The 227,948-nt window shown below is 36.5% G+C and overlaps 6 protein-coding genes and 1 non-coding gene across 16 annotated transcripts; 5 read left to right on the top strand and 2 right to left on the bottom strand.

The window, feature by feature from the left end:
• Positions 1-1,956: 1,956 nt before the first annotated feature.
• LOC140152664 (major facilitator superfamily domain-containing protein 6-like) lies at positions 1,957-10,241 on the top strand. The gene is made up of 6 exons (XM_072175114.1): positions 1,957-2,254; positions 2,564-3,344; positions 4,943-5,111; positions 5,338-5,488; positions 5,939-6,142; positions 7,033-10,241. The coding sequence occupies exons 1-6, from the start codon at positions 2,206-2,208 to the stop codon at positions 7,287-7,289; spliced, it is 1,611 nt and encodes a 536-aa protein (XP_072031215.1). The 5' UTR covers positions 1,957-2,205; the 3' UTR covers positions 7,290-10,241.
• A 7,556-nt stretch (positions 10,242-17,797) lies between these two features.
• LOC140152663 (uncharacterized) lies at positions 17,798-29,806 on the top strand. The gene is given in 12 exon segments (XM_072175113.1): positions 17,798-18,184; positions 20,659-20,730; positions 22,396-22,571; positions 22,905-22,999; positions 24,027-24,214; positions 24,508-24,640; positions 25,248-25,411; positions 25,414-25,605; positions 26,433-26,821; positions 27,971-28,111; positions 28,666-28,766; positions 29,223-29,806. Coding segments are annotated over 12 exon segments (1,968 nt in total). The 5' UTR covers positions 17,798-18,079; the 3' UTR covers positions 29,435-29,806.
• On the top strand, positions 18,311-18,382 carry Trnae-cuc (transfer RNA glutamic acid (anticodon CUC)). Its single transcript has one exon. It is a non-coding gene; the product is annotated as a tRNA-Glu (tRNA).
• A 6,423-nt stretch (positions 29,807-36,229) lies between the features above and the next one.
• On the top strand, positions 36,230-50,804 carry LOC140152662 (uncharacterized). 2 transcript variants are annotated; one of them, XM_072175112.1, is made up of 6 exons: positions 36,230-36,362; positions 39,641-41,427; positions 44,013-44,503; positions 46,177-46,321; positions 46,795-47,023; positions 48,532-50,804. In XM_072175112.1, the coding sequence occupies exons 2-6, from the start codon at positions 39,850-39,852 to the stop codon at positions 48,747-48,749; spliced, it is 2,661 nt and encodes an 886-aa protein (XP_072031213.1). In that variant the 5' UTR covers positions 36,230-36,362; positions 39,641-39,849; the 3' UTR covers positions 48,750-50,804. The 2 variants fall into 2 exon arrangements, with proteins under 2 accessions (XP_072031213.1, XP_072031212.1); XM_072175111.1 differs by having other exon boundaries at positions 46,177-46,326; positions 46,800-47,023.
• Positions 50,805-55,404: 4,600 nt separating this feature from the next.
• On the bottom strand, positions 55,405-61,915 carry LOC140152661 (DNA-directed RNA polymerase II subunit RPB9-like). Its single transcript, XM_072175110.1, has 5 exons — positions 61,720-61,915; positions 60,196-60,250; positions 59,101-59,174; positions 57,677-57,803; positions 55,405-57,003 (listed from the first exon to the last, which is right to left on the bottom strand). Exons 1-5 carry the CDS (start codon positions 61,800-61,802, stop codon positions 56,941-56,943), a joined length of 402 nt encoding a protein of 133 aa, XP_072031211.1. The 5' UTR covers positions 61,803-61,915; the 3' UTR covers positions 55,405-56,940.
• A 7,696-nt stretch (positions 61,916-69,611) lies between these two features.
• LOC140152657 (protein transport protein Sec23A-like) lies at positions 69,612-216,088 on the top strand. 9 transcript variants are annotated; one of them, XM_072175100.1, is made up of 21 exons: positions 69,612-69,752; positions 76,618-76,847; positions 117,797-117,854; positions 118,499-118,585; positions 119,413-119,649; positions 120,104-120,192; positions 122,752-122,766; positions 124,680-124,824; positions 126,904-127,062; positions 129,653-129,768; positions 135,175-135,298; positions 135,599-135,769; positions 186,014-186,120; positions 189,755-189,986; positions 197,837-197,995; positions 201,803-201,889; positions 203,365-203,520; positions 206,167-206,232; positions 207,602-207,625; positions 209,456-209,479; positions 213,874-216,088. In XM_072175100.1, exons 2-21 carry the CDS (start codon positions 76,627-76,629, stop codon positions 213,961-213,963), a joined length of 2,367 nt encoding a protein of 788 aa, XP_072031201.1. In that variant the 5' UTR covers positions 69,612-69,752; positions 76,618-76,626; the 3' UTR covers positions 213,964-216,088. The 9 variants fall into 9 exon arrangements, with proteins under 9 accessions (XP_072031201.1, XP_072031199.1, XP_072031200.1 ...); XM_072175098.1 differs by having other exon boundaries at positions 209,456-209,482; XM_072175099.1 differs by having other exon boundaries at positions 207,602-207,628.
• Positions 160,042-175,174, bottom strand: LOC140152656 (adenosine receptor A2b-like). The gene is given in 5 exon segments (XM_072175096.1): positions 160,042-160,730; positions 163,868-164,431; positions 164,434-164,475; positions 164,478-165,133; positions 174,998-175,174. Coding segments are annotated over 4 exon segments (1,248 nt in total). The 5' UTR covers positions 164,668-165,133; positions 174,998-175,174; the 3' UTR covers positions 160,042-160,278.
• Positions 216,089-227,948: the final 11,860 nt, after the last annotated feature.

The following is a 227,948-nucleotide window of genomic DNA, read 5'->3' as shown; positions in this document are numbered from 1 at the left end:
GGTCGCAAACCACCGGGATTCGATACAAGTTTGCGTTGTAAATGAATGCGTGAATAAGAGTGTCATCCCCTTGGCGCGATATTTGATTTCTGAAAATACTCAAGTTGCCGTTCAAAATGCCTAAAAATCATCAAGATATTGCAATACTGTCTAAAGTGATGTAAAATTGTGGCAAATTTGTATGATTTATCGCACATAATTTCTGCGTAGCGTGGAGAATCATTTACATAGGATTTTGGAGAAAAAATGTGATAATTTTAGGGAAATATAGAATGGCGGAAGAAACAAATAAAACATTTTCCTGGAATGTGTAGACCATACTCTTTCTGTTCCTATTGATTTGGATACTGAAATAATTCTTAAAATGAAGCTGTTGGGTGATTTATGTTGGCGTTTCTAGAGTGTGTCATTATTGGCAAACATCTAGGGATATTGTTGAGAGGGCACTCGATTCACGAGATTTCTTTTGCAAGAACGCCAAAATAGCACGAATTTTGTTGGTTTGCGACTGAAGAGTGTCCGCACTATAGATTTCTGCCATGCACATTAGCTAGTCTCAGTGGGTAAGAAAGTGGCATCTTTTGAATCGTTACGACAAGCCACATAATCTTATGTAAAACTCTGTTGGGTGTTTCGATCATGTATTATGCGTGTTTGGTCAAGTGAGGGTAATTTGTAAAGCATCAACTTGTGAACAAGTCATAGAGTGTTTGATCATGCTGATGATGTTGCCATTTTGGACAACTTCTGAGTGTTTAAAGCCCAAAATGAATGAATAAAATCGTGTATGAGATATTTGCGGGGATATTTGGGTGCATTGGGCACTTATGGGTTGGGTATAATAGATTTCTATGTATACAATTAAGTCTGATATATTTTCGATGGAATATATATTTTCACTTGAAAAGTTAGTAGTTTTCCGAATTGCAATTTCTGAATATTATATAAAAGGTGAGAATAAGACTATAAATGTAAGAGTATGGGATAATTTTGATTGTTAATAAATGCGAAACGCCGGCGGTAGACATCAGCAATATCAGGGATTGCCGCGATTCTTGCAGTAGCTTTTATGAATAGAATACAATAGTGGATACAATAGCGGATACAATAGCGGAACAATAGAGCTCTCTTACGGGCAAATAAACCTCGTCGCGTTTTGCTAAATTTCACTTCTTCTTTTTCATGAACTAACCGTTATTTTTTTAAACTTGTGGCAAAACTTCGACCGAAGTTTTTAATCGGTAGATTTCAGTTCCAGAAGATATCAAGTAAATATTTTCCTTTTTGCAAAGTGGGTAAGTTTTCAGATTTTGGTTTTGTCTCAGTATTGAGGAGGCCGCCTACAATAATTAAATGCCAGGCAAAATCAGTAGCGCCAATCCGGCTTGAAATGTGGAGTGGGGGTGGACAATCGGCCTGAATTGTCAAAAAGTGGCTGACTAAATGGGTCATTTTGTCGAAAGGTGGGGACACGTCCCCCCTGTCCCCCGGGATTGACGCCCATGGGGATAGTGATTTTCAGACCCCGGCCTTTAGCTGCTGTGGTAAGGCGACTCTCAAGTACTCGGATTTCAGTGTTTTGTGTATAGCGGCGGCGCAAGCGCGTAAGAAAATGTTCAAAATGTTATAGGATAGTTTCGTATTTAGCAATTAAATTCCCAATATTTTATGTTGTAGGATATATTCCCCTAAACTATGCCATAGAAAACGTCCTAGCAACAAAGCATTATTCATAAGCCTCATTTAAATGCATGATAAGAAATCTCTGATCCGATAAGTCCAGGTCACGGAAATCGGTTAAGTGCATAGGCCTAATAGACAATCATTTACCGGTAGTCAAAATTCAACACAGGTACGGCAACCATACATTACAACAACAAAAACCAAACCAAAAAAAACCAGCACTGAGTGATTTAGCGCTTAGCGGAATACGCGTTTACGTGGCCGAATGAACAATAATAATGGCTCTTGCTCCAGTGGGCTCGGGTTCCTGTGATCAGGGATATGAGACAACCCTTTGTCTCATATCCCTCCTGTGATTCGGAGCATTCCCATACTAAGCCAGTATTTTAGAAGACAGCGCTGCAACATTCGCCAATCAAAATACTAATTTCAGTCCAGGAAAGTGCCAAATATGGAACATAAATATATGGCATAATAATAACCTCCTAGGACAGTGCTGCAGGCTGGGTTTACTATTTCCCCATGTGGACAACAGATGTACCAGCAGATGTATCCAACAAGGTCAACCAAGGTATGCCCATGTATCCAGTATATACATGTATGCACCCTATCCTTTACCGTGTGAGATTTTCTGGTTTAAAATCGGATGGATTATGCGGTTAAAATTCTAAAACGTTATCCAAAAAAAGAACAAATTCTACTTTGGTTCTCAGTTATATAGGTCGTCAGTTGTAGTTCTGGTAGAAATGTGATTTCTTAACATATACAGTTTCCCAATAGATCACCACATGCAGCCATTCGCTAAGGTTATATATCTTATTTTTCCATACATGGCGTATTTTTCAGGGACTGCTAATCATGTACTGTTCTTTCTCTGCAGTTAATCATGACATCATGGCTAGCAACAGAGATCAATTGGACCGTATATTGTTATCACACAGCTATTTACAGAGTGAGAGTGAAACTACAGGCTCGGATCTACCTGAAATACTACAAGAGTCCCCGCAAGAGTCAGAGAATAGCTACCATGAAGAAACCAAATCCTCTTCGCAATTTGCATTGGTCAATATCTCCAAACAATCAAAGTTATTCGCGCTATTCTTTGTCATAACGCATTTTGCCAGAGAAGTACTCCATCCTTACATTTCAGTGTATTTGAGGCAACTTGGCTTCAATGCCAAAGATATTGGTTACATAGGATGCGTTCAACCATTTGTAGCAGTATTTTATACACCGTTTATAGGCTATATTTCGGACAAATTTTCAATAAACAAATATATTCTTACCGGATCACTCGTGGCTACTGCATTCACGCATATGGCCATGTACTATGTGCCGACAATCAGAGTAAAAGACTGCATAGACATATGCTCTGTCAATATCTCTTCTAGTACAGTTCCCGAGTTCCAGACTGATAATTGTTCGTCTTTTGTGACAATAACATCTCCATCTAATATTACAAATACGCAACGTAACATATACAACACCCATGACCTTCATGTCGTTTTTATTTACCTCATCTTTGTGAATATTGCATCCCAGTTACTAAGTGCTCCCTGGTTTCCTCTTGCTAATGGACTCGTTTTAGCTGTTCTTGGGTCAAAGAAGAGAAACCAGTATGCATATTTTAAAGGTTTCGGCGGATTCGGTCATTGCATTGGGTATGTTTGTAGCAGTTATTCCCTTAGTGATAATATATGTGACCTGTTAGTTACAGCGAAAGGTACTTTATGTCGGCTGCTACATGTGTCTCCTTTTCCAATTTTTGGCAGCAAATATCAACCAATCATGACAATCTGAAGTGGCGGTCGTTTCAAATCACCCCAAAGTCAACGAGGTTCAGGAATGCCATCTCATTGTTAGTCATGATAGTGGGAGTGGGTGGCTAATACATATATACCAACACAAATACAAGACAATGCATTTGTAACCCACCACTTGAACAGGGACTAACCATAGCAAACAACGACTGGAGCTGTACAACAAACAATTCTATAAACATTTATTATTCTCTTCAACAATAGGAGTGATGATTGGTTTAGAATGTGTTTGGCATTAGCAAAGCACCCGACTTAAGATATCTTTTGCTGTAATGGGTCACATAGGTTACGGGTCGAAAGTAAGGTTAGGATTAGGGGTAACTATGACCCTAATTCGTAAACTTCTCCTTTAACCTAAGCCCTATCCTAACCCTAAACATGACTCTAATCCTAACAATAGCTTAACCCTATGCGTAACGCTAACCTTAACCTTAATGATAACCCTAACCCTAATATTGCTACCCTTCCTCCTCTAGATCTTTTCCTGTCGCTACAAAACGCTCAAAAACCGGCAAACGGCTCCATATAATAGTTCGACCAATTCATGCTCTAAATTTAAAGACATTTTTTATCCTATAGTCTGTATACCTTTCTCGAGCCAGTAATTTAGATGTTGTTTTTTATACCTCTAAATGTAATGATGAGAAGCATTTCTTCTTTTTATATTATTTGTATAAAAGAATACATTTTCAGAAAGGAAATGATGCAAGGAATCCAACTAGCATAACAAATTACTGCAACAATTAACAGTTTGTGAGAAAATCTCAATATTTGATTTTACTTTACCATGTTTACTGACTCGAGGAAGGTATAAGGACTATAGTACCTTACCCGGGGCTAGCGTAGGCCTTCGTGGGAATGGCACTAACTTTATATGTTATAATAGTGGTTTGCTGTCATTTTCAGCTAGAAGGTATCCGAAGCTTCTTTGATTTTTGGGTGAAATCCATTTTTGTGTCAATTTTGAATGACACAATAACTGATATTTGAGGTCATTGTGACGACAATCTTGTAATATGTGTACTTACTTGTATAAACGGAAGGAGGAGACCTCAGACCCATACCAATCCATGGTGCCAAAATCATACGCATTAGACGTTTTAGCGCGAAAACAAGAGATCGTGTTGAAACTACCCCCGTTTAAACTTGTTACAAAAACGCCTCGATTAGAACATGTTGAAGAGGGTTCATTTTTATAATGTAGCCTTGCATTACTGCGATTGCTTTTGTTTTATATTGTAACTTTCCTGAATGAGTTTAGGTATTCTGGACAACCTACTCCATTTCCGAAGTCAATTGAGTTTTGTATTTGTACTATGTACTATGTAGTAGGTTTTCATGTTGTTGGGGTTTTTTTAAAATTCTATGCAAAGTGCTTTTTCACTTTGTACTTTCATGAGATCCATTATGTATAATACAAAATGTGGTTTCATTTTCAGGGTTATGGTAGCTGGAGTGACGCTTCATATGACCGTCTATACGTATACCCACTGCTTTATTGATGTAAAGCAAGCAAGCTTTTTGGCATGTTTCTTGATGTATTCTGTGGCGATATTGATAGCTGCTCCTATAGCATGGTGGATGTTTAGTGAGTCAGATGATAAAGAGGTAATCATATCTTATTAGTTAGGTGACATCTTCAGAAAGGAAAAATGTACTTCATTATTCGACATGTTTAGAACCAATGTTAGATTCAATGTTGGTGTATTGAGTTGACACCCGGCATCGAACAGACATAGAGTTAATTAATTGCTACAAATTCTATATTTAAGGCACTACATGTAAATGTGAGATATTCTCTTCATTTTGTTTTTATTTTTATTTTGTAATACAGGAGAAGAAAACAAATAAAACGTACACATTAGCAACCTTCGCTGGTGCTGTCTTGAAATTACGATACATCAGTGTGGTGATTGTTATCACGTGGTTAGCTATTGCTTGCGGTAAAATGAGAACATTTGACTATTGGTACATCAATGTCCTTGGTAAGTCCCGACTGAGTCCCGATGGCACTGAGTATGCGACAAGAATGACAAGAAAGACATTGTCTCGGGAGTTTTTATTTTCACGTCCGGCATTCAAGTTATATAAGCAATGATAAGAAATTTAGATTTGTATTTAACAAAAGGATAAATTATATTATTTTCACCATCGGATTATTTTCCCTTGTTGTTTTTGGCAACAAAAAAAAACCCTCCGTAGAGGGCGCCTCAAAAATCTCTGATTGTATCACAAATATAATGATTTTAGTCAGTCATCAAAGTACAAAGTGCAACACAACAATGTAAAAATCGGCATTTTGAAACAACTTTATTGAGGACCTGGTCTTGACCAAATCTTAGCATCACTTAGTCGTTTAGTTGCTATGTTTAGGTTTTAGTTTTAGTACTAACATTCGATTAAATTGTATTTTACCATGTTTACATCATTTATAGGTGGATCTTACTTAATGATGGGATGGGGTGGCTTCATAAGCAAAGTATGTGGGACGATAACATTTTTTTGCTTGCCCTATCTCAACACCAAAATTGGTCACATTCCGCTATTAGTCGCTGCTTGTATTGGAATTGGTGCCGGTTGTATAATTGCATCTATGATAGAAAATGTAACGTGGATGGTTGTTCCACTGCTTTTTAGAGGTAAGCAGTTTGAATTTTGGTATATCGATGGGTACAAATTTCTTGAAAAATCGGTATATTGATGCATCTACTCAAATTCTCAACAGCACACCCCTACCAAAACCAAACTTAAGTATCCCCCCTCCCACAGCAACGAAAGAGATTTTGAGTATATGAAGGTACTTCTCCTCCCAAAGGATTAAACTTCTCCTGTCGACTGTTGCTGGAGTGTGGTTTATAAAACAACACATCTGTCAATAAAAAGGATCAGTGCAGAAAGTCGCCTGTTCCTGGAGAAAGAGAGTGATTGGCGAAAGAAGCATCTTAGCTGGTGAAATTGTCAACTGTGCAAGGATTTGAGCATTTGGAGAAAGCAATATCATTTCTGTGCGAGGATTTTACGCAAAGGATATATAAATGCAAGTGTACAATGGACTTCTCTGAACAGTGATTTTTTGCCGAATAAGTTAACAAGGATGTACATCAGCTAGCCAGAACATTGTACCAGAACACTATAATCATCAAGAAGAAGACTGCTGGTTAAGTACTAAGTAATATGAAAATTGTGATTGTGTGATTATATTGTATGTGCATTTTGGTGCATTTATTGTTCATGTAAGCTCATGTACCAATCATATTTTACTTTTAATTGAAGACCAGATATTGTTAACTTAATCAAACAGTGTATTATTGTTGTGCATTAGTGGGAACTTGGGAAAGGGGTGATTTTGGCCTAGAGTCATTACGGCTCGTAAAAATAGAAAGTTTAAAAACATGAAAAAAAAAAAAAATGGCTTTTCTGTGTGAATAACTAGGGAGTGAATAACCAAAAGCAAACCTGACATGAATGACTTTCTCCGGATCAATATTTGTTTTATTTTGTTTTAATTTTGTTTTGTTCATGTTTTCAGAGATCTCCATCGCTATTTACGCCCAGTCGCAAGGGGCGTTTCTCGGTAATGCTGTAGAAAACCAATACCAAGCCACCTTACAATCTTTAATGTCAACATTAACATTCGGCGTTGGAAGAGGAATAGGCAGTTTACTTGGTGGGAATCTAATTGAAGATATATCCCCTGAGATGTCTTACTATATATTTGCAATTATTTCATTTATAATGGCAGTGTTTTTAATACTAGCTCAATTATTTGTTAAATCCACGTTGTAACATTTGCATACAAAATAGATTTGTATTTCTTTTCAGCGAAATGTTAGTTTTCACTATTATGTCCACTTTTAATTTTGACCCGAACAGGTTAAAATCGCTATTTAGGGACGCAGCATTAGACTCGATCCTCCAGTCCTCGAATACTCACGCACGGCCGCTCCACTGTGTGGCAAGTTTTTATTTTATTTTCATGCATTTTTACATTGTGAGTTAGGTGGCGAAATGTTTTTAAATGTTGGTGGGGAAAGTTTTTTTTTGCTCATGTAGTGGGTAACGTTTTTTTTTCTTCAAAAACCTCCTACCCCACCCTGAGAATCTTAAGGCGCGTCCTTTGATACCAGCGCATATGACGCCATAGTGTCACTTTGTCAATCGTAGTTTGTTTTGTCCTTAAGTTGATGTGTTATGACCTTCCCGCACGCAGTTGCTGGTCCAAAGACTTTGTATTATAAAGAAAGACTTGAGAACTGTAGTCGTAAGAGAACTTCTTAACAAAGACAGTAAGCCCATACCAGATGCTGATTGTCCCAAACAGCTTTGCTACTCAGTTTGGTGAATTCTTTGTTAATAAGGTTGAAACCATTCGTAATGAGGTTGAAAATATTGGCAATACTTGTTACAATGATAATGTATGTGATGTATATATTAGACAATACTTTCAATGTGAGTCCTAACATACCCATGCTGAATCATTTCAATGAGGTTTCTGTAAGCGGCGACTGTTGAACGTTGTCTCCCAACAAGTCGTGTGCCTTAGATGTGTTATACCTACTTGGTTGGTTAAACAACATTCCACTGAGCTACTTCCTGTTCTTGGAAGAATTGTTAACATGTTCCTGTCATCTCTCTGCAATGCCATGATAGCACCTGAGTTGAAGAAACTTTCCCTCAATAAGATTAAGTTGAAACATTATAGGCCAGTTGCCAACCTGCCTTTTATTTCAAAAATAATTGAAAAGTGCGTTGCTACCCAAGTTCTGGATCATGTGAATCATCAGCTAGCTGAGCCTATACAGTCTGCCTATAAGGCCCAATATAGCACTGAAACTGCGCTTGCATGTGTTCATAAAAACTTCTCATTGTGTGCTCTAGATAACCAGAAAGCTGTCTTTCTTAACATGTTGGATCTCAGTGTGGCATTTGATACCGTGGACTCTGAAATATTACTGCACATATTAGATCAAGACGACTTGAAGGAATGTTCGGTGGTCAGGAAGATATGTATTTGGCTCAGCTTCGAGGTCGCCAGCAACAACCGCAAAAGACATTACAGGATTTTGCTCAAGCTATAAGAAAGTTGACTGATGGCGCCTACGTCGGCATGCCGGAGCAGTCAAGAAATAGGATTGCCAGGGATCATTCATCATGGACAACCTACGAGATCGAGTGCTTCGCCTTGCAATTCATTTGTCTCGTCCCACCACTATGGAGGAGGCATTCCGCGTTGCATTAGAATCAGAAGCATTTTTGGGGATTTTTGTTAGCTGAGAGACAAAAGCACCCTATTTATGCACCGTGGAAACAACTGAAAGGATCAAATGACGGAAAGGACCGTACGACTGAGATTCCGTATCGTCCTTGGCGCGGAAATGGAAATAAAGAGCAGGGGTATCGAGGTCGTGGAGGAGCGAACAGAGGAATGGATGACGATGTAAAGGGGAAAGACGTGAACGTATTGGATGTTTTGAGTGCGGTGCACTTGACCATTACATCGCCTTTTGTCCCCGGTTGCAAGGAAAGCCAGTATAGTCACCCCGGCAGGGTCGCAGGACATGTGGGCTCCGACGCAACAATAAAGCACCCCAACTGCACATATTTAAAGCGCCAAAGATCAGAGTGCAGCAGCTACTAAAGCAAAGACTGGACGAACATTTATTGTCACAGGACAGGTAGCTGAGATTCCTCTTAATCTTCTTGTTGACACGGGTACGTACAACGGACACAATAATTTCCGAAAGGTTTTACAATAGTATTCCTGTCTGATCACGACCAAACATACTTCCAGTAGAAGACCCTGGTGGACAAGCGAATGGGGCCCATTAGCAATACTAGGATGGGCAATGATGAAAGTTACCGTAGGCAACGTCAGTGTGCTCATGCCGGTAACTGTAGCTCAAGTGAAAGACGATGTATTATTGGGAATGGACTTCATGGAATTAGCCGGAAGTGTGATAGATGTAGTGAAGAAGCAATTACAGTTTGGAGAAGAGGTTGTGCAATGTTATACAAAAGAAAGTCGCACATTTTGTTGCAAAGTTACCATTCCTCAAGCAATGACCATTCCACCCGGACACGAGATGATATTTCTTGGGAAAGTAGATAAACTTCCTGAGATGCATGAGGATTAGGTGTAGTTGAGCAAGGTGATAGTAAACTAAGATATTCTGGCGCTATTACATGTATGGCTAGAGTTGTTGTTAATCTGGATGTTAAAAACTGATTCGAACAAAATTCCAATCAGAGTGTATAATCCGACTCTGTCACCACTGCTGGTGAAAAAGAAAACCACTGTGGGAACATTGAGTCCAGTAGTAGAATGGGAAATAGTCAACACAAAATGATGTCGTAAAAGAAGACGAAGAGAAAGTATTATATACTTCATTAATATATTCTTGTTCATTGATTGGTTAAAAGTGGATCACATATCCGTAAATAGGACCTCTAAGCCGTAAATAGTATTTGCAATGTCCCGGATGAGCCGTAAATAGTACCTCCAAGCCGTAAATAGTACTTTTGAGCATGCCTTCCGCGTGCGCGCATTTGATGGGACGGAACAGTTCACGCACGCGAAACTGCCATAGCGTGATTTCGCGCTGCTGTAATAAGCCCGATTTTAGCCTATTCGATTTTTTTTGAAGGGAAAATATAGGTTGTGCTTAAATTGGTCGTGCTGTTCACTCATGATAGAAGCTGGAGAGTCAAAACGTCAAATAATTTTCTTTTAACCAGTCAATGAACAAAGAACATATTATACAAATATTTACTGCTCTAAATTCGGGATCTGGTGGAATCTATTGGTCCCCGAGGTGAACTGGAGACCGTGAGCCTACTATTTTCCCGAGACCGCCAGGTCGAGGGAAAATAGTAGGCTCACGGTCTCCAGTTCACCGAGGGGACCAATAGATTCCACCAGATCCCGAATTTAGAGCAGTAAATATTTGTTTTATATCCTTCATTAATATATTCTTTGTTCATTAAACACAAGGCATAGGCCTAGGCATAAATGTAGGCTAGGCCTAGTCAAGGCTACGCCGGCCTTGCTTTGTTTTGATTGAATGCACAAAGCACGCACACAGTTGAGTGGCTAAAGCTTACCGTGAAAATGCGTGACAACCTCTACAATACCGCCGTGAAACGAGTAATGTTAACATGTTCCCTGTTATTTCACCATCAATATTAAGATACTGATCCTGATGTAACTCAGATTATGCCATTAAACCGCCGTATTTTAGCTGCACTTCTGTCATGTCTGTGCTGCTTAATTGTGTGCTTCGCAAGACAAAACGAATTGCTACACATTAATACCCCGGAGCCGGTACTGATATCCCGCGTATGTGGCGAGTTGCATTGACCACTAGTTATGAGGTCATACGCGCTCCGGGACGCGCTCAGAGGGAGATAGTAAAACTATTTCCCCGGGAGATAGTACTTTGAATAGTATCCCGTTCCCTCATCAATCGGCTTGTTAACAAGTTTGCAAAATAGTAAAACTATTTTTGGTCACATGATACTCGTTTAACCAATTAATGAACGAGAATATATTAATGAGGGATATAATAATGAAGTATATAAAACAGATATATACTGCCTTTATTCGAAGTTCTGGTTAAAACTATATGGTCCCTCGATCGTTGAGATCAATTAATACTATTTATAAAATAGTACTATTGCTCTCAGCTCGGGCCCATAGTTTTAACCAGAACCTCTCATGGCAGTATATATTTGTATAATAATACCGGCGTATCTCCAGGATTTATTTGACTCTTGTATCAAAGCTTTACCAGAAGACCAGCACGTTAAAGTGGCAAAGTTGTTGGTAGAATATCAGGATGTATTCTCCTCCGGGGATAAAGATACCTGAAAGACAGGTTTTGTGAAACATCGGATTGAAATCAATAATTCTCCATCAATCTGACAAAGACCAAGATGAATGGCTCCAGTAATACAAGCAGAAGCAGATAGACAGATCAAAGACATGTTGGATAGGAGCATAATCGAGACATCAGCAAGTCCGTGGGCTTCTCTAATAGTCCTGGTTACAAAGAAGGATGGATCTCGGAGATTTGGCACGGATTATACTAGATTGCTGAATGAGATCACGATCAAAGATTCACATCCGATCCCCCGGATTGAGGAATTGCTAGAGTCATTAGCCGGAGCACAATGGTTTTCTACGTTAGGTCAGGCATCCGGATACTGGCAGGTGGAGTTAGATGAGTCAGCTAAGGGAGCGATCGTTTATGACAGGAGGGAATGGGCATTTTGAGGGGGGAACTCGAAATTTTGTTTGGGTCTTTTGGGGGAAATGCGAAATATTTCTTTGAACCAGGAGGGGGATTGTCAAGTTTTAAATGAAGAAATTCGTGAAAACAAAGAGGGAATCCGAAAAATGCAGGGGAGAACGCGAATTTTTTTGTAGATATTTTTTCCAAAAGGCCCATTCCTCCCTGCCGTAAATAACGATCGGTCCCTAAAGAGAAGTCCGCATTTGTGGTACGTGGAGGATTATATCAACGGACTGTAGTGCCATTCGGACTAAGCAATGCCCCCTCCACTTTTGAGAGGCTAATGGAAAACATAATGGCTGGACTGCAGTGGGAGAGCCTGTCGGTATACCTGGACGACATAATAGTCTTCGGAAAATCCATAGATGAGGAGATGAAGATATTGACGGTAGTATTTGAAAGACTCAACAAGCCAATCTGAAGTTGAAACCAAAGAAATGTGTATTTTTTCATTGGAGCGTGCTGTATCTCGGACTTGATGGCATAGTTTCAGCTCTGTAGCCCAACATTTCTCAATTGCTTCTCTGATAGTATTTCTCCCTGCAGGTGTTTTTTGTTGGTTAAGAGGCAAGCAGCAAATGAGCATCGGGAAGATTGTATTTGGATAAGATGTTTGAGGTCTTGACAAACCAGCTGTGTGATTTGATATCCTTATTTGCAAGTTGGTATATACAGCAATTTCTCTTTCAATTCCATCTCCTCTACAAATTGAACCAAATAGACAGAGTCTGCGCTGATCCAGAATTGCCTCAAGTGGGAGTTGACCTATCAAGTAGTAAACGGCTTCATTTGGTGTACGATCAGGAAGATTCTGAATCTGAGGACTTTCCTGTGCTGATTATTGAAGAGATTCATCTCGGTTGTATTCAAATTGATGATTTCAATATCATGCAGATATCTTGGTATAACGAAGACATTCAGGAGACTGTTGCTAACTTAAGGGTTGACAGTGACACAATTTCTTCCCTGTAGCCCTGCGCCCATGGAGCACGTACATGTTGTTCGTCTTGCAAGTTTCAGCCTGTCGTTGGTATTAAAGCTCTCTGTTGGAGCGACCTGTTGTTCTGAGGAGACCTAGCTAGGTGAGATGCAGTTTCAATTTTGACTGGTGCTCTGCCTAGCTTCAGAGCCTAGCTTGAATGGTTGGACTCCCTTCTATACTTCAATGGGAGTTTTGGAATTCATTATGAGGACATTGCTTTTGTCAGGATGGAGGATGTATCTGTGCTGATCAGCATATGGCTGCTTGCTGAAGCATGACTTGTAGATCAGTCAGAGGCACTGTTTGCGGTAAGCAGGATGTCATCTGCACACGTGGATGAGCCAGCATAAAATTGGTCCATCCAAATTTGGAGCCAACTCCACTTCCCTTCAACATGTTCAAGATGTTAAATAACGGGTTGATGAAGATCTTGTACCCCGGGTCTTGTACATATCAGCCGATGTGCATCCTCCCTGTCTAAGTCCTTGAAGAAGATTAAATTCACTTAATTTTTTTAAAAGATTCAACCGGACTATGCTTAACATGGATTAGTTTTGCTGGACCCGCAACATCACCAACAAGATAGTATTGCCGTATGCAATGATGGCATATAGAAGTTCGATTCAAGAATCTACAGGCGAAACACCGTTCGTGATGATGTATGGGGATTGGGAAAGAAATGATTCAAATGATGCTGCCGGTAGATTTGTTTGATATGCCCTCCGATCCAAGTCATGATGCCGAGCTGTCAACGGACTACGCTCAGAAGATACGACAGAGATTAAGGGCAAGAGAAGTCTTGAAGCATGCAGCCAATTAAGGCTAGAAACGCAAATATGATAACAAGAATTTGTCTTTAAAAAAGACAAGTTCACGGATCAGGTGTATAGTACATGTACTTTCAGCTACTTTGGCCTAACATTTAATATTCATATCTAACCTACTCTGCACTTATTCGACAATAAATAAGTGATATGAGGCTTAATAATGATACATGCGTCTTGACTCTGAAAACAATATTTTTAAAAACCTCATTTTGCATTTAGTTTTTAAGCCCCTCGGGAGCCACCTACAGGATCTCATTTTGCATTTAGGTTTTTATTGTGTTGCAAAGTAGCAAAACTTTCTTTATACAGGGTGTCCCAAAAAAAAGAGGCCCGGCCTCATTGCGCCCTCTTTTTCTCCTATTTCTGAAAAGTTGATTAAATATATTTTGGTATGTAAAGAAACCTTTAATCGTTAGCTTTAATAAACCAAAACAATTATTTCAATCGGCTCACAACTTTTGAAGATATGCCCTTTTGAATCAAAATACCCGTTTTTCACTCTGTCCACGGATAGCAAACAGAGTGGTTGGGATGGCTTATGCTGTGGTGTGGCCTGCACGATCACCAGACCTCACACCACTTGATTTTTTCCTCTGTGGCAAAATCCAAGATCTTCGCAAACGTATTACTGAATGCATTTGCAAGTATCCGGCGCACAAGGATGGTACGCAACGCAATTGATGCAATGAGGACCAGGGCTGAAACCTGTATTTGCCAAGGAGGCAACCAGGTAGAGGGAAGAGCAGCACAGTAAACTCACTTCAGAAGAACCAAAGACAAACCAAACAGCCGTTTAGGGCTACCTTTTATCCTAAAAGAGAAATGACTTATGTTGTAAATAAAAAGAAAGCAAGAAACAACAAAGTAAGAAAGTAAGAAACATAATAAAACAAAAAGGCATAAATTACCAAGAAAAAATAAGTAATTGCAAGTAAAGCAAAAGAAGTCCCATTCGGCATCCATTTTACCCACAAATTAATGACACTGTTAACAAAATCCATTGCCCATAAACCCACCGGTAAAGCCCATTCCATAAATAAAGTTATTTTATAAAGTTATCATTGAGGAATGTTTGATAATCATGCATGATATGTGTACTCCTTTTCAATCTTTGAAGTAGCCAAACCTTCTCCGTGGACAGAGTGAAAAACGGGTACATTTCTTTAAAAGAGCATATCTTCAAAAGTTGTGAGCCGAGTGATATAATTGTTTTGGTTAATTAAAGCTAACGACTTAAGGTTTCTTTAAATACCAAAAGATATTTGATCAACTTTTCAGAAATAGGAGAAAAACAGGGCGCAATGAGGGGCCTCTTTTTTTTTGGGACACCCTGTATATGGCGCAATATGTGCCTGGAAAAGGCTATCCCCTCTTACAACCTATCGACAGGTCTGATTTCTATAATGAGGTGTCACCGGGTTTGCAAAAAGATAATAATACCAAATCTAAACACCATGAAATTCACCACATCACGACCAAGCTCACATTGGGCGCCCCATTCCTTTTTTAAAGAAACTTTTATTAAGCTACCTATATAGGAAACAAATTTGGCTTAACTACGAAGAAAATTGATTTTTGCCTTTATCACTAAAGTAAACAAATTAAACAGCCATTTGCTCTTGCTAGCTTTTGTCAGGGTCATGGTCCTGTTTTTATGACTGACTGAACACCAATATTATACAGGTTTATACACATGGGTTATTACAAGAGTCAATAAACATTCAATTAACTATAGATAATGGACTTAGTTTTGTGCAATGTAGTAATTTTCTGAAGTAAATCGCCTGCTGCATAGTTTTCTATACAGATGATATGTTTATTTTGTGATCAGGCCTGGCCATGACGTGCTAACCAATCAGTTATGTGTATTGTCAGCATGTGATGGCTATAAGCCAATTACAAACATGTTTATAAAAAAAAGGCTAACAAATTCCTACATTTAACAGACTCTTCCCCGGCCAAGGGCTAATGAGTAAGTTGTCAGTGGGGCAAGATTAGATAAAGGCATACAAACTAGGGTATGAGATATTAGGAATTATTTCCTAGTCTCTTTAACCACAGGCTTGGCGGGCTATATAGCTATTCAAGACACAGGATATGTAAGGGATAAACTGTGCATATGAGATGTGGGTGCAAGTGGCATCATTTCACTGCCGTGAAAAAAGGCACTGGATAAATCTGTCCTTGTTGGATCCATTGTATGGCTCCACAATGAAGTACGTAAAAGAGGAAGATGTCCAAAGTTAGAGTTCAAATGGGAAGGACCGCATCTAGTCATAACCAAATTATCTAAGCATCGCCTATATTATTATGTAAATTATTTCTGCCTGGTGCAAGGTGTACAGAATTCAAAGGTCGCCATAGTCAAAGCCAAAAGTTTACACTTCGAGAGTTTTGTTAATTAAAAGGTGGTACATCGTTATCAGGCCTCGGCTTTGTGATGTACCTACCTTCATCAAATCTTGTTAATACACAATAATTGTATATTATAATAATGCTATAATGTTTGTAATGAGATTGATGAAAATAAAGATTGATTGATTGATTGATTGAGAGACAAATCCGACGGGAAAGGTAAAGTTTGCCGGATGAAAAATGAATTACTTCGAGAGATAAATCCGACGGGCGAGAAAAATAAACTTTGTCGGATGCATCATTAATACTCCGAGAGATGAATCCGATGAGAGAGAGATATATAGCTTTACCAGATGAAAAATGAATTACTCCGAGAAATAAATCCGAGAGAAAGATAAACTTTGTCGAATGCAAAATTCACCTTCATTTTGGGTTAAATTGTCTGAAATTGGGAATTTTTAATTGCGCTTCGCGCACTTTAATCTTAAAATTAGTAAGAATTATGGCCAAAATACATTTCTATTTAAGACCAAAAAAGAAACACATTTTTCTCGCGGAGCGGGCAATTTATTTGAGAAAGTAATGGGGTGGGGTGCGTGGCGTGAGCTGGGGAGGGTGGGGGACTTGCTCACCCTGGATATTTTGGGGGAATATCAGGGACAATAGAAACAACTAAGAGAAGAGGAATGTGGGAAAAGAAATATAGAAAAAAAAAGGAAAGAAGGGGAAAGAACAGGAAAACAAAGAGAGAAATGCTACAGAAAGAGCCAAAAGTGAAAGAAAGCTAAAAGAAAGGAAAGGAGGGTGAATAAAAATGAGGGAAGCAAACAGGAAGCAAATGGAGATGGAAAGGAAAAAAGAGGGGGGAAGGCAACTTAGTACAAAAAACACACAGTTAGTTTTTAGGGCGAAGTTAAATGTAGACCATACAGAGGGTTAATTTCATTTTAAATTTCATACTATTTTAGCCAAAAATCATGGTATAACTACTTTAGTAGTCTTTTAGTAGTACCGAATTTTGCCTGAATTTTTAAGCCTACTTAGAAAAGGGATGTATTTGCCGAAACGTGGAGGGGACATTGATATTGCCCCCCCCCCCCATCCTAAGCTATCCTAAACCGTGGTGCCCGTCGGCCTCCGGCTTCATTATTTTATCATTATCAAGGCGTCCCATTTTACCCCCATGCGAAATTGTGCAGTGTAAAGCAGCTCTGGTAAAATGGGTCAGCTGGGGTAAAATGGGACGCCATTGATTTATTATTAGTTGGGGCAAGATGGGACAGTGCGAGTTAGCACACCCATTTTATCTTGTGTCCCATTTTACCGCAGTCTACCCTACAAAAATGGGAGTTTATCTATTTATTTTTTTAAAAACTTTATTTACCAATGGGCCTATATCTATTTACTACTTTACTTTTCTTTACAAAAACCATGAGAATGTCAACTATTCATTGATTCCTCGGATGATTCGTTGCATTTCGTACCTGGCTGCAAAGTTTTAGCTCAGTCTAGCTGTTTTTCAGATTTCAAACTCTGCAACAAAGCATTAAAATAATGTGTACAGGTGTTCAATAGCAATTTAAATGGACGTTAGCGACACATATCACGTTTGTAGCAGAGGGCACAAGCAAACAAAGCTTAGCTCGGGGGCTGCACTAATTAATTTGATTAAATTTATTAATTTTCGTGAAAGTGAACGAATACAAATGGATAAATTTCTATATCATAACTGCTTAGGAAGGACATTGTTTTTAAATAAAGCTAGGTAGCCAACTTTGAAATTGGAAAATAAATGCGAAATACTCCCCTACTAGTCGTTCCCAAATATACACGAGTGAAGCACCCCCTGATTCAATTTATAATGTGTACGCGAAGATAGGGCTCCGTGACTGACGGATTCTTTGCTGCATTTTCACGTTTTTCTGCACTTTTGAGCTGTGATTTGTATCTGTATGAATAGCACATTTAGTAACGGAGGTCTCTGTGCAGCGGGAATGGAATTTGATGTATTAAAAGAAGTGTAGATCGTGTTTCGTCCGTTCAGTGCTCAACTCACATAGTAAAACAACGCTAAACACACAGCGTCGTTCTGATCAAGAAAAACAACACACACAATCCAGCATGTCGGGCGTCGAATTAAAACCGTGTGGAGGGACCGATGCTTCTCAAACCAGTATTTTAATGCCTTTAGGGAAAAGCACAGTTGGTCGTGGAACATTGCTAGGGGTAACTATTCATATGAATGTATTTTTAAAGGAATTTTACAGTTTATAAAAATAAATATTTTGAGCTAGTTTACGGAGCACGGTGTTATCGATATAATCCATCATTGACCCTGATCATTCAGCTACCTCCCATATGGTCTAGTGGTTAGGATCCGGCGCTCTCACCGCCGTGGCCCGGGTTCGATTCCCGGTGTGGGAAGGCAAATTTTTACTTCTGCTTCAGATTTTATGAAAAAACGAGTGTAATCAAAATATTATGATTTGTCCAGCAAGCCAGTCAAATTGAGGTGTTTTTTTCACAATCCTAATCATAAAGCATTATTGATAAAAGCCACCCAAACTTGTCTGACTTTTGAAATGGAGAACTGATGATCAATCTGATTCGGCATGATATATCATGCGGGATATCATGCATACAACTTTACAAGAAGTTGTGTGCACCACTCTGGGGTAGCTGGGAGGGGGTGATGATTCGGCATATATAGTGTACAATTTAGAAGTTATACTTACTGTACACTGTACTTAGCTGGGGGAGAAAGGGGATGACAAGAGTCAAGTGTGTCATTTTTAGGGGCTATGAGCCCTGGGGAGGGTAAAATTGGGGGGGAAGAAATTTTTTGGTTTCGAAACTGGAAAAGGGGGGAAAGCAATTTTGGCCAGCCGAGAGGGGGGAAAGCAATTTTGGCACACATTATGGGGCTGCGTTTTAAATAAAACGCTCTATATAGTATAAAGGCTTCGGAAAACAGTACGGAAACGCTTTAATATGCAAATTTTCCTAGGTTTGCAAATTGGGATCCAAAAAATTTGGCATGTGCAAGGGGGGCAAAGATTTTTTGGCAGGCCGAGAGGGGGGCAAATGATTTTTGGCGGGCCGAGAGGGGGGGCAAGTGATTTTTTGGCGGGCCGTTCAAAATTTTACCTCCGGGGGCTCATAATTAGATGGGACAATACATTACATTATAATTATAGGGATGAAAATTTGGCATTTTGCTCCCCCAGTAAAATCTTAGCTGGGCCACTGGTGTGATGGATGGGGTTTGTATTTCCAATCTTGCTTCAAGATTTAAAATTAACATCAATCCCCCCTTAGCTCATGATATCGGCATCCCAATTTGGAGATTAGGGCTGTGCAATAGGCCTAATTATGTGTACCCCGTGGTGGTGAATTTTCAAAATGGTCTGCAAAAATTGCTTGGCCCCCCCATTTGGCTCTGCCAAAAATCTGCCCCCTTTTAACATGCCAAAAACCTTTGCCCCCCTTAACGTGCCAAATATTCTTTGCCCCCCCTTTATATGCAAGATTTGGGAACCCAAATTTAAAACCTTAAATTATCTTATACAATCTGAGCGCAGCAAGCAGGAAATTTTGCACATTTGAATGGGTTCCTAATGTTTTCCTACATTGTTTTAGGGCGTAATATAGAAATGGTGCCCAAAATATCTGTGCCAAAGATCGCTTGCCCGTCCTTTTGACCTGCCACAGATCGCTTGCCCCCCCTTTTGGCCTGTCAAAAATCTTTGCCCCCCTCCTATAATTCACCAGACCGGGGGTATACATAATTATTGCACCACCCCTTATCAGTCTGAGCGACCTCTGCCCATCCTCGCCTTGGCAGGGGTTTAAGCCATATTGTATTAAACATTTGCTGAGGCACCTTCAATATTTTTCAAAACACACAACTGTATTAAACGTTCTTTATAAAACATACCCTGTAAAAATCAAGACTTAAGGTGCTGTAGCTGTGACAAAATCACGAGATTTTGAATAAAACAACATAGTATAGGCCAAGTAAAACATAATCGTCCAGACTCTCTCAAAATTTGGTGAGGGAGGCCCTTATTATTTGTTAAAATTTGTTGCAAATTTTAATTCATAAATTTCTGTTGTCTACACATAATACATGAGGCCTGTAATATTTTAAGCCCTCACCCAGCTGGAGGAAAGTGTTTGCAATGTGTTAATAATAACCAAGATATTCTAAACATGTCTTTTCATTAATATACTTGCAAATTTTAGAAACAAAGAAGAAAAATAATTTGAAAATTTATGGGGCACCTTTTAAATAACACACTCTAAAAAAGGCTATATAAAAACAGTAAATTGTTCAAATGAAAAAAGTTTCCTGCTCTCTGCACTTGCTTTTTAGACCATTTATTTTTAAACTAAGCTTGCAAATTGTGAAGCCAATTTTCATGTGCTAGGGGGGGGGGGCAGAAAGTCATATTTGTTTAGGAGTGCATTTTCAGACCTTGCAGGTCAAGGAGGGGATTTGTTGACAGCAAGCAGAACATTTTTAATGCTCTTTTGCCTTTTTATAATTTGTTGTTAAAAAATGCTTACTCCCTTCTGTCTGAATACCACAAAGTGCTTACCGTACTATTATAATTATCATTTTAATATTATATTATTATTGCTGTTATTCAATGAATTATTACTAATTACTGAAAATGCTGCTTTTGATTTTTTGTCAGATTGCAGACAAAAGAGTTTCCAGGAATCACGGACTTATAGAAGTTGAAGATGGCACAATTAAAATTATGTCGGTAAGAATTAATTAGACTTAGTTCTACTTGCAGTAACCTTTTTTATCATAAAAAAACAAACAAAGAAACTTTATCTATATAAGAAACAAACTTGATATGTAACCTGTAACATTGTAATTCTACAATTTGCAGAAAAGAAACATTTCATGGAGAGCATGAAAAGTCTGTGTGTATTACACAAAAAGGCAAAATTTGTCATTATGGCTATACGGTAAAAAGGTTTGCCTAATGCGCTTATTATGTGCTCCTTTGCTTTGGGGTAAATTTCATGTACAGATAGAGAGCTCCTATGTAAATCCCAACAAAAGGTCCTTCCCCTTATTTGCTGATGGGATTTTTACAGGTAGGTGCTTTTTGGTTGTGCCCAGAATTCCAGTTTTGTCAAAAGAGCCTATAGCGCCATTAGGCAAATTTTTACGGTTACATGCATACTGTATAGAAAAATTATGAACATTTTCTGTGTAGGACATGCAATGCATAAAAAGCTGTATTATGTTTCAGGAGAGAAAGAAAACAGTGTCTACAAAAATTGTTTATTGGCAAGTGCTGGCACATTAACATATTGAGTCCTACTGGCGATTTAACTTATAACTTCCTGACATTATCTCCATTGTAAAAAGTATAAAGCGGAGCAAAAAATAAAATGTTTCTTGTCCCCTCCCGCTTCCTTTTTTGAGCCCGCTTCATATTTATTTTTATTTTTTGTAATTTAGTTACAACTTTAAAAAAAAGATGTCTAGGAAGTTGAGATATTTTTATATTCTTGCTAATATACAAGAAACACTTCTGGAAGGTTATATGATCATTAGATGGTATATACCTACCAGGCATTATTTTATGCTAAATACAGAACCAAACATGGGTATTCACACCTATTTTTGGATTATAAAATAAAAATCAGTGATCATCAAATGAAGAGCTTAGTTTCAAAACCCTTACATCCACTTAAGCAATTTTGAGAACACATCAAAAATCATCAAAAAAAAAATCACTGATATATAAAGGGGTTTTCAACAAAAAGCAGTTTTGGCGGGATGCTTGGGTAGGTTGAGCATCCCGCTAAAAACTGCTTTTGTTGAAAACCCCCTTATATCAGTGATTTGAAGCACTTTGAACAAGTTAAAAAGGCGCTAGGTAAAAATGCTGACATTTTATATATTTACTCATAATGATATGTCAATGTACTTTACTTAAATAATAATCATGAAATTCCAGTAGCCAACTGGGTAAGATGCGGGCCGGTCTCATTTACCAGAGTTTCTGTGTTCAATTCCCTAATAAGGTCACTTTTACTGTTTCCTCCTTTAAATAAGGTCACTTTTACTGTTTCCTCCTTTAAATATGTATAATACACTGGTCAGCAAAACTGTTGATCAAGCTGAATAGGTTGGTCAATTCCCATCAGCAGTGTCCGAAATAAGGAAAACATGGAGGACAACTAAAGCATGAATTCTGCTTGTCCTCAAAACATTTTGGTTGTCCCCAAAACAAGTAAGTCATGTATTTGAGTGCAAAGAATCCAAATAGTGGTTGTCCAGGGGATAAGTACATAGCTCAATATGGTTGTCCCCAGTGATTTTTGGACAAGAGGATAAGTGCTTATTTCGATCACTGCCCATCAGCCAATCCTCTTTCATATTGAAATCTGTTGATTGTCTCTTTCAGACGCACACAAATCCCACCTTTTACCAAGCCAAAGGAGCACCTAAGTTAAGCGCATTAGAGAAGGATGTATGGCAAGTACTTGAGCATGGAGATAAAGTAGGATTGACGCCAGACCAACATATATTTGAAGTTATCATACAAGACAGGCCTATTAACAGTTCAACACAAAGTCTTCAGTAAGTTTTAATATATAATTTGGTTCACCTCACGTTCGGTAGTGACGTCATTGCTTTTTTGCAGTTGCGCTGCAAGTGTGCCGACAAACCGCCCATGAACTCTCTGACAAAGTGCTGCCCCCGAACTCCATTGGGGCCTAAGATCTCTAACATAATGTCTAGAATTTTTCAGGGGACTACCTGCATCTCTGGTTTCTAAAGGATCTATGATGTATCTATTATGTATTGAATACCCCTTCAGACACTTTTCCCCTGCTGCCCACTCATTTAGAAAGTCTAGTTATAATGTTGTGGTCTTTTAGTGAAACAAATGATTTTGATTGTTTTTTCCAGAACATCAACTTTGGAATCTCCTGAAAAGACACCTCAGAAAACCTCAGAAAAAAAGGCTGATGGGGACAAAAAGACAGATGGACAGCAAAATGGAGGTAAGAAGTATATAAAGTTCAGAAATTGAAACGGGCAAATTTGTGACATGATCAAGGGAATGAGTCACATGTCGGCAATTTTCACTTAGTAGTTTTTTACATCATTTTCTGGCAGTTTACAAATGTTACATTGATAATGCAAACCCCATTAAAATCAGACATCTGGTTACCGAGTTATGTGCAATTTATCAATGGCTGACAACAATATAAAACAAAAGAATTTGAACACTGTTTTAGCCAATGTCTCAAAAACAATATTAGCAACATCCGACTCATTCCCCTTGATCATGTCACATTTTGTCACATACAGTTTAAATCTAAACATGCATTTCTGTGTTTGCATTATGTTGCATCAGGGCTGTAGTAAGGTTGAAAATATGGGGTGTCTGTCAAAAAGTGAGCAGACAAAACATGAGTTTGTGTCCAAATTGGTATGATGCTTAAAAAGCATTACATGACAGGCGTGATCACCCCACTTGCTACAACTCTGTATTGCATTATACCAGGTGTCAAATTATGTCACTTCCGCTCTGCATTTACCAAAATTGACCACAGCTCAAGGCATGCAGTAAATGTGCATCTTTTTTTTTGACACACACGAATAATGATAACAAACTTAGCAGTCAAGTGAGCTCAGTCAGTAAGGCGTTAGACTAAATTGGTGTTTGGTGATGACCATGATGTGAGTTTGACCCCCGGTGGATCCCTGTTTGTTTCTTGTGGAATAATTGAGCTAACTTACAATTCCTACTAGGCAAGGAATTAACTGCTTGTTGTCTCACTTACCAATACAAGAACTCAGGGAGATGATGCTGGCTGCAATGGTTTATTGTGGTATGAATAGGGTGTACGCTTCTTAGCTGGAATTCTCTGATTGTTGCTAAATGGATTATAGGGTGTGTCTTGGGCCCCAGTGATCAGCAGATTTCTGTAAAGTACAGAGTTTGCATATTATTATGTGAACTCAACAGCAACCTTTAATATATTTATTTATTGAAAATAAAACCTGCTAATCTCTTGAATTTAGATGACAAAATTGCAGATGATGAAGACAAAACCACAGATGGTGAAGATCATAAAGAAGAGAAAAGTGATAAGAAAACAGATGTTAAAGAAAGCACAGAAACACAAGAGACTAAAGAAGATGGAGACGAAGCCACGAAAGACGACAGTAAGGACGAAGAAGACACAAATGGTGAAACAGAACAAGACAAGGTATGATTGTGATTTAAATGTTATAAAAAATTTAAATTACCTGAAAAATAGCATTTTGCACATAAAATATGCCAGAATATAAATGAAAATAAAAAAGTCATTGGAAAAATAGAGGGGGGGGGGGTACAACAGCAACAACAAAAACTGTCTTTTCCGTACCAAAAAGCCACATGTTGTACTGGTATTGCTTGTTTGTTTTGATAGTTTGAATAATATAGAAATTATCCATAAAGTGGGAATAATTTCACTGAAGATTTTTAAAAACATTGTGTATTTATTTTGGGCATTTTCAGGAAAAAACTGAAACAGTAAAACTTGATGATGGGAAAGAGGTAGCACTTCCTACACAGAAAGAAAGGACTCTTCCCAACTGGATGGACAAAGGAAAGAAAGAAGGAGAGGAAGAAGAAGATGATGAAACAAAAGGTAGGTAAAGGAATGAGACCACGCAACTGGAAGGGTGCTTTCTGAAATTCCCGACACAAGATACTTGTACACAGTAATTTTGATTCTGTGCATTCTAATTTTTGGCAAATGTACTTTGCAAAGTGAAATTGAGATGTTTTAGCCAATATACAAATATTAAATGTTATTTCCTATTCAAAAATTGATTGAAAGTATGGGATTGCAACTTTTATTTCCAGTTTGGTCAAACTATTCAGGGACTGTCTTTTGTAATTTGCTGGAGAGCATTAAATAGCTCTTCTGGAGCCTTCAAGGAGAACTGTTTAGAGCATTTACAATCAAATTTAAGGAGAGATTGGTCAACTAAGGAGAGCTAAAAATGACTCTCCATTATTAGATTTAAGGAGAGTATTAGAGAGCGATTGCTCTCCTCAAAAGGCAGTCCTTGAGGATTGAGCTACATGTTGAATCCATCTTGCAAAATAAGATCATATTTTTAATTCCGAAATATTAGTTTTGTATTATTCTGGAATCAGAAATAAGAAAGGTTAACACCATTACACCATCTGTTATAAAGTTAACCCCAAAAGAGTGAAAATCTAAAACTTTATTTGGTATACCTTTCCAGATGAAGCTAAGCAAGAAGATGCAGCTGCAAAATCAGATGAATCTCCAGCCAAAAAAAAGGAGGAAGGGGTAGACCGAAGGGCTCGGCAAACAAACCAAAAGAGAAGAAAAAAGGCAGGGGAAGACCTCCCAAAAGAGCTGCAGATGATGAGGAAGCATTATCCCCGGCTAGGGAAGGATTAAGCAGAGAGAAGAAGAAGAAGGTTTCAGAGAATTATGTGGAGGAGGAGGAAGAAGTGGAGGAGGAGGAGGAGGAGCCTAAAGTCACCTTTAAAGATGATGATGACTGGTTGCTGAGTGAGGAAGATGAGGTGGAATCAGATATCAGTGACTGGGAGAACTCACAGGGTTCGAAAAAAGTAAGTGTTTGAAATGAAAATGTACAGTAGAATTAATGTTAAAGGTGTGTGATTTTGCTCGTAACCCCAGTGAAATTTTAGACCTATATTTGTTTGTTTTAGGTGGTTAAACCATGGAAGTTGTACAGTTCACTCTTTTGCAAGCAATAAAATGGATTTCATCAGCATTATTTTGTATACAATGTCCCTCAGGAAGCACAAACATGATCAGATCCCTATTACCGCTGCCTGCAGAGGTACTACTTCACCAAGGTACTTGGCTGGTACTGTGCAGTAGCAGCATTGGTACTGTATAGGTACTCTGTGTGTACGAGTCATGTACCTTGGCGACGGTGTACCAGTGCAAGCGGAGCAAATAGGAATATTGCAGTATAAGCAGGGGGGTTTTAGGCATTGGAGGTGTGCCTAAACACTTACTTGTATGAGGTGAATTTTGATCTGAACATACTTAGAGGAAGATGCATTGCAACACAATTTGTTTGGCTAATTTTGTCCTAGTATGTTAAACCAGAGTGGGCAGAGCCGCTGCACTTCCTGGTTAGTAGACTCTTGGAGTCTTGGTCAAATTTACCCCAGCCTTTTTAAAACAATGGGCAATTCCAGTTGAAATCCATGTACCTCCTAAGGCTCCTATGGAAGACATGACCTTAATTTTCATATGTGGGTTACCTGATGGATGACTATTTGAAATCTACACCCCCTGTGTGGAAGATTCAGGTCATGTCTTCCATAGAGTGTGTATTGATTTCAACTGGAATATCCCAATGCCAACAAAGAAAGCCAGGACCATTCGCAAACAATTTCTCATTTCTCCACTTTATTATTAGGGTAAATCAAAAAAAGGTAAAAGAGGGACACCTGGAAAACGTGGACGAGGAGGAAAACGTGGCCGAACACCATCAAAGACCCCAACAAGAAGAGGATCAGCAAGAGGGGCAAAGAAGAAAACCAAATCTTACTTTACTGATTCTGAAGATGACTATTTTACCGATGATGATGAGATTTATGTACCTAAACCCACAAAGAGAACGGCTGGAAGGGTGGCTTCCAGTCAGTCGTCATCACAGAGAAGTAAAGGGGATGACGAAGATGATAGTGTTAGTTACTCGCCAAAAAAGGCAGCCACACCAAGAGCAAAAAAGAGAGCTGCACCTGCTAAGAGCAAGAAAGGTAGCAAGAAGAAGAAGCCCTGTGAATATGGTAGTGAATGTTATAGGTGAGTAGCATTTGGAATTGGTTGAGGGGAGTCATCCATAATGTAGGTATAATCATAAAATTTTGAAGTTTGACAATTTTGAACTTAAATTTTAATCCAACATTGTAAGGACTAGAAAGATAATTCATTTCCCTATAAAAATGAGAGGTCAATTGTGTCTGTTGAGCAAATATTAGTGAAGTTATGAATTAAAGTTTCTTGCCAGACTAGAGGCTTAAATTTTGCAGACAGCTGTATACAAGCTTAGGTCTCCCAATGTTTTACTAGATATTCTTTACACAGAGGGCAGGTTTCCTGGCCATTTTGAAAAAAATCCATTTGATTTCATGTCAAGGAGAACATGGTTTTGGGTAATATGTGCATCAAGGAATACAAAGCAACATTAACTTTCCTGAGCCAAAATGTTTTAACCACAGAGGACTACAGAGCGCGTACCACCAGTCAAAGTCTCCGCCTCATCCAATAATGAGGGCCGATTGTTCCATGAAATGCGACAGGCGAGACTGCTACGCAATTACTGCATATTTTCATGGTCTATTGCGTAATATGCGAAGGCATGCAGCGCTGGCGTGATTGTTTGACACGGCACGATCAAAAAATCGGCCCTCATGAATATGCGAGAACTGGTAGCATACAATACACGGAGACTTTGACTGGTGGTACTTTCTCTGTTTTATCTTACTCGTCTGTGGTTTTAACACCACTGTCCATTTTGTGGGCACACCTATCAGAGATGGCACTTTTTTTTTTATCAATACCCAATAGGTTGATTGGTTACTCAGATTATTATGTCATGTAATTAACCAATCAGGGGCATTGTAAGAAAGGCAGTAGTGCCCATGGGTTATGGCTTAAATTTAGAACTTTACAACTCTTGATTCACCACTTTGGTGAATCCCATAAGTCTTTGGCATTTGAACCCCTGACGTTATCACTTCATGACATACTCTTACATTGTACACATCGGTGTGATGTCAGGTGACGACATCAGAAGTCTAAATGCAAAGGCTTGGGATTTACTGATAAGGAGAATTGCCAATGGGCTAGTTAAAATTCAAGACCTGTTGTATACAACAACAAGGATCTCCACCTGTTAATGATTGTGCTTTTAATTAAACGTATCTGTATTACTTTTTTGCGATTTGACAGAAAGAACCCATCCCACTTTAAGGAGTTTTGTCACCCAGATGATGCAGACTATAAATCTCCTGCATCTAGTGCTGATGAGGCTGGTGCTGGAGCTGAGGATGATGACAAAGAAGATTGTCCATATGGTGCTGAATGCTTCAGGTACAATCATTTTCAAATTAAAGTCCAATTTTTGTATGAAAAAAATTCTCTCGTAATAGTTTCCCATGGTACAGATGTCATAGTGTGCAAAAAATGTTAACCACACACCCTCAATTACTATGTCAGGATTATGTAACCGATGACAGAAAGTAGTATTTTTGTGACCAAACTGTACCATGTCCCTCCTAAGATATATCAACGGTCAATTTTTAGGCTTACATGGATTAAAAACTAATTGAACCAATTAGTGGTCATGGCTAGTACATACCTGGTATTGTGTAAGTTACACAGAGAAGATATTTTTAGTAGTTCATAAAAATAAAATGCAAGGTCTTTCAGACAGATTTTGGAAGAGTCAGTTGCAAGAACCATGGAGTTGTAAACTGGGAAGAAATAAAATGTAAATAATTCCATATCATAGAAAGGAAAAATTAGATTTTCAGATGAAACAGATGCGACGTGGCTTGCTTTTGTGTCTCAGCAATCCAGCATAAATGTTTAATCAAAGGAAAAGCATGAGTACTAAATTATGTCTTTTTCGTTTTCTGTATTAGAACGAATAAAAGTCACTTGAAAGAGTACAAACATCCACCACCACCAGCAACTAACAGACCTAAAAGAGAGGCTGCCCAGAAGAAAGCTGTGGTTATACAAGGTAAGTACCTCATTCAGTGTGGGCGTGCTTTCTAAACAATTCACATCATTTTATTGGTTTTCGGTGTATCGATAGAGGATAGTGATATAAGATAATGTGCTCGCGTAATATATGTGCACAAACTAAGAATGCGGTTCAGTGGCTTAGATGTGTGTGACAAGTTTCTTTCATTTTAACAGGGATGTCCTCAAAAGTAACTTTATTTTTCTGGAAAAAACCCAAACAGTTATATCTATAAAACTGATACTTAAACTGAATAAGAATCCTAAATACATATTTGCTCTCAGTTGCTAACTAGTACCAAAATGTTAAATTGTGAATTTTGAATATGTACTGTTTAATGTCATTCACTATGATTCAAAAACACCACATGCTAAAAGATTATGTACTTTGTCTCTTTGAAAAGGAATGTGGCACAAGACTAAATGTAAATTGTTTCTTTTTTTTGTACACCAGGAGACAGGTCAAGTCTCCTCCATTCAGGAGTGAGCGATGACGACGGCGCCCCCAACACATACGATGACAACGACAGTTTCCTTGATGAGGCCATCATGGGCTCCGATGAAGAGGGAGGAAAAGGAAAAGGCGAAAAAGGTTCGGATGATTCGGACTGGAGTCCTGGTGCTGATGATGAAGCCAAAGGTGCAAAAAAGGCAAAAGTGCATTGAGTTTTGATCTGTGTGAGATGTCTTAGCTGGAAGGGAACTTTTTGATCAGCAGCAAAAACTTTTATGATCTGAAGTATTGGGATATTCTAGTTGAAATCCATACACCCCCTATGGAAGACATGACCTTAATCTTCCACACAGGGAGTGTGAATTTCAAACAGGGTTACCTGAATGGGTGTCTCAATTTGAAATCTACACCCCTGTGTGGGAGATTAAGGTCATGTCTTCCATTGAGGGTATTTGGATTTCAACTTGAATAACTCTTTTTGTGTGACCATTATTCTAGGCGTTGTATTATAGTGCCATTATTTGTCAGAAGCACAGTTCGCAATCTCCCTTTGCCCGTGTAAAGACAGGTCTTTACTAATCTATAGGTTAAAGACAGGTCTTTACTAATCTATAGGTTGTGCAGTTGCAAGAATACAACACTGGAAAGATCTACGCTTCTTGAATATTTGCATTTTTTTGTACTTCATGCCAGCATGAAATGGAGAAGAAAGCAAGCGATTCAGACTAAACAAGATGAATAATTGAAAGACAGTACTTTGTCATTTTTCAACTTGAAGGTATTCTGTAAAGCCTGGTGTGTTTACTCCTTGTTGCCAAACTATCAAGACGGCAGCATGTCCAAGTTTGTCAGTATTCGTAAAGTGTTCTATTTGGACATTTAACATATGATTGTGATTTAGCTTGAATGATCATACCAAAAAAGATATTTCTCCAGTAGAATGTATTTTGTCCCCGAATCTATGTAGTTCAGAATGATTAAATTTGAAAGAACACAGAAAGAGGACCAAAGTTAACATACAAAGTTTCAACCGGTTGGTTTGTATCGAATACTGTGTAAGTGGTCATTTTAGCAAGGGTTTTATGTTTATGGCTTTTACCAATAGGAGTTATTAAGTCATGAATTTTACAATACACATGAATATGAACATTGTCAAATAATAACATTGTAACTCGTTAATTTGTGCAAAAATACCAACACACTCACAGGTCCACTTTGTCGGAAATCACAAAAAATTTGGCATGCGAAAATAACAACTTATACAATAAGTTGCAAAACTTTTGTGAACTTTTTAAGATATGAAATGGGATGGTGATTGGTGAATTAATTGTGAAATTTGAATGTTTTGTACCGGAGGAGCTGGGGTTGTCGGATGCAATGTGATTGTAATTATATGTGAATCATGTTTATCAGAGCAGAGATTGTCAAATTTGCCCATTATGAAATCAAATTCAGTGTTGAAATTGTGTATGTAGATGTCAAATCATGTTTTTACTGAAATTGAAAATTTACACTTTTTTTCTTAAATATGTGTGCATGATAATTATCAAAAGTGATTTTGTAAATAAATTTCTTCTTTGCATGTTTTTTTTTGGTATAAATAGATGTTGTGAATATGGAATAGAAATTTGCCTTGAAGGCAGAAACTTTTTAGATTGGTATGGTAGAACAGTGGGGAGAGGGTGGTTTGAAACTGGGTGGTAGACATCAACAAAAATTATGGCTTTAGAATTTAGCACAAGAGAATTTCCATTCTCAACCAAAATTGTGTCATTTTTGAGAAGAAAAAATGCTTCATTTGGCACACCATAATAATTGTACAGAGTGTGAACACTGCAGGCAGGGTCTATACACCAGTTGTTCAATTCTGTTTTCTTGTTCGCTAATGAGTACTAAATACATCTCAAATAGTTTGTGCTTAGAGCTAAATACATCTCAGTTTGATTATGTTTAAATGAATGTTGTACCTCTATTGAGGTGGATTTAGCATTGCTCAAGGGTAAACTGTTCTGGTCTTCAGGTGGAATTAATCTTTGGACTGGCTGTTGGGTACCTGTGGGATTGTATGAATATTGTACTGTTATTTTCGCTTTTTTAAATTTTTGAGCCAATGCCATCAAACTTGTGCCAGGAATTTGATTCAAGAATTGGACAGAGATCTATTATATCATTGGTAAGAAAGCATCACTATTCACTATCATAGTAGAATAGGTACAGGTGTGTCATTCAGGAGACTTTATATGCCACTCACCTTGCCTCAAACACAGTTTTGTGTAATGTTTTTGGCCCTGAAGGCAGTAATCCATTGTTTGTCATTTCAGTTGTTTTTTACTCCATGTTAATGATGTCCTAATTTGTGATGTCCACTAATTGATGCATGCAATTGGTATGCTTCAAGTAAATTGTTATCTTCTCTTTGTAGCAAATAGCACATTGAAATTTGCAAATGTTAAAATGTTGTGCTGTATCTTCATATAAAAAAAGAACTTGAAACAGGTGTACCTAATGGTTACGCTGCAAAAATAGACCTTGCTCCAATTGCAGGGATGTATATCTTCCAGAAATTACCAGAATTCCAGAAATTTTATCCAAAAAAATCTGGAAATGTAAAAAAAAGAATTGGATGATGATAATTTGTAATAAAAAGAGCCGATAATTTTTTTTTTTTTTAGGAAGAGGGATACCCTGCAGCATATTCCCTGGCGAAACTTCTCTATTGGTAAATACCGTTCGTAAGCCCTCGGCCACCTGTCTAAGGACCAGATGGGTTTCAAGAAGTATATATATTGTCCATTTACATCCCTGCAATTGTAATGTCCACAGAGCTCGGCAAAATCTATTTGTGAGCTCAGACAGGGCTATACTAGCTATATTGCTAACTGACAGGTGGGGCTCTGACTAGAGCAATGTAAAAACTATGTTCAGGTTGTCCATATTTGTAAAAAGAATTTGTATGTAAACCTTTCCAAATTGTATTATGTGTAACATAAATGCATTCATGTTTACTGTGCAACAATTGATCTTTAGGTTAGATGTCCCGTTAAGATACAAGTGTGTTTTCTCATGGAAAACAAACACTGAAAGCACTAGTAGCATTTTCAGCAGTGGTGTAGCTAGGGGTTATGGCGCCCAAGCCTAAGGATACATAATGGCGCCTGATACTGGCGCTCCTTCCCCAATTCTTGAAACAATTGCACAAATAGGGCCTACCATTAATTAATTTTGGTTATAATGAAGTTGAATATCAGTCTTAAATTGATCATTCAAATAATTTTGTGCTGAAGCCCCCCGGTGCTGTGCCACAGGTTTTCAGGTAATAACCATGGTAACAAGTAAATCAATTTGCCCTCAAGTTGCATCATTTGTTTTCAGTTTTTTGTTGGTTACCATAGTTACCTGTACACTGGTACAACCTTCAAGCAGTATTTTTTTGGTGTGCAAAGAAATCATTGTTTGGTAACTTATTTAATCCATATTTGGCTTATTTTGCTTTGTTACAAGATTATAAAAATAGTATTTTTAAACAAACCTGAATTAATTTATCACAAAGTTGACCAGTTGTAATTAATGTTTGGAGTTCTTTGTATAAGTATTGTCAATTTGTAATAAATGTCAACTTAATTAAATAAATTTTGTAGCATTCTATAACTGTTAAATGGTATTAATCATGTTTTAAAGTACGGTAATAGAAAGGTCCTATTTTTCCTGATGAAAAGCAACTTTTACCTAACTGTAATTAAGGAAAAAATTTCAGAAAATATTGTTGTCTTGCCCTCCATGACCGACCCAAATTTTGATTGACTGTATAAATGAATTACGACCCTAATTTAGCATTTTCAGGTAAAAAGGTAGGTTTTAATATTCACATGTCATCTTTTGTAATTTAGTCTAATATAAAAATGCAAATTCATGCTGAAATTGACAATTCTAAACACTTTTGGAGTATGAGTTCCTGTAATAAGAACAGATATATACACCCTACCTCACTTTGTGCAGGTCTTTAGAATGAATGGATGGAGCTGATTGTTTAATGTTTTGTTTTATCTGACTGTCCAACCTCACCCATTTTATCCTTGGGATGGCAAAACACAATTTTGTTGACCTTCTGTGGGCATGTGAAACTATAACCATCTAATCTGTTGGGGGGGGGGGGAGCTAATTATTTGGATTTTAAAAGACTTTTATGAAGATAATACATTTATACTGGGGAACAATTTGCTCAAATGGCCAACAGATATTTATCTTTTTTTAAAATACAACTTTACATGTTATCATTTAAAAGACTGTGATACTCACATAAATTTGGCAGGTATTCACACAAAAAACGTATTTTCTCAAATAGTTTTCAAAATGAAACTTTTGTTTCTGTCGTTTCTATTCACTACAATTCTGTTACCCCTATGAAAAAAATATTACAATAATCGAGGGCAAATCCAAGATTGTCAATGGGGGTGGAGGCAAGGGCTAGAATTGACTAAAATTGGGTTGATTTGGCATGAGTTTTAGAGAATATTCACGTGGGGGGGGGTTGTTTGCTGGATTTTTTTCCTATGTGGATCCCCTGCAACATTTATGAGAACATGCATCCAGTGACTCCTCTGGCAATCAGTCATTTTGGAAGGAAACTTTGCTCCAGTCTTGGGCTTTTAGTAAAAAGTAATGCCTCTGACAGATGATGACTGAATTTAGTGAATTTTATTTATAGCTGTTGTAGCAGTTTATTCAAGTAGTTCAAATTCTTAGCCATACTGTAACATTTCTATAAGTATTTGATTTAGTTCTTTTTCACAAAATGGTAGTTTTACTCTCAGAAATGTCCCTTTAAGCCAAACAAATGAGTCAAAACTAAGAAAATCACTATTTATTGCCAGCACCTATGTTGCCAATGCGTGCCACTCTGTTGATCATGACTAAGGTCAGTGATGTTGGTGTGTTAAGACCATTCCAAACACCCATGTACATATACAGATTTTGACATCACATGTGCATTCAACTAATATTTTGATTGTATGAATGAAATTACAAGATACATCGTTATATTAAATATTTCCGATTGTGTCACAAATACAGCACCTAAACCCTTGAAAAGGGTATGTTAATATTCAAGAAAATTTCAATAATTGTTTAAAAATCTGAATGTTGAAAAACATGAGGGCATCCTCATTAGCAAATGTTACAATATGGTTTAAATGGAGGCTATAATAATAGCCACACATTTGAACTTGGTGAACTCCTAGTTGGCTGCTGAATCCTGATTAATGTTTGTAAAGTCAAATTTGGATGAGCAAACCTCAATTTCTATATCTAACTAAGACACTGCATTCAAGCCATATTTCTCATAGTGATAGATCTTATTTTCTTCAGAGAAATAGTTTTTCGAAATGCCAACACTATTTTGTCTTTTCTATGTTTACAGTAGTTGTACAACGCAACTCATTTTATACATGTATCTAGTTAGTTGTTGTCAGACCGGCATTGTATGTGTTTTCAGCCATGATGAGAACATGATAAGAAATGATAATAAAAGCATGTTGTTTTGAAAAGCTGTCTTGTGTCTTTATCAGTGGGCATTTTTTATCCCAATTCATTATGTGCAAATGGAGAGGGGGTACCCAGGGGGATTATTAGGCTTTTGTTACAATGCTTGGAAATTATACCCTTTTTTACACAATAATTATCCTATTTCTGTATGATTGTTTGTATACAACAAGTAAGAAGCAATAGGCCAGTGGTAACGTGATGGGACATCTCTGGTACTAACCAATTTCACCCCAGAAATCAGTGGTATAGGAGTCCAGCATGTTCCAAATGTATTGGGGGTGTTCCAGGTGGGGTTGGGTGGGGTCCAATTTGGAGGTGGGGTGGATGGGGGTATTCTGGGTAGGGTAAAGTGGCCAGGGATTTCTGGGTTTTTTTGGGGGGGGGGCATATGGGGACATCCTGCAAGCGGGTAGCGTTTTGTTTTCGGCCATCTTGTAGCTTATGGTATATCAATGACCACCTTTTCTAGGCCACTAAGTATATGGATGGGTCCTTTCAAAAGAAATTTTTTTTTGGCAAATTTACATTTACAGGCATTTGCTGAGGTATTTATGGCACCATTCACCAAGATACCATGGCACTTTAATACAAAAATATACACAAAAAATAAAATAACAAGGGAACAGTTCAAGAAAACAAATGAGTCTTTAGCATAGACTTGAACACGGATGTGGTCGCAGCAGATAGCCCAATTTTGCCTCAATCTAGCGCAGTCGATTTGACGGATGATCCTTATATCATTTTTCACTGCCATTTTATATCATTAATTAAAAGAGCACATTATATTCTGTCTATGAATAAACGTCAAAATAATGGGCCTAAATGATGTGACCACTTTTAATTTAGGGATTTAAAATAGCAAATAATTTGCCAAAAATGGCAGTATTTTAGCTTGTGCACAGCACATGAACCATGGTTTGTTCAGTTATGTGGGCAGGAAACTGACAATTTTTAGCACAAGGGAGGCAGTTGAGTAATGTTTGGGGCAGGTTTTTAAAATTTGTTTTAGACCGTGAGTTCTCGTACATAGGCCTACACAGGCAAAAGCCAGACAGCTTTTGAATATCATCACGCCTGAGAAACAACTTTGTCCACCTAATATGCTGGACCACAGACTACTAATAGACTATGTATCAACAGTAAAAAGTCCCTGTGCATTGTATGCTGTGAATTCTCGCATATTAATGAGGGCCGAGTTTGACTGCCGTGTATATAACAATCACGCCAGCACTGCGTTCCTTTGCGATAGCGCTTTGCCCGTCTTCGCGTTTACGAGAAAGACCGTAAATATATGCGGTATGTGCGTAGCAGTTTCGCCTGCCGCATTTCATGGAACAATCAGCCTTCATTTATCGAGTGATCCTGTCTGTTAATCTCTTTCGTCCATGTGCTGGACATTGTCCTTTTTTGAGGATTTCTTGTTCTGGCTTCTCCTCTCCTTCAACCAACAACAGATGGCGCTAGACTGATTGAGGAAACGTGACCTGACGTGACCTGACGCGACGCTGTGACCTTTTAAAAAACCAAGGACAAAAACAAATGCACTTGAACAAGAAGGCCGAAGGATAAGCTGCACACTTATCCCGGGCGTTTACAATGGTATGTATTTGTGTTAATTATGAAATTTGTATGACTATGTCATGATGATACGCTATACGTCTTTTGCAGTTGCAAGTTTGGCCTTTGCAGATTTTCCGAGCCGAGCTCACCAGATTTTTGTTAAGCTTACCATTGCCAATAATAATAAATTAGCGAAGCGATTTGCAATTGCATTAAAGATTCCTTCTGCTTCTGCTTTGTAATTGGCACCGCCTCCGTAGAGCATCACGCCAATGGAGGGTCAGGGTCAGTTAGATGTGCAGATGCGCTTTCAACCTTTCTTTAAATTGTGTTGTTGAAGTAGCTCAGAGCTTCGATGACATTTGGGCAGGGCGTTCCAATTCCAGTCAGCGTTTCTTTACTTAGTTTAGGGTTTTTTATTCTTACTTGTTATAGCTGCCTTTTGGACCCTACCCCTAAACCATTCCCTAACCATGCTAACCCTAACCGCAACCATTCCCTAATCCTAACCCCTAACCATTCCATGATTCCCTAACCCTAAATCTAACCCTAACCCTAAATTCTCCAGAAGGCAGCAATTACATGTAAAAATAAAACCCCCTATATAGTCCGAGAGGTCGCTCAGACATATATCTGATATTCAATCAGGTCTGAGTGAGAGCATAGTACACCTTGGATATACACATGAAAATGCAGGGGTTTTGGAGCCCACACTAAATGCGCTTGTTAATTGTTGTCTCGCTGTACGGCCTAGGCTACGGGGACGCTACTTGGTGCTCTGTGACCGCGTGGTGGGAGGGTTGGGTAGGGGTAGAGTGGGAAGGTGGTTATGAGTAGGGTCAAAGGTCAAATTTTAAAATTGGTCCAATCAAGATTAAATTCAACAGGAGTGATCCTTACGACATTCAAAACATGTTTAAAATATTTATGACCCCAAAAGTCCAAGTTTAGGGTCACAGGTCAAATTCAAAATTGGTCCAATAGAGCTCAAATTCAACAGGAATGATCCGTACGACATTCTTAATATGTTAACAATATTTATGACCCCAAAGGTCAAAGTTTAGGGATCAAAGGTCAAATTTTAAAACCCTGGTCCAATCAAATTCAAATTCAACAGGAATGATCCTTACGACATTCTAAACATGTTTAAAATATTTATGACCCTGAAGGTCAAAGTTTGGGGTCAAAGGTCAAATTGGTCGAATCGAGCTCAAATTCAACTGGAATGATCTTTATGACATTCTAAACATGTTTAGAATATTTATGGCCCTAAAGGTCAAAGTTTGGGGGTCAAAGGTCAAATTTCAAAATTGGTCCAATCAAGCTCAAATTCAACTAGAATGTTCCTTACAACATTCTAAACATCTTACAAATGTTAATGACCCCAAAGGTCAAAGTTAAGGGGTCAAAGGTCAAATTTCTAAATTGGTCCAATCAAGCTCAAATTCTACAGGAATCATGATCCTTATGACATATTCTAAACATACATTAGCTAATGACCCCAAAAGTCAATAAAATATGTAGGACCCCAAAGGTTAAAGTTTGGGTGTCAAAGATGAAATTTGGTCCAATTGAGCTCAAGTTCAACAGGAATTGCCCTTATGACATAAACATGTTGAAAACATTTGACCCCTAAGGTCAAAGTTTAGGGGCCAATATGGGTCAAAGGCCAATTTTTCAATTGGTCCAATCAAGCTCAAATTCAACAGGAGTGATCCTTGCGTTTACATTGCAAACATTAATGACTCCAGAAGGTCAAAGTTAAGGGTCAAATTTCAAAATTGGTCCAATCAAGCTCAAATTCAACTAGAATTATCCTTACGACATTCTAAAAATGTTACAAATGTTAATGACCCCTAAGGTCAAAGTTAAGGGGTCAAAGGTCAAATTTCAAAATTGGTCCAATCAAGCTCAAATTCAACTAGAATGATCCTTACAACATTCTAAACATCTTACAAATGTTAATGACCCCAAAGGTCAAAGTTAAGGGGTCAAAAGTCAAATTTCTAAATTGGTCCAATCGAGCTCAAATTCTACAGGAATCATGATCCTTATGACATTCTAAACATACATTAGCTAATGACCCCAAAAGTCAATAAAATATGTAGGACCCCAAAGGTTAAAGTTTGGGTGTCAAAGATGAAATTTGGTCCAATTGAGCTCAAGTTCAACAGGAATTGCCCTTATGACATAAACATGTTGAAAACATTTGACCCCTAAGGTCAAAGTTTAGGGGTCAATATGGGTCAAAGGCCAATTTTTCAAGCTCAAATTCAACATGAGTGATCCATGCGTTTACGTTGCAAACATTAATGACTCCAGAAGGTCAAAGTTAAGGGGTCAAATTTCAAAATTGGTCCAATCAAGATCAAATTCAACTAGAATTATCCTTACGACATTCTAAAAATGTTACAAATGTTAATGGCCCCAAAGGTCAAAGTTAAGGGGTCAAAGGTCAAATTTCAAAATTGGTCCAATCAAGCTCAAATTCAACAGGAATGATCCTTACGACATTCTAAACATGTTTGAAATATTTCTGCCCCTAAAGATAAAGGCAATGAACTCTACGATCAAAGGCTTTTGGCGACAGAGTATCTCTGTGAGAGTGCGTTCAGAGTGTGATCGGAAATTGTGTTACATTTGGTGAAAATATAGGATTTCTTCAAAATTCCATAAAAAATGGTCTTAATTTAGTGGAAAGGATTATATTTTAAGAAAAAAGTTACGTGCATTATTTGTAGCGTGAGGGACGGACACTATGTTGCATTATTATGAAAATACTTTTATTAGAAAGGGATTATATGCTACTCTAATTTTTTGTTTACAGATTAATAGAACATTTACAACCCTTGCCACAGGAAATATCAATGAGATTTTTAATTGGATGTCTTCTCACGTGAGAGATTCCGATCACACTCTTCACTGCTACTTCATTGCTGACAAATGGGTACACTATGGATGCTGTTACTTTGCGGGTACTTCCACTGAAGGACCATCAAAGTACCTGAGACTATAGTGTGCCTATAAGTCACCAGCTCTGTACATGGCAGTTGACTTGTGACGCATGGTGGAGTACCGATGTAGGTACTTGGCTACGGGGTATCTACAGTGTGGTGGCCGACGCTGGTCCTTTAGTGTAGTACCAACATCGGCCACCACGGGCTAGTAGGGTACTCAGTAGTAACAGTGGTAGTAGCTGCAAAGTACCAGTGCTGCAGAGGTACACCGTCGCCTGGAATCCTGTAGTAAAAGTTTAGAATTGTAGTACAAGTATATTTGCCATACAATTGTATTGTCAATTTTTCATTCCTTTTCAGACCAAGCCAAGCACAGCACAGAACGGGCTGCATACTCAAAAAAAGGCGCTTACACCGTCAAAAAGGACAGAGAAGGATGAATCTTCAGCAAGACGAAAAACCAAAAAAGATGTAGAGATGGAAGAGGAATCCAGGGAAGAAGATGATTTCAGTGAAGAAGAACTGGAAGTAAGGAGGGGAAACGTAGCCGAGGAGGAAAGTCAAAGAAGATGCAATACCAAGAAGAAGATGAGGATATGGATGAAGAAGCAAATGAAGATGATTATTCCAGTGAAGAAGAAACAGTGACAAAAGGAAAACGTAGCCGAGGAGCTAAGACAAAGAAAAAGCCAAGATACAAAGACCAAGATGAAGATGAGGATGAAGAAGCAAATGAAGATGATGATTCCAGTGAAGAAGAAACAGTGACAAGAGGAAAACGTAGCCGAGGAGCTAAGACAAAGAAGAAGCCAAGATACAAAGACCAAGATGAAGATGAGGATGAAGAAGCAAACAAAGATGATGATTCCGGTGCAGAAGAACCAGATGTAACGAGAGGAAAAAAAGGCAGAGGAGCAAAGATAAAGAAGAAGTCAAGAAACAAAGACCAAGAAGAAGATGAGGATGAAGAAGCAAACGAAGATGAGGATTCCGGTGAAGAAGAACCAGATGTGATGAGAGGGAAAAAAGGCAGAGGAGCAAAGACAAAGCAGAAGTCAAGAAGCAAAGACAAAGACGAAAATGGAGAGATGGATGAAGAAGCAAATGAAGATGATGATTCCGGTGCAGAAGAACCAGATTCGACAAGAGGAAAACGTAGCCGAGGAGCTAAGACAAAGAAGAAGCCAAGAAGCAAAGATGAAGAAAATGAAGATGATGATTCTGGTGAAGAATCGGAGCCTGTGAAAAGAGGAAGACCTAAACGAGGATCAGCAAAGACAAAGAAGAAGTCAAGAAGCAAAGACAAAGAAGAAGATGAGGAAATGGATGAAGAAAATGAAGATGATGATTCTGGTGAAGAATCGGAGCCTGTGAAAAGAGGAAGACCTAAACGAGGATCAGCAAAGACAAAGAAGAAGTCGAGAAGCAAAGACAAAGAAGAAGATGAGGAAATGGATGAAGAAAATGAAGATGATGATTCTGGTGAAGAATCGGAGCCTGTGAAAAGAGGAAGACCTAAACGAGGATCAGCAAAGACAAAGAAGAAGTCGAGAAGCAAAGACAAAGAAGAAGATGAGGAAATGGATGAAGAAAATGAAGATGATGATTCTGGTGAAGAATCAGAGCCTGTGAAAAGAGGAAGACCTAAACGAGGATCAGCAAAGACGAAGAAGTCGAGAAGCAAAGACAAAGAAGAAGATGAGGAAATGGATGAAGAAAATAAAGAAGATGATTCTGGTGAAGAATCGGAGCCTGTGAAAAGAGGAAGACCTAAACGAGGATCAGTAAAGACGAAGAAGTCGAGAAGCAAAGACAAAGAAGAAGATGAGGAAATGGATGAAGCAGAGGATGATTCCGGTGAAGAACCAGAGACGACAAGAGGAAAACGTAGCCGAGGAGCAAAGTTAAAGAAGAAGTCTAGAAACAAAGACGATGAAGATTCCAGTGAAGAACAAATAATACCAAGAGCAAAACATGGTCGAGAAGCAAAGACAAAGAAGAAAAAGCTTCCAGAGCCTGTAAAACTGGAACATTCAGAAGAGAGCTCAGAGGAAGAGGATGAGGAGGATGAAGAGTCTATTGAATCAGACTGGGATACTGAAAGTGAGGAAGAAGGAGGTGATGAGCTAGACCAGATGTACCGTGAGGTAAGTGTTTTGTTTTGACATATGTTACATGAGTGCAAGAACATCTAATATATATATGCAAAATACAGTTGAATAGCTGCCACAGGACAACCAACAAATTGTAAAGCTGAATTTATATTCCATCGGTGAGCGACAAGCGATTGGTATTCGACCAGTATTCGACCAATGCAACAAAAAGTGCTCTATCTCATTGGCTATACCATTAAACCCCCCTCCTATTTTCTTTCCAAAATTTATGACCCCCTCCATATATTTGGGATCCCTCCCCCTCCCCTTCTAAAGAAAATGATAGCCCCCTAATAATTTGGGCCAGGCACCATTGCCCCCACCCATATTTAACATCTTGCAGAGCCTCTGCTACACATGACAAGGATATGCAATGGGGCCCTCCCTAAATTCTTGAAACAATTACCACAAAATAATTTTGGTTATAATTATGCCAAAAAATCTGGTTTGAAAAAATTAACCACTTTCCTATAATTGTACATTAAGGTCGTGTGTCTTGAGCTCGCCACCAAAAAAAGGTGGCGACGTTACATTTTGCCAAAGTCGACTCAAAACAAATGATGATATCTCTGTCAAGCAAGAAGGTATTGATATGCTTGTGGCCTCATTTTATTGCTAAATAAAATGCACTTTCAACCCTGTATAAAAAAAAATACTTGAACTTTTTTAATACTGACACTGTGCTTCATAGAATTCAGAATGGGCAGGGTGGCGGTGGTGGGGGATGTGGTGGTGGGGGATGTGGTACACACAAACTCTATGGGATTGGTAATTTTAGTGCGTAATCTGCTTCTGTAAAGGCTGTAAATTGGATTTGGACTCTATTTAGCATCTAAAACACTCATGGCCTTACAGCTAAACAATTCTACTAATTGTTTTTAATAATTTATGATTGGTTTAGTCTAGAAAATACAAACTTTTCCATACAAAACTACCCGTTGTCATATTAAGGGCTGGGGTATGAGCGTTTGGACAGTATTTATTTTGGGACATTAGAGCACATCAGACATATCGAATTGCATTCTGAATATGAAGAATGTCATTCTGATATCAAATAATTTTGATTTTTGAAATTTGCAATTTAATACACATTTTATGGCAAATCATTAAAAATTGATATTTTTGATATTTACCAGTACTTGAAGTAAACTTTATAAATCTGATGATTTATACTTAAAGTGTATGTAGGTGGGATGAAAAGCTGACGATCAATTGAAAAATTTTGACCTTTCGTATTGAAGATATGGATTTTTTTCCCCAAAACACCAAAAAAAATTACGTCTTTTTGGGAAAAAATCCATATCTTCAATATGAAAGGTCAAAATTTTCAATTGACCGTCGGCTTTTTCTCCCTGCTACATACACTTTAAAGTATATCATTAGATTTATATAATTTACTTCGAGGACTGTTATATATCAAAATTTGAAAAATATCAAATTTTTATAATTTGTCATAAAATTTGTATTATATTGTGATTTTCAAAAATGAAAATTATTTGGTATCAGAAAGACATGCTTCGTATTCAGAATGCAATTCGATAGATCTGAGGTGCTCTCATGTCCCACAAAAAATACTGTCGAAACCCAATAAACGCTCATTTTAGATCCCTTAAACACTGTAGTAAGTAATGCAGATGTCTTCAAAATCTAAAGGTTACTGTAAAATTTTAATTACTTATCCTATCAAAGTCAAAGTATAGATTTTCTGAAGGGAAATTTGACGAGGAATCTAAATATGGACATATTTTTCTGTATGGGTTAGGGGAAAATGTTTAGGTTCAAAATATGTTGAATTGTAAAAAAATCTAACATACTTTGGGACACCCTATATTCCTAGATTACCAAACAGCTGTGATTTTGGTTTCTTCCAAAGTCAGTTGGCTCTCCATATCCTCTGACCAAATGAATGTTGTTTACTTCCAGTTTATTACTGTAAGTTGGTAATAAGCAATGCATTGAGTGACCCATTTTTATCAAAATCTTTTTTATTCCACCCTGTATAACTTGCAGATCACCCTGTATAATGAGTTGAAATGTATATATTTGAATTGCTTATGCCTTCAGCTTTCCAAAATGTATACTTTTGCTAGTTTAGGGTTGATGATTGTCGAGATAATCTAATTAGAAACCCGGTTGGTGTAAAAATTCATAATATTTGTCATGTAACGCTAAGGGTGGCGAGTTCAGGACACACGGCCTTAATGGCTTTTAATGAACTGGCCTGTAAGTGTCTTCACACATCCGTGAACCCACTAAAAACCTACTAATTGTTATGAATTCCCGTCGTAAAAGCCTAGCCCACAATTTGTAAAAGCCTATCCCACAATTCCTGTTTTGGTTTAATTGTTGTTCTAGTATTATAATATGAATCACAACATGTCTCATGTGTGAGTAACTTTGCAAGAGTGGATTTCATACTGCCTGTATAACTCTTTGCTTCAAGTATTACTACGGTATGTAAACCCAACCATCTCAAAAAAGAAAATAACATCCATCAAAATGTTTTGTCAAATACTTCCTATTGTAATAGTGTAATGTAAACATATTTTGTGACTATTATTTGTTCATTTATTTTATAGAAAAAACAACTGAAAGAAAAGCGAAGAAAATATTACTACTCTGCAAAAGGAAGGCGTGCACGTGAAAGGAAAAGGAAAAAACCGAAAAAATCAAAATCAAAATCCACACCATCAAGACAATTACCAGGGAGAGGAGCTGGGAAGAAAAAGAGGTTACACATCTCATCTGATTCAGAGGACTATTCATCATCATCTGAAGAAGAAGATGAAGAGGCGTATGTACCCAAAGCAACTAAGAGTGGAAGATTGGCACAAAGGAGCAGATACGGTGATGATAGTGATGATAATTACGTGCCAAGAAGGAGCTCCAAGAAAGGTAGCAAAAATAAGCGTGGTAGGCCTGTACGAAAAAGGAAGAGGGGCTCAGATGATGATGAGACAACTTATCGTCCTTGGAAGAAGGAAAGTACATATCCATATAAAAAGAAACAGAAACCAGCAGTCCCCAAAGGGCCCAGACCAATGTGTGAATTTGGTGATGAATGTTATAGGTGAGTGCAGCTCTGGCTTCGTATGATAAACTTTCATACACTCTTAGATAGCGAGAACCAGCAAAGCGTTTGAAAAATCTAAACCATGCATTGTATATATATGCACAGGCGCACACTCTGCGTACTGCGCGCAGTGCTTTCGGACGTGCCCATTTTTCTTGCGGGTTGATACATTTATATTTGCTAATTTTCCAACACTTTTAGTGACAATTTGTTATAAAAATAGCGAAAACCATGGATTTTTTTCCTTGTGTATGAAATAGGTTAATAAATGCGTATCAATTGTTGCTCGAGAAATTGTACAAAATAATGCACTTATACTGAGATGTTGATGTGTCTAATGCAGTCCCCTTTTTGGGCTTGTGCATTTATAGACACATTTACATCTCAATATGTTTGCATTATTTTGTAAATTTCACTCCCAGCAAGTGGTACGAATTTATTAACCTATTTATATATTATTTTGCTGTAAACGTTTGACAGGCGTGTACTACTGTGATGTTGCAAAGTTGGATCAGATTGCTTCAGCAACCAATCAGAGACAAGTGCGTTACCCTCTCCTCAAAAGTTTACAGGAAAAGATTGGTTTGTGGCAGGTGACCATAAATTAACCCATATGCTGCATGTCACCTTGTGAGTGACATAACATCAAAATGTATCTCTGTATGTGAGAGCGGTAACTTCCCGCTAGCTTTAAGGACCTATACCTATAAGCAGGGACAGGCGATTTGCGCGGAACTTTTTTTCCGCGCAATTCCGCGCAATTGGCTATTTTTTTTCCTATGGGCAGGGATACATGATTTGCATTGAAAAAAGAGTTCCGCGCAATTTGCTATTTTTTTCCGCGCAAATCGCCTGTCCCTGCCTATAAGGTTCGCTATCACTTAAGGTGGTACTACACCCCTGGCCAATTTTTTGCCTATTTTTGCATTTTTCTCAAAAATTATAGCGTGTTGGTGACAAGTAAGATATGTATATTACAGGGGCAAGGACTACAACTACTGCACTGGAAATTCAGCAACTTAAGGCACATAGTTATTGATTTATTGATCAAACATTGGTTTTCCCTCATTTTTAACTGTAACTCCACAACTGTTGTCTGTGCTGAAATAAAATTTTAAAAACAACCTGATAAGTTTGGATTATTCTGAAATGCACATTTTATTAATTGGACTTTGCTTTCTTATTTGACACCCTGTTCGTGAAAATCGAGCAAGAAAAATATTACTGACCAAGAATGTGCCTCCAAACCCTCAAACCCCAAAATCAAAAGTTGCAATTTCAACAATTTTAATGGGAACGCATCGTTGTTATACACGCAAGAACCACAGGCCAATCAATAAAGCACACAATGTAACAGGCACAATTGAATCGTTAAAATTGCAACTTTTGATTTGGGGGTTTGAGGGTTTGGAGGCGCATATCTTGGTCAGTTCTTGCTCAAATTTCATGAACAGGGTGTCAAATGAGAAGCGAAGACCAATTAACAAAATGTATATTTTAGAATAATCCAAAATATCAGGTTGTTGAACAGCAAGGATGACTATAACTGACGAGTTTCTTTTTGTGCCTGGTGTAGGTATTAAAGGTCTACCAACTGCATCCCACCTGTGTCCCCAGTGCTTCCGATTTACTTAAGGTTTGATGAATATTCTCTAATAATGTTGTTACAGAACCAAGTATTCAAATCACTTCAAGAACTTTAGCCATCCTGGTGAGGCTGATTTTGAGTCTTCAGAGGAAACCTCAGAAGAGTCCAACGAAGAAGAGGAAAAAGAGGAAGAAGAGATGGAAGAATGTGAAGATGGTGCAGATTGTGCTAGGTAGGGTTCTTCAACAAACACAAATGGATCAGATAAAAATCAAAGTCCAGATTATGTAAAGTAAAAGTCGACAGTTTATAATAATATTGCCTCTGGACACTCCCATGAATAATGTCAAATAGGTGAGAAAGTCGAAGAAACAAATGTTCACACATTTTCATTTTTATAAGAAAGGTAAACTCTTTCATTTGATTGGTAGATTTTGGTGCAGCTGATTTAGTGAAATCAATGTGAATTTTGAGATCGTCAAACAGAACAGAGGCAGGACACAGCCAGGAATCCTCTACTTGGGACTAAGGAAAGGAAGACTATTCCTAGCATTCCTGTGTTTTGGCATTTCAGAAGGAGCCCTTAATGACCATGCCTTTCCAAAAACTTCAAATGACCCAGTGACCTTAATTTAAAGAAAATGCAGTGAAGAACCAATCAGACCATCCCAATATTATATTACTTTATTATTATTTCTTATTTAGAACTAGCATACACCATCGGAAACACTTCAAACATCCACCACCGCCTAAATTGTCTAATAGACCCAAAAGAGAAGCTGTCCTGAAGAAGAAGGATGCAGATGCCCAGAAAGAGGATGCGGCTGCCAAAGAGAAGGATGCAGCTACCAAGAAAAAGGATGCAGCTGCCAAGAAGAAAGATGCAGCTGCCAAGAAAAAAGATGTTGCCAAGAAAAAGGCTGTTGAAGGTAACGATTTATACATGTTATAAAATATACATAGAATATTCATGTGTTTTATGAGTTTAAATTGTAATTTTAAAGTAACTTGTGTTGCACATATAAATCCTCCGGGATCAGTACCTACCAGGAGTGTTCCCTCCATATGTGCTCAATTGGCCCAACAAGTTAAGAAATTGGCCCAGAAGAAAATGATAAATGTAGTGAAAATAATAAGAATAATTTGAATTTGTGGGACTCATTGGGCCAAATTTGGGGATTGCCCCAAGCTGAAAACTCACTCATACTTGTACTTGCTCATTAGCTAAAGAGTTTTTCCATATATACCTATTACTTGCAGGTATATAGGACTATATAGGTGTTCAAGATTTATCCTTATAAGCCTTAATATATGATTTCGGTCAAATTTTAATTTGGTTATGAAATATTATTAGTAAAACAACTGTCAGGAAGGGTTTCTGGTCATTTTAAGCCAAACTAACGAGGTATAATGAAAGAAAACTCACTGTCTTACTAGCCCCTTAAGGGGTACTACACCTATGGTAAATTAAAGTGACTATTTTTGTATTTTCTCAACAAATAATAACACACTGGTAACAAAAGTTATGTATATTATTGGGGCAAGGAATCCAATTACTACACTGAAATTTCAGTGACTCAAGACAAGCAGTTCAGTATATATGATAGGAAATGAGGTACATTCTAGCGGTACCTCTTTTCTTATCATAAATAACGAACCACTTGTCTTGGGTCGCTGAAATTCCAGTGTAGTAATTGATTCCTTGCCCCTTTAACTTTTGTTACCACTGTGTTATTAGTTTTGAAAAAAATGCAAAAATACACACATTTATCGAGGGGTGTAGTACCCCCTTAAAGCAATAATGTGTGATTTGCATAAGGCGATGAAAAAAGAAAATAATTATGACTTTGCTCTGTAATATCCTAAAAACACAATGAATTATTTGGCTGAATCCAATTAAAGCCATAAAATGAAGTTGGTTAATTTTTTTCAAACCTGATTTTTGACATATTTGTAATGTTTACACATATACCAACTTACACCTAAATATAATCAGCCAATTTGGTTGTGTTTGTAGATAACAAAGCAATTTTGACTTAAAGTCATAATTATGACTTTATGATCCCCATGTTAAATGACCAAAATAGTCAGTGGAGTTTCTTTCACTTTACCTTGTTATTTTAGCTTAAAATGGACAGCAGTTATTACTAAAGAATAATAAAATCAAAATTTGACAGAAAGCATACATTGTGGCTTTATAGTGTTTGTTAGGACATGTGTAAACATTACAAGTATGCCAACAAAAAAATGACCAAAATTCATTTTTTAATAAGACACTTCAATAGTGAGCAAAATATTCAAAAGGACAATGAGACTTGGCTTCCTGCATACATTTCTGCTCAGATTTGTCAATATCTCCAAAAGTATTATGTTCATCAATTTTAATTGTAAATATGCATTACATTGTATCATTTATTCTCATCTTTAAATATCCCAGGTGAGAAATCAACTGATCATGATTCAGGAGTGAGTGATGGTGACAGCAGTTCTAAGACAAAGGGTGATAAGGCTGGTGGCAAGGATGAAGATGTTCCCACCAGCTCCAAGGCAAAGGATGATGCCAAGGATGATGAAGTTGATGAGACTGATTCAGAGGAAGAGTCGGAGTCGGAGGAAGAAGAAAGTGATCCTAATGATTCAGATTGGGATTTGTAATTTTATTTCTGCTCATTGGTAGGACCAAGGGATGTAGTGCATTGTTGCATCACTGGCATTCCTTGTAGACTCATGCAAACTTACTGTTTATATTTGGCTATTTAGGTAAGCTACCTGAAGTGTGGCCCAATCTGATCTGCCACTGTCCATATTTGGACAGTATTTTCCACAAGATATGTGACAAAAATTAATAAAAGGTCACAATTAACATGTGATTTGTTTCCATAATCACATTCACCAAAGAAACAAATGGAGGAGGACACAGACTCCCTGTACCACCCAGTTGTAATGATGAGGTCGGCCATTGAGAAAAATTTGGATGTACTTGTGTTGATGCAGGCAGCAAGCAAACAAAAACAATTCTTGTGTATGTATCTTTGAAAACATCTCGCTAGTTATCGTGTATGTGATTATGCGCTTGTGTCAATCCTGTAAAGCAATCATTGTGACACACTTTCACCTACAAGCTGCATTTAGTTCCCAAAGCATTCCAAACAAAACAGGAATACTCCAGATTTCCCCATGTCTGAAAAAAGATAGTGGTAAATCTGCATTCTCTATTTATTTATTTCTGTGAATCAGCCAGACTGATTGATATTAAAGCTGTATCTGAACATGATTGCATCTCTATTTTATGCATAACATGACGTGCAGTGTTTTTAATATTTTTATTTTAATGTTTTAAATATATAGCATATTTCCAGGTGGTGGATGACGTGCATTCCCTAAATTCAGTAAATTTTCATCGTCAACCGTGTAATTGAATGGGATTATTTTGAAATTTTAAAACGCTTGAAATATCACAAACAAATAGGCCTATGTTGATAAATAATATAAATACAAGCTAAAACCGTTGGGGTTCGATAATGAACCCCACAAAACTAACCAGTATATGGAAAATGCCATACGGCCGGGCGGTTTCACGAGTTGCCGGCTCGATCATGTCATCCGCCGCCTGCATATTTCAGTGCTTCAAAGTTGTCTGAAACCCAATTGGATATTTTAAGTAACAGTAAAATCATGGCAAATTGTGGCTAAAATGTCAACATTCTGAAATAATACAAGAAAATAATTATTGGTTTCATGGTTTCACTTGTGTGTATATTACAAAGAATACTCCTTTGTATTTTATGAGGAAATCTGTGTATGTAGAAGAAATATTTTTAGAAAACTACAAACTTAAAATTAGAAGATGACCAAATGCAAGAGACTTCTTTGTTTACTGTAAGACTTATTTTTGTGTCCATATCAAGCACTGAGCAAGCTTGCTCGTGGACTTCAGCAAAGAATTGGGTAGAAAATTGTAACAGGCAGCTGAAATAAACCATGTAAATATTTAACCAGTATAATTTTATTAAGCAGTATAATTTATTTTTTTTGCTTCTCATCCTTGCCCGCATCGTTTTCTGGAGTTGGTCCATATTTTTTTTTATTTTTCAATATTTTTTCAAGTTGATTGAGCAATATTGATTATTAAAAGAAGTTTAAAATTTGTAGTATTCTACACCTCAGAATCTTCAAATAAAAAGTCCTTCATGATTCATCCTTTACTAAGAATTCATTGAAAAGGATTGCAACTGCTTAGTTGCATTGCAATCCTTCGGACGAGAACAAAAAAAAATAAATTATGCGGCCTTTTATACTGGTGTATATCATGGGAAGTATTATTTTCTGAAGCAGGTGTGTGAGCTCCTGGACAATGTATTGACTTCATATAGTAGGGGTTCCCAACCAGCGAGTCATGGTCCTAAATGGCAGGCCTGGAAAAAATGTTGAATCCAAGAAGCAGATTACAGAGACATTTTTGGATTAGGAGGGCAAATATAGAATTTGGAGGATTAATTATGCTTCCCCATGTAAGAAATATATAAAATATTTAATATGGGAAATGTTGCTATAATGGAGTGAAATATTCTCGAAATATTTAACTTATCTTTGTATATAAATAAAAAAAAAAATCTAGCACTTCATGCTTAATTTATGGGGTTATGAGCTCAAAACATGGGAGTACATAAGTGTTCCCAGAAATAAGTGGTCTGACTTGGACCATGTTCTGGTTGGGAACCCCTGCCTGGTATGAATATTGAGGAGCTTATCCTGGCTGCAATAGTTTGATTGGGGTTTGTGCTGCAAAGCAGCTGATCCATGAATAATGGTAAACTAGTTTATGGAGAAACTTTGTGGCCACTCTTGATCAGGAACAATGCTCTGGTCTCTTGCTGGTACCGTCTAGTGAGCTAACTATAAAACTGTATTTTGTATTTTGTTTTTATTTGACTGGAATCGTTTTGAATACATGTACTTGTAATTAGATTCTCCCCAAAATAATGGCTCAGTACATGAGTAATGGGAGCCAGTGGACCATGGTTTCCTGATCTTTTCTGATGTGAAGTTGTAAAGTGTTGGTCTTTTTTTAAACTTTGTACATAAAGGCAAGTGGATTTTTTTATGTCAAGTGGAATTTGTACGACTTGTTATGGTGAATGTTGAGTTCATAGTTGATATGAATTTGATTATATCATGTTTATCGAAAGCTAAAATGTGTATAATTAATTACACCAATTAATGCTAAACAACGATCTTTTATATGTCAAGAAAGAAATATAAAATCATGTTTCAACAAACTACTTTTTTGTTGGTATCCCTGTATCATGAAGTGTTTTGTAAATTGATGACCAAGTCACATTTTTTTAAAAATAGAAAAAGGTCTTTGTAATATTCTGAAAAGGCACAAGAGAGGGGAGGTCTTGAATTTTGCCTACTTGTAAGTGTTATGCTGGTTTTATACTTTCTGCCGCTTGCCGCTGAGTGGTGTGATGCTTCATTATGCCGCTTGTACTTGGTTTGCGCAGTAACAAAAAACAACTATTTTTTACCAATTAAAAGCGAAACAAACTTTAAATTGTCTTGTCCCAATATACATGTCGATATGGTAGTCTATGGTTATAGATTGCATGTTTTTGTACTGCACTTCATTAACTTGGGTTGATGGATGGTATTGCACTAGGTTTTCTAAAACCTCAATATAAAGGTGCGCACTGAAATCATGAACTCATGGAAGGGAGGAAATACAGTAATGTGCATCAAGAATTGGTGCATCATCATAGGTTGTCTGAAGGGAAAGAAAGACCTTATTGCATTACAAGTTGTGTGTCTGTGTATCAGTCAGTCCGTCCATGTATATCAGTCAGTCAGTCTGTCTATGTGTCAGTCAGTCCGTGAATCAGTCAGTCAATCTTTTGGATAAAATTTGGTCTTGTATGAACAGTTCAAATCCTATTGCAACCGTTATTTGTTTTGATGAATCCAACTGAGTGAAAATATTGTCATCCAAAACATATTATTGAAATATTGGACTTAACAGTGTCTTTTCCAAAATGATATAGATTGACCAATAAATATGGACTCAATTGATCAAAGTTTATATCAAAATTGGGTCATAGCTGCACTATGGGAACCTTTATGTATTGGTGGTGTTCAAGTTCAAAGATCATTTGAGATCAACTTGTAAAATTCTCTTCCTATACAAGAGGCAGGATTGTTGGTGGGGTGCAGAGGTACATGTAGAAATTGGGCTAATGATTTTTCTTAATTTCAGCATAATTTCCTATGTTTTGGGGAATTTTAGGGGGCATACTTGTGGTCCAGAGTCCAGACCAACATTCAAGAAACATTGGGCCCTTCAAATTCTTCATGTATGTTATATCAACTTTATGACAGTTTCATACCTGTAACATACATCTTCAGATGCTAAAGGATATCAAGTGGTATAAAGCTATATAGGCCATGAAACTCAGAGTAACGACTACCTATTCTGGAAGGTCTGTTCTCCCTTTTGGGATTGAGCACTTTATTCAAAAGATAGTCTAACTTGAGTAAAACGTTGTTAGGCCAGTATTCACATATTTTGCACTCATTTTTCAATGTTTCAAAATGACAATATGATCATAGTAGATTACTAGAATCTTCAGTAGGATATATATCGCTACCGAGTCTGTATTTATCAACTGAGGTTTACCATACGATGAAAACAAGTTATTTTTCTAGTATTATACTTACAGGTGACTGTATAACTGATGTCTGTTTGTTTCATCAATGATAATTATCTTGTTAGACAATTAAGTGTTTTTATTCTTTTAATCACCCACTTCCAATTTTTTAATCAAAATGTTTAAAAAATGCTGACAATTCCTTGCTATCTTGTGACGGCTAAGCTCACCATGCTCCACACAGGATTGGTAATTGCCGAAAATTACTTTACAAACAAGTATTGTTGTACAAAAGACCCAATGAACGCCCCATTTTTCAAAAATATCATGCCCCAGGGGCGTTTAATAGAGTAAATTCTGTATTTGACAACCTTTCCTACAAGTCTGGGAATATTCAAATCTGATAAGGTTGTAAATAGTATTTGAAACTAGTGGCCCATCATGCAATGTTTCTCTTTCCTGTGTTTACTGTTGTTGCTGCTACACAACTCAACTGTTTATGTCAATTTAGTTGATAGAGACATATGGTACATGTCTATGTGAAATGTAAAGTCATTTAATATCATGAATAACTATGATAAAAATAAGTGCATGTTGTTTTGAATGCATGTTTATCTTTGTATTATCTATATAGGAGGAAAATAAACATTAAAATGTCAATTTCCTTTTTGAAGGAGCACAGATAACCAAAACTAATTTGTTGCATGATTCTTTTGATCTGTAGTGCCAGCAGCAGTTTTGCAACTGAAGACCTCACCTGGGGCATATTTCATCACTAACCACCTATTTTGTGAGGGGGGAAATTGAGAATTTTCACTCAAGCCCTTTTAGCCAAAATTGTCCACCAAAGTAGTTTTGGATTTTCTGCTGATAGACAGAAGTTAGCAGTCCCCGGAATGACCCCCAAACAATTTTTTTAGGTTTCTTTAGATAATCCCAAAACACATTCATTCAAGATGTTCCCAAATTTAAAGTGGCACTAGGTGCATAGTGGTCAATCAAAGATCAACACAGAATAGGGGTCAAATTTTAAACTTGCTCAAAGTTTGATAAAAACCATACCTATAAGTATTCCTATCATCTCAAGGATTCACATAAAGTATTTGCTTACAATTGAAGAATGGTATGTTGCAGATAGGTGAAACTACTTATTATGAATCCATGAGACGAGAAGACTACTTAAGTATGGATTTAACAAAATTTGATGCGCGCACATACTGTCAGACAATGTCACAAGTCAACTCATTTATATTCTATAACATTACACAAATACTTACAATCCATGTGATTTATCACACAAAGCCATTGTAAATTCAAACCTTAATTAGGGAGATAGTGCAAGAATGACCCACAAAAGACGTATGTATTTCTCCTATTTCCATTTCTGTTCTGATTAATTGCTATCTTGTGCAACATGGGTCAATAATAATAAAATGTACCTCAATGAATAGAGCACATGCAGACCTTGCAAAACATGTTTGTTTCTTGACTATTGACCCATGTTTTAGCCAGTCTATTCTCAAAATGAAAAAGGGAATCTGTATAAAGTAATGGGAGTGTCATTTAATGAAATGAGTTGGCTTATCATGTTGCAAAGGATTCTGGGAAGGATAAGATACCTCTGAGAAGGCCTGGGGAGAAGGTCCTATCTGCATTTTATATTGTACACATCTAAAAATCTGACCCCGGCAGCTATTTCTGATGGTTACTTCTTGCACAGATCCTTTCCATGATCTGCTTCTTGGTAACCACTTGGTTAGAAAAGTCTGTGAAATGGGCCCCAGGGGTGTATTGAATTTGAATACTGCAGAAACCACAGTTCTTAAAGGCCCTTTCAGTGATCCCAGCAAAAGTGCAAAAAAATTAAAATTGTTTATAAATTGCCTATAAGGGAAGGGTAAGTCATTAAAATTGTATTTTAAAAAAGGTATTTTTGAAATGAAAAATTTGGCAAAAAATGAGGAAAACAGCAGTATTGTCAAAGTTGAGGCCCCATTCAAATACAAGTAGCTAATTTATATACTGTCAGTATATAAATTACAGATTTCATGTAAATGCCTTATTTTGTCCTAAATACACAGCTTTCAGCTGAACCACTAGGAGGCTATGTTAGCCCATCTTTAACAATGACAAAGTTACACAAATCTGAATTTTGATGATTTTTACGATTGTCCTGATGAGCAAATCACTTCATGGGCCTTTAAGGTTCATACTTTTTTTCAACTTCAAATATTTGATGCAACAAGTATTCATTCAATGTTTTAAGTCATTTTTAAATTCTTCTAAACAAATGTTGTTGAAGAAACAAGAGTTCAACATTAAATTTTTGTTTGCGATACTAGTATTCAATGCCAAATTATTTGATGGTGAATGTTTTATTGTCAACAAATATTTGTTGGAAGATAACAGTGCCATGCAAAAGATTAATGAAAATTTGGTCAAAGTATTTGACATCAAATTAAAAAAAAGTCTGTTCCAGAACTTGTATGTCATTATTTACATTGACCCGAGAGGTGCAATGAATTTGAATACATCAAAGAATTACAAAGCAAGATTTACATTTATTACATCACAATAACATGTGAATAAGAAACAATATTTTCAATGCAACAAAAACTTCATGTTGCTTGTCAGATTGACAGCCCAAAAATGTCCCGAGTAGTGTGTAGGATAATGATATGTTCATTATTTTTGTTTGGTTTTTCCATTTTTATTCACCTGTACTTGGGCCTGGTGGAAAGGAAAAAAGAACATAGTTACAGGCATGCTCCACCAGACCCCATCTTAATTACGGTAACCAAGATAGATACACATGTACAAAGATACAATCAGAGTACGACAATGAGATTAAAAAAATACTGCCCCACCATGACAACAGGACCCAACGGATACCTCTGTTAAAAAGAGTATAATGCTGCACACTACGAAGAGTGATGAAAAAGGCAAGCAAAAACAAGTAGTCCAGCAAAAGCAAGAAAAAAAAATTCTCATTTAAAAACCAGACACAATACAAAGGCCACCGTTGGGATGATATGTTCATTATTCACTGGAGTGGCATGTGTTGATAATAGACCTTATCAAATAAACCAACCAGAACAGTATGGTAATTGAAATGGTAGCCATGTTGGCGGACAGTTTAAGTGCCAGAGGGACAGGTTTCTAGTTCAATTCTACACCCATACATACATATCACCTGCTATTGTATTATCATGCAAATTGCCCCGTGGAGGCCTCTTGGTGGACAGAATTTTATTTAAATGAGGATGAGTCGCATAGTATTCGATAGGGTCTATACCAGGCACTACAGCAGTGTCATTGATTTTTGAAAATAAAAAGCTAGTACCTAGTACAATACATCCAAAGGTCCAAGAAAATTAATGTTTCACTAGAGCTGGAACTGATAATGATGACATTTACAACCTCTCAAACATGTAACAAGAAAGTAATCTAAAATGTTCATAATACTAGTATTACACAATTTTTGTTGAAAGTCATTGATGGTCAAAGACTCAAGGGCTCAGTTGCAACACTGCCTGGTCCCCATTAGCTCCCCTAGGTAATGTTATTTACAAGCATGATTGCATTTATACAGAACATTACACAGGGGAGCTGTTAGGGATATGGCAGTGTTGTCCTGAGCCACTGAAATCATTTATAATCCAACAGCTCTTTAATGCAGTACAGTGCAATGTCTCCCCAGCCAGGTTGGATTCCACATCAACTGAACTCGGGTCAGATTCCTCTAGTTGTCCACATCCAACTAGTTTCATCAGCACAGACATTGACTGTTATTATACTGACATTTTAACGGAACGCTACTCTCCACTAAGTTCTTAGGTACATGTATACTAATAAACGTATGGAATCCATTAATTTATCTGGCATTCATTTTTCCCTCGTGGTGCCATATAATTTGTGGTGCGGCACTTGCTAATTGGGAAATTTGAACAATAAATTCCCTCTGTTGCGCGATAAAGGACCCAATTCCTCCAAATGTTGAAAAGTGTCTTTGAGCAATTACTCATTCAACACTCCAACCATTACGATATTGTCCATGGAAATGATGGGATTTGCCACATTAATTCCAAGTATGGTCACATCATCACTGCAGACAGTAGCACATAAGTCCAACTTCGCGACCCCATACAGTATCCTTGTATGCAGTTGTGAAGTCCATAATAATATGTTTGTTTGAGATGTCGCTATTCAGTCCATCTATGTGCACAATAGGGGGCAGTACACACATAGTAGAGTCTCATTCCCTCCTGTAAAAAGAGAAACAAAGAAGAAAAAGGTCAAGTTTGTAAATATTACACATCATAATGGTAAATATATTTGAATATGAGCTCCTCCTTTGAAACTTAACACAACTAATTTGATATTCAAAGAAAACATTTATTTGACTGATCTAATCTGTTATAAATCACAAAATGTTTGGACTTTAAATTTTGATTATTTTGGCTCTCAGGGATATCTCCAATAAATTGAAAGGGAACAATACATCTTGCAGAGTCTTCATCAAAGATGACTTCATTTTTACTCTTAATGCTGTTCATTTTCATAACAACATAAAAAGTACAATTTGTGGGTGAAGATACAAAGAAATACAAGGGAAAAAACAAGGTTTGTTTGTTTCAGAAGAAAACGGAAAAACACTCAAGTGGTATGTATGTTTTTTAGTTAGTCGAAATGCGCCCTTTTTTTAGTTGCATTTTTTTGCTGCTTTGTAACCCAATTTTTGTTTTTCCTGATGACTAAATTAAGTAAGCCCTTTAAAAACATTTTAAAAAAAGAAATGCACTAAAATGCAAATTTTAAAAGCTATGTGCTTGGCCCTTGAAGCCCCCTCTTTTTTAAACCCAAGGAAACTAATGTTTTGAGAAGGAGCTTCATCCTGGTTGAGAGATATGTTTTAACTCCTGCTAGTTAAATTCTTACCTCTGCTCTGTTTGTTTGTGACTGGAAAAATACTGCTTCTTTATGCTGGCATTTTGGACATGGGTGCTCTTCTGTCCTGGGTAATGTGGGGTCAGCTATCACCTCTGCTACAATCTGGGTTAACTCACTGCAAAGGAAGTTTTTAATGGCATAATTATTATGACTTGTGGCATGTTTTACAGTTAACAGGGTACAGTAAGATGAAGTTAATTTTGCTTCAGCATCAGGGGCGTAGCCAGCTATTTTGGTCGGGGGGCAAAATTTTCGGGGGCACAGACGAAAAAAATTACAGTTGTATCATACAATACATAGAGACTGTATGTCTTCGAGCTTCCAAAAAAAGGCTTTATTGGAACGATGTGCGTGCGGAGCGGCACTATTTTTGCCCATTATTAGGATGTAAGGGCTTTATCTTTGTACTTTACACTATTTTGGCCCATGAGCGGGCTGAATTTGGGTAGAAAAGGGGCTCATTGCCATTTCTCTTTTCCTTTGCCCTCCTGATTTTCTCTTTCTTTTTTTGTCAGCGGGGCACTTTTTTTTTTCTTTTTTTTTTGTCGGGGGGGGGCACTCTTCCCCTGCCCCTCACTGGCTACGCTACTGTTCAGCATATTGTATAGCTGGGGAATAGTAAACTATACTTTGATCAGCTCATAATCGGTGGGAATTGTTAAGCTTTTTAAAACTACACCGAAAAGTAGATCCACGTTGAGAGTGATATAGTTGACCTTTCCGGTCTATATTGTGCGTGTTAAATAAAGTAGACAAAGTACTACAATTAATAATTTGTGACGTTTCTGGCGAGATGCCACATGGCAATTCTTAAAAATGTATTGATATTAATCCGCGATGTTATAAGGCCCACCGATTATGAGCTGATCAACCTATATACATGTCCCAGAGTTGTCTTGAAACTTTTAAGGGGGTACTACACCCCTGCAAAATTTTGTGCCTATTTTTGCATTTTTCTCACAAGCTATAGCGCATTGGTGACAGGTAAGATATGTATATTATAGGGGCAAGGACTACAACTACTGCACTGGAAATTTTATTTCAGCACAGACAACAGTTGCGGAGTTACAGTCAAAAATGAGGGAAAACCAACATTTGATCAATAAATCAATAACTACTTGCCTTGAGTTGCTGAATTTTCAGTGCAGTAGTTGTAGTCCTTGCCCCTATAATAAACATATCTTACTTGTCACCAATGCGCTATAATTTTTGAGAAAAATTCAAAATTAGGCACAACATTGGCCAGGGGTGTAGTACCCCCTTAACATTTTTCCCTCTTAAAAAGAATACTGCTAAATAGCTTTATGTTTTTTGTGACAAAGATATAAAGCCATTTTTTGCGACTTTAATGATCTAAAATTGTTGCAACAACTACCAGCACTATAATGTGAAAACTTTGTCAGAATACTTACTCCACTTCATGAGTGATTTTGTTGACATAAACACAGTTGTTGTCGGCTTCTTGTTGATAATCACAATTTCTACACTGAAAAAAAAACCAGACAATACAAGTATTTATACCAATTATGTTTTAGAGGTGCAATCCTGTAAAAATTGTTAAATGGAAGTATCCTGCTACTTGCTATGGGCTTGTGGGTAATGTGCTTAGTGCACTAGTCATGTGCTTAGCGCACTACCGTGTGTAAATCACTGCACTTTTTAAGGGCATTCACTGACACAATTCATCTAAGGCCATTTGTTGAAGGTAATTTAACATAAATTATTATGAACAAAACTTTTACGGTACACCATGGTATCCATGACAGACAGGGGTTTAGCTTTTATTTTCTACAAATTGGGTGGGGTGGGTTATCATTTCAAGGACAGATGGAACTTGGACAGGTTCAGAAAGGTGGTATTTAAATTAGCTTTGTGACTACAAATCAATAGGGCATCCCCTGGAGCAATCTGTGACTTCTGAATTTGCATCTTCCTTGGTATTGTAGATTACTGTGTCTTCTTATTTCTTGACTGATTTCAGTGAATGAGGTCCTATATATCTGAGCCAAAAGATGTAGATATTGGCTGGTGGTTCAAATTATGACGTATCTGTCATATACAGGGATGAAAATAAGTAGCTTAATTCTTTTGCTGTCTGTATGCTAACACAATCAACCACCTGGAGGTTTTGGGAACAAATCTGAAGAGGCAGATGCCTCACAGGATTTTTCATATTAACATATTTGTCAGGATTGAGCTTCTTAAGGGGGTACTACACCTATTACATTTTTTGAAGAAATGAGAAAAGATAAATGGACAAAGTAGCATCGGTATCATTATCAATGTAGCTTACATACTTTTAAAGATAGAAGCCAAAAAGTGGTACACCAACAGAACGAGAAGATTTGCCCCTTCATTTTGCATACCACTTTATACATGTATTGCTTTTATCATTTCTTCACAAAATGCAAAAAAAAAAACGAGAAAAAAAAATGCAATGGGTATAGTACCCCCTTAAATATAATACCGGTGACACATTTCTCATTCCAGAAGTCAATGGTACTTACAGCATAGAGTAAAACCCTGTTCTCTTTATCTTCTTTAGGATACAGCATGTTGTTGCTAAAATGGATAAGAAAGAAAGACAAACATGTTAACATCTAGAGGCCTAAATGCAACACTCAGACTGGCCATTAATAAAAGTAAGAGTTTCACATGCTGAAATGGTGATAAGCAATCAACCGATTTTGTGTGACGTATAGACCCAAACACATGTCACATATGTGTACATCCATATCAAAACAATGCACTTGTCAGCTGCTACATTGATTGATTGATATTATTTTATTGCAAATTTGTCACGGCCCGTGGGCCAAATTACATACAATAAATTACAATATAAAAATAGACATATAAAAACAATCAGAATTAATTTTTTTAAGCAAACAATTGCACATGATAAGAAACACACAAAAATATACGATTTGAATTACATTATTTAAAAAAATTGCATATAAAAGTCACAGTAAAAACATTTTGCACTTTTTAACATTATAATATGACATGAAAAGATTAGCATAGAAAAGTGTGTCTCATTTCACGCAGTAGCTAGGAATAAATACGAGACTCATTTGAAGTGAAGGTCACCTCCAATTATCCCCAAGTTTATGTTTAAGGAATGTTCTCTGTATTCCTAAACCATGTGATTTGGGATGATTTGAAGTGATCACCGCTTGAAGTTGAGATGAGTCTGGTATTTCTTCCTAGCTATTACGAGGGTCGGTCAGTACGTAATAAGAGTTGACTTGTGACGCTATATGTGGATTGTTTTCATGGCATTTCTCAATGATTTATACATAAATACTGTACCTTTGTCTTTCAAACAACATATGTAAAAATTATATCACACACGTGATTACGTAACAGCATTCAATGGTCTACTCTAGAGTCACCTGCTGAAAATGAGTCGTTTTTGTTAAGGGAAATAAGAGGCTGAAATGAGGTATTGTTGTATATTTTATATTTTCTCGGGAATTAAAGTATGGACAATGCTGCCTTTTGGAACAGTCATTGAACACAATAAACAACCGTTTAGTCATGAAAATATATGAATGAACCCCGTTCATACATACAAATGTACCAGAACATTTTGTGATTCTTATTTCATCAAAATAATGACAAAAGATAACAAGGAACATCATAAAAAGCGATGAATTTCCTTCGCTTTTCTTTACCCCGAGATCGCACATCCGGGACACCGGGCATAAACGCTGTTTATGCCCGGCTCTCGACCAATCACGCGCGCCGTTATATAGCGCGTATGTATGAACATCCAGTTCATTAAACCATGGCATATGCCAATGGCAATGCATGATGACCATGTTTTTGTTGGATTTTATTTTTCATGCATGGTTGTGTCAGTAGTGCGATTTCCATCATTTGTAGGGCAAAATTTCTCCGTGCCCACCATGCAGCTACGCATACAATTTATGAATATAGTCAGAGCTCAGGAGTTTCAATTAATGGAACTGTCTTTTGTCATGTTTTTAGTGCCAAATTCGGCATACTTGCTAATTTTTAAAGAAGCTTACCACTCTTGGCAAAATTTTATACCAACAAAGCCAGGCCCATGAGCCTCCGTCTGAGTATCTTGACGCTGTAAATCAAAATTCATGATGACAGGATGATATGTCGATAAATATTTAAGAAATTGCCTCACAAACTAAAAGCAATATTCAGCTGTTTTGATTCGGATTCGGGATTTCATATGCATTGAACAGATACTAGGTTGCCAGTCTTGATGACGTTGTGACTAATGATAATGCACTAAAATAATGGCGTCATAAATCGCTACAATGATGGCGGGTCACTACCGTAAAATGGGGGTAACTATTGGGCACTTTTCAGAATTTTTAAACCACTGCTTCCAAACAAAACCAATTCTATTTCTAATTATCTCTTTTTTATGACATTAGGGTTCCCTTCTACACCTTGAAGTTGAAAAAGATTTTTTAATATTAAATTTTGTAAGGGTGCCCTTAAGGGGTTTAAAAATAAAGATTTTCCCTGTAGGGCCTACCGTAAAATGGGGTAACTTAATTTGATTCGGTCAGCGGGGTAACTTTGGTCGGTCAAATATATATTTTTAAATGGTCATATTTTCGTACAGCAATGTTGTTTTTAGTCATATTTGGTGTTAATTTGTTAAGAAATATATTTGGAAGAAATAATAGTCGCTCATGTCCAATTTCCTCGAAATTTACGAAAAAATTGGCATTTTTGACATGAAAAAATTATGGGTCAACCCCATAGAAAACCATAAAACTCAATTTTCCCGGGAAAATTTGTGGTCAATTTTTTCAGGCCCCCCCCCTCCTTAGGAGGGTCAAAACCATTTTTGCATCAGCCCCCCCCCCCCAAGTGTTTGTGAACGGTCCCTTATTGCATATTGTCAACTCAACACAAAAGTTGACAACCATGAGTCCATGAGAGTTACACCAAATCTTTCAAAGACCCCCTTTTAAAATTGATTTTCATCAAATTTACCACTCTTTTTCATGCGAAATCGAGGACAAAACTTGGCAAAAAACACCCCTTTTTGTGGTTTTCAATGACTAGAATTTCAAACACCCATTATCAATGACTAGAATTTGAAACACCCCTTTTTCAATGACATTAAATATTGCCATAAAATTACCGGATTTTCTCAAGTATCCCTTTTATCCAAATTTCGCAGACAGGAGTCCCCCTATTTTGCTGATTTCACGGCCAAATTTCGCGGACAGTCCAACTTAAATACCCCCTATTTTGCCAATTTCGCGGTCCTTGCTACTGGTAAAAAAAATGACCCCTTTTCCGCGTCAACTCAACCCAAAATTGGCAAGAGAGTTACCAAATAGCGCGGATTTTGGGTTGAGTTGGGGGCCGGGATCATGAGCTATCATGGATGAACAACTTATGCATTCATTTGTTCCTTTGTTAGTTCATTTGGGTTGTTTTTGAGTTATGCATTCATTCCTTCATTTGTTCGGTAAGTAATTAATTCAATTCCATCCATTTATTCAATTCCACCTATTAGTTAATTAATTCAATTCCATTCATTTGAACTTCAATCATCACACTGTGAACATGTTAAAAATCAAATATAAGTACTTCAATGTGGCAACGGTGGTATTCACGGCCAATTCAACAGATGGCGCTAGACCAGTTTGCGGTGTGGTGTGACCTTTGGACTGAAAGTAAACATTGATCTTTGCGATAAGCTGATGGTGAGGTAATTTCCTGCAGAAGTTGCACAACCCGGTTGTAAAAGGCTTTTGCATCAAAAAAATATATTTTTCTTATGAAATGTCTGAATACTTACATGTTTAATACAAAATGTGTGTTAAAGTGTATTATGTCACAAAGTCATTTTGACACCACGGATTATATATTCATTATTTTATGGTCAATCAAAATTATCACTGTACTGGTTGATGATGATGTCATTATTAAGACGATGATGACTTAATTTAAATCTATTGTAAATCGATCTCGATGGTCGATGATGATGATTTAAAATTTTTGTTGGCTCTATTGTAGAGCCCCACAATTTTAAAGGTATAGTTAGAACAGGTCCCCAGAAGTTTAGAGGATGGGGATGGTAGGATTTGTACTGTTTGTAGGCAAAATTCACGGTTAACTTCATACTTTCTTATGTTTTGAAGAAGCCCAAGTTTGAAAATGTTGGATCCAAAACATAATAATGATAAAATTGGATGTTTTACGCTCAATATCTATTGGTCGCTATGAATTTTAAAAAATTTGGACTCATGCGACTACAGTGTAGGCCTACATCTCGTCCAATATTTCAAAATTCATAGTGAGACAAGTGGGCTCAACCGATCCAATTTTGAACGAATTTTTATTGATCCAACATTTGCGCACCCCCCCTGCCACTTTTTTGACCCCAAAAATAGAGGTTTTTTATGCCCTTTTTTGTCCAAAAATGTCCAAATCCGCCGCTCCCAGTCCAAAAAGGTCCAAATTTTGAAGAAGAAAAAAGTCCACTTTTTCAAAATCAGCACCCCCAAAATAAATCCTGGCTACGGGCCTGGATCCAAGTGTGTGAAAATATTGGATCCAACACATAATAATGATAAAATTGGATGCTTTACGCCCAATATTTATTGGTCTCGCTATGAGTTTTAAAAGATTGGACTCGACTACGCCTCGTCCAATATTTTAAACTCATAGCTCGACCAATAAATATGGGCTCAATCGATCCAATTTTATGTCATAGGCTGAGACTAGTCTGCACGGGCCGCGGTACCTAGTCTTCGAGTGCAGAATATGCAAAATATTGATAATTATAGTAGGCCCCTACAAGGTATCACTGGAAAGCATGGGGTTTTTTCCGCCATAGCGGTATAATATGAAAGGAATTTGCACTTAAAAGGGCATTTCGTGATCCACAGCCTCATGGGCGAATTTTCCTTGGAAAAGATTAGACTCAAGTACAGTGTACCCAATTTAAAGGAGGATTTCGTGATCATAGCATCTTTTGACATTTTTCAGTAGATATCCACGAAAAAACCTTATTTCCAAAATGTCAGTTCATTCCGATATTGCGTTTGTAAGTTATATATGATTTATGTCAATAGTATTGCACTGTTCCATAGGCCACTGTTGTCGTTCTGTATATACCAGAACGAAATTCAAATTTGACGATATTTTTGCTAAACAAATTAATCTGCAAGAAAGTTTTGGTACATAAACATTATGTAGCCAGAGGTTTCCAGTGGTATCTCAACTTTAGTGGGGGATAATTCGCCCATATCGGGATAGCTTTATTATACTAATATAAAGTTGATTTTCTCTTAAAGAAATATTTTAATTGCAATTATTTCAAGCAGTGGCGTCGATTTCTTTTTGACATTGGGGTTGGAAAAAAATTCTTCTCCTTTTGGCGACAGAATAAGTGCACAAAAAATTTTACTATGTTGAAGCTAAACTGATCAAATATGGTGTAAAAGTAGAATAAATGCGAGCGAATAACGCACGAAAATTTGCACTTTGGGGGCTAAAATGGACAAATATGAGGTTAATTTGGCCAGGAACCCATTATCAGGCGTCAACATTGGGGGGGTGAATGTATGGACCATCCCCTGGCAAAATATATCCCCATCCCCACCCCGATCTACGCCTATGATTTCAAGACAACGAACCCAAACTGCCGGGTGTTTGGGCTATATAGGTGTACTCATCATCATTAGTCGGCTGCGGAGCAGGCTTCCAAACAAAACCAATTATATTTCTAACTAACTCTTTTTATGACATTACGGTTCCCCACTACACTTTGAAGTTGAAAAAGATTTTTTAATAATTTTGTAAGGGTGCCCTAGGGGTTAAAAATAGCATGACCAAAGTTACCCCGCATTTGGGGCAACCTTGGTCAGAGTATTACATTCCATGAAAGAAAAAAAATCAGAAAAATTGATCTTCGCTGTATATGGGCAAGTTGTTGTTTTTTGTGACATTTGACCCCTTGTAAAATTAATCAAGCACACATCCTGGCTCACAAATATCGATTTTTATTTTTTCTGAAATAAATGTAAAAAAATGCTCATTTTGGTCAAAAATTGGACATGATCGCCTATTATTTATTATGACTAAAAGCAATATTGCTGTACGAAAATATGACCATTTCAAAAAATATATTTGACCGACCAAAGTTACCCCGCTGACCGAAGTTACCCCATTTTACGGTACTGTATTATGTTACCAAGTTGGCATGGTATTTCCCTCATTTGCATTAAATTGCCTATTCATTACTTCTTGTGATGTCGATGGGCCTTCGACATGTGGCTACAGAAAAAGAGATGAGGTTGTTATTCTACTTGAACAATTTGGGCAGATACCGGTATGAAAAATTATGTGTGCATACTGCATATGTGGGTTTTTTTTCATGGATGAAATCGCTGTCACCCCCCCCATTTGTTTTTCGAGCACATAACCCCGAAAGACCCAGTAGCGTAGCGTGGGTTCATCATCTTGGGGGAACGTACCCACTCCCCCCGTGCCCTGATGACGCTACACGGCACTGGAAAAGACTTTTCCATTCCACTTTAGTCACCCAAAAGACCCATATTTTTCAATTTGAACAGCAACTTTCATTTGTGACTGATTTGATTACCGGGTACTTATTTTGAAGAAACAAAGCCATTTAAAACCATTTAGAACTAGAAATTCAATGTTCGAAGCTTTTTAGCCGTATCCCATTAACATTAAAAACATAATTCTCACCCATGCCTTCCTAAATATACTCATAGTATTAGCAATTATAATAGCCCTACACCATAATCCATTTTATATTTTCTCAAATTGTTCGCCTTGATAAGCTTTAAAAACTGAACAGTTCAGATTGAGAATAGTTTGCACCATCATAGGATGTCTCGTTCTCCGATACTCCGTTGCCCACCAACGTGCATATACTTTGCTTTGGTACATGGTTTACGTGCTTACTTTCGTTAAACGTGTTGAAGCGGAGTGCTTTTGTTAAACTTGTTGAAGCGATGTGAAATTAAATATATACTATTACTTTGCCTTGGTTCCGTTGCCCACCAACGTGCTTAGTTTCGTAATAAACGTGTTAAACGTGTACATTGTGTTGAAGACGCTGCTTTCAATTTTATTTTATTTGATACCGTAATATCGCAAAAAATCAGGAAAATATTGATCTCAACGCGGACGGGGGACAGTGGCACTCAACTTTAGAAGTGACGGCCTGTTAAAAGTCGAATAAACCCGATGACCCGGCCCCCTTTTTTAAAACGTCATACCCAATTATCCCTTCTTTTTTTTTAATATAGAATTGTATCTCCAAAATGCTGCAAAATAATGTTGAAACTTTCAAATTCTCTTATTTCAGCAAATTTGTATCTTAAATTTGGAACAATTAAGGAGATAGAATTATGCTCCTTTTTTCTAAATTTCTGACCCCTTTAAAGTTTTTTTTTTAAATACCCAATGACCCCCTTCTAAGTTCAAATTTTATACCGAATTTTATATCCTTTTTGTTTTTCCTTTTCCATTCCCCCAAAAAAAACCTTCCCACACACACTTTTAAGGAAAAAAAAACTCCCAGAATTCAACAGAATTCCACTTTTGTGGCAATTTCGTGCACTTGAATTAGTTGATTTCCCCCCCCCATGCCCCCTGGCGCCGCCACTGACCATTAACCTTTTCGGCAAAACCGGCGGTATCGGGTAGGTGAAAGCTAGAGATTCCAACCCGGGGCTGCATTCAGCATATATTATTTAGAAGATGGTTCGGGTTTTATGTGAAGAAATATTACTAACTGAGAAAATAATGTTTTGGACCCCTTCATAAAAAAAACAACAACAAAAAACCAAAAAACTAATACAACTTTTATTATATAAAGGTTAATACAAAATACGCATCACTGACTTGTTGGGAGGGGTAAAATTGCACAAAATAAACTTCGGCACGCGTGCTGAAAACATGAGTAAAAGTACTGACTTCACTTGCGCAGCAGCAAACAGCAATAGGAGCAAAATTGCCGTACTGACAAGATTTATATAAAATCAGGGAAAATTCGAGCAAAATTTAAAATCAGCAGGGCAGAAATTTAAGATTAAAAAAACAAAAACAAAAACAAAAAACCAGCAACACGTGAGGAAAAACGGTCAAGGAATAGAAATAAAGAAAAAAGGCCTAGGCCTATTAAATTCCCGATGCAAGATGAAGGAAAAATTAAACTGGTCCGAATTCCATCTCCAGGACCCAATTTGGTGGAACAAAGATGTTCGGTTAAAAACAAAAAAGTTTTTCTTTTACCCTACTTGGGATGAAAAAGGGATCCATTGCATTTCAGATCTTTATATGGGTCACAATTTAGTTAAAACCTTTGAAGATTTGGTTTTAGAATTTGATATTTCCATTAAAGACAGGAGAAAATACAATTATTTAATGAATGGGATTTATTTGGATTGGTTCCAGAACCCTAAGAACATTCAAGAAAACATTTTTGATACTATTTCTGCTTCGCTTTTAGATGCAGAGAAGGTTTCAAAACATGCCTACTCAACTCTTAGGAACCAAGCCACTGTTGAAGCTGAAAACAAATGGGTTGATTGTCTCGATGTGTTTGATGAAATTGAATGGAACTGTGTGCATAGTAGCAATTTTAAATGTACTATTGAAACCCAGTTACGCTCTTTTTATTTTAAAGTTTTTCATAGGGCAATTTGTACAAATAATTTTCTTCACAGAATTGGTAGGGTGGATTCACCCAATTGTTACTTTTGTAATGAATTGCCCGAAACAATTTTGCATTTATTTTGTGAATGCAAGAATGTGTCTCCCATGTGGGATGAACTATGTTTTTATATTAACAGTGTCACTGGGGATTCTTTTACATTTTCCAAATTTGATAAAATGTTTGGTATCAGGGATACCTCAGAACATGACCTTTGTATTAATTTCCTTTTTCTGTGCCTTAAATTTTACATTCATAAGTGCAGATTTAAACAGACTAACCTTAGTTTCAATGCCTTTCTGAATATGGTCAAATTGAAGCAGAAAATTGAGTATAAAATTGCTGAAAGTAAAGGTAAACTGCGGCTCCATTTCAAAAAATGGACCATTGATCTTGAAGCATCTTAAATTGTTGTCCTTTTCTTCAATTATTTTCAAACTGATTATGGCAGGATCAAGATGGGTGTAACCAAGTAATGTGTGCACTTGTTTGACACAAGACTGGTGCTTGTGTTTTGTTTGTAAGAGTGAACGTTCTCTTTGTCCATCGTCTTTGTCTCTTTTGTGATTGTCCTTTGTACCTGTTCTTAAAAATTTTGACTATAATATTATATTTTAATTCATGATCGTTGGGAACTGGTGGCCCATTTTGTATGTTTTTTCTCCCTCCACCAGTTCCAAGAACAGGGAATAAAAAACTTCAAAAAAAAAAAAAAAAAAATTCCCGATTAAATTATAAAGTTCCATTTATGAAATTTAAATGAAAAAAAAAGAAGCTATATTGGCACTCCGTTTAGTTGCAAAGATTTCCATTAACTGAGACCATAATGGCCTCAGCCAATAGTAGGGCCTACAAGTCTTCTCTGGGGGAATTGTGGGTGCTTGCAGCAATATGGTCCTGGATCACAAGTTGTGGACGAAATTAGATATTTGTGTTTCATCATTGGCGAAAGGGATTGTGGGTATATACGTGGCACACGTTTACTGCTATGAAATGTGTTTTTATTTCTGTGTAAGAGTGGTTTTTGAAGAAAAAAATGAGTTAAAGACGGTGATTAAAATCGAAATGTATTTATTTACTGACAAATAATCGTTAATTTGTCAATTAAAATGCACAACTAACCACAAAATAAATATTTATATAAACATAGGTAATTATTGTTTCAACATACTGAAATTATCAAGAAACGCTTTAAAGCCGACGTATCACTTCCGGTTCATTGTACAGCAAAAACTACGTGTGTTTACTATTTTCCATACGCAGTGCCCGTACGGAAGGGTAGAATCGTCGAAAATTCTTGGATTTTTTGGAATTTACAATTTGTAGATTTGTATCGTAATCTGTGAAGATCCGTTTTATTGTCAGGTAATTTCTCGTAACAATGTTTTGTTGATTTCTACTTGTTATTAACTTAAGCTTACCTCATTTCTTATTTCATGATTTGCCAGTTGTCATTGATAGGCATGTTCACAAAATTTTCAAGTAGGATATTTCACATGGAAATTATTTTGTTTAAAAAGGTGATTATTTAACTTAAAAAATGAGGGGTCAACCATGTCTGTAGGTCAAAAACTAGCGAAGTTATGGGCAAATGTCTGTTTTTAAAAAACTGCACTTTTCTGCGACCATCATTGACAATGCCTTACAATGTCAATGACTTACTGTACAAAAAAAGCATGTAATGCATCATTTTTTACCACGATGATCCATTTTAAACAAAGGCGATTTTATTTTATGAAATCTAACTTTCACTGCATGCTGACTTCTGTATCAAGGATAAAGTACCAGCACTTTTTAGACTGCGTCGTCAAGTTTCTGGTTAGGTATGTTCATAAAATTTTGAAGTTCAATATTTTTAGCTGAAAGTTCTTTTATTTGAAAGAGAATCAAATTACCTAAACAATAAGGGGTCAATCATGTTTCTAGTGCATATACTTTTGAAGTTACAGACAAAAATAGTGTCACCAAATTGTCCAAAATTTTGTGTGTGAAATTGTGACAGCAGGCACATGTACAATGTACACTACTGTATGTGACCCCAGATGACCTCCTATTCTTTACTGTAAGAAAGCTGTTTTGGATGGTCTTGATTTACACACAAATTGCTTTTGCGCTTTAACAAGCGTCCAATTGGTGGAACATAGATTGCACTATGTGATAGCTTATGAATCCATTATTATGCCAGTACCAACATAAGTCAACATCACTTAGGTTTTGGTTGTCAAAATTAATTTTAGTAATTTTTTCCATTGAGCCCCACAGTAAAGCCATTTTTTGACTTTACAGGCACATTCCACTTCCCTATGGACGAATAGCGCCACCTATAGTGTTTGATGTGAGCCTGACTATTCTGGTGTCCAAATTTCAAATTTTTGTATTTCCGGCCATTGACTGTGAGCTACTGTGGTCCAAACTTTTTGGATTGAATGTCGCCCTCTTTAATAAGCAATGTGGACATGTCTATCATTGACATTGTCAATCAGGGGTTCATTGTTTGCAATCTCTTTTCATGATCTTGTTGTAATATTATTATACTGGGTTTCACAGAAGAACGGCAGTCCCTTGCTCAGATTGACACAACTTCACAAGCGCCCTGTCAGTGTTAATGAGCGATATACGCGGAGCTTTGTGTTTCCTTCAGCAGAGGTAGGGATGTTCATAAAATTTTGAAGTTCAATGTTTTTAGCTGAAAGTTCTTTCATTTGAAAGAGAATTAAATTAGCTAAACAATAAGGGGTCAATCATGTTTCTAGTGCATATACTTTTGAAGTTACAGACAAAAATAGTGTCATCAAATTGCCCAAAATTTTGTGTGTGAAATTGTGACAGCCGGCACATGTACAATGCACACTACTGTATGTGACCCCAGATGACCTCCTATTCTTTACTGTAAGAAAGCTGTTTTGGATGGTCTCGATTTACACACAAATTGCTTTTGAGCTAAATCGAGTGTCGACTTGGTGGAACATGGATTGCACTATGTGATAGTTTATGAATCCAGTATCATGCCAGTACCAACATAAGTCAACATCACTTAGGTTTTGGTTGTCAAAATTAATTTTTAGTGATTTTCTCCATTGAGCATGTATGTACATGATCCACCAGTGGAGCTTCTGCGACCCCTACGCAGAACTTCCGATAGTGGATTATCTGCGCACGGTGGACGCAAGGAATCCACAGTCGGATTTTCTGCGCACATGCACTGAAAATCCCCTCCGTATATAGTTCGGTGGAGTAATTCTGCGCTTGACGGTCGCAGGGAATCCACGGACGGATTTTCGGCGCGCGTTTTAATCATCTCATGAATTGTTATGATTTAATATTATTAAATGGTAGAAAGTATGAAATATTATTTATATATATAACTCCGGTGGAGTATTTCTGCAAGCGATCGCAGGGAATCCATGAGACGGATTTTCGGTATACGTTTTTAATCATCTCATGAATTGTTATGATTTAATATTATTAAATGGTATAAAGTAAGAAATATTATTTTAGGGCCTATATGTTTAGAGTCAGTTCTGCGCATCAAGTTTCATGTTTAAAAAACATGTTAAAAAAAATAACTTAGAAAGTAGGAAATATTATATATATTTTTAGAGTCAGAACGGTGGAGTTTTTCTCGCGCAGTGCAGGGAATCCTGAGTCGGACTTTTCGGCGACGTCTTAGAAACTCCCCTCCGTATATAGCTCGGTGGATTAATTCTGCGCCGCAGTGTGCAGAGAATCCACTAACGGATTTTCGGTACGATTTAATCATTTCAGAAATTGTTATGATTTATTACTATTATGGTAGAAAGTAAGTAATATTATTTAGGCCTATATGTTTAGAGTCAGTTCTAGCATCAAGTATCATGTTTAAAAAACATGTTTAAAAAATAACTTTGAAAGTAACAAATATTATAGGCCCCTATATATATTTAGAGTCAGAACGGTGGAGTAATTCTGCGCACGGTCGCAGGGAATCCACAGACGGATTTTCGGTATACGTTTTAATCATCTCATGAATTGTTATGTTTAATATTATTAAATGGTAGAAAGTATGAAATTTTATTTAGGGCATAGAGTCAGTTCGGCGCATCAAGTTTCATGTTTACAAAACATGCCTAAATAATATTACTTACTTTCTACCATAATAGTAATAAATCATAACAATGACTGAAATGATTAAATAAATGCGAAAATCCATCAGTGGATTCCCTCGACTGCAAGCGTCAGAATTAATCCACCGGAGCTATATACGGAGGGGAGTTTCTGCGCGACGTGCGCCGAAAAGTCCGACCGTGAATTCCCTGCGACCGTCATGCAGAAAAACTCCACCGTTCTGACTCTAAAAATATATATAATATTTCTTACTTTCTAAGTTATTTTTTAAACATGTTTTTTAAACATGAAACTTGATGCATAGAACTGACTCTAAACATATAGGCCCTAAATAATCTCTCATAATTTCTTCCATTTATTAATATTAATTAATAACAATTCATGAGATGATTAAGAACGTCTTGAAAATCCGTCCGTGGATTCCCTGCGACATCGCGGCGCAGAATTACTCCACGGAGTTATATATATAAATAATATTTCATACTTTCTACCATTTAATAATATTAAATCATAACAATTCATGAGATGATTAAAAGCGTGCGCGAAAATCCGTCTCGTGGATTCCCTGCGATCCGGCGCAGAATTACTCCACGGAGCTATATACGGAGGGGAGTTTCTGCGCACGTCGCCGAAAGTCTGTCCGTGGATTCCCTGCGCAGAATTACTCCACCGGAGCTATATACGGAGGGGCGTTTCAGCGCACGTGCGCCGAAAATCCGTCCGTGGATTCCCTGCGACCGTGCGCAGAATTACTCCACCGAACTATATACGGAGGGATTTTCAGTGCGCGCGCAGAAAATCCGACTGTGGATTCCTTGCGTCCACCGTGCGCAGATAATCCACTATCGGAAGTTCTGCGTAGGGGTCGCAGAAGCTCCACTGGTGGATAGCTTACATAACTCCATTGAGCCTAGCTCGAGATACTCTAGCTAAAATACAGGTTTACATTTACTATCTTACATTATCTTGCTGTATTTCAGCTAGAGCTCCAAACGACAAGCTTCGGGTTTTTTGGAGAACAATACTGTTATATAAGCGAAGAAGAAACCCGCCCGAGCCCGCCCTACTCATTATTTCATTGTACTTATTGCAATTTGCCTCCACACATTACGTAATCAACACAAAGCTTTTGTGAGGATTAGTGAGTGGATAAGAAATTGACAGTGGAGGATCTGAAGGACACGCCGATTGTTAGTTGTCAATCATGAATTGCCATAGCGTATTAATATTTTACTGCATGGCATTCCTCAAACACCAAGACAAATTATGCCGTATTTTCCAAAGATCATCTCATATGAAGTAAGCTGAATGCGATCTGTACTTTTGTAACATTCCGATCGCTTTTGATCACCTATTATCGGCGAATTTGCTTGAAAACATGTGAGTTCGTGTTGTGTAAACATAATTAGCATAGACACAAATGAAATTACGATGCGATACAATGCAATTTGAATGCGCAGCAGATCTATAGAAATAACGTTGCCCGGTTTTATGCAGAATTAGACCCTGTCTGATTGAGCCCCACAGTAAAGCCATTTTTGGACCGTACATGCACATTCCACTTCCCTATGGATGAATAGCGCCACCTATAGTGTGTGATGTGAGCTAGCCTAGCAGAGGCGCCAATCTGGGAGTGATTGCCGAATAGGGTGCAATCATGCAACTCTACTAGTCTTCTTACAAGATTGCCCTACCCCAACCCTAAACCATAACCCTAAACTCCGTAAACGAGGACTGGACTCAAGTCTGGCAAGTTGCACCCTATTCGGTAATTGTACCCCAATCTGTGCCAACCAGCGTTTTTCCGCACAAAAATGTAGGTATGTGATCATTCCTTACCGGGCGAATGAATTTGGAATCTTGTGACTCCTACATTTTGGTCATCAAAAATTTTATGACACCCCACAATCAAACTTGCCAACCGAATTTCATCTATGCAAATGAGCAAAAGCACTACTACTAAATAACTAATATGACTATCACATGCTCAAAACCAGCCAATCACGTGCGTGAGATTGGTCACTTTTTGGTAGAATTTCATGAGAAAAACCATCATGAATATTGCTTGCGAACAAGGAAATGCACGACCGAGCAATGTAAACAAGAGCATGACTGCATGAAACAAACTTCCATTTACGCTAAACTAATTCCTTCTTTACCATTTACAAATTTTTAAATCAAGTTACGAAAGGATGAAATTTAAGCTTCTATGACACTCACAAATTTTGTGTGTTTTCATGCTGGTAAAAAGTTTTTCAAACAGCTATAACTTCCGTTCGGTAGCATGTATTCCCATTCTGAAAACTGTAGTGACAGCCCGCCATCTTTAATTTTCGAAAATCATCAATCGGCACTTTCCGGATCTTCATAAAAGCTTGTTTTCATTCATAAATCCACCTCGGCTTTTTCCGATGGCTGCGAATCTGGTCATGTGCTGGGCTCATGAATAATTAATTAGGTGGACTGGCTGGTTTCAATTGGGGTCGTGCAGTGGCGCCATTGCCGGTCCATGTAATTTGGTTCCCGGTAGCTTCTATTGCAAAATCCTGCAGTGGCAATGGGGCAAGTTCGATTGTGCACCCCCCCTTTTCTTTCCAAAAAATTATGACCCCCTTCCGTATATTTGGGACCCCCCTTCCAAAGAAAATGATAGCCCCTTATGTTCACATCAATACAAATTCAATCAATCTAGGATTGTGTTTGGACAAGTGGAACGGTCTTTTGTCTACCTCTCTTGTAAACAGACGAGGAGGTCAAACTTGTCATCCTCGCCGAATAGGAAGGACAGCGTAATAGTACGGCACTAGGCATGCACATGCATTGCATGCTACTGACTCAGGCACTCAGCACTTTATCAAACTGATTCATTTCATGGTTTACATGTGATTTACTCAAGATGTCTAGCCACGAATAGCTTCTCATTCGAGGCTAGGGTTGTTTGATTGCTATTGAAATCTAGTAGAAATTGATGAAGTATGTGTAAAGCAATGGAAGTTGTCAAGTTCAAAAGTAAACATCCGAAAATCAAAAATGTTATTAAAATTGTACTGCAACATAATTTCAGAAATAAGAATGTTTAATATAGGCAACTGTAGGTTACCGATGGTTACCCTAACTCGTGACGGTAATTATGGACACGGAAGACTTCAGATTGCTTCTACATAGTTCATTTATTTAGCTAACATACCGAACCAAGTTCTGTCATGGAGGCCGCCATTTTAGATACGACCTTATTATACTCTAGATGGCGCTAATCATTAAGGCCATACGACACAGCAACATTTGCTCTAAAAGATACAGTTGACTCATGAAATTTCAAAATAACTATCATCTAGTTTGAACATCAACAGAATATTTGACCAGCAAATATTGTAAAAAAGTACAATGGAGGTCTATTGAAAATCTACCTAATTGGGTTCTATAAATCTGCCTTTTTGTGTTTAAAACTGTTATGAATAAAGCTACGTATTGTCTGATTGAAAGTGAAACTACTAAGTGCTACTTGGCAAAAATTATGTAAGATCAAACTCAATGCTTCTAATGATAGTCATCAAAAGATCAGACAGATAATAATATCAGTGAAGATCGAGTTCCTCAGTCGAGTGATAGACTGTTGGTGTACATTCCAATTTGTATCATTTCCTTTCCCGATTGCTTCAATTAGGTGGGTTTTTCAATGTATCAAAAATAAGGAGCAGGTGAATAAACACTGTGATAGGAATAAGCACAAATAAGCTACAACACCAGTTGCCACAGGCTGTGAACATAGAAATATAACAAACATAATAATCAGACCCAGAACAAAATATTAATTTCTGACATGATCCTGTTCTGGGTCTGAACTGTTTCTATTCGAAATCTTGATGGCAAAGTGGACAAAAGAAGCACATGGTCCTACTTCACAGTTTTTAATCCCCTATTCATGTTGCGTGAATCACTCTATTGTGGACCATCCTTTTGATACTTGAGTATTTGGACAAGCGGAACAGTTTTGACAGACCCTTTGTCTACCTCTCTGTTTGTAAACAAACGAGGAGGTCGAAATCGTCCTCCTCGCCGAATAGGAAAGTCAGCGTAATAGTACGGCACTGTAAATAACCCTGGCATTTGTTTGTTATTCCTTTAGGTTTGAATCATGGCAACATACCAGGAATTCATTGCACAGAATGAGGAGAGAGATGGTGTTCGATTTAGTTGGAATGTATGGCCATCAAGTCGACTGGAGGCTACTCGCATGGTGGTTCCCCTAGCTGCTCTCTATACACCAATCAAAGAAAGACCAGACTTGCCACCAATTCAGTATGATCCAGTCATGTGTACAAGGTCTACATGCAGAGCCATTCTCAATCCATTTTGGTAAGGCATTTTCTTAAATTATCTAGAGTTATCAAATATGTGACCATCCACCACAACTGATCCCGGATGTCTCCAGTGCCACTATTGAGATATGCTACATTGAACTTAACAATAAAAAATAGTAAACAAAAGAATTATTGACTGTTTTAATGATTATTCACTACTTAAATGTCAAGTACTATAGACATGATATACATCATTTTAAAGCTAATTGGTCATGTGTCATATGGTGGGGCACATTTGCGTTACAAGCACCAATTTTGATCAGTTGCCCTCCTTTTCACTTCAAATTGATGTATATCTAAAACTATACATCTCACAAAAACAAAACTATACATTTTTGGAAAGCTTATGTTCCAAGGAATCCAACTATGTAAAATCAAGGTTGGTATACAGGGTGCGTAAGAAAATATATAGGGTGATATTATGAAAAAACCTTTATTTTACTAGTAGATTGATAATTTATTGCATTTGCTACTGATATTAAATGCCTCAAAAGAAATCTAATTTTGTTACAGGCCACACCATGAGCTTCAATAAAATGTATAGTTTTGCCATGTTATAATTGACCGAAGTGGTGATACAGGGTGCGAAAAAGTAATAAGTCCATGCACCAAATGTTTGTTATATTTTTGAAAATTATTTCTTTAGAGGGTATCCTACATTTATTTTAACTGCATATTTGGATTCCTGTGGTAAAATGCTTTCCAAAAATGTATACTTTTCCTATCTCAGGGTGTATAATTCTCAAGATACAACAAGTTAAAGCTAAAACGCATGTTGTGACTAAAAATCTTAGCATTTGTGTGTAGTGAATAGGGAAAAATTGTGGTTCTTGTGACTTGCGGTTCTCAGTGAGTACTTGTAATGATGAAATATATCAAATCATTAGTTGAATCTTACTATAATTTGCCTAATGTTGCGTGCGTGTATGTATGTGGGGTGTGTGGGGGTGTGTGTGTGCCAAAGGCTCCGTCAGTTTTGATCCGAGCCTCGCCAAATTCGCACAGGGGATGCAGAAAAATACGGGGAGTGTCGTAAGCTACCTTCGGTCGAAATCGGAGGTCGAAGGTCAAAGGTCAAATTTTAAACTTGGTCCGATTGGGCTGTAATTCATACGGGAGATCAAGGAAAATACGGGCATTGTCCTAAGCTACCTTCGGTCGAAATCGGAGGTCGAAGGTCAAAGGTCAAATTTTAAACTTGGTCCGATTGTGCTGTAATTCATACGGGAGATCAAGGAAAATATGGGGAGTGTCCTATTTTTGAAAAGAAAAGACGGGATAGAACCGAACCTGTTAAGAAACAACCCAAGACAGGTGTCTGGTGGTATTTTTATACCTTATAGCCTTCCCTCCCTCTTCGGGGTGGGATAAAAAGATATATTCTTGTGGCTTCTTCGTGAGAGATTATAGCATTTTCTTCATTAAACTGAGATTCAGATGTGAGCGATTCTTGGCGCAGAATCTTGTCCTAAGTGGGAAAATTTGGTCTTTCAAAACCTATTTTCAAACAGGATTTATAGTGAATTTGTTCGATATTTCACCATGTAGAAGGTGTATGGAAAAAGGTAGTATAGGCGGGAAAATTCCTTTTTAGAGAGGTTTAGCATGGTGTCAGCTTGTCCTCAAAGGAGCGTTATAATTTTCTTTATGCTTTTCTTTATATGGGAGGCGCTTGCTTTTACGTCCGGAAAGAAAGCACCGTGTAGTAAAAATATATGAAGCTTCAGATCTTATATTTCGCGCCAACAATCTTGACCGTGTATGATGACATCGTAGGCGGAAGAGGCGTCGACCCGCTATGAAGCGGTGCTGTACTAAGGTATATGCAAGCCCGCCATGTGTAGAGTACGATTTCTAGTCTGCTTTATAGTTTCTTGGGCTATCTGTTAAAGATAACGTGATTAAAAAAGGAAAGAATAGAAATCGGATTTCTTCAATTTCATGAATTAAGACCGATAAAATGGTCTTTATGTGTGAGTGGTACTGATTTTTGAAAAGAAAAGACTGGGATAGAACCGAACCTGTTGAAACAACCCAAGACGGGTGTCTGGTGGTATTTTTATACCTTTTAGGTAAAAAGATCCATTCTTGTGGCTTCTTTGTGGGAGATTATAGCATTTTCTTCATTAAACTGAGATTCGGATGTGAGCGATTCTTTAGGTAGAACCTTGTCCAGAGTGGAAAGATTGGTCTTTCTAAAACCTATTTTCAAACTGGATTTATAGTGAATTTGTCCCGATATTCCCCATGTAGTAGCTTTATGGAAAAAGGTAGCAAAGGCGGGAAAATTTCTTTTTAGAGAGGTTTAGCATGGTGTCAGCCTTTCCTCAAAGGTGCGTTATAAAATTTCTTTATGCTTTTCTTTATATGAGGCGGTTCCTTTTACGTCGAAAAGAAAGCACCGTATAGTGCAAATACATAGCTTCAGATCTCACATTTAGCGCCATCAATCTTGACCGCACGATGACATCGAAGGCGGAAAGGCCGACGACCCCGCTATGAGGCGGCGCTGTACTGTGGTTTGTGAAATCCCAGCCTTGTGTAGACACGATTTCTAGTCAGCTTTATAGATCTTGTGCTATCTGTTAAAGATAACGTGATTGAAAAAAGAAATCGGATTTCTTCAATTTCAAGAAATAAGACCGATAAAGTGGTCTTTGGGTGTAAGTGGTACTTCTGAAGTAGAAGTAGAACTCGAGTGGGGGGGGGGGGTTTTGTATAATTATGTGTGTGTGAGTGTGTGGTAAGTGAATGTGTGTCACGTCTGGGCCCGTTTCGGGCCTAAGTGGATAAGAGACATCCCTCGCGTGGCGATGGGAGAGAATAGTTTAAAAACTTTTCCATCAGTAGTGAGTGACTTTGCGTGAAACTTTCAATATTAGTTTTGGGAGGATGCGATTGCATCCCTTTGGTAAACAAATATAAAATAATATTTGGCCCGTTCTGTAAAGGCGATTTTACAGAGGAATAAAAGCGATGAAAAATAATTTCTGTGTGGAAAATATTACCTCAAAGGGTAAATTCCCGCACCAGGAGTCGTGAGGAAGAACTGATAACCTCGTGAAGTGGTTCACTTCGTGATATAATTCAATATTCTTCCTTTGCGTTTTTAGATAACGTATCTTAAACATCTCCTTGGAGGCTCGCTATCTGAGGAAGATAGTTAGAATGGAGATATCGACAAAAATAAAAAATGGCTTTGGATATAAGCCTAAAAAATGATACAGGTAATCGGTCTGTTGCTATTTGTTTTGGTTATGGAATAGCTTTAGGCCTGTACAATGTATCGTGCGTTTCTTAAACATGTTAGGCGTTGAGCTTAACAGGTACCATCTTGCTTCATATATATTTGAAACGAGATTAACTTGTCATGATAAAGATGACTTTCTTTATTTTTTATGCTTTATGTGTAATTTTCCTTATTTGGAAAAGTAGCATATATTTGTAGACTCCTGGCTATCGCTAGGAAATATACTAACATAAACATTTCTTGAAATTATCGAGAAATGTCGATGCGAGAAAGTGCAAGCAGTTAGTAAGACGCGTATCCGGAGATTTAAATCCTTTATTCTATTTTCATCGTTTTAATTTTTGTTAGATATTCTCTTATAAAAGGTTATTAGAAAGAGAATTGAAAATATCAGACGCGTTTCTGGAATGAAATCCTTCATCAGTTACCCTGCTACTTGGTCATGTTGGTCGTGGTAAACCCGGACCTATGTTATTATATGCTCTTAAAAGTCGCGTTTCACGGGTATGATGGTGTGGCTTTGTGAGAGCAAGAGAACCAGAAATGTAGGAGACTGGTTTGTGATTTGCAGGACCAAGAACGAGTCCTGATTAAAAGTTAAACTGCTTGGAGTTTAACTTTTGTGTAAATCTTTGCCTTTATGGAAAGATTTGTTAGCTCTGAAAAGAGCTGTTGTGGTTTTTGTTTATATAAAATGTGAAAGGTGTGAGGTGTGTGTCGTTTTTACAACGTGTTTTAACTCTGTCGAATACATCACATATCTTGTCTCTTTTCAAAACTCGATATCTGAGTCGCCCCCGGGATACCTTCCGGTGTTGTCTTCAGGTGTGAAGAAGTAATCGTTGAAACCTCTGCTTTCTAAAGCTAGATCATATAGCATGTTGAGAGTTGGGGAGCCTGGGCGTGTCTCTTGAAAAGAATGCTTTCGTCTGTGACTAGATTCTTTGGAGAGTTCAATCTGGCTCTGACAAGTGTGTCGCTCAAGTTTTGAGCTCTGCTGAATGCTATAATTGGGACCTTCGGAAAGATCCTTTTCAAAGTTGGATTATCTTTAACGATGTCCCAATGCTTCAGTATGGCATGTTTGATGTGGTTCCCACTTATCTGTGGGAAGAATTGTGACTTGAAGACCAAAGGGATCTTGTTCGATCTTTTCGGTTTCTCTGTCAAATATGCCTGTCTATTTTCAAAGAACACTTCTTTCGAAGCTGTATTGATTTCTTTGAGGTTATAACCTCTGCTTAGAAGTTTTTCTGTGAAGATTGTTTTCCTGTTATCATAAGACTTTTTGTCACTGGAGTTCCTGACTAGTCTTATTAGTTCTCCTTTGATGAACCCTTTGAAAACTGCGGGATTGTGACATGATCTTCCGTCCAGGTAACCCAACGTCTCTGTGGGTTTAGTGAAGCATTTTATGTCGAGGATATTTGGCGATTGAAAAGCGATCTCCTTTGTAGATGGTGAGATCTAGGAATTGGATTTCGTTTTCTGATGCTACGTGTGTGAACTTGAGCGATGGGTGAGATCGTTTATTTTGGACACAAAGATCTCAAGTTGTTCCACTGATCCTGACCACATCATTAGAGAGTCATACATGTAGACATGGAAAGATATGATGTGTTAGTCCATAGGAAATATTTTCTGGACCAACCTATTTGCGACAAGGCAGCTGAGAGATACGCTGGATCTTAGGCCCATAGGGGTTCCTGAGATTTGAAGAAAATGGTGACCATTAAATTCGAAGGCGCTCCTGAAAAGAACGAGAGTCAAAAGCTTTCTCATATATTGCAAATTAGGCATGGGAGGGTCGAAGGATAACGGATTGACCCCTTCCAATGCTTCCATGGCTACCTCTAATGCCTCCTCTTGAGGAACTGAGGTGAACATGCTAACTATATCTATGCTCGCAAGAATTATATTGCTCGGAAGGACCAGTTGTTCGATTTTACGAATGGTGTCCGCTGTATCTTTAAGATACGTGGGTGCTTTCTGGACTTCGGTAAGAGGTAATGGTCAAGAAATTCTGAGATTCTGTTGAGTGGTGATCCGCAGTGTGGCGTCACTGGGCGGCCTATAAAAGTGCCGCTTTTTGGTGTTTTATGTACTTTTGGTAACATGAAAAACACTGGTGTTTTTGTTTGTGCACTGTCTACTGGATCTAAGTAATCTGCTAATTTTTGAAAAGAAAAGACGGGGATAGAACCGAACCTGTTAAGAAACAACCCAAGACAGGTGTCTGGTGGTATTTTTATACCTTATAGGCTTCCCTCCCTCTTCGGGGTGGGATAAAAAGATATATTCTTGTGGCTTCTTCGTGAGAGATTATAGCATTTTCTTCATTAAACTGAGATTCAGATGTGAGCGATTCTTGACGCAGAATCTTGTCCTAAGTGGGAAAATTTGGTCTTTCAAAAACCTATTTTCAAACAGGATTTATAGTGAATTTGTTCAATATTTCACCATGTAGTAGGTGTATGGAAAAAGGTAGTATAGGCGGGAAAATTCCTTTTTAGAGAGGTTTAGCATGGTGTCAGCTTGTCCTCAAAGGAGCGTTATAATTTTCTTTATGCTTTTCTTTATATGGGAGGCGCTTGCTTTTACGTCCGGAAAGAAAGCACCGTGTAGTAAAAATATATGAAGCTTCAGATCTTATATTTCGCGCCAACAATCTTGACCGTGCGATGACATCGTAGGCGGAAAGGGCGTCGACCCCGCTATGAAGCGGTGCTGTACTAAGGTATATGCAAGCCCGCCATGTGTAGGTACGATTTCTAGTCTGCTTTATAGTTTCTTGTGCTATCTGTTAAAGATAACGTGATTAAAAAAGGAAAGAATAGAAATCGGATTTCTTCAATTTCATGAATTTTTTTGAAAAGAAAAGACGGGGATAGAACCGAACCTGTTAAGAAACAACCCAAGACAGGTGTCTGGTGGTATTTTTATACCTTATAGGCTTCCCTCCCTCTTCGAAAAAAAAATAAAAAGATATATTCTTGTGGCTTCTTCGTGAGAGATTATAGCATTTTCTACATTAAACTATGATTCAGATGTGAGCGATTCTTGGCGCAGAATCTTGTCCTAAGTGGGAAAATTTGGTCTTTCAAAACCTATTTTCAAACAGGATTTATAGTGAATTTGTTCGATATTTCACCATGTAGTAGGTGTATGGAAAAAGGTAGTATAGGCGGGATAAGTCCTTTTTATTGAGGTTTAGCATGGTGTCAGCTTGTCCTCAAAGGAGCGTTATAATTTTCTTTATGCTTTTCTTTATATGGGAGACGCTTGCTTTTACGTCCGGAAAGAAAGCACCGTGTAGTAAAAATAAATATATGGAGCTTCAGATCTTATATTTCGGCCAACAAACTTGACCGTTCGATGACATCGTAGGCGGAAGGGCGTCGACCCGCTATGAAGCGGTGCTGTACTAAGGTATATGCAAGCCCGGCCATGTGTAGGTACGATTTCTAGTCTGCTTTATAGTTTCTTGTGCTATCTGTTGAAGATAACGTGATTAAAAAAGGAAAGAATAGAAATCGGATTTCTTCAATTTCATGAATTAAGACCGATAAAATGGTCTTTATGTGTGAGTGGTACTGATTTTTGAAAAGAAAAGACTTGGATAGAACCGAACCTGTTTGAAACAACCCAAGGACGGGTGTCTGGTGGTATTTTTATACCTTTTAGGTAAAAAGATCCATTCTTGTGGCTTCTTCGTGGGAGATTATAGCATTTTCTTCATTAAACTGAGATTCGGATGTGAGCGATTCTTTAGGTAGAACCTTGTCCAGAGTGGAAAGATTGGTCTTTCTAAAACCTATTTTCAAACTGGATTTATAGTGAATTTGTCCCGATATTCCCCATGTAGTAGCTTTATGGAAAAAGGTAGAAAATGCGGGAAAATTTCCTTTTAGAGAGGTTTAGCATGGTGTCAGCCTTTCCTCAAAGGTGCGTTATAAAATTTCTTTATGCTTTTCTTTATATAAGAGGAGCTTCCTTTTACGTCCGAAAAGAAAGCACCGTATAGTGAAAATACATAGCTTCAGATCTCACATTTCGCGCCATCAATCTTGACCGCACGATGACATCGAAGGCGGAAAGGCCGACGACCCCCGCTATGAGGCGGCGCTGTACTGTGGTTTGTGAAAGCCCAGCCTTGTGTAGACACGATTTCTAGACAGCTTTATAGATCTTGTGCTATCTGTTAAAGATAACGTGATTAAAAAAGAAATCGGATTTCTTCAAGTTCATGAAATAAGACCGATAAAGTGGTCTTTGGGTGTAAGTGGTACTTCTGAAGTAGAAGTAGAACTCGAGTGGGGGGGGGGGTTTGTTTGTATAATTATGTGTGTGTGAGTGTGTGGTAAGTGAATGTGTCTCGTCTGGGCCCGTTTCGGGCCTAAGTGGATAAGAGACATCCCTCACGATGGCGATGGGAGGAATAGTTTAAAACTTTTCCATCAGTAGTGAGTGACTTTGCGAGAAACTTTCAATATTAGATTTGGGAGGGATGCGATTGCATCCCTTTGGTAGGCAAATATAAAATAATATTTGGCCCGTTCTGTAAAGGGCGATTTTACAGAGGGAATAAAGCGATGAAAAATAATTTCTGTGTGGAAAATATTACCTCAAAGGATAAATTCCCGCACCAGGAGTCGTGAGGAAGAACTGATAACCTCGTGAAGTAGTTCACTTAGTGATATAATTCAATATTCTTCCTTTGCGTTTTTTAGATAACGTATCTTAAACATCTCCTTGGAGGCTCGCTATCTGAGGAAGATAGTTAGAATGGAGATATCGACAAAAATAAAAAATGGCTTTGGATATAAGCCTAAAAAATGATACAGGTAATCGGTCTGTTGCTATTTGTTTTGGTTATGGAATAGCTTTAGGCCTGTACAATGTATACGTGCGTTTCTTAAACATGTTAGGCGTTGAGCTTAACAGGTACCATCTCGCTTCATATATATTTGAATCGAGATTAACTTGTCATGATAAAGATGACTTTCTTTATTTTTTATGCTTTATGTGTAATTTTCCTTATTTGGAAAAGTAGCATTAATTTGTAGACTCCTGGCTATACGCTAGGAAATATACTAACATAAACATTTCTTGAAATTATCGAGAAATGTCGATGCGAGAAAGTGCAAGCAGTTAGTAATTTTTGAAAAGAAAAGACGGGGATAGAACCGAACCTGTTAAGAAACAACCCAAGACAGGTGTCTGGTGGTATTTTTATACCTTATAGGCTTCCCTCCCTCTTCGGGGTGGGATAAAAGATATATTCTTGTGGCTTCTTCGTGAGAGATTATAGCATTTTCTTCATTAAACTGAGATTCAGATGTGAGCGATTCTTGACGCAGAATCTTGTCCTAAGTGGGAAAATTTGGTCTTTCAAAAACCTATTTTCAAACAGGATTTATAGTGAATTTGTTCGATATTTCACCATGTAGTAGGTGTATGGAAAAAGGTAGTATAGGCGGGAAATTCCTTTTTAGAGAGGTTTAGCATGGTGTCAGCTTGTCCTCAAAGGAGCGTTATAATTTTCTTTATGCTTTTCTTTATATGGGAGACGCTTGCTTTTACGTCCGGAAAGAAAGCACCGTGTAGTAAAAATATATGAAGCTTCAGATCTTATATTTCAAGCGCCAACAATCTTGACCGTGCGATGACATCGTAGGCGGAAAGGGCGTCGAGTAGGGTATGAAGCGGTGCTGTACTAAGGTATATGCAAGCCCGGCCATGTGTAGGTACGATTTCTAGTCTGCTTTATAGTTTCTTGTGCTATCTGTTAAAGATAACGTGATTAAAAAAGGAAAGAATAGAAATCGGATTTCTTCAATTTCATGAATTAAGACCGATAAAATGGTCTTTATGTGTGAGTGGTACTGATTTTTGAAAAGAAAAGACTGGGATAGAACCGAACCTGTTATGAAACAACCCAAGACGGGTGTCTGGTGGTATTTTATACCTTTTAGGTAAAAAGATCCATTCTTGTGGCTTCTTTGTGGGAGATTATAGCATTTTCTTCATTAAACTGAGATTCGGATGTGAGCGATTCTTTAGGTAGAACCTTGTCCGGAGTGGAAAGATTGGTCTTTCTAAAACCTATTTTCAAACTGGATTTATAGTGAATTTGTCCCGATATTCCCCATGTAGTAGCTTTATGGAAAAAGGTAGAAAATGCGGAAAATTTCTTTTAGAGAGGTTTAGCATGGTGTCAGCCTTTCCTCAAAGGTGCGTTATAAAATTTCTTTATGCTTTTCTTTATATGAGAGGCGGTTCCTTTTACGTCCGAAAAGAAAGCACCGTATAGTGAAAATACATAGCTTCAGATCTCACATTTCGCGCCATCAATCTTGACCGCACGATGACATCGAAGGCGGAAAGGCCGACGACCCCGCTATGAGGCGGCGCTGTACTGTGGTTAGTGAAATCCCAACCTTGTGTAGACACGATTTCTAGTCAGCTTTATAGATCTTGTGCTATCTGTTAAAGATAACGTGATTGAAAAAGAAATCGGATTTCTTCAATTTCAAGAAATAAGACCGATAAAGTGGTCTTTGGGTGTAAGTGGTACTTCTGAAGTAGAAGTAGAACTTCGAGTGGGGGGTTGTATAATTATGTGTGTGTGAGTGTGTGGTAAGTGAATGTGTGTCACGCCTGGGCCCGTTCGGGCCTAAGTGGATAGAGACATCCTCGGCGTGGCGATGGGAGAGAATAGTTTAAAACTTTTCCATCAGTAGTGAGTGACTTTGCAGAAACTTTCAATATTAGTTTTGGGAGGGATGCGATTGCATCCCTTTGGTAGGCAAATATAAAATAATATTTGGCCCGTTCTGTAAAGGGCGATTTTACAGAGGGAATAAAACGAAGAAAAATAATTTCTGTGTGGAAAATATTACCTCAAAGGGTAAATTCCGCACCAGGAGTCGTGAGGAAGAACTGATAACCTCGTGAAGTGGTTCACTTAGTGATATAATTCAATATTCTTCCTTTGCGTTTTTAGATAACGTATCTTAAACATCTCCTTGGAGGCTCGCTATCTGAGGAAGATAGTTAGAATGGAGATATCGACAAAAATAAAAAATGGCTTTGGATATAAGCCTAAAAAATGATACAGGTAATCGGTCTGTTGCTATTTGTTTTGGTTATGGAATAGCTTTAGGCCTGTACAATGTATAATGCTATGCGTTTCTTAAACATGTTAGGCGTTGAGCTTAACAGGTACCATCTTGCTTCATATATATTTGAAACGAGATTAACTTGTCATGATAAAGATGACTTTCTTTATTTTTTATGCTTTATGTGTAATTTTCCTTATTTGGAAAAGTAGCATTAATTTGTAGACTCCTGGCTATACGCTAGGAAATATACTAACATAAACATTTCTTGAAATTATCGAGAAATGTCGATCTGAGAAAGTGCAAGCAGTTAGTAACTTTTGAAAAGAAAAGACGGGATAGAACCGAACCTGTTAAGAAACAACCCAAGACAGGTGTCTGGTGGTATTTTTATACCTTATAGGCTTCCCTCCCTCTTCGGGGTGGGATAAAAGATATATTCTTGTGGCTTCTTCGTGAGAGATTATAGCATTTTCTTCATTAAACTGAGATTCAGATGTGAGCGATTCTTGGACGCAGAATCTTGTCCTAAGTGGGAAAATTTGGTCTTTCAAAAATCTATTTTCAAACAGGATTTATAGTGAATTTGTTCAATATTTTACCATGTAGTAGGTGTATGGAAAAAGGTAGTATAGGCGGAAAATTCCTTTTAGAGAGGTTTAGCATGGTGTCAGCTTGTCCTCAAAGGAGCGTTATAATTTTCTTTATGCTTTTCTTTATATGGGAGACGCTTGCTTTACGTCCGGAAAGAAAGCACCGTGTAGTAAAAATATATGAAGCTTCAGATCTTATATTTCGCGCCAACGATCTTGCCCGTGCGATGACATCGTAGGCGGAAAGGGCGTCGACCCGCTATGAAGCGGTGCTGTACTAAGGTATATGCAAGCCCGCCATGTGTAGGTACGATTTCTAGTCTGCTTTATAGTTTCTTGTGCTATCTGTTAAAGATAACGTGATTAAAAAAGGAAAGAATAGAAATCGGATTTCTTCAATTTCATGAATTTTTGAAAAGAAAAGACGGGGATAGAACCGAACCTGTTAAGAAACAACCCAAGACAGGTGTCTGGTGGTATTTTTATACCTTATAGGCTTCCCTCCCTCTTCGGGGGTGGGATAAAAAGATATATTCTTGTGGCTTCTTCGTGAGAGATTATAGCATTTTCTACATTAAACTATGATTCAGATGTGAGCGATTCTTGGCGCAGAATCTTGTCCTAAGTGGGAAAATTTGGTCTTTCAAAAACCTATTTTCAAACAGGATTTATAGTGAATTTGTTCGATATTTCACCATGTAGTAGGTGTATGGAAAAAGGTAGTATAGGCGGGAAAAGTCCTTTTTATTGAGGTTTAGCATGGTGTCAGCTTGTCCTCAAAGGAGCGTTATAATTTTCTTTATGCTTTTCTTTATATGGGAGACGCTTGCTTTTACGTCCGGAAAGAAAGCACCGTGTAGTAAAAATAAATATATGGAGCTTCAGATCTTATATTTCGCGCCAACAAACTTGACCGTTCGATGACATCGTAGGCGGAAGGGGCGTCGACCCCGCTATGAAGCGGTGCTGTACTAAGGTATATGCAAGCCCGGCCATGTGTAGGTAAGATTTCTAGTCTGCTTTATAGTTTCTTGTGCTATCTGTTGAAGATAACGTGATTAAAAAAGGAAAGAATAGAAATCGGATTTCTTCAATTTCATGAATTAAGACCGATAAAATGGTCTTTATGTGTGAGTGGTACTGATTTTTGAAAAGAAAAGACTTGGATAGAACCGAACCTGTTGCGAAACAACCCAAGACGGGTGTCTGGTGGTATTTTTATACCTTTTAGGTAAAAAGATCCATTCTTGTGGCTTCTTTCGTGGGAGATTATAGCATTTTCTTCATTAAACTGAGATTCGGTGTGAGCGATTCTTTAGGTAGAACCTTGTCCAGAGTGGAAAGATTGGTTTTTCTAAAACCTATTTTCAAACTGGATTTATAGTGAATTTGTCCCGATATTCCCCATGTAGTAGCTTTATGGAAAAAGGTAGAAAATGCGGGAAAATTTCCTTTTAGAGAGGTTTAGCATGGTGTCAGCCTTTCCTCAAAGGTGCGTTATAAAATTTCTTTATGCTTTTCTTTATATAAGAGGAGCTTCCTTTTACGTCCAAAAGAAAGCACCGATAGTGAAAATACATAGCTTCAGATCTCACATTTCGCGCCATCAATCTTGACCGCACGATGACATCGAAGGCGGAAAGGCCGACGACCCCCGCTATGAGGCGGCGCTGTACTGTGGTTTGTGAAAGCCCAGCCTTGTGTAGACACGATTTCTAGACAGCTTTATAGATCTTGTGCTATCTGTTAAAGATAACGTGATTAAAAAAGAAATCGGATTTCTTCAAGTTCATGAAATAAGACCGATAAAGTGGTCTTTGGGTGTAAGTGGTACTTCTGAAGTAGAAGTAGAACTCGAGTGGGGGGGGTTTGTTTGTATAATTATGTGTGTGTGAGTGTGTGGTAAGTGAATGTGTCTCGTCTGGGCCCGTTTCGGGCCTAAGTGGATAAGAGACATCCCTCACGTGGCGATGGGAGGGAATAGTTTAAAAACTTTTCCATCAGTAGTGAGTGACTTTGCGAGAAACTTTCAATATTAGATTTGGGAGGGATGCGATTGCATCCCTTTGGTAGGCAAATATAAAATAATATTTGGCCCGTTCTGTAAAGGCGATTTTACAGAGGGAATAAAACGATGAAAAATAATTTCTGTGTGGAAAATATTACCTCAAAGGATAAATTCCCGCACCAGGAGTCGTGAGGAAGAACTGATAACCTCGTGAAGTAGTTCACTTAGTGATATAATTCAATATTCTTCCTTTGCGTTTTTAGATAACGTATCTTAAACATCTCCTTGGAGGCTCGCTATCTGAGGAAGATAGTTAGAATGGAGATATCGACAAAAATAAAAAATGGCTTTGGATATAAGCCTAAAAAATGATACAGGTAATCGGTCTGTTGCTATTTGTTTTGGTTATGGAATAGCTTTAGGCCTGTACAATGTATACGTGCGTTTCTTAAACATGTTAGGCGTTGAGCTTAACAGGTACCATCTCGCTTCATATATATTTGAATCGAGATTAACTTGTCATGATAAAGATGACTTTCTTTATTTTTTATGCTTTATGTGTAATTTTCCTTATTTGGAAAAGTAGCATTAATTTGTAGACTCCTGGCTATACGCTAGGAAATATACTAACATAAACATTTCTTGAAATTATCGAGAAATGTCGATGCGAGAAAGTGCAAGCAGTTAGTAATTTTTGAAAAGAAAAGACGGGGATAGAACCGAACCTGTTAAGAAACAACCCAAGACAGGTGTCTGGTGGTATTTTTATACCTTATAGGCTTCCCTCCCTCTTCGGGGTGGGATAAAAAGATATATTCTTGTGGCTTCTTCGTGAGAGATTATAGCATTTTCTTCATTAAACTGAGATTCAGATGTGAGCGATTCTTGACGCAGAATCTTGTCCTAAGTGGGAAAATTTGGTCTTTCAAAACCTATTTTCAAACAGGATTTATAGTGAATTTGTTCGATATTTCACCATGTAGTAGGTGTATGGAAAAAGGTAGTATCGCCGGGAAAATTCCCTTTTAGAGAGGTTTAGCATGGTGTCAGCTTGTCCTCAAAGGAGCGTTATAATTTTCTTTATGCTTTTCTTTATATGGGAGACGCTTGCTTTTACGTCCGGAAAGAAAGCACCGTGTAGTAAAAATATATGAAGCTTCAGATCTTATATTTCGCGCCAACAATCTTGACCGTATGCGATGACATCGTAGGCGGAAAGGCGTCGACCCGCTATGAAGCGGTGCTGTACTAAGGTATATGCAAGCCCGGCCATGTGTAGGTACGATTTCTAGTCTGCTTTATAGTTTCTTGTGCTATCTGTTAAAGATAACGTGATTAAAAAAGGAAAGAATAGAAATCGGATTTCTTCAATTTCATGAATTAAGACCGATAAAATGGTCTTTATGTGTGAGTGGTACTGATTTTTGAAAAGAAAAGACTGGGATAGAACCGAACCTGTTGCGAAACAACCCAAGACGGGTGTCTGGTGGTATTTTTATACCTTTTAGGTAAAAAGATCCATTCTTGTGGCTTCTTTGTGGGAGATTATAGCATTTTCTTCATTAAACTGAGATTCGGATGTGAGCGATTCTTTAGGTAGAACCTTGTCCGGAGTGGAAAGATTGGTCTTTCTAAAACCTATTTTCAAACTGGATTTAGTGAATTTGTCCCGATATTCCCCATGTAGTAGCTTTATGGAAAAAGGTAGAAAATGCGGAAAAATGTCTGTTTAGAGAGGTTTAGCATGGTGTCAGCCTTTCCTCAAAGGTGCGTTATAAAATTTCTTTATGCTTTTCTTTATATGAGAGGCGGTTCCTTTTACGTCCGAAAAGATAGCACCGTATAGTGAAAATACATAGCTTCAGATCTCACATTTCGCGCCATCAATCTTGACCGCACGATGACATCGAAGGCGGAAAGGCCGACGACCCCGCTATGAGGCGGCGCTGTACTGTGGTTTGTGAAATCCCAGCCTTGTGTAGACACGATTTCTAGTCAGCTTTATAGATCTTGTGCTATCTGTTAAAGATAACGTGATTGAAAAAGAAATCGGATTTCTTCAATTTCAAGAAATAAGACCGATAAAGTGGTCTTTGGGTGTAAGTGGTACTTCTGAAGTAGAAGTAGAACTCGAGTGGGGGGGGGGGGGTTGTATAATTATGTGTGTGTGAGTGTGTGGTAAGTGAATGTGTGTCACGTCTGGGCCCGCTTCGGGCCTAAGTGGACAAGAGACGTCCCTCGCGTGGCGACGGGAGAGAATAGTTTAAAAACTTTTCCATCAGTAGTGAGTGACTTTATGAGAAACTTTCAATATTAGTTTTGGGAGGGATGCGATTGCATCCCTTTGGTAGACAATTAAAATACTATTTGGCCCGTTCTGTAAAGGGCGATGTTACAGAGGCGAACAAAACGATGCCAAATAATTTCTGTGTGGAAAATATTACCTCAAAGGGTAAATTCCCGCACCAGGAGTCGTGAGGAAGAACTGATAACCTCGTGAAGTGGTTCACTTCGTGATATAATTCAATATTCTTCCTTTATGCGTTTTTAGATAACGTATCTTAAACATCTCCTTGGAGGCTCGCTATCTGAGGAAGATAGTTAGAATGGAGATATCGACAAAAATAAAAAATGGCTTTGGATATAAGCCTAAAAAATGATACAGGTAATCGGTCTGTTGCTATTTGTTTTGGTTATGGAATAGCTTTAGGCCTGTACAATGTATACGTGCGTTTCTTAAACATGTTAGGCGTTGAGCTTAACAGGTACCATCTTGCTTCATATATATTTGAAACGAGATTAACTTGTCATGATAAAGATGACTTTCTTTATTTTTTATGCTTTATGTGTAATTTTCCTTATTTGGAAAAGTAGCATTAATTTGTAGACTCCTGGCTATACGCTAGGAAATATACTAACATAAACATTTCTTGAAATTATCGAGAAATGTCGATGCGAGAAAGTGCAAGCAGTTAGTAATTTCTGAAAAGAAAAGACGGGGATAGAACCGAACCTGTTAAGAAACAACCCAAGACAGGTGTCTGGTGGTATTTTTATACCTTATAGGCTTCCCTCCCTCTTCGGGGTGGGATAAAAGATATATTCTTGTGGCTTCTTCGTGAGAGATTATAGCATTTTCTTCATTAAACTGAGATTCAGATGTGAGCGATTCTTGACGCAGAATCTTGTCCTAAGTGGGAAAATTTGGTCTTTCAAAAACCTATTTTCAAACAGGATTTATAGTGAATTTGTTCGATATTTCACCATGTAGTAGGTGTATGGAAAAAGGTGGTATAGGCGGAAAATTCCTTTTAGAGAGGTTTAGCATGGTGTCAGCTTGTCCTCAAAGGAGCGTTATAATTTTCTTTATGCTTTTCTTTATATGGGAGACGCTTGCTTTTACGTCCGGAAAGAAAGCACCGTGTAGTAAAAATATATGAAGCTTCAGATCTTATATTTCGCGCCAACAATCTTGACCGTGCGATGACATCGTAGGCGGAAAGGGCGTCGACCCGCTATGAAGCGGTGCTGTACTAAGGTATATGCAAGCCCGGCCATGTGTAGGTACGATTTCTAGTCTGCTTTATAGTTTCTTGTGCTATCTGTTAGAGATAACGTGATTAAAAAAGGAAAGAATAGAAATCGGATTTCTTCAATTTCATGAATTAAGACCGATAAAATGGTCTTTATGTGTGAGTGGTACTGATTTTTGAAAAGAAAAGACTGGGATAGAACCGAACCTGTTGTGAAACAACCCAAGACGGGTGTCTGGTGGTATTTTTATACCTTTTAGGTAAAAAGATCCATTCTTGTGGCTTCTTTGTGGGAGATTATAGCATTTTCTTCATTAAACTGAGATTCGGATGTGAGCGATTCTTTAGGTAGAACCTTGTCCAGAGTGGAAAGATTGGTCTTTCTAAAACCTATTTTCAAACTGGATTTATAGTGAATTTGTCCCGATATTCCCCATGTAGTAGCTTTATGGAAAAAGGTAGAAAATGCGGGAAAATTTCTTTTTATAGAGGTTTAGCATGGTGTCAGCCTTTCCTCAAAGGTGCGTTATAAAATTTCTTTATGCTTTTCTTTATATGAGAGGCGGTTCCTTTTACGTCCGAAAAGAAAGCACCGTATAGTGAAAATACATAGCTTCAGATCTCACATTTCGCGCCATCAATCTTGACCGCACGATGACATCGAAGGCGGAAAGGCCGACGACCCCGCTATGAGGCGGCGCTGTACTGTGGTTTGTGAAATCCCAGCCTTGTGTAGACACGATTTCTAGTCAGCTTTATAGATCTTGTGCTATCTGTTAAAGATAACGTGATTGAAAAAGAAATCGGATTTCTTCAATTTCAAGAAATAAGACCGATAAAGTGGTCTTTGGGTGTAAGTGGTACTTCTGAAGTAGAAGTAGAACTCGAGAGGGGGGGTTTTGTATAATTATGTGTGTGTGAGTGTGTGGTAAGTGAATGTGTGTCACGTCTGGGCCCGTTTCGGGCCTAAGTGGATAAGAGACATCCTCGCGTGGCGATGGGAGAGAATAGTTTAAAAACTTTTCCATCAGTAGTGAGTGACTTTGCGAGAAACTTTCAATATTAGTTTTGGGAGGGATGCGATTGCATCCCTTTGGTAGGCAAATATAAAATAATATTTGGCCCGTTCTGTAAAGGGCGATTTTACAGAGGAATAAAACGATGAAAAATAATTTCTGTGTGGAAAATATTACCTCAAAGGGTAAATTCCGCACCAGGAGTCGTGAGGAAGAACTGATAACCTCGTGAAGTGGTTCACTTAGTGATATAATTCAATATTCTTCCTTTGCGTTTTTTTAGATAACGTATCTTAAACATCTCCTTGGAGGCTCGCTATCTGAGGAAGATAGTTAGAATGGAGATATCGACAAAAATAAAAAATGGCTTTGGATATAAGCCTAAAAAATGATACAGGTAATCGGTCTGTTGCTATTTGTTTTGGTTATGGAATAGCTTTAGGCCTGTACAATGTATACGTGCGTTTCTTAAACATGTTAGGCGTTGAGCTTAACAGGTACCATCTTGCTTCATATATATTTGAAACGAGATTAACTTGTCATGATAAAGATGACTTTCTTTATTTTTATGCTTTATGTGTAATTTTCCTTATTTGGAAAAGTAGCATTAATTTGTAGACTCCTGGCTATACGCTAGGAAATATACTAACATAAACATTTCTTGAAATTATCGAGAAATGTCGATGCGAGAAAGTGCAAGCAGTTAGTAAGACGCGTATCCGGAGATTTAAATCCCTTTATTCTATTTTCATCGTTTTAATTTTTTGTTAGATATTCTCTTATAAAAGGTTATTAGAAAGAGAATTGAAAATATCAGCTGCGTTTCTGGAATGAAATCCTTCATCAGTTACCCTGCTACTTGGTCATGTTGGTCGTGGTAAACCCGGACCTATGTTATTATATGCTCTTAAAAGTCGCGTTTCACCGGGTATGATGGTGTGGCTTTGTGAGAGCAAGAGAACCAGGAATGTAGGAGACTGGTTTGTGATTTGCAGGACCAAGAACGAGTCCTGATTAAAAGTTAAACTGCTTGGAGTTTAACTTTTGTGTAAATCTTTGCCTTTATGGAAAGATTTGTTAGCTCTGAAAAAAGAGCTGTTGTGGTTTTTGTTTATATAAAATGTGAAAGGTGTGAGGTGTGTGTCGTTTTTACAACGTGCTTTAACTCTGTCGAATACATCACATATCTTGTCTCTTTTCAAAACTCGATATCTGAGTCGTCCCCGGGATACCTTCCGGTGTTGTCTTCAGGTGTGAAGAAGTAATCGTTGAAACCTCTGCTTTCTAAAGCTAGATCATATAGCATGTTGAGAGTTGGGGAGCCTGGACGTGTCTCTTCGAAAAGAATGCTTTCGTCTGTGACTAGATTCTTTGGAGAGTTCAATCTGGCTCTGACAAGTGTGTCGCTCAAGTTTTGAGCTCTGCTGAATGCTATAATTGGGACCTTCGGAAAGATCCTTTTCAAAGTTGGATTATCTTTAACGATGTCCCAATGCTTCAGTATGGCATGTTTGATGTGGTTCCCACTTATCTGTGGGAAGAATTGTGACTTGAAGACCAAAGGGATCTTGTTCGATCTTTTCGGTTTCTCTGTCAAATATGCCTGTCTATTTTCAAAGAACACTTCTTTCGAAGCTGTATTGATTTCTTTGAGGTTATAACCTCTGCTTAGAAGTTTATCTGTGAAGATTGTTTTCCTGTTATCATAAGACTTTTTGTCACTGGAGTTCCTGACTAGTCTTATTAGTTCTCCTTTGATGAACCCTTTGAAAACTGAGGATTGTGACATGAGCTTCTGTCCAGGTAACCCCACGCCTCTGTGGGTTTAGTGAAGCATTTTATGTCGAGGATATTTTGATTGAAAACGATCTCCTTTGTAGATGGTGAGATCTAGGAATTGGATTTCGTTTTCTGATGCTACGTGTGTGAACTTGAGAGATGGGTGGAGATCGTTTATTTTGGACACAAAAATCTCAAGTTGTTCCACTGATCCTGACCACATCATTAGAGAGTCATCCATGTAGACATGGAAAGATATGATGTGTTCGTCCATATGTAATATTTTCTGGACCAACCTATTTTGCGACTAGGCAGCTGAGAGATACGCTGGTTCTTAGGCCCATAGGGGTTCCTGAGATTTGAAGAAAATGGTGACCATTAAATTGAAGGCGTTCCTGAAAAGAACGAGAGTCAAAAGCTTTCTCATATATTGCAAATTAGGCATGGAGGGTCGAAGGATAACGGATTGACCCCTTCCAATGCTTCCATGGCTACCTCTAATGCCTCCTCTTGAGGAACTGAGGTGAACATGCTAACTATATCTATGCTCGCAAGAATTATATTGCTCGGAAGGACCAGTTGTTCGATTTTACGAATGGTGTCCGCTGTATCTTTAAGATACGTGGGTGCTTTCTGGACTTCCGGTAAGAGGTAATGGTCAAGAAATTCTGAGATTCTGTTGAGTGGTGATCCGCAGTGTGGCGCCACTGGGCGGCCTATAAAAGTGCCGCTTTTTGGTGTTTTATGTACTTTTGGTAACATGAAAAACACTGGTGTTTTTGTTTGTGCACTGTCTACTGGATCTAAGTAATCTGCTAATGCCTTGTCGATCTCTTTTGATTGACACATCTCGTTAATTAGGTCACTAACCAAATCAGTGGTAGAAGTTGTCATGTCATAGTCTAGTTTGAGATATGATTTTTTGTCCAAAAGTTGTCTATGTCCCTCGGATACGTAATCCTTTTTGGACAAAATGCAAATTCCTCTCCCTTTATCGAACTTTTTCAGAACGATATCAGGGTTATTTTTCAATTTCTTTACAGCCTGGATTTCAACCTTACTCATGTTGGGTTGTGCATTTTTGATCGGAATATCTGCTAATTCCGTCCTCATTCCTTCCAGATAGTCTTCTAAGCCTATACTGGGGCCAGACCAGGAATCCATGTTGATGGGTTTCTGAATCTGTGTCTGGATTTCCAGCCTCTCATTGCTGCATGGAATCGAATCCTCATGTTTCTCGCTAAACCGCCTGCAGCCTCCATCAGGAAGCGTTTTGTGGGTTTGCTTGGTGTGGGTATAAAGGATAAACCTTTAGAAAGCGCAATTGTTTCCGACTCTGAAAGTTCGTAGTCAGAAAGGTTCTTAACGAATTGTTTTGCTTTATTTACCATAACGTTCCTTTTAGAACTTCTGGTTTGTGTTCTACTTAATAAGTTAGACTTCCTTTTCTTACGTCTAATATGAGTAGATTCCTGTGTTGGTGCTTATGGAAATGGCGTCCCATGTTTGAATATATAAAAGGGGTTAGGTTGTACACAATTTATTGTGTTCGCTACCCTATTCTTATATATAAGTATAAATATATTATATGAATATATTTAGTATATAAGTGAAAAGGAATACTTGAAAGCTGGTGTCTCGAGAGTGACGAGCGATAAAACAAAACGTATGATAAGTGACTGACTATCAGCGTATTTCTTTCCGAAGACCGGCTGGCACCGTGTTCACCCATTGAGCTGCATTGGCTCAAATGGTGAGGAATCGGGTGAATTTTGCTTTTGTTAGGAAGCAGGGATCCTAGAACGGATCCTAGCAGGTCCTGCGTTCTGATTGGCTCCCTGAGCGTATGCACTGGCCAATCCTGTCGTGAAACTGACAGTAAAATTTTCTGATTGGTTGTTCAGAATGGCGCTAAAAAGGCGGGGCCTAGGGGGTTTGCTTCCTGAGCGGATCTGTCCCTGGATGGTTGTCTGGTTGCCGCCAAGTGAATGTTCCCATTTTCATGGTGTGACGACATTGATAATTCTGAGTCCAAAGGTTGAAGTCAAATGGATTTTATATGAAAAATGTTTTACTAAAGCATTGGGCGCTTTATTTTTCATCTACAGTATATTCAGACCCTATGGTGGAGCCTACGAGTATGTTGGCCCTTGTTTAATATTATTATAGGATGTCACACAATTTATTGTGTTGATCAATCTGTTTATATAATATATTTATAGCATAGGGAGAGATTGTGTTGCTAATCTTTATTAAGATTAGGGGTGGATGGGTAATACACAAAAGCATTTGACTTTTGTCACTCTCTTTTTGGGAAAAGTGGTGGCTCTGAAAAGAGCCGTTGGTTTTTGTGGTGGCTCTGAAAAGAGCCGTTTGGATCTCGGTCTTTCACGGCTACCGTGACCCACCTTGGTGTTGCTTGCCTCTTTTCGGGCCATTCCAATGGGTCCTCTGTGGTCCCCATTGCCACATTTGAGGAGGATAGTAGTGTGCCGGTGGTTGGTAATCGGCTCGTTGCCTCTTGCCTCCCTGATGCCTATGGTGTGGCTGCTGGCGTTTCACCGGTAGTTGCGTTTTCTTTTTCGAGATATTCTTATGCCTGTAGTTATCTCCTCTCTTGTCTCTCTTCTTAGAGATCTCTGCTTTGAGCTTGGAAAACGCCTCACCTAGCTCAAGAGGAAGGCAATCCTCTTTGAGTTTTGCCTCTGCTCTCTGGACCGTGTCTTGGCAGTCTCGTTCACACTCTGGGATTATTTTAGTGACCAGGTCGTCCCTCAGGCGCCTTACGTATTCTTTGTCGTGTGCGTTTTTCATGGCGTCCAACTCTGTCCTGGCTCTCACTGTAAAGTTATATCCCTGTGCTAGTAGTGGCAATTCTCTCTTACCTGAGAGCCCCGTTGGAAGATCAGATTTGTCTTCGAGCACGTTGGTATATAGCTCACGTTTGGCTTCTAAGCTTGCCAGTGCGTGATACGACCTGTCTACCGTTTTCACTAGCTCGAATACGAAAGAATTGGTGACTTTTGAAAGCGCCTTTTCTTCCGGTAAGGGTTTTTCAACCCTGTTTTCCTTGTTTTCTGCCTCTTTCGGAGTTGCTGAGTCTAAACTTGGTTCTTTTTGAAAAGAAAAGACGGGGATAGAACCGAACCTGTTAAGAAACAACCCAAGACAGGTGTCTGGTGGTATTTTTATACCTTATAGGCTTCCCTCCCTCTTCGGGGTGGGATAAAAAGATATATTCTTGTGGCTTCTTCGTGAGAGATTATAGCATTTTCTTCATTAAACTGAGATTCAGATGTGAGCGATTCTTGACGCAGAATCTTGTCCTAAGTGGGAAAATTTGGTCTTTCAAAACCTATTTTCAAACAGGATTTATAGTGAATTTGTTCAATATTTCACCATGTAGTAGGCGTATGGAAACAGGTAGTATCGGCGGGAAACTTCCTTTTTAGAGAGGTTTAGCATGGTGTCAGCTTGTCCTCAAAGGAGCGTTATAATTTTCTTTATGCTTTTCTTTATATGGGAGACGCTTGCTTTTACGTCCGGAAAGAAAGCACCGTGTAGTAAAAATATATGAAGCTTCAGATCTTATATTTCGCGCCAACAATCTTGACCGTATGATGACATCGTAGGCGGAAAGGGCGTCGACCCCGCTATGAAGCGGTGCTGTACTAAGGTATATGCAAGCCCGGCCATGTGTAGGTACGATTTCTAGTCTGCTTTATAGTTTCTTGTGCTATCTGTTAAAGATAACGTGATTAAAAAAGGAAAGAATAGAAATCGGATTTCTTCAATTTCATGAATTTTTGAAAAGAAAAGACGGATAGAACCGAACCTGTTAAGAAACAACCCAAGACAGGTGTCTGGTGGTATTTTTATACCTTATAGGCTTCCCTCCCTCTTCGGGGTGGGATAAAAGATATATTCTTGTGGCTTCTTCGTGAGAGATTATAGCATTTTCTACATTAAACTATGATTCAGATGTGAGCGATTCTTGGCGCAGAATCTTGTCCTAAGTGGGAAAATTTGGTCTTTCAAAAACCTATTTTCAAACAGGATTTATAGTGAATTTGTTCGATATTTCACCATGTAGTAGGTGTATGGAAAAAAGGTAGTATAGGCGGAAAAGTCCTTTTTATTGAGGTTTAGCATGGTGTCAGCTTGTCCTCAAAGGAGCGTTATAATTTTCTTTATGCTTTTCTTTATATGGGAGACGCTTGCTTTTACGTCCGGAAAGAAAGCACCGTGTAGTAAAAATAAATATATGGAGCTTCAGATCTTATATTTCGCGCCAACAAACTTGACCGTTCGATGACATCGTAGGCGGAAAGGGCGTCGACCCCGCTATGAAGCGGTGCTGTACTAAGGTATATGCAAGCCCGGCCATGTGTAGGTACGATTTCTAGTCTGCTTTATAGTTTCTTGTGCTATCTGTTGAAGATAACGTGATTAAAAAAGGAAAGAATAGAAATCGGATTTCTTCAATTTCATGAATTAAGACCGATAAAATGGTCTTTATGTGTGAGTGGTACTGATTTTTGAAAAGAAAAGACTTGGATAGAACCGAACCTGTTGCGAAACAACCCAAGACGGGTGTCTGGTGGTATTTTTTATACCTTTTAGGTAAAAAGATCCATTCTTGTGGCTTCTTCGTGGGAGATTATAGCATTTTCTTCATTAAACTGAGATTCGGATGTGAGCGATTCTTTAGGTAGAACCTTGTCCAGAGTGGAAAGATTGGTCTTTCTAAAACCTATTTTCAAACTGGATTTATAGTGAATTTGTCCCGATATTCCCCATGTAGTAGCTTTATGGAAAAAGGTAGAAAATGCGGGAAAATTTCCTTTTAGAGAGGTTTAGCATGGTGTCAGCCTTTCCTCAAAGGTGCGTTATAAAATTTCTTTATGCTTTTCTTTATATAAGAGGAGCTTCCTTTTACGTCCGAAAAGAAAGCACCGTATAGTGAAAATACATAGCTTCAGATCTCACATTTCGCGCCATCAATCTTGACCGCACGATGACATCGAAGGCGGAAAGGCCGACGACCCCCGCTATGAGGCGGCGCTGTACTGTGGTTTGTGAAAGCCCAGCCTTGTGTAGACACGATTTCTAGACAGCTTTATAGATCTTGTGCTATCTGTTAAAGATAACGTGATTAAAAAAGAAATCGGATTTCTTCAAGTTCATGAAATAAGACCGATAAAGTGGTCTTTGGGTGTAAGTGGTACTTCTGAAGTAGAAGTAGAACTTCGAGTGGGGGGGGTTTGTTTGTATAATTATGTGTGTGTGAGTGTGTGGAAAGTGAATGTGTCTCGTCTGGGCCCGTTTCGGGCCTAAGTGGATAAGAGACATCCCTCACGTGGCGATGGGAGGGAATAGTTTAAAAACTTTTCCATCAGTAGTGAGTGACTTTGCGAGAAACTTTCAATATTAGATTTGGGAGGGATGCGATTGCATCCCTTTGGTAGGCAAATATAAAATAATATTTGGCCCGTTCTGTAAAGGGCGATTTTACAGAGGGAATAAAACGATGAAAAATAATTTCTGTGTGGAAAATATTACCTCAAAGGATAAATTCTCGCACCAGGAGTCGTGAGGAAGAACTGATAACCTCGTGAAGTAGTTCACTTAGTGATATAATTCAATATTCTTCCTTTGCGTTTTTAGATAACGTATCTTAAACATCTCCTTGGAGGCTCGCTATCTGAGGAAGATAGTTAGAATGGAGATATCGACAAAAATAAAAAATGGCTTTGGATATAAGCCTAAAAAATGATACAGGTAATCGGTCTGTTGCTATTTGTTTTGGTTATGGAATAGCTTTAGGCCTGTACAATGTATACGTGCGTTTCTTAAACATGTTAGGCGTTGAGCTTAACAGGTACCATCTCGCTTCATATATATTTGAATCGAGATTAACTTGTCATGATAAAGATGACTTTCTTTATTTTTTATGCTTTATGTGTAATTTTCCTTATTTGGAAAAGTAGCATTAATTTGTAGACTCCTGGCTATACGCTAGGAAATATACTAACATAAACATTTCTTGAAATTATCGAGAAATGTCGATGCGAGAAAGTGCAAGCAGTTAGTAATTTTTGAAAAGAAAAGACGGGATAGAACCGAACCTGTTAAGAAACAACCCAAGACAGGTGTCTGGTGGTATTTTTATACCTTATAGGCTTCCCTCCCTCTTCGGGGTGGGATAAAAGATATATTCTTGTGGCTTCTTCGTGAGAGATTATAGCATTGTCTTCATTAAACTGAGATTCAGATGTGAGCGATTCTTGACGCAGAATCTTGTCCTAAGTGGGAAAATTTGGTCTTTCAAAACCTATTTTCAAACAGGATTTATAGTGAATTTGTTCGATATTTCACCATGTAGTAGGTGTATGGAAAAAGGTAGTATAGGCGGAAAATTCCTTTTAGAGAGGTTTAGCATGGTGTCAGCTTGTCCTCAAAGGAGCGTTATAATTTTCTTTATGCTTTTCTTTATATGGGAGACGCTTGCTTTTACGTCCGGAAAGAAAGCACCGTGTAGTAAAAATATATGAAGCTTCAGATCTTATATTTCGCGCCAACAATCTTGACCGTGCGATGACATCGTAGGCGGAAAGGCGTCGACCCGCTATGAAGCGGTGCTGTACTAAGGTATATGCAAGCCCGCCATGTGTAGGTACGATTTCTAGTCTGCTTTATAGTTTCTTGTGCTATCTGTTAAAGATAACGTGATTAAAAAAGGAAAGAATAGAAATCGGATTTCTTCAATTTCATGAATTAAGACCGATAAAATGGTCTTTATGTGTGAGTGGTACTGATTTTTGAAAAGAAAAGACTGGGATAGAACCGAACCTGTTATGAAACAACCCAAGACGGGTGTCTGGTGGTATTTTTATACCTTTTAGGTAAAAAGATCCATTCTTGTGGCTTCTTTGTGGGAGATTATAGCATTTTCTTCATTAAACTGAGATTCGGATGTGAGCGATTCTTTAGGTAGAACCTTGTCCGGAGTGGAAAGATTGGTCTTTCTAAAACCTATTTTCAAACTGGATTTATAGTGAATTTGTCCCGATATTCCCCATGTAGTAGCTTTATGGAAAAAGGTAGAAAATGCGGAAAATTTCTTTTAGAGAGGTTTAGCATGGTGTCAGCCTTTCCTCAAAGGTGCGTTATAAAATTTCTTTATGCTTTTCTTTATATGAGAGGCGGTTCCTTTTACGTCCAAAAGAAAGCACCGTATAGTGAAAATACATAGCTTCAGATCTCACATTTCGCGCCATCAATCTTGACCGCACGATGACATCGAAGGCGGAAAGGCCGACGACCCCCGCTATGAGGCGGCGCTGTACTGTGGTTTGTGAAATCCCAGCCTTGTGTAGACACGATTTCTAGTCAGCTTTATAGATCTTGTGCTATCTGTTAAAGATAACGTGATTGAAAAAGAAATCGGATTTCTTCAATTTCAAGAAATAAGACCGATAAAGTGGTCTTTGGGTGTAAGTGGTACTTCTGAAGTAGAAGTAGAACTCGAGTGGGGGGGTTGTATAATTATGTGTGTGTGAGTGTGTGGTAAGTGAATGTGTGTCACGTCTGGGCCCGTTTCGGGCCTAAGTGGATAAGAGACATCCCTCGCGTGGCGATGGGAGAGAATAGTTTAAAAACTTTTCCATCAGTAGTGAGTGCCTTTGCGAGAACCTTTCAATATTAGTGTTGGGACGGATGCGATTGCATCCCTTTGGTAGGCAAATATAAAATAATATTTGGCCCGTTCTGTAAAGGGCGATTTTACAGAGGAATAAAACGATGAAAAATAATTTCTGTGGGAAAATATTACCTCAAAGGGTAAATTCCGCACCAGGAGTCGTGAGGAAGAACTGATAACCTCGTGAAGTGGTTCACTTAGTGATATAATTCAATATTCTTCCTTTGCGTTTTTAGATAACGTATCTTAAACATCTCCTTGGAGGCTCGCTATCTGAGGAAGATAGTTAGAATGGAGATATCGACAAAAATAAAAAATGGCTTTGGATATAAGCCTAAAAAATGATACAGGTAATCGGTCTGTTGCTATTTGTTTTGGTTATGGAATAGCTTTAGGCCTGTACAATGTATACGTATGCGTTTCTTAAACATGTTAGGCGTTGAGCTTAACAGGTACCATCTTGCTTCATATATATTTGAAACGAGATTAACTTGTCATGATAAAGATGACTTTCTTTATTTTTTATGCTTTATGTGTAATTTTCCTTATTTGGAAAAGTAGCATTAATTTGTAGACTCCTGGCTATACGCTAGGAAATATACTAACATAAACATTTCTTGAAATTATCGAGAAATGTCGATGCGAGAAAGTGCAAGCAGTTAGTAACTTATTTTTGAAAAGTAAAGACGGGGATAGAACCGAACCTGTTAAGAAACAACCCAAGACAGGTGTCTGGTGGTATTTTTATACCTTATAGGCTTCCCTCCCTCTTCGGGGGGTGGGATAAAAAAGATATATTCTTGTGGCTTCTTCGTGAGAGATTATAGCATTTTCTTCATTAAACTGAGATTCAGATGTGAGCGATTCTTGACGCAGAATCTTGTCCTAAGTGGGAAAATTTGGTCTTTCAAAACCTATTTTCAAACAGGATTTATAGTGAATTTGTTCGATATTTCACCATGTAGTAGGTGTATGGAAAAAGGTAGTATAGGCGGGCAAATTCCTTCTTAGAGAGGTTTAGCATGGTGTCAGCTTGTCCTCAAAGGAGCGTTATAATTTTCTTTATGCTTTTCTTTATATGGGAGACGCTTGCTTTTACGTCCGGAAAGAAAGCACCGTGTAGTAAAAAATATATGAAGCTTCAGATCTTATATTTCGCGCCAACAATCTTGACCGTGCGATGACATCGTAGGCGGAAAGGGCGCGTCGACCCGCTATGAAGCGGTGCTGTACTAAGGTATATGCAAGCCCGCCATGTGTAGGTACGATTTCTAGTCTGCTTTATAGTTTCTTGTGCTATCTGTTAAAGATAACGTGATTAAAAAAGGAAAGAATAGAAATCGGATTTCTTCAATTTCATGAATTAAGACCGATAAAATGGTCTTTATGTGTGAGTGGTACTGATTTTTGAAAAGAAAAGACTGGGATAGAACCGAACCTGTTGCGAAACAACCCAAGACGGGTGACTGGTGGTATTTTTATACCTTTTAGGTAAAAAGATCCATTCTTGTGGCTTCTTTGTGGGAGATTATAGCATTTTCTTCATTAAACTGAGATTCGGATGTGAGCGATTCTTTAGGTAGAACCTTGTCCAGAGTGGAAAGATTGGTCTTTCTAAAACCTATTTTCAAACTGGATTTATAGTGAATTTGTCCCGATATTCCCCATGTAGTAGCTTTATGGAAAAAGGTAGAAAATGCGGGAAAATTTCTTTTAGAGAGGTTTAGCATGGTGTCAGCCTTTCCTCAAAGGTGCGTTATAAAATTTCTTTATGCTTTTCTTTATATGAGAGGCGGTTCCTTTTACGTCCAAAAGAAAGCACCGTATAGTGAAAATACATAGCTTCAGATCTCACATTTCGCGCCATCAATCTTGACCGCACGATGACATCGAAGGCGGAAAGGCCGACGACCACCGCTATGAGGCGGCGCTGTACTGTGGTTTGTGAAATCCCAGCCTTGTGTAGACACGATTTCTAGTCAGCTTTATAGATCTTGTGCTATCTGTTAAAGATAACGTGATTGAAAAAGAAATCGGATTTCTTCAATTTCAAGAAATAAGACCGATAAAGTGGTCTTTGGGTGTAAGTGGTACTTCTGAAGTAGAAGTAGAACCTCGAGTGGGGGGTTTGTATAATTATGTGTGTGTGAGTGTGTGGTAAGTGAATGTGTGTCACGTCTGGGCCCGTTTGGGCCTAAGTGGATAAGAGACATCCCTCGCGTGGCGATGGGAGAGAATAGTTTAAAAACTTTTCCATCAGTAGTGAGTGACTTTGCGAGAAACTTTCAATATTAGTTTTGGGAGGGATGCGATTGCATCCCTTTGGTAGGCAAATATAAAATAATATTTGGCCCGTTCTGTAAAGGGCGATTTTACAGAGGAATAAAACGATGAAAATAATTTCTGTGTGGAAAATATTACCTCAAAGGGTAAATTCCCGCACCAGGAGTCGTGAGGAAGAACTGATAACCTCGTGAAGTGGTTCACTTAGTGATATAATTCAATATTCTTCCTTTGAGTTTTTAGATAACGTATCTTAAACATCTCCTTGGAGGCTCGCTATCTGAGGAAGATAGTTAGAATGGAGATATCGACAAAAATAAAAAATGGCTTTGGATATAAGCCTAAAAAATGATACAGGTAATCGGTCTGTTGCTATTTGTTTTGGTTATGGAATAGCTTTAGGCCTGTACAATGTATACGTGCGTTTCTTAAACACGTTAGGCGTTGAGCTTAACAGGTACCATCTTGCTTCATATATATTTGAAACGAGATTAACTTGTCATGATAAAGATGACTTTCTTTATTTTTTATGCTTTATGTGTAATTTTCCTTATTTGGAAAAGTAGCATTAATTTGTAGACTCCTGGCTATACGCTAGGAAATATACTAACATAAACATTTCTTGAAATTATCGAGAAATGTCGATGCGAGAAAGTGCAAGCAGTTAGTAAGACGCGTATCCGGAGATTTAAATCCCTTTATTCTATTTTCATCGTTTTAATTTTTTGTTAGATATTCTCTTATAAAAGGTTATTAGAAAAAATTAAAACGCGTTTCTGGAATGAAATCCTTCATCAGTTACCCTGCTACTTGGTCATGTTGGTCGTGGTAAACCCGGACCTATGTTATTATATGCTCTTAAAAGTCGCGTTTCACCGGGTATGATGGTGTGGCTTTGTGAGAGCAAGAGAACCAGAAATGTAGGAGACTGGTTTGTGATTTGCAGGACCAAGAACGAGTCCTGATTAAAAGTTAAACTGCTTGGAGTTTAACTTTTGTGTAAATCTTTGCCTTTATGGAAAGATTTGTTAGCTCTGAAAAGAGCTGTTGTGGTTTTTGTTTATATAAAATGTGAAAGGTGTGAGGTGTGTGTCGTTTTTACAACGTGCTTTAACTCTGTCGAATACATCACATATCTTGTCTCTTTTCAAAACTCGATATCTGAGTCGCCCCGGGATACCTTCCGTGTTGTCTTCAGGTGTGAAGAAGTAATCGTTGAAACCTCTGCTTTCTAAAGCTAGATCATATAGCATGTTGAGAGTTGGGGAGCCTGGACGTGTCTCTTGAAAAGAATGCTTTCGTCTGTGACTAGATTCTTTGGAGAGTTCAATCTGGCTCTGACAAGTGTGTCGCTCAAGTTTTGAGCTCTGCTGAATGCTATAATTGGGACCTTCGGAAAGATCCTTTTCAAAGTTGGATTATCTTTAACGATGTCCCAATGCTTCAGTATGGCATGTTTGATGTGGTTCCCACTTATCTGTGGGAAGAATTGTGACTTGAAGACCAAAGGGATCTTGTTCGATCTTTTCGGTTTCTCTGTCAAATATGCCTGTCTATTTTCAAAGAACACTTCTTTCGAAGCTGTATTGATTTCTTTGAGGTTATAACCTCTGCTTAGAAGTTTTTCTGTGAAGATTGTTTTCCTGTTATCATAAGACTTTTTGTCACTGGAGTTCCTGACTAGTCTTATTAGTTCTCCTTTGATGAACCCTTTGAAAACTGAGGGATTGTGACATGAGCTTCTGTCCAGGTAACCCCACGCCTCTGTGGGTTTAGTGAAGCATTTTATGTCGAGGATATTTGACGATTGAAAGCGATCTCCTTTGTAGATGGTGAGATCTAGGAATTGGATTTCGTTTTCTGATGCTACGTGTGTGAACTTGAGAGATGGGTGGAGATCGTTTATTTTGGACACAAAAATCTCAAGTTGTTCCACTGATCCTGACCACATCATTAGAGAGTCATCCATGTAGACATGGAAAGATATGATGTGTTCGTCCATATGTAATATTTTCTGGACCAACCTATTTGCGACTAGGCAGCTGAGAGATACGCTGGATCTTAGGCCCATAGGGGTTCCTGAGATTTGAAGAAAATGGTGACCATTAAATTCGAAGGCGTTCCTGAAAAGAACGAGAGTCAAAAGCTTTCTCATATATTGCAAATTAGGCATGGGAGGGTCGAAGGATAACGGATTGACCCCTTCCAATGCTTCCATGGCTACCTCTAATGCCTCCTCTTGAGGAACTGAGGTGAACATGCTAACTATATCTATGCTCGCAAGAATTATATTGCTCGGAAGGACCAGTTGTTCGATTTTACGAATGGTGTCCGCTGTATCTTTAAGATACGTGGGTGCTTTCTGGACTTCCGGTAAGAGGTAATGGTCAAGAAATTCTGAGATTCTGTTGAGTGGTGATCCGCAGTGTGACGTCACTGGGCGGCCTATAAAAGTGCCGCTTTTTGGTGTTTTATGTACTTTTGGTAACATGAAAAACACTGGTGTTTTTGTTTGTGCACTGTCTACTGGATCTAAGTAATCTGCTAATGCCTTGTCGATCTCTTTTGATTGACACATCTCGTTAATTAGGTCACTAACCAAATCAGTGGTAGAAGTTGTCATGTCATAGTCTAGTTTGAGATATGATTTTTTGTCCAAAAGTTGTCTATGTCCCTCGGATACGTAATCCTTTTTGGACAAAATGCAAATTCCTCTCCCTTTATCGAACTTTTTCAGAACGATATCAGGGTTATTTTTCAATTTCTTTACAGCCTGGATTTCAACCTTACTCATGTTGGGTTGTGCATTTTGATCGGAATATCATCTGCTAATTCCGTCCTCATTCCTTCCAGATAGTCTTCTAAGCCTATACTGGGGCCAGACCAGGAATCCATGTTGATGGGTTTCTGAATCTGTGTCTGGATTTCCAGCCTCTCATTGCTGCATGGAATCGAATCCTCATGTTTCTCGCTAAACCGCCTGCAGCCTCCATCAGGAAGCGTTTTGTGGGTTTGCTTGGTGTGGGTCTAAAGGATAAACCTTTAGAAAGCGCAATTGTTTCCGACTCTGAAAGTTCGTAGTCAGAAAGGTTCTTAACGAATTGTTTTGCTTTATTTACCATACGTTCCTTTTAGAACTTCTGGTTTGTGTTCTACTTAATAAGTTAGACTTCCTTTTCTTACGTCTAATATGAGTAGATTCCATGTGTTGGTGCTTGCGGAAATGGCGTCCCATGTTTGAATATATAAAAGGGTTAGGTTGTACACAATTTATTGTGTTCGCTACCCTATTCTTATATATAAGTATAAATATATTATATGAATATATTTAGTATATAAGTGAAAAGGAATACTTGAAAGCTGGTGTCTCGAGAGTGACGAGCGATAAAACAAAACGTATGATAAGAGACTGACTATCAGCGTACTCTTTCCGAAGACCGGCTGGCACCGTGTTCACCCATTGAGCTGCATTGGCTCAAATGGTGAGGAATCGGGGTGAATTTTGCTTTTGTTAGGAAGCAGAGATCCTAGAACGGATCCCAGCAGGTCCTGCGTTCTGATTGGCTCCCTGAGCGTATGCACTGGCCAATCCTGTCGTGAAACTGACAGTAAAATTTTCTGATTGGTTGTTCAGAATGGCGCTAAAAAGGCGGGGCCTAGGGGGTTTGCTTCCTGAGCGGATCTGTCCCTGGATGGTTGTCTGGTTGCCGCCAAGTGAATGTTCCCATTTTCATGGTGTGACGACATTGATAATTCTGAGTCCAAAGGTTGAAGTCAAATGGACGTTATATGAAAAGATGTTTTCCTAAAGCATTGGGCGCTTTATTTTTCATCTACAGTATATTCAGACCCTATGGTGGAGCCTACGAGTATGTTGGCCCTTGTTTAATATTATTATAGGATGTCACACAATTTATTGTGTTGATCAATCTGTTTATATAATATATTTATAGCATAGGGAGAGATTGTGTTGCTAATCTTTATTAAGATTAGGGGTGGATTACTAACTGCTTGCACTTTCTCGCATCGACATTTCTCGATAATTTCAAGAAATGTTTATGTTAGTATATTTCCTAGCGTATAGCCAGGAGTCTACAAATATATGCTACTTTTCCAAATAAGGAAAATTACACATAAAGCATAAAAAATAAAGAAAGTCATCTTTATCATGACAAGTTAATCTCGTTTCAAATATATATGAAGCAAGATGGTACCTGTTAAGCTCAACGCCTAACATGTTTAAGAAACGCACGTATACATTGTACAGGCCTAAAGCTATTCCATAACCAAAACAAATAGCAACAGACCGACCACCCCCATCATTCCTTAGCCCTCTATCCAAAGCCATCTTTTCTTCTTGTCCCTCTCTCCATTCTAACTATCTTCCTCAGATAGCGAGCCTCCAAGGAGATGTTTAAGATCGTTATCTAAAAACGCAAAGGAAGAATATTGAATTATATCACGAAGTGAACCACTTCACGAGGTTATCAGTTCTTCCTCACGACTCCTGGTGCGGGAATTTACCCTTTGAGGTAATATTTTCCACACAGAAATTATTTTTCATCGTTTTATTCCTCTGTAAAATCGCCCTTTACAGAACGGGCCAAATATTATTTTATATTTGCCTACCAAAGGGATGCAATCGCATCCCTCCCAATACTAGTATTGAAAGTTTCACGCAAAGTCACTCACTACTGATGGAAAAGTTTTAAACTATTCTCTCCCATCGCCACGCCGAGGGATGTCTCTTATCCACTTAGGCCTAAACGGGCCCAGACGTGACACACATTCACTTACCACACACTCACACACACATAATTATACAAAACCCCCCCACTCGAAGTTCTACTTCTACTTCAGAAGTACCACTTACACCCAAAGACCACTTTATCGGTCTTATTTCTTGAAATTGAAGAAATCCGATTTCTTTTTCAATCACGTTATCTTTAACAGATAGCACAAGATCTATAAAGCTGACTAGAAATCGTGTCTACACAAGGCTGGGATTTCACAAACCACAGTACAGCGCCGCCTCATAGCGGGGTCGTCGGCCTTTCCGCCCGATGTCATCGTATGCGGTCAAGATTGATGGCGCGAAATGTGAGATCTGAAGCTATGTATTTTCACTATACGGTGCTTTCTTTTCGGACGTAAAAGGAACCGCCTCTCATATAAAGAAAAGCATAAAGAAATTTTATAACGCACCTTTGAGGAAAGGCTGACACCATGCTAAACCTCTCTAAAAGAAATTTTCCGCATTTTCTACCTTTTTCCATAAAGCTACTACATGGGGAATATCGGGACAAATTCACTATAAATCCAGTTTGAAAATAGGTTTTAGAAAGACCAATCTTTCCACTCTGGACAAGGTTCTACCTAAAGAATCGCTCACATCCGAATCTCAGTTTAATGAAGAAAATGCTATAATCTCCCACAAAGAAGCCACAAGAATGGATCTTTTTACCTAAAAGGTATAAAAATACCACCAGACACCCGTCTTGGGTTGTTTCGCAACAGGTTCGGTTCTATCCCAGTCTTTTCTTTTCAAAAATCAGTACCACTCACACATAAAGACCATTTTATCGGTCTTAATTCATGAAATTGAAGAAATCCGATTTCTATTCTTTCCTTTTTAATCACGTTATCTTTAACAGATAGCACAAGAAACTATAAAGCAGACTAGAAATCGTATCTACACATGGCCGGGCTTGCATATACCTTAGTACAGCACCGCTTCATAGCGGGTCGACGCCTTTCCGCCTACGATGTCATCGCACGGTCAAGATTGTTGGCGCGAAATATAAGATCTGAAGCTTCATATATTTTTACTACACGGTGCTTTCTTTCCGGACGTAAAAGCAAGCGCCTCCCATATAAAGAAAAGCATAAAGAAAATTATAACGCTCCTTTGAGGACAAGCTGACACCATGCTAAACCTCTCTAAAAAGGAATTTTCCCGCCTATACTACCTTTTTCCATACACCTTCTACATGGTGAAATATCGAACAAATTCACTATAAATCCTGTTTGAAAATAGGTTTTTGAAAGACCAAATTTTCCCACTTAGGACAAGATTCTGCGTCAAGAATCGCTCACATCTGAATCTCAGTTTAATGAAGAAAATGCTATAATCTCTCACGAAGAAGCCACAAGAATATATCTTTTATCCCACCCCAAGAGGGAGGGAAGGCTATAAGGTATAAAAATACCACCAGACACCTGTCTTGGGTTGTTTCTTAACAGGTTCGGTTCTATCCCCGTCTTTTCTTTTCAAAAAATTCACTATAAATCCTGTTTGAAAATAGGTTTTTGAAAGACCAAATTTTCCCACTTAGGACAAGATTCTGCGTCAAGAATCGCTCACATCTGAATCTCAGTTTAATGAAGAAAATGCTATAATCTCTCACGAAGAAGCCACAAGAATATATCTTTTATCCCACCCCTCAAGAGGGAGGGAAGCCTATAAGGTATAAAAATACCACCAGACACCTGTCTTGGGTTGTTTCTTAACAGGTTCGGTTCTATCCCCGTCTTTTCTTTTCAAAAATTTACTAACTGCTTGCACTTTCTCGCATCGACATTTCTCGATAATTTCAAGAAATGTTTATGTTAGTATATTTCCTAGCGTATAGCCAGGAGTCTACAAATATATGCTACTTTTCCAAATAAGGAAAATTACACATAAAGCATAAAAAATAAAGAAAGTCATCTTTATCATGACAAGTTAATCTCGTTTCAAATATATATGAAGCAAGATGGTACCTGTTAAGCTCAACGCCTAACATGTTTAAGAAACGACGTATACATTGTACAGGCCTAAAGCTATTCCATAACCAAAACAAATAGCAACAGACCGATTACCTGTATCATTTTTTAGGCTTATATCCAAAGCCATTTTTTATTTTTGTCGATATCTCCATTCTAACTATCTTCCTCAGATAGCGAGCCTCCAAGGAGATGTTTAAGATACGTTATCTAAAAACGCAAAGGAAGAATATTGAATTATATCACTAAGTGAACCACTTCACGAGGTTATCAGTTCTTCCTCACGACTCCTGGTGCGGGAATTTACCCTTTGAGGTAATATTTTCCACACAGAAATTATTTTTCATCGCTTTTATTCCTCTGTAAAATCGCCTTTACAGAACGGGCCAAATATTATTTTATATTTGCCTACCAAAGGGATGCAATCGCATCCCTCCCAAAACTAATATTGAAAGTTTCACGCAAAGTCACTCACTACTGATGGAAAAGTTTTTAAACTATTCTCTCCCATCGCCACGCGAGGGATGTCTCTTATCCACTTAGGCCCGAACGGGCCCAGACGTGACACACATTCACTTACCACACACTCACACACACATAATTATACAAAACCCCCCCACTCGAAGTTCTACTTCTACTTCAGAAGTACCACTTACACCCAAAGACCACTTTATCGGTCTTATTTCTTGAAATTGAAGAAATCCGATTTCTTTTTCAATCACGTTATCTTTAACAGATAGCACAAGATCTATAAAGCTGACTAGAAATCGTGTCTACACAAGGCTGGGATTTCACAAACCACAGTACAGCGCCGCCTCATAGCGGGGTCGTCGGCCTTTCCGCCTTCGATGTCATCGTATGCGGTCAAGATTGATGGCGCGAAATGTGAGATCTGAAGCTATGTATTTTCACTATACGGTGCTTTCTTTTCGGACGTAAAAGGAACCGCCTCTCATATAAAGAAAAGCATAAAGAAATTTTATAACGCACCTTTGAGGAAAGGCTGACACCATGCTAAACCTCTCTAAAAGAAATTTTCCGCATTTTCTACCTTTTTCCATAAAGCTACTACATGGGGAATATCGGGACAAATTCACTATAAATCCAGTTTGAAAATAGGTTTTAGAAAGACCAATCTTTCCACTCTGGACAAGGTTCTACCTAAAGAATCGCTCACATCCGAATCTCAGTTTAATGAAGAAAATGCTATAATCTCCCACAAAGAAGCCACAAGAATGGATCTTTTTACCTAAAAGGTATAAAAATACCACCAGACACCCGCCTTGGGTTGTTTCGCAACAGGTTCGGTTCTATCCCAGTCTTTTCTTTTCAAAAATCAGTACCACTCACACATAAAGACCATTTTATCGGTCTTAATTCATGAAATTGAAGAAATCCGATTTTATTCTTTCCTTTTTTAATCACGTTATCTTTAACAAATAGCACAAGAAACTATAAAGCAGACTAGACATCGTACCTACACATGGCCGGGCTTGCATATACCTTAGTACAGCACCGCTTCATAGCGGGTCGACGCTCTTTCCGCCTACGATGTCATCATGACGGTCAAGATTGTTTGCGCGAAATATAAGATCTGAAGCTTCATATATTTTTACTACACGGAGCTTTCTTTCCGGACGTAAAAGCAAGCGTCTCCCATATAAAGAAAAGCATAAAGAAAATTATAACGCTCCTTTGAGGACAAGCTGACACCATGCTAAACCTCTCTAAAAAGGACCTTGCCCGCCTATACTGCCTTTTTCCATACACCTTCTACATGGTGAAATATCGAACAAATTCACTATAAATCCTGTTTGAAAATAGGTTTTGAAAGACCAAATTTTCCCACTTAGGACAAGATTCTGCGCCAAGAATCGCTCACATCTGAATCTCAGTTTAATGAAGAAAATGCTATAATCTCTCACGAAGAAGCCACAAGAATATATCTTTTTATCCCACCCCAAGAGGGAGGGAAGGCTATAAGGTATAAAAATACCACCAGACACCTGTCTTGGGTTGTTTCTTAACAGGTTCGGTTCTATCCCCGTCTTTTCTTTTCAAAGCATTGTCCTAAGCTACCTTCGGTCGAAATCGGAGGTCGAAGGTCAAAGGTCAAATTTTAAACTTGGTCCGATTGTGCTGTAATTCATACGGGAGATCAAGGAAAATATGGGGAGTGTCCTACGCTACCTTCGGTCGAAATCGGAGGTCGAAGGTCAAAGGTCAAATTTTAAACTTGGTCCGATTGGGCTGTAACTCGGTGGGTGGAATCCTTTATGTAAGGGGAATGCAGAGATCACATTTGGTTGAGATCCATAAAGAATTGGGCTCAAAATCGGCGAAAATGTGATTTCTTTTTTGTTTTATCCAAAATCCACAGTAACCATGCCATGGCACCCTGAATGCCCTCTCTGTTAATCTATAAATAGCTCTGATGATATATGCTCTGATCATGCTGATACATGTATAGGCCTTGCACAATATACCAACTCTTGCTATAAAACCAACTAGTGCACCTGCAGCTGTGAGAGCCCTGATGCTGTGAGAGCACTGGCTGACCTCAACTTTGTTTGCGCATATATATTCCTCTCGTATCGAGGATGCCACCAACCAAGTTTGAGCCCGATAGGACAAAGTTTGAAATCCATGACCTTTGACCTCGGATGACCTCCATATAATGTTTTTCATGCTCCCCTCATACAAAGGATTCCACCTACCAAGTTTGAGCCCGATCGGACAAAGTTTGAAATTTGACCCCTCCGTAATGACCTTTGACCTCGGTTGACCTCGATTTTATTTCGCCCCTATATTCCCCTCATATCAAGGGTCCCACCCAACAAATTTGGGCCCGATCGGACAAAGTTTGAAAATTTGACCTCTGACCTTGACCTCCGATGACCTTCAAAACCACACGGTCAACATGCTTTTCCGGCACCTACCCATGTCCCAAATATCGGATCGATGCGTCGCAGCACGGCGGAACGCATAGCCGGACAGACAGAGACCGCTTATTATTTTATTAGTACTAGTGCACCTGTAGCTTTGCAGCAATGCATTCTGGGTAGACATTACAGTGCATTTCAATTTGGGCAAACAGCCAAAAGCTGAATGAAACATGTCCAGAGTTGCCCATTACACATCTTTGTATCCACTTGCTGCTGCTTTTGCTATCCAGTTGGGGTATTTTCCCCCCTAGATGACCTTTGACCTCGAGGGGCCCTTAGAAAACCACCCGTGAACATGCTTTTTCCGTCACCTATCCATATCCGAAATTTCGCCTCGATCGTCAAGCGCGCTAAACGCATAGCTGGACAGACAGATAGACAGATAGATAGATAGACAGACAGATAGAGACCGCTTATTATTTTATTAGTACTAGTGCACCTGCAGCTGTGAGAGCCCTGATGCTGTGAGAGCACTGGTTGACCTCAATTTTGTTTGCACATATATATTCCCTCAGACGAGGATTCCACCCACCAAGTTTGAGCCCGATAGGACAAAGTTTGAAATCCATGACCTTTGACCTCGGATGACCTCCATATAATGTTTTTCATGCTCCCCTCATACAAAGGTTTCGACCCACCAAGTTTGACCCGATCGGACAAAGTTTGAAATTTGACCCCTGTAATGACCTTTGACCTCGGTTGACCTCGATTTTATTACGCGCATTATATTCCCCTCCTATCAAGGATTCCACCCACCAAGTTTGGGCCCGATCGGACAAAGTTTGAAATTTTGACCTTTGACCTTGACCTCCAATGACCTTGAACACTACCTGGTAAATAGCGCACGCCCGGTACCCATATATGTCTGAAATATCGGAACCATGCGTCGAAGCGCGGCGAAACGCATAGCCGGACAGACACACAGACAGACACACACACATCTAACGGCTATTATTTTAGTAGTATAGATAGATGTCTTCCACTGTGGGTTTTATATTAACCCATTAAATGAAGACACAAGTAACTATATAAATTACTTGATTTAATTAATTATCGGTAAATAAGTCATGTCATCTGCGGTCAAAGGTCATCCAAATAAATAAATAAATAAATAAACAAATGGTCATCAAAATTAATTAATTTATGTCATCCGAGGTCAAAGGTCATCAAATAGGTCAAAGGTCATGTGGGCTCCGGCTATGTTGCTGTTATGCATACGGGCATATCAAGCTTAATAATCATTTACGCATACGGGTATTAACTCGAGTATGAATAATGAATGAACAAGCTTTGATTTGAGATATGATTTGCACGTATAGCACAGAATTTGGCAATGATAAAACTTAAAATTCAAAAAGATATAATGTTGCCACAACATTTCTCATAGAGATTGCACATACTCCTCCACCGCTTATCCTCCACCGCTTATCCTCCAGGTTTATCCTTGTTAACATTTTAACATTTTTCACTAATTAAACAAATGATAATTTCAAATTGTGAAACATATTTGAAAAGTAGAATAATCAAGCTGTATAATGAGCCCAAACTTTATGCAATTGGACCAAGAATAGCTATATAGCAACAAGTTTTATCTGGAAGAGGAGAGAAAAATGTAACGCCTCCCACTATTTTGGGGTCCCACCATAAGACACATGACCAATTTCAAGCAGAATATTTTGGTTGAATATCTCTAAAATGATGATTGGCGACTTCAGGGCTCAGTTGTGCTGGATGGTTTATAAATTATAGTCACATATTTTGCAATTGCATATTTACAGTCCAAATTAATGTGGATATTGGATTTTTGCCTTTTACAGAGATTTTTTTTCCCATTTTATTTCATTTATTCAAGAAACTGTATTACAAATGAATTGATAATAAATGTGAAGTGATTAGTTTGTATTTTCATTTGTTTTAATATTTTTAATTACATATATTTTTTCAAACAGCCAAGTTGACTACAGAGCCAAATTGTGGACATGTAACTTCTGTTTCCAAAGAAACCAGGTAAGTGTACTGTGACAAAGCAAACAAGTTGTAAGAAATATTAGGTGGTACTACACCCCTTGATAAATTTGTGACTATTTTTGCATTAAAAAAAAAAAAATAACTCACTGGTAACAAAAGTTATGTATATTATAGGGGAAAGGAATCCAAAATTACACTGGAATTTCAGTGACTCAAGACAAGCGGTACCGTTATTTATGATAAGAAAAGCGGTACCGCTAGAATGTACCTCATTTTTTAACATATATAATGAACCACTTGTCTTGAATCACTGAAATTTCAGTGAAGTAATTGGATTCCTTACCCCTATAATATACATAACTTTTGTTACCAGTGTGTAGTTATTTTTTGATTTATCAGGGGGTGTGGTACCACCTTAATCAATTACTTTATTTATGATTATTAGTAAATGTAACAAATTTGTTTTGCACATTTTGATACATCACTTAATTCCATACCAATTGATTTGAGTAAGATTTTAGTGTTCTGCATTGGCATACATAAAAGGGTGGCAAATGTAAATCTTGAAAGTGAGAAAATACTAGTTTTGTGTGGATAATACCAATTTTCAGTCTTGGAAATACTGATTTAAAGTTGGCAGCTCTGATTACAATTATCTTCCTTGTATATCTCTTTACCATTAGTTTCCACGTCAGTACCAAGGTATATCAGAACAACACCAGCCAGCTGAACTTATTCCACAGTTCTCAACGATAGAATACACACTCACTGTAAGTAATCAATATTCTTGGTAGATTTCCTTTGTGCATTATTAATAAATGCTAATGAAACAATTGTGGTCGAGTGAATTGTTAAAAGGGACAAACACTTGTGGCAGTACAATCATCTTATATCTCTTAAGGTGGTATTGGGGCATTTTCTAGAAATTAGGAAATGCTTTGAGCTTGTTTTAAACAGATTATTTGAGTAGGGTAAAGTACACTGATCAATATGACTTTTGTTTGAAGCAAATTGGCCATACAGTTTCCGTAATACATCAAATTATATTTTCTTTGTATCATATTATTTTTATCAATAATCAATATAGTTAATGAGCTAAAAGGACTGTAAAGGCTCATTAATATGTAATTTTTTGCCAATATTTTGCTAAAAATCAATGCATAAATGTTCATGGTACTTTTATTTTGCATACTTTTGCCCTGAAACTTCGTCAAAGTGTTTCTAATATGTATTATATAGGGAAGCCATCCCCATTTGCATATTTGCATAAATAATGAGCTAATTTGCATAAATGCTTCTAGTAGGGCTCCCAGAATCTTCATGCAAAAATGTATACCAGTTGACATGTGACATCTAAGTTTCATCTATATTTGGCAAAAGGCGATATGACATACATTAATCACTGGAATTATGAGTCCAGTCAGTGGAAGCACCTGGATTTTTCACCTCTAAGAAGATCATCACTCGGTCACTATATGTCAAGGTCTTCATCGCTTGTGAAATGAAAGTACAATCATAGGCATTTTAAAATTTAAAAAAACTTCTGGACCCATTGTTCATTCATAACGATGTCATTATACAAACTACACTGTTTTAGAGAGGCCATACAGCCCCACCCATCTACCTGCTAGTCATTGACACCTGTATGGATGAAGAGGACCTGCAAGCCTTGAAGGAATCCCTCCAGATGTCCCTGAGTCTGTTGCCACCTAATGCTCTGGTAGGACTCATCACTTATGGTCGGATGGTACAGGTGCATGAGTTGGGATGCGAGGGATGCTCCAAGAGCTATGTGTTTAGAGGAACCAAAGATCTCACTGCCAAACAAATACAGGTAAGTAGAGTTGAGTTTCCTATGTTAAGTATCAGTGGTAAACATTCAGTTCTATTGTGAACTCCTCAGGATTGCCAAGTGCTGGCTTTGGTATAATTAGTTCAATCATTAATATTTTGTACAGTAATACTAATTTGAAGGGGGCAGTTTAACAGCTAAACGGTTGCGTGGAAAAGATGTAAAACTTGCGATTGCCATTTTGATTTGGTGACTGATAGAGTGCAGTATCACAGTAGTATTTTTTAATCATTATTTTGGGCAGCAGGAGGTAGCTACATAATCGAGGCAATCATAAATTTGCGCAAATCTAGGGTTCTCACAAAATTCAAATGGATTTGCCTGCACTGTGAAGATTTTTAGACTTAACCTTATGGTGATAACCTTAATTGAGAGTGATGATAGCACTGATAAGAATGAATTGATTAGTTTGGTTTTTGTTTGTTTATTTGATTAGGAAATGTTGGGGATAGGACGCTTGGCAGGACAGGCACAGGCACGTGGAAATGCACCACAGCAACCTCAACAACAACAGCCAATGAATAGGTAGGAATATTGGGCTATTCCAGCTCCATACACCCCCTATGGGAGATCTGCACTGCTTGTGTGGGAGATTAAGGTCATGCCTTCCATAGGTGTATGGATTTCAACTGGAATAGCCTATTGACTGAAGAGGGTAGACTAGGAGAGTGCAGACTGTGTATAGCCCCTGTGTATTATGCTATGAGATTTCTGCCATCTTGGATTGTAACACTTGTTCTTGGAGGAACAAAACAATGTACCTCAAATAATATGATGAGAAGCATTGCCTACAGATTACACACGTAACATGCAAATACTAGGAATTAAAGTTTACTGGCAATATGCGAAAATCCAGAGGCACATTATCTACTCATGAGTGACACACAAAACAATGGCAGTCTGACTGGACTCTCTCAGTCCAACCTCTTTGAAATGAACAGCTTAGATGATGAACACAGTTTGCAGAATTGTCATACAGTGTCGCAAAAATGGTGTAATCATCAGCTATGAATTACTGTAACAGAATCACTGTTGTGAGCTTTTAAAAATGCTTTGAGATGTTGCTGTTGTTTAGCATGGAAGCTTTTAAAGATAAACAAGATTTTAAGATCAAATTTGCTTTTTCTGGATATCAGCTAGTGGGGGTATAAGGTAATAGTTTATGATATGTCTTTTTATTGCATGTGTCACTTTACCCTATTATAGAATGCCTTTACGCAGCTTGAGGGCAGTATATATTGTTTGTTTTAAATGATCTTTCCATAGTCTATGTCAACCTGGCACAACTTTGGCCAATTTCGACAAACTTCTCCGTCTTTCAGGACATGCCAATTTGTAAGACTTGAATCTTGACGATCCTTTTTGGATGGTACAATATTTGTTCTAACCTTTTGGGTGACGAGAAAGGACTAACGGATTCCAGTCTCTACTCCCTATACCAGAAAAATACAGAACTAATTTTTATGCCTCCACCAGAGGTATTATGTTTCCTGGTTGTCCGTCTGTCCATCTGTCCGTCTGTCCGCCCGAGCTTGCGAGTGCAATTTCTCGGAACTGGTAAGGCGTATAGTGATGCAATTTGGTGGAGGGGTGGCAATTGGTGGTCCCCAAATTTTAGCAGGTTTTTGTCGCAAAATATGGTAATTAAGTACCTAATTTGCATAATTTATGCATATCAAGCAAAATAACCTTGTGCACAGATTATCTGGAGATCTGCACAGCCAGTAGCACAGCCAGAGGTTCTTGACCTGATTTGCTTTTCAGTGCAAAATTTACGTAATCGCAAGGTCATTGTGAGGTCATTTGGGGTCATCAGGGGTCAAATCGCCATCTGACCCATTCCATGTCAACTCCAGGGATGTGCACCGCAGCACCTCTTCAATTTTTTTCTTTTTCTGTGTGGTGGTAGATATTGATAAGAAAGTAAAATCCTGAAAATTTGCGCTTCGTACTCCATTTCGTTTTCCCGTGGCATCAATTTGAAATTTAGGGGGTCAGCGTAAAAAATGTGTCGCAACGCGAAAGACGATGTTTGGAGGTCCATAAATGTATAAAGGGAACCCTTTACAACTTTGAAAAGTATGTATCCTGGGGTACTTTTTTGTGTAGAATTCAAATCTGGCATCAGAAAACTTGTAACTTTTTTATTTTAAAAGATATAGGGCCCTCAAAATGCAACTTCGTCCAACCAGGACCAACTTTGGGGGCGTCAGAACTCTAAAAGTAAAAATAATTTTACTGTCCATTTTTTTGCCAGTCAGAGCCCTTTGGTAGGACATTACTCTTATCCAATATTGAGCAAATTAGAATACATTTAGCTGAGATATTACCCATGCAAAACCACTTTTTTTTACATTTTGACCCCCTGAAAACCAATGTCAGACAATTTGCCCCACCATCAATTTCAGGTATGTTGAAGATATGTTCTTGGACAACATTTCTGAGAGATATTGGCTTGGGGTCTTGATGGCTTCAACACATCAGTTAGGTTTGCCTACTCCATAGAGTTGTACACATTTTTGATTTCGCATGTATAATGATTTAATGTACAACTCTATGGAGAAGGCAAACCTAACTAATTATTCTGCAAATTATTTGGATATTATGTTGAATTTTGATATGTCAGGCTCATCCATTATCAATGAAAACTGATGGGTACCAATCATTTTGATACAGCTTGTATATACAATACTGCTTGCTACTTCGTCATGCTTATTTCTTATTATTTGTGTATGCTACACCTTCATCCAATTTAATTTTTTGATGTTTTTTTAACATGGAAAATTTGTCACATATCATAGTGGTTGCAGTTTCATGAACTCCTATATGTGCAGACTTGCTTCAAAATAAAATGTTTATGAATATGATGAGGGTTGCTGCATAGTATATCATTAGTGGTGGTATATAAGATAAACTTGATTGGTTTGCACAGCTTTTTTGCTTTGATCACTATTTATGCATGATGCAATTGTTTTATCTATAACATAATTTAAGTAAATTTGAATGCTGTAAAGTATAATTATAGATGACCGTTATTTTCATTCAGTTAGTTTTATTTTTTGTTACTTTCACCATTTCTTGCAGTGACCATCTAATGTCGTAAGTAGTGACGTCCGTACCTACCTGTCAAATGCATGGTCCTTTCCATACTTAGAATGTTAGACACCATGATTTCTTCAAGTTGTGTTACCATGGTTACATACATGTAAAATTCAAATCTTACAATTTTGGAATTTAAGCTTTAACAAGTTCTTTTGTCATGTAGAGCTAATCAGCTGATGAGATCATTTTAAGTGGAACATGGATTTTCTTGAAGTGTCACTCTTAGTAGCTTGTTTCCAGACTTTGTCTATCTGTGTGAGAACTGCATTTCAACCATAAATCGATTGAATCATTTGAAACCAGTGATCTGGTCTTATTTCACACTATTCATCAATGGCATATTTCATCGGGTATTGTGTGGAGCATCTTAAGCCTAATCAGAAAACTCACTTTCAGTTAATACTTGCATCACATTCTTCAGTTTTCTTCATGCATCATTGAATGACTTCAATGTAGTCAACCAAATGGAAGTAATGTGCATGTATGTGCCAGCACACTATAATTGAGCTCTTTTGCATGTATTCAATGAAATATATTAAATATCACTTGTGATTTCAAATATGTTACTTGTTAAAAAGGATTTGAAATTAAATTGATACCAGTTGGTCAGTACTACCATTGGAGTAAATGGTGTTACTCTGATTGTCACATGTTCCATTGGTGATTTGAACTGATTCATTGATATCTAACATATGCTTATAAATTGAATCAGCATAAGATGGACAGATATATGTCCATATTTTGTGTTTACAGACCAGACCCATGTGAACTCTATCAAGTGGCTTACATGTACACACCCTGAGAATAGATTTACAGGTGTTTTACAACAGAAACAGAATTGGTAATCATGTTCAAATCACTGTAAAATTGGTATTGAATTGATGGTTTTAATGGCATTACACTGATTATTCACATAGGGCCATTCCACTTGAAATCCATTACCTCCTATGGCATGTATGATCTTAATCTCCCATACAGTGGTGTATATTTCAAATGGAGTCATCCATTAAGGTAAACCCATTTGAAATTCACACTCCCAATGTGGAAGATTAAGGTCATGTCTTCCATAACGGTGCATGGTTTTCAACTGGAATGGCCCATTTGTGGGTTGATCTGATTCAGTGACGTCAAACTCACACTCAAATTTAAGTGGGAAGATACAGAGCCATATATGTAGTGTTTCCTAAAAGAAATAGTAGATAAAAATTCTCATCGATCATGGATATAGACCCAGATGTACACACCCTAAGGTTTATTGGTGTTTTCATAATAAACCCTTTGTGTTTTTAAAACAGAATTGGTAACAGACCTTGAATGAAGCCGTATCACATCGCAAACTCCAAACATTACCTGTAGCAATACAACTTTCTAAGTGAATGCAAAATTGAGATTTTCAAAATGATAAGCAAATGTTCTATTTCACAAAATACAACCATTCCCAAGGAACATTGCATCTCAACTTAAAAAGTAGAGTGTAATTTGGTGACAAAAGTTTGAACATTTATTTTGAGGCCTGATTGGTAATTGAAACAAGTAACTAACTGACAGTTACATTATGTATTTCACGATAGTTTTTTATTTTGAAGGCTATTGTATTATGCATAAGAAATTGTTCTTATTTTGAACCTGTAAATCTGGTATTACTCATCATGATCTGCAGCATGTTGGGATTTAAATTGTTGGGTTGGTGATGGTTGGTTGGTTGGTTCATTCCTGTTGAAGTTTCCATTTCAGATTCATTTTTCTTGTGCATGCTCAGCTGTGTTCTGGGTTACTCATCATTACTCCGACATCATCTTAGGTGATTTGTACCATCACCATACTCCTATCCAGAATGCCACCAAATCTGTGCACCATTTTATAGCACTTATTATGCAAATTGACCCATATTATTGACCTTTTCTTTGTAGATTCTTGCAACCTGTACACAAGTGTGACATGAACTTGACAGATTTGCTAGGGGAGCTACAGAGGGACCCATGGCCAGTTGGTACCGCCAAGAGACCACTGCGTTCCACAGGTGTAGCCCTTTCCATTGCTGTAGGACTTCTTGAGGTGAGTGGGGGTAGTCTATTGGATTCATAATGTGGATGTCAGTCATGTGATGGTGACATGGGTATCATTGTCACATGGTCAAATCATGGACAATACATGTTAGCTACATGCTTAGATTATTAATACTAGAGTCCGAAGTTTACCGTTTTCTAAAATCCATTTTCCGTGTTGTAAAATTTGTAAATCTGTGTTATGAATAAAGCTTAAAATGTATAAATAATGATATTAATGTCACAATAAAGTGTTCAATATTGCGATCAATGTGTTCTAATTGGAATATTCTCACGATAATAGGCCGACTATTACGATGTTTTAGGGATATAGGGGGTTCATGCCGTGGTTACTTGGTAATATACCTTTATTTCATTATTATTAAACAGTATTTTTATCATAAAAATGGACGTACACAACTCATGATTGTTTTTACAATTAATTCCTCTTATCTTTGAACAATTTTTGTCACATCATACAAAAATGTAATTTTCCGTGTTGTACCTGACCTCCGATTCCGTGATTTTCTTCCGTTTTCCGTAAAACGGAAAACTTCGGACTCTAATTAATACACAGATTGGAATTTTCCATGCCTGTGCCCTCTAAGCGTACTCGAATTCAGCTGACGCCGGTACAGCGTACAGGCCTGGCAATATTAGTTATTAGGTTCAGCGTCGGTATGGTACGGGAAATTATCGTGCGCGAAGTGTCATACTGGGTGAAGCCAGCACGATAATTTCCGCACCATACCGACGCTTGAACCTAATAACTAATTTATCATACCACTAAGTCATTCTAAATATTGGAATAATTACGTTTTAAACATTTAATTTCTACTAAATAGGAAAAACATTACAAAAAATAGATGATTGTTTCGCAGATTACAGATTGCGTGCATTTTACGCTACCAATTTACGTGAATCGCCTTTAGACGCAGCGTACCTCGCCGTACTACGCATATCGGGCTTGCGTAAATACGCTCTCACTGACTAGATATAAAGCGTAAAATACGCACTCACTGACTAGATACGAAAATATATCAGGTTAGCGGTGTTCTTTGATGTTTCCCTTAGTGGTATGATAACATCGCTTATCTTACGCACAAAGTTTCTTTTGTGTAGGCGTGCTAATTTTTAGTTTGCTCATGCGGTACCTGACTTAGCGTCGATCCCCTGAGGCAACATGCCGTGTTTCCACGGTATGGCTACATGTGATTCATGATTGATCAAGCTGAATTTCTTATAAAAATCTGTAACCAGTGACTTGTTGAATGTATCATACTTTCAAATGATTGCTCTACATGTGCTTGATTTTGCAGACAGTTTGTAGTTTGTGAAATCAAGATATGTTATCCTCCTTGTCTAGCTGGTGTTCACATTGCATACCAATCTACATTGGCTCATCTTGTCAGCTTATCAACCCACTCAATCTTAATACAACTTTTTCTTCTAGTTTTGTTTTCAAATAAGTGACAAAGTAGTGCTATGATCTTCAGTGAGGGTTCCTCCACCCTGTCTCTGAAGGGTTCACAAGCTCTAATTTCCCCCAAAAGACCTTTTTAAATAGCTAGAAAAGTTGTTATGAAAATTATAAAAATAATTGGTAGTCTATTGTGTTTTACACACCCCGTCTTATTTACAATGTCATAGATTGTTGCATTCTCTCAGAATGATTCATTATGTAAGATAAGTCTTGAAAGTTGCACTTTTGTCCACAAAGCATGCATAATGTAATCTACAGTAGGTGAGGCATAATTGAAAGATGAATGGACTAAGGTGTAACTTTCAAAACTGCATCTTCTCTTACATAATCAGCCATTGTGCCCAAACATACCATGTGTGACATTGTAAATTGAACCAGTTGTGTCAAACAAAATATACTACCAAATGATTTTATAATTTTTTAATTTTGTAAAAAACTTTCAGAGTCATGCTAAAAAGACACAAATGGCAACTTAGAACTTGTAAACCTTGTATTAGAAGATGTTGTGAATTATAAAGTATGTGATTTTATGTATCTGCACATAAATTATTTTAAAACAAAATAAGTATGTTCTAAATCATTTTATCATCTATAATCTATCTCTAGTGCACATTCCCAAATTCTGGAGCCAGGATCATGTTGTTTATTGGTGGGCCAGGAACACAAGGACCAGGAATGGTGGTTGCTGATGAATTGAAGACACCTATCAGATCTCATCATGATATTGAAAAGGACAATGCTAGATACATGAGGAAAGCTATCAAGGTATGAGAAGTTGTTGCACACACCCACCCCCACACCCACACATTCGGCCCCCTCATACTGCCACACTATCGAGGTTAAATTTTCTGTGTACAGTAGAAGTGGATGCAGGAAGTAAACATCTCACTGGTTTTCATCACTAATGTCTAAACTAATGAGCAGTGAATGATAAGATTAAGACTACATATTCTGCTTGGCATAATACTTACCACAAGTAAGTGTATACATATAACGGAGAAGGACAAACTCTACAGGTTGTCATATCAAAATGATTGGTACCAATCAGTTTTTGTTGTTTACTGATGGGCCTGCTTCTTCATTATGCAACATTGGATTCTCTTGAAATGCCCAGGATTGATAGATTTATAACATTTATTTATAAATAAAAAGTAGTACCTTTGTTTATTTTGATGTGGCAGTCTTGTCCATAATCACTGGAAACTGATGGGTACCAACCATTTTGATACAGTCCATATTCCAAGATCCCCATCCACTTCTACTGGGCATGAAAAACATTACCTCGATACTGTCACACACATATGTATGCACACCCCTGTGCACATTCAAATCAATGCACACATATGCGCACATTGATTTGAATACTCTCACCACTAACCCACCAGGATAGGGTGTACTACAATGTAGTACCAGAGAATGAAGAGATGAATGAATAATTAGAGAATAACGGCTAGGTTGAATTTTGTTGGTGTAGTTCAAATGTCAATAGAACAAGGGGAGCATTATTTGCAACTTTGATATTTTAGCATTTGACACCCTACTTGTTTCATTATGAAGGAAATGAATTGAAAACTTTTTAGTTTAAAATATTCAACTCAGGTTGGCAAATGAAGGGGTATATACTTTTTTCCAAGGTCCCTTTTCAGCGTTAACCATCGCATATACGCGCACGAAGTCAAGCGTATGCATTGGACCTTGTGCAAAATAATATGTGCTGGGTGGCTAGCAGTATGCTTAATTTGTAAAAGGAAATCTGGAAAACATTATAGTACCAATGCCTGAAACTCGAGCTTCTTACAGCGTAACAAAAAATAAATACATATAAAAGTTCAGTTCATGAATAGTCAGCACATAAAATAGTATGGTGAAATAAAATCTACTGCAAGCTTAAATGGTAGCATTCAAATTGATTTGCACTAGTATTGCCATGACATGTATCAGCTTTCATAACCACATATGTGATGCGATCAAGCAAAATCAGTCGGAACTCGGAAATATTGAGTTTGAGATATAGCCAAACAAAGGAAATATTTCCTTTTGTTTATTCCTGTTTTGGAAACTCTTTAATTGTTCATATCTTTGGAACTGGTTGTTCAATTTCAATGGGGGTTTTCAGTAAAATCCAGCTTTCTAAATATTAGGCTTTTTACTCTCCTTCAGAAACTGAAAATTTAATATTTCTGAGTTCCGACTGATTTTGCTTGATCGCATCACATATTTGTTCTGCTCATACACATCTTTCACCCAGTCTGTTTGTATATTCATAGAATGACATATGCGTGTAAAAATAATGATTTTGAATGGATGTTAATGAATGATTGATAGCACAAGAAATGAGGCCATTGGGGTATTATTCTGCATGATTTATTTAAATATTCTACTTCATAACATCTTTGTTTAATTTGTAAGTGTTGTGTAGGTAGTGGTTATCACTGCCTTCCTGGTTCAACTGGAAGCAATTATTGATATTATGCCTTAACTATTGTAAGAGAACACTTGACCATCATCATCGTCAGACCATACAAATAATTTAGCCTATCTGTGGTCTAATTATCAAAATCTAAGCAAATGTCAGATATTGTTTGCACGTTAGAAGTGTTTGTTCAACAATGCTATATGTGTTTTAATATCCTTTGGATACAATAATGAATGCATTAAATCATAAAGAAATAACAAATACAGCAATTGTCACAACAATTTTGCTAATTTATTGCATTTTATATGTCATGCCAATTTATTTTCTACCACTTCTTAAGATGTTCTGGGAACTGTATTGAATGAATAAATGAATGAATGAATGAATGAATGAATGTAGGATTTCATATCTAAGGCCTTTATTTTATTAAAGCACTTCACATTTATCTTGCAGCCACTAGGATACATGTTGGGTCATTCAGCAGCCATGATTGGATATATTATCCTATAAGGGTGCACAGTATGTCCTACCGCTTCACAGTTCCCCATTTACACCTGGGTGGAGTGAAACAAGCAAGATAAAGTGTCTTCTCCAAGGATACAACACATAAAGACATTTGCAATGCAGGGTTTGAACCCACAATCCTGTGATCGTGGGTATAGCACCGTGTTCCTACCTTCCTGCCCTTTTCTTTGTCTGTTAAGCTGTGGGACAGGCAACTAAAAACACAAAATGGTCTCATATCCAATGTAAAAAAGGAAAGTTTAATAACCTACATTCAACCATTAAAGCTGAAACATTGTCCTATCTTGTAGAGAATGATATTTTGTACAGGTGTGTTGTAATGCATAATTTGCACCATATGTTTCAAGCCTACGGACATGAGAAAAAATATTTTGGTAGCAACTTAATTTATTCTTGTTTTTCTTTACTTTCCAGCATTACGAAGCCCTGGCAGGCCGTGCCTCTACCAACGGCCACACTATTGACATCTATTCATGTGCATTGGATCAAACAGGTCTTCATGAAATGAAGTACTGCCCTAACTTGACAGGGTAGGTAGTAAGAAATAATATAATCATAATACTCTTTACAGTTGTTGATTAAAAATATCAAAACCAAAAAAAAAATTACATTAAACTTTACATGGTCATCAACTTTATCAGTTTATTAGAGAACAAACGAAAAATATTGATGAAGTCATATGTATGAACTTAGTTTCATTATGGAGGGTTTAGGGTTAAAAATATTGATTACGTTTCTCCTATGCTCTTATAAAACATCAATGTTATATTGTCCCATTTCCGCCGGTCCCATTACAGATGGGAAGGAAGGGGTCGGCTATGAGACAAAATCTAAACAAACAAACAAGCCTTCTTGGGGTTGGCCCCAAAATGGCCAATTTCTATAACACAGGTGGTATTGATGTCACCATTAACCAATTAAGCCATTAGTGCAAGCTTGTGATATAATGTTACTCTGATAATTGCAGATATAGAAACCATGTGGTACAAAATATGTTGCCATTAGGTTACATTTAGATGAAGTGGATTGATATACTGTAAACCAGTAAATTTTTACGACAATTTTAGTTTGTGAGATATCAAGAAAATTTGATTTAGTGGCAAATAATTGTTCGCAAAACTGAATATTACATCATAATGAAGTTTGTTTGGTATATAATTGGCTAAAAAATTCAGAATCATAACATTATGTATTGATATAGAATGGCATGCACGCAGTTGGGTGTAGTACTTATACTAGTTTCGTGTTGCATAATGTGTTGCATAATGTGTTGCATAATGCCAGCATCAAATACTTTTGTGAGCAGTGATTAAATAGAGCCAATTATTTGGCAAACAAATGGCACCCATGTGGTACAAAATCTATAAATATTATATTCTGTGGCAGTTATGGCATCAAATACTTTTTTGAGAAATGGTTAAATAAATGCAATTATTTGGCAAACAAACGGCACCCATATATCATGCTATAAATATTACATTCCATGGAAGTTAGTGCCAACATCAAATACTTTTATGAGCAATGATTAAATAAAATAAAAAATATTTGGCAAACAAATGGCACCCATGTGGTACAAAATACTATAAATATTATATTCTGTGGAAGTTAGTACCAACATAAAAACTTTTGTGAGCATTGGTACAAAATGCTATCAATTTTATATTCCTTGTTTTTAAACTATGTTTTGAGAGAAGGCAAGAAAGAGAAACCAAGAGATTGAGAGAGTGAGAAAGAGAGGGGGGAAAGGAGAGAGAGATAAAGAGATAATGGGGAAATGAGAGTGGGAGATATTTATATATATAGAGTGGGTGTGTGGGGGTGTGTGTGTGTGGGGAGGGGGGGTGTATGTGAAAGAGGGAGTGGCAGGTAAAGGACAAGTAAAGGAGGAAACAAAATGAGCAAAACAAAACAGCAAATCGAGCACCTTTTGTATTTAGAACTGCCGCATTTTTATATTAGAAGAAATCTATCCTTCGTCCAAGTTTAACAATATATCGTGAGGAGCAGGTGCAAGACAGAGAGAGAGAAAGAGAGAGAGAGAGGAAGATAAGTTTAAACTCACCAACTGATGTTGCAAGTATAAAACTGAATCAGTGTGTATCACCAAATGAATTTCTGGCATACATGTCTATAATAAGAATACAAAAATGCAGCTTTTATTCCATCTTATGTTTTTATTCATAGTAATAAATTTTAAATACTTTTAGGGGTACTACACCCCTGCCCAATTTTGTGCTATTTTTGCATTTTTCTCAAAAATTATAGCGCATTGGGGACAAGTAAGATATGTATATTATAGGGGCAAGGACTACAACTACTGCACTGGAAATTTTATTTCAGCACAGACAACAGTTGTGGAGTTACAGTAAAAATGAGGGAAACCCAATATTTGATCAATAAATCAATAATTACTTGCTTTGAGTTGCTGAATTTTCAGTGCAGTAGTTGTAGTCCTTGCCCCTATAATATACATTGTACATATCTTACCTGTCACCAATGTGATATAATTTTTGAGAAAAATGCAAAAATAGGCAAAAATTGGCCAGGGGTGTAGTACCCCCTTAAAGGATACAACACCCCAATAGAATCTGTTGGTATATGTAAATATGAGTATATTTGTCTACTCCGTTGGTGCGATACTCACAACAATGCCCATTTAGCACATAAGCCTAAACTTATCTAGTATAAGGTGTAACATAACCTACACCAAAATGCATAGATTCACACAAATGGAGCAAGGGTTATGTTGTCAACCAATGGTGGAACATACTTTAGTTGTTAGAAATCACTGAAAAAAAAGATGGAACATGACCTTGGATAGGGTGTATGAGATAAGAAAACATAATAGGGTCATCTTATACTCCATTGCAGTGAATACATCATGCCTTGGTTACTGGTTCATGCTTGGTTTGCACACCTGTTAGCAGCACATTGACTTTGAGTGATCATTTTGATTGTGGTTCCAAACACAGATAGCGTGAACTAGTTGACCTAGCAATGATCAATTGTGATGTCACACGACGATGGCAAATACTGAACAGACTAAAGGAGTTATTAACTTCATATTGTATTTTATGGTGAAAGGTTTCATAACAATTTTGTTTTCCATTAAGGGATCTGGAATGAGCGTGTTGAGCGTTTCGATGGTATTTTTTTGTGGGACATGAGAGCACATCAGACATATCGAATTGCATTCTGAATTGATATCAAATAATTTTCATTTTTTGAAATTTACGATATAATACAAATTTTATGACAATATATGATATATAACAGTCCTCAAAGTCAATTTTATAAATCTAATGATATATTCTTAAAGTGTATGTAGCTGGGAGGAAAAGCCGACGATCAATTGAAAATTTTGACCTTTCATATTGAAGATATGGATTTTTTCCCCAAAAAGGCCTAATTTTTTTTTGGTGTTTTGGGAAAAAAAAAATCATATCTTCAATACGAAAGGTCAAAATTTTTAATTGATCGTCGGCTTTTCATCCCACCTACATACACTTTAAGTATAAATCATCAGATTTATAAAATTTACTTCGAGTACTGTGAAATATTAAAAATATCAATTTTTAATCATTTGCCATAAAATGTGTATTACATTGCGAATTTCAAAAAATCAAAATTATTTGATATCAGAAGGACATCCTTGGTATTCAGAATGCAATTCGATATGTCTGATGTGCTCTAATGACCCACAATAAATACTGTCCAAACGTTCATACCCCACCCCTTAAGGTAATAGATAAAACACCCACATATTTGAGTAATACTTAATTAAATGGTAGGAAATGAGTTGTTTACTTCAGTAAACATAATGTGTTGTTGTTATGATGACACTACAGTTTTACTTGCAAAAGAACTTGGATTATGATAAGTAAAGTAGATTGTATTGGCTATGAGTATCAAAGTTGTTTGTCAATTTGTGATTCCGATGAGTATATTATTATTCTCAAGTGAGAAAGTAAACAATGATCTTGCTGAATTCAGCTGTTGTCTCAATACTTAATGAATGTCAGATGCCAGTCTGTGCCAAGTATTTGTACAACCTTTTTTAGTTGAAATATAGTTCAACTTTGGCGGCAGGATTTTGATCAGATTCAGATCCCCAACCAAAAAGGAAGCTCTAAAAAGCGTAAATGTATGGCTTGTTTTTATGTGCCACTTGTGCATAAGGTGATGGGTTCAATCCTGGGGGAACTTATGTGGTGGGGGCTGCAAGTAGGGTATTGGCTTAGAGAAAAATCTGACTTATAAATTCATAAATTCTATAGATAAGATTCAGACTCGTACATTTAGAATTCCATATTGGGCCCATGGACCAAGAGTCGCATGTGCACAGAAAGCTTGCAGTCAGGTTTGGAAAAGAGTGTGGTGTGTGATGTTACCCGACTGTGAGCTGCATGTCCCAATTTGTGCCAAGAGTTGTGCTCATAGAGGAAGTACTCTATTTCCGATGTTTATAATTAATAAAAGCACTTTGTATTCTCTGGAAACAACTCTTAATTAATAAAACAAAAGAAATTAATTTGAAACAAAAGTAAACACGCTCTCTCTTCTGAGAATGGCTCATAAATGAAATTAAAAACTGAATTTTGATTTTTATCGACATCGGACTGATTTAGCTTGATCACATCACATTTTTGGAGGATGGGGTGGGATTTTAAATGGACATGGATACACTTAGACTGCTGCCCTCAGTCGTCAACCGTCTGGATTGACGACTGAGAAAACTATGTGGAAAAAAAGTGACGGATTTTGCAACAGGATTCCTGTGGCATAGAGCATGCGCAGTTGTGTTCAAATTGACCTTTTGACCGAGTTTGTTGTTTTTAACAGTTCAGAGCGCGATCTTGTCACAGCGGCGCAGTACAGCGACGCGGTACACAGGCGCCGCTAGTCCGTCGCGCTACGGCGCACAACCAAAGTTGCATTGAATAGTTTTCAGAAGTCCGTCATGATATTGGCTGTAAGATAATCAGTCGTCACTACGAAGCATACACAGTACATGCGAAGTGTAGACGGCTGATTGGAATTAGTCTAGGATACACTTTGGACTTAGGACTTAACTGTGATCAGAATGGTAATCTTCATCATGATTATTATGAGTTACCAGAATTATTGAAACAATATGAAATATCATAGTTCCCCAAACAAACTTACAAGGCAACTATTTTAGCATAAAAGTTTAATTTGAATTGATTTCATAGTGATGTAATACACACCGTAAAACAATTAAAATTTTTACCCCTGTATATACATATTCTAAACAAAATACAGATATGTCATAATTAGAACCAACAACCAATAGCTGCATCTTTTAGGTCGGATTTAAGACTTCATTTGTTGAAATCATTAAGAAATAAATACACAGTGATCCAAAAACCCAAGGAAGATGCAAATTCAGAAGTTGCAGTTTACTCTATTGCATGGCCTATTGATTTGTACACAAAGTGTGTACTAGCACCATGCTTTCCATTGATTAGCACATCCAAACTAGCACTGTACTTTATTAGAACATAGAAGTGCAACTTTTGAGTTTGTTCCTTCCTAGGTTTTAGATCACTGTTTCTTTAATTCTCAACCAATTTCAACAAATGAGGTCTTAAATCAGAGCTAAAGGGTACAGGTGTCTGATCTGGATCTGGTACAATATTCCCAACGCTCTTAAAGAGCCAAGTGAAAAGAAGTGTGATGTGCGCTAGGGTATTTAGTCCTTTTGCTGCATGTTTAAGTTTTGACATGCGTCTTAGTTTAGGATATACAGGGGTGAACATAACTGGTACCTTAATTACTTTACAGTCTGTAGTTGAAGACCATTTCAGACACAATTCTGAATCTTTGGTTATGTCTTTGCTTTTCTACTGGTTGACTTTTAGTAGACTGTATTTCTGGATTAACCAGGTCACTTTGTAATTTTATTTTAATTTTAGTGGTCACATGGTAATGGCTGACTCCTTCAACACATCTCTATTCAAGCAGACATTCCAGAGGGTGTTTTCTAAAGATCTTAAAGGAGAATTTAAGATGGCATTTGGTGGTGTTCTGGAGGTCAAGGTGAGCGTTGATTGAATATTCGTAATGAGGTGTTTCGTCTGGAAATTTGCAGATTTCCAGAAATTGGCCATAAAAGAAACAAATTCCAGAAACGTAAAAAAAAAAAAAAAAAAAATCATTTTAAATTTATGGAATTTGATGATTTTCTATGAAAGCAATGTATAAAAGATCAAAAAATAAAATAAAAAGATATTAAAGCAGGTGATACTTCTACATTTGTGATGGATAACATAATAACCACAATGTTGTAACCAAAAAATATGAATAAAGTAACTAATTACTACCATACTTGCATTGCAGACCTCTCGTGAATTGAAGATCTCCGGAGCGATAGGCCCATGTACCTCCATGAATGTAAAGGGACCCAGTGTATCAGACACAGAGATCGGTGTAGGTGGCACATGTCAATGGAAGTTCTGTGGTATATATCCTAACTCTACCGTTGCATTGTTCTTTGAAGTTGTCAACCAGGTAAGTACTTCCTTACTTACTGAGGTCATCTTTTGTAGTCGGACTCCCATAATGGCTCTCCAAACTGCAATTAACTTGTAGGTAAATACTGCAAGATAATTGCAGTGCAAAAAGTTATATTTGAAATGTGTGGGGTAGTAGTCTTGCTACCAGCAATCTGTAGCTTGTTTTGGTATCTTAGGTTTTGTGTATGACATTGACAGATTTTGCTCCTTTTATTAAGACCACCAATTTGAAAGATAATAATTTTTACTGGCCCTCTGTCAACAGTGCGCAATTTGGAGTATCACAGTACATTTGCAAAAAGCAAGATGCATTTACATTTCTTTGCATGCTGTCACCTATATCAGCATAATTGAAAATGAAAGGAAATTTTGAATTACAGAATAGAATATAGGATTTTGTCTTTTGCCTATCCAATATTGTGTCATAATGGATGGGCTAGCCAATATTTTGAGTAGTGGATGCTGGCGCAGTGAAAAGTGGAATGATAGCTAAAAAGAAGCTTTTTGAAGAAACCAACACAGAGAGGTTACAAAGATGTTTGTGTGTGAAATACTACCAGCTGAGATGTGATTTGAGGATGGCGTCACTCTTTATGAGCGAATAAATTTGATTTAGTTTGTAGGGATAAAGGAAGTTGGGGATAACGCCCAAAGTACAGGAAAAGTGTCAATTTTTGTCCCTGCCAAACAAATGTATGTATGATGTATGTCTGTATAATGTATGTGTTTGCAAAAGAGGTCAAACATTGGCCAAAAATGTTAACCCTTGGTTTTTTTGTTGGATTCACCCTTATATTCTTTGATAGATTTTGATGTGACTTTGACACAATGACCCTTGGGTACATTGACATGTGTGATGTTAACAGATGTAACTGTAATGTCAAATGTCATCTAGTGTTCATTTAAAGTCATTTTACAAATATGTTTAATTTTCAATTTTTTTTCAAAAACTGCAAAAGCCTTAATGAGATATTTCCCCCATACATAATATTTACAAGGGACAACTGTCTAAGCGCCCCCTGTCAATGTACCTTTACTTCGATCATATGTCTGAATAAAATTACTTCCTAAACCTTCCAGTTGTGGATTATGATGATTTTGACTTCATATGTATTTTGAATGCATATGTGTATAAATCCCTATTTTTAACTTTCATTTCATAATTTTAATAAGTGCCCCTGAAAATGAATGAGTTAAATATAGTACTTGCTTTTACTGCAATAAAAAATAATGTTCAAGTTTTAATTTTCGTTCACATGTAATATTTCCTGGTATGTTGATTTTGAACTACTTAGCTTGTTCATAAATTCAGGATTTTGAGTTTTTGTACATAGACTTATAAGGGAAAAAAGAACATATTTGCCAGTTTTTATTTTTGTGGCAGTTGCTTAAAACGCGAAAAGTACACAAATAAATGTATGCAAAAATTTGCACTGTTACAGTAGTGGGGTATAGATTTTACCATAAGATGCACCTGCCTACGTGTGACCCTCTTGTAACCTGTGTATAGATTTAGTTTTGCCTTGTCTTCAAAATTAATGCTTAATAGAGCATTCCTGAGTGAACTTTTGATATATATTGCTATCTAAAGATTGATATATAAAATATGCACCTGCTAAACTATCCTACTATCTTTTGATCTAATAATCAATTTAGTTTTGCTTGGGAAACAAATTCTTAGGTGCAAGGTTTTGAACACATTGTCGGCAGAATGCAAGGTTTGTGAGTGCTTTTATATTTCTTTGCACTAGCAAATGTCTTGCATTCTCACAAGGATGTGTGCAAATAAATCGAATTTGTTTGTAGAGGGCAAATTTAATTGGCTATAAATATCGCTAAATTAGTGATAAAATCTCTGTACACCTCGCGACACTGGGGTCTACTGTAAAGTTGAAATTTTCCAGGAACATTATTTTTCCCAGCATTTCATGCTCAACAATTCTACCGTGAAAATAAATATGCATGAATAATGTCCTTTTATATATTATATGCATAGGGATTGTTGTTTACCAAAATTGTGAAGAATTGGCGAAGTAGTTCAAAATACTATCAGAAACATGTTTGAGGAAATCAGCTCAGGTTAGCTTATCGCATTTCACTTGTGAATCAATGAAACAGAGCCTGTCAAAAGCCTTCACTTTTTTTTTATAAATAGGGCCATTCATATATTTGGGGGGGGGGTCAATTGAAGCATGTCTTTGAAAAGTGGGGAACATTTGGCCTAAATTGTCAAAAAGTGGCTAAAAAGAACCAAAAATGGCTAACTCCCTCCAAAAGTGTGCGGGGGGCATGTTTCTTCATGTCCCCGCCCCCCCTCCCCAGAATTGATGGCATGGCAAACCCTGATATAACCTAAAATACCAATGAAAATTGCAAAAACAATATTTTGATAAAATAAATGTATTATTGTAATCCCTATATCACACAATTGAAAAAAAGAAACAATTTTAGTCTGAAAGGCCTAAAAAATGTGTACTTGGCATAATATAATAAAAATTAGGGTAGTTTGGAAGGAAATTATTTTACACACTTTTGAAGCTGTAATTTGGCATTTGATAAAGGCCTGGGGGCTAATACTAGGTAGTGGACTGTTTCATTTGAGAAAAGCATTGTTAATAACATATTGATTCAGTTTATCAATCATTACAAATAGATGTAGGGTTTCATTTTTTGGGTTAAATTAAACAAAAATTGAAGCTCAAAACTCACAAAATCCCATTTAATGACTACACTAGTAAATTATATTAGTCCACCTGTGTCAATATTTTCAAATCTTGTTCCAATTCTGACTACCACTCTCACCAACTCTCCAAATTCTGGCATTAACAAAACCAATATTTGGCAAGAAATCTCACCAGTTTCTTTATCTTTTATATATATCATATTGGAGTGTTTGAATTATATATACCATATGTTATGGTATCAATTATTTATATTAACAAAGGCAAACACTTCACCAAGGATGGAGGCTCCAGATTTTGAGTGGTGGGTGATATTTAAGATGAGCTTTTTATTGTTTACCGATATTTATTAAAGGGTAATGCCCTATCCTTAATATCCAAATAATGTGTCAGAGGCAGAAAAAATGTAAATAATAGGCGTAGTGCAGTCAAATGGACACATTATTTGAGTGTAATGGATAATGCAGCAACAATTATTTCTATTCTTTTACCACAAAAATAGTGTGAGAGAAAATACCACTTTTTTGCCCAAATATTTTGATGTTGTTTATATCAAGGTAAGGTGCGTACGCATATCCACAGCGTAAGTGCCTACGAGTATTGTGGTAAAATAGTACGCATATTGCTCTGTGTAGATATGCACGCTGTATTGAGTTCCATCCTCAATCAGAGCACATAATTTCAAATATAGTACTTCCAGGTGTCACTTTTTGACAAATCACTGCATGAATAATTTTAAATAGTTGAATATACAATTTGTGCATTTATATCAATCATTTAGTAAATGTTGATGTAATGCTGGCTAGTAATATTGCATTGTATTTTTGTGGGTGCTAGACCCAGTTAATGGAACATTTTGGGTCCATCTTTACCCCATAATTTGAGACGTAACTTAACAACCATATCGGGATTTGTGTCCATGCACAGACCCATAACAGTTTTGGTATCCCATAGTTGTCACATACTGTGTATTTATTTTCTCAGAAGAAACAGTCAAAACTCAAGACTTTGCAGCAGGGACCGTAAGGAGGCCCCTGGACCTCAATTGTTGTGCTTAAACTTTTGCCCATCCCTCTTCCCACTTCAGCAATGGGTATTGCAGTTGAAATCCATACACCCCACAGGGCATGATCTTAATCATCCACACATGGAGTGTGAATTTATAATGAGATTCCCTGAATGAGTGCCTCCGTTTGAAAGCTACACCACCTGTGTGGGAGATTAAGGTCATGTGTTTCATAGGGTGTATGGATTTGACATGGAATAGCCCAATATTAGGTAATTTCATTTCAGATGCAATTTCATTTCGTAACTGAAATTTGAAACCAGAAATTTGTTGACATTCATGACTTGCAAGAGATTCTATAAAATCGATCTGTAATATATATATATAAGCTTGTGTAAGACTTGAGGCAGCCAACAGTTGTTACGGATATTTGTTGAAGATCGGGTTTTAGTGCTTGAAATCCAGAAAAAAAGGCATTTTTTGTTGGATGATTTATATTTTGCTTTAAAACTGTATAAATTTACAACATTGAAAAGTATAACTGAGGGATACAGTAGAATATCGTGGTTTATACATAATGCTTGTTTTGAAGCATTTGCATGTGTTGCTGATGTTGACTTAAAACAACAGTGACTTAAAATATTCGAGTTTTAATCATTTTCCTCCCTCAGTGTCTGACTTATATATCTGCTTGAAACATTGGTAGTCTTTAAGTCTATGTGTAATTGATTCACTGTGGTTTTCTATACTCTTTTGTGGATTGCAGCTTGTTTGATTTTAGTTTTATAAGTCATACTGTACAATTTCTGTTATTTATTTGTTATTCTTTGATAACAACTGAAGATATTTTAAGCTGAAATGATGAAAAAAACTCACTTGCTATCTTGGCCATATAAAGTGGAACCCAATGGGTTACGACAATATTATTCAAAATTGCCTTGTTGTCCTACAAGCACAACAAGATCTGATTTTAATTAATTGTAAGTTGAGACATGTGTAAACATTACAAATATGCCAACAAAAATCAGGTTTGAAACAAATTAACCAATTTCAATTCATTTTATTAGACCGTACATTATGGCTTTAACTACTTCTGTTGTTCTACGTTTGCTGGTTCCCCACATCACGATGCTATACCTGGCTCATTTCTCTCTGAGTGGTTGTTATATGTCTATAAGACGATATTCAATATTGAAGAAAGAGGGGCCTATATGATTCACCCTAGCAGGGTGTAGGACAATGTGAGACACAAATTAATATATATAACGATCGGAATAAACAATACAAGCCCAAGAAGTTATGATTTAAATGACGTGTTTAGTGGTTAGACTCTGGACCGGTAATCCAGCGACCGGGGTCCAATTCTCGCTGAGTCCTGATTTTTCTTATGTCATTTTGCTCGAGCCCCAAACACGTCAAGAAGATATTCAGCAAGATTTGTTTCAGCTTTGCCATGTGCTCATCTGCCCAGCTATGGAGTTGATTGGTAATCAATACCGGTTACATTCAGTGTTACCAAACTCTGATTTAGTAGCCCAATTGGGTGGCTTTTGTTCGGCCCTTTCCAGTCCCATAGAAACCAGTGGTTCAGAATTAATGTGGGTGATATTTCGCCATTGGCTCCCTGTTTTTGGCAGTTTCATGTTCCTTGATTTGGGATATATTACATTACACCTGAAGCTCCCTCGTACTGGTGATAGTCAAATAATACAAGTTGCCTGCAAATAGAGTTACTTCTGAGGATCGATAGTCTTATTACGTGTGGCTCATATGTGTGATCAGATTAAGTTACCAGGTTACAATGGGTCAAGGAAAGGCTCAGAGGAAATTGTATATGCGTGATATTGTGTAACTGTGAGTGAGTATTGTGAGCCATGGTTGACAACAATTTCAGCCCACTCACAAATCAACAAAAGTCTATCCTCAATATAACTAGTCAGAAAACAATTTTAGATGGTGTTTTGTCTACAATTATATATGATTTTTTTTAACACTTTTGTAGCAAAATTCACTAAAAGGCTAAAATTTACTTAAAATGTGCAAAGTTGTCATGGCCATTTTGTGGGACGATAGTCACCTATTAGGACTACAAATTTGTTAAGTTGAGGCAATATGTTTTACTCTCCTCTGAAGCTATGAGACAATATTTTAATAAATCTGGCAAATGCAATATTAAAATTTTCAAAACAATATCTGAGAGATAATCTATTTACAGTTGAACCATTTTCAGATCAGTTTCAGTGAGTAATTGTTTGTGTCAGCAATTACTATGTTGGGATATTGCTGAAGCCAGGGGCATATCCTGATAATTTGATGGTGAAGTAGGACTGGTTCTCACTGGTTTTATATCTTATGGAAATCATTTGATTTATGTAGGGCATCTATCAGATGCAGGACAGGTGGTGAGATATTATAATAGATAAAATACTTATAAAAACACCCAGTTAGGATTCACACATCCCATCATGCTATAGTGTACTAGTGTCTCTATAACTAGTGGAAATTTTTTTCCAACAGTATTGGGGGGAAAGTGAATGTCAGGGGGTCAATAATCATGAAATTTTTGCAAAATTCCCCCAAAATGGTACATTTTTGATGTTTTTATTGGCAGGGCATCGGGGAAGGGGAGATCTCTGACACTGTCTATAACCAGCACACAACACATAATTTTGACAAATTAGGACAATTGCCTGTACTGAGGTGTGATATGGTTGCAATAATTAATGCATTGGATTTGACAATGACCATCCTATTATTAAGCCAAGTAGACTAAGGTTCCATGCGTGATAGACATGATGCATCATGGGAAGCCATGGTGCAATGCCATGCAGAAAAATAGTCAAATTTGATTTCATACAATGGTGAACATGCATGGCTCACAGATATAGTTTAAGGAGGATCCAGATTCCCCATATTACTCTAAAAATTGTGTTTTCATCCACAAAGGAGAGCATTGATGGTATTAAAGTACTATTATTTAGGTTTGTGTGACTCCTTCAATGTAATCAGTGCATCACACTATAAAGTATTTTTAATTATGTCTATTCTGTGATTTGTGTGCACAAGCAATGATTAGTTTGGAATGTATTCCTGGCAAAACATGAATAATTATACACTCAATTTTGCTCCATGCCTGAAAAAGATGGCGGGAGTCCGAAGTCTCCAATATCAATTTCTTTGAACAGCCTGAAACTTGTTCATGTTGAAAATAGGTACTTTTAAAAACATTCATCATTTATGTATTAGAATTAAAGGGGCATTTTGTGATCCAAAGCCTTGTCCCTCACTTTTAATGAAAAAGTTGAGATTTTTATACCACTGGAAACCTCTGGCTACATAATATTTTTTGTGTAAAAAAGTTTCTTGCAATTTTGGGCTTAACAAAAATATTGTCAAATTTGTTAACAGAACGAAATGACAGCGCATTGGCCTAATGGAGCAATGTAATACATAATCATTCATATCTCGCAGACACAAAATCTGAATCAACTGATATTGTCTAAATAAACTTTTCGTGAATATCTACTCAAACATACCATAAAAAAGAGAATGCTAGAATCACAAAATACTCCTTTAATGTAGCATTGGTGTGCATATAGTTAATAGGTAAATGGATTTCAGCACGCTGCAGTAAAAGCATGAAATGAGGACAAGGTAAACCCAAGCCTATTATTGAAATGATTTTAATAGGGTACAATAATAAAGGTATACAGCATGACCTTGTTCTGTTTTCTGTTATTAGTCTGACAAAAAGAATGAATTATTCTTTTTTCTCAGATAGAAACATCTATTCAGTTTCTAAAAGATGTGTGTATAGTAACAGTGGTAAAATCATAGACTTACATGATGTCAAAGGAAGCCCATCGTTCAAATTTATTCCAAATTGTTTTAAAGCCATAATATGCAATTTCAATCAAATTTTAATTTGCCAAAATTTGTTGAACAATATTTGTGAACAACTGTCAAGGTTTTCTGACCATTTTATAGGATTCTCACACGTCATGGAAAACCTAGAAAGTCAGGGAATTTTGGGTTTGTTATTTCCTGGCCTTGAAAGTGTGGGAATTCCATATTAGGCCAGGGAAAGTCAATGAATTTTTTTAATACCTTACATTTTTTTCTGTTATTAAAATGTTAACTTTACAAAGTTATGAGCATTTAAAGTTGTCATTGTTGCACCATAGACTCTGAATATTCAGAGTCTATGGTTGCATACAAATATGAAGTTGACAAGCATAAAAATAGGCAGCAACAGGGTATTGCCTCATAATGTCACCTGTTAACCCTAACGCCTCTAAGGCTTTTTGGCAACTGGAAGGGAAAGACGGAATAAAGACAGAAAAGTTTTGTACCAAGCATGAGTTCGGCGATTGGTAGCCATGGGTCTTTCACTAGCCCAGCCAACGAAAGCATGCGTATATCACTTAAGATGATTGCATCATCACATCACCTGGGATGCATGCACATGCAGTGCATATATCATGTAATATTTTGTAGTACCTGGGCATGTTAGGGATAAGGGCTTCTCACAGAGGTCAAAAGTCAGAGAAAGTCATCAATATTTCCTTAAAAGGTCATGGAAAGTCATGTAATTTTGGTGGTCATTAAGTGTAAGAACCCTGATTTAAGCCGAAATAATGTGGTAGAATGAAAGAAAATCATCTTGTCGCTTACCTGTGGAACTCTATGGAGGATTTGGCAACTAGGTTTTTTATTTCTGACTTTAATTATAGTGATACCTATTTCATACATCTTTGAGAATTAATTTGTTTTTTCTTCCACCCCAACAGATGATACAATAAACAAGGTTTGCAAATATAATATATTTGCAAGTGGTATATACTGTTTGTTTTACTCATCTTCATTCAATTAGTGGGAGGTTGAAGCCTTGTAGAATGCACTTGATAGATGGTGTTTGTTATCTTAATACAGGTGTATCTAATTGACTTCAAACAATGACACACATTGTCTCACAATCAATTACCAAAAAGTACACTATGTTGTTAATGGAAATGTGTTTGTCGTTTAAGTTGGCATTATTGCAGTGTATGGTCAGTGTATATGCTATCTTCAGTAGATAGCACAATTATAACATAACATTTGTTTTATAAGATACGTAAGTCAGTGTCCATATTCATTAAGCAGTCATTCAATTTTCAGCAGATTGCAACTTATCAAATTATGTGTCTCACAAAAGTAAGTTTAATGTCCTAATAACAGCTAGACTACATATATGTCATCTTCCATAGATCATTATCAGGGGAGAGCTGGACACATAAACTTATTTTTTATTCAGGCATCTCTGGAGAGATGTGGTATAGGGCTGCTGTAAATTCTGTTTGTACTGTGTCTGGTTTCCATGTATTTGTTCTTGTTATGGGGCACTTCATTTTATGGTCATAATCGTCAGTCAGCGCCAAGAATGATAAAACTTGCCTTTCTTGAATGGTTTCAAGGTCTTCCTTGTTGTCTTTGGTCATTCCAGGATGCCACAGGGGAGCTGCATGTTTAATAACTGAACTCACATTTGACAAATTATGTAAAGTGTCATCTTCTCAAAAAATATTGACATTAGCGTCTGTAAGCCTTCAAATAACATTGTCTTAATTAAAATCAAAGCGAACTTCAAAGTTTTAAAGTAAATCGTTTCCAAAACTATTTGTGATAAAATATATTGCATAAACTCTTAGTATTTTGTGTACCATCAAAACTTACCATTACATAAATGTGTGATAAATGTCATCTGCACATTAATGTATTCATTCTATAAATATATCAGTAGTATAATACCTGGGATGTGTTAACTTGCTGGATTTATATTTAAGTAGCTTTGTGTCAGGTACGAGTCATTAGACACATAATTTTGTTGTCACAGACAAAGTTAGAGTTAAAGATAAGTTGCAAATTCTCTGAGGCTGCTACTGTATTGATTAATTGTGCTTCCAACCACTTTTAAAGTGGCTTCTCATTTCACTCACTTGAAACACAGGGTTGCCAAACCCGCGATTTGGTAGCCCAATTGGGCGACTTTTGAAGATTTTTCCCGCGACTTTTGACAATTTCCGGTCCCATAGAAACCAATGGTTAAGAAAAAAATTGGGCGACTTTTCAACATTGGCTCCCGCAACTTCCGCTAGTTTCCTGCCCCATAGAAACCAATGGTAAAGTGAAAAATTGGGCGACTTTTCGATTATTTGACCCGCGACTCGGGCTGAAATCTTTTGGCAACCCTGTTGAAACATTTTCAGTGGCTTTATCGTTGTTGTCAGCTGTAATTGATACTGCCGTGATATTTTTCTTGAGATTGAGACACATAGATTAATAATCTAAAATTGTGTCATGTTCAAAAAATGGTTGAGAATTTTTCATGTAGCATATGTATACCATTAATAATATCCAGAAATCTAATGGATTTTGTGAAATTAAGCATAAAATGCATTTCATATTCCCACAAACTGTACTCTGAATCAGTCATGAAATAATGCTTGATTTGATGTGATGAAAAAAACTTTTGTTGACTCCTTGGTATAATTTCCTTTTAAATTTAGCAGAATTACTTAATGGGTTAACTTGTAAGGCATACAAATGCACAATCATGATTTAGGATTTAATGGATTTTGAGAAATGATGCAAGCAATATTGTATTTTCATTTTAATATCTGTGAAGCTGTATTTACACTTGATCACTTTGTCATAGCTATGTAATGCCCTTTGAAAAGGGATGGGCATTTTTGTTACATAAAAAGTTCACACCAGTTTTGCTTTTATATAACAGGAATGTAAATCTTGGCACACAAAGTATAGGGAAATACACATTTTCAGGAAATGTTAAAGCAGTTTCAGGAAATGATGTCAGTGCTGCCTTGTTTTCATCCCTGATATAAGACGTAGACATGATGTCCTCATCGATCAGTCCCCGACTGGATCATCCTCCAGAATGCTGTCAGAGTACAATACATTCACCTTATACCTGGATATGCTGTGGTATTCATATTAAACAGGTGATTGTATTATACTCTGTGCTCTTCTGACCACATGACGTCTTGTGCAAACACCCTATAATCGTGAGCGATCAATATTGATTCTGACAACAGAATTTTACAATGTGAAGATTCTCATCATTGAGTTAGTCTGTAGGTTTATAAGACTTTCTTTGGATTCTTGCAAATCCATAGAATCGTGAGCGATCAAAATTGATTCTGACAACAGAATTTTACAATGTGAAGATTCTCATCATTGAGTTAGTCTGTAGGTTTACAAGACTTTCTTTGGATTCTTGCAAATCCATAGAATCCCCGCAAGAATGGATTCCTGCTGAAAATTTGAACCCTGTTGCGCTGCCAAACCAACTCTCTTTGTTGTTTCCTTCAAATCAATCCAAAAATAGTCATTGCTCAACCATGAAGCAAAAGTAAAAATTTGATGCTATTTTCAGCATTATCAATCAAATGATAAACACAGTTGCTCAATCAATGATGATTATGACTATTGTGCAATGTCGGTATGGGATAATTATCTGTTCTAAAAATAAAGCAAATAAAGACATGTGGATGATTATTATACCCCTTAGACAGCACAGAGTCCTATTTTGTGAAAATATGCTGAAACCAGTGAAAATGGATATTTGATCTAGTGCATTTTGCTCTTCTGGAGTTAAGGGAACAAAGTAGTTTGATTTTGAGCCTTGAGCTAATAATGGAAAGAACAAAGCAAGAACAAATTTTAACTTGGCATGGATGAGTGAGAGCAAGAGGAATAATATATCCATATTTGTTCCAGTTTTATCACAGCATTGTTACCATGTGATAGAATAAACAACAGCACTGTCCCTTGTGTGTTCAGGAACATACTGGTGTAAATTACTTGACTACTTTACAAAAATATTTGGATAGCAAAATGATTGAATCCTCCATCGCTAAAGTTGGCTTTGAGATATATGCATGGCGGAAGAAGCGCTCAAGGTTGTGTGTATTTCATTTTTGTGGGTGACACAAATATCTAGTATATATATCAGAAAGAGTAAATCTAATTTTGAGAGCATTTGAGCATTGTAGTCTGCTAAGTAATATCTGAGCAAAAAAATTAAATTAAAAAAAATTGATTTTATGTGACAAATTACTGAATGTGCTTGATCATTGATACAAATACTTTTCTCACTATCAAATTATGCATAGAGTTAGAATTTATTACAGGCATCACAATCACATAGAAGCAATTGTTACTTTGCTTGAAAATAAAAATTTTTAACAGAATTTCACTGAGGTAAACTTGTTACTAGGGTGAATGACATGTCTTGTAACAGGCAGACATAGTAATAATTGATGATTATATGCTTTCTTTGAGGTGGGATTGGCAATTTTTTTTCAAAATTTTGTTATAATCAAATTTAAAAAAATTGAAATGATTTTTTTTTTTCCCTTACCAAACACATGAACACCTTAAAGTAAACCAAACCATAGACATGATCATATACATAACTAGACGATGGGCTCCCCTTGGAGTTGGACGAGCTAACTGGAGGTTTACTTTCTGTCACATCATTTTTTGTCAAAATTATTTGTGCTGAAAAATGTTGAACATTTGCATTTTTCTTATGATTGCTGTTATATTGTGAATAACTATAGCTTTAATGTTAATCCAATATGTTAGGAAAATGTTTCTGCTGTTGACCTCATGTTGATATTAGGTAAATAAGCAGTATTTTTAAGTTTATTTTCACTTCAGTGGATGACCATACTTGTCGCAAATTTGCCTTTTTTATTTTCACACACAATTTTACCTTTTGAGATCATCTAGTAGATCATGTGACTTCTCTCTAGTCTGAAGGATCTCTAGTCCGAAGGTTCTCTAGTCCGAATATAGAATAAGGGTTAGGTTTAGGGTTTAGGGTTAGGGTTAGCAAGCCTTATTTTATATTTAGAATAGAGAACCCGATATTCGGACTAGCAAACCTTTTTCAGAATTCAGACTAGGGAATGGTAACTTACGTGTTCGGACTAGCGAACCTTCGGACTCAGGAGCCTTCGGACTAGGGCACCTTTGGACTAGAGAGTTGTCACCAGTAGACCTTCTTGCCAGTCGTTTTTGTTATCCTATCTACAGTTTGCCCTTTGAAAAGTGAACTTGGATGTACATGATGCGAAAATTTTTGGCACCAGCGGCGATCGGTGTTTGTGATGGCTCCCATATTTTTCTGATCTGGTGGTTCAGTGATGTCTGAAAACCGGAAGGGTAATGACACAGGGCACTAGCTTAACTGCCTTGAACCAAAATGGCTTAACATAATAGTTGGCAGTTATAATTATGCAACAAAAGTAAACCAAAATGTCTAAAGTTGCATAAACACTTCAGACTAACACTTCAATCAATTTCTTTGTTTGGAAGCTATCTTCACTAATATGGATATATACAAGAAGTGATTTTTTTCAAAGCTCTGTAGATGTTTATGTATATTCTATGTAACCACTAACCCAGTTTCTTAAAGGTTACTTTAGCAGTATTCATATTTACAGGCGTGGACAGTTGTGTGGTTTCTTTTCAGAGTCACACATTAACACATAAAAAAAGTTTTATTTTTTCACAGTTTAAAAACTGAAAACTAAACAAAAAATGTGAGGCATTTAAATGCTCAGATCTGAAATAAACCACGAAAAACACAAAAATAAAAACCTCTCTCAAATATCCTGCTATGCCAATAGTGAGCTATTCCAATTGAAATCCATATACCCCTTGGAAGACATAAACTTAAAATCTTCTACATGGAGTGTGGATTTCAATTGGGGTTATCTGAATGGATGACTGCATTTGAAATCTATACTCCCTTTGTGTGAGATTCAGGTCATGTCTTCTATAAGGGGTGTATGATTTTCAAATGGAATAGCCCAAAAGAGAATAACCCATATCCATTATATAATTAGTAAATGTTGACTTGCAAATCACGCTAATGGCATGAAACTAGGGCTGCCTTTGTTTTTCACTGATTTCATCTGTAATCAAAGCACTTAAAAGTATAGAGAGAATATTAAAAGCAAGATATAAAGTTGGTAATGGCTCAGTCTTTTTCCTTTTTCATTTCAATGTAATGAAAATTGCATCAGGGTTAGTCTTGTGAAAATTGCATCAGGGTTAGCCGTGTGATTCTTTTCAATCATTGTGCTTAAAGTATGTATGTTTTTAAAGTTTGCAATAAAAATTGAAATGATCAAATAAAATATTTACCTGTTGCTGAAAATAATAAAGCATTGCAAAAGTTGCACCACTTTATTTGACCATTTCTTGAAGTTGGTTTTCCACCAAGCTCCCACCCACCCACTCACTTTGCTTGCTCACATCACATTTGATAAGCTTATTTCTTTACAGATGTATAGTTTCTATCACATGTTTTATGTATGTGTAAATCTGGAGCTGATACCCCATGTTTCAACATGTGCTGCCTGAATTACAAATTACTTGGTATAAAGTTTCTTAAACATGTTAAAGTGCTGCAATATTTACATTGAATTAAGTTAAAACAACACAAGCTCACAGAACCAATGCAGTAGATGCTAAATCAGCAAATTGGTAGATACATCCGTTAATGCTGGTTTGATACTGTCATGCCGCTTCCTGCCGAGCCGCGTGACTCATGCATGTTGCAGACAAATGAACACAATCAAGGCTTGTCATTGGTTGATAACTCATGCCACTTGCTGCAGCATGACAGTCTGACAAGGGCATAATAAACTATACTTGATGAAATATCACTAGGATGGTTCAAGATCTTACCACCATTTGCCTGACAAAAGTGTAAATAAAGTATTTAGGAGTGAAAACATCCGTTGAGATGAAGTAAAGTATCATTAAGGTTATTAATTATTTTAAACTGTTGTGATTTGGTAGTTCACAGCATCTTACGAATGGTAGTGAGCTTTGGCAAATACTGCATTGCTCAATTCATAGCGAGCGTGTAGAAGAATTAAAATATCAAAGATATACTTTTATAGGTGCTGCGGTTCTTGAGTTACGTTGTAAAGAGGTCTGAAACAACAACACTTTTGTAAAACGCCCATAACTCATTAACAACAATAAATTAAGCAAGTTTGCAAAGTATACGATTTGTAGAATGAACTTTTGCAAAGCATCAAGGTGTTAATTTTCAATAATATATTGATCTAGATAATGAAAATCGATTTTTAGGTTGCTTCGACCAAAAATACCTCGTGTACCCTTAAGTAGATAAAACTATCTGTATGTAGTTTCTGATTTTACAACTTGGAAACTTGTATTTCATGTTGTTTTTCTTTGAAAAAGAATTTGTTTTTGGTGACTTTTTTTGGGTGACAAGACTTCATTAATCATTTCAATTGTCAAACAGATATGTCAAACTATACTTTTACTGAATACTTGAGATGAGAGGAATACTCTGGTATGGTTCTAAACAAAATTGGATCAAATTTGAAATTTGACCCCTACGCAATTAAAACATTTTAATTTTAGGAACATCTGAAATAGGTTTTGGGACCATCTATAGAACCTTATTCGTTTAGTCCGAGGGTGGGGGTACAAAGGCATTGGTGCTAGCAACTTGAATTTCTACCACTTTTGCCAGTCAAATTGGTGGTTAAGTTGTTGAACTCTGTTCTAAGTGAATTATTAGTGAAGATAATATGGTTTCAGATGCTCAGATTTTTGTTTACCTATTCTGCAAAAGGTCTCATCACAAATTTTATTCTTGTCAAATGTAAACAGGTAAAGGAGTTAAAATTATAATTTAAAAAAAATCCACTGCATCAAAAGGTAGACAAGAACAAAACCAGAAGATTTAGCCAAAACAAAACCAAAAAAATCTTGGAATAAGAATGTATTGGTGATGGGCTTCATTGTGAGGTAAAAAAACACCATCCACCATCAATTATTCACCAAGATGAATGAACAGAATATAATTGACTCTCTGGGTCTGAAATTTAAGCATCCCACTGAGCGTACACACCCATTACTCAAACAAATGCCTAATTATCGGACAGAATTCAGAATAAGGCCAAATTCAATTATACTGTTTGCAAGTTTGGATGTAGTATACAATTGGCACTGGATTTACTAATTTTAGTCTCAACTTGATGTATTCAACCTAATTAATTCCCCAACCCCTTGTTTCAGGAACACCTGAATAGTCAACTCTTTGGGAGTACGAGTATATTTTTTGGTTTTGTATAGTTAAATGAATTATTCTGCCATCCTGCTGGAAATGGGCTATTAAGCTCTGTTCCAGTTGAAATTCATGCACCTCATATAGAAGACTTGACTTGAATCTTCCAAACAGGGAGTGTAAATTCAAATGGAGTTACCTGAATGGGTGACTCCATTTGAAATTCACACCCTGTGAGATTAAGGTCATGTCTTCCATAGGGGTGTATGGATTTTAACTGGAAAACCTCTTCATTCTCTTTCAGCTTCCTTCGGTATATGATTGTTCTGTTTTAGTTGCTGTGTTTGATTTTATGTGGTTATTTCCGTGTTAATAGTACTCCTTGAAATACGTAATTGAAATTTAGACGTCAAAATGAATCCAACTTGTGACGTGAAACAGCAAAATGTTATGACTTAGCAAATTTTATTTTTACTTTCTAACTTGTGACGTGAAACAGCAAAATGTTATGACTTAGCAAATTTTATTTTACTTTTTTACGTGATTTAATTCCAAGGTAAATATTTAATTCATAGAATAAATCTACAGTACACATACTCCATCCCATGACGTACTACGCAAAATCGACAGGACACAGTGACTGGATACAGCAGACATCCTCAGAGCTTAATTGATCAACTGGCAAGTTCAAACAAAACAAATTGCCCATTGTGTGTAAAGCTGAATTTTTATACAGAACAGTAAATCGCATGCTCTCCATTTTCAGAGTGTAGAGCTAATTGATATCCATCACCGTGGCAAAATTAATGTTGCTTTTCTAGTTGCTCATGAGCGATGTCACTTGTCACGTGCAATGACCAATCATTGCATATACCTACAGATTTATTATTTTGCTAATTAGTTTACTTTTCTTGATTATCAAGTTTTGAGTGTGAATTAATTCAAAGCAATAACTATTAGTATTCAAGGATGTCCTAACATATTGAGATCTCTGGGATTGGCATAAATTCAAAAAGTGATGAGCAATACAGAGAGATTCATCGCAAAAAAATGATCAAATGCCCATCAGTTTTCAAAAGTTATTCAATACAATCACTCAGCGATCAAGTGCAAAATCAATTTAGCTTTTAATGCACGATTAGCCGAGCTACTCTCGCACTGGCCTCAAGCATTTAAATATGCATCCGTTGGTGGGCAAAAGTGGTGTATGATATATAGCAGATGAAGGCGTGGATAATTAGGATGAAAGATTCCACTTGATGGTGTTATTATAAGGTGGCTCTCTTTGGATTTGTTACTTGGTGATTTTTTAAAAAGTCAGTCGAAGCTATTGCAAAATGCATAAGTTATGGGGACAACTGATTGTGATTTGAGAATTATAAGACCATAAAAAAGTTGTAAATAGTCAGATATCCTGCTTTCTTGGTGATTGGAACGATCTTCCGCAGCACATCATCAACATTGCCGAGACTAAACAATTCACTGAAGCCCGTAGATCCTTCAAAGGTCAATAATCTGCTTATCCATCTCTTCCAAGCTGAGTGTTGTTCCAATAGGAGCTGATCAGCATTTTATATCAAGAAGATCAAGATCAAGCCAGTATGTTTGGTTACCCTGTGTAATAATACAATGCAATTGAGCTGCTCGCTGATACAAGCTGCCATGATGCTCGCTGACCATTCACTGCAGCTCGCGCTTTGCACTCATACTCACTAATCTTGAAATATCATAATCAATGCAATGAGCCAATTCTAGGTTAGTCTGTGCTATCAGACCGTGTACCTATACTACCCATAGGGAGATAAACTATTGGGAACCACACACTCTTGGAAACCATAGTGGGCACAGTCAGCACACGCTCGCTATTTGTGGGGCATCACGGTTTGCGACTTGTGTCCCCCTCAATCGCACATAGTATTTGACAAAGACTAATACATCATACATGTAAGGTGTGATATGTGGTGGTGATTTGAAAAAGATTAGCAATATAGAACATCATATTTAGCTGCTAGGTGAATCTGCCTGGCAAAGTATATCAGTGTTAATTAAACTAGCTTTGATATCTGCTTGTTTTATGTAACTCATACATATGAAATAGTCTCAATTAAAAACTACAGGATTGTGTCAATAGGTAACTATACATTTGTGTCAATTAGTAACCATGGTTTAATGGTATGTATCAAATTCTTGAGTTGGTTAGTTTACTTAAAAAAACCTGCACCACATAATAGATGGTAGGCAAACAACATTAACAGTCTTGATACTAAAAAGGAAAAATAAAGATGATTCAAAAATTGGACATTATGATTAGCACACTATCTTAGCAACACTTAAGTGAAACCTAAGTTAGTACATTTGTATTAGTCAATTAGGTGTTTCCATGTTACATTAGTAACGAATGAGCAAATATTATGTGACATAATCTATTCCAACCTGTTAAAAGGAGGCAAATTGGAAAATTATTATCATCACCTGCATGGTGCAGCATGCTATTGCTGAAATTATTACATCCATTGCAAATGTATGAGTTTTAATGGAGATATTCTTATATATTTTGTCTTTTATGCTCCCTAATTTTGGCGATATTTCAATTTCGACCTTTGAGCTAATTTGAACAGATTGTGCCATATGATACAATGAAGCAAAATAAGTTATTTGTCACTAAAAGTGAGTTTGAATTATGGTCAAAAAAACCCATTTTTTAAATATTTTGTTTATATATGATTGTTTGTAAACATTAGCATATATCAGGAATGGTGATAACGATTTTGACAACATGTACATTTTCATATTGTCACCTTTTAATTGGGCAAGAATGTTTTGTGAAGAAACAAACTAATCTTTTGCAACCGTCCATGGACTAATTTGGATTGATAGTGCCACAAATAATGAAATATATTATTCACTTTAATGTAGTCTTAAGAATTTTGTAGGAAATGTTTAATTATTTTTCTCTTCCAAATTGTTAAAGTAACACTTGTATTTGCAGTAGAGTAATCTTTTTCCAATGTTGTAATCCTTGGCATATGTACCAGCACAAGAGAATTGTGCAATTTTTGAATTTCTCGAAAGTTTCTCCTTCATGATGCTCATGTCAAAAGTAAGAATCACAGGTTTATATTATGTCAATAAGGCTGTCAAATGGTTGTTGACGGAGTGTGACACTAATAACAATTAAGGAGTTTGTCAATCTGGAAAGTAATTGAAATTGTGGGTGCAACTTCTTTCACTGGCTAGGCGGCATTAGAAAAATAATATGAGCTTTATCAATGTTAGTGAATGGTGGAGCTGCAGCACAACCCACACCTTTTAATGAATTAGTCATAAACTTGTATTTTTGATGTACAGTGAAACGTAACTATCACAATAGAACTCCATAGAATGATAATAAAATTGGAGGTGAAAAAGTGCATTAACTAAGATATTTTGTTGTGGAACTACCTGCAGATGTGCACCATTCTCGGTTCGCAGAGGTCTGCAGTATGTTGCAATTGCATTCTAAATGCTTTTAAGACATATGGCCTCTACTGTGCTTTATAAAATACAGACTGTGGTTGGTAGGCATATTGTGTACTTTGTATCATACACAGCTACCCAAATTAAAAATCTGCCATTTTGGTCCTCGGTATGTTGATTAAACATCCTCTTTTGATAGCAATGCACAAGGTCTGCAATTGCTGCACAAACAAATACCTCTTTACTAAAAGTGTTGCCAAAAATCAACATTAACATGTTCCCAGGTATAGTTCTTATCCCATATGGTTCAGTCAAACAAAACAAGTCATTTGCCATGATTGCAAAATCAGCAGTAGATCAGCAGTAGATAGCATTAATATTATGCTATTTTTATGGTAATGTTTGCTATCAGCATTAGATAACATTAATATTATGCTATTTTTATGGTTATGTTTGCTATCAGCAGTAGATAGCATTAATATTATGTTATTTTATGGTAATTTTTGCTATCAGCAGTAGATAGCATTAATATTAAGCTATTTTTTATTTTTATGGTAATGTTTGCTATCAGCAGTAGATAGCATTAATATTATGCTATTTTATGGTAATTTTGCTATCAGCAGTAGATAGCATTAATATTATGCTATTTTATGGTTATGTTTGCTATCAGCAGTAGATAGCATTAATATTATGCTATTTTATGGTAATTTTTGCTATCAGCAGTAGATAGCATTAATATTATGCTATTTTTATGGTAATGTTTGCTATCAGCAGTAGGTAGCATTAATATTAAGCTATTTTTATTTTTATGGAAATGTTTGCTATCATCAGTAGATACCATTAATGCTATGCAATTTTTATGGTAATGTTTGCTATCAGCAGTAGATAGCATTAATATTATGCTATTTTTATGGTTATGTTTGCTATCAGCAGTAGATAGGAGTGACGCCTCTAATAATTTAGTACTCTCAAGTTGAATGCAGTGACTTTAGAAATATGCAATGATGTTGCTGTCAACTTGTGACAATAAGTGGATTATCGGCTGTACCTCTAATCTTTTTGTTGAAGGTGAATGTTATAAATATATCTTTGACCTTATCTTAATATAGTTCCTTTACCTCTACATGATTATTGACCTTTTTAGTTTCTACTATATTGCATGCAATCATATTTCAATGTTTTAAATGCAACTATTTTGTTTACTTTGTATAGGCTCAATTAACCCTAACAGGACCAAGTACTACAAAATACTACTTGATATATGCGCTGTTCGTGTTCGTGCATTTAATTAAGTGCATTTAACATTTAGCAAAACTGTGTCACTTTTGATTCACTTCATTATGAAAGTTGTCATGGTTCCTGGGTCATGGTTGTACCACTCCATTTGAGACAAAAATAATACTGATTTGAGGAAAATTTAATAAAAAAACAACAACAAAATACATTGAAATCACACATCAAAACTTGAAATAATACAAAGACAATAATTATGGAGGAGATATCCCCTTACAGAAATAATTTAAAATAGAAAAAAATATATATATTGAGCCTATCACACAAGAAAAAAACAGGGTTCCAAGAATTAGTTATAAAATGAGATTAGCTGTAATTTATATTTATTTCAAAAGTGTGGCACTTGCATTAATGGATAAATTGGATGATTAACTGTTATGTGTTTCTAATGGTTTTTTAAAATCTGGGAATAGGTGCCACGATAAGGAACAGCGAGGCCTACAAAGGAAAAAAATTAGCGTCCTTTCCCGCTCCCTTTATCAATGCTGTATAACAAATGCTTCAATTTTATGTGCTACATGTTTACTCCAACATTGAGGGCGGGAGGGGATTCAAAATAGGTTGGAATCTAAACAAATAGAATATCAGATGATGAACTTCACAAGGACGGTTTTATTTACCTTCAGATGCGAAATATGAACAAGTGTACCAGGAAATTTTGCTCTTGGTTGTAGGCATTAACAGCATGAAACTATCATCTTGTAGAGACTGCTGGCAGGTTTGTACCCAGATAGCTGTATCTCCTTGTTGAACCTGGCCTGAGGTCTGATAGCAGAGAGAAACTATCATCTTGTAGAGACTGCTTGCAGGTTTGTACCCAGGTAGCTATATCTCCTTGTTGAAGCTGGCCTGAGGTCTGATAGCAGGGATATGGGGGATATGGGGGAGGAGAGCATTCCACATGTAGGCTGTAGATGGTACAAAAGATCTTTGAGGGCTGACATTGTTTGATTGTGGTATCTTGACTGCAAGATTGTGGGATCTTACAAAACGTTGAAGCCTAGGATTTGGGGTTTGTTTGGCATTAGCTGGCGCAATAGTTCTGGAGCTTCCTTGTAGATATATTGAACTAGATTTCGCAGTTCTCGGGTTGGGCGGTTCTCGTGATAGGCCTATCTCTAATTACCCAACGCCCGTTATCTATAATACTTGTCCTGACCTATACGATATATGTCTCTCAATGATTAAGACACAACTATCAACTCTGTTTTGTAGCTGTGACGCTTACTTGAACCTATAATCTGAAAACCCATCGTTCGCCTCTTCCAAACCCTGTCCTGCAACCACATCGGAGGACCCAAAAATACCCTGAAATTTTAGTAGTGTCTGGATGTAGGCCGTCAATTAAATCGGGAGAAATGTGAACGCAAACGGGTATGTTAATCATGTCTTTAAAATAGGCCTATTGGTCCGATGAGATGCACCTGTTAGTCACTGTAATGCTTTCCGATGCTCGCATTGGCGCCGCCGGTACTCCGCAGCACTACGCGATAGCGCACCGCACAAGACACGCTGATACGCACCAGCGCTTTCGCGTTATACGCTTTGGCGAAAGCACGCGTTAGCGAGCCACGCAAGACGCCGATAGCGCGGACAGAGGACGGACACGCCATAATTAGTATTAAGATGAAAGAATGTTGCTGCTTCAACTGTTCTACTGGCGATTAGGGTATTGTCATCCATATGGGGTGTATGGCTTTCAACTGAAATACTTAATTAGAATAAAGCAGTATTGGAAATTGATACGACAATTATGCGGTCACTTCTCTGATTAATTCTCTTGGAAGGGAGTTTGATCTTTCCTGTCAATCATATAATTGGGGCATTATTAAAGCAATATTATGTAATTTGTTCACAGCAACACCCTCAATTTTTTCTTGAATTTCTACCAATGACCATTACAATGGTGCAAAAAGTAGAAATTAAAAAAATCAGGGCATTGCAAATCACACATTATGGCTTTAATTATAGTAAATCAAGCAAAATCAGTCGGAACTCGAAAATATTAAATTTTAAGTTTCTTATAGGATTGTAAAAAGCATTTACAAATCTGGATTTTGCAGAAACTCCCATTGAAATTGGACAACCAGTTCCAAAGATATGAGCAATTAAAGAATTCCCAAAACAACAGGAGACAAAGGGAAATATTTCCTTTGTTTGGCTGTGTCTCAAAATCAATATTTCCGAGTTCCGACTGATTTTACTTGATCACACCACAAATTAGAGTTTTGTTGTAGAAAAAATTCGGGGTTTATTCACCATATAAATATTATTATTATTACCAACTATCGGAATACAAGATTATCGAACCCGATGTCAAACTTGGTCAAGCAGACTCATCGATGTCTATACTATGTATGCATTACTATGCTGCTGAGGTTATACGTCCATGTGTAAAGCTACAGGTAGTTCGGCAGATCCACCTCAACACAATGATACACATAGTGAATGAGATATGCGCTGGAATAAAATAGAGTTTCTCTGTTTTTTTAATTAATTTAATATATTTTAAATGCAAATTACACATAATTGCTGTAAGTCACTGTGACATAATTTGAAACAAAAATAAGAAAAACAATACCAAGTTATGCAATTTCACAATTCGTTTTAGGATTTATGAACAAAATCTTTATTAAGTTGCCATTATTATTGTGTAACCAGTCCAATCTGATTGAGATATAATAAAGGTCATGAGATACATAGATTTGACACAGATTGGGCTATTCCAGTTGAAGTCCATACACCCCCTGTGTGATAGACATGACCTTAATCTCCCACAGAGTGGGTGTCTATTCAAATGGAATCACTCATTCAGGTAACCCATTTGGGAGATTAAGGTCATGTTTTCCATGGGGTGTGCATATTTCAACCAGAATAGCCCATTGAAAGCAAATTAAACACTTTTTTCCAAGTTCTATTTGTTACATACGAGTCTCTTAGCATTGATATCAATTACACCACTCATTGTATATGTAGGTTGTATCATCACTATATGCAGCCTTTAATTAACCTGACAGGATATCATTTACTGCATTTACACAAGGCAAAGTGCATAATCAATATTATGTGTGTTATAAATAGTAACAGGTTCAGTCATAATTAGGATGATGACTTGATGATTAAATGAATTCAGAGAAGTCGTCAGTAACATGGTATATTTCATTAATTGTACGTGTTTGAAATTAGTATCATTTCCGTTGTATATAAATGGGAACATGTAGAGCTGGATGTAGGTGGAATTGAAATAGTCAAATTCCAGTGATAACTTTCAAATACATTTGAATAAGTTGTGATCAGTAACTTGTCATCAACCAAAGATACTCAATGCCTAGTCATGGGTAACTTGGCATGGCTACTGACTGGGGTACCAGGCTCATTCGAAAAAACATAAGATCATTGTTATCAACAATGTAACATGCCCGTGGAGGGGGTTAACTTGGTATGGCTACTGGCCAGGGTACCAAGTTGTGGCATTATCAGTTCCTGTTCTTGTGTGATTTTCATTTATGAAGAAAACATGAATCTTTCTGACCTATAGAAATATGAAAAGATTGCACAATTTTATTCATACAGTATGTAGAACTATTAGTGATCATAGATTTCCAATCAGCTGCTGAAAAGGACTATTGCCACAGGCTACTGCCCTTAAAGGTCTTGATGACATCCAAAATGCAGAGATTAAAGAGGGCTGCATCATTTATCAGGAACTGATTTGAGCAGTTGTCAGTATTTGATCTGCTTCCCATATTTTTAAAATCTAGCTAGTGATCTGAAAATTTATATGACTGATGAATGTCATCACCCTGTAGCGCATCATAAACAACACGTAAAATTAAAGTAGCTGTATGTGAACACTCATCATTTGGCACATATTTATATTTAATCACTAAATGTTTGGCACATATTTATATTTAATCACTAAATGTTATGATATAGACTACAGCTTAATGCCCAGGGCTTTCTATTTGTCCAGGGATTTGCATCTTGGGCGTGTCTTCTATATATGACTCCTTGCTTTCCTTGACTGGTTCCAGTTTTATTGTATCTGTTTTATGTGCATTCACATTACGTCCTTTTGTCGGAGTCCTTTCGTCAGATTTCTTGTCCTGCGAATTACTGTTTCTATGACGTGCGGTTTCTCCGTCGGTGAAACCAAATTCGTTGTTGTTACCTAGGCGACCTTGCGTTATCTTTTGCATGAAATGCAAGGCCGATTTGTGCATTGCAACGCGGAAGGTATTGTTAAGTATGCTGTAGAGCCATGGATTGATAGCGGAACTCAGCAGTGTAAGCCAGAGTGAGAGTAACGTAACATAGACTGGATATGTTCCTGGTGGTTTGATTGCTTGCATGAGGCTTAGCAGAGTAAATGGAAACCAGCAAAATGTGAAGACTCCTGTAAACAATACAGACAGAAAGAGAGAACAGGGTTAATTAAGCACAACAAAGTATAACATTCCAATGTAACACTAGTCATGCATATTCAAGCATTTATATTGTGGGCAGAGGCAGTACAGGAAATTTTTCCGGGGGAAACCTGAGGTTACAAATCTGATAAATGACGTAAAATATTTTGCCCCAAATAGTGTGATTTTCTTGTGTGGGGGAGGCTAAGATTGTTTGCATGTGCATGTGATGTTTAAGAATTCTCCAGAAAGCCCCTGGTTGAATATACAAACAAGGTGTTGCAAAATAAGCGCTGCCCTGTTTGTACTGTAGGTGTACGTGTATGTGATGTTTAAAAATTCTCCAGAAAGCCCCTGGTTGAATATACAAACAAGGTATTGCAAAATAAGCTCTGGCCTGTTTGTACTGTAGGTATTTATATGCTACTATTTATTCAACTACGTGATGCAGTGATGGTAAATAGTTGTGTTCCATATTCTGATCAGATTATATTCAATTCTGGATATCATATCAGATTTTATTTCATTTTTTGTATGATAAAACCAATGGATATGCAACATCCTCCTCGGATTATGCATACTCTTAGGGCACGCGCTGGTTTTGAATTAATATGGGTCAACTGCACAATAAATTGTTATTTAAAAAATTTCTTTTGACTGTTCATTTTATGAAAGAACAAAGTGTTGGGAAGAAGAAATGGTTCCAACACCAACAAATTTCAATAAGATAGATGCGAAATATGAGTTAAACTTTATGAATCATTTTTTCCTATATAAAATAAAGATGAAAGAATACTTTTAAGATAAAGAGTTTAGCCATATCTCAAGACTCCCAATGTTTGGACCTGAGCCTGCAAATTTGAGACAGATTGTAAAAGGCCAGGCAAATATGCATTTACCCCCCCCCCCCAATAAATTAAACCAAAAATGTTGAAGTAAATATTTTTTAAACCATTCAAAATTATGGCTTCATTGACATGTTTTTGTGTCTTTATTTTTTAATTTTAGAATATGAATTACTTGGTGTCCAAGGCAAGTATGTGTAAATTTTAATAAAATATACCGAATTTATATAAATGAGAAAATTTTGCAAACAGGAGATCTTAATGTCTGCTGCTGCCTTTAAATATTTATTATATGCATTTTATTTTTAGGTGGGCATAAAATTCAAATTGTTTGAAATTGAAATTGAAAATATCAAATTGTTATATAATGAAGAAAATTTAAACTTGAAAACATGGTTAGTGCTAAGAGTAAACCAAGTGATGTAAATGTGAAGTTAATAAATCGGCACTGCTTAAATTGCATTATCTTTCAATATGTAGTGTAATGGAAGGGAAAATGTGAGACAAAATGATTTTGTTCCAGTTTAGATCTAATATAAATACCATGCCAACAATTAATTATATGCTAGTGTATAACAAAGAAGCTATATGAGTTTAGTTAAATAAAATATGTCATTTATTTGTGATAAATTTCAAATAACATGTTTTTTAAAACAATAATACATTCTATAAAAATCTAACATGACATTGTATTTAAATTCAGATTGAGGACTGGGGTCGCGGATTTCTGTATCATATCATATTTAGAATCTGAAATACAAGTAATAGTTTTTTTAAGGTTTTTGTTTTTGTTACTAAAATTAGTTTCATCCATATTGCACTCTCAACGATTCCAGGATTAATGAAAGAAAGAAAACAACAGTGTGGAAAAATGTGAAGCAATTGATTGTGGGTTGCCGAAAGAGTCTGTATGGATAGCAACAGCCAATATTGACTAAAACATCAAATCATATCCTTATTAGGACGTTTTCAGTCTTGTCACTTGCAGAGTAATTTAACACAACCATACAAGTCATACCTCTCATAAAAATGGCAAAATTTGATTTTTGATTTGAAAATCAGATTTAGCTAATCACTGACAGCACCTTTAAAGTAGTAGAATGCTGCAGGCTATGATCTACACCAATAGGGTATATTGCTGATCCATTGATTATCCTTTTCTGGTGCATTGTGGGATTGAAAAGGGGGCAAATCGATCGCTAATTTGCTCCCTTTTCTATCCCACAATGCACCAGAAAAGGATAATTAATGGATCAGCAATATACCCTATGACATGTTACTCATGTTAGTTATCTGTATAATCAGAAATATCGCTCTGAAGAATAAAAATCAGTGCATCCGTGTTGTAGATCAAAATTATGAAGATGGTGTGGATTGATAAAATTTAAGAAAATGAATGACTAAAAAAGGATAATATTTCTGCATGTATAAATTATTCCAATCTATGCATCGGCTGTACCTGGGGATTTCTGTTGGCTGTTTTCTACTAATCGTGCGACCTTGGTTGATGTGATTAGCAAAGAGAATGCAACTCCAACAAACTAGGAATGTGGCAACATTTTACTTTTCAAGATTTCATATGGCTCTAATGATAACAAAAGAAGAATTGATGATGACATCAAAGTTGTATGGTCATGTGAGTGCAAGAATGTCCCAGCAAACACAAGCTTTTACAAAAAAAAATTTAAATGTTGGGTTATACATCAAGGGTATAATAATATTCAAAACATTTTGTGTGATAGGATTTCATGACAAGAATTCATAACAACTAGTAAGATTTTAGCGGGTTTGCCGTCAGACAAGTTTAGAACTGTCAAGCTTTTGTCAGGAATAGCTTTGGCTTCTTTAGGACAAAGTACCTAAGAATGAGACACGTAGGCTGTCCCTTGCCTACTGGTGGCTCTGAAAAGAGCCGTTCACTGAAGACTGTCTCAAAAACATTTTTGAAACCTTGCTGCAAAGCATTCTAACATAATGTTGTTCAACTGACAACAAAATATATGTGAAAATGATTGCCAAAAATATTTGACAATAACATTTTGAAAACATTTTTAAAATATGGTAGTAGTGTTTTATTCATACAAAATATTTCAAAACATTTTCAAAACCTTTATATAACCCAACATTTATATGTTTTTAAAATGTTTTCATCAAAAACAAAATGCTGCCTTTTGTCTTATTAGAAATTTAAATGGCTCATGAGATAAACAAGTTTTTGGATTCCTCTGTAAATGCAATTTCAAAATCTAGGTTTTATTTAAGGTGGTGACAAACTATCTTACCTGCCATCAGAGCCAGAATTTTAGCTGCTCTATAATCCTTCTTCTTTGGTGACACAAACACACAATGTTCTTCATTACACTCAATCACTTTCTTTCTTGCTTGCGTACATGCCACATGTCCAATTGAAGAATATGTGTAACATAATACTAAGAATGGGACACAGATTTCAATAGAAGGTAACAATATAGCTGTGACCTGGTAGTCTGCATAATTCAACAAGCAAAATCCGTATTGTTCAAGGTAAATATATGCTGGTCTTTGGTAAAAGGGTATAGTTCCAACTGCTATTGCCATTAACCATGTTAGTCCGATGACCAACCATGCGCGGTTTTTCGTAACTATGGAATGGTATTGAAGAGGATTATTTATAGCTATGTATCGCTCTATGCTGATTGCGACTAACGTCCAAGTTGAAACAAAACAAAGCACCTCGTATAAAAATCCTACACATTGACATACAATTGTGTGATGTAATGCCCAACCCCCTAAGGTAATACCGCCTATTGCGAAAGGTAAAAGCAGTACTCCAGCACAAAGATCTGAGATGGCCAGATTGAGTAGAAACCGCATGTGATTGTATGGAGTTTCCTTGTATTCCAGATTACAAAATCACAAGGGTATTGCCAAGAAAGGCAATCAACATAGTTAAAGCCATGGCTATTGCAAGCAACAGGTGCGAGGCATTAGTAATTTGAAGCTCATCAGATGTTGGTGATGATGATGATGATGATGGTGAGGAGAAGTTAGTTGGATTCAGTTGTGATGTAGAAGGAAATGTTGAAGGCATGAGATTTGCCATCTTTAAAGTATCAAATCAAGTAGTGTGATTGTTATTCAAGTTTGTTTGTAAGACATGCTGAATTGGTTCTTGAATGGTTCACAGTTGCTTACAATAAGGACTTGCTATTCATCCAACCAGACATCTGATGTAAAACGTCTTATAGTTTTAATATCAAATCAAGAAGTTTGGTTGCTACTTAGAGTTTGGTTGTACAACTTGCTATATTGTTGTATGATATGCTGAACTTGAGTGGTTCACATTTGTATCCAATAAGAACTTGCTATTCATCCAGCCAGACATTTGAAGTAAAACTACTTTGTAACAGTTTTTGTCTCAAATCACGTTTGGGTGTTACTTGAAGTTTGATTGTACGACATGCTGAACTTCTGTGTGACGTGCTGTACTTGAGTGGCTCAAATTTGTATCCAATAAGAACTCGCTATTTATCCAGCCAGACATCTGAAGTTGTGAGAACTACCATGATCTGAAAAGAAAGAAAAGAAATCCTGATTTAATAAACTGATCATTAGACACCAAAAGGTTACTGACAGTTACAGACAGGTCATGTTTGTAGATTGGGATGTACAATTAGTAATATGATCTTGCAAAGTTACAAGCAAAGGTAAATACATCGGACGTTCAGATATTCGCTGTGATGACATTTGACACATGAACTGACATTTAAAGATGGTTAATGCTGACGTAAGAGGGCAAGCTGTGGTAGTAAGAGGTTGTAGGCTCTGTTGAAGGTGTAAGGGTTGTCACTGATGATTAGGTTACCAATACTGATTCAGTCAAAGTACCAGAGTGAAGCATTGTACATAAATATAGAATGTACGCCAAGGTTCAAGATTATTTTTGACATATTCTGATGCAGAGACACTTAAAATAGTTTTTTATTTGGATACCTATTCCAAAATAGTACTGTGAACACTTGAAGTGTATTAACTGCATGAGGTACTTGATTTTCAGAAAACAGTTAATTAAAATGGATTCAATGTGTGGGTTACGTAATTTTCAGAAAGAGGGCAGGTTATACATTGAACCACTTGTTTACAAAGCTTTTTAAAACATAAATTAATGCAAGCCATGAGCCTGTTGTTGTTGCTACTTAATTGTGTTTTCAGAATTGACCAAGAATAGACACAAAACTCGAGCTACATTAGCAATGGCTTTGTGATTTACTGTCAATCAACTTAATTTTAGAACAGAGTCAACAATTAATTTATATTGATTTGATTAAATTTCTTGTGTGCATTACTTCCAAGGAGATAAAACAATAGAACAGTAATTTTTTAGTGGGTTTGTAGGTTTTGTGGATTTGTTCTTATGATGAATAATAAGAACAATGTATGTATTAAAATTGTTTTTGAACTAAGTACATGTATATTGTTTTCAGTAATAAAAAAAATCAACTCTGATTGCATTTTCAGTAAAATGTTTTTTATTAAAATTTTGCTTGAGAAATTTGATTTGACTAATTGACTATTTTTCCATTGCATGACATATGGGTATGCCTCCTTTGTAGTGAGACATTAACAACTGTACGCGGGTGGTATTGTAATACACATTTTGCACATATTGACAAAGACACTTCATTTTTTTCGGATAGATAATAGATTATCCACATAGAGATTTTACACATTTTTTACAAAATCTCATTTGACAATTTTCAAATTGCACTTCAGTTCACCCCTTAGACGTTTTCTTTTTTATCACCTTGGCTTTGCAAAAGCAAGAAGAGATTATTCCAACTTCATTTGAGATTGAAAGTATTTAGTTTCTCGTGATATATTGTAAGATGACCTGAAAGCGTTTTAATTTCCTCTTTGCACTACTCATTTTTCATTCAGCTTGTCATCTTCCCGTCTCAAATTAACGCCGTATATCTTTGCCATTCCTGTGTTGCTCACTTACTGATTCACTCTTCGTGCAAACTTCAAAGTGTTTGCTTAACACCGTTCTTCCGATTTTGATATCATTTATTTTGTGTTGAGGTGGAAATGCTAGGGTTTAAAGACCCCCATTTTAAAAAGATTGCAGATTGGAAGTATAGTATTCAGTTGACTAGCATTTGGAGTGGAATGTGGTCGTCAGCTTTATATTTATCATTCTTGGAAAGATGTGTCCTAGTCAATGCTCATGTATATAAGATTATTTGCTGCCAGAAAGTTGGAATTCACTTATCTCACTTATCAGTAAACTGGTAAAGTTCGACATGAAGTCATAATTAAAAAAATTATGACTTTATGCCCTCCCATAGAACTGCATGTTTTAACAATGGCCAAAATACCCAGTGGGGTTTCTTTCACTTTACCTTCTTATATCAGCTTAAAATGGACAGGAACCCTTCCCGGCAGTTATTACTAATATTATTTCAACATTTTGAATGAAGAATAACAAAATTAAAGTTTGACGGGAATCGTACATTAAGGCTTTAAATTGAATAATATTATGAACTCGACACCTTGCTAAATAAATGAGCATTAAGGGAGAAAGGTATGCATTTTAATAAATGAAATTGCTATTCTTTTAGTATGTTATTTGAAGGATAATTTATCAGAATTTGCCTCAAGGCCACTGCTGACTGGTAAAGTTTGCTAGCTGGTAATAAATGTCTAATCACATCAAATTTGTCAAATAATAGTTGGTTTGAAACCAATTGAAAAAATGCGTAATTCACTGAAGGGTAATAATAAAAAACTTACAAAATGCACATTTGTTGAGTAAAAGAAGTTTAAACAATGCAGGTGTTTCAACACATTGTCTGGTTATTTCAAGGTAGACTCAATCACTGGAGTGGTAAAGTTGATCAGATAGATTTAATTAGGAATATTGGACTTCAAGTGATGGTGTTCGTAATTAGAATATACCCCTTTAAGGCATATGACAAGCTTGTTTATTGATGACACATTAATACGTTGAGAGTTAACTTGTCCTTTACTTTTAAATTTATTACATCTTGAGGCAAGGATGCTAGACAATTAGTGTGGGCACATTGGCTATTGCGTTGGAATGCCACACCCCCTATGGTAGATGATACTGCAATCGCAATCAACTACATGATCTAAATTGGTGCAACTTTACCACGTTTTATGTTAAAGCTCAGCTGTTGAAATTTGCTCCTGTCTAGGATTCCAAAACCTTCCACACCTTTTCCAATGTTTTTGGTAAAAATTGTTTGATCTTGAATGCCAAAACTAATGAAATTGATTGGAAAATTTCCAACATCTTCCTCAGTAGGGGTTGGGTTTCAAATGGAATAGCACAGTTTCATTCATTTCAAGGTGGGAGTTAAATTCATAGAAAGTTAAAATTGAATTGTGCGCTCTGTGCTTTATTGTGGGTTTGTCATGGCCTTTTATGCAAGCTGAAAAAAAGTTGAGTGGCTAGGAAGAGAAGTTTGTTGAAAATTTTGTCATCGCAACTAAAATACAGCATCTGCTCATAAATAGCATAACATTTACTGTCTTCTGGCTTTTGACTTAGGAGGCGAGTATTTTACTGTTTGTAGTGTGGAGCTAGACTTGTGAAAATTTGATACTGGAATCAGCAAGAATGTCTCTGAAAAGGAAACTTTACCAACTCATACTACCATTTTATGGTTCAGCAACTTTTGGGCATACAAAAATTGACGAGGGTCTTTTAGAATTCAGGTCAAAATTGCAGCTGAACATTTTGACCTATATCGAGCCATGCATGATTATATTGTTCTTCCATTATTTTCATGTGCAAGGCGAACAAATAGAAGTAATAAGGGCTTTGCTTGTAAAAGAATACGCTTCAAGGTCTGTATTGCGTCTACAGCTGCCTGGTAATTGGGATCCACTACTCGGATTATTTGAAACTGCACAAATTACACACAAATTACTCAAAATTACAAAATGTGATAGCCAAACACAGCACATAGCACGTCTGGCAGGTCTAGGGGGAAAAGTAAAAGGATGCACCATTTGACTTGGAAGGGAGCTGGAAGGTTTTTTTAATTCTCCCACTACGTGAGCAAAAAAACCTTTGCCCACTGTCATTAAAAATAAACACGTTCCCACCTAACTGTGTACACATACAATAATGCATGAAATTCAAAGGCTTGTGAAAAAATAACTCTACCTCCACCTCAACTTCAGGAAAATATTAGCAATTAAAGTGAAATCTGAGAACTAATTCGGAGTGAAAAAGAGATTGATTCACAAACAACAGATCCTGGAAAGAAAACAAGCAATCTAAAAGTAATGCGCATATTGTGTACTTTGATTCCAGCTGTCAATCTATGCATTGTTTTCACTAAACCTTTGCTAATGTAGACACAAGCATGTTTATTTCTTTAACTTTTAGATATGCTAAATATGGATCCCAATGTGGTTACATATCTATTTTAACAATGCTAAATATATCTAGTAATGTTTTCTGAAGTTATTGACATTTTACAAATCAATTTTTTCTTTTGATAGAATGTTACTGTGTATTGTTACCTGTCGTGTTGTTAATTAGTGTCAACTCTCAACAGAAGGTAGTAATTTCCTTTTTGAGTCCAGCTCGATTTTAGGTATTGTTTTGTTGTCAAAATTAACAAAGAATTCATTGTCATATAATTGTCTACTCTCCACACCTGTCTAATATTATTATTGGCATATATGCAATACATGATTTCACTGTGTCTCAATCAGGGACTAGATACAGCTTCCACTCATTGTATCATGCGAGTTGCTGTTTTACAAATTATCCTCAGTTGAGCAAGCGCTCATAATACTTTGATGCATAGATGCTGGTACGAATCCCAGTATAGTTATAACACAGCACATAACTTATCTTGCACAAAGTAAAAGGAGTCTACATGTTTGACAATAGTTATTCTAGCATTCTACATTTCCACAAAATGATCCCATTTTGTTTCCAAACTCTGTAAATGATTTTCACCTGGGATTCTCAATGCTACACAGAAATTATGTCTGAAAAATCATCGAAATTTTACACAATGTGAATTCAACTTCAGAATATTGGAATATCTTGAGTATTTTTGGTATTTAGAAGGGCAACATGAGCACACAGTAAGAAATCAAACATCACAACCTTGTTGCAACTTGCATGTAATCAAAGGTTGTAAAACATGACCCGATAACAATAGCTGTGAATAAGATGTTTCCAGTCCCTTCATACATGGTCCCTGTCTCAATTCACTTATACTTAAAGGTATGGATCTATCTTGCTTGTTTTGTTATCTCAACCATTAGTATCCTAACATAGTTTTGGCATCAAGCCTTATATGATTGTTTGTTGGTGCCTGAAAGACAAGAAAAGATCAGTTCTGCTCTCTTGCATTTTTTTAAAGTCTTCTTTCCACATTTACAAATTAGTGACAATTTGTACTATCGGAAATGTCTCCAAAGAAAATTTCCAAAATTACACAAAAATGTGAGTATTTGAAAATTGAATATAAATTATATCGAGAATGTTGTCAATATGTATTTGCAAAAGAGTAGTCAGGTAAAGGATCTCTTCTGACATGTGAAAAGAAAAAAGAGTGGGTTATCAGGTGTTTTTAGAGTCGGCCATGTCACAACAAACAAACAAACAATTTAGTTATGGCTCATCTGTGTATGTCAGCTGTATCTAAAGTTATCCTCAATCAGGTGTCATTACAATGACCTCACTTCCGTTGCCTTAGCCAGGTACCACTGTTATGAAGAATAAGGAAAATGAAGAGAGAAAGCTTCTTGTTTTTTATTTCCTTGTGTGGTTCTCTGGATGACTTGTAACATTGGGCAATTCCAGTTGAAATCCATAAGCCCCCTACGGAGGACATCAAATGAAGTTACAGAATGAATGACTCCATTTGCAGGGGTGTGTGTGTGGGGGTGGTTGGTTGGGGGGGTGTGGGAGATTAAGATCATGTCTTCCATAAGGTGTTTATGGATTTCAAATGGAATAGTCCATTCTGGATACATCTTAGAGGACATCCAAAAGAACATCCAAAAGAACATCTAAAGTTTTAGTGAAATGAATGAGTTGAGAGCAAAGCTGATAAACATTATAACCATCATTCATGTTGTGTGATGTGAAGCTTGAATCTACTTATATTTTCAAGAGCCTTTGCTCACCCTCTCATTTATAAGACCAATTTATCACTTTTCTTTAGCATATTCAAATAAGTCATTTGGTATGTTTTCAACTAGGTAACACGTTCTGATATATAATGACTGAAAGATTAATTGGTTCATGTGAAACAGCCAGATGTTATTGGTAAGAGTTATTCCTGTAATTTATCCTCCTGGAGGAAGGATAAATAGTTTGACTCAAAGCTCTTCAGAAATTGAAAAGCAAATGGGCAATGCATTTTTTCTCTCAATTCTTTTTAATTTATATGTCTGTTGAGAATATATATTGCCACAAAAACATAGCTGAAAAGAAATTGACCATGGTTTTTTTAAAAACAGGAAATGTGAATCGACTTTGATGTGAATCAATGGTTTTTTTAATAGTAAAAAAAAAGAGGAGAAAAGCATGATGCGTGTGATGTTACTAACTGTATTTGTAACATCATGCACATGTGAGCTTCTAATCTTAATTGGATTTAAATGCTATAAGACTGACATATGATAGCCAAGTTAATGCTGTAAACTATACAATATTTAAACATTATAAAAACATAAGGATTAGGTGGTTTTTTTTATGCAAAATCAACTTAAGCAATGTATTGTCAGTGTTTTCCTTGATTTTCAAATAGAAACACAGGCTATTTTGATTTACTAAATGAACACATTGCTATTCCTATGCAACCCATTTGGGGGATTGCTTTTTTTTTCTAGCTCTAGAAATTAAAAACAGCTGCTTTTTGCTGAAGTGGATTGATTTTGGCTGAAATATTGTGAAAATATGTTTGGGAAAAAAATCAGAATTGTTTCAGATTTTTCAAGCTTTCAGTGATTTTTTGTCATTAAGCTTATTTAAACGTAAATAGGAAAAAAAAAGAAACAAAAAAACTACCGACCGATTGACTCTACTAGGCAAGTCCGTCAGCCTGTAGAACGTTTTTTTTCATCACCTTTAATCTTTTTAGTAAACACCTTTTTCTTGTATGCTCATGAAGAAAACATTGCACCGCATTAGCAAACAAAGAAGATAACAAAAGCCCAGAGATGAGCAAATGCTTAAAATTGATAAGGTCAATGTAAGGTACAAATGAATTAAGATTGGTCTTCCTCCTAACAGGGAAGTTGTATTCAAAATATAGCTATTATTGAACAATATTGTTGGGGAAAAGCATTTAGAAAGCTTTTTACTTGTGCATTTTATTGCATTTCTTAGAATGGAATGGCAGTATTCAATGTGTCTTTGTCTTGGTTTATTTTGTTTTCAAGTAGTTTTACAATTACATGGACCTGTAATTTGAATACACAAGTGATGCTTCATATAAATGTGATTGAAATGACAAAAACCTTAAACGTTTGCAGAAATTAATAAACAAAAGGAAAGAAAAATATACTTATTGTTAAGGTTTGAAATGCAAGCAATCTATAAATATGGATTGATTTATCAAAATGTAGAACACAAAATGTGACGAACTGTCCTGATTTCTTCATTGACGTGATACAAGTGTATATCTTTGATGTCATCTTCAAAATTTGTATACAAGTGTTGACAACACCATACCACTTGAGATTATTGCGACTTCAAGAGCTTTCGTCCATATCGCTTAAGAAATATTTGCAGTTTCAAGAGCGTCTGTCTTTAATAAACTTTACCTCAATTAGTTTACTCAAGAATTTTATATTAATGACCAAGTGGTAAATAGTAATCAACTCAACTCAAGCCACTTCACCAAACTGATACTCTTGAGCCGCACGTTATTTAGGATAATACAATGCAAGTAAATATTCTTGGAGAAATATGCAGCATCTTACATGGTAATAGTGATTAATTACTTGTTTGTTATGGTATGTGTCCGTAATTGTCGATTCAGTAACCAATTGATTATTACAAGTGATTAAATTCAGTGACCAGTTGATTAATACAAGTGATTAAAATGTATGATTAGTGTTTGTTCTTGTCATATTTATCACTTTATTCTATAACACTAATGAAACTGTCATATAAGAAGGATAGGGTGAGAGAAAAATCTAAAAGGTTGGTGACCCAATTGAGATTTCGGCATGAGCAGAAAGCTTGTTATTTTACAACCTCATTAAATCCAAACAACTTCATTTAACCCAGAACTTCAATAAGAATATTTGGTAGATGTTCGTACATGTAAGGAAGGAAACATCATGTGATAAAATTGGACAATCTTTCTCTAATGTTAAAATAATAAAGTGAAAACCCACCACTAAGCATTGGGAAAATTTAATGTTTTAGTGACTAGAGAGATAATGAAATCATGCATGAAGTATGTAAAATAGATTGGACGAGTTAAAAGATAAGGAATGCCTGAATGAGATTTTATCTTTGCAATAAATTTGATTTTGCTATCCTCATAGCATCAATATTCTGCCTGATACCTACCCCGAGTTCAGAGGCACAATATCTGTTTGTCTTGAGGCATTTTTATGAGTTCTTAGATATAGTAAGAGTGTAAGAATATAGGTAAAAAGCAGGATCATGAACTTGTGTGTGTGTGTGGAGTGTGCAAATCCAATATTACATTGAGGTTTTTTTGAAATTGAAGAAGAAAGAAGACACTACAAAGAAGCCTCTGCTGTAGAGTGTTGTGAGCTAGATAACATAATCTTTGTATAGATGTTATTGTAGTTTCAAATTAACAATCAAAAGTTTGAAGCGTAAGAATAGAAACTGCATTGCAATGTTTTTCATAAGATGTTTTACGGTGTCTGTATGTTACTATACGTCAAAATGGTCTCATCTAAGATAACATAGTTCATTAACCCCCCATTCAACAATTAGAGTTAAAATTTGACCTTAGGTTGTAGGGAATGAGCAGGTGTGCCCAACATATTCAAAGTTCATTCTGTGCATTGGTAGTTTAAGAATCACCTGCGGATAGATGAGTAGGTTTATGAGCGCTGTTGCTTGTGTTATTATTGTACAGACAGGTTTATTACAGATCCAAGAAAGAGCATCTGTTGTTTCATCATGAATATAATCCCTTGAATTCTCTTTGAATGTCAAGGCTTTTATCATACTTTCAAGTGGTTTGGTTCTTATACAAGATCCTCAATTACGTGACTAGGTCGGTTCTATAATGATATCTATAATGCAGTGTACATAGTCAGTACGATACTCTACATGTGATGTATTGTACATTCACATGATATATGCAGAAATTGCAAAAATCATTTTCCCATGATAAGACGGGTCAGATGGCAGGAGCCATTTTTCTCCAGTTTTAGCCTTGAAAAGGCTGAAAATATACCAAAAACAAAAGTTTTGGGGTGGTTCTCCCCTCCCAAGAAAAATTGCGGATATAGGGCAGAAATGATACCACTTATATCAAGCCTTGAGATCTCCTTTATAGAACCCACACAATTCCTCTTGCATGTCATCTTTACTTATCTTAATATTTGAGCACATTTTGTGCAACTTAAGTGGTAATATTATAATTTGTTTTTAGCCATTAGGCAACTGGCAAAAACAAAAGTTGTATTGCCTTTAATGTTCAAAGACAAAGTCAAGGACAGCCTGTCAATTTGTTTTTAATATATAATATTTGGCCACAGATGATATTAAAAACTGCAAGTTCCCTGCCAAATATGACACCAATTGTCAGGTTAATTTATTTTTGGAATATATCAGACTTATGCAGTACAAATTACAAACTGAAAAAACATTTGTACCAAAAATACGAACATTCAAATATTAGATTTGAAAATACAAGTTTTCTTGGGGGAGTGGGGTGGCTTTATATCCAAATCATTGTGAAATATCTGAAGTGTTATGAAATTATTAGAAGAATAACAGTTTTGTAAATTGTTTAATTTGGTTCCAGACAAAACATGGCTTCCCCATAATTTACAACAAAAGATAAGGTGGTTTAAAGTAAATCATCTGAAAGAAGACTAAACATCTAAATGTGAGTGATACTTTGGATCATTTGTACAACATAGTCTGCCATACTAGTACACCATTTTTACCCCAGTCCAGATTATAATTATCAGAGAAATCCTTTGCTTGCTTGTTTGGTATATCTAGGAAAATAGAATAGTAAATTTTACTGATGGGTAAACTTAATATGTAATTACTCCAGCTTAAAATGAATTTTGGGGAAACTAAGAAACAATTTTGTTTAAAAATAAAAATAGTAATAAAAAAATCTGTAAGAGAAACAAATTTTAATTTAATTTTCCTAATGATTGAAAAAATAGAAATTGATAAAGAAAATAGAAACAAAACTTACTACTCTATTTATCTGTACAATTCCACAAAATGTCATTATTATATCCACTATGATCCAATGTTTGCAGTTCTGTTTGATGAGGTAATCAGGATAGTAACTTTGCCGCAACACTAGCATGGTTTACAGTTGGCTCTCAGTATCTCCACCGTCAGTAACATCTAACCACTTAGCTACCAATGTACAATACCATCAAGATATTATTAAATCATGCTTTTCATCTGCTGTGATTCACTGCCCATGTCTAGCTCCACCATTTGTCCAAAGTGGTGGGTTGTGATTTTGAATATTCATGAACTAGCCAGAATGTGATTGGTTGGATTTGTTGGCTAGATGACAGTTGTTGAATATTTATGAGATGGGTAGTTTGTGATTGGTTAGTGGTGAGGAGTGTGGTATTGAATGTATAACTAGGCTGCAGATGTAGTTAATATTGGAGTCAGGTGAATGGAAGTGATATTTTGATAGAATACAGTAAGTAAGGAGTAGATAATGGTTGGTGTTGTGAATACTCAATGAGGAGAAAGTATTACAAAACACATGTGAATTGCCAACACAATTTTATACCATTGGCTATCTACAGGAGATATAACACATACACCCCCATACATGCCCCCACACACCCTCACACTTACCCTCACACATAAAAATTATCACAAGATGTGCCTAGCAGATGTTACTATCTATCTACTGATGATACCTAACCTCTGTCTACTATCTACCTAAGAGAACAGTGCAAAGCTATTATTGGCATAAATGCATTATTTAGCTATCTTCTGGAGATAGCAAGCCTGTACAATTGAATACCTGAGTGGAAGAAGGGCCCAACTCCATCAAAACTGTTTTTGAGATATTAAGAAAAACCTTAATATTTAGAAAAGTTTTATAGGCAGAATGTTTTCATCTTCAGGGGACCTTAAATACATGAACATACAACATTGCATTTATTCGAAATTATAGATGTTTCCATGGCAACGGTACAGGTCTTAATACGAGCTGGAGTTGGGCCCTTCTTCCACTAATATACCTGTACTGCAAGTGCCAGTTCCGTAAGCAGATGTGTTAAAATAGCTACAGAAATTTAGTAATTATCCATTAATTGCACAAGCAGAAGCATGTAATATGTTAGCAAGAAAGTTTAATGTAGAGAAATGCATATTTCGTGGATGAACAAAATTCTTCTTTAACCCAATATTTGTGGAAGAAGGGCCCAACTCCATAGAGTTGGGCCTTTCTTCCATGAAAACCATGATTAAGTGTACTTAGAAGACTATTTAGAGAGTGGATTTTGGCTCATCTTTCACACACAAGGAAGAACACTCTGCTGGCAATAAAATGCTGGGTCTAACTCATTTTTGTGAAAAATTGGAGTTGGGCCCTTGTTCCACTCAGGTATTCAATTAATATCTGCTATCTACCTAAGAGGACAATGCAAAGCTATTATTGGTGTAAATGCATTATTTTGCTATCTTCTGGAGATAGCAAGCCTGTACAATTAATATCTGCTATCTACCTAAGAGGACAATGCAAAGATATTATTGGTGTAAATGCATTATGTTGCTATCTTCTGAAGATAGCAAGCCTGTACAATTAATATCTGTTATCTACCCAAGATAACAGTGCAATAATATTGTATTATTTACTTCAATACATTATTTTGCTATCTTCAGTTGATAGCAAGAATTTACTCCTAAAGACCATGTCTGTTGCTTGAAAAACACAACATTAAAAAGCTAATAGTATCAGGACAAAGAAAATGACAGCATTTTGGTGATATTTATCCCTAACAGATTTGCCCTTGAAACAATGGTGACATGGCCATAAGAACCTGACCATGATAGATTAGTCTTCCAACACTGTCAATGTACACAGCGTAATTTGTTATTTCCATTAGAAAAATTGTCTGGAACAAATATGAAAAATTCAATATTTCTTTGTCCATTGAGCTACAGATACATTCATCTCTTATTTTATCAAATAATAAAAGGAGAGATAAAGGTAAATATATAATCACTTAAAGCCAATTTACCCTTTATTTACATAAATAAGCAAGCCACTTCAAAACAGCTTTGATGTATAGTATGATGGTTATCTGATATTTTGCTGCTCATCACAGCTCAGGCATTTCTCGTAAGTTGAACTTCAGCAACTTGAATCAGAAATGCTATACAGTATTAAAGCCAAAGAATTAAGGTACCATTATGTTCACCCCTTTAGCTCTGATTTAAGACCTCACTTGTTGAATTTTGTTCAGAATTAAAGAAATGTTTATCTAAAACCCAAGGAAGTAACAAAATCAAAAATTGCACTTTCATGTTCTAATCAATGGAAACCACAGTGCTAGTTTTAATGTGCTAATCAATGGGGACACAGCGCTAGTTCTCTTGTTCAAGAACACTTTGTGTACAAATCAATAGGGCTTGCAATGGAGCAAAACTGTAACTTTTGAATTTGCTTCTTCCTTGGGTTTTGGATCATTGTGGCTTTATCTCTTGACTGATTGTAACAAGTGAGGTCTTAAATTCGAGCTAAAAGATGCAGCTCTAGTGTATTCTGGTTTCAAAAATGACATATCTTTCTTTGTTTAGGATAAACTGGTACTTTAATTGTTTTGCAGACTGTATAAAGGGTTCAACAGTTGCACCCATACTTTGGTACTCTCTTCCAAGTAAACTTTCAAGCACTTGATCCCTTCCTTGTATGCCTTAGGGAAGTTCACCTAGAAGTTATCATAAAAGCAAGTGACACACTAAAGCCTACATATAAATGCAAACACATCGCCACCACATGAAGATTGTGATTTGGTGTTATTGACTTTATACACAAATCAAAGGGGATTATAGGCTTAATATTTCTTAATGTATGTAGCATCCTCTGAAATAATTTTGTAACCATGGATGTCCACTGTCTTAGTGTTATGAATTTAAGCTTATAAAATTAAATTGGTGTCTCTGGAAATAGATGCAACACCATGTGTGCATGCAGCCATTTGATTTTTATGTTGAGCCCATTTTGATTTTCAAAAGTTTGAGCCAGTTATGGTTTAATTTTAAAATTTTTGATTCATTGGACTCTGCACCCTTTGCACTCCCCCGGCTATGCCTCTGGAAGTGTCTATCTATTGCACTACTCACAATATGCATGATGCAATTCTAATCAATCAAATGGTTGCCAAGTTTGTGCCATAGTATCATCACATTGTCTGTGCATCATGTTTTGACATGTGATGTACCAAATTAAGCAGAAGAATATTGAATAAGACTTATTTGTTGAGTTGTTGGAGCTGGTGGTTTGTTTACACTCACAATTTGACTAGAACTCTAGTGTTTATCCATTTGGTACACCCACATGTTAATACCAAGATGAATATATCTCGATTACAATATTGCCTTGAAAGCTTCCTCTCTGGATGAAAACTTCGGTAAGCAATTTTCAAGTTTGGGAGAAATAAGAAAAGTTAAACATACAATAGTACCTTGTTTTGAAACAAAATACCATCTGTATAATGAAAAGGTTTTGTTTTTTATTTTAATTTGATGATAATTTAGAATGATTCCAGTATCGATCCCTTATGGGAAATTTGATATTCTATTAGGCCCTACAGTTTTCTGCATGAAACTCCACACATATTAACTTAGTCGTTTTTTTATGCCTCCACTGGAGGTATTATCTTTCCTGGTTGTCCGTCTGTCATTCAGTCATTCTGTAATTGCGTCTGAGCTTGTGAGTGCAACTTCTCGGAACTTAAAAGGTGTATCATGATGTGATTTGGTGGAGGGATGGCAGTTAGCGATCTCCAAATTGTATTAGATTTTTGTCACAAAATATGCAAATTTGGTAGCTAATTTGCATAAATGTTCCTGAGTGCAATTTCTCAGAAATGGTAAGGAATATTATATAGTGATGTGTCAATTAGCAAAACATTCTAATTTGGTAGCTCATTTGGATAAATTTATTTTTTATTTTATTAATTTTCTTTTTTGAAGATAGCAATAGACATCATTTGATGTCTACTGAAGATTGCAAATAAGAAACAATTGCTGTCTACTGAAGATAGCAACAGATAATAATTGCTATCTACTGAAGATAGCAATATTTCTATCTGCTGAAGATAGCAATATGCAACAATTGCTATAGGCAATGATTGCTGCCTACTGAAGATAGCAACAGATAATAATTGCTATCTAGTGAAGATAGCAGTATGCAATAATAGCTATAGGTAATGATTGCTGTCTACTGAAGATAGCAGCAGATAATAATTGCTATCTACTCAAGATAGCAATTGGCAACGATTGCTGTCTACCGAAGATAGCAACAGATAATAATTGCTATCTACTCAAGATAGCAATTTTTCTATCTGCTGAAGATAGCAATATGCAACAATTGCTATAGCATACTCGGCAGTGGGGTTTGACTCCCACCCTTTTTATTTTACCCCCACCCTTTTTATTGAGGCACCCTTTATACTGAAAATTCCTGACCCCCACGCTTTTTACTGAGGCACCCTTTATACTGAAAATTCTTGACCCCCACCACTTTTTGCTTTTTCCGCTATTTGTAAACTGACAAAGTCGCACGCAATTTGGTTCGAAGTATCAAGTACGCGAATTCTGCACCTATTTCACATGTGCGAGTCCGATGTTTTTCTCTCCAATAAGTTAAAGGGAGTATTTCGTGATCCTAGCATCCTCTTTTTATGACATTTTTCAGTACATATCCACGAAAAAAGCATATTCCCAAAATTTCAGTTGATTCCGATATTGTGTTTGAGAGTTATGCATTATTATGTGTATGGCACTGCTCCATAGACAATACGTTGTAATTTCGTTCTGGTGCACCAGAACGAAATTCATATTTCACGATATCTTTGCTAAACGAATTAATCTGCAAGAAATATTTTGTACATAAACATTATGTAGCCAGAGGTTTCCAATGATATAAAAATCCTCAACTTTTTTTGAGAAAAGTGGGGGGATGAGGCTGTGGATCACGAAATGCCCTTTTAATTGATACATTACGTGAACAATGCAAATTATATGTGAAAAACTACTACTGCACTGTAAAATAAGCATTTTAATGAATAACTGTACTTTTATGGTGTTCAAATGTTGTTCTTGTCATGAAACTTGACGACGCTGTGTTCAGCGACTATATCCTACTTCTTCCGTGTTGCTTCGCTCAATCAATTATGCATGTTAATGACGCCACTCATATACGATCAATGTAAAGAAAAAATAACACGTCATGGAAAATCGGACATTTGCATATGCGTAGGTGTTTTGGCAGCGCTTCGGGAGGATATTGTGTACATTGCACTGGATTCACGTAAACAAGCGCGAGCCTGCATCAAATGGAATTTTATCTTGCGACATAGTGTGCAAGTTTTGGTGATTTTTCTTGGAACTATGATTATTTTATCATTCAATAAAAATATACTGTAAGTTGGAAGAAGCCCCACGCTTTTTTATTTTAATCCCACGCTTTATATCAGTCCACGCTTTTTACCCAAAAAGTTTACACCCCCTCGCTTTCTCCAATCTTCAGAATTTCGAACCGGCACGCATTATAAAGCGTGGACGGCCGAGTGTATAGGCAACGATTGCTGTCTACTGAAGATAGCAACAGATAATAACTGCTTTCTACTGAAGATATAGGCAGTATGCTTTGACTATATTTATAAAGATGCACATGACCACCTCCCCACTGCCATAACAGCTCGTAGACAGTAACTCTAGAAGTGACACAGCAGGTGGTCTTCCTGTACATATGAACGCAAAGGCTGTAAACAACACAAGACTACTGTGCAGAAAAATGTCTATTTTGTTCAACTTTGTGATTATATTGTAATGTTTCCGTCGATGATTATATTTTCCATCAGCAAATACTTTCAAAAATTTTTTTTTTTGATAACATATTGCTAATTCGGAATACCCCAAGTGCTATTCAATTAATACTTAAATTTGATGATATTTATCTAAAGAGTTCCTATCCATTTCTGTATAGTGGTCAATGACATTAGGATTTGGTCATGCTTGCTGGTCTTGGTATGTGGTGCCCATGGGTTATGTGCATATTTATAAATTATATAGTCAAAGCATACTGATAGGTAACAATTGCAATCTACTGATGATAGCAACGGGTAACAATTGTTATCTACTCAAGATAGCAGATAACAATACTTATCATTGCTTTATTGTTTACTTATATTATTATTTTCTAAAAAGTGCAATAGTATTGCTAAAAATCTGCAGTCTACAGAAACAGCAAAATAATAACACACTTAAGTTTGTTCGTCTAATAAGGCCTAAAAAATTGTTTGATTGGCATAACCCGACTGACCCTAAAAATAGGTCCAGACCCTAGACTTTTTTTTTCTTACTTTTGCACACACACAAAAAAAATTAAATTTAAAAAAAAGTTCCAAAGCCTTTATCATACAGTGCGATTAACAGCTTAAAATGTTAAAGTAAACAAAAAAAAATTGCCGACCGACCTACCCTAATTTTTTTTATGTTATGCCAATCAAACAAAAAATTTTTAGGCCTAATGGGGGAAATTATTTGATTTTGCACTGCTTGCGCGCGTCAGTAAAATCCCACTCGCGCTTGCATAAATTCAGTGTGCGGCAGTCATACATAACACAACTAGTATATGTGCTGCGCCCAACTGCATGCACATCATTCTAGATCAATACACAGATGTTACGAGTCTTATTTTATGGCCAATCTCGTAATTGAAGCAAACTTGAAACAGGTGTCTTCTAGTGGAGGTTTTACAGATACAGTAGTTTACTTTAAGAGCAGACTGATTCAAATACACCTGCCTCTCATTATCTGCTATGCCAGAAATTATGTAGGGATGTGCAGCTAAAATTTCAAAAAGACACCCCAAAAATATACAAAATTTTAAACAAAAAGACCCCAAAAGTTTGTGGACTTTCAAATAATTTCTGTTAAATTCTGAAATTCGTTGGTGTAAATTCTGCTAAAAAAACAATGAAAAAATAGCACTTTTCCAGATTTCTGGAGAACATCTTGAAAAAGCACATCTTCTTTAAATAAACTATGCACTTTGAATTGTCCAAACTATTAAGGGAAGTGGTATGAACGTTTGGACAGTATTTATTGTGGGACATTAGAGCACATCAGACATATCGAATTGCATTCTGAATACGAAGAATGTCCTTCTGATATCAAATAATTTTTGATTTTTTGAAATTCGCAATGTAATACACATTTTATGTCAAATCATGAAAAATTTATATTTTTGATATTTAACAGTACTTGAAGTAAACTTTATAAATCGGATGATTTATACTTAAAGTGTATGTAGGTGGGATGAAAAGCCGACGATCAATTGAAAATTTGGACCTTTCGTATTGAAGATATGGATTTTTTTCCCAAAACACCCAAAAAAAAAAAGGTCTTTTGGGAAAAAATCCATATCTTCAATATAAAAGGTCAACATTTTCAATTGATCGTCGGCTTTTCCTCCCAGCTACAATGTACATACACTTTATATCATTAGATTTATAAAATTTATTTCGAGGACTGTTATATATCAAAAAATTGAAAAATATCAAATTTTAATAATTTGTCATAAAATTTGTATTATATCGTGAATTTCAAAAATGAAAATTATTTGATATCAGAAAGACATGCTTCAGTATTCAGAATGCAATTCGACACGTCTGAGGTGCTCTCATGTCCCACAAAAATACTGTCGAAACGCCATAAACGCTCATTCTAGATCCCTTAAAGACAGCAATGGGTTTCAGTACAATAAATAATTTACGGACAATATCAACAAGTGTTATATTTTCTTAATATTCGCTTCTTATACCACTTCCTGTTATTATACAAGCAATGTGATACCGGCCTTATTTGTGGTAACCCTGCACAAATAATTATCATGCCATAATATACCAATGCTGATTGGCATAACATGGGGAATGATAAGCTTAAGTAGATAACTAATGAATTTTAAAAAATGAATGAGCTGTATATATTTACCATAAAATATAAAGTGGCCGAGGTTTGTAACTAGAAAAACAATATCATTTGGTGGTTATTTAACAATTACCACAGATACCAGTAAACAGACTACAGTAACTTAACAGTAACTCAAGACCAAAAACAAAATTATAGTGCTTTTGATTAAGGGCTGGGGTATGACGTTTGGACAGTATTTATTTTGGGACATCAGAGCACATCAGACATATCGAATTGCATTCTGAATACGAAGAATGTCATTCTGATATCAAATAATTTTGATTTTTGAAATTGCAATTTAATACACATTTTATGGCAAATCATTAAAATTGATATTTTTGATATTTAACAGTACTTGAAGTAAACTTTAGAAATCTGATGATTTATACTTAAAGTGTATGTAGGTGGGATGAAAAGCCGACGATCAATTGAAAATTTTGACCTTTCAGTATTGAAGATATGGATTTTTTCCCAAAACACCAAAAAAATTAGGTCTTTTGGGAAAAAAATCCATATCTTCAATATGAAAGGTCAAAATTTTCAATTGACCGTCGGCTTTTCCTCCCTGCTACATACACTTTAAGAATATAACATTAGATCTATATAATTTACTTGAGGACTGTTATATATCAAAATTTGAAAAATATCAAATTTTTATAATTTGTCATAAAATTTGTATTATATTGTGATTTTCAAAAATGAAAATTATTTGATATCAGAAAGACATGCTTCAGATTCAGAATGCAATTCGATAGGTCTGAGGTGCTCTCATGTCCCACAAAAAATACTGTCGAAAAAGCAATAAACGCTCATTTTAGATCCCTTAACATTTTATATAAAACATGGTTATAAAACTTTTGTAGATAATACCGGTAGTTATTTAAAACAATTTCGTAATCATACCTAGAGTTTTTTTTATCATCAGATAGAAAGACTTCTGCTCATCTTCTCTGGTGAGACAACAGGGCTGGGGTATCTTTCCATATCAAAGTTTAAAAATCTGTCATATCAATTTCCTCAATATGTTGTATTGCAACTTATGAGGGGAAATGTTTGATTTTACAATATTTCGATATTATTTTTTAACTTTGTAACTTTATTATGATTAACATAACTGTCCTATAATACCTTATACAAGTATCACCAAGCACTATTTGTCACAAGATTTGAAAAGTAAATAGCCTATGTACACACTGAACACAATGCACATACAAGCTGTATTTAAGTACAAAAATACTGTCGAAACGCAATAAACGCTCATTTTAGATCCCTTAAGTGAACTCAGTGATGTCAGTGCATCTTTCATTGGGCGTAGATTAAGGCGAGTTAGACATAGGAGCTATATTTTTCTAGTTTTAGCTCTTTAACCGAAAAATTGCAGTGTGCGTCTTAATATTAATGTATACATTGAATTGATAGGAAATGAGTCAAGGAAGCCAATAATCACACATTTCCAGAGGTCTTACGTGTATTGAGTTAAAACCAATGAATTGAAGCAAGAAAAATCCTGCTTATAGGGTAGAAATGACACCCCTTATATCAAGTCTTGGGATCTCTTCCAGAGCTCATACCTTTCCTCTTGTGTGTCAGCTTTATTTTTCTTAATATTTGAGTGCTAACACAGTTAGGTCATGCTCTTTTCCAACCTGCCTTAAAAATTGTGAGCTTGTAATGTGCTGGTGTATAGATGTGCAAGTTTGAAGATTTTGCATAGTCGCATGCGCAAAACAGCTGCCTTGTAGCATTGACGTCACCGACTGCACCAAAAAAAAATCCACCCTTGATATTTTGAAAATTAAGCTGGCACTGACTTGGTTATTAGCTGCATCCATAACTTGTTTTATTTTTATTAATAAATGTTTATGTGGCAACCTGAATTTCTTGGGTCATTCAATTAAAGACACTATCAGTGATTTACTCAAAGCAGATTTGTACATCTTTGTTGTAAGCAATGTGTTAACATACCATGCAGGTGGTGATAAAGATATTGGTAAAAAAATCTGTTTTTGAATAAAAATTTTTTGGAAGAATTGTGTTGATTAACACTTTAAATGGGTCAAAAATATTTTATTATGTGTGTGACGATGTATTTAAGTTCTGAAAGTTTTGAACCAGCTTATTTTGACTGAGTTTGAATTAGGAAAATATTAAAAAATAAAAAGGTGCAAAATTGCATTCTGCTTTGGATTTGTTTTGTCTAATCTGTAGGTTAGCAACTATTTTAAACTGTTGCAATTTGGTAGTTCACAGTATCTTGCGAATAATAGGGGATCCTGGACACGCCGTTTTTACTAATTGTTGTAGAATTGTGACATCATATAAACATATGGTTAAATTTTTACAAAAGTCCTGTTTTCTGAAGGCTTTTGTTTCGTAAAAGTTGGTCAATATTTGAGAAAAGAACATTTTTGTCTGTCTGTGTGTGTTATCCATGGTTTCAGTGCGCATTCAGATTGCGGGTATACATGGCCGGTTGGCTGGCCATCTGTGCCATGCTGAGCTTTGCAGTGCTACACAGGAAGAGAATGGAATTGAATAGTTTTGAAAGTTGAAATTGTGCCAAAATGGCCGACTGGCTGGCTGTATGGTTCAAAACGCGAGCAGAAAGTATAATGTATGATTCTGGTAAAATGCTTATTTTTGATCAAACACTAACAAATCCACTATTTGTACAAAACAATAAAGTAAGGAGAGAGGGGAGAGAAAGGAAGAAAGAGACAAAGGAAAGAGAAGTAAAAGAGATATATATTTCAGTAGGAATCATTAAAGAAACTCTGCTTCATTGCTAATGAAATCATTTTATGCATAAAAGCAACAATAGTAACTCATCAACCATGTATATAATTAACCTAGTAAAATCAATTCCAATTGTCATGATTACCACCTCCCTATTTACAGTCTCTGTTTAATAACCGCTCCCGTTTACTCAGCTAACAGGTACCCGCTAGTGTCAATCAAATGTAAGCAACTTTATCATTAACTTTCCTGATTTTGTTATGTTTGTTTGTTTTCTTGTTTTTTTTTCCAGCATAATGCTCCCATACCACAGGGTGGTAGAGGCTGTGTGCAGTTTGTGACACAATATCAGCATTCTAGTGGTCAGAGAAGGGTGAGAGTGACTACACTAGCAAGGAAGTAAGTTCCTTTATCAGTATTAATTGATTGATTGATTGATTGATTGAGAACATTGTTTACTATTTGTTTTTATGCTATTTGTTTCACTGTGCTTTCTCACCTGAGATTTTTCACAATACACATACTCCGTCCCAAAAACTTATAGACGAATCCCATTTCATGCATTCCTACACCTCAATGGCAGCCATAGCTGGGTCCCTGTAGTGTATATCCCACCTAAAATATGAAATGATGCGTCCTTGGCGGGGATTTTAAACTGCATTTCATCACCCGTGTTACACGTAGACAATAGAATGATGAAAGTTTACAACACAATACAACATAACATCGATTTTAAACGGCTTCAATCTACCCAATTGGGCAGTCACAACACCAGTTTGGTGCGCTGAGGACTCAGTCATGGCCGACTAAATTCTGACCATCGCTTGGCTTGTGGGATTCATCTATACCATATACCGTCATGGACAACACCAAAGCAAGCCACCCACATAGCTCTGTCAGTTGGTGTTTTGATATACCATGATTAGAAATTTAATGACAAGTTAATGACACTTTCATAGTCAGCAACAAGTCATTATACACAACAAAGCTTATGTATGATATTAACGTATTTTGGTATTACACTGGTTTTCATGAACCCAGAAAGCTGACTGGTGGGTGATTGGAGGAAATGGACTATGAGATTTGTTCTTGCTATGTAAAGTTTACAATGAATCAACAGCAGGACTGACCCTATTTTTTCTCAAAAGTTTCCTGGTCGTGCGTCAGTTCGAGCTGATGAGCGCAATTTACTCCGAACTGCTAAGACATATGATGTGACTATTTTTGTGTCGCAAAATATGCTAATAAGTAGCTCATTTACATAAATCAAAACTTGTGAGCATGATTTCTCAGAACTGGGAAGGTGTATGGTAGCATATGGATGGACCTCCTCCTCCTCACCTGATGAAAAGTTTTGAAGGTATCACTATCCCAGGATCCCCTTCCCTGGGATTCTCTCTCTAACTCACCATACAGCTCTATTGTGACTCTCTCTTAATCACAACAGCAGCTGAGGTTGCTCAAGTAGCCCAATTTTCAGTCAAAAGAAATATTACCCCAAATCCTTATAATTTGGGAGCTATAACTGAATTGAGTGAAGTAAGAAATCACCTAATTTGGATGGATGATAACTTGCTTCTTGTTGTACTTCAAAATTGTTGGATAAAGTACAACAAATACTGGCTATGGCATTTTGTTTGTACATCTAAATAATGCTGATAACCAATTGATAAATCGGGCATCGTATTTCAATATTGATGTTATAGCTGTACTAACCCATTTGGATATTATTACATGGTTGCAATTGGCCATACATAAGAAAAGCAAATCTTGAAATAATTATGGAATAAGACAAAATTTGAATCTGTGTGTAAAGATCAATGGAGTTTGAGTTGATTTATGTAGCATGACATTTCTAGTTCGTATTACAAATCAGTGGCTTTGGTGAGCACAAATTCATTTGACATGATTATTGGAACTTTTAACTTATTCATACAAGCAAAATGAAAACTCACTTAGAAATTTTTGTGACTCATCCGAGTTCACTTCTTCAGCTGTTGTGACTGCTGGTTGACTTTAGCGGTAGTGGAGTCACATGATCGATCATGTGATACCAATCTATGTGACTCCAAAAGCCTTCTGTGGGTTTTAGTAAGGTAGTGGCGGACTCTATCATGGTTGAGGTCTAGGTTGTTGGTGGCTATAAAAGATTGAATCGTTCACCCCTCTCTGATACCATCTTTTGTCTGTGTCCAGAATATTGACCTCCTTGGGGTCAAAAGAATGTTTGTGGGCTTTCATATGAGCACCAACAGGGGAGGACTCATGCTTGTGTTTGAGTTTTCATAAATTAATTGCTCTGATTAATCAGTACTAGGTGTAGAAATTAAATGTTACCTTGGTCTTTGACAGCAGCATCAAACTTCAAGGTATGAGGTCCGAATGGTAGCCTCATTTCCTAGACTGCTGCCCTCAGTCGTCAACCGTCTGGATTGACGACTGAGAAAACTACGTGGAAAAAAAGTGACGGATTTTGCAACAGGATTCCTGTGGCATAGAGCATGCGCAGTTGTGTCCAAATTGACCTTTTGACCGAGTTTGTTGTTTTTAGAAGTTCAGAGCGCGATCCCGTCACAGCGGCGCGGTACAGCGACGCAGTACACGGGCGCCGCTAGTCAGTCGCGCTACGGCGCACAACCAAAGTCGCATTGCATAGTTTTCAGAAGTCCGTCATGATATTGGCTGTAAGATAATCAGTCATCACTACGAAGCATACACAGTACATGCGAAGTGTAGACGGCTGATTGGAATTAGTCTACTCATTTCCACTTTTACACCATCAATATAGAAACTTCCATACCAATGGGAAAATTATTCTCTCAATAATATGAAGTATCATAGCTGGAAAATGTCCTGTTTTTTATCTTTGTGTGTGTGAGTGAAACCTTGTTATGTAATTAATTGAAGCCTCTAAAATATAATTGTTTGACATCTTTCAAAACAAGTTCAGACTTCCGTAGCATAAGTCAGTTGCTCCAAGTGCCAATTCCCCTAGAAACACTGATCTCAGCATCTCACACACTACAACATTTTGTCTGTGTACCAATATTTGAACTGTAATACTGTACTAGTTTATTAAATTGTATGGATTCAAACAATTAAAGTTAATTAAATTTAAAAACAATTATGACAATTTGTTTACGAAGATTGCACAAAAGTATGGCTGGTTACTCCCTTGCTTTCAATATTTATGTAGAATGCTATTTCTGCCATGGGTACTAGCTAGGTTGCTGGTCAGAATAATGGTTCACATTTTGCCTTCAGGTTCAATGGGTGGCCACCCTAAAATAGGATGGCTATCCCAAATGATTGTATGAGGGCTTGAGTGCTACCTTTAAATAGGTATGAGGCCAGAGACTGCTCTGCTTGTTTGCAAACTTTATTTTATTCCCAGAGGCCAAGTGAAGTATTTACACTATGTAGACAAAATGTTGTGTGCATTTTAATCCCAAATACTACTTGAGGCCCAAATGTTATTTTCATATCATATTGGGCCCCATTTGCAGCCTTGGGGCTCAAATGTCCAAGTCAGCAGATAATAATCTGGGATGATAATACAACTGAATAGCACAATGTGAACATCTTGTTTAGTGTTGTTTTCAGCAAAATGGTCGTGCTCTTGCATGTTTAACAGCAAATGCAGGAGGATTTGTAGGCCAACAAAGCAAGGAGCCCTAGCTGTCAGCAACTGCTGACTTGCTGACAGCTTAAATCTGCCACTGAGAAGGAGAAACAAGAGGGAGAGAGAGAGAGAGAGAGGGGGGGGGGGGTGGGGGAGGGAGATGGGAAGAGGAAAGCAAGGGAGAGATGCATGAAAATAAACATGTGTTAACCAAAATATATGCAAGTGGATAAAAATGGATGCAATAATTGATTGATCCATCAATCAATCAGACAATCAATCAATCAATATATTTTCAGTTATTTAAAAATATGTACATAGTAGTACAGCATCAATGTTTTTTTCTCAAGCAATGTTGTATTGAATGATTTCACTAATTTGACATCAATATTTTGACACATTACATTTTAGTTGGGCAGATGCACAGACCAATATTCAACATATATCAGCAGGGTTTGACCAGGAGGCAGCAGCAGCCCTCATGGCTCGTATTGCTGTGTACAGAGCAGAGAATGAGGAAGGACCAGATGTGTTACGTTGGCTTGATCGTATGCTGATAAGACTGTGCCAAAAATTTGGTGACTATCACAAAGATGATCCAAACTCATTTAGATTTGCTGAGAATTTCTCCCTTTATCCGCAGGTATGTAGTAACACCTTCCAAAAGGAATGTGGTTCTAAATAGTGTTGTTGATGTTTGGTACATCTTTTTGTTTCTAATATCCCATAAATTTATACATTTTGAAAAGACATGCTCAAAACATTTCCCTAAATCACACGTAGCTTGCTAGCTCCAATTATATTTGAGCAGATTTTCTATCTCCTGACAAAACCTGCAGTTCATAATAAACCATCCGGGTTCATGAGTTTTTAAGTTTTAAGAAGTTTTTTTTGTCCATGCAATTTTGAATTTTGTGATCAGACATGCAGCAAAAATGCCAGGGTTAAGCTTATTTTCATTGACAAAATTATGGAAGGGACATTTATTAGGATGGGGTCATTTATTAAGATCAATATGATATATAATATTATAAAGAAAACAAATCAATTCAGTTTAAAATGGCAGCATAACTTCCTATTAAGCATTAATATTGAGTTAGAAGACTTTGATGTGAATAGATATAACAAACTAGAAAGCGCAGTCAATATAATTTGTTCTTATTCCCCTGTAATTGTACCCAGACGTTGCAGATGGGCTATATTCATACCTCTCTAAGATGTATAAGAACAAGGTCGCCAAGGTGATGGTGAACTGAAAATTTAATTATGCTTGCATCAGTGTGCTTCGATTTCGCGAAACCCAATTCTGGAACTTTTATCAAAATAAACAAAATGTTGTGGAACAATTTTTCAGCTGTTGCAAAGGTGCTGAAATTGAATGTCTTCATAATGTGTTTACGTCACACGTGGATGTGTAGCAGTTCATTTTTATTAAGCTTATTTTGGCTTTGCAAAATATTGTCGGTAGCATCAGCTTTAAGCCATGCATGAGGTGGAAGTACATGCCCCATGGCACATTATCGGTACCTAAATGGTTCTTAATTTGCAAATTTGCCATCGGCACAGGATTATAATGCAGTAGCAGACAAGATTTATTGATACTGATTACTGTAAAAGTCTCAATTTTAAGCGATTCATTTTTCACGCTTTGGCAATTTTTAAGTGTTTCACTCGTTTTTAAATTTGTGTTTATAAGCTTCCTTACAATGACTTATACACAAAAGGAAAATATTTGCACATTTCAATTTTTGCTGTATAGTTGCTTGGAATGCACAAATAATGGTAGTTTGAAAATATCATCACTTCCCTTCATATCTTGCAGCTTTTTTGAAGAATTAATCACACAATTGATCGCGTAACATTGAGTCCACTACACAATTGATAATTATCCTTCATGTTAGTGAAAATAAAAGGTCTTTCTTTGCCAAAATAAAAATGAATGGAAGAATGAATTTGGTATCAGGAGTATATAAATAAAATGATTAGATTATCATGAAAATCTTCCAAATAGGGTAGGACAGTTAAGAACTAAATTAATTTAGTGCCAGCCTTTGAAATTAGGAGACATTACCCTAACCACTAGAGGAAAACATGATTTTGGAAGCCAAAAATGCACCTTGATTTTCCAAAATATGCAACAACAACAAAAACCCCAAGATACCCCCCCCCCCCAAAAAAAAACCCACAACACCACAACACATTATACCCCATTGCAATATACAGGCAGTAGTGCCAGGGCATAGAAAAAGGCAGTAGCATGGGAACATAGTTCCCAGAAAATGTTAAGAAGTGGCAGAAAATAAATGAAGTGACTGGCAAATTGCACATTATTTTCTAATTTCCATGTGTAATTGTCCATTTGTGTTCTCTAATACTCATATTAGTGTCTCAAAATGCTATTTTTATACCCCAGCAAGGATCAGGTTACCTTTAATAGTGATAAACACACTGTTGAAAATGGCAACAATTTCCTGATTTGCTGAAATTTGGTCAATAGTGCCCAGAAAGGAAAAATTATTCCTAAGCTCTGGGCAGTACCAAAAATTTTGTTATTACTTTGGTGTATCTTGAACAATGTGAAATAGCAAATGGGGTACTGTTTAGAAGCCTTTGATTTTTCTGCTGTATTCCGCATTACAACATTGGTGAAGAGTATTTAGTATGGAAAATGTTACCTTTATTATATGGAGGTGAATATTGAAAATAGGCAAGTAGATTGATGCAATAATATAAATGATGACCATCTTTGTGTATATTGTCTGTGACTACAGTGCTTAACATAGATTTGCCATATTTGTGTTCTTTTTAACATGTTGAAATGTCGCTTTCTGGTCTCAAGCTGAAACCCTAAATGGAGTCATCCATGCAGATAACCCCATTTGAATTTTACCCTCCCTGTGTGGGAGATAAAGGTCATCTCATCCTTAGGAATAGCCCTTCAATTTTGATGCTCAATGAAAAGCCTGCTTCTTCCAAATGCAATATTGGATCCTCTTGCAACAGCTTAGAATTGTTAGTTCTATGACCTTTTACAACATTCAAAATTGTGTTGCATTAATCACAGGAAACCAATTATTTTGATACAGTCTGTATGTATTAACAAAATGATAATAAATAACATACTATATATGGAAATGGAATAACTGGGCCAGTTTGTTTCATCAAATCATATTTGATATACCTAAAAATAAATATTGATACACTAATATGTTGAATGAACAGGATATTTGATCGAGAGATTTCATAATATTACAGTAATCCAAGGGGAATGTGTCTCCAACTTAAAGCAACATTTCAAAAGTGTCAATATTGTTATAACAAATCAGATAGGAGACACATCTATATTTCAAGTTATATATAGACAAGTATTACAGAGATCTCTTGCCTTAAGGTGAAAAGGAAAAACCTTGTTTGATGGATGGACCTTGCAAGTAATGTCAGTCGGTATTTTTACATTTTCCAAATGACCCAATAAATATAACCACATCTGTACGAAATTATCAAAAAATTTCCATTCGGTTCGCTCATGATTTTTTCAGTCAAAATCAATCAATTTGTGCCAAAAAAACGACTGATTTTGCAGCAAGAACAACTAATCCACAAAACATGGATTGCAGGATTTCCTTCCATAATAATTGTCAGTTGTCACAAAGCAAACACACCCCTACACTTAAGAACACCCCTTCTCCCACTACACACAGACACACATGTTCAAATTAGCTTAGTGACTTATCCATCTAAACTGAAGCCACAGATGATGTTGTAGATTTACACAGTAAAAATACAACTTGAAAAACAAAAAGGAGAACCTCACAATTTGTATAGCACTATCAATGAAAACATTCCCAGTCACTGAGTGGCAAGTGTATCAACCATTGTACCACATCATTGCACTGTGAGGGGAAAGTTAACAATTTGATAAATTGTGATACTTTTTGGGCTTCAATCAAGAATCAAAAGACATTTTGAAGAATAAACTTAAGTTTTCAAGACCTCTTCCATGAATATGATGGTTATGATTTTGTTTTATATTAAAGTAAAAACAGCAATCTTTAAAAATATAAAGCATACAGCAACACCAGCTTTAATACTCAAGACATATCAATGCAATCAATGGCTCTAGAAAGAGGAGGTTCCATTTGTGAGTAGCCAAGAAAAATTATGTGTTCTCAGTTTCATAAGATTTAGAATTAAGAGCTGTAACATGATAGGAAGACCTTTACTTAGTATACTTTATATGGTTACATAATTAGCTGTAAATACTGTTTTAAGTTTTAAGTTTTAAGTTGAATAACCTGATAACCTTATTCCAATATACAACATTAACTTTAATCCAACAAATATAGACACATTAAAGATGTGTGAAAGTAATGAGATTATAGCATGTAAATTATTCAAAAAAGTATAATTTTGATGATTCAGCAATGTCTGAATATGGTTTACAGTCATAAAACTAACTGATGGATAAAAGGGCGTGGGATATTAGATCTACATTAATATACATCAATGTGGTACATATTCAAACAGCATATTAAGTCTCTTGTGTGACTTTACACAATTTATTCTGTTTAAGGTGGTACTACACTCCCTGATCAATTTTGTGACTAATTTTGAATTTTTCTCAAAAAATAACTACACACTGGTAAAAAAAGTTAATGTATATTACAGGGCAAGAAATCCAATTACTTCACTAAAATTTCAGTGATTCAAGACAATTGATGCATTATTTATGTTAAGAAATGAGGTGCCGTGACATTCTAGTGGTACCTCTTTTCTTATCATAAAGAACGTACCAAATTTTGAGATGCTGTGACAAGCATGGGTACCACTTTAGTATGCGAGTGAACCCCCCGGGCTGCTGTGATTGGCAGCCAGAAATGTGTGTTTTATGCGATACTGATTGCGTAGTATCCTCTGCTTGTCGCATATGTGTGGTACTGGTGGCACTTGTACAGTACCTGCCCCTAAGACCCACACATACTTACTTGCAAATACTATCCTCCAGGAACCAAATTCTCACACATTTCCCTGGCGTCGAGATCGCTAACGACTTAAAATGGAACAAACACATCAATAACATTGCAGCAAAGGGAAATAGGGCTCTGGGTTTTGTCAAAAGAAACTTACGCTTATGTACAGAGGATATCAAACAACTAGCGTACCAGTCTCTAGTTAGACCATCTCTGGAGTATAGCTCATCAGTATGGAACCCTTATACTGCTGAAAAAATAAATTTAATCTACCAACTAGAAGCAGTACAGAGAAGGGCCATACGCTTCGTCAAGAATAACTAAGACAAGAGAGCTAGTGTAACCGAAATGTTAAAGAACTCAAATTGGTCGTCACTACAGCAAAGATGTAAGATAGCAAGACTGTCAACTTTCCAGAAAGCATACCAGGGTTACCTGTCCATCCCTATCCGAACATTGCTACGCCCGGTCACACATACAACACGTCGCTCACACAGCAAAGCATTTATTGAAGTACAGTCATCTAAAGACTGTTACAAGCACTCTTTTTTGCCTAGAACTCTTAAGGAGTGGAACAGTTTACCAAAGGAGATAGTTAATATTGAAGACCCTAAACAATTTAAGACACAAGTCATTAACTACCAGTAGCTTAACATTTATGTGCACACCACAACCCGGTTCGTCATCCCCACCAGGGGTGTTGAACTGTACAAAAAGAAGAAGAAGAGTGAGATAACTTAGTGATACAATGTGCAAGTTGTGTGGGCTCAGAGGTTTGCAAATTGAAGAAACAAAATGATTAAGTTGTCAGTCACATTGATTTGCTCGTGGGGATGGTATGCATAATTGCCTTTAACAAGACCACTGTTCTACTTAAGTCTCTCGTGCTGAATCCATTAATATTAACATGTGTGATGTGATCAAGCAAAATCAGTCAGAAGTCGGAAATATTGATTTTGAGATATAACCAAACAAAGCAAATATTTCCTTTTGTTCCAAATTGTTTTGGAAACTCTTTAACTGTTTGTATCTTTTGGACTGATTGTCCAATTTCAATGAAGTTTTCTGCAAAATGTAATTTTTGCAAATGCTTTTTACAGTCTTGTAAGAAACTCAAATTTGCATATGACCGACTTCAGACTGATTTTGCTTGTTCGCACCACATGTTGTGGAAATCCAGATTACACAAAATTTTCTAGACACTTTTGTGCTGTGGTTTCCTCATGGGGCTTGCTGGTATCCTTCATCTTGTTTAACTTACTGACTGAAGTGGAGTACTTATATGGTAATTAACACGTAATCGTATGAAATGTATGCAACAAGTGAAACTTATTTCAACTGTAAATGTCAGATTGGAGCTGCACGTGTTTGAACTTACATTGCTTGGTTTCTATTTTAGGGGCATCACACCAGGTATTTAATTAGCAGGTGTAACTGCCTTGTATTCATGACCATATGATTCCTTTTGTTTACTATTTTATTTTGTTTAGGTTGATTCCTTCATTTTGAACTGATTTCAGTTCACATTTGCAATTATCCATGTCATCAACACCAATAAACCCATTTTCATTTACCCTTGTGTATTTGCAAATTCATTATTTTAAGAAAAACCACAAAATAAAGCTGGTATTATTAGATATTGGCTCTGAATTTAATTGGATCAATATAAATCTGTTTCTTTGAGGAGAAGTCTAAATAAAATATTCATGTGGATATGGGTTTATTACTTGCGTAAGAGTTGTTTATTGTAAGGCGATCAAAATGATGCCATGAAGGTTTCTAATGCTTTGCAAGTAGTTATGCAATATTTCAATCTAGCAAAGATTCTTCCCCAAAAGGACAAGGTGTTGTCTGAAGAACCACTGACACAAAGTTAGATATGTTCTCATTTAATTATTCACACAGATTTAAAAAAATGGTCAATATTTTTACATTTTAGTCGTGAGCTTATATATTAGCACATATATGGCTATCTATTTGCAACCAAGCTGATTTGAGTTTAGCGTGGTAGACGGAGATCATATTACCGATACTGGCTTAGGTTATATTGAACTAGATGTATATGAGGTTCACTATTTTAGGGTCGATTTATTTTAGATGAAGCGATGGAAAATAGCTAGGTTGACATCATTTGATAGAGATGTAATAAGGAAATGAGGCATTTAGTTCATTTAATTATTTGATGTGATGTGATATGATAAGGAAAATGAATGGTAAATTGTCATATTGTCTGGCTTACCCCCCCCCCCCTTTCCCACCAGCTGGTTGAAATGAAATATGTATTTTCAGTATGTTTTCCCACCCCTCCCACCCCGGTGGTCTTCAGTCGTGTTGATATCTTCAAAAACAATTGGGTAATGTGTTATAGATGATCGCATCAAGTTTCTTTCTTGATTGCTTGTTTGTTTTATTTCTTTTTTAACCTGAGGCCCTTGTATATTGTGAAGTACCTGGATTCAACCATGCTATTAATTACTAGATATCAGTTGCAGTACAGTGGAACATTAATTTTGTGCTGTTTGTGTTGTACACAGCTCTGCAAAAATATAGATCCACACAATATATGTTATTTTATGCATCTAGGTCTATGTACCAAAAATTTTGAAGTAAAGAAAAACCGAAGTAGTTCAACATTGGCAAACCGTAAAAAATGACATGTGCAAAAAATGCAACTTTTACAGTAGTTGTTTTTATAACTTGCTTCCAGAAATTGCAATTTAAAAAATAAAACAGATTCTTTAATTTTAGGTCAACAGTTACTAGCTATATGTACCAAATGCTCTAAATAAGAAAGATCAGATAAAGCGGAAACTCAATTAGCTTTATTAATGGCTAACACGATACTCTTATAAACATACTGGACTGAATGGGTTTTTGCGTAATCCCAGGGTGCAATCTTGTTGTGACTCACAAAGTGTTCATTTTCTCTAATGTTACATATAATGGTAGCTTGCTGAAGATTTATTTGATTTGAGCCAGTTGCTATATGTCAATTGTTTTGTATATGGGACATTTTGGCAAAAAATAGGACAAAAACAGCAATTTTCTAGTATCTGATTAATTTATTTTTACTTCAACTGGAATTGTTGATGGGGGTTCCAGAGCATATGTATTAGGAAGCTCCTTATAAGACCATGTTGCTATTTCTGCTTACATATTTTAGCAAAATATGGCAATGTGAATATTTATAATAAAATAAAATGGTGCAAATAAAAGTAAAAAGCTTATATTCTTCATATGTACAAATATCAAATATACAGAATTGTGAAAGGAATGGCCAAGAGGAAGCAAGATAAGATGTTTAACAAGGTGCAGCAACTTAATTGCACCCTCCACTCCCACTTTGCTACACCACAGCATTTTGGATGACATATTCTCTTGAATGTATGTTTTGTGGTTAATAAAACATTTAGCATAATTAAAAGTAAATAGCAGCCCTAAATTGTGAAATTGATTAAAACAATTAATTGTTGAATCTGATCATTTTCTTGTTTTCCTGTCTGTTCTTTGCCGTCATTTACAGTTCATGTTCCACATGAGGCGTTCTCAATTCCTACAAGTGTTCAACAACAGTCCTGATGAGACATCCTACTATCGTCATATTCTACTACGTGAAGACATAACCCAGTCACTCATCATGATACAGCCTATTCTTTATAGCTATAGCTTTGGTGGAACTGAGGTGAGTATGGTCAAGCATGATACTAGTATTATACATGACCCTTTTTTTTCTCAAAACACTCACTGAATGAGATTTATCCTACAAGCAATAATCGAGAAAATGTTAGACCAAATATTTCCCCCAAGCAATGTTTTAAACTTGGTGTAAAACTGATGAAAAAGTACACTAAGCAAGATTAAATTGATCAGAAATTTAACCTCCTTGAAAATCATTGTTTAACCTGTAATACATGACACAAGTCACAAGCCGGGTTTGAATAAGAAACCAACACATTTTCTCTCTTTTTTGTGATGAAATTTATTTGTGATTTGGTTTTATAAAACTGACCAAATGAGTCTAAAAATCAATCACTAGACCCATTGAGCCACTAGATATAGTTTCATTTCCAATGGCATAGTTCAGTAGTCCTCAGCAATCATAGTTAAAAATTTGACTTCAAGTTGTGGAGTATGAGTTTTGTACCCAACACATTCAGAGGTCTTTCTAGAAGTATACAAGCAAGGAATTGTATATTACTATATACCTCTTAAATATTTATTAGGTAATCCTGCTATTTCATTGGTCAATTGCGTCAGCTTTCTGTGTGCAGTGTTTTGACTACACATAGATTCATGGAAGTAGCAAAAATTATTACATCTCATAAATATTCATGAGCAAATCATGCCACTTTATTGGTCAATCAACCGGTGATGCAACTGTGAAAAATCCATGGCCACTGGGACACTCCAACATGGTGTTACTCTCATCTTGAGACGAGATAGAGTATAGGCTGTTATCGGCAGGAATGTAAGGGTAGAATCAAGAGGATGCAACCCTCAATGAAGCTGGCAAAATTGAATTGATGTGAAGTAACGAGGTGTTAACTTTAAATGACTATGCGTAATTGAAGTAGTAAATGATGCATTGATTTCACAGTTGTGTTTGGACACTTGGATGTTATATCACATGTCAATTCTCAAGTATGACAAATACAAGCAACGATGAGCTCAAGTAGGAGTCTTTAACATATGATTACAAATTAAGCAGAGTTGAGTTGTGGTCAAGTATATCAAGAGTTGTCATTAAACAGAGGAGATATGGTCAGTACAAGTGGTGATTATCGTTAACAAACACACAAAGCATTTGTGATAAGCTGGGAATAGACTGTGAGTGCTTTGAACTTGTTTGAGTGACGTTAGAACTTTACAATAGCTTTTGAGTTGCACAAAGTCATTTAATCTGGAGATAACACCGGATTTTACTAGTTTGCATCGTATATTTCACTTTGTTGATGTGAGAATTTCTATGTTTCATGTAATGCTTTAATTTCATGATTTTTCTAAGAAGTATAGGGTCATACAAAATAGATGACTCAGAGGGATTTACATTTGCGCTTAAAAACTTGGGCTATTCCAGTTGAAATCCATATACCTTCTATAGAAGACATGACCTTAATATCCCACATAGGGGTAAATGTCTTAATGGAGTCATCCTTTTAGGTAGCCCCATTTGTAATTCACACTCCCTGTGTGGGAGATTAAGGTCATGTCGCCGTTCTTCCATAGGGAGTGTATGGTTTGAACTGAAAAGCCCAATCTTATTTAAAGTGTGATGATGGATAATAACAAAATTGCAAGCATTAGTTGTTTCTAATGGGAGAATTTACACAATATATAGCTCACCAAATAAAATATATTCTCTTAATTTTTCTAGTGACTCTGATCTCATGTAAGAAATAAAGCTACATGTAGTAATCAGAGCCTCCACCTGAAATAATATTTGTATCCTAACAAACTTGGTGAAACCTGAACTGTGTTGAACATACAAAATGATCCAGAAAATATTGACTCATGACCTATTTTTACCGTTTGAAGTATGTGTGCAAAAAATAAAAGGATTATTTGTACCCCGCCTGTTGGGAATGCAATATCAGAGTTTGCGTCACATTCCCATTATACATATTATTTTCATGAAGTCAACTGTGCCAGACTTACACATGATAGATGAGAAGATCTGAGGCAGTGGTTGTCTGTTGATCCTTGTCAACAAAGTTAGAGGCATCTATTGATTCCTATCTGTGATAGATGCGATGTATTGCACATATTGATTCACATCAGATTATTACTGTATTCCCTCACCTCACGTGTTGAATGAAACAACACAATTCACAGATACTTTATGCACAATACTCAACCTAATTAGGGCACATTTGCTATAATAAGTGCCCCCTGTGAACTCTTCTAGGGGTAAAAGGGTAAAAATGCCAGTTGAAATACTGCAAAATATTGGCATAGAGTAGTATTGGGGTTTTTTTTTTCTGCATGAATAATGTCTATAATCATTTTTCACCCTAATGTGGTAGTGACGTCAGTGCACATTTCATTGGGCACAGCTTCAAATTGCAGGCATTCGCTCAAACCGCTGGGGTACATGCACATGTGCTTAAAAGTCGCTGCATAGATGCACTCGCAAAATGGCTGCCTCTGCGTGCTGACGTTACTGCTACATCAGGGTGGAAAATGGTATAGTTTGATCAGCTTGTAATCGGTGGGAATGTTAGGCTCTATGCCGAAAAGTAGACCCATATTAAGAGTGCTATTAATGACCTGTCTGGTGTATATTTTGCTTGTTAAAAAGTAAACAAAGTATAGGACTTGAATTAATAATTTGTGATGAGATGGCACAAGACAATTATTCTCAAAATAAAATATATTGATATTAATCAACGATGTAATAAGGCCCACAGATTACGAGCTGATCAAACTATAGTTTGATTTTAACTATAGTTTGATTTTCAAAGGTTTTGTGCCCTCCTGCTACTACCCCAGAAAAGTATGGAGAACAACTAAACAATTTTGTATGTGATGACCTTGTGTTAAAAAGGTTGCTCATATCTTGACAACTTTGCTGGATGATTCAATAGATGTGAGAATTGTAATTAAGGTGCTTCAGGATGCAATCAATGTTGTCGCGTTCAGACTAATAAAGAATTCTAGTGAAACATGAACAATGTAGTGATCATGTCCTTCACGCTTGATAATTAGAAACATGATTGGGTTTCATAGGACAATGACTTGAAATGTTTGATCAGGCTTTATATGCAGTATTAATTCACTTTGTGTGGACTCACATGTTTCATTTGTAAAAGCCACTCCCAGTTTAAAATTACACTGCTTAACACTAGAAAAACATGAGTTTAAGAAGAAAATGAAAATCTTTGGAAATACTTCTTTAGTAGAAACAACAATAGTAAATTTTAATTTAAGCAAGCAAAGTATCATCCTCCCTGAAGGTCCCTGTCGCTAACTGAGAAGGGGATGTTCATTCATGACTAAAATTCATGATGTAAAAAGGGTCTATTTTCATGATCAGGTACATGTACCATGTGTAGGTATCATGAATAGGATATAAGAAGGAAATTAAATGTATACCTTTTAAAATATTAATAAACCATATTCTTTAGGGTCCTTTGAGAAAAATGTAGCATGACCTAAAGGTTACTTTTTAGGATTTAATGTTTTCCCAGTTGTTATGAAGGGATTTAAGGGGGTAAAAATGTAGTACTTGTTTAGAGTAGGTAATTGCATATGTGTGTGGGTGCATCTTCGGACCTGCAATTACTTGTTTTACTTTTTGAGACTTCATTGTCATGCTTGATACCCTTGTCAATAAACAGTGTCCCGCCACTGCCAACACTCCAAAATCAACAAGGATATAAGTCACAATGAGGCATAATATTATCATGTGTTTTTAAGACAAAAATGTTAACTTAGAAACATTAGGTCAATTACCATATAACTTGATCTATTTTATTTTTGTTATTCACAGCCTGTGTTACTAGATACCAGCAGTATTTTACCAGATAGGATACTTCTGATGGATACATTCTTCCAGATTCTTATCTTCCATGGAGAGGTAAGTTATAGATTTTATGTAGGAGTGATATGAAACATATATGAACTGTCTCAAATTCATGTCGTAGAAATATAATCAAACTGTGTAGACTCTCATGGATGCGGGAATGTTGAAATTAAGATTTAAATTAAATCTGGTCAACCAGACATACCTATTTGTGATAGACAAACCGATGTTGCAACAGAAACCTCCAGTCTTCAGCTGGGTTGTGATGCAAATGTCCTTGAGTACTGGACACTTTCAGTATTGAAGGTAATGGGTGAGAAATGTCTTTATGATTCTGTCCCAGCTGTGTGAAAGTTTGGGCCAGATGCCAAAGTAGAAATACAATCACTCTGTAAAAGATGGGTTGTTCCATTTCACTTACTGCACCAGCTTGGATTGTTCCATTTCACTTACTGCACCAGCTTGTGAAATGAAACCATCCATCTTTTACTTCCATTAAAGACAGTTAATATTTTTATCATGGTGTTCATTGATATATATCAGGTATAGAAAAAATATTATTTATGATTTCCCTTTCGTTTACAGGTCTGTTTGAAATGGATGCCTCATGTCTCATGCATATTATACATATCCTGTGAACACTTTGCACCTGCTAATTAAAACACCACTAGTTATTAATTTTGTTTATCCAACATACATACATTTGAGACATTTATATAGCACTACTACATAGGACACAGACTCACAGTCCATTATGAAAACTATCAAAGCAACACAAAAATTTCAAAAACACAACAGCTTGAAGATTTGAGAACATGCTATATTTTTCCACAACAAATGAGACAAGCAAAAAAAAGTAAATTATGAAACAATCTGTAGGTACATGACTTGCATCTGAATTTCGCCCATCCAGTATCACAAACAAACATTTAATAGTTGAATGTCCTGTTTAATTCATAGGATACTTAATCATGTATACATATGCATTTCTATATTCTACATTCTTAAACACTTGATGAACTTCTGCAATTCATTTGTGCTTCAATTTTTCTGTGTGTTTCGTTTGTATTTTTTATTATACAAAGTTCAGTTCACTCAATACTTTCACAGAAAGTCAATGATTTTAGTACAAAACTGAATATCTTTTTGATTTTATTTGAGTGTAAATACATTAAGTTGAATATTTTTTGTTTTTGTGCCTGTGTTTGTGCGCTTCAATTCAATTACGTTCTTTATTGCACATAGTTTTCAGAGCTTTTCAAAGTAAGTCAACAATTTAGGTAGAAACTGAATATCTTGTACCTTTCATTGTATTGTATGATAGATTCAGGTTTACTACATCCTTCCTGTATATGGACTCTTGGAAAGAACAAAGTCATCAAGATCAAGGTTTAATATTTTGATATCAAAGAGTATCCAGTTAAATCGGGCATTTGTGAATAATTGAAACAGCATTTATAGTTACTGGAGTGAGATGGAAGTTTTGGTTTTAGAATTCAACAGATTTTTGCGTTCTTACTTTCTTGCAGACTATAGATTCCTGGAAAGAGCAAAAGTTCCAAGACCAACCAGGACATGAGAATTTTAAGCAGTTATTGAATGCACCACAGGATGATGCACAAGAGATCCTACAGAATCGATTCCCAATGCCACGTTATATTGTGTGCGGCCAAGGCAGTAGTCAGGTAAAGTATCTTAAGTTGCACTTTTATGTTCTAATCAATGAAAGCACAACGCTAGTTTTCATGTGCTAATCAATAGAAAGCACAGCACTTTGTGTACAAATCAATAGGACATGTAATGAAGCAAACTGCAACTAACAAATGAGGTCTTAAATCCGAGCTAAAAAAATGCAACTTTTGACTGCTGGTTCCAATTATGACAGATCTATCTTTGTTTAGGATATACAGGGGTGAACATAACTGGTACTGATATTCTTTTGCTAAAAATAAAATGATACTGGAAATAAAGATTGCATCTTACATACAAGTGTCAAACCAAACTTTTATTTCCAATATGCAAACCATTTTTGAGTTTGCAGATTGAGGGTTTCTTTAAGCCTTTTTGAAAAATTCCGGACATAATAGTGATATTCAGTTTGGTTAAAGCCTTTTGAATGTTCCGGGAAAAATGTTCCCCATTTTCTAAAAAGGTGTGTGGGTATGTCATTGGACAGGTATAAAACTGTGATTATAACTCTGACAAAATAATCAAACTTAAATGGATTTATAGACTAAATCTACAGATTGTCAAAATAATTTACTCTTGTAGTGCGCAATTGTTCCCCATTGTGTTTATTTGTTCTTCTGCAGGATGCGTAACCCCATTACTTTGTTGACTTGATCTTAACCTGTTACTCTGGTATTATTCCATCGTGTAGTATGTATTTCTCACTGTGATTTCTGTGAGAGTAATAAGCATTGTTTCTCTTGAGCATACATTTGCATTGACATTTGTGATTTGAAGTGGATGGAAATTTTGCATTTCATGATTATACTCTGTACTTCAAGTTTGATGACAAAGTATAATTATGTTTTTAATTGAAACTCTTGAAACTAATATCCAACAGAAGGCCATTATTTCTAGTACATTTTGTATTTTGATTGGAATGACAGATACCGGGGGCAAATAGCAGTGTTATCATTATCAGGATTTTGACTTACTCAAACTCTTGAACACTAATTTGTAATGCAGATTTTACCGCAACCATCAAAATGTTGGCAAAATTGAAGCAGTGTGCACTAATAACAATCATGGCAAAAGAGCATAACTGATATTGATGTGTTTAAGATCATTTGATGAAGGCTATGTATAGCTTGTATTGACTGGGACATACGCACTAATTGTAAAAGGGTGGGATTTCAGGTTCACAGGTTTGTTATATGAGGTGTTTCACTTATTATTAGGTAGATACCATCTTCCCGAGTCCATCCAAGGGGAAATTCCTTTTTGCCAAAATTGTCAGTTGTATCCTTTTATCTTTGTATGGCAGAAAATATCTCTGTTTACCTATAGATCATGTCGTACTAGGGGACTCCCACACGATCTCTTAATTCAGTATATTTACATTTACATTTACAGGCATTTATGGCGCCATTCACCAAGATACCATGGCGCTAACAAAAATATACACAAAAAGTCAAATAACAAGAGAAACAGTTCAAGAAAACAAATGAGTCTTTGAACACGAATGTGGTCGTAGCAGACCTAGTCATGTGAATTCCCAAGAATATGCTAAATTAGTGCACTTGAGCTGTTATTCATCTATAAGGGTTTCAGAAATGTAAGATGAGAAAATGTAAATTCTGGTGACCATATGTTCACATTCAGTGTGAACAAACACATTCTTTGCTGCTATTTATCCAGTGCAGTGTCAACACATTGAGGTCATGTTAAATTAAATGTGTGTGTGTGTGTACATCAGCGATTATGAGCAAACCATCGCGAGTAGAAGCTGCACCCGGTGAAATGCACACCTGTGTCACTGACCACACTAGAGAAAAAGCAGTACTATATGTATAGTTCAAGGCCAGTTGAAATAAGCTTGGATGAAACAATTGCTCACTAACCAACGGAATTGATTTGATAAGCTTAGTTGTAAAGCACAGGTTCTCAGTTCTAATCAATATTTTGCCAGTAGTAAACCATCAGTTGTGTGTCATGATCTGTACCCTGTGGGCAATTGAAAGTAACAAACCCAGGGTGGCAACTGATATTAAGTTGTATTAAAAGTGATGAGCATTTTGTGGTGGTTGTAGTGCCAATAGTAAATTGAACTATTGAAGAACAATGTGCTGTAGATGTGTACTTATGGCATGAAATGGCCCTGTGCAGAAAATTGATTTTTGCCATCAGGTAATTGTGTAGACAAATTTTACATCTTATTGGTGTAACAGAAAATTGACTAGCTAGATTTGCATTCAATGTATATCCTCTGTTTTTAATTGGAAGTTCTTTGATGGGGTGTCTGTATAAACTCGCAAGCTTGGGCATGTACAGTTTGTCCACATAAAAGAACAAACTAAATCTGTGGCAGTTGGCGCGCCAAAGAAGCATTTACACATGCATAAATTATTCTCATACCTCCAGTTTCCGAGGTCTATTTACTTTGTACTTCTATGTGGACATACTGTATATATACAGAAATTATACAAAATGTATGCAATACACCCGGATACATTGTTTAATTAAATACTTGGTTGCCGAGTTCAAACGTTGTTACAGAGTACATGTAGTTAATATTGCACTTTTCTTCTTGTGCTTATAACGATCTCATATTAAACAGGATTTTACTTTAATTTGAGCATTTATGTGATTTTTTCTTGCTACAGGCTCGTTTCCTGTTATGTCGTGTCAATCCATCTCAGACTCACAATAACATGTATGCCTGGGGAGGGGTAAGTAAACCTGTCACCTTCAATTATCCTCCAAAGTCATAATGCAGTATCTGGGAATAATCGACAACATAAAGTCTGTCTCATCATAAGTTGAGAGCTGTTGAGAGTGCCATCAGTGCATTTATGCCCCAGGGGTTTATGCGGTTGCACCACCAGCATATTGTCAAATTTGCCCTTCTACGCATGTGTATACACATTAGATTAGGTGAGTGCGCAAGATTCAAAACTGCTAGACTGCTGAAATCCAACATGGCGTTACTCTCAACTTGAGATAAGACATACTATAGATATTGTAATTTGACTTGAGAGGTATTTTTAATCAATCTGCTGCAGTAAATAAATGCTGTATCCACAACTAAATCACATATCAAATACCTTTTACTCTCGCCATAGTAAAACATATTATCTGTTGTTAATAAATAAAAAAAGATATTGCATTTTTATTTAGGCTGGCTGAAATGTCTTAAGGCGATGCTGACAGAAAATAGAATTGATCAGCATCCCCTCATCAGTTCAATAAAAGTTAATGAATTGCTTGATATTCTACAGGCCTTTGGAGTTTGAGTATCAACTGATATGACTCACAGAAGTTGTACTTTTTTTGGAGGGGGCAATATACAGGCAATACTTACTTGTATACAGAGTCAGATATTTTGAATAAATATAAATAATACAGAATGAATAAATAAATACTAGATTGAAAGATGAATTACAAGTGTTAAGTCTCTCAACAAATGATTTTCATTCAATTTTTGTTCTGATTTTCTATTCATATCGTTGTAATTTCTGCATACTGACAAATACCAGATTACTTGAACCCATCAACCTCTAAGAACTATTCTGATTGGTTGCAAAGAGGGCTATATCATGTATTGAGCTAATTAAAGATTTGGTAAGAATAGTCAGTATGAATAAAAGGGATGAAAATTAACATTTCCAAGAGATCTAAAAGCTCTATTTTGATTGGTCATTCAAGTGATTATATCATGTAATGAACCAATCATGGGCACTCTAAGAAAGGCAGCAGTGCCCATGGAAATTGTCCCAAAATAATGCCTAAATATAAGTATGTAATTCACCAAGTGCAGGTAGCCATCATGACAAAAAAGTATAACATCGCCCTCTAGAGTCAGTATAATACAAATGTACGGTTTATAGTTATCTGTGGTTTGTCAGTATGTGACAATGAATGATTTAATGATTTATTTTGATTAGGATACATTTGTTATTATATTTTGTCACACTTTGCTCTGTCCTAGAAAACTGAATTCAGCTATAGAGAACCTCATTATGTATTTCTATGTCATTGTCATTGTTGTGTCTTATTTTCCATATTTTTGTTCCAATTTAATTGCAATCGGATGTACAGAGTTCATCTCAAAGTCAGAGTCAGGTAGTAAGTTAGGATACTAACCTTATTTTTTAAACATTTTGTTTGTGGCTGGTTGATTTGATTTGCACTGGAGTCACCAAGAAATGTCATCCCTCACCATCCTTCCCACTTTCCACCGTGTAAAATGACCCAATGACCTGCATGAGCCATGTTGAATGTTAGTCTTTAGTGAAAACTGAACAAGGCATTATGCATCAAATTACCATACTCTGTCAAACTTCCCACAAATGCAGTGGAGTCTACACACACGGGTTGGAGTTGCGCTCGGATTGGCCCATTCACATTGTAATCATCTTACTATAAATAGGGGAATGTTGTATCTATCTGTCAGTTTCGATCCAAATGTCACCAAATTCATACGGGAGATCGAGGAATATACGGAGACGGTAATGCGAAAATTTGGTTGAAAACGGTCAGGAATTGGCCTCAAAATCAGTGAAAATGTGGTCCGTTGCTATACTAGGTAAACAAAAAAAAGGAGTCAGTTACTAAGCTAGCCCTGCGCGTCGCAAGGCGTATCTAATGCTCAAGCCGCTCGCGAAGCGCAGCGATACCCATGTGGTAACGCAGCACTACGCCATGGCTCGCGTAAGCACGCAGAGACACGTAATGAATGATATTAACGACCGTGGCGTAATATATACGGGAAAAAGATGTGTGTTAAAAAGTACAAACAACATGAAGAGGTAGGCCTACTATAAATAAAAAAGAAAACAAAATGAGGACAAACAGGCTGTACGAGTATGTGGGTTATAGTAAGTCACAAAATGAAAACGGGAATAAAATAGGCTAAAGAAGGAAAGAAAGAAACTCTTCAGGAAATGTAAGAAAAAAAGCTATAATAAGATCAGGAAATTTAAATAAAAAAGGCTATTAAACTGAGGACAGAATTAAATAAATAACATGAAAACGGAAAATCACAAGATATGCAGCAAATAAAAAAAGAAGCTAAAAGGGAAATGTAAGAAAGGACAGATTTAGAAAATAACGGGAACAGGATTGAATAAATAAAAACACATGGTCAACGGAAAATCGCAAGCTTAGCAGCAGAATTTTTTTTAAATGGAACAAAATTGGCCCATGCAGAAGAAACTAAAAAGAAAGAAAGAAGTTCAAATGGAAACGGTGGCTGGAGGGTCAGGTTCAGATAAATAAAATTTACTGTTTCAATGATTCTACCTGTTCAGTAATTCCTCCTGTTTTAGTGAACGCTCTCCCATTTACTCACCTAGCGGGGACCCACGCGCAGCGCGGGTGTCCCGCTAGTATTATAAAATCATGATTTTATAATGTTCACACATTGCACTGGAAATCACAGAGTACTTAAACAATATTTTCAAGGGATTTTATGGATTATTAAACAAAAACATATCATACATACAATCCGCTACCATAATTAGCGTGTTACTTAAACTTTGTTCAGTATCATATATGGGCAAGAGTTACAACATTGTGCATTGATATAGAATGGATGCGTTATGTGCATTTTGGCATTGTGGATTAATATAGGATGCGTTATGTGTATTTTGGCACATCTCCAATGCCAAATGCACTTTGTGTGTAATGTATAAGCATGTAAGCATGGGAATGTGCTTTTGTGAATTTGCACAAACAGAAGGATTCTTGGACATGCTTATTAACAAAACTGTCGAAACTAAGTCGTTTTTGCTGATTAACAACATGAAGTACTTTTTGCCTATTTAGTGCAGAACAAAGTTAAACCATACCGCTCTATATGTCTGCCTGTCTGCATGTATTTCATTATATTGTGTCATTGTTGTGTCTTATTTTCCATATTTTTGTTCAATTTAATTGCAATCGGATGTACAGAGTTCAACTCAAAGTCAGAGTCAGGTAGTAAGTTAGGATACTAACTTTATTTTTGTCACGACGGGTTGATTTGATTATACTTGCACTGGAATCGCCAAGAAATGATGTCCTTCACCATCCTTCCCACTTTGTATCATGACCCAATGACTTGCATGAGCCATGTTGAATGTTGGAGTCTACACACACAGGTTGAAGTTGCACTTGGATTGGATCATTCACATCATTATCATAATTATAAAATGATTTTATAATTTCATACATTGTACTGGAAATCAAAAAATACATAACCAATATTTTCATGAGATTTTATGGATTATTAAATAAAAGCATATCCTATAGTTATACAGTGGAAACTCGTTAATACGAGATCGCAGGGGTCGGCATGTTTAGCTCGTATTAAGCGGAGTTCGTTTTAAAAGTCAGGTGCCAAAAATGTGTCGGAAGATTGCATAGATTGCATGTGTTTAAGCCTGCAGAAGTCGGCACAGTGAGACTGTACGAGCGAAACTTCATTATGTTATATAGGCCTACTAGATTTGCAGCTGCCGAGCAATGTCACAGTTCCAAATTCCTTCGATCGTTATGATAGGCTAATATTCCCTTTTGATTTTCGGTAAGAGGCATTTTTCTCACAGTGTTTTCTGATGAAATTTATCGTCAACAAATAAACAATTATACGACATTATCGGGATTTCCCCCACTTTTACCATCTGTTTGGCAAATTTCCTCATGACACAATTTTATAAAAGCTAAAAATAGGAAAGGGAATCCTCGTTGTTATGATGGTTGCTAAGGTTTTGATGCGAGCTCATTAAGAATAGCCCAGCCCCGCCCCGCTAAAGTGCTGTATGGTATTTTGGGGGAATTTAACGGCAAGTTTATCTTCATTAGTTAAATCGATTAATTATTTGCTGTAATGCTGATTAATGATATTAAATTTAGTATTCAGCTAATTTGCTTCTTTTGAAATCTGTAAATATTTTGTTTATCTAATCTCGGAAAGACTGCGGCGCGAGTGTACTCGGAGGTCCTTTTGCCCTGGCCTGGTTCTCTTTGCACTGATTTGTTGTATTCAAGTCATGCTTTGAGTTTTCGTCACTTTTCGGCGAATATTTTGTCAACTCCTGACATGATTTACATCATAAATCCACCTTGAGAAATTAGCTCGTTTTATCCGTTGTAAAAACAATAGAAAACAAAAGCTTCGACTGACAGTAAGTGCCGTATTATGCGGATTTCAGTATTATTTACCTCGATTAAACAGTTTCTTTTGTGCAGTAAATAATAGGGGAAAATCGGGACCATGTGTGTCTGTTCGTAGTAAGCGGTTTCTCGCATTAAGCGATCTCGTATTAACGAGTTTCCACTGTATAATACCTTATCATAACTGTTGTTACCCTAAACTTTGTTCAGCATTATAAATGGGCAAGGTTTACAACATTGTGGATTGATATATTAGAATGACTTACCGTATTGTTTGTAATAAACGCTCCCCCTCTAATAAACGCCCCCTCCAATTTTTCTGTGAAAATTGACAAAAATGCTGAACATTTCCATGACATAGGCCTATCGTGTAGGTAAGCTTAAAACTTGCATCAGTCATGTCAGTCTCGATCGCTAAATTGAATGGACAAAACCTATTATGACTCCCATCCATTTCATTGCCTAATTATGGTAGAATTTCACTAATTCCATGCACTTACAGGTGTAATTTTGTTGTATTTCCCACGAAAATATCATTTTCCGTGGGTGCCGCCATCATGTATAGTTGTAAATCCCTCCTTTTAATAGGAGCACCATCGGGAAATTGAACACGATTTTTAAGCTTTTTTCACTGACAATTCACTTCCAATAAACGCCCCCCTTTTGGAAAAATGCAACGCCCCCGGGGCGTTTATTACAAACAATACGGTATGTGTACGTATACATAGGTACAGAATCTATGCCAAATGCACTCTTGTGTAATTTGCACAAGGGTTTTAATTTTGGCATGTAGTATTTTAACAAAATTAAATGTTTGCCTGTTTAGTTTGGAACAAAGTATAACTAAACCTGTCTGTATTTCTGTCTCCCCAGGGTCTGTCTGTCTGTATTTCTGCATTAGGGTACCAAATACTTTGATTGCAAACAGTATAGTGTTCAATTAAGAAATCCATATAGTGCTTAGATACCAACTAGACATCCAAGGGCATTTCAAATTGTTATTAAAGGGCATCATCATTTTATTCCAAATTTAGTGACGAATTTGATAAAGGGAGTAAATATGGATAAAGCCCCATCAATGTTCTAATTTTGTTCCAAAGCAGAAAGTGTGTTAAAAATGTGTGTTTTTTAAGTATACATATATGAGAGATGTAATCTACATTTTAACCCCTTCCTCCCTCCTTCATTCATTGATCTGGGTTCCCCAGGATGTTTCAAAACTAGAACCCTAAGTCTCTGAACAAGACCTTGACATGTAGGTCTCTGAAGACTGCAATCACTGTTGTAAAAATATGACATGATCTGATCTGCTGAGATGGAAGTCAAAACTTTTGACAATTGAGTAATTAACATTTCAAACTTGCTTATTACCTACCTTATTTCCTCGAATAGTCATTCCGGGGGGTGTTACATTTTCCAATAGGGGGTGTTTATTAGAGGTCATTTTTAGAATGATAATTCCCATTAAAATCATTAGGTAAGGTTAAAACTCACGCTGAAATGAGGAACTATGAACTTAGGAATGATGACTTTCGGTTCACTTCCGGGTTTACGACCAGATTTTCGCCAATTACTGATGCCATTGGCGACCATGTACACCTTGGTAAGCTAACTACACAAGATAGCATGGAAATATCAGCATTTTTGAAACATCTTGGTTGAAAAAAGTGATGGGGCATTTAATTAGGGGGGGGGGCAACTATTTGAGAAAATATTTTAAATCTCCACATCTCTTGCATACTTGGTTGCTAAGTTATGCATCTTTAATATGTTAATGTTATTCTTGCTCTTTATTTTTGCCTATATCTCAATTTCATTATTGCCAACTTTGGTCTGTTAGGATCAGTTCATGTCACACATGGTGTTGTTTGTCCCTCCATTCCTTGTAACATATCCTTCCATTTTGTTAATCCATCATTGTTTTTCCTATTCACAATGAATGTAGTATCCCATAGATATTACAATTGCATGAGATTTGCAACATGCATGATTCACTATTGGGTGTCGTCTGGTAATCATGCTATAATAATTAAGACCAGGAAAGTGATGTCAGTCAGTACTACATCTTGTTTCAGTAGAAGGCTGTACATTAGACTTGGACATGTTTGCACACATTACATCTATTCACAGATTACTTAGACATTGTATTAAATCATTCATTAAAGCCATCAGAGGCAGGGACACATTTATTTTGTTTGGTTTTTTTTTAAACATTTTGCTTTAACATAAATTTCAATAAGAGTAGGTGGTATGGCGAATCTTATTGTAAAACAAATATGATTATATTAAAAATATTTAATTTATGTATTTATTCAAAGCTAAAGATAAAGTTTAGTGGTTTTTAAAATTCATTGGATATAATCTAATATTGGATGGCTTTTGTGTGTGATACAAGAATATGCCACAGTCATGAAAATTCTGACTAAGCCAAAGGCAAGTTGATTATTTTCACAAGGAAAATAAGCCATCTAATATTATTATTATTATATAATTTGAAGCTTTTTCAATGCTTTTTGAGTGCCAAAGTATCAAAATAACCATGTTGGTGCCATTTGGAAACTACAGTTTTGTGCTCTGTTCAGTGTCAAAATATCTTGCATGGTATTACTGTGCAGTATTAAAAATGTGTGCTATAGCTAAAAGCCTCATATTATATAATAATTAGGCTTATTGAACTATGTATAAATTGTGACATGATCAAGGGGAATGAGGCAGATGTTGCCAATATTGGTTTTGAGATATTGGCAAAAACAGTGTTCACATTCTTTTGTTTTATATTGTTTTCAGCCATCGGTAAATTGCTCATAACTTAGTTTAATACCAGCTGTCCAATTTTGATGGGGTTTGCATCAAAATGTAGCGTTCATAAACTACCAGAAAATGATGTAAAATCTTTTTAATTGAAAATTACCAACATGTGACTCATTCCATTTGATCATGTCACAATTGTGTGCTTTTGGTTCAATAAAACATGCAGCATGTTCTATCTTTTAAAATATCAACAGTAACCATGTATTTCTGAATTTATTCAGAGTTGCAGATTGGAACTGTTCTCGTCTCAGCGGTGTTTGTTTGAATTCCATGCTTATTCCACCAGCTATGTTGGCATGCCCTACAGAGACTTCTTACTGCAGAACAGGTTTCTCTGATTCCAACAGTTTACTTTCAAATAACTTCCTTACATAACATGTGTTACTGTGTTGTTATTCTTTCAGGATGGTGGTGCTCCAGTACTGACTGATGATGTGAGTCTTCAAGTGTTCATGGATCACCTCAAGAAATTGGCTGTGTCAAGCTCTTCATGATAACATCACCACAAGAAACTGGCTGTGTTGAGATCCTCATGATAACCTCACCATAAGAAACTACCCAGCAAACACAAAATGTCTATGTAACATTTTCAAAAGGGCGCACAAAGATTGGCAGAAAATGTTTCCATGTTGGGTTATGGAAAGGTTATAAAATATAAAAAGTGTTCCTAACATTTTCAAAACATTTTTTAAAAGTTGCCAAGAAAACATAACATAATAAACATAATATCATTTAAGTATGATATTGAAAAAGACTTGTTTTAAATTGCAAACCAATATTTAACAATAACATGTTGACAACTTTAAAAAACATAATTTTGATACAGAATTTGTTTTCCTGATCTTTTAATTACCCAACATTTAATGTTACTAGCAGTCACCTGTCTTTTTAAACCCTTTTGAACAATGTTTTAAGACCATTTCAATACATTTTGTGTTTGTTAGGTTGTTGTGCCTAGCTCCACAAGACATCTTGCCACAGGAAACTGGCTGTGGTGAGCTCTCATCTAATGAATATCTAGCCTTTGTACCATTATTATAACTAGTAAGATTTATTGCTTATGACTAGGGGAGGGATTTATATAGCAAAGCACTTAAGCCATAGCATGCACCAAAACAAGTCATTTATAAAACATTTATGTAGTCTCTTTACGTAATTAAGTCAAAACGGTGTGTAATCTGTGTGTTATTTGCAATCCCAGAGAGGATTCACTTTAGAAGTGCACATGTCTTGATGTGTGCATTAAAGGTGTGTGACCTGATTCACAGCCTCATCTCTCACTTTACCCTATCAAAATGAAAATGTTGGTATCAGGTGAAAGCTCATTTTTACCTCATAAGCCTAGTGACATTTTAGGCCTGGAATATTTTATGTGAAGCCGGTATGAACAAGAACATGGTTACCACCTGCAATTTGTATAGTGTTGATGACCAAATGACAACTGTCAATGCACTTGCATAATGCACTTGCATAATGCACCCCCTTTTTCTGTAACTAATCTGACATTGTCATTTGGATCACAACAAATCACATCTAGCCAGGTTTTTGCTTTAAATTATAAGATGATTCAGTCATAAGGTTTCTATCTAATCTGTAGGCTATTTATACACCCATGCAAATAGATTTGTGTTTGGAACTGCCCATGTCATGAATAATATGCATGAAACATAATCCACCAAAAACCAGGCCATATAAATAGTTAAGCCTTTCTGGGAACTAACAAGTAGATAGGAGCAAATACATTTTCTGAAACGTCCCAGCTTTCTGGCTACTCTTGACATAAATAGACTTTGGGATCCGGGAGCTCTATTTTCTGCAAAAGACAAATACAGAAATTGCAGTAATTTGTCATTTTACAAGCCACCCAAATTAATTTTCTACCACTTAAGATTTTCTGGGCACTGTGTTCCCACTTTTCTATGCCCCACCAAAAACTAACATATATAAGCAAGGTCGTCTTTGTAAGAGCAATAAGCTTACATAAGAATACAAAGTTGAATTAATTTTGAAGTACAAAAAGTTAGATACTGTGGTGGTGGATAAGATTAATAATAAATAATAATTATGTTGTTATCATTGAATTGTAAACATTATAATTATTACAGTACAATGTGATCAATTTCAAATGCAGAGCATGTCCAACACAGGCTGTGTTTCAAAACCATTTATATGTCCCCATGTAGAAGTCTTTTTACCTGTAACAATTAAATTTTTGACAAAATACAATACAAATTTGTTTGCTGAAAGTCACACAATGTTAAACAAATATAGTAATCGTCCATGTTATAGGTGGGGTTTCAGGGTGTTTTAAAGAGTGTTTTTATGACAGGGATTGATAAAGCACCGCTCACCACACAAGCATTAGATTGGAAATAAATCTCAAAAGGACTTGTTCTGTGAGCAAACCTTATATTATAAAAGGTTTATTTTTTAATTGTAAAAATTTAAAATTAACTTAAAAACTTTCAGATTTGAATTTACATCTAGAATGGAATTGCTCACTAACCACAGTATTTAGGGATTTATTTTCAATCGTGTTGAATAATAATCCTATATGTGCTGGAATGGCAAAACAAATGAAGAATATAAAGACTGAAAATAAAAGTGCTTGAATGTTGAGTTTAGTTGTGATCAGTGTTGCCACTAAGGAGTCTTTGTACATGTGTATACAGTAAGCCAAAAAATTAAGGTACCAGTTGTGTCACCCTTGTGTATCCTAAATAAAGAAACATGTGTCAAAATTTAAAAAATTTAAAACAAGCAGCTAATACCGGTACTCTTTAGCTCTGATTTAAGACCTCATTTGTTGAAATTGGTTGAGAATTAAAGCAACGGTGGTCTAAAACCTAATAAAGAAACGAAATCAAAAGTTGCACTTTTGTGTTCTAATCAATGAAAGCACAACACTAGTTTTAACGTGTTAATCAATGGAAGCACGGCGCTGGTTCTCTTGTTCGTGAACGCATTGTGTGCAAATCAATGGAGCAAACTGCAACTTTTAAATGGGCATCTTCCTTGGGTTTTTGGATCGTCATATCTTTATTTCTTGAACAATTTCAACAACTGATGTCTTAAATTCGAGCTAAAAGATGCAGCTATTGGCTGCTGGTTCCAATTATGACATATCTGTGTTTGTTTAGGATATACAAGGGGTGAACATAACTGGTACCTTAATTTTTTGGCTTACTGTATATGCTCTACCAGTGCTACTTGAGGTGAGACAAATAAATGAAATAAAAATGTCCTTGTAGATTTCATTATACTGATGAAGCCAAACAAATTACGGATAGTTTTGGTTATGTGCTGAAAAGCATTGTAGGATATACCGAATTTGTGGTTGTTTCTCACAGTGCATTATGCTAAGACCTCTTATGTAAGATGCTATGTTATTCTTTATCAATATACTCTCTTATTTTGCATTTAATGTAAATAAATGGATTTACTTATTATTATTCTCAGTGCCGTAAGGACGTTGGGGATTTAATTATACAATCCAATATCATCATTCTGTGGACTATAAGAAAAAAGGGGATTTAAATTATTAGAAGCCTAGTCTTAAATTGTGTAACAAGTAGGCATATTGATGATGCAGCCAGCTCAGACATTTCATTAGTAGAAAAACAACCTGTTTAAAAGAAAAATTCATCCCTCAAGACTGAGGGACAAAAAAAGGGTATATTTATTTTTGTCCCCAATTTTGCCTGTAAATATCTTTTTGACAAGGGTACTCTGCCTCCTCTGACTACACCATTGACAAAATGGGATATGCTTTATTTACCCTATAATTAAATTTAGATAAATTAAATTATGGCATTAGTTATGAAACTAAGAAGTGTTTACATGTGTATGTGAAGACTTTCTCATGTCAAAGAGGCATTTGAAAGATCTATGATAAAATGGCAACAATTACTTTAAGATAATACCAGCTATATTAATGATATCAATGTAAGAACTAAAGTGAATAATAAATTGACCTAATATTATTGAGGAAAAAAAGTTTTCTCTATTGATGTTTCCTTGATGTCTATAACCTGTTTAGTAGTGTAAGAAACTCAGCAGGCACTTTATATACAGAGTTACCAGCCACCCGGGGAAATGGGGGAAAATGAAATGAAAATCCTTTTTTCCAGACAGTGAAAACTCCATATCGTCAGCCTGCTACACTTTTTGACCAAGTCATTTTTGTAATTTTGAGAACAAATTACAAACAATGACAGGCAAAAAGCGTAACAGTCTGACACATGACATAACACATGACATAACACCTGTTTAGGAGGGAAAAGTTTCTCATTTAAGCTCTTTTATTATAACTATTTTGACACCCCAAAAATTGACAATAATTCAAACATTATGTTATTTTCCATAAACATGTTTAATTCAAAGTTATAACATATTTATTTGAACATATTTTAAATTAACTATACAATATATTTCATTCTAAATACAGCATATAACATACAAGATAAATGGAAATTGATATATTCAAAATCCAACAAAATTAAGTCAGCATAAACCTTACGATGAACAGTAGGATTCATGAACATTCATTTCCACCAGATTAAAATACAAAGAAACACAATAAAATATGTACACATGTGGATGAAGTTCAACAAAATACAACAGCCTTATGTTGAATTGCACCCTTTATAACATAAACACATAATACAAACATAATAAGTATGAAACAAATACATAACAACATGACAATCACCTGGTTTCATATTACAAAGGTGACATACATTCATTTTGGAATAAATTTTATGTAGGGGGTATATTCTTCCACTTTTTAAACCATGGGGTGCCAAATGCAATCTTGTCCACCACCCACGACAGAAGTGTTGAAGTTAAGATTTGACGCAAAGCGTCGGTCGCAATGCCTCTACCTTGACGCCCATCATTTTAAGCGTTGCAATTTCACTTGACCCCAAAATGACCTTCACATTATTTACCTCACTAAGGTGGCCATTCCCACCAAATTTCATGAACCTGCAGCAGTCTATGGCGATTTGACCCCAGATGACCCCAAAATGACCTTGACATTTTTGCCTTGTTTCAGTGGTCGTCCCCACAAAATTTCATGAACCTGCGACAATCTATGGCAATCTGACCTCGGATGACCCCAAAATGACCTTAACATTTTTCTTCCTCGATTTGACCCCGGATGACCTCACAATGACCTCACAATGACCTTGCGATTATGCAAATTTTGTGCTGAAAAGCAAATTAGGTCAAGAACCTCTGGCTGTGCTACTCTCCGCCAAGTTTCATCACTAACTCGTACAGATCTCCAGATAATCTGTGCACAAGGTTATTTTGCTTGATATGCATAAATTATGCAAATTAGGTACTTAATTACCATATTTTGCGATGAAAACCTGCTAAAATTTGGAGACCACAAATTGCCACCCCTCCACCAAATTGCATCACTATACGCCTTACCAGTTCCGACAGACGGACGGACAACCAGGAAACATAATACCTCCGGTGGAGGCATAAAAAGTGTACTCGGGGAGCTGGACATATTATGTGAACCAGATTGTCCAGTGGAACAACAAAACTAGGACTTTCTGTTCTTCTTTGGAACAATTTTTACGGGTAGGAAATTTGCGGGTCCATGCCTACTTTCACAGGTATTTGACTCAAGGATGCGCCTTATTTCAAACGCTGATCTGAAGCCGAAGTTTAAAAGGGAAGTCAAACTTTGACAAGTTTATCTAATTGGTAGTTCTGTCTTCCTTTAGAATCCCAAATACTTCTCGAGATAGAAACGAAAGTAAAATATAATTTGTATGAAATATGCAATCATTGGGTGCATTTTTCTTTATAGTATGGCCACTACTCCCTATTCCAGAAAAATACAGCACTACGTTTTTTGGATGAAAAAAATATTATCCTGTTTTGCCAAATGAAACAGCTTAAATAAATCTTAATCCTTTAATTAATTCTAACTGTCGATATAAGTCAATTTTTAATATTTTTGCAATTTTAGGGAAAATGTTCCAAACACATGCAATTTATATAATGCTAGGACGTATGGTTAGCGCATTCTTGGGGACCCGAATTTTGGCCATGTCCCCACTTCTACAGTTTGGCGAGAGAGAGAACTATAGATAAGGAGTCCCCACGTATCTCACCGTTTTACGTGCAGAGGGAGAGGGGGTGTAGGGTATGGTGGTAGGAGAGTTTTTAAAAAGTACTAGTCAGCAGTTTGTGCGAGAGTATTTTGGTCTCTCAGTTTCTTAAGGAAGCGTATATAGGGGGCAAGAGTCTTGTATGTCAAATAGAAATGAGGGGCACTCTATCAACTAGTGGCATCAAAATAATGGTAATTAATACCTATGGTTGGTGCATTCTGAGGACCCGATTTTTGGCAGTGTCCCCACTATTATGGTTTGGCAAGGGAGAGAGAGGGGGGAAGCGAGAGAACAGAAAAGAACAAAGAGCGAAAAGATACAGACTAGGGATGGCATGAGACAGGCAAATGAGATGGATGGTGAAGAGAGAAACAGGTGAGATACACACGACAGATGTGAGGGAAGTGATGTAGGGAGGGCGGTGGCGTGGCATACATGAGTCATCCTATTGGAGGGGCACCAACCATGATTGGGAGGGCACCGGGCCTGATGGGGGGAGGCACAAGACATTTTTCTGCAATTTTCCTATGACTCTACGCCACTGAGGGAGTCATGGATGAGATACAGTATGAAAAGTCCAATATATACACAGTACACACTCAATGTACATGTATTTGAGTGACTATACCCTTCACTATGATTCTAAAAGCGGGACATAATCTAAATGCAGGACAGAGATGGTAACTGCTGACAAGTAGTTAGTATTTTCCCTCTTTTATCCCTTTAAGAACATAACATGTTATGATTTATATTATTGAAATCACAGTAAAACACACACAAAACATGATGTTAAGCAAACAAAAATACAAATCAAGTAAACATTAAAACAAAGTGGCTAAATATTACAATTATATTGTAACAAGACATTGTAAACTGAGCAAAATATACATACACATGTTTGATTTTAGATGAGAAAGCTGTAAATAATAAACTGCTCCAAAAAAGAAACTTACCAGGTAAGAAATTTGTCTGTCAAATTCAAACGACAAATTGTGTTACACTAAATGGGATATGAGTGGAAGCAGTGTTAATTGACGTAATTTTTACACCTCATTTGTTGCAAGCGGATGAGTATTTTTGAAGTTATGCTTATTTAACCGAACCTATCCACTGGAATGAAAGTTGCACTCATACCACTTGAGCAGGAAAGTGTGAGTTGACAAAGAATAAAAGTTCTGAACATCCTTTCATGTGTCTGTTTATTGTGTGAATTCATTGGGGCGGACCTGCAACTTTCAAATTTGATAGTAGGCTTGTTCAAATGAGCATAACTTCAAAAGTTTTGATCTGTTTGCGACAAATGAGGTGTCAAACTCGGCGTAAATGTACCGCTTCCACTCATATGCTATTCAGTATAATACGATTTGTCGTTTGAACTTGACAGACGAATTTCTTACCTGGTAAGTTACTTTTTGGGACCAGTTTACATGCATTCATAAAGCTGAAAACCAATAGCCAAATTACATAAAAACATACTAGGCTTTTGATAGTATTTTGCTTATTTATGTTAGGAATACAATTTGTGATGATTTTGTGTATTATATCTACTCTAATATCTACCATTATATGTACAAAACACAAGAGATTCCAATGCTTGATATAAGGGGTGTCATTTCTGCCCCATTTGCATGATTTTTCCAGGGAGGGGAAGACTCCAAAAACTTGGTCTTGTTTTAAAGAACATTTCTCTTGGAATAGATACCTAAGTTCAACATAGCTCTCCTATGGTACCACATTCAAACAAATTGTGTCCTCCACTTATAATTGCAGATAAACAAAGGTTTATTACCTCATACCAAATTAATATTTTGGAGCCACCGAATAAACCACTAGGTAGTTCTCAAACCACAAGTCTTGCCTGCTTTCATGACAGCCTGCTTATGCGATAAACTTTGGCAAAGTGTAATTAGCAGTATAAAAAAAGAGCATGATTAATTACAATTTTCTGGAAATCTTATATTTATTAATGTATTCAACCTAATTAGTCACCCCCAAAAAGTATGTTAGAAACGATGGGAAAAAAGTGATTAAAAAAACCCAAATTTGGAAGGAAACAATGCCCCACCCCTTACCATACCCACCCATCCCTTACCCATGCCCCAATAACAAAAGGGGAAAAAAAAGCAAAGAAAAAAAAGTGGCCCATCCCTTACCCATACATCTACTGATTAAAAAAAGTGAAAAAACAAATATAAAAAAAACCATGAAAAACAAGCATGAAAACCAAAACTGCAAAAAATGTGGGGAAACACTACCCTATCCTTATCCCATCACCCCTCATCCACCCTACCCTTACCCACCCTACCCAGATTGAGGAACTCTAGTCCTGTCTACCTGAGCATTTAATCAAAATCTTCAATCAATTATTTATGTGACACAACACCATAACATGAAGACCTGACCCCATACTACACCTATGACCCATGTTGGATCAAAAAAATTATAATTGTTGCAATAGGATTTGAACTGTTCACCTGAGAGCATTTAATCAAAACTTGAACAAAAAATGTCACATACATCCATAATCCATCAATCAAACAAAGTCTCATACTTTTCAGGCGAGACAAAAATGAGATTTATCGTTATTTTTGGAAAATTTTGCAAGAACTGAATATTTTTTTTTTTCAAATGTTCACTGTTCATGGAAGTACTGTACTGTCAACCAGTCCAATACAAAAATGCATGATCACATACAATAACTCAGGATAATTATGAAACAGTAAAGGCACTAGCAGCTTATATAACAATGGTGATAATAATATTAAATAAATGATGATGAAGATGATATAAATGATGATATTGATGGAAATGACAAACAACACCAGGAATAATGAATTATAAGTCAAAATGCATATCAATTACTAGGCTCTTCCAAAAAGTTACCTATGATGAATGGAATCAAGTAATGAGTTACAACATAACTCTCAAAAACAAATGCAAATAAATTATGTACATGTTACTTCAGAATTGATCTTTGAAGCTTACAAACATTATGGTACATCCTATGGAATTGAAAGGAGCAAACTTTTGAAATTATTTTATCAAGTGTTTAATGTACTTTTCCAAAAATACTACTATAATAATAAAGTTAACTTGTAAAGTGCCAGTATCTGCCTACACAACGAGTACAGACATAAACATGGACAGACATACATTTTTGAATGAAGATATTAGACATCATGGCAGAGTCCATCATCATAGACATTTCGAGAGTTTTTGTTACAAGAGTCCAGAGAAGGACTGTGTTTACAACTCATAACTTAAGCTAGTTTGTGCTATCTAGGACCTATAGTTACAGAGCTATTCTATTTTTGGTTGTACAGGGGTTTAAAATTTCAACTTGCTTTGATTTTGGTGGAAAATTGTTTGTTTAGCTGCTTAGAGAGGGTAAAAATGTCAAAGGCCATTAGCTGACCATATGCTCTATGATTGTTGACTTCCATTGCACATAACAAGAGCACCTTTTATAGATGTCAAATACTATACTTTTCTTGATTATGCCAAGGCAATCAATTTGCCACCATTTTTGCCCAAATTGGAGCAAGCTGAAAATTCTTTTTTAAAGGTGTTTTGACAACATGAAAATATTACATCATTTTAGGAACTGTATGATAGTCTTTTCATGATGTCAGAACAGCTAAAAAAGGAAATCCACACTTATTTTGGTAATAATTATTAACAGAATTGATTACAAGCAATAAACTTCACATGAACAGGTGGAGCACTTTGTTAGCTACATAATTCGCTGCCGTAGTGCATGTTAGTAATCATTGGTTACTGGTTCAAGCCTGGGCTCATACACCTGTTCCGATTTATGATATGCCATAGGCTTCGTGTTTTGATCAGTGGTTTGTAAAAAGAAAGCGTGAGCCAGTTGACCTAGCAACGGTCATATTCTAACACGCACTACGTTGTACGATATCTCACTTGTGTAAGAGGAATAGTCAGGATTTTTATGATTCAATCAAATTTGAGTGCCATCACATGGACAGTGCCTGAAAAATCTAGCAGAAAGACCAGCAGAAAAAACAAACCAGAATCACAGGTCATATCCTAATCTTTCACTTGTTTTAACCAATCAATTGCACAATAGCACCAAGCTCTAATGTACTATTGACTGGTTAACATAGGTGAAAGATTAGGATGATGAATATATATGACCAACTATTTTGGGTTATTTTCCACTGGTCTTTCTGCTACGTTTTTTTAGCACTGTCCACGTAATGGATTTCAAAGTTGCAATATCTAATACTCTGCGAGAAAATATACTTTATTGTTAACAACCTTGCAGAATGCTCCCCAAATTGAAAAGACAGCGGTCAGTACAGTGCAGGTCTAACAAATTTTCACAAATTAAAATCAAGATGATAATAGAACTCTTTTTACACGAAGTGAAATATCAAACTGCATCTAACAAAATTCTCTGCATGTTCATATAAATTTGAACAAAATATTTTACCTACCCAACAGTAAAGTTACCTAGCACTCGCATCACATGTAGGTGGGTTTTAAGCTTCAATCCCCATGGATGATGCAGTCCAGAAATGAAGTGCGTAATTGTTCTAATCAGAGTTGAATCGTGTATAAGCATATAAAGTCATTTCTTAGAGAAGTATGTAAATGTTTAAAGGTTTAGTTCACATTTCTGAGCTGAATTCCATATAGGCATGTAGGATGATACAGTCTTTAGTGAAGCAATTGTCCATAGATTTAGTTCATATTTCTGAGCTGAATTCTATATAGGCACATATAATGTTAGTCTTTTAGTGAAGCCAGTAATTGCCCATGAGTTCAGTTCATATTTCTGAATTGAATTCTGTATAGGCATGTGTGATGAAACAGTCTCTTTCTGAAGTAACCGTCCATGGGTTTCGTTTATATTTCTGAGCTGAGGTCCTCCATATAAGCATGTACAATGCAAGTCCATTATTGAAGCAAGTAATAGTATGTGTATGGTTCATATTTCTAAGCTGTATAGGCATGTACGATGATACAGTCTTTCAAGGAAACAAGTAATTGTCCATGGGTTTTAGTTCATATTTCTGAGTTGAATTCTGTATAGGCATGTATGATAATACACTCTTTTAGTGTAACAGGTAAATTGTTTATGGGTTTAGTTCATATTTCCAAGTTGAATTCCATATAGGCATGTTTGATGATATTCTGTTAATGAAACAGGTAATTTGTCCATGTGTTTATATAGTTCATATTTCTGAGCTGAATTCTATATCTAGGCATGTACGATGATACAGTCTTTTTATGAATTAACTGTCCATAGGTTTATTTCATATTTCCAAGCTGAATTCCATAGGCACGTACGATGATACGTTTGTTAATGAAGCCAGTAATTGTCCATGGGTTTATATAGTTCATATCATAAGCTGAATTCCATATAGGCATTTATGATGATACAGTCTTTTAAGGAAGCAAGTAATTGTCCATGATATCAGCTAAAAAGTCTGAGCTGAATTCTGTATAGGTGTGACATGTACAGTGAAAGAATCAAAGTGATCCTAATATACTGCCGGATCAATTAACTCAAAATTTATTTACTTCAAACAATCACAGACCATATAAATGTTACTTGCTAGAGAGACTTCCAATGTGCTAGAAAGTACCTCAGATAGGGTCTGGTGTATCCAACTTTACACAAGACCAGTAGAGAAGTAGATGCAAAGTCACAGAATCTGTGAAAATATCACCCACAGCCCAGGCCGTCATAATAATATTCCACCATTTTAAACTAGAATTTAGAAGCTAATTCATAACACTGTTGTGAGAAAATCACCCACAATGCCCTGGCTCTATGTAAATCAAAATTGATGCAACATAATCAAGAGAATTATTTAGTGATGATTATTGTCCAAATCCTGAATTGTAGCATCATTTTGTATTTTGTTTGCTATGTTCAGAAGCAATTTAGCTAACACAATGCTAAACAATACTTTGGATTGTGTCACATCAATTTAGTTTTTTTGTGCATCACCACAATCATTGACTCCCTTTTCAGTCAATTTTCAACCACGCTGTCCGGATTCAATTCCCAAATATCATAATTGGTACATTTTAAGCATGTACACCTACATTCAATTCACACACTACTATTTACACCACAGGTGTACACATCTGCTTTTTTTGGCTCCCATTAGTTTTCTAAAATCTTTACACAAAAAGTAAGTTACAATACACAGTAGATAAATAAAATATAATGAATAAATTGATTTGCAGTCAGTCAACATTTATGTACAGCATACTTTTTATCAAGTACTTGAAACAAAACTTATATTGTAAACCAACATCTATTATCAAAATACATGTACATTATTATCTACTACATGTATATAATTATTATATTGGTAAAGTGACTTGTATAATAGTGCTAATAATATGAGCACTTTCAGTTGAGGGAAGAGAGTAAAAAAAGACCAATCGCTTTCCTATGAGCACTTTCAGCACTTGTTCTACACTATATACACAGTCTTGAGGTCATATCAGCAGTTTAGAGTGACCAAGACAAAAATCACTATCTATGAGTACTTTCAGTGCATGTTCTACATGACTGCATATAATATACATTGAGGTTGTATTCTCAGTTCATAGTGATTTCAACAAAAATCACTTTCTATGAGCACTTTCAGTGCTTGTTATAAACTACTGATTATAACAGTCCCGAGGCCATATCAGCATTGACTGAGACAAAAACACTTTCTATCAGTGTCATATCCAGGATTTTTTTCTTGGGGGGGGGGGGGGCAAAGTGGCTTTCATAGGGAGAAAGTTGATAAAATGATACATAAAAGGCCTAGCCCCCACTGTTGTCTAGCACATGTTTTACACTATATAATTCAGTTTTGAAGACATATATACAGTTTAGAGTGATTGAAACAAAAATCACTTTCAGATGAGTACTTTATAAGGTCATATTGTATTAGCAGTTATAGTGATTGAGACGCAATCATTCAGATTGATTAAGCCTTTGTATCTGGGTGTGGAATAAAAATGTCCAATTTCTTATTTCTCGACCACAAGGGCTAGAGTGAATACTATACCATCCATAAAGGATTTCATAAGACACTTGTCTTAAAAGTTGCAAGTCTATAGGCCAGGGTATTAACCCTCCCAGTTATTGCTGAATTCATTTGGGAGGATCATCTAAAACAAACAAATAACTTTTATATGCACATTCTACACTATATACAGTCTTGAGGTCATATCGTATTAACAGTCAGTCATAGAGATACGTCACACTTTCATATCAACAGTTTCAGTGCACGTTCTACACTGTATTATATACAGTCTTGAGGTCATATCGTATAAGCAGTATAAGCAGTCACAGTGACTGAAGAGACGTATCACTTTCATATGAGCACCATGCTATACAGTCTTGAGGTATAAATACAGATTCTAAGCCCACAGGAACCGCCAGGCTATGGCCCAGGGCACCCTTGACCCAACACTGCGAGACACTCCGCTTCTACGGGTCACTGGCATTAAGTGCCCCCGGTACTTTGCACTTGAACTCCAGGCAAACTTCCCACCTGTTGCCATGTTCAGACGTATGTTATCAAATCATACTCTTGATAAGCTAAAATTATACAAAATGCCCTTTTGATTGTCACATCAATATTAAGCATTCTTGCGTATCACAATATACCATGATACTTTATACCGATTCCACTTGGCAAATTTTCAACCACGCTGTCCGAATTCAATTCCCACTTATCACGATATTTATATTTTGTACATCCATATTCAATTCTACACATTGTAATTACATCATATAAATCTTCTTCAACACTTTTGGCTCAAATTGATTTTCTAATAAGGTCAAGAAAAAAATGATTGTTTCTCCATATGTCCATCTTTTTAAGGGTCGGTTGGTCAGAAATGCAGAGCTTGCCTATACTAGATCATATAGAACAATGATATACACAGAACATACAAAACACACCATTTCCATGAAGATGGTGCATATATTTAAGCTGAACTTCTCTGGAAAGTGAGTAAATATGAAGTATCCAATACAGCCAGCCATCTTGCAGTATGTAGACATTTCCAGGCAAAATCATAGTGCTGCCAGTGTTCTATTTTTGGGTAATAGCACAGACAAATATTGATTTACAAATGTGTGCAAATGAACTAAAAATAATTTGAAGACAGGGATGTGCAATTATGGGTCTAATAATATTATACAGCTATTTTATATTTGACTCTGCTATTTACATAATTATGTTTGTGTATATCATGCAAGTTCTTTTGATTTTGGTAATAATAAACAGCACTTAATATAGCGCATTTCCAGAACCTGATCAAAGACTTTACAAAAATATAAAAATATATACAAA

The sequence above is a fragment of the Amphiura filiformis genome, chromosome 5 (genome assembly GCF_039555335.1).
Source record: "Amphiura filiformis chromosome 5, Afil_fr2py, whole genome shotgun sequence".
NCBI lineage: Eukaryota > Metazoa > Echinodermata > Ophiuroidea > Amphilepidida > Amphiuridae > Amphiura > Amphiura filiformis.
This window is presented reverse-complemented; position numbering and strand designations above follow the sequence as displayed.

What these genes read in the sequence shown, in the direction of transcription:
- LOC140152664 (XM_072175114.1), top strand. Translation starts at nt 2,206, where the DNA reads ATGTGGACAACAGATGTACCAGCAGATGTATCCAACAAGGTCAACCAA. An exon ending in GTGAGTCAGATGATAAAGAG is followed by an intron (nt 5,112 to 5,337) that starts GTAATCATATCT and finishes TTTGTAATACAG; the next exon opens with GAGAAGAAAACAAATAAAAC. An exon ending in TTGGTACATCAATGTCCTTG is followed by an intron (nt 5,489 to 5,938) that starts GTAAGTCCCGAC and finishes CATCATTTATAG; the next exon opens with GTGGATCTTACTTAATGATG.
- LOC140152662 (XM_072175112.1), top strand. Translation starts at nt 39,850, where the DNA reads ATGCAATACCAAGAAGAAGATGAGGATATGGATGAAGAAGCAAATGAA. An exon ending in TTTGGTGATGAATGTTATAG is followed by an intron (nt 44,504 to 46,176) that starts GTGAGTGCAGCT and finishes ATGTTGTTACAG; the next exon opens with AACCAAGTATTCAAATCACT. An exon ending in CAAGAAAAAGGCTGTTGAAG is followed by an intron (nt 47,024 to 48,531) that starts GTAACGATTTAT and finishes TAAATATCCCAG; the next exon opens with GTGAGAAATCAACTGATCAT.
- LOC140152661 (XM_072175110.1), bottom strand. Translation starts at nt 61,802, where the DNA reads ATGAATTTTGATTTACAGCGTCAAGATACTCAGACGGAGGCTCATGGG. An exon ending in ATAAAATTTTGCCAAGAGTG is followed by an intron (nt 60,251 to 61,719) that starts GTAAGCTTCTTT and finishes TATCCATTTTAG; the next exon opens with CAACAACATGCTGTATCCTA. An exon ending in ACAGGGTTTTACTCTATGCT is followed by an intron (nt 59,175 to 60,195) that starts GTAAGTACCATT and finishes TTTTTTTTTCAG; the next exon opens with TGTAGAAATTGTGATTATCA.
- LOC140152657 (XM_072175097.1), top strand. Translation starts at nt 76,627, where the DNA reads ATGGCAACATACCAGGAATTCATTGCACAGAATGAGGAGAGAGATGGT. An exon ending in TCTTTGAAGTTGTCAACCAG is followed by an intron (nt 135,770 to 186,013) that starts GTAAGTACTTCC and finishes TTTTTTTTCCAG; the next exon opens with CATAATGCTCCCATACCACA. An exon ending in ACATGTATGCCTGGGGAGGG is followed by an intron (nt 206,233 to 207,601) that starts GTAAGTAAACCT and finishes TCGGATGTACAG; the next exon opens with AGTTCATCTCAAAGTCAGAG.